At 46.8% G+C, this 280,345-nt stretch overlaps 3 protein-coding genes, 3 long non-coding RNA genes and 1 other non-coding gene across 15 annotated transcripts; 3 read left to right on the top strand and 4 right to left on the bottom strand.

The window, feature by feature from the left end:
* The first annotated feature begins 10,111 nt into the window (after window positions 1–10,111).
* Alpk3 (alpha kinase 3) lies at window positions 10,112–50,398 on the top strand. Of its 2 annotated transcripts, XM_021231667.2 has the most exons (14): window positions 10,112–10,271; window positions 15,830–15,868; window positions 19,320–19,441; window positions 28,457–28,574; window positions 29,149–30,448; window positions 37,736–39,797; window positions 40,581–40,728; window positions 41,064–41,191; window positions 41,320–41,355; window positions 42,841–43,121; window positions 44,774–44,862; window positions 45,786–46,009; window positions 48,227–48,275; window positions 48,791–50,398. In XM_021231667.2, exons 1-14 carry the CDS (start codon window positions 10,129–10,131, stop codon window positions 49,134–49,136), a joined length of 5,085 nt encoding a protein of 1,694 aa, XP_021087326.1. In that variant the 5' UTR covers window positions 10,112–10,128; the 3' UTR covers window positions 49,137–50,398. The 2 variants fall into 2 exon arrangements, with proteins under 2 accessions (XP_021087326.1, XP_012974362.1); XM_013118908.3 differs by lacking the exon at window positions 15,830–15,868.
* A 13,687-nt stretch (window positions 50,399–64,085) lies between these two features.
* Slc28a1 (solute carrier family 28 member 1) lies at window positions 64,086–112,031 on the top strand. 5 transcript variants are annotated; one of them, XM_013118957.3, is made up of 19 exons: window positions 64,089–64,266; window positions 65,480–65,933; window positions 66,651–66,762; window positions 67,492–67,577; window positions 68,650–68,741; window positions 73,250–73,433; window positions 76,067–76,208; window positions 77,353–77,466; window positions 78,450–78,527; window positions 89,571–89,651; window positions 91,857–91,937; window positions 95,151–95,276; window positions 101,900–102,030; window positions 104,620–104,788; window positions 104,889–105,086; window positions 108,313–108,394; window positions 109,290–109,388; window positions 109,500–109,611; window positions 109,899–112,031. In XM_013118957.3, exons 3-19 carry the CDS (start codon window positions 66,667–66,669, stop codon window positions 109,969–109,971), a joined length of 1,944 nt encoding a protein of 647 aa, XP_012974411.1. In that variant the 5' UTR covers window positions 64,089–64,266; window positions 65,480–65,933; window positions 66,651–66,666; the 3' UTR covers window positions 109,972–112,031. The 5 variants fall into 5 exon arrangements, with proteins under 5 accessions (XP_040585439.1, XP_012974411.1, XP_021087328.1 ...); XM_021231669.2 differs by having other exon boundaries at window positions 65,480–65,981; XM_040729505.1 differs by lacking the exon at window positions 109,500–109,611 and having other exon boundaries at window positions 64,086–64,266; window positions 65,480–65,981.
* On the bottom strand, window positions 77,798–85,787 carry LOC106021757. Of its 3 annotated transcripts, XR_005870142.1 has the most exons (5): window positions 85,418–85,787; window positions 84,648–84,734; window positions 82,754–82,854; window positions 79,824–80,028; window positions 77,798–78,628 (listed from the first exon to the last, which is right to left on the bottom strand). It is a non-coding gene; the product is annotated as an uncharacterized LOC106021757 (long non-coding RNA). The 3 variants fall into 3 exon arrangements; XR_001196934.3 differs by lacking the exon at window positions 84,648–84,734 and having other exon boundaries at window positions 85,418–85,783; XR_005870143.1 differs by lacking the exon at window positions 84,648–84,734 and having other exon boundaries at window positions 85,477–85,783.
* A 12,260-nt stretch (window positions 112,032–124,291) lies between the features above and the next one.
* On the bottom strand, window positions 124,292–125,672 carry LOC121133309. Its single transcript, XR_005870132.1, has 2 exons — window positions 125,399–125,672; window positions 124,292–124,730 (listed from the first exon to the last, which is right to left on the bottom strand). It is a non-coding gene; the product is annotated as an uncharacterized LOC121133309 (long non-coding RNA).
* On the top strand, window positions 125,663–279,137 carry Pde8a (phosphodiesterase 8A). Of its 2 annotated transcripts, none has more exons than XM_021231672.2 (22): window positions 125,663–126,024; window positions 218,939–218,995; window positions 220,955–221,145; window positions 228,578–228,634; window positions 229,471–229,525; window positions 232,313–232,401; window positions 238,277–238,355; window positions 239,629–239,766; window positions 244,187–244,275; window positions 245,831–245,882; window positions 245,966–246,011; window positions 250,953–251,030; window positions 253,980–254,050; window positions 254,305–254,466; window positions 256,333–256,381; window positions 256,566–256,701; window positions 257,931–258,129; window positions 262,054–262,271; window positions 263,835–263,964; window positions 265,396–265,563; window positions 277,506–277,635; window positions 278,024–279,137. In XM_021231672.2, the coding sequence occupies exons 2-22, from the start codon at window positions 218,969–218,971 to the stop codon at window positions 278,128–278,130; spliced, it is 2,271 nt and encodes a 756-aa protein (XP_021087331.1). In that variant the 5' UTR covers window positions 125,663–126,024; window positions 218,939–218,968; the 3' UTR covers window positions 278,131–279,137. The 2 variants fall into 2 exon arrangements, with proteins under 2 accessions (XP_021087331.1, XP_040585395.1); XM_040729461.1 differs by lacking the exon at window positions 125,663–126,024 and adding an exon at window positions 145,938–146,114.
* Window positions 259,155–259,262, bottom strand: LOC121135751. Its single transcript, XR_005872866.1, has one exon. It is a non-coding gene; the product is annotated as a U6 spliceosomal RNA (small nuclear RNA).
* LOC121133308 lies at window positions 272,283–277,530 on the bottom strand. The gene is made up of 3 exons (XR_005870131.1): window positions 274,703–277,530; window positions 274,426–274,585; window positions 272,283–272,325 (listed from the first exon to the last, which is right to left on the bottom strand). It is a non-coding gene; the product is annotated as an uncharacterized LOC121133308 (long non-coding RNA).
* Window positions 279,138–280,345: the final 1,208 nt, after the last annotated feature.

Here is a 280,345-nt window from a genome sequence, read left to right as displayed (position 1 = left end):
ACGATTTTACTCCAATTTGCTCCGAGAGGCTCTCACATGAAGGGTGGTGATTCATGGCACAGTAGCCAGGTACACATGTCCGGAGGCTCTTGGCTATTTTGAGCACAGACTTGTTGGAGGGAGTGGATGTATCATGAAGCAAAGGGACATCAGGCTGGAGAGATGGCTGGGTGGTTCAAGTGCTTGTGCAGGCATGAGGGCCTGAGACATCAGGCTGGAGAGATGGCTGGGTGGTTCAAGTGCTTGTGCAGGCATGAGGGCCTGAGACATCAGGCTGGAGAGATGGCTGGGTGGTTCAAGTGCTTGTGCAGGCATGAGGACCTGAGTTCATAAAAAAGCTGGCTGTTGCTGGGCGGTGGTAGCGCAAGCCTTTAATACCAGCACTCAGGAAGCAGAGGCAGGCAGATCTCTGATTTCCAGGCCAGCCTGGTCTTCAGAGTGAGTGCCAGGATAGCCAGAAGTATGTAGGGAGGCCACATCTCAAAAACAAACAAACAAACAAAAAATAAAGCAAAACAAAACAAAAAAAGCTGGGTGCTGCAGCGCACGCCTGTGATCCTAGGGTTGGGGGATGAGGTCTCACTGGCCTGCCACTGTAGCGTGGTGAGCTTCCGGATCACTAAGAGACCTCGCCTCAAAAAGTAATCATGGAAAGACATCGACCTCTGGTTTCCACACGTCGCACAAGGCCGATGTACACACATGCAACAAGCACGCTTAAAAAGAGAAAGATCCAGGCGTGCTGGTGCACACCGTCCTGACTCCAGCACTCTGGAGGCAGAGGCAGGCGTCAGATCTTTAAGTTTGAGGCTGGCCTGGTCTACATTGCAAGTTCCGAGTCATCCAGAGCCACCACATAGTGAGAGCCCATCTTAAGAACAAAACAAGGACAACGGAAAGATATCCTGTGGGTAGTGTGTCTGCATCTTCATGCCCTTTATACCGCAAGAGAAGTTAGGCTTCCGTGCTCTCGGAATGGAGCCGTTTTAGAATCAAGGAAAAATGAAGTGAGATGCACGTGGGAAGGGTGTGTTTCACAGCCTGGAGCTGTACATGCAGGGCTGGGCACCTCCAGGGTGGACATTCTAGCTAGTGCTGAGGCCCCGTGATGGCAGATATCAAGATAGAAGGATACTTGATGATGTCAAGATGCCAAGTTCCCTTCTTTTTTTTTTTTTTCCGAGACAGGGTTTCTCTGTATAGCTTTGGAGCCTGTCCTGGCACTTGCGTGGTAGACCAGGCTGGCCTTGAACTCGCAGAGATCCTCGTGCCTCTGCTTCCCAAGTGCTGGGATGAGAGGCGTGTGCCACCACCGACTGGCTTGTTTTAGTTTTGGAGACAGGGTTTCTCTGTAGCTTTGGAGACTGTTCTGGAACTTGCTCAGTAGACCACACTGGCCTCGAACTCACAGAGATCCACCTGCCTTTGTCCCCCAAGTGCTGGCATTAAGGGCGTGCGCCACCACCGCCTGGCTCCAAGTTCCCTTCTTGCCAACCCTGATTGGACCCTGTTCAGTTTCCTCCCTTACAGCTGTGGCCACATATTTCCCCCTCAGCTTACCCCTGTCCCAGTCTGGGGGACTAACTCTGGTCTCTAGGAGATCAAGTTAGCCCTCAGGCACTGGCATCTGGCCGTTGTTGATGGGCATAGCGTGGGGTTGCTTTGGTCTTGTTCAGGAGGCCTGTACTTTGTAACCCAGGTCGCTAACCCATCACAGCTTGATAAGGGAACTGGTTCCCTTTGGGCTCTTCTGAGAAGTTCAGTAGTGAAAGGAAGGGTTAGTATCTCAGGGAAAAGCAAACCTTGATAACCTTACCAGCTGTGGGTAGGAAACTCCATAGAGGTTGCTGTGACAATAGACGTTAAAGCTAGTCCAGTCTTCAAACCTGGTATTCTTGCCCAATAGCCTCACTTTGCCCTGTGCTGTTTTGTTTAGTTTTCTGAGCTAGGGTCCCCCTGTACAGCCCAGGCTGGCTTGAACTCAGCAGTTCTCCTACTTGGCCTTTTCCCTTTTGTTTTCTGTGACAGGGTCTCACTACGTAGCTCAGGCTAACCCCTAGCTCATAACAGTCCTCACACTGCCTTCAGGGTGCTGGAATTGCAGGCATGAGCCACCATACCCAGAATCCCACTCCCCACCCTCCCTCCCCCGTGCTTTGAAGGCTGATGGGAGTGAGGAAGGGGGAGGGGAAGTTAGAATCTTTATTAGTTTTTAATTGTTGTTATTTACAAAAGTTGGTTATACTGAGTGGCAGTTCTAAGACAACACTATAAATTGCAAGAGGTGCTATGGCAGAGTCCAGATTTTAAACAGGGATGGGAAAGACTCACCATTATCTCAGCCATAGCTCTTTTTTTTTTTTGGCCAGATTTATTCTTTTTTAAAATGTGTTTACTCTGATTTCCTCTGCATTGGTGCTTTACCTGCATTTATGTTTGTGTGAGGGTGTCAGGTCCCCTTGAACTGGAGTTACAGACAGTTTTAAGCTGCCACGTGGGTACTGGGAATTGGACCTGGGTCCTTTGGAAGAACAGTCAGTGCTCTTAACCACTGAGTCATCTCTCCATTAGAAATTACATTTCTAATTTCATGTTTATGTGTGTCTTGCCTGTGTGTATGTATGTGCACTGTGTACATGCCTGGTTCCATAGAGGCCAGAAGAGGGCATCAGATCCCCTGGAACTAGAGCTATGGATGGTTGTAATCCACTGTGTGGGTGCTGGAAATTGAATCTGGGTCCTCTGGAAAAGCAGCCAATGACCTTAACTGTCGAATCATTTCTCCAGCCTTCATGTCAGATTTCTGAATTCCTCCTGTGGCAGGAGGTGCGTCCCCACAGCTTTTGCTTTGGACTCTTCCGTTTTTTGCGTTTTGTTTTTGCTGTTGTTTTGCTCCTTGTTTGTTTCCTATCGAAAGTCTTGTCTCTCTGACTCATCTCCTGCCCACTGTCTCACTTCTCTGATAGGTACCTGCTGCTGCCTCTTCCCAGGCCCTCATCAAAGCCTGGTCCTTTCCTCCTTTATCTTTTTCTTTCTTTCTCTCTCCCTTTCTCTCTTTCTCTCTTTCTCTTTCTTTCTTTCTTTCTTTCTTTCTTTCTTTCTTTCTTTCCTTCTTTCTTTCTTTCTTTCTTAAATTGAGACAGTTTCACATTTTAGTTTAGGCTAACCTGAAACTCACTGTGTAGCCCAGGCTGGCCTTAGATTCATGACAGTCCTCCAAGTGCTGGGGTTACAGACATGGGTTACCACACCCAACTTAATGGTCTTGTTTGGAAGAGTTTAGAGGAGGAAAAGGAAAAGGTCAGTTTGGGAGCATGTGAATGGATGGCCACGCTCTAAAACCTGAATTCAGGTTGCACACCATAAACAGTTCTCCTCCCTTGAGCAAGATGGAGCCCATAGGCAGTTTCTAGGTTAGGTACCTGCAAGATCAATTTAGGAGAAGGTCAAGGCACAAGGACCACGAGATTCGTGAGTCAAGCACAGGATGTCTTAAGGTTTCTATTGCTTCAATAAAATACCATGACCAAAAAGCAAGTTGGGGAAAAAAGGTTTATTTGGCTTACACTTCTGTATCATTGTTAATCATTTAAGAAAGGCAGCACAGGAACTCAAGCAGGGCAGGAACCTGGAGGCAGGATCTGATGCAGAGGTCATGGAGGGGGCCTGCTTACTGGCTTGTTCCTCATGGCTTGCTCAGCCTGCTTTTTTTCATAGAACCCAAGACCACCAGTCCAGGGATGGCACCACCCGCAATGGGATGGACCCTCCCATATCAATTACTAATTTACAAAATGCCCTACAGGCCTACTTACAACCTGATCTTTTTTTTTTTTTTTTTTTCGAGACAGGGTTTCTCTGTATTGTCTTGAAGGCTGTCCTGGAACTCGCTTTGTAGACCAGGCTGGCCTCGAACTCATAGAGATGCACCTGCCTCTGCCTCCTGAGTGCTGGGATTAAAGGTATGCGCCACCAACGCCCGGCATACAACCTGATCTTACGGAGGAGTTTCTTTTCTTTTTTCTTTTTTGAGACAGGGTTTCTCTGTGTAGCCCTGGCTGTTCTGGAACTCCTAGCTTCAAACTCACAGACTGCCTCTTCCTCCTGAGTGCTGGGATTAAACGCGTGAGCCTGCTATGTTGGGGGCGTTTTCTTAATTGAGGTTCCCTCCTCTCAGATGGCTTTAGCTTGTGTCAAGCTGACATAAAACTACCCGGCACGCAGGTGAAGTTACCATCCACTTTACATCTGTCCCTATGTATGTGGGGCCGGGGCAGAGTGGGTAAGGAACAAATGAAAGAGCCCAAGGATTGGGCGGGGCTGGAGGGGTGGTGCAGGGTTGCCACAAAGACCAGTGTAGGCCTGGGAGGGAGATGGATAACGGGCTGGCGCTTTAGAGGTGGAGGAATTCCTGGTGACAAGGCTGGAGTGGCAAGCATTTGATTGGGTTGCTAAAGGGAAGGGAGGGTGAAGGTCTTTGAGAGGACAAGGTCAGTGTCCCTGCTGCCAGGCGCTGGCTGAGTCACAGGCAGGATGATGGCAGGGCTGGAGCCTGCCGTGTGTAGCTCTCTATGTGCAATGGCTATCTGTGTTTTTGGTATTTTTAAATTTCTTTATAAGAGTATTTGCTTATTTTGTGTGTGAATGTTTCCCTGCTTGTAGGTATGTCCATCATCTGGTCCCCTGGGACTGGAGTTACAGATGGTTGGTTGTGATCCACCAGGTGGGTGCTGGGAACCAGTCCTTGGCCCTCTCTGGAAGCGTAAGTGTAGTCACTGTCGAGCTGTTTCTCTAGGCCCCTTCTCTTTTCTTTTTAAGACAGGGCCTCCTGAAACCCAGGCTGGCCTCACACTTGGTATGCAGCTAGGATGACCATGAACTCCTGATCTTCTTGTCCTTACCTCCCAAATGCTGGGTTTACAGGTGTGTATGACCCGTGATCCCTGTGCTACAGAGGTGGAGAGAGGGGTCCCTGGGTCCCTGTCTTTAGCTGAACCAGAGAGCTCTGGGTTCAGTGAGAGATCTGATCTCAAAAAATAAAGTGAGGAGGCCAAGGATGGTGATGCGTTCCTTCAGTCCTGGCACTAAGGAGGCAGAGGGGGGTGGATCTTTATGCATTCAGGGCCAGCTCTGTATAGAGAAAACCAGGATTACAAAGTCAGACTGTCTCAAATAATAAAAAAAAAATAAAGAATAAAGTGAGAGCCTGGCAAAATGGCTCAGCTGGTAAAAGCCCTTGTTGCCAAGCCTGACATTCTAAGTTTGATCCCTGAAACCTGCGTGGTGGAAGGAGAGAACCAGCTCCTCCACACACACCATGGAACACCTGCACCCACACACTAACACACACAATAAATAAACGAAAAAAATGTACAGGGCTGCAAAGATGGCTCAGCAGTTAAGAGCACTGGATGCTCTTCCAAAGGTCCTGAGTTCAATTCCCAGCACCCACATGGTGCCTCACACATCTCTATCTCTAGGGTATCCAACCCTCTTCCTGCCTCTGTGGGCACTGCATTCCTGTGGTGCACAGACACATAGACCAATTGTGTGTATATATTCATACATATAAAATGAATAATAAGCCAGGCGTTGGCGGTGCAGGCCTTTAATCCCAGCACTCGGGAGGCAGAGGCAGGCGGATCTCTGTGAGTTCGAGGCCAACCTGGTCTACAGAGCAAGTTCCAGGACAGCCTCCAAAACAATACATCGAAACCCTGTCTCGAAAAACCAAAACAAAAACCAAAAAACAAAAACTAAATCTCAAAGAAAAGTTTTTAAGGACTTTGCCTTTTTCGTGGAAAGAGTTTATAAGAAGTTCAGAAATGTAGGAAAACAGTGGCTCATGTTGAAAAGGTTTAGAAATCAAGGGAGCAATCTGAGTGTAAGAAAAAGTTGTTAATGTGGATAGCCCCTGCTAATAGTGTTTTTTTAGGAGGCGGGGTGGGAGGAGAGGCTGGAGAGTCACTGTGGTGATATTTTGTTTATGATCTAACAAATAAAGCTTGCCTGAGGATCAGAGTGCAGAGCTCGCCACACTAGTGAGCCATAGAGCCCAGCAGTGGTGGTACACACCTTTAGTCCCAGCACTGGGGAGATAGACACATCAGATCTCTGTTAGTTCAATGCCACCCTGAGTTACACGAAGTTGATCCGGTCTAAAAGAGACACAGAGCTCACACAAAGATGTCCCAGAACTTGGGAGGTGGAACCAGGAGTGATGTGGGCAGAGAGAGGAATATAAGGCGGGAGGAGACAGGAGCCCAGTGCAGTCTGAGCAGCACTCAATCTGAAGCAGTCTGAGGACAGGGTCGCCCCTTTGGTCTGAGCACTGGTAGAGGTAAGAACTCTCTAGTGGCTGGCCACTCTGCTTCTCTGCTCTTCAGCTTTCACCCCGATAGCTGACTCTGAGTTTTTATAATTAAGACCAATTAGAATTCATGCTACAGGTCACCAGGGTGGTATAGTATCTATTGTCATGAGAGAAGTGGTCTAGAAGGCAAGTCTAGTTCCAGTGTGCTGGACTAGACCTTCAGGATCTGGCCCTGTCCATCATGTGCCTCTCTGTTTACCCATCTCTTTTACACATGTGTGACACACATGTCTTCCATGTCTATGCATGCTGCTTTCTCTATCTGGAATATTCTGTTTCCCCCCACAGTTTGCTTGGTGAGCAGCTATTTTTAAAATCATGCTCAGACTTTATTTCTTTCCTAATCAAACCCCCAGGCAGAGCTGATCACTCTGCTTCTTTACGCTGTCATGCTCTCTTATTAGATCACTTGATCCCAGCCCTAGCCCTGACATACGAGTGCTCATAAGATCCAAACACGTGAACCAAAATTGCAAATATTTGAAGGCTGGCACTGTGGCTGGAGACAATTTAACAGGTGCATCTCTAGAGACCCAAGAGCAAAGATGAGTGGGAGCATGTGACCACAACACAACCCCAGTGGGGACCATTGTTAAAGAAGGGATGAAAAGATTGTACGGCCAGAGGAACAAGAAGTTTGCTGTAAGGATTGTGTCTAGTGGAAACATCAGAACCTATACACATGAAGTCTCAACAATATGGCTGCGTAAACATGACCTGAACGAGGATGATACAAGTAAACATGTTAACATGGAGGGGGAAAGTTCACAGGGCCTCAACCCTACACAAAGAACTACAGGCAACTAAGGAGTGCTGAGAGCAGGAGAAACAGTCTTCCCCAGGAAAGAGCACACACATCTACTGATTATCGAATACCAGATGTGTTAGTATTCAGGCATCTGCACTGGCCTGCCCTTGGGGTCCTGACAGGATGCACCCTCAGCTGTAGCCACTAAGAGCACCACCTGTGCACATTCACTGTGTCCCCTTTTAAAACGTGGGTCTTGCCAACCTCCCATCTCTTTCTCCCTCTCTCTGTCTGTTCCCCCCTCTCACTATTCTCTTTTGCCACTCCTGTCCCCAGAGGCTTGTTACCCCCCTCCCCTCTCCACTTTTCCATTCCCTTCCCCCAATGAAAAAATCCCTCTGTTGCATGGTCTCTTTCTCTCTCACTTTTTAAATTACAAGAAGGTCATCCCTGAAATCATATACATATAAGTAAAATACAGACTTAGCAGGTTGTATTTATATTTTTAGGAACACATATATACACCTATATATGTAGCAATGAAAAAAGAAAAAAGGGCTGGAGAGGTGGCTCAGAGGTTAAGAGCACTGACTGCTCTTCCAGAGGTCCTGAGTTCAATGCCCAGCAACCACATGGTGGCTCACAACCATCCATAATGAGATCTGTTGCCCTCTCCTGGTGTGCAGACATACATAGAGGCAGGATGTTGTATTCATAATAAATAAATAAATCTTTAAAAAAAAGAAAAAAGAAAAAAATTAAAGAAAAAAGAGATCATGAACTTGATTATGGGAACTTTCGTTTTGATTTGAGTTTAGGGTTTTTTATTTTTATTTTTTTCTGTTGTTGTTTTTGTTTTTTTTCAAGAAAGGGTTTCTTTGTGTAGCCTTGGCTGTCCTGGAACTAGCTCTCTAGACCAGACTGGCCTTGAACTCACAGAGATCTCTGCCTCTCAAGTGCTGGGATTAAAGGCATGTACCACCACCATTCATGGGCAAGGCCATGAATTTAAAATAGAGCAAGAGAGAGATTATGAGGGAGAGTTTGGAGTAAGGAAAGAAAAGAAAATGTATGGAGATTATGTCAATTAAAAAAAAATGTTCCTGCTGCCAGGCAGGTCAGATGACCGAGTTGGTCCCCAGGTCCTTTATGGTGGAAATTCAGGAGAAACTCCCATCAGTTGCTCTGTTGTACAGGAAGGACTATATTCCAAGCCCACCTGCCTCCATCTTTACAGATCATCCACGTCTGCTTGTAAAAGACTGTCTGAGGAGAAGGGGTGGGCAGGGTCATGGGACCCCCACTCAAGTATTCAGTCACCCCTCCCAACCAGCTGAATGCAAGTGTGCTCTAATCATATGTGGCTGCAAGGAGGGGCTAGAGCAAGCATGCAGGCAGGGAGGGGCTATGGGAGGGGCTATAGGAGGGGCTATGGGAGGGGCTTCATCTACACAGCCACAGGGGTTCATCACCAGTACTGGTGCAGATCCAACTGTGGCTTCTTCAAGGTTACCCACCTCCTGACCATGGCTTCCCTGAGTGAACTTTGGTGGAAATGCACTTTAGTTTGTCATTGGGACCTAGGAGGGATAGGTCTTTTCTTCATCCTCCTCTTCTTTGGGATGTGTGTGGGGGGGTGTGCGCCCATGGGTGCCCGAGGAGGTCAGAGGCATTCAGGAACTCTGAGCAGCCTGATGTGGGTGCTGGGAATTGAACTTGGTCCTCTGTAAGAGTAATGCATACAAACTGGACATTGGTGGTGCACGCCTTTAATCCCAGCACTCGGCAGGCAGAGGCAGGCAGATCTCTGTGAGTTCTAGGCCGGGCTGGACCGACAGCCTCCAAAACAATATGGAGAAACCCTGTCTCGTAAAAACAAAACAAAACAAAACAAAAACAACAACAAAAAAAGAGTAATGCATACCCTTAAACACTGAGCCATCTCTCCACTTCTGACCCTTATGTAGTTTTAGCTGTGCATCCTCCGTACACCTTGGTGAACAAGTGTGTGTACATGCACACTCATACATTAAATAACCTGTAATACTTTTTTTTAATGGAATGTTTTGGCAAATCAGGAATGATGGCACATACCTATTGTCCCAGCACTTGCTTTGAAGTCAGGGCTGAGAGAGAGAGAGAAAGAGTATTTTGGTGAAGACTTAATTGGCACAGGTTGGGTCTGTGGTCAGGAGGTGACCATGACCATCCTGAGTCAGACTCCAGTGGGCTGAGGCCAGAAGAGGAACAAGATAGTTGCCACACAGTGGGGACGCCATCTCCACACACTGGGGGTAGGAGTACAACTGGAGAGCAGAGGGACTGGACTCCATCACTCGTGCTTTCTGTCCCTTTGGGCTCCAGCTGCGGGCACTTTCTGGGTGCAGGGTTGTGGAAGGCACAGATTAAACCCACCGTGGTCACCCCCAAAAGTTTAGCTAGTGCTTAGCAGCTGCTCTGGAAATGTTGATGGATATAATCATTTTCCTGGGTGTTAGGACTTGGCTCATTTCCCTCTTCTGACCTTAGGAAATGACGCCTGAAGGGGTGAAGGAGGTTCTAGAAGCCTTTGTTGAGCTGCTTATATAACGCTTGATACTGGTAAGGGTTCTGGGGAGACAGAGAATGTGTGCCCAGGAACCTTGGGATCCTCTGGACAGAGGAGTTCGCTGAAATAGGTGACAGAACTTGTGTAGTGTTGATGGGGCCCCTTTCAGAATCTATGTCTAGCTCCCTTTCCCTGGGTCTCTTTAACTACCCTTTCTCTTTCTAAAAGCTTCTCTGAAAACTGGAAGGGAGCAAAAGAAGGTTGTGGGGAGGCCGAGATACTAGGCACCCTCTCTGTGTCTCAGAGCAGCGTTTCTCTGCAGGCCTCCCTGGCCCTCGGGTCAAGCAGCGCGCTGGTCGGGGGAGGGACAGCAGCAGGTGACAGCAGCTTTGGGCTATAAATAGGGGCGCGCGTCAGTGTCGGGCAGGAGCCGGGGCTGGAGGCAGGGGTGGCGGTGCTATGGGGTCGCGGAGGGCCGTGGGCCGGGGCTGGGGCCTGGGTGGACGGGCAGGGGCGGGTGGCGATGGCGAGGACGACGGGCCGGTGTGGACGCCCGGCCCGGCTAGCCGTAGCTATCTGCTCAGCGTGCGGCCAGAGACTAGGTGAGTCGTCTTGGGCCCTGGGTCGACCGGGGCGGCCCTTTGCCCGTTGGGTGGTGGGCGGGTGTGGCCAAGCTCTCAGAAGCTCCCCGAAGCTATGGAGGCCTGGGGTGAGGCCTCGAGCTTTCTCAACCCTAAGGCCCTGAGGTCTGAGGACAGAAACAGGCCAGAAGGACCCGGTACCTCATGGTACTCTTGACCCCTTGGGACCCCTTGTGCCTCAAATGTGCATCCCAAGAGAGGAGAAAGGCACTTTTGAGATGATTTTACAGGGGCCTGAAGGCTTTTCTTATCTCCCTCACCCAACACTGGGCTACTCCCAGAGTTGGATTCCACAGTTAGTGATAAGGAGATTCAGAGTGACTGAAATTCCTAGGCTTCAAAGGGGAGCGAGCTGCTGGTGGGTGGGTGTGGGGAGCCAGTGGAGGCTATTTAGCTTAGAGCGAGAGAGACGAATCAGCGGGATAACTCAAGTTCCTCCTCTGGGCCCAGGGCTTTGGCCTTCCAACACTGTGTTGTGTCTAGCTGAGAGAGAGGGGTGCCAGGAGGTGGCCATGTCTGGGAAACTGGGGAGGGATCTATGGCTTGAAGCTCTGAGGGAGTTAATTGCCCTGCCCAGTTTCAAGACCAGTAGGGGCTGAGATGCCACAGGAGAGGTGATGAACTCTTCATTGGCCTTCTTGGAGTGAGAAAAGTTTGAAGACTTTGTTCTAGGAGCTATGTTATTCCTGGATAAAAGGACACACAGACAATAGGCAACTTTCTGGAAAGACACTCAAAGGTGTAGACACTCAGGAACTTGTGCATTGCCGGGCAGGCAAGCTTCCTGCCCTCTACTCCTGAGCGGTTTTCCAAAGGGGAATGTGGCAGTGGTGGCTCTTGGGATAGGTGTTACTTCTTAGCGTAGAATTTGGCTGGTGTACCGTGCAGAAGTTGTTTCTCTGAGAAAGAGTTTGCAGACCTCTGCTCTCAGGAGCACCAATGACATTCAGGAAAAGCCCTGGGCACGTCCACCAGGATGGGCTGAGTCCTATTGACCTTGGAGTTGGAAACGTTCAAATGTAACCGGAACCTGTTTCTGCATAAAACTCCGCAAATGGTGTCACATGTTTGGGGCAGGGCTGAGGACTGTGTTAGCGACTGAGTCAGACTCTGCCAGGCTCCCGGGCTGCTGGGGGTTGCACCCTTTCCTGTTGTTGGCTGTGGGGAACACTGCAATGGAATGTGGACATTTACTGTAGAGCTTAGTGAAGCGGGCTCCCTAGTGACAGCCTCTTGTTATCTCGCTTGTCGCCGTGGCTTATCTGGGCATTGCTTCTCTCCTGTCTGGCATTTGTCAATACCAGTGGAACAAGGAGAGGAAGCAGGGATTTTCTAGCGGTGGAGGAAGGGAGGAAAGGATGGTTTGAAAGCCAGGAAGAGAGGAGTGGGCTCAGGATCTTACGAACGAGGTGGAGCTCGGGCATGGGGTGCTTCTTGGCTGAGTTTGTGTTAGACATTTTTCTATGTGCCAGGCGGAGGGCTGGAAGTAAGAAAAGCTTGCCTGGCGTGAGTCCTTGGACCTTAATGGGGATGCTGTTAGAAGGCTGTTCTTGTTGGGTTTTTGAAGGCTCCGGACAGAAGAGTGGGAGAGAGCGTTTTTTTTTTTTTTTTTTTTCTAGTCTTGGACTTGGGATAGTTTTGCCCCTGTACTTTTTCACCTCCTGCCAACTGGCTACGGACCCTCACCCCACCTCCTCCCCATGGGTCCCGAAAGAACAGCCAGATTTGTTTGGCTTCTGGAAGAGCCCATGGCAAAAAAAAAAAAAAGCGTGTAAAGTGGCCCGATCTGGGGTGGGTGGAGGGACCGTTCCCAGTACTGTGGGAAGGTCTGACTTGCGTTGGAGGAGGAGCTGCACACTCTGCTTGCTGCGCCTCCAATGCCTGCCTGTGGGGATGGAGGGAGACCAGGAAACAAAGAGAAGAGGGGTCGCTTGAGGACTTTGCTAGTGTGGTCCGTTCCAGCCCAGCTGAGCCCTGACTATCCCTGGGTTCTGGCAGAGAGGGGAGTTCTGCCCTCACTCAATGTGGGTCCAAAATATTCTGAGTCTGCCATTCTGTAGATCTGTTTCGGAGCTTTTGTTTGGTTGTTTTTTTGTTTTTGTTTTTTTCACAACAGGGTTTCTCTGTGTAGCCCTGGCTGTCCTGGCACTCACTCTGTAGACCAGGCTGGCCTCCAACTCACCGAGATCCGCCCGCCTCTGCCTCCTGAGTGCTGGGAGTAAAGGCATGCGCCACTGCCTGGCTTGCTGTGGGGCTCTTAAGGCATCCTTCCCAAGGCCACTGAGGCTGGACTTTCCCTGAGAGCTATGGACAGCCTCAGTGGCTGGGACTCCAGAATCTGTGTGTTCCACATTTCCTGCCTGCCCCACGGTCCTTAGAGGGATTTCTAGTCTATGTCTGTTCACCGCTCACTGAGCTCAGAGGAAGAAAGCCCTACTTGGCTATCCTATCTGACAGTCTCTGCTCTTCAAGGGGCTGTGAGAACCTCACACCTCTAGGCAGGTAGTATGTGCATAGGTTACATACAGTACTTTAGAGAACTGAACTTGAGAGCAAACAATGACTGATGAGCTTTCGTGAGATACTCAGAGGCTGTCAAGTCCCTGGCCCTTGTTTCAGGAAGATCTTGGCTCTGGTGACCTCACAGGAGCAGAAGGCTGTGACATTGCTACAGACCACTTTGAAACAACCTCTGCTGCTCCCCTTGGCTAAGGCAGGTTGTCTAGGGTGTTGGGGAAACTAAGACATTGGGCCAGAACTTTCTAGAGGCCTTTTAGGTCCAGAGTGGACGAAAAGCAGGGTGATGGGAGGCGCCCCACCTCCACTCCTGCCCTGGTTCGTCAGGCCCATTTGCTCCTTTGTGAGGAGAACTTTGCTTTCTGGGCCCTGAATTCCTATTCTGCCATGGGATTGTGACAAGAGCTCTGAAGCCCTTCAGCTCCGACATTAGATGTCTCCGACCCTCCCTGCCCTCCCCTCATTCCACACAACCAGAAGCTCCTCTGCTAGGGTCAGTCAGTCAGCTAGGCCCCAACAGGCCTTCAGCCTTTCGAGGACCAGGAGCCCTTGTAGGCCTCAGACTCTTCTGGCCTGATTTCACATGTAAGGTAAGGGGCTGGAGAGACGGCTCAGCAGCTAAGAGTATGTGCTGAGCTGGGAGGTGTTGGCACACACCTGTATTCCCAGCAATCAGGAGGCAGAGGCAGGCCGATCTCTGTGAGTTCTAGGCCAGCCTGGTCTACAAAGCAAGTTCCGGGACAGCCAGAGTTGGTTACCAGCACCCACATGGGTGGCTCATAACTGCCTGTAACTCTAGCTCCAGGGGATCTGTCCTCACGGGGCACCTTACTCTCACATACATGTACATGTGCAAATAATTTTAAAATTATAAAAGTAAGCCGGGTGGTGGTGGCACACGCCTTTAATCCCAGCACTCAGGAGGCAGAGGCAGGTGGATCTCTGTGAGTTCGAGACTAGGCTGGACAGACAGCCTCCAAAATAATGAGAAACCCTGTCTCGTAAAACCAATAATAATAATAATAAAAGTAAAATCTTTAAAAATAAAATCCCCTTAACCAACAAACATGTAAGGTGAGGTTGAAGGACAGTGGCGCCAGGAACAAAACCTCACAAACAGTCCGAGAGACATGGAGAGGACACAGTGTCTCAGCTCAGCCTCTTGCCCACGTGGAGGTGGAACCTGTCATTTTCCGTTGTAAATTAGAAAGCTGGCCCAATGCCTCCCTTCCCGGGGAGGAGGTCCAGACTTATGGGGAAATCTCTCGATTCCAAGGAGACGGACAAAGGCTGTTCGTGGTCAGGAGAGGATAGGGTTGCCAGCACCCTGAAACTAAGGGAGGTTCTGCCCACACAGCCTCCAGAGGATTTTTGAACCTCCGAGCAAAGGCCCCTGCAGTGTGTGCCCTTTTCCTGACTCTTCTGGGGCAGCAGCCTGGCGGGGAGGGCCCTTCCTCTTTGAAATGCTCTCCCTTTCTTCCTCTCCACCTCCTTTTCGTCCAACAGTCATGATTACCATTGTGTGCCTAGCTCTACCTGAAGAGCCACAGAAGCTATAAAAAGACCTGGACTTAAAGGCTGTGTGGGTGGGGTTTTGCTGAGCAGAAGGAAGAGAGAAGTGATAGCCTCGGATGTGGCCATGCTTGGGTGTTCTTGGCTGCCGTACAACCTGAGTGTTGGAAGGGACCGTTAGGCCAGACAGGGCCTTGACTGTTGACACCAGTTGAGTCTGGACAAACAAGCGGAAGGTGTACTGCAGCATTTTCTACACAGTGCTGTGTGATGCCAAGTATGACGGTACATGCCTGCAATCCCAGCCCTTGGGAGGTTGAGGTAGGAGGATTGCTATGAGTTCAAAACCACCTTTGGCTACACAATAAGTTTGAAGCCTGGGTTACATCAGACCTTGTCCCCCCAAAATCAACCAAACAAGCAAACAGGGTAACAAACCCAAACAACAGCCTGTGAGAGGATCATGGGATAAAGTGGGGGGGGGCAGGGGGCCGGGAGCGCTGGTGTTAAGTGTGGAACTGCCAGGGTATGGATCGGAGCATGACATGGACAGAGTGTTAGAAAAGGAGAAAGAAGTGTTGGTTGGATTTGTGGGAAAGAGGAGAAGGAAGAGTTTAAGATGGAAGGTTTTGAGCATAGATTTTTTTTGGAAGGACACTGGTGGCGTCCAAATAACCCAGGTGCAAGGGAAGAGAAGGGGCGAGTTATCACGAGACGGAAATTCAGGCTTCCCCGAGGGCCACCGGGCAGGCTTAGGGCACCTTAAAGAAGGGTGAAGTCACAGGGTGTGTATGGTGGGATGGCCCTTGCCATTTCCCAAAGACCGCGGTCTGCTGGAGGGAGGGCGCACCGCTTAAGTGTGGTCTCACTCCCCAGAGGATGAGGCCCTCTTCCCTGCCCTGTCTCTGAGCGGATGTGAGGCTGGACCGAGGGAGTTGGGTGTCTCTGGCCCCCGCTGAATTAACTGTTTTGTTTCCCTCCTCCTCGCTCTCCCAGCTGGTTTGCCTTGCTCTTTAACCATACTTTAACATATTAATGGCGGGTGTTCTCCAAGCCACCTGCCTTCTCCAAGCCTGTGCCCTGTGCGGGGATTTCCGGGAATGAGGCTGCCCTCCATCAAAGGCAAAAATTGAAGCAGCAGCTACCCACAGGCTGGTATGCTGTGGGCGGGGACAGACGCAGGCCTCCCTCTGGGGAAAGACGCTTATGCCTGATGTACACCCTTCTCTCAAAGCACAGGGACCCCCGTCCTGCCTAACCGATGTCCTGGACTCTGCTGTGTTTAATGAGCTCTTGGTTTAGATATATTGGTGTCCAGTGGTGAGGCCTCTCGCTGCTAACAGGAGTGGCCGACTAAGACAGCTGGTTCCTTTTAATAGAGAGGCCTCTGGGCCTCAGATGGTGGCCGATTAATACTTTGTGACTGTTGTTGATTTTGCCTCCTCTCCTTGCTTTTGGGCCTAATGATTCCATTTACTGTTTTTGCTTAGCTTATCAAGCAGCCGGTTGTCTCACCCCAGCTCTGGAAGGTAAACGCACATTGCATTACATTCTCCGACTGCTTTTGAGAGGCCTCGAGAGGCCACTGAGTGACTGCTTGTACACTAACCAGGCTGCATGGGGTGACAGGGAGGGTGTAAGAGGGTACTCACACGGGCATAGGTCTCACAGGGAAGGGCAAGAGTTGATGTTTGCATGGGCCTGGGACTCAGGGACAAAGATGTAGGGAAGAGGTCCTGACATGCCTGCCAGGATAGCTCTCTGCCTTTGGAACAGGCACCACAGGGGACACAGCCGGCAGACACCAGTCACAGGAGCCACACGTCTAGCTTTGATAACTTACCCACCTTCCTGTAATAGTGGCCCTGCCGTTTCCATTTTTTTCCCTGCCATCCTGTAATTTCACCTGCTCCCTTTCCTTCCTCTGAATTTTCCTTTCCATGAACTCTTCCCCACCTTCAGAGACTCAGAACTCTGAGGACAAAGAAGACCACCCTACTGTCCCGGTATCCTCTGACCGAGGAGCCTGCTCTGCACCTGAGCAAGTCTGTGGTCAAGGCTTGCGGCTGAAAAGCTGCCCTTTCACCTCCCAGGCTGGGGACAGCTCTGCGCTGGCTGAACTGTCTGTTTCCTGGCTACTTCTCACCTCTTGGGCCCCATCCCGGAATGGGAGGTTTGGGGAGAGTTAGCCACAGTTTTTTCTTCTCACACAGAGGAAGAATTCTGACTAGCCAGCTGGTTTCTGAATAGTTCATTATGTCTTCAGGCATGATTAGTTTTTAGGGTGTGCTTGGTTCTTGATGGGGATGAACACCAAGGAAACGTTGGTCTGAGAGGAGGAGAGGGCAGCCCAGCTGATTCAGAGTGATGTGTGGGAGTGCCCAGAGAGAAGATCAGGGGGTTCCGAGGGAGGGAAGAACTCACCCAAGGGTTAGGCTCCTTTGCACATCACGGAAACCCATGATCTTGGGGTTCTTTCAAGATAAATATTAGCCAATGATACCATTAAAAAATCATGGAATTGGATGTACTTGGAAGTGTCGAGGTTGGGAAGACCGTTACCAGATGTGTGTGGATTTCCTGTTTTTTTTTTGGGTGCTTGGATAGGATATCCCTGGAGTCTAGCCCACAGCAGAGTGGAGGGCAGGGGCAGAAAGCAACCTCAAGCTGTGTGATGGTCAACAGAACATGACAGAGTGACTTTCCCTGGGCCAGCCTGGTCTACATAAAAAGTTCCAGGCCAGCCAGAGCTTCGCAATGGGACACTGTCTCAACAACCAAAGAAAAAGTCCCCTGAGAATAGAACAAGGTAGAAAGATGCCTCAGCAGGCCAGGGCACTTCCTGTCATTCAAGTCTGGTGACCTGCGTTGAGTCTCTAGAACCCACGTAAAAGGGGAAGGAAGAGAACTGCCAGCGGTCTGTGTGTCTGCTCCGTCATAGTCTCCCCACACTCTTACACACAAAATAAATAATACACCCCGAAGTCTGCTTCAAACAACAAGCAAAAACCATAAACAAGTTATGCAATATAACGAGGATTAACAGCAGCTGGGCTATATTTGGCTTAGAACTTTCTAAAAAGTTCAAGTCAGAAATTGTTATTACATGGTAGGAACAAGAAACATTTTCAAATAGGGTGCAGTGGTGCACGTCTTTAATTCCAGCATTTGGGAGGCAGAGGCAGGCGAATCCTCTCTGAGTTTGGGGCCAGCCTGGTCTACATATCCAGGACAGCTAGGACCACATGGAGAGATCCTGTCTTGAAAAGGAAGAAGAGGAAGAGGAAGAAGAAAGAAGAGGAGGAGGAGCAAAGAAAAAAAAAGAGAAACATTTGAAACGTTTTCAGGGTTGTAAATCACAGCTACTTGGAAGACTGAAGCAGGTGGATCACAGCTTCTAGACTACATAGCAACATGCTGTCTAAAAAAAAGAGAAGACACCTTTCCAGATGTTATACTCTAAGTGTTCGGGGAGTTGAGAGCCGAGGTTCCAAAGGTTCTCTGTTTCTGAATGACCTGAAGGGGAAAGAAAGGTGCTCATTCTACCTGACAATTGATTTCTCAGTGAGAGGATGCTGCTGAATGCACCGTGCAGGCCTGGCTCAGTGCTCAGGTGAATGAGAGGAGAGGTCCCTACCCTGGGTGGACCTTAGAAGGAGGACTCAAATGCCTGGATGTCAGCATTCCTAGGCACCTTCAGTCTGGAAGTCTTACTTGATTCAAAACACTTCCTGGATTCAAACTTTGTCGTGGAATTCAAGTGCGGAATAATGCTTACAGAAGAGATGATTCATGGAACATGGACCCTTCTCCCTGTACTTTGGTTATGCCCTCTTTCTGCATTCCTGCATACTCTGTACCTGCTAGAGAGTCACGAGCAGGTGAATATGGCTCTTGGGCCAACTCCTTGAAGTCTAGAGAAAGGCAAACTTGGAATGATCTGCCTTTCTCCGAGGTTCCTTCTGCTTCTGTTGGCTTTCCCCTTCACGGTCCCCTACTGCTGCTCACAAAGAAAGGGTGTGTGTCCAGGGAGGGGAGGAGGGCTGGGCACAGCTTGCGCACCACACAACCTGGCTATGTGGTTGAGCTTCACGCCTGGGAACGCACTGTCTTTGCTGGCCCATGAAAGGGTTTGGCACCGAGGTTTGCTTCCTGTGCCCAGGAAGGAGTGGACTGTAAACCCTGAGGATTGTTGGTGAGTTTGGGGTAGACATAATAAGACCACAGATACGGCTAAGAGGGACTCTATCACAAGGGAACCAAGAGTTCTGGTTTTTTCAGGAGTCAGTCTGTTTGTGGCTCAGCAGTGCTATACAGCTGCCAACCTTGTTTTCACTTCGGCACATGGTGCCCATAGGAGCAGAGGAGCCAAAGCTGACTTGCTAGCGCCTCCCTATTCATTTGGTAGTCCACAGAGTGGACGTAAGAGCCAAGGCCCCCAGCATTGTTCTTCATCTACTGTGGCCTGTGCACACAAATGCTGTGTGTTGCTTCTGACCCCGAGCTCTAGGATACAGTTCCATGCCTCCGGGACCTCTGAATCCTTGAGGGTTGGCTGGCTTTTCCCTCTTTGGCATGACTGTGAGAGGGCTCCACACAATGTATCTACATGTGTGTCTCTCCCACATACCAGCTTCCCTGGAGATAAAAATGGAGGGTGAAGCCAGCTCCCCACCATCCCTCAGTGAGGATCTGATGGGATATGTAGGATGGAGGTGGGGTGTGCTCAGGGGCCTGGTCTATTGTCAGCCTCTGGCCTATTGTAATGGCCCTGGGTCAAGATTGCATTCAGCCCCTTAGCACCCACCCCGACCTGGTTAGGAAGCCCAGGTACTGTTGAGTAAAGACTTGCTCAGGTATACCCAGGAGCTTTGGCCACAGGATGACTGACAAACATGCTAAGGTTTACACTTGGACAAGGCAAGGCCAGAGTATATTTTGTAGGAAGGGCTTCTCTAAGTGGCTTTTTGCTTTTTCTAGGAGCACCTTCTGCTCCATCATTGCTCAGCTCACAGAAGAGACCCAGCCACTGTTTGAGACCACACTCAAGTCCCGGGCTGTGTCCGAAGACAGTGACGTCAGGTTCACCTGCATTGTCACAGGTAATGAAGCTAATGGTACAGCCTGTACCAGGGTTTCTCACAGAGCAGGGTCCCAGGAAGATTGAATGGGTATGGAGGGTGGTAGGTTTATGTGCACCAAACTGAGTGAGTTGATATTAGCTCCCCCCACTGCCTGCCCCCTCCCCCGTGCCCTCAATTAAACCCTGTGTGTGGGTTGGTGTGTGTGTGGTGTGGGTTTCCGATGTGTCTGAGAATGCGGCTCAGTTGGTCAGTTGGTAGAATACTCACTAGCACACATGAAGCTCACTAGCAGATGTGAAGCCCAGGGTTTTACCGTCGGGACCACATGAATCTGGCACAGGAGTCTTTTTCTGTAATCTCAGCACTTGGGAGGACAAGAAGATCAGAAGTTTAGGTCATTCTCAACTACATAATGAGTTTGAGGCCAGGGTAGGCTACAGGAGACCCTGTGTCAAAAGACAGAAAACGAAGACAATAACTCCCTAACTGTGCTCAGCAAAGTTCCTTCCCCTGCAAGTATACTCACAGTATTGATGAGTGCTCTTTGACGTCATCTATTGAACATCTTCCCTCCTAATAGTTGAGCCATCTAGCCTGAGAGACAGTAAATCATACTTATTCCAACCATAGCCCCTGGAGGCAAACTGCCTGGCTTGGATTCCTGACTCAACCTCCTTCCTAGTATAGGGTGCTAAGCAGGTTACTGTGAGCGTCATGTATTATGAGCCCAAGTGACCTAATAGCTAGCCATTGGAATAGCACCTGGTACACAGTACACACAAGTGTTCGGAATCAAGACTCTTCACTTTCCACTGAGTTCCCTATTGGGTTTTCAGTAAGACGCCCAGTGGTACACCTTAGAAATCATGATCAGGAGTGCTGGGACACTGGTCCAGACATTGTTCTTTTCCCATAGCTTCCAGTACAACTTCATTCTACACTGACCTTACCAGTCTCAGGGCCTACAGGATATTTAGAGTCAGCTGCACTCACCATTTCAAAGGGCCCAGACTCACATACCTCTAAGACCCACCCCCTTTTTTTCCTTCAGTTTGTCAAGGGCATGGGTAGTTTCCGGCTGTCACATTCTCCGATCCTGGGTGGACTTATTTAGCCCAGCCAGCTAAAAAGCTTCCTTGGGATTGGTTTTTTTTCGAGGTAGTTGTCCCAATTACCAGGACTGTCCATCACATCTGCTAGAGGGACACCGACTCCCTGTATTCTTTATCTTTGTGGTGTGTTGCAACTGAATTTTTCCAAACCCTGTGAAGTAAGTGCTATTGTTAGCCCAGCTTTGCAGAGGGCGAAACTAGAAGAGTCTAGGTGAGCCACCCAAGTCATGAGGAGCTAGTGGCTTTTGCCCCTAACTGAGTCCCTAGCACAGCAGCACTGGAAAACAACCTCACTCCACACTTTCTCATATGCTGCTTTATGTAAAAGGCTTTTAACCCTCCTTGAAGAAAACAGTCAGGGGCTGGGGACGCAGCCAGTTGATAGAGTGTTTGCATAGCATGCTGAGGCTGAGGTGGTGTCGCGCAGCAGCGCTGTATAAAGGTGCGGTGGCGCTTTCCTGTGACCCCAGCACTCTGCAGGTGGTGGCAGGAGGATCATGAGAGCCACATCACCCTCCGTTACACAACTGGTTTGAAGCCATCTTGGCATGCGTGAAAACTGTCTTAAAGAAAATTAAATTTTATCTTTACTAAATTAGTACATGCCCATAGTTCAAGGTTTCAAATTATACTAAAAGATGCTTATCAAAAATATAGCCATTTACCGGGCGTTGGTGGCTCACAACTTTAATCCCAGCACTAGGGAGGCAGAGGTGGGCGGATCTCTGTGAGTGTGAAGCCAGCCTTGTCTACAGAGCGAGTTCCAGGACAACCTCCAAAGCTATACAGAGAAACCCTGTCTCTCTCGAAAAACCAAAAACCAAAAACCAAAAACCAAAAAAAAAAAAAAACCCCAAAAAACCAAAACAAAAAACCAATCTGTCTTCCCAGAACCTGGGATTGTAGGTGTGAGCTCCCATGTCTGTTTGTTGTTGGTGGTGCTGCTTTTTAAGACAAGGTCTCATGATGTTTCTCCAGAACTCTCTATGTAGACCAGGCTGGCCTCGAACTCAGAGATCTGTCTGCCTCTGCCTCCCGTGTGCTGGAACTAAAGGCGTGCGCTACCACACCCCACAGTTTTTTGTTTGTTTGGCTTTGCTTTAGGACAGGGTCTTACTGTGTAGCCCAGGTTGGACTCACCTGGAGATCTTGCCCCAACCTCCTGAGTGCTGGGGTTACAGGTGTGCTTTCTGTTTTTAAAGCCATTTTAACTTTCACTCTTCCCTCTCTATCCCTGGTCCCAGTTTCCGTACCCTATGGGGTTTTCTAACTAGTCTCCATTTCGACCGCTTCTAAACTCAGGGCTTGGCTTTGTTGGATGTGCTGTTGTCACTTTCTACCTGCCTGTCTGCTTCCTGCTTGCAAAGATTTTGGCTCCCATTTCTCTTCTTGCCTGCTCTCCCCGTGTGTGTGTGTGTGTGTGTGTGTGTGTGTGTGTGTGTGTGTGTGTGTGTGTTTGAGCATACTTATCAAAGCACACGTGTGGAGGTCAGAGGGCAGCTTTCAGGAGTCAGTTCTGAATTGCAGGGATTGAGCTCAGGTCATTAGGCTCACATAGCAAGTGTTTTAATAACACTGAGCCCAAAGGAATAATTAAAAAACACATCTTAATTTAATGTGTGTGCACACAATAGTGCTGTGTGCTTGTGGGAGTTGGTTCTGTCTTTCCGCCATGTGGGTCCCAGGGATGGGACTCTGGGTATCAGACAGGGTCGGGAGCACCTTTATTGACAAATTTGTCTCATGGGCCTCAGAGGCAATTATTATTATTTTTTCATCCCTGCACCTCATGATGACCAGCCCAGGCCATGACCTTCAGCTGAGGAGCAGTTACCAACTGAGCTGGTACCGTTTCCAGGGCTCTGGGCGACTATAACATTCACATTTTCATTCACGGTTGTACTCCCCCCCTCATCCTCACATACACCCCAAATCTCAGCTCACTGTCTTCTGCAGCAGATTAGAAATGGTCACCTTGGTATCACTGTATGCAGAAACAAACAAAGAGAAAATGTAGGAAATGGGGGAGGGAGAGAAGGAGAGGGTGCCAAGAACTTGGGAGACCAGATTAGCTATTAGGCCTGCTCAGTTTGCAGGTGTTCCTGGCTGAGACTGGCCTCTGTGTGAGGCTGCTGCTGGCCTTGGCTTGTCTTAGTGGACCCAGGAGGACCACATCAGTTTTTCTTCCTTCTAGAAGCAGCCCCGAGCAAGGGTAAATAGGTCAGGGCCTGACTTCAGGACCTCACCGGGCACAGATGATGTTTTCTTCTGTTTGGACCCTTGTGCTGTTGAGGAAGACTCGCCTGTAGCAGGGGAGTAGGGAACTAACCGGCTGTTCTGGAAGGACACCCCTGCAGACCTAGAGGAGAGACGCGGGACTTCTAGGGTTCTTTTCACTCACAGTGGGGGAATAGGAGACAGTGGACCTGTGACTGAGCACTCTGACTCCTGGGTCCTGTCAGCCCCTCTCGGCTGGAAGGCTGCTGCCTCAGACTGCTCATTTCTGCCCAGTGTGCTGCCCCCCCACTGTCTTCAGCTATGGGGTACACTATGTTGGGGTGTGGATGTACACATATGTGCATCGTCACATGTTGACGTGGAAGAACCAAGGGACCTAATCTGTACTAAGAACCACACTTCTTTCTTTCTTTTTTAAATAATTTCTTTTTATTTCATGGTCATTGGTGTTTTACCTTCATGTATGTCTGTGGGAGGATGTTAGAAGCCCTGGAACTCAAGTGACAGAGAGGTGTGAGCTGCCATGTGGGTGCTGGGAATTGAACTGAGGTCTTCTGGAAGAGCAGACAGTGCTCTCAAGGCCAGACAGTGATGGCACAGGTCTTTAATCCCAGCACTCGGGAGGCTGAGGCAGGTAGATCTCTATGAGTTCAAGGTCAGCCTGGTTTACAAAACAAGTTCCAGGACAGTTAGGGCTACATAGAGAAACAAACAAACAAAAAACCCAAAAGACAACAACAACAAAAAACCAAAATGGGGAGGGGAGGATAAGTCTAACAAGATAGCTTGTATGCATTGGTTCCAGACTCCTCATCGGAAGGAATGCTAGAAAAGGAATGTTGGCTGTGTCGTGTGCCAGCCAAGTAACCTTGGGTAGTTTTCCTCGTGTGTGAAGTAGTGGTTACACATGTCACTTTATAGTGGAGAAGGGTCTGAATTGAGAACTCTGCTTACTCACTAGTTGCCTTTGGAGAAGTCTTAATTTCATGAGCCTTCATTTTCTTTTCCTTTTTTTCAAATGTTCTTTTAAGACAAGATTTCTCTGTGTAGCCCTGGCTGTCGTCCTGGATCTCTGTAGACCAGGCTGGCCTCGAACTCACAGAGATTTGCCTGCCTCTGCCTCCCGAGTGCTGGGATTAAAGGGGTTCGTCATCAGGGCTAGGCTCATTTTTTTTAACATTGGAAGGAAGTTTTATTGGGGGAATGGGAAGGGAGTGGGGGAAGGGAAAAGAGAGGAGAGAGAAGAGAGAGACTGACCTCGTTTTCCTTTTAAAAAACTACTTTAAAATTGTGTGTGTGTGTGTGTGTGTGTGTGTGTGTGTGTGAGAGAGAGAGAGAGAGAGAGAGAGAGAGAGAATATATGTATATCATGTGTGCACCAGTGTCCAAGTGGCCCAAAGAGGGTGTCAGATCCCCTGGAACTGGGTTACAGGTGGTTGTGAGTTGCCAGGTGGGTTCTGGGAACTGAACTCCAGTCCTCTGCAAGAGTAGCAAGTGCTGTACACCACCCACCCCTCGGGCCCTCATTTCCTTTTTATATTGAGGATTGGTGATTGTGTTCTCCTTAGGACCAGAATAAGGATTAGATGAGATACACATGAGAAGTGCTTCTTTCAGTCCATCTTGCGGCACACAGTACATCTTCTTCAATAAATGAACAATTTCTGCTCAGCGGAGCCAAGTGAAATTCCATGTCTGAGTTCTCTTAAAACTCAGAGCTCCCATCTCTCCAAATCTGAGTTTCTCCAAACTGGAGTGTTTGGGATGAAGCTGTAGATGTCCAAGTTGGGTTCCTAGGCAAGGGGCTAGCGTGAAACAGGCCACAGGCTGTGAAGAGCCAGGGAAGGCCGCTGGCTCAGGTTCTGTTTTGCGTTCTCCTGGCCAGAGGTCTGTCTCTCCGTGAGCATGCCTGCCTGCCTGCCTAGGAAGTGTGTGTGCAGCTGAGAGAGGGACCTAGCCCGCTCTGGCTTTTGTGTGTTTACACACTATAGCTCACATTATCCAGGGGATAACCAGTATGCTCCCACATACATTTGTTTTCAAAGCCATTCCTGCTAGGAAGCCCTCACTGGTCAGCTTGATCCCCACTGTGGGCAGATCACAAGAAGTCCGTGTGGGGCGTGAGGCTGCAGCTGTGAAGGCCATTGGACGGTCTCCTCTTTGCCCGTGCCCTTGCCCTCCTCCAGCCTCCCTGGACTGGAGGCTGAGGATGTCCTGGGCAGGTCATGAGCAGAAGCCTCTAGAGCCCCGGTGGGTGAGATCATCTCACAAGATGGTGAGAGCACCTGCGCTGGCCCCGACCACATGTGCGGTGATGTAACCCGGGCTTTAGCACACAGTGGAAACACAGGGCTCGGTTTTCAGCCGGCACAGCCGAGCTAGCTGCAGCCCTGCCTCCCTTGCTCCCTGCTGCTGGGCACTGTTCCCTAGCTTGCCCTTTGCGGGGCTCACAGGCCACACTGCGGTGCCTGCCTGCGTCAGGCCTGCCCTGCCCACCGTCCTTTCGTTCATGCTCTTTCTTTACTGCTCCTCTCACTTACTAAGTAACTACTACAGGCACTGTCTCAGGTGGAGGAGACACCACGGTGAACAAATGGTCACTCCTGCCCACTTGGGTCTAGAGTCTAGCAGGAGAGATGGCCAAGGAGCTAGGCTCTTACGGCACCATGATTAGCGGGAGGAAGAGGAGGTATGCATTGGAGTCTTCTGAAATTCTGCTTAGTCTTTGGGTCTAGATCAAGTGTCACTCACTCCAAGACTCTCTACCAGATCCGCAGCCAAGTTGCTTGTTCCCTTCTCTGGGCCCTAGGCTCTTCATACACTGTTGATGTATGATCTATAAATATTTACTCACTGTGGATTGCATGCCAGGCACTGCTCTAGGAACTGGGGACATAGCAGTGAGGCTCACTGATAAGTCCCCACTGTCTGAAGCTGGCATTCGTGATGGACAGGACACGCACCAGCTAACAAGCTCAGTGTGTCATGTGTCAGTGTGCTCTAGGAAGAAACAATCATAAAAAGGAAGTGCTGACATCCTAGAGCCTTCATCCAGTGGCTGATGGAAGCAGAGGCAGACACCCACAGCTCAACACTGAACTGAACTCCTGGAACCCAGTTGCAGAGAGGGAGGAGTGATGAGCAAAGGGGTCAAGACCGTGCTGGTGAAACCCACAGAAACAGCTGACCTGACAAGGGAGAGTCTTGGACCCCAGACTGATAGCTGAGAGGCCAGCATGGGACTGATCCAGACTCCATGAATGTGGGTGTCAGTGAGGAGGCCTCGGCAATCTCTGGGGCCTTGGGTAGTAGATCAGTGTTTACTGTGGTGTACGAATGAACTTTGGGAGCCCATTCCACAATGGCGGATGCTCTCTCAGCCTGGACACATAGGGGAGGGCCTAGGCCCTGCCCCAGATGAATTGACAGACTCTGGAGATCCCCCATGGAGGGCCTCACCCTCCCTAGGAAATGATGTGGGGATTGGGTGGGGGGCTGGGGGAGCTGGTGGAGGGGCAAGGGAGGAGGGATGGGAGAGGGCGCTGGGATTGACATATGAAGCAACATGTTTCTAATTTAAATAAAAATATATTAAAGAAAAAGGAAGTGCTGAGGGGAGAGAGCTGCAGGCTTGCCTGGGTGTTGGGTTAACTGGGAGGCGGATCTCCACAGGAACTGAGGTGCAGCCTCCTGTGCTGTGAGAGTGAGCCGGCAGGATGCAGAGGGGAGAGAAGAGAGATGAGGGCAGTATAGAGTGCAGACGGTGTGGGCCCCCCGCGTGACGCAGGAGCCCCTGGGGTCCTTGCTGCTCCTTGACCAGCTACAGGCAGTCTAGGAAGTGAGCCATGTGCCAGTCACAGGGGACCCTGATGGACAGCTCTGGTGTAGCAAAGGGGACAGGGGCAGGGCTGGAAGATGGGGAGAAAGAACTCTATAAAAAATGCCCGCAGGCTGTGTGTGGTGGCGCACACCTTTATCCCAGCACTCAGAGGCAGAGGCAGGCGGATCTCTGTGAGCTCAAGGCCAGCCAGGACAGCAAGGGCTACAGAGAAAGACCCTACAGAGAAAGTCTCAAAACAAAACAAACAAAATCCTCCAAAGCCAACAACAACAAAATAAAAATGAGTATGTGAATGAATAGAAGATCTCTCATCTTTGTTCTTTTTCTCTTGAGACAGGGTGGCGTCTCATTTCTGTAGCCAAGGCTAGCCTGAAACTACAGGTGTGAACCAGCACACAGGTTTGCAGGCAGGATTTGAAGTATGCTGACCTCCCTCCAATTCCCGTTAGTGTAGTTCCCTATCTCTCATTGTCACCAAGCATCGTCCACTTCTTCAGCACAGAGCCATCTCGTATGGCCCAGTCAGGAAAGCGCTCGCCCTCCAGCATGGAGACCTGAGTCTGATTCCCAGCACCCATGTAAGAGCCTGGAGGTGCTGGCTTACACCTAGGTCCCCAGCAGTAGGGAGGCAGAGACAGCAGGATCTCAGAGGAGCCCCTAAAAAAATAAGCTGGAAAGGTTTGGATACCAGTGTGTAAGTGGAAAGCAACAGAGGAAGAAACAGTGTTGACCTCTGGCCTCCACACGCATGCACACACATCCCACACACATGAACATTCATACACCACAGACACTACAATTAAAAATAAAATTACATTTTTTCTTTAAATTCATTAATTTTTATTTTACATGCATTGGTGCTTTGGCCATGGGTGTCAAATCCCCTGGAGCTAGAGTTATAGACAGCTGTGAGCTGCCACATGGGTGCTGGGAATTGAACCTGGGTCCTCTGGAAGAGCAGTCAGTGCTCTTAATCATTGAGCCATCTCTCCAGCCCCAAAAGTTACATCTCTAGACACAGTATTTGGATTAGATTAGTTGCCTCCAGGGAAGCAAGAGGCACGTGACTGTGTAGTTAGGCGCTCTGCCACATGGGTACCCTGGGAGTCCCTAGGAAGGACTGGTATGTTCTTCCCCCCCCCCCCATTGGTTTTTTGAGACAAGGTTTCTCTGTGTAACAGCTCTGGCTGCCCTAGAACTCATTCTGTAGACCAGGATGGCTTGGACCTCACAGAGATCCGCCTGCCTCTTCCTCCAAAGTGCTGGAAGGAAAGATGTGCACCACCACTGTCTGGTGACTGGTATATTCTTTAGTTACTCTCAGTACAGTGACTGTGTGTGTGTGTGTGTGTGTGTGTGTGTGTGTGTGTGTGTGTGTAGACAGGTGGATCAAAAGTGAGTGGGTGGATGGGTGGGTGTTTTAGTTGTGTTGTCAAAGGATGCATCTTAGGAACTTGGAATGAAAGGAGGGGTCCGAGCAGTGATGAGGTTTGGAGAGGAGGCCTATGAAGTAGAATCCTTTCTATACGTGAGGATATTGTATGGGCCATGATAGAAAGGAAGCATGTTATTCCCAGTTATCAGTCGCTGGAAACCCCTCACCCCTTCCTACTAGAAAGTCCCCCTGGTCTTTTCCTTCTGCCCGGAGGGGAGATGCTTTCTGCTTTGACACATGCTACATTCTGAAAGCGAGCTGAGCACCTGGGGTGGAGCTTCCAGAGGGCCTGGGGCACTGGTACTGTGTAGCCTCTTCTGGCAGTGCAGGAAGCCCTCACCGCTCTGATTCTCCCTCTATTTTGGATCCCATCATAACAATATTCTATCTCTTGCTTCCTTACTCAGGATACCCAGAGCCAGAGGTGACCTGGTACAAGGATGATATAGAACTGGACCGTTACTGCGGCTTGCCAAAATACGAGATCACTCACCAAGGCAACCGTCACACCCTGCAACTGTACAGGTGAGGGAGAGGGGCCTGCATGGCTCTCTGCCCTCCTGAGGGCCCTCGGTCCGATCCTGCCACCAGACACGGAGTCGGCCGGGTGGAATGCCCAGGCACTCTCTGCAGCTAGAGGGCAGGGTTCTGCGGCTGAGTTGATCTACCTGGTGAACTGAGCTGTCTGCCAGTGTCCGGGATCTCCCAAGGCCAGGGTAGGCGTGCTTCTCACAGCCACGAGTCAGTGCAAATAAAGGAGGTCCTGACCGGCAGAAACCTTTTCCATGAGGTCAGCAGCCAGAAAAAGCAACAGTGTCATCATTACTGCTCTCGGGGGCTGTGTTGGTCACCTGCTTCTGAATGGAGCTCTTCTGGGCCCCAAGTCTAATCCGTCCTGGGACAGCATGACCGTGGTCAGCTGCCACCCTCTTGTGGCCTCAGTTTCCTCCGTTGTAACTGAGGAAATTCATGATGCCTCAGGTAGGGCAGGACTTGGATTGGGAGGGAGCACGTGGTCAATGCCAGAGGCTCTGGCTGTGGGGAGGAGGGCTCTCGCCTCCCAGGAGGGAGAGATGGCGCCTCATGCTCCTGCCTCTAGGTGCCGGGAAGAAGATGCTGCCATCTACCAGGCCTCTGCCCGCAACACCAAGGGCATCGTGTCCTGTTCAGGGGTCCTAGAGGTGGGCACTATGACCGAGTACAAGATTCACCAGCGCTGGTTCGCCAAGCTGAAGCGCAAGGCGGCAGCCAAGATGCGGGAGATCGAGCAGAGCTGGAAGCATGGGAAGGAGGCTTCAGAGACCGACACCCTTCGCAAGATCAGCCCTGACCGCTTCCAAAGAAAGCGCCGACTGAGTGGGGCCGAGGTGGCAGTCCCCTCAGCCCCCGTCAGGGAAATGGAGGAAGGGTCCTCGGCAGCTTGGCCGGAAGGAGAGACTGAGTCCGCACAGCACCCAGGTTTGGGTTTGATCAACAGTTTTGCTCCTGGAGAGGCACCCACCAATGGGGAACCTGCCCCAGAGAATGGGGAAGATGGAGAGCGTGGCTTGCTGACCTACATCTGTGAGGTCATGGAGCTGGAACCTCAGAGTACCCCTCCAAAGGAGTCTGGGGCTAAGAAGAAAAGGAAAGATGAGTCTAAACCGGGAACACAGAAGCCAGAGTTAGAAAAGGCAGATGGAAGCCAGTGCTCTTCAGAAAATGGAATCCCCAGTACAGACAAACCCAATTCCAGTAGAAGAGAGAAACCCACCGATCCGCAAGCAGCTCAGACCCAGCCCAGAGGCAGGGTAGCACGGGGGACTGTGCCTTCTGGAATAGAAAGCACTAGGAAGTCAGCCTCTGTGGGCGCTCAAGACAAGGTCCAGGCTGCTTCTGCCCCAGCCCCGGGCTCTGCCCCAGCCCCAGGCCCTGCCCCAGCCCCGGCCTCCAGCCCAGCCCCTACCCCAAGCCTCAGTTCAGAGCAGGTATACTTCTCCCTGAAGGACATGTACATGGAGAATACCCAGGCAGGCAGGTCCCAAGGAGAGGAGAGGCTTCCACTCCCAAGAACCAGGGTTTCTGGAGAAAGTCCCTCGGGGTCTGGAGAAAGTCCCTCGGGGAAGGTACCAGTCAAGGCTAGAGGTGAGAAGGTCCCTATGGCCTCTGGCCAGCCCACGCCTTCTATGGTCCCCCCACCCATTAAGCCTTTGAATAGGAAAAGATTTGCTCCCCCTAAACCCAAGGGGGAGCCCACTACCACTTCTTCCTCAAGTCAGGCTCCAGATGCTGTGGCCCAGAGCTTAGGGAAGACCCTACCTCCAGCCTCTGCCCAGGTCCCAACACCCCCTGCCCGACGGAGACACAGCACCCGAGATAGCCCCTTGCAAGGTCGAACAAGCTACAAGACTCCAGGAGAGGTAAGTGTGGGTACTGAGTGTGTGGAGGCTGCTCTGGGAAACTGACCTCATGGAAACTCTTGCTGTAACAGCTTGGCAGTCAGTGGGTGGTGGGCTATTTATAGAAGGGGGTGGGGAAGGACTGGAGTGCCAGCCAGGAGCAAGGGGGCACAGGCATGGCCCTTGCTTGACCATACGCCGATATGAGCATGCAGACAGCATAGCCAGACTATGTCTCTCTTTGTCTGAGAGAGTATGGAAGCGCCCGGCTGAGGGAAGAGGAGGAAGATAACTGTTCTCTGGGGAGCAGAGGGATCAGTGCAGAGTGTTTTGTAGCCACGCTGAAGCTACAATGCTATATGAAGGAGGGGAGTGATCCTAGCGTGTAGCAGGACGTGTGATGCTCACCAGAAGACTTAAAAAGAGCACTTGGGAGGCTTAGGCAGGAAGATTGTGAGGGGCTAGCCTGGGATGCATAGCAAGACCTTGTTTCAAAACAAAACAAAGTCACTCCCAGCTTCCCTAAAACTGAATGTCTAAAAAGTATTGGTTCATTCTGGTTTTACTTAAGTTTTGGGATATGACTGGCAACCCTTGGCAAGGTGTGATCCGGGGCAAGTAGTAGTCAAAATAGTAATTCATAGCCATTGCAAGAACTGGGTGCTTGGAGGCGTGGCGTATGTAAACATAGCATGTACCATGGTGGGAGACTGGGGAAAGCTGGGAACAGGAGTCACTCATTGCTAGGGAACGAGTAGCCAAGAGGAGTTTGTGTGGAGGAGGGACAGGGGTGTCCACCTGCCACAGGTAGACAGATGGGATTTGGTGATGTGGAGCTTGAGGAGCGGGGTCCATGGCTGAAAGGTGGCCAGGGTTTCATGCTCTGGAGGCAGAGGGACGGAAGAGTTCCCTAGGACTAACATGTTCCACCCCTGGGCTGAAACGGGAAGGCCAGTGTGTGTGTGTGTGTGTGTGTGTGTGTGTGTGTGTGTGTGTGTGTGTGTGTGTGTGTGTGGTGACAAAATAGATGGGGCGCATTTATACTAACAATGCATTACTGTTTATCAGAAATTCCCATTTTATTATGCTCCGTATTTGTCTTTGCTAAATGTAAGTGGAGATAGCTTGTGATTTGGGCAGGAACTACACCGAGACTTTCTCAGGGCAGAGGAAGCCAGAGTCCTGGCTCCCATGTGCTGAGGCTTTCCATGGGAAGGCAGTGTTTCTCAGGCATGCGGGAAGGACAGATGTTTTTTTTTTGGAACAGTGAAGGGAAATACATGTAGGACAATTGATTCAGCAACTTAGGGCAAGGTGGGGAGGAGGGCTTCCCCGTGGAGAAAGAGCATTCACCAGGGAATAGGGGAAGAGGGGCTCAGTGGTGACTGGGCTGTGGTCTTATTTCAGTGGGTGCTAAGGTCAGGCCATGTGGGAAGAGTAGATCAGAGATGGGGCTTTGGAGTGGGGCAAATCTCAAAGACCATGCTCCACATCTGTTCACCACTTTTGTCTGTCTTGTTCGAAGTTCCTGGTGTCAGTCCCTCAGTGGCTTCAGGCAAGCTCAGTGGGGCTACTCTGTGTCTCTGACAGCCACAGAGTGCACAACAGCCTTCTAGAGAAGTAGCCCTTGGAGGCCCCAAGGGAGCTAGTTTAGGAAGTGGCCAGGCTAGCTGCCAGGTGTGTGTGTGTGAACCTGGCTTCTGCCTACAGGGGTGGGAGTCCCACACCCAGGAGGCTGAATCCTCCTGGCAGGAGGGGAAGAAAGGCCAGCTCACCCCTCCCTTGGGTGGGGATGGAACAGACTGAGGGGGCACCTCAAAGTTGTCTATGTTGGTTCTACTTCTGCCAGAACCATGTCTGGTTTTTTATTTTATGTATGTATTTTGTATGTTCGTGTATGTGTGTGTGTGTGTGTGTGTGTGTGCGTGTGTGTGTGTGTGTGTGTATGGGTTTGAGTGTGTGTGGAGGAGAGAAGGGATTGGTTCTATTCTTCCAGAGGACCCAGGTTCAGTTCCCAGCTCACACACAGTGGTTCACAACCACTGCAAACCAGTTCCAGGGGCCCCTCAGGTTAAACAGTCATACATTTAATTTTATTTTTAATTTTTAAAGAGAGGGTGGAGAGGCATGCCCAGGTCTCAAAGCGCCAGCTGCAGTCTCTCATTCCTGTGATGTGTCCTGTGGAGGTCTAGGCACATGGAAGAAGTGGTTAAAATGTTCTTGCTATGGCTCTGAAGATCTAATCATGTGGAAATTTTAAAAAGTTTTATTTATTTCATGTATGAGTGCTCTATCTCTGCATGTACAACTTTATGCCAGAAGAGGGCATCAGATCCAGTTATAGATGGTTGTGAGCCACCATGTGGTTGCTGGGAATTGGACTCAAGACCTTTGGAAAAGCAGTCAGTGCTGTTAACCACTGAGCCATCTCTCCAGCCCTAATCATGTGGAAGTTTATTAAACCATGGAAAAATTCTCAGGAAATAATGAGAAGCTTTTAAAAAGAGACAATAATAGAAAACTAAATTAGGGGCAGAGCTGATAAAAGGGCCTGTGGTGCAAGTTTGGTGAGCTGAGTTCAATCCCTGGTTCCCACAGCAGGAGAGAACCAGCTCCTGAAGCTGTCCCCTCAATGGATGACTTTTCCTTGGTCACCCTCATCCTTTCTCTGCATCTGCAAGTCATCTCGTGCCTCTGTCACCTTTGTAATCATGGTGACAACTCTAGAGTAGGTTCAGTGTCTACTGGAAGGTCTCCATCGTGTACTGGAAGACCCTGGGATAGGTTCAGTGTCTACTGGAAGGTCTCCATCGCGTCCTGGAAGACCCTGGGGACTGCAGTTCTTCTTCCGCTGTGTGGGACCCAGAGACGCAGCATTGGATTCCCTGGAGCTAGAGTTATGGACAGTTGTGAGCCACCATGTGGATTCTGGGACTCAAACCCAGGTTTTCTGTAAGAGCAGGCAGCAAGTTTTCTAGGTGTGGTGTCTCATACCTTTGATCCCAGTACTTGGGAATCAGAGGCAGGTGGACCTCTGTGAGTGGGAGGCCAGACAGAAACCCTGTCTCAAAAAACAAAAGCAGTATTTTTAATCGCTGATCCATTTCTCCAGCTCCTTATTTCTGCTTGTTATTATTATTATTATTATTGTGTGTGTGTATGTGTGTGTGTGTGTGTATGTGTGTATCTGTGTGTAGGGTAGTTCATACCACAGTGTGTGTGGAGGACAGGAGACAACTTCAGGAGTTGGTTTTCTCCTTCTGCTATGGGAACCAGGGATTGAACTTGAAGCTAGCCTGGTCTACATACTGAGTTCAAGGACATCTTGGGCTACATGAGACTACGATTTAAAAAGAAAAGCAAGCAAGTAGAGGACATCTGCCAACACCCTCTTCAGCATCACCGTCTTCCAGTTGTTGAGGGGAAAAGAGGAGTAAGAAGAAAATAGCTTAAGGCTCACCATGACCTCCAAGGATACACAGTTTTGCAAGAAGTTGGCCACTACCAGGGACTTCTCTTTTTCTTTCTTTTTTAATTCGAGAAAGAGGACTTTTTGCTGGGAAAAATACTAGTCAAAACAATTCCAACAGGTTTCCCCCCAAAAAAAGACTGAAAGAAGAGGAGAAGTGTCTAAAGTACACTCCAGGGAGCAAGGAATTCCTCTTGTGTGATGATAAAGATGATGGTGTGTGTAATCAGGCCAGAGAGGATAAAGTTGGGGCATTGTTCATCACAGTAGAAGGCGCCTTGATAAGAAACAAACAAACAAACAAACAACCAGATAGCAGTCCAAAGTGCACTCATGACAAATACCAGGGAGATGGGATTGCTGAAGATGAAGAGACCATGGGAAATAATGAAAAAGACAAAGACGCACAAAGGAGACGGAATTGCGGAAGAGGGGTCTGGAGAGATGATCACTGGCTCTGCAGTCTCTGAGGATTTACAAAGTGGGTGAGAGAGGATGGCAGTAAAGCCAGCTAGGGCTATTTGTAATAGAAAAGTTTATATGATACCACGTAGGTTCCCTCTGTATAACAAAAAATAATTAAATTTATTTTACGTATGTGTTTTGCACCATGTGTGTGCCCAGCAACCACAGAGTCAAAAGAGGGCATGAGAGCCCTTGTAACTGGAATTACACATGTGAACCACCATGTGGCTCTTGGGAACCGGATCCAGGTCCTCTGCAAGAAGAACAAGTGCTCTTTACCACTGAGCCGTCTCTCCAGCCCCAGCTTGCATATTTGTCTAAAGAGATATGTTGATGGGAATGGGGAACTAGCTCAGTTGCTAAATTGCTTGCCACACAAATACGAGTACCCGAGTTCAATCTTAAAAAGCTGGAAATAGTGACATATGCTTGTAATCTCAGCACTGGGGAAGCAGAGACAGGAAGATCCCTGGGGTACACTGGTCAGTCAGCCTAGCTGAACTGGTGACTCTCAGGTTCAAGTAAAAGATCCTGTCTCAAAAATCAAGGGGAAAGCTCCTAAAGGACCATACCCAAAGTTGACTTCTGGCCTGTACATACATGTGAATGCGTGTCCCCGCACATGTACTTGCGTGCATACCCACGCACAACATACACAAAAATATGCTGTTTGTGCACACACCTAAACACATTTTGTTGTTCGGAGGGCTCAGCCCTTGTAGACATGTAGAGAAGTATTCATACATCTGCGATATAATTACTGGTCTCTAACTCTGACCTAGGCTTGTGCTGGACCCTTGTCAGAGAGAAGGGGTTCACAGATTAGCAGATGGATACACACACATGATAAATAATTGCCATAAAGAATGATGGTGTGATGATGAAGTTAAGTGTGTTTGCTGTGTGCATAGGGACGGAGCCACTTATATTTTAGAGGGTTGGGAGAAATTACAAAGTCTTCAGAGGTGAGAGGAACCTTGACTAAGATCTTCAAGGATGAGGGCAGTTTTTAGGTAGACAAAGAACAGGGTCAGTATGTCTGACAGAGGAGAAACAATGTAGTTACCGTCATTAGTAAGTAATCTTTGTATAGTTAAGTCTCTCTCTCTCTCTCTCTCTCTCTCTCTCTCTCTCTCTCTCTCTCTCTCTCTCTCTCTCTCTCTCTCTCTCACACACACACACACACACACGTTCCTAGTGTGTCTAGGTGACCTGGAACTTACTATATAGAGACCTGCCTGCCTCTGCTTCTGTCTAGGACTAAAGGCTGGGCCACCATGCCTGGTTGTTTGGTTTTGAATCAGGGTCACAAGTATCCCAGGTTAAACTGGGTTTGTAGCTGAGGATAGTTTGAACTTCTGCTCCTCTTGCCTCCAACTCCTGAGGAGTCACTCCTGGTTTATACAGGGCTGGGGATGGGACCAGGGCCTTGGGCATGCTCGGTGAGCACTTTACCACTTTCCCTGAGTCTCCAGCCTGGCTCCTGGGTTGCTTTTATTAGTGATGCCACCTGCCACCTTCTGCTTCTGTTTTTGTGGAGCTGGGCATCTGTGCCGTGTAGGCATGTCTCACTGATGTTCTGATCATCCACTCAAATTCCACTGGCTTTAGTCTTCATTCCAGGATTCCATGATTCCATAAGAGAAATACATGTAGTGCTTTCCACTGTATCCTTATGACTTTTTGGTTTTGCTCTGTTTTTCGAGACAGGGTTTCCCTGTAGCTCTGGCTGTCCTAGAACTTGCTCTGTAGACCCTGCTGGCCTGAAACTCACAGAGATCCTCCTGCCTCTGTCTCTTGAGTGTTGGTGTTGAAGGCGTGAGTCACCACCACCTGGCCTTTGTGACTTTCTTTCTCAATCATCTTTTGGTTGACTGAATTTTGTTCTTTAGGTGCTTCATCAAGTCACGACCAGAGGAATGACACATAAGCCCCATGTGTTCAAAATAAGCTTCTTTGCCCAATAATCTCCCTTCCTTCCTTCCTTCCTTCCTTCCTTCCTTCCTTCCTTCCTTCCTTCCTTCCTCCCTCCCTCCCTCCCTCCCTCCCTCCCTCCCTCCCTCCCTTCTTTTTTTTTTTTTTCAAGACAGGGTTTCTCTGTGTAGCTCTAGCTGTCCTGGAACTCACTCTAGACCAGGCTGGACTTGAACTTTAAAGAGATCTGCCTACCTCTGCCTCCCAAGTGCTGGGATTAAAGGCATGCACCATTACACCTGGCCTTACATTTTATTTTACTTCATTATACCACCCCCCCCGTGTGTGTGTGTGTGTGTGTGTGTGTGTGTGTGTGTGTGTGTGTGTGTGTGTGTAGGTCGGAGGGGTCATTCTTGTTTTCAGCACCAGTGTGTATTTCAGGCTTGCTGGCCCACGAGCTCAGGCTGTTCTGTCTTGCAGGGGGAGCTCCGGGATTACGGAAGCATCAGGGGATCAGACTCAGGCCATCAGACTTGCACCACACGTGCTCTTACCCTGGGAGCCACCCTGCCCCAGCATTGTTGTCTTGTAAGGGGGCTAGTTCATATTGTAGTGAGAAGTGACAGAGACAGTCTGTCTGCCTGGTGTGTGGGAGCCCAGCACAGTGCTCTTCGGTAGCAGCTATAAAGAGAACCCTGACGATGCTTGATTTCTTGGCATAGGTGCCATTCAGGGCTCCTTGAATCTGTTTGGATGACATCGTGATATTCCCACATGCCCAGTATCACTGGTAGATGCTATCACTGAGGCCATTGTCAGTATACATTTTTAAATTCTTTCAGTCTACCTATAATTCTATACAGGCCAATTATTACATAAGAGAAGGACTGGCCAGGATGGTAGTTTGTGCCTATAATTGCAGCATTTAGGAAGCTGAGGCAGGAGGATCAGTAGTTCAAGGCCTGCCTCAGCTACAGAATGAGTTTGAGGCTGGACTGTGCTGCATATGACCTTGTTTGAAAACCCTGCTCTCTACTTTCCAAAAGACAGACAGACAGAGAGGGAGGTAGGAAGGGGTAGAGAGAAGGAGACAGAGAGAAAAAAACAAAAACAAAGGCAAATGGACGTTTGGGAGCCCTGGGGCAAGGACAATATCCTCCAAATGGCAGAGGCAAAGGCAGGGTCAGCCATGAGTAGAGTCTTTCAAGGCAGGATTCATTCAGGGAGAGACCAGAAGGCCAGATAGGCCTGGATTCTGTTAACCTTAACCTAGTTTCTGGGATCAGTACATGAGACTTTGGGGTTCTGTCATATGTCTCTGCCCGACCTTCAGCCTGAGGAACCCAGTGGCAAGGTTCCCTTCAGATCAGTTCTGCTGAGGTCAGAGAAAGCTGGGGTGCCGTACTGCAGAGAGCCCAACATGTATAGCTAAGACTTTGCTTTTGGCCATGTGTCCTCAGGCTCTGGAGTCCCAAGCAGCCACGGCTCCTGCCACGGCTTCCAGCGGCAGCCCCAATGCCGTCTCTGTCCATCACAGCACCCCTGGAAATCAAGGTGGCACGGAGCCCATGGATACGGACGCTCCAGAGGACGGGAGGACACAAGCTGATGGGAGAACCGGAGGCGGGAAGGAAACACAGACAGATGGAAAGCTGCACGCGGATGGAGGGACTCAGGGAGACGGCACACAAGCCTCCCAGGGGACACAGTTGGACGAGAAGGAACAGGTGGACGTTGTGACACAAGGAAGTGAGAGGCCACAGTCAGACGGGAGCGCACAGAAGGATCCGGTGACGCAGGGAAGGGTGGGTACGCAGGTAGGACAGACACAGGTGGATGAGATATTGCAGCGAGACCCAAGAGACACAAGGATTCAGGAAGAAAAGGAGACACAGTTAATGGACAGCATCTCCACGGCTTTCAAAACCCAATCGGAGCAGCCGTCTGTGGCCAGCCACAGCTCACCACCCAGGGCCCTCAAACTCTCACCATCAGAGTGCCCTAGAGATGATCAGGCTATGGAATGTTTTGAGACGTGCCCAGAAGCATCTCATGTCCAAGAAAAATCTGGTTTCATGCTTAGTTCTGAAGAGCCAGTAGAAACAGCCTTCAAAAGTAATGAGGACTCTTTACTAGGTCCCCTGTCAGGAAACCCTATGTGCCCAGCACAGCTGCCTCCTGAGGGGGACTCAGAACAGTTGGGAGGAGAAACCCATCCAAGGCCACAGTGGTTAGGTCTGGTTAAAGCCAATCAAGAAGCCAGCCTGTTTCAGTGTCCCAAGGAGGAGCAGCCTGGGGAAACGCTGTATGTGGATCTCCCTGGTGGGCATTCGACTGACTCGAGTCAGGAGGTACCCACCACGCCCTCTTCTTCTGGACCAGGCCTGACTGATAGACTGCAGGAGGGGCTACCCAGCCACACAGCTTCTCAGCACATGGGCATGGACGACTTCCTCCCCTCCACGGACCAGGACCTGCTGAGTTCTGCTTCCACTCTGCAGCTGGGGCCAGGGTCCCCCACCCAGAGTCACCCACCAGAAGCCATGGCTACCAGCAGTGGGGGAGCCTGTGCCAAGGAGCCAAATGTGGAGGGGAGATCCTCAGGGACCCGGAGCTGTGACCCTGGGCTGATAGACTCCCTGAAGAACTACTTGCTTCTGCTGCTGAAGCTCTCCAGCCCAGAGACGGGTGAAGCTGGGGCACCGTCCCGGGGAGAGGCTGCCCCTGGAGGCCTAGTTTCCTCCTCTACTCTGGTCCCCACTGTGGAAGTGGCCGGGCTGAGTCCCAGGACATCGAGGCGCATCCTGGAACGTGTGGAGAACAATCACTTGGTGCAGAGTGCGCAGACCCTGTTGCTGAGCCCCTGCACCTCCCGCCGCCTCACTGGCCTCCTGGACCGTGAGGTGCAGGCTGGCCAGCAGGCTCTGGCTGCTGCCCAGTGCTCCCGGGCCCCGTGTCCCAGCCCCCTCACCATCCCTGCCATCGTGGTGGGTGAGGAAGCGTCTGGTGCTGGTGAGGGAGGGGATTCCAGGGAGGAGATCTCCCAGGAAAGTGACAAGAAAGGACTGCTGGGGGAAGTGGGTGAGCAAACCGCAGAGAGCAGGACCCGGGGAGCCCCTCGAGAAGACGCGACCCCAGGGGAGGCTTTGACAGGTCTCCCTGCAGCTACCCCCGAGGAACTGGCTCTCGGGGCCCGGAGGAAGCGGTTCCTCCCTAAGGTCAGAGCGACCTCAGATGGAGACTCGAACAAGGCTGAAGAACGGGAGAGCCCTACAGTTTCCCCTCAGGGACTCAGGAAGGGCCTGACACCTGGGTCTCCAGGGACACCAGGGCGGGAGAGACGGTCCCCTACCCAGGCCCGAAAGACCAGCATGTTAGAGGTACCCGGGACAGAAGAAGAGTCTGCACCAGGAGACCTGGGCCCCAGACCCAAAGCCAGTGGCCTGGACTCAGAGCCCGCCCTGGAGGAAGGCAAGCAGGAAGCTCTAGCCAAGCCAAGGAAAGCCAAAGACCTGCTTAAAGGTGAGTGTGGGGAGGGGAGGGCTGCCAGGAAGGTAGCCTAGTTGAGCCTGGTACTCCTATGTCCAGCATCATCCTGCGGTGGGGGAGGGTCTCCTCCCTGCTAGGGATCAGCGGGTACTTTATGAGCCGTCAGAAAGGCCTGGCAGTTTTCATGCTCTCCTTCCTCACGAAATGAGGTGACAGTGGCAGTAGCTGTGGTGCCGTGAGGGGTCAAGGCATGGGAGAAATCAAGGACTAGGTGAGGTATTGTGGGAGACATCTTTGATCCCAGCACTCCAGAGACTAAGGCAGAAGAACTGAGAAAGTTCGAGATCAGCCCAGGCTACGCTGGGAGACCCTGTCTGAAAAACCAAACCAAACAGCAAAAACAAAGCAAGCAAACAGAAAGGCACCACTCAGTGCAGAGCACGGCTTCAGTGGCATCCTAACTGTACCACCACCATCACCCTTTACAGACTTGTTACCCCTGGTCAAGATAAGATCGAAGGCAGGTCTGTCAAGACAGGAACCTTACTTGACTGCTTGTCACTGTTGATGTGCTTGGCTACCAGTCCCTCCCCAGCCTGGAGTTGGGGTGGTTTTTATTTTCCTGATTAAGGTGTGTGTGCTGCAGGTGGGGTCAGGGTAGAAGCCTAAGATGTAGGTGGGAGGCAGCCAGGGCTACGAAATGCTGGGTTTATGTTTGCTGCTTTCTCTCAGCCTGTTTCCCAGGGAAACCAGGGATGCAAGGGTGTGGCCCGAGGACACAGGGTACTGGAGATATAACGGGGCTCCTGTCCGCAGCCCCACAGGTGATCCGGAAAATCCGGGTGGAGCAGTTTCCAGACTCTTCTGGCAGTCTGAAGCTCTGGTGCCAGTTTTTCAACATCGTTAGTGACTCAGTCTTGACTTGGGCAAAGGATCAGCACCCAGTGGGCGAGGTGAGCAGGAGGTAAGCCACCTGGGTACCACCACCTCCTGACCAGGCTCCCCAGTTACAGTCACGTTGGACGTTGTCCTAAGGTTTCCAGTCCATCCCCTCATTTCACCTCACAGTGGACAGCCCCAATGAGTGAGTCTGTTACTTCATGTGGAGATCAGAAAATTGAAGCCCAGAGGGCTTAAATCACACAGCGAGTGTCACCTGTGTGCCTGGGGACCCGTCCCCAACCGTGGGACTTCTCATCGCCTCCCCAGGGCCTGGGTTCCCAGCAGCCTGTGAGAGTTGGGTTGAAGGCCCCGTGTCATGGTGATGACCCTCACAAGAAAGTTCTCCATTCTCTGCAGTGCAGGGGACGAGGGGCCGGCGGCCTTGGCCATCGTGCAGGCGTCTCCCGTGGACTGTGGCATGTATCGCTGTACCATCCATAATGAGCACGGCTCAGCCTCCACTGACTTCTGCCTCAGCCCCGAGGGTGAGTGTCCTGCCGCTAGGATCTTAGCTGGCCTGACCTTGTGGTTGGCAGCGCTGTGCGGTGCAGGGGTGGTGCTCTGCGGGGACAGACAGCCTGAAGGCAGTGGCATCCTCTTTCTCTCCACACAGTGCTGTCTGGCTTCATCTCCAGAGAGGAAGGTGAAGGTATGTTGTACTCTGGGTAGGAGGGTGGGCCTTCATCCTCAGCTCCGCCCTTCGCAGGGATTCCTTCCTTAGGGTTTACGATCTTTCCTAAGTCTGCATGCTGCTTCCCTCGGCTCCCCACTTTAAGATATGGCTTGGGGGGATGATGGAGAACTGATACCCCCCCATCTGCTTTCTCTCTTGCCATTCATTTGTTGAAGTCACTTGATGAATAGAATTTGTGTGTATGTATGTGTGAGTACATACTCAAACATGTATGTAGATGCTAGTGATCAACTTGGAGTGTTGCTCCTCAGAATTTCCCTTTTTGAGATATGTTCTCTCACTGAGACCTGGATCTCTTCAATTTGGCTGGCCATTGAACCCTGGGGATCTTCCTGTCTCTGTTTCTCTGGGGCCAGGATTCATGACAGTGTTCCCTGACAGGGGATTGAACTCAGGTCCTCATGCTCTACAACCTGAGCTGTCTGCCCAACCCCTGTAGAAGTTCTCATAGTCTAGATTTTGTTCACCATATCTTGTGTACCAAATCTGTCCATCTGTGTGCTTCTTCTAACTGATAGCTACGGGTCTGGCTGACTCTGGCTGCTGGGGGACAGCTCTTTGGGTGATTGGTGAATGAGGAACTCCGAAAGGGTAGTGGGATTTTAACATATTTGATATGCACAGTGCTTTACACTGATTATTCTCTTTGTTGCTAAAAATGCTTCATTTTGGGCCAAATGGAGCCCCTTTGGTTGGCTCTTATGCTCTTTTGACAAATATTCAGTAGTTTTCATTGTTGTTTTGTTTTTACAGTCGTGGGGATTGAACCCAAGTCCTGGCATATACTAAGCAAATGCTCTCCTATTGAGCTTATCTCCATCTGCCTTTCTTACCTTTTATTTTGAGACAGAGTATCAGCAAGTTGCTTACACTGTCTGGGCTACTATGTTCACCCATAGGAGCCCAGACAGGCCTTCACCCTGTGGTCCTGTGGCCTCAGCCTCCCAAGTATCGAGGATGGAAAGGCCTGCACCCTGAGGCCTGGCTTTCCTGAGTTCGTGGTCATGTCCTTGTTTTCTGGTGGTGTTCAGTGGTTTAGATCCATACTGTACACTTCCTATTGTTTCTTCAGAGAGTTCTACTTCCTCTCAGTGGGAAGCAGTACTGAGTGACCATGCTGGGCACTGGTGCTGCTCACTGCTATTGAATGGGCCCGGTAAACTTATTTTCGTCAGACATGTTGGTTGAAGTAAAGTCACTGAATTCTTTACTCAAAACACTTAACTCTATGAGGTCATTCTGGGGATCTGTGTTGACTGCAAATGCTGTAGAAGACCTGGCCCTCTGCAGGCTCTTCTGGGGGGCATTCACTGTCTGACGGCGCCGTAGGACCGATGCTAAGTGGTAGGAGTCCAGCTTCCGCACCAAACGCCCTCCTGTGTGACCCTGCATCGGTCAGGCAGGAGATAGGAGTTCTCATGTCTCTCCTGTCCCCTTCAGTTGGAGAAGAGATTGAGATGACCCCCATGGTGTTTGCTAAGGGTCTGGCTGATTCTGGATGCTGGGGGGACAAGCTCTTTGGGCGACTGGTGAGCGAGGAACTCCGAGGGGGTGGACATGGATGTGGCCTTCAAAAGGCTTCGCAGGCCAAGGTCATCTATGGGCTAGAACCCATCTTCGAATCCGGCCGCACGTGTGTCATCAAGGTATCCAGCCTGCTTGTGTTCGGACCCAGCAGCGAGACTTCTCTTCTGGGCAGAAACTATGACGTCACTATCCAGGTACTGCCCCCCTCCCCCCACCTAACCCCCACCTACTCTATTACCTCTTTGCCTTCCCCAATCTGGGTTCTTTTGGAAGCCCCATATAGAGATAGACACCACCTTCATTTCAAGCTCACAAGGCTTCTAGGGTGGGGCTTCAGGGACTGGCTGAGCTGCAGCTGTGAAACCAGACCCTTGGCCTCAGAGAACGTTAGAGTCTCAGATAATTTAGAATCTATGTTTCGAATTATCTGTGTGTTGTTTCCACACATGTGTGTCCATGCAGAAGACAAGGGAGAATGTTGGGTATTCTGCCCTATCACTCTCTGCTTTATTCACTTGAAACAGGGTCTTTTACTGAACCTGCAGCTAGGCTGGCAGCCGGGAAACCCTAGCAGCCCAGATACAGGACTGCACATAGCCAAGGCTGACTTTTACATGGATCCTTGGAATTTGAACTCAGGTCTTCATGATTGTGCAGCAAATGCTCTTACCCATTGAGCCTTTTACTCAGCCCCTACATACACACACATATATATATATATATATATATATATATATATATATATATATATATGAGAGAGAGAGAGAGAGAGAGAGAGAGAGAGAGAGAGAGAGAGAGAGAGAGAAGAGAGATAGAGGGGAGATAGAGGAGAGAGAGAGTTGTCTTTTGAGTCAGGTTTTTTGTTTGTTTTTGTTGTTGTTTTGCTTTTGTTTTTAGAGACAGGGTTTCTCTGTAGCTTTGGAGGCTGTCCTGGAACTCACTCTGTAGACCAGGCTGGTCTCGAACTCACAGAGATCCTGCCTATCTCTGGGATTAAAGGTGTGTGCCACCAATGCCTTGCTGAGTTACAGTTTTTCTAAAGTAACTCTGGCTGGCCTGGAATTTACTATGTAGACCAGGCTGGTTTTAAACTCACAGAGATCTTTCTGCCCCTGCTTCCTGAATGCTGAGATTAAAGGCTTGTGCTTTTACAGTCACTTAAAAATTTTTTGGGGGCCAGACGCTGGTGGCGCACACCTTTAATCCCAGCACTCGGTGGCAGAGGCAGTCGGATCTCAGTGAGTTCCAGGCCAGCCTGGTCTACAGGGTGAGTGCTAAGACAGCCAGGACTGTTACACAGGAATGCTGTGTCTTGAAAAAAATTTTGTGTGTGTATAGTATTTTGCCTATGTGTGTGTGACATTGAGGAGAGGGTGACACGTGAGCCCGGGAATCAAACCTAGTTCCTGTGGAAGACAGTCAACCACAGATCTCTCTCTTCAGTCCCCAAAATATCCTTTTCTTTTCAGAAGCCTTCTCCCACTTCAAAGTCAATCTCGTTGAAGTCTTACTATGTGAAATAAAAGGGAGTAACGTGGGCAGAGAGGAGAGTCTGCCCCAAGTTCTGCAGAGGGGTCCCGGGGCACCATTCCCTGGCATTAGGGCTCCAGTAAACCCAGGTCAGAAGCCACCTTGAAAACCTAAAATTGACAAAAAGCCCGCAGCCCATTGTTATTCAGAAGAGAAAACTGGGCGCAGAGGAGAAAGCCTCAAGCAGCGAGCCCTGCTTTCCATAGGTCGGGAATTCACCTTCGTTCCCCGGGAAGGCAGTCTGTTCTCTCAGACTGTCTCACCAGACAGCCATGGAGCTTCCTTGCTGTGAGATGTGCTTTCTTCTAATCCATAGGGGTGCAAGATCCAGAACATGAGTCGTGAGTACTGCAAAATCTTCGCAGCTGAAGCCCGGGCAGCGCCTGGCTTTGGGGAGGTGCCTGAGTAAGTGTACCAAAGAGGGGTTGGGTAGCCCGTGCCTTGAGCTTGTGCAAAGACAGTGGTTTCATAACCTCCCAGGGCCCTCCCGAGTTCCAGCCAGGTACAGGTGATCTTAGAGTCACCCCACACTCAGCTCAGCGGTTCCACATTTGAAAGTAATGACATCAAGATTCACTATCCACTTTAGGAAAGCCTTAACCACTCCCCCACCCCCAATTCCTTCCCTTCACCATCAGCTGAGATTTTCCCTGTTTCACAGGCTCTGGGGCTCTGGAGGGAGGGGAGGGGTGGGCAAGCTAGGCACCTGGGTAAGATTCTAATGTGGCCTGTGGACAGAGTGGCTCGGTGTGGACTCTTGGCACGAGCAGTAAAAGCCTCTCTGCATCTGGTCTCCCTCTGGCACCAAACCACCAAGTTGTGCTGACATCCCTGAAATTCTTCCTGCAGGTGTCCTTTCTATTTGCACATGCTTTCCTCAGCCCTCACCCAAACACAGGCTGCCTGGGGCCACAGCAGGGTTTAATTTTAGTCCTACTGACCACAGAGAATGGGTCAATCTCTGAAGTCAGTGGTCATTTTCCATGCCCCCTCTGTCCTTCATGCCCAGGGCTGAGAACTCTTTCCAGGAAGGTCCCTTCTTATAGGTAAGGAATGAACAGGATAGGCTGGGCGGTAGTGGCACACACCTTTAATCAACGCACTTGGTGGGGAAGAGGGGCAGAGGCAGGTGGATCTCTGTGAGTTCGAGGCCAGCCTGATCTACAGAGTGAGTTCCAGGACATCCAAGGTTACACAGATAAACCCTGTCTTGAAAAAGAAAGAAAGAAAGGAAGGAAGGAAGAATGAATGAACAGAACAGGAGAAGGTGTTCTCTGTGGCTACTCTCCCAACTCTCCCAACTTACTGCAGTGTGCAACTATCTTTAGGATCATCCCACTCTATTTGATCTACCGGCCTGCAAACAACATACCATACGCTACCCTGGAGGAAGATCTGGGCAAGCCCCTGCAGTCTTACTGTTCCCGGCAATGGGGCTGTGCTGGGGCCCCAGCAGCATCTAGCAGCTCGGAGGCCATGCAGAAGTGCCAGACCTTCCAGCACTGGCTGTATCAGTGGACGAACGGCAGCTTCCTCGTCACAGATTTGGCAGGTTCGCGGGTGGAGGATGCACGGGGGCATGGGGTGGACGCATGCGGAGAAGGCAGAGCTCAGCTCAGGCTTGCTAGCTCACAAAGCCCTTATCCTCCTGTTAACAATGGCTGTAAAACTAAGATGCGGCAGAGACCGTTGTGCATGCAGCCCCTACCTACGCCAGGGCCTTGTGTAGCCAGTTTGTAATGTGAAGTCCAGACCCACCTAAAAGTGAAAGATTTGTTTTAGATTTCAATTTATTATGCAAACTTACGTACAATAGTTGGGCTTTTGTTTGTTTTAAGCTTTTGTTTATGAGACAGGTCTTGCTATACAGCCCTGGCTGGCCTGGAACTTGATGTGTAAACTACACTGGCCTCCTGTCTCCCAAGCACCAGGCTTGCAGATGTACCCAGTGGCACCCTGTTCCCAGTTGCATTTAAAGGGGTTCAGTTCAGGCCCACTTGCTTATTTTCTAGAGCATTCCGTGGGATCTAATTCAAAACCCACAATCAGCTCTCCGATACCGCCTTTGCCTGCCGCCCTGCTCTTGACTTTCTCCCTTCCCAAACATCCCAAACACTCTGCTACCATAGTGCAAAACACTTCATTGCCAGCCATGCTGCTGCACGAAGCTAAAGCAGAATTCCGAGTTTGCAGCCAGCCTGAGCAACAAGTGAGACCCCATCTCAAACATAGACAAACTGTCATCCCAACACTCTGCAAATAGAGACAGAAAGATCAGGAGTTTGTGGTCATCCTTGGCTACATAGAGAGTTTAAAGATAGCCTGGGCTACTGGAGAAGTAAGTGTGTGTGTGTGTGTGTGTGTGTGTGTAACTAGGTGATATACCAAGCCATCATCGTCTACTATATTAATTCACAGTGCACACCTATCATGTCAGCACTATGGAAACGCAGTCAGGAAATTAGCAAGACCGTCTTATTAAACTACAGATAAAATAAAACAAACACCAAAGCAATCAGAAGGGAAGCAACACTCAGGCAGGGCAAGCCATCGATCTCTCTGGGCTGTAGTTGCCTTTCATTCTCTCGCATGGTATCTTCGTGCCCCTCAGACTTGTGATCAGCATCGAGACCCTGCCTTTGGGAAGGCCTTTTGCAAGCTAAAATTCCATGCAAGTCTCATTAGTATAACACAAAATGGAATGCGATAAATGAAGCATACAACTCAGAAGATAGTGAAATCTAAACCTAGTTCCGTCTCGATCCACAGCTCACGTTTGTCACATGATGACTCCAGGCTGTGAGGGAAAGGCGGCTTCTGGAGAGATGCTAGGCAGCTTGTAAAGGGGGGCATAGGTCCGAATCTGAATGCTGAGACACTTATGGACTAACCTCCCTGGGAGATGTTTTCCCATCCCCGCTGTGCCAGGCCGTGTTCTCCTTTACTTACCTGACTCCCTGGTGTCTTAGAGAGCCTGTTGCCTTCTTGAGAGTGCAAACTCTTGTCTTAGCCAGTGTTGTATTTCTGCTGGTCTCACTCCTATCTTCTCTTCCCTGGTTGGACTGAAAGACCCTTCAGTCTTTCTCTCAGGACCCTCGCTCCAAAGACCACCAGGGAGCCGAAGTTCACTGCAAAACACAAGAGGATTTTTATTAAGCCAGCGCACCAGGGTTCAGCAGCCTTGGGAAGGAGTGAACCCCGAGCAGAAATTACAGCGAGTTTTTAAAGGCTAAAACCGCAAACGGGGTGATGGGGTACAAGGGGAGTTTGGAAGTTGGTGCCAGACCTTCATGAATCACGTATGCTTGTGGCTGTCTGGCTGACTGGCTCGTTATCTGTCTCAGGCAATGTCTGTGCCCTGGCTGAACTTTGTGACCGGCCTGGAACCTTGAGGTCTGGGGAATATTCCCAAGTCCTTGAGGACTGAGATCTGGGAAATATTTTCAAGTCCTTGAGGACCACCAGGGGAAGATGTTTAAGTGTAGCTGTTCATGTCCAAGGATGGGACAGCTTAGTAATTTTCCAACTATTGGGGGGCTAACTGTTGGGGCTCTTCAGGACAGTTACCCTGTTAGGGGGAGGGAGAAGGTTTTAGTTCAGAGCCCACAAATGATCCACTGTGTGGACTGGCCTGACTTATAAGCTACACTGGCTTGCAGAGTTGGCTCCAGTCAACTTAGAAGTTTCTTTCTAAGGTGATACCATGCTGGAGACACGGGGTCCCAACAGCTGGCCAGGTTGCCATCAACCCCCTATTTTCTTCCCGCAGGGGTTGACTGGAAGATGACAGACGTACAGATCGCTACCAAACTTCGAGGGTGAGTGCTTCTTGAAGACAGAATGTCTTGGAGTCTTCCCAGGGTGTCAGATACCCTGACTCACCATGACTCTCCTTCCCTGAGGCGCTGAGCCTGGGGCTGCATAGTCCCAGTCGTGTGAACCGTGACCATGTAGTAACTGGTGACAGCCTGGGGAAACTGATCCTCCCCACCCCATAACCGTAACCCACAATGCCCACACAAAAATCTTCCTACAATTCTGGGCCCTCTTCCGCTTCCTTCATCTTTGAGAAAGCTTCAGGACATAGATGAGCAAAGGTCCTACAGCCAGAACAACTAGACTGCCAGGCCACCAGACTACAGCAATCTACATTTTAAAAAACGGCCCATATGATGACTCCTCTGTGCCAGGGTATGAGGAACCCATTTTAAATCTGAGTTTGGGAGGGAACCACCTGAGGTAGCATTCTGGTACAGCACAGCCCTCTGATGTCAGCCAGCTACCGTGCACCTTGACATAGTAGGGCCCGCTCAGCTCTTGTGTTTGGTTGCAGATACCAAGGCCTCAAGGAGAGCTGTTTCCCTGCCCTGCTGGACCAGTTTGCCTCTTCACACCAGTGCAATACCTACTGTGAGATGCTGAGGTTGAAACCCCTCAAGGTCCCTGAGGCTGCCCACCCCCAAGCCAAGGCCAAAGGCTCCAAGAGTCCATCTTCTGGCAGGAAAGGCTCCCAGCTGAGCCCCCAGCCTCAGAAGAAAGGTGTTCCAAGTCCTCAGGGCTCCCGGAAGAATGCTCCCAGCTTCAAGGCCACACCTCAGGCCTCCGAGGCAGTCACTGTTCAGTTATTGGGACAGGCCCCTGCCCAAGAGGGGGGCTCTAAGGCCCAAGGCATGCGGTAGCCCCAACAGGAGGCTGGGGGCCTCTACCCGACAGCAGACCAACAGGAAGCAGCTTGAACCGGATGGAGATGTTTTCAATTCAGGACTAACCAGAGAAGGTACCCAAAGCAGGTACCTCTTGGGGACTTCTCTGAGTAGTTTCACCTCAGTGAAAGGTGTTGGGCATGGCACATGGCCTGTTGGCCTCTTCTAGTGCCATTGTTGCCCAAGGCTCCCAGGCCGCCAAGTGGGGCCCACCTCCAAGTACCTGGTGGCCTCGGCCCCCATTTAAGTTTACACTTGCCACTGCTGGAGGCTCCGAGTCCTCTCCACGAGTTCTGCTCTCCACGAGCTCTGCCCTCTTGACCCCAGCCGCCGCACGAGCACTCTGGGGCCTGCGGGCCAGCATTGACCTTTCACCCATGCTTACCCTGGCCCTCTCGCTGTCCTCAGGGCACCAGACTTCCTGTGGGGTCTAGCCTGTGACTCTCAGGGTTCCATCTCCTCTCAGCCTCTTGCCTCATTCATCACCACTCATCCTGCAACTAACCTGTCCCGAGTCCAGATGGGACCCAGGCCCCTTCTGAAGCCCACCCTGTCTTTGTGCAGAGTTTTGTTTTGTTTTGCTGTTGATGATCCATGTTCTTGTCACTCTGGCACTTACTTGTTTCCCATTCTTCCTTGCACACACCCCCATCCCAGGCTTTGAACCCAGAGCAGTCTGCTGCCTGCCCTGCACCGGCTTTTGCTCGTCCCTTTGTCCGCAGGCTCCTTCCTTCCCGACCAATGGCTGGGCGAGGAACAGCCTCTCTGGCTTCACTCCACCTCAGTGCACTCTGCCCTGGTTCTCCCCGCTTCTCTGCTCAGGAGGAGGGAGGCGGCATGAGGGCACTACTGGGGGCAGAGGGAGGGCTTTGACTTTGAGGCACCTTGTGCTTTGTTCTGATAGCAGTGGGGTTGTAGTCAATGTCACATCTCTGTCCTAAAGGAGATGACTGGGACTCTTCCTCATGAGGGTGGGGGACACGGCGTGTCCCGGGAGGGTCGCAATCATTTGTGTGCTGGGGTTGAGAAGGACATCTCTGTACCTACCTCCAACCATCGCTCTTGATCCTGGGGCTCAACTCCAGATGCTCAGGTGTGTGTTCCCAGGGACTTTCTGTGCTGGGTGGGTCCTTCTAGACACCCCTCCTTGAGACCCAGGATGGGGTAGGTCTGGAGCTAGCCTGCTCCCCTTGTTATGCAATAAAGGCAGCAACTGTGTGTCCTGTTTGTTACCCTCATCTGGTGTGACTATTGATTAAGAATGGTCTAGCAGGCTCTCTGTAGTCCCTGGGCCTGTGGCAAAATGGATCTGATTTGGCTCCTAGCCTGGTCTGGCCTCAGCCATCTGTGGCTGCTGGACAGTGCATGTTACAAACAGTGCAGTGGCGCTGATGGCTCCTGCCCTGCAGCAGGGGCCTGGGAACTTAATCCCCTCTGTATCCAGTCTTCATTTGGGAGAGGAACTAGAAGGAAGGGGTCCGAGAAGAGCAGAGCTAGGGGCTCAGCAGAAACTTCATCTCCGCTGCTTCCACCAGCAAATGGGGCCCAACAGCAGGGCAGCTGCCTTTCACCCCCCTGCTGGTCCTTTAGTCCTTCTCAGCAAGTGCTCACGCCCCGCCCTGCCCCGCCCCGCCCCACCCAGGGCCTTATACGGGGATGCTTGTAATTTCTCTACCTCCTCCCTGGTCAGGTGACTCCTCGCTCTTTCCTCTTGCCCTGGGGTGCCCCCAGTTCTACAGCCTGCACATCCAGTGAGATCTGGGCCATTGTTCATGCATTCATTCATTCAGCAGACACGTATGTAGTAAGCACCAGACCCAGACTGGCAGCTTTTGAAAGGCAACATGCATCAGTTTGGGAGAGATATGTATCTTTTAGGATGTGGATTTAAGCAGCAGAAATAATAACTTGGACCAACTCTATGGAGAAAAATGGCTGTGGGAAGGATATTGAACTAGCTCACCCACAGAACCAAAATAATAGTTGAATGGTTAGGCTTGGGGAAGGCTAACCTAGTAGCTGCTACCTTTATCCCCAGGAGGTTCCTCCACCAAAATTCAAATTCTAGCCAAGACAATCTGGCCTGGGGCTCAGGGACTCACAGGGTGGGAGAGAGGCAGTATTCCAAAATGTATTCCCAAAGCTGAGGATTGTTTTTGAAACAGCGTCTCAGGTAGCCCAAACTCATTATATAATAAGTGAGAGGTTGGCCCTGAACCCTGGGATTACAGGTGTGCCACACCCACGCTAAGAGGAATGGAGAACAGAAGGACAGAAAGAAGGTGGTAGGCAATGCTGAGAGATAGCCCTGGCACAGATACAAAAACTTCCTCCTGTGTTCTGTCACCACTCCCACATTTCAGCCAAAACCCAGCTCCCTGCTCAGAGAGGGACACATTCAATACCCAACTACTAAGTCTAATGAGGAGGCTGCCACTTGTCAAAGTTGGGTTCCACTAACTATGGTTCTTCAGTTTAATCATACTCCCACTTAGAAATTCTGCATTCTGTGAACCAGCAAGATTAACCAAATTGAACCAAAATTATAGACCCTCCTGGATTTTAGCCTCTTAGGCTCCATTCTCAAGTCTTGTCCCTTACGAGTCTTGCCTGTGCGACAGGTCCTTCTATTGAACATGCCATGCCAGAAGTACTTCAGGAATCTTGTCTCTGGTCTTGACCTATGTCACATAGTAGCAAGTTTTCTTTCTACTATAGAGTTCCTGCTAGCTGTATCCATAACCTCTTTCACAGTGCTCAAGGTATAAGGACCCTGAATGGCAGGTGGCTGCCTTGGCTTAGTGTTGAGTTACTGTATCTTTGAGGATGAGTATCTCCCTTGGGGACCTAGCGAGGAGCCAGAGAGCTGTTCTCAGAACGGTATTACTTGTTGACTAGAACATCATTTGGTTTCAAACCCTGAATCATATTTTTCTTGTTAGGGCTTAACCGCGAGCTCTCTAGCACGGCCATCACGGGCTCCACATAATTCCCCATGTTCCATAGATAGACACCTCAAGTGCTGTTGGATCTGGCAGCCTGGTGGCAGAACCAGCTACATCAGTAACTTTCCCCACTGGAGAACTTTCGCTTGCTTTAGGCGAGCCCAGAGCTGTCAGCATTCTAGATTGATTAGTCAAAAAGTGGACCTTAACACCCAGGAGTTTGACCCATAGAACAATGTGACTAAAAAAATAAACAACTGTTCTGCTCTCAACAGACCCATTTACTACCAGAACCTTCTCAAGGAGTAAGTGTGTGCTGCTTGCATTTCCAAGTCCTATATTACTCCTCCCTCCCTCCCTCCCTTCCTCTCTCTTTCTCTCTCTCATACACACACGTATTATATACGGTATTAAGGCATCCAGGGAAATTGTTGATCCCCTAGTCCTACAGACCACAGAAGTAACACGGAGCTCTTGAAGGAGGTTGGAAGGAACACACATAGTGTGTACCTGGCTGTAAGAACAAGGGCTTCCTTCAAAGAGATATTTGGTTGCCTGACTTCCTCTGCAGGTCAAGTCTGGAGCTCAGGTAGGAGATCTTGACTTTCACTGTGGCATATTGAGACTGACCTGTTGGTCCAACCAAAGGTCTTTAGTCACAATGACCACTAGGTTACACTTTGGGGCTGTCTGACCGTTCCCATTCCTGGGGAGTGCTCTATCAGCTCCAAGGCTGGTTCCTACAACCAAGTCCATTAGTCACCCACCAGTAGTGTAGCGTCAGCAAAGGGAGAGCACGGAGGAAACACTTCTGTCAGCTCATATTCACTGTACTCTGAACACTGTTGGGCAAGGTGGCGATTTCTGAGACTGGGCGAGGCTGTTTTTCCACTGCTGAGGTGAGGAGGCACTCTCATAGCCAGTACTCCTGGGGAAGCCAACAGAAGCTCACCCATTTCTCATAGACAGGGGAGTCCATCTTGTTTGTCCTGCCCGGAGGCAGAGACAGGTGGGGATGAATGCAGGCCAGAGACCCAATAAAACATTTTTGTCTCCTGAAATCTTAGGTCCTGCTTTTCTTGTGTTGGTCTTTGTGTGGTTGAGAGCATCTGGGGGTCCTGCTGTGTTTCCCAGCTTGGCTCCAACTCCATCCCAGTCTCCCAAGTCACCGGGACAATAGGCGCACATAACTACAGCAGCTCCTTCCGGCTTTCACATAACCTACATAGGCAAACGTTTGGTCCAGATTCATGCTACCCATGCCCCTCAAAAATGGGAAAAACTGTCAGACTCTACGGGGCTCTATACGGAATGAAGAGCTTCCGGTGAGTGTGCGTCAGTAAGTCCTGAGACAGGATTCTGCCGCTCATCTTGCTGAGCAGCGTTCCACAAGTTTCTGCTTATTCTCTGCGTAGTGTTGTCTCTATTCTGTGCAGTTTCTTCTGGGCACAGTGTCTTCTTCCCTCATATGATGCTGCCTCTGTACCTACCGCTGCAGAGGGTGGACTCAGCTTGTTGGCAGAGCAGTAGTGTAGCGTCAGCAAAGGGAGAGCACGGAGGAAACACTGCTGTCAGCTTGTATTCAGTGCACTCTGAACGCTGCTGGGCGAGGAGGTGATTTCTGGGACTGGGCGAGGATGTTTCAACTAGTGGCAGGTTTCCAACTTTACAGAATTGACCTCTGACTTTATTTTTAAGCAAAAGCAACGGCTACAAGCTGCATGGAGATTTCTACATAAGTACAGCAAGGCCCCTCGTTTCACTCCTATGGAGGGGAAGAGAATTTGAACTATCACAAATGACTTTAAGGGTGACCAGTAAGGAATGGTAAGGTGGCTCAGGGGGTAGGGGCATGGCCTCCTGCCTGATGATACAAGTTTGATCCATGGTAGAAGAGCGTCAACTCCTGCAAGCTCTCTTCTCTCTCCCTCCCACACATACTAAATGTAATATAAATCATCAAAATTTTTATTACTTTTATTTGTACATTCATGCATGTATGTGGGTGGGGAGTACCCTTGGAGGCCAGAAGAAGGTACCACACTCCCTTGGAACTGGAGTTACAGGCTCTTGTGAGCTACCTCACATGGGTACTGGGAACTGAATTTGCTTCCTCTGGGAGGGTAGCAAGCACTCTGAATTGCTGAGACATCTGTCCAGCCCCCAATGTAATAAAAATATTTTTTAAAGGTGTCCAATGACTTCCCCATCCTAAAGTCTGAAAAGGTGTCTCAATGAATCCACCCTGGCTCACCTTCACAATGAACTCCGGAAGCAAGCCTGGACTTCCCTAGGAAGTGAAAAGCCATTCTGGCTGGGCGGTGGTGGCGCACGTCTTTAATCCCAGCACTCGGGAAGCAGAGGCAAGCAGATCTCTGTGAGTTCGAGGCCAGGCTGGACCAAAAGCCTCCAAAACAATACAGAGAAACCCTGTCTTGTAAAACAAAACAAAACAAAGTCATTCAGGCCCATTACCCTCCTGCCTAGTGAGAACATGTGTGTGGGGTTAAGCTCTGCCTGCCCTTGACTTGTTGGGCCCCAGCCCCCATGGATTTCTGTGCATTGCTTGTCAGATGATAGCCACAGGCGCATCCTGTTCTCTAGTCCTGGCTTACAGCCCCGGCCTTGCCCACCTGACATCAACATCTAGCACAAGGAAAACACGAGCTCTTACATCTGGGGTTTCTGCGCTGTGCTGTAAGTCTGTATATAAGGCTGCTCACTCCTTACGGCATACACACAGACGCAGCACATACACATATGCATTCTCCTGGCAATAAAGGTAGCAGACACATTCTCTTAGCACAAATAGCTGGATGTCTTGTTTTTCATTTTCCAGTGTCTCAGATTTGTTCGTGGTGTGGCCGCCACATTGACTGGCTGTTACATAGGTAGGAACAGAGTATTCACAGGATGCCTAGGTAGCCTGTGGGGCTAAGGAAACATTGAATGACAATCCTATGAGAAGATAGTAACTAGGACATTGATGACCCTGGCCTTAGCAACTTGTTGTCATCACATGCTCCCTTTGGACAACTCAAATCCAACAAATCCTTTTGCTTCTCTGAGTTTCCTCTCAAAACAGAAAATCTTGCCTTGGGTCTCATGTTTCCCGGTGGCTGGGACATCAGAGGTACTGTGAGGTAGAGGAGGGCTGATTTGTCTCCTATCTCCACCCCTGAAGTGGGTTATGTTACTAGAAAAACAGCTAGAATGGAACACACAATAAAAGTCCTAGTCCATTCTGTACCCCGAGAGGCATCCACTAGACGTCTGCAAGGTGGCCTAGCCCAGGCTTATCACCTTGGAGAGACTTCATGCTATGCCCAAGGGCCTTGTCTCAGTAAATTTCCCCAGGGCATAGTCTGGGTCCCAGTTTTGTAACTTAGCACCCCTGTGTTGGTCAGACTCTAGAAGGCTGCCTCATTCCATTTAGTTTCTCAGGAAGCAGAACTTGCACATTGTAAACTCGCCTCAATAGCTTTAAGTAAGAAAGGTGAAGAAGACTGCACACTGTGCTTACCCACAAGGCTAACTCTCCCCTTCTGGAGGGAGCAGAGCAAGGGAATCCATGGTATTGGGAGTCTTGGTGTGCAGTCAAGCCTTGCTTTAAATCCTGCGTTCCTGGCCATGCTGACTCTGGCTCTTTGTTAACCTTTCTGAATTGAGATGTAGGGACCCTCTATATCATGTGGTACTTATATGTGCTGCATGTATAATAGCATATAAGACAGATATAAATTTCTCCCTCAAGGAGTTTATAGTCCTGTAGGGGAGGCAAGAATCAAAGCTGTACTATAATAATCCAATATGATGGTGCTACCTATAATCTCAGGACCCAGGAGATAGGGGAAGGAAGATCAGAAGTTCAGAGTCATTCTTGATTATGGAAATTTGAGGCTAGCCTGGGCTCACGATTCTCTGTCTCAAAGGGGGAAAATACCAAAGAGCATATATTGACAAAAAGAGTAGCATTAGCTGGGAGAATTGCAGCTTCACTTTTATTGACAGACTCTGGGGCATCTGAGCTTAGGTCAGGAGGATGTTGGAAAGAGGCGGGGAAAAGGCAAGAGCAGACCACGTCCAAGAAACAACCAGTGCAACAGCTCAAAGCACAGGCACATTCAAGGGGACATGTTTGGACAGGTGTGGTGTTAGATGACTATTGTTGGGTGGTTCTCTTCCTGGGTCCCCTGGAAGAACAGCAAGTCATCTTAACTGCCAGCCATCCCTCCAAAGAGCTTAGTGCATGTCAACCACCTGCAGTGGCCTCTTGACATAGTCAACAACCAAGGTCTCATTATGTAGTCCTGGCTGGCCTGGAACTCCCTATATAGCCCAGGCTGACCTTTAACTCAGTGATCTGCCTGCCTCTACCTCCAGAGTGCTGGGATTAAAGGCTTGTGTCACCATGCTTGGCTTACTGTGGCTTCTTGATATAGTCAAATGACATGGCAAGAGAGGAACAGGAGGTGGCTGCTGGCGTGACAGCATGCTGTTTGCAGTACGCGTTAGCATGGTTCTTAATTGTCATCATCATATATTATGCACAGGACATACTTGCATGTGCTGTATTTTTATACAACTGACAGCGTAATGGGGTTTTCTTACACCAGTACTGCCACAGACACATAATGGGCTGCATTATAGTACAACAGCTATGATGTCACTGGATTAGAAGAGTTTTTCATTTCTATTGTAATATTACATTCTGCCACATACATGGTTCTATTGTTCTATTTTTGATGGAACTGCAGTTATGTAGCACATGATGATTTAAAAGGATGGGATGAAATGACAGCTCATTGAGAACATGGTCATCAAGAGACTGGTGTTGCATCATGAGGCTCAGAAAGAGGCAAAACAAGGGGTCAGAAGGACATTGGCATCGATCGTGAGAGCAGCATGCATCACTTAGGACCCGCTGAAACAGCTGGATGTAACAAACACCTGGTGATGTGGTTTTAAGATCAAATTATTTCTCATCAGTAAGGAGTCTGTAGGAGGAAAAAGATCTGTGCGTGGTCCACCCAGGGCTGGCAAAGCAGCCTAAGATGTCCTTGAGACTGAGGCTCCTTCAGCCTTCTGCTTGCCCTGCTGGTCCTAAGTAGTGGTTTCTTGTGCGACATTACAAGTATAAGAACTAACATGGTAACAAAGCTGTCTAGTATTGCAGAGTAGTGTCATGGTGGCACATGCCTGTAACTCCAACAATCAGGAGGGCGAGGCAGGAGAGTACCGCAAGCTCAAGACCAGCTTAAACCACATAACTCATATAACAAAAGCTGGGCCTAGGCAGATGACTCAGTTCATCTGGAAAGAGCACTGCCTGCATAAGCGTGAGGAGCTACATTTGAACCCTCAGCATTCATGTAAAAAGTGGGTCACACACATTGGTCATAATCAACAACTCCCTAATTGGACTTAGGATGCACTCAACATGAGGGAAACTGTGCCTGGTACTGGAAACCTAGCTAGCTACTCAGCACTAATGAAGTCATGGACATTGGAGGAGAATCTATAACAACGGATTACTAACCAGCATACGCCCTAACAACAGTGATAAATACTTGCCTTTATATCCTCAGATAAGTATCTTTACCCATCATCAAGGTGACTTCTCGTCACAGCAGAGACCACTACAGAAAACTACAGCCAATCAAACTGCAGAGAACATTGTGGAAGAGAGGGTGTGGAAGAGCCAGAGGACCAGGGAGTCTGCTGAGAGATTGTCTACTAGTGACATCAGAAGCTGTACCCATAAAGTCTCACCAACTTGACTGCTCATAGGTGAGCTGAACAAGTTTGACACCAATGGATGTGCCAAACTGGATGGGGAAAAGCCATGAGACTCAACTCTACACAAAGAACTACAGGCAGCCGAGGAAGGCTGAGATGGAGAGAGGTGGTCCTCCCTAGCCATGAGACTCAACTCTACACAAAGAACTATAGGCAGCCAAGGACAGCTGAGATGGAGAGAGGTGGTCCTCCCTAGGGAGGAGCACACTAGTTGGTTGTCTAGTGCTCAATGGTCAGCCCTAAAAGCATACATACAAGGAACACTATGTGGAAGTGACACTGCATGGACACACAGGTTGTATTTAGGGATATACACGTGTGAACATATATTCAAGCAATAACAATGAGAAAGGAAGGCACGAATTTGAAGGAGAATGGGGAGGGGTGCATGCATGGGGGGGGCTTGGAGCAGGGAAAGGGAAAGGAGGGATGCTGTAACTAAATTATAATCTCAAAAAAGAAACTTGAGTGTGGTCAAAAGCACTACTCAGTGCTGGCAGGAGGGTAGACAAAGACAGGAATCACTAGGGTTCGTTGATTTCCAGCCTAATTCCAGGTTCAGAGAGGAACCCTGTCTCAGAGGGAAGTGTTGGAGCAGGAGCATCATCTGGTCTCTGCACACACATAAGTGTGCAACCCCCTCCCCGGAGACTCAAACATTACCTTCCCCACACACATAACATTAAGAGAGCTCTCTTGTGGAGACTGCTGGGTCACCTGATCTTTTGTGGCCCTGAGGTTGCCACTGTCTCTGGGCAGGAGATGCCCCTTATTGGGACTAGAGATCCTGGAACCAATAGAGTTTATTAGAGATAGTATTTCTAAAGGGCAGAAGGAGTGGTATCCACCACACATACAACCTCAGGGGATGTACTACATGTGAGGAAGGCCCCTTACCCTTGAATTGAGGCCCCGGGTGGATGGTGGAGTTATAATAGGGGATGATTATATGACTTTTGAGCTGAGATGATGGTCTCATCCACTACTCCACTCTGCCTTTTAATAATTAAGAAGGGAGCTGGGCAGTGGTGGCGCACGCCTTTGATCCCAGCACTCAGGATGTAGAGGCAGGTGGATCTCTGTGAGTTCAAGGCCAGCCTGGTCTACAAAGTGAATTCCAGGACAGCCAGGGCTTCAGAGAAACTCTGTGTCAAAAAACAAAAACAACCCAATAAACAACAACAACAACAATAACAATGGGATGTGTCCCTATTAATTCAAGCAGCTGATGGTGTGGGCCAAATTAAATGCCCTGGTTGCATGCTAAACCTCTTCAATTCAACCAATTTTCTGATAAAGATTCTGATTGGAACAGACCAATTCAGATCCTCTCTGGGATTCCTGAGGCAGGCAGGATATCTGTGGGGAACAGAATGCCAGGTCTTGGCCTATGTTATAGGATCCTGCACCTAGCTTCCTGCTCTTTGGGATCCAGAAGTGTCAAAGAAGCAATTGGTTCCCACTTATCTGGGCTGCTGCTGCACAACTCAAGAGCCCTTTGTTGTGGGACACATTCTCCAGGGGCTATGGTGGGGTAGGTGGCGGCTCACACCTGCCCTTCTCGGAACCGTTGTGTGGAAACAACTGGAAGGAAAGTCACCTGGGAGGCAACATCAGGGCCTCCTCTATGCCTGGCCCATGGCAGACAGAGGGCTCGGCAGGCTGCAGGATGTGCTCTTCATTTCCCCTGTGCGGCCGAGCAGAAGCCAGGCTCCAGCTGAACACGCCTCAGACCTGGCAGATGCTGTGCTGCACTGGTTCTCTCAGGAACACAAGTGTCATGGGGGCCATCCAGGCAGACTGCTCTTGGAGTAGTTGAGCTCTTACTTAAGAGTGTTGGGCTGGCTGCCCGGTACAGTCATCACTTACAGAACTCACACTGGGGCTCACTTGGAAAATCATTCAGGGACACAATGTCCTTCACAGTACAGATTATGAACAGAGACTGTATGTAATTCACAATGAAGGGGGTTCAAATTTGGACCCAGAATCCACCCTGCCTGCCAGGCAGCAGACGAAATGGAAACATGGGTTAGATACTGACTTAGTTATACTTTCTATTGCTGTGAAGAGACACCATGAGCACAGCAACTCTTATAAAGGAAGACATTTAATTGGTTGGCTTGCTTTAGAGTTTCAGTTCATTATCATCATGGTGGGACATGGCAGTGTATAGGCAGGCTTGGTATTGAAGAAGTAGCTGAGAGTCCTACGTATTATGGGGAACAGGAAGTGGATTGTCTCACTTGGTGTGGCTTGAGCATATATGAGACCTCAAAGCCCACCTCCATAGTGACACACTTCCTCCACATCTACTCCAGTAAAGCCGCACTTCCTAATACTGCCTTTCCCTTTTGTAGTTGCTACTTTTTACTCTTGGCTTTTAACTTTTTGGGGGGAACTCTCTATCCAGTTCTCAAATAAATACATGGAGGCGTATTCTTTCTTATGAATGCCCAGCCTTAGCTTGGCTTATTTCTAGTCAGCTTGTCTAAAATTGACCCATCTACCTTTTGCCTCTGGACTTTTTCCTTTTCTTACTTCTATAATCTTACTTTCACTCTTACTCCATGGCTGGCCAGGTGTCTGGCCCCTTCTTTTCTTGCTCCTTGATCTCTCTTGCTTCCTTATCTCTATTATTCTCTCTGCCTGCCAGCCCCACCCATCCTTTCTCCTGCCTTGCTATTGACTGTTCAGCTCTTTATTAAACCAATCAAATGTTTTAGACAGGCAAAGTAACACAGCTTCACCCAGTTAAACAAATGCAACATAAAAGAGTGCAACACATCTTTGCGTCATTGAAACAAATGTTCCACAGCATAAACATATGTAACCCATTTTTAACTAATATTCTACAATAGCCTTTGGGGGCCATTTTCTTTCAAACCACCACAGAGACTTCAAAAGCAAGCTCAGATTCCCCAAATTCCAACATGGGGCACGACTGCACGCTCAGTTCACCTCAGGTTGTTTCTGTCATGAGTAGTCGCTCCCTTATGGTACGGACTGGCTCCCAGTCACACACAACTCTGTATAGGACAGTTGGAAAGATGGCAGGCAGCGCCTACCTACTTCACTGGGTCATTGTGACTGAGGATTCACAGGGACAGTGCTCAGCTAGCCATTCATGCAGCTCCCAGGTGACCAGATGGTTGTCACCATCTCCTGGAACTCTACGATCTGCATCAGGACCGTCTCACACACTGCTTTTCTCCTCCATGCCAGGGGTGTCACTGTCTTTCCAGTCCCGCAGGGACTAGCAACAAATCTCTGTCCCTGACCCTGAGCACTGACTTTCCATCTCTCATCTGTCTGGGAGGAAGCCGTCAGTCAGCTCTGCCTGGGAATGGAAGACTGGTGGGAACCAAATGACCCAGTAGCCTGCTGACCCACAAGCTGACCAGGACTTAGCCTTGAGGTGGCCAGGTTCATATATTCACTCTCCTAGTCATGGAACTGAAGGGATGGGGTGATAAAACTTGCTTCTGTAGGCATGACAAAGTGGAAGGAGTGTTTCCAAATGAATCGTGTGGTGTTGGGTTATGGCTCAGTTGCTAGAGTGCTTGCCCAGCATGTAAGAGGCCCTGAGTTTGATTCCCAGCACTGCATAAGCCAGGCATGGTGACTGCCCAAGGCTATAATCCCCTCATTAGTACATTGGAGGCAGAAAGATCAAAAGTTTAAGATCTGTGGCTACATAGTGAATTCCAGGCCATCATGGGACACATGAAACCATATCTCAATTTTTTTTAATTAAAAAAGTGAGTGTTTTGTTTGTTTGTTTTAAAGTATAGTAGAGCTGGGTGTTGGCAGCACACACCTTTAATCCCAGCACTCTGGAGGCAGAGGCAGGCGGATCTCTGTGAGTTCAAAGCCAGTCTGGTCTACAGAGTGAGTTCCAGGACAGGCTCCAAAGCAATACAGAGAAACCCTGTCTCAAACAAACAAACAAACAAACAAACAAAAAAGCATAGTAACTAGGTTTGTAGTGCATTAGTCAACTTCTTTCACAGGGAGCAAGGTGATGAACTAAACAAGGAATCATGTTTGCCTCTATAATTAATAAGAGTGAGTGTAGTGTTCTCTGTTAACAAGAGAAACCAAAATGAACAGCTTCGACATCTCCCTTCATCCTTGCCAGTGACAGAAAGAAGAAGTAGCCTTTGTTGTAAAACTCATGGAAGCCAGCATGGCTGGAGGGAAGGTGGACCTTGGTTTGCAGAATATCTTAACTTGCTCAGACTGAAGGAAACGCCTTAGTCCCTTACCGCGTGGCACGTGTGAGGTAGAGCAGAGCCAAACAGAAAGTAAAGTGCAATGACGTGCCCATTCCAAAGCACCAGCCAATTAGGTATTTGCAAACAGTGATCTCTTGACTGAGTCAATTCTCCCTGGCCGGTGGCATGGACCACCGCTGGGGGTGGGGCCAGATGTCCTTCCTCTAGCTAGCCCTGTGCTGAGACTGAGGTCCCTGAGCGGCAGATCAGTCCTTTCTCTTGGTGTTGGACAGTCGCCATGAGCATCAGGCTGCCAGGTGAGAAGAAGGACTCCTTGATAGCTCTTTGGCTAAGAATTTTCCTGAAATGGGAAGTGGCTTCTAAAAGAGCTAAGTCAGCTGTGGGGTAGCCATCAAGGAGTACCATGGGGCGGGCCCGGATGGGCCAGCAGCTTCTGTAGGAAAAAGGGGCCAGCCAAAGAACCAAAGAAATGCACCCTGACCCTGAAACCAGTGCCAAAGAAACATACTTTGTCCCTGGGATCAGAGCCAGTGAAAGAAATACACCCTGGCCCTAAAATCAGAGCCAAACGGCTAAAAAGAACCAGTGAAAGAAACACACTTTGGTCCTGAAACCAGAGCCAAATTTGACCCTAAACCTATGCAGAAAACTAACCAATCCCTGAGCAGGAGATCTAGCAAGGGATTGAAATCTGACCAATCCCCACCCTGGAAATCTCCCTGGAATAACTCTGCTCCCTAAGTAGCCCTATATAAACCCCATGGCCATGGGGCTGCCTCCTTCCACCCTGGCAGAGTCAGCCACTCTCCTGGATTCTTATCTCCCAATGAAGCTCTTGAATGAGGTTTGGGTGAGACTTTCTTTCCCTGGAACAGAGACAATGGTGGGAGGAGTGGAGGAGGGCTTTTCCCTGGGGAAACCTTCCTCTGGAGAAGAGGAGTTGTTATACTCACCTCTCAGGGGAAACTGTAACAACTTCGCTGGGAAAACTCTCTCCTGCAGAGCTAGGGAAGCCTTCTCCTGCCAGATCAGAGCTGATAGATACACTGGGAAAGTCTTCCCTGAAGCAGGGCTGTAAACTACTACACTTACTGTGGCCTGTGGGTACTCCTTGGCTCTCAATTACTATATCTTTCCATCAGAGCTGTAACATTTAATATTCTGTGCCTCCCGAGTGCCAGAATCCCTGTCCATCCCATCTGCCGTAAAGCTTACAGCTTCTTCTTGCCATTTGATGTCAGAGGGATTACATATGTATAGATATGGTCTTCTCTGAACTGTTCCAGGACCCAGCACCCTCGTAACTCCTGCTCCCTCAGCTGGCCTGGCAGGGAAAGTGGGACCTCAAAGATTCATTCCCTCAGGAAACAGACTGCAGTATGGCAGCAAAGTGGAAAGGCAGAAGACACCCACCCATCCCCCTGCTCTCTGTCCTTTCTTGCTCTCTGTCCTTTCTTGCTCTCTGTCCTTTCTTGCTGTCTGTCCTTTCTTGCTCTCTGTTCTTTCTTGCTGTCTGCATCCCAGACCTTCAGCTTCCGGACTGCCCAGTCTCTGCCTCAGAGAGATTTGACTTCCTGGGTGTGATCCCTGATGGCCACTCTAATGCCGAGGGGAGCAGCCTGGGAAGGACACAGGGCATCCTGGGATGTAGGAAGGGAGCAGTGTGCCAAGACCATCCAGGATGGGCCTGGGACAGCAAAGGCAGCTGCCAGCATCAGGCTCCGTGCCAAGCACTTGTTTAATCCTAAGAGTCAGTTCCCACCCTCAGGAGTTCACACATGAGGGGATATGTTACCCTAAGAGTCCAGGGTGAATCTAGGTCTCTGGGCTCCAGGCTCAAGGTTCATCTTGTGACAAGCAGCACACTCAATCCTTGTTTTGAGGCCAGGCCCCCGAGGCTGCAGCGTAAGGCACGTTGAGAATCGGCCCACTGGCTGCAGGACACGGTGTACCTCCGGCCTGCTTCTGGACACCGAAGGAAAGCAAAGGCAGAGGAAATGGCTGGGGGCCTGAAAGGAGCCACCCACGGAGAAGGACAGAGGCATCAAGATGGATAAAATCCTTTTCCTTCATTGAGGCTGAGGGGACCCCTTCAGTTCTGGCTCCATTCCAGGCTTGCTCAAGGTAAACATCTATTTTATGACCAAGGGGGTCCAGGGCCCAGACAGTGGGTATTGGACTTCTGTCAGATAAGCAAACTTGGAAGACCCTGGGGTAGTAAGATTTCCTATTGGAAAATGAATAATATTAAATAGTGTACAGTTAGGGGGGAATAAGGAAAATTCCTGCTCTCTGTATATTTCTAGAATGTCTGCATGGTTCCATATGTAGTGATCGGTGACTAGGGCGACTGCTATGATAAAGCGAGAGGGGAACCTTGCATGGGGGACCTTGGTGAGGGACAAAACATGCCAGGCAGCCAGAGCTTAAGTGAGAAATTTTCTTAGAAAGGGAAGGGTGTGGGAAGGAAAGAGAAAAGAGGCAAAGAGACACAGAGAAGAGACAGAAGAGACAAGAGGAGACAGGAAAAGTCTTGTCTGCCCCAGGGGAACCTCGGGGAAGAAATCAGGAAGAGAGCGTAAGGGGACAGGGTCTGTCTCTTAAAGGGGTCCTTTGCAGCTGTGGGCAGACTACACAATCATGGAACCCTGGGCTGACCAGGGTACTGCCTGAGTGCATTCTGCCAGGTGACAGGGCAGGCTGGCATAATGCCTGAATCCTTGCAACGACCAAAGACCAGGTGTGGAGGTGCACACCTGTAATCCAGGTACTTGTGATATAGAGGCAGGAGGATTGGGAATTTAAGGCTTTCCTTGGCTACACAGAAGGTTCAAAGCCAGCCTGGGCTAAATGTGACCCTATTCTCCCAACCCTAACAGAAAAAGAAATTTTCCAAGAGTAGGGGGTACCCCTGTCTCCAATCTCTCCTTTTCCAGAGTTCCGAAACTGCTGGTGTGTGTCTCTGTGTGAGGACGACTTTTTGTATATGTCATAAAGGGTCATTAATTATTAAAGAGACATTGCTAATCCTGCCATGTAGGTTTAATGTCTAGTTTGAGGGCTGGAGATGAAAGTGTTGTCTCTCAACTTTGTACATATTGTTTGGATGTTTAGGGAGGGGAGGGAGGGAGGGAGGAAAGGAGGGAGGGAGGGAGGAGAAAGGAAAGAAGGAAGGAAGGAGGAAGGGGGAGAATGAAGGAGGAAGAGAGGGAGGGAGGGAGGGAGGGAGGGAGGGAGGGAGGAAATGGTGTGGTTTTGGTTTGCTTCTGTGACCATGTGATGCTTAGACCTGACCACCCCCGTATGTGACAGTGACACTGCTTTCTGTGTCTTCCAGTTTCGGACCATGGGTTGCTGATCCCTTGAGAAGAAGAGGTTAAGATACAGTGTGAAAACAATTCACTGCAATGGCTGACAGAAAGGGGAGCAGGGGAGGGTGGGGACAGCCAAGGTGGCTTCCTAGAGGAGGCAGCGGCCAGAAGCAAGGCCTAGAAGAGGTCGGTGTGGGAAGGGGAAGCAGACACAGGGCCTGGCCTTGAGTGGGCCTGGTTCCCCCATCTCCTCTTCCTGAAACGGAGCCGGAGTCCCCACCTCGGCTGTGACCCTGAGTTCTGGAGAGGCCCAACCTACTCCAGCTTTGGACTCTGCCCAGGAATTTCCACAGAAGTGAACAGGCCAAATCCCAAGCAGGTTGGACTCAGCCCTCCCCACAGCAACCTGCCCTTAAGTCGGTCCTTCCTGACACTGCCTGCTCACTCCAGGATCCTCTCCCGCCTCTGCAGCCCTGCCAGGTAGCGGGCACTCCCCAGCCTGCGCCGCCAGCTTCACAACTTGTGCAAGTGTGTGTCTGGGGATAGCCCCTTAACCAGCGGGTGTGTGAACAGAGTAGGAGACCCCCAAGGCTTAGAGAGGAGAGGCAACTGTAGTGAGGGGAAGGGGGCTTGGGGGCTCTTATTTCAGAAGAGCTAATATCTAAAAGCTGCTTTGTCGAAAAGCAAGTGTGTTTGGATCCGGGGACTGGAACCGTGTGTTCAAGATGAATGAGACAATCACTTCATTCACTGGCAAGGTTTTCAGCTGTTGCAGGGAGCGATGGACATTACGGCAGACACCACTCTTTCTTTTCCTTCCTGGTGACAAAGGGACAGTTCACCGTTTCTCCAGGAATACCGGTGCTTCTAAGAACTTGCTTCTCAGAGGATCAGAAGTGAGGGCAGGAAGCAATCTCTCTCTCCCTCTCTCTCTGTCTCTCTGTCTGTCTGTCTGTCTGTCTGTCTGTCTGTCTGTCTGTCTCTCTCTCTCTCCCTCTCTGTCCCTCTCTGTGTGTCTCTGTCTCTGTCTCTCTCTCTGTGTCTCTGTGTCTCTGTGTCTCTGTGTCTCTGTCTCTCTCCCTCTCTCTGTCTCTCTCTCTCTGTCTGTCTGTCTCTCTCTCTCTCTCTCTGGTTCCTCTTCTTCTCACCTGGCCCTTCCTTCAGCTTTGGACCCTTCCTGGCCTCTTTGTCTTTCAGCTGAAAAGCCTGGCCCATGACAGACGACACACCGAGACAAAGAGAGGCCATCTCTCTCGCGCCCATGGCACATGGCCTGGAGAACATGGGGGCTGAGTTCCTGGAAAGCATGGTGCGTCCCCTTCCCTTACAGCTTGACCACAGCTGACGGGTGGGAGGGGCCTTGGTCTACCGGCTTCCTCCACTCTGTCCTGCTCGCCTCTGCTGGCGTGGCGCTGCCCCCAGCACACCTTTATGTCACCCCACTGTGTGCTGCCTTGCCTGTCCTCACCGGAAAGGTCAGTAAATGTCCCGGGAGGGAAGAACATCCGATCCACAGGAAGAGGAGAGGGGCTGATGATGGGGTGGGGTGCCTGAGGGAGCCTCAGCTTTCAAGAGCTGGCAGTCTTGTCTTGGCTCTCCAAAGGCTAAGCCGAGGACCACAGCTTCAACTGTGAAGCCCTAATATGACAGCCTCCGTCTTCCTTCTCTTCCCTAACAAGGCTCCCTATCCTTTACCGAATGCCCCCCACTCCCCAAATAATTACGTGGACAGTGAGGCAAGAGGGGTCCTGGACTCACGTGGTTGGGTGGACCAGCCTGGGACCTTCCTTATGTGTTTCCTCCTGGTCGCCAGGAAGCTATAGTGTGTCTGTAAATAGTAGATGCTCAATGTATGCTTTGCAGAATTTAATCAAGCAGCCCCATATTTCCCAAGCAAAAGTCCAGCCTCTACCTCAGCCCACTCATGAGGTGCCCGTGTGTGCACAGAGCAGCCAGTGTCCTTTCTGTCTCCATGCCCTTCAGCCATAGCTGTCTCCTGGTGGGAAGACTGCCCCTGACTGCTCCCTCTTGGTTTTAGGAGGAAGGCCAGCTCCCACAAGGTAACTCAAGCCTGTCTGAGGGTGTTGGCAGCTGGGACAAAGCATCGAAGCACGTCTCCAGATGGTAGGTGGTCTTAGTGAGGGACTTAGGTCACCAGGAAAAGAGGATGAATGTCTGTCTAAGGGAGGTCAAGGGAAGTGAGTTTTGGAGGCCTCTGCCTCAGGGGTGAGCCAGGCCCACATGGCCCACATGCTTGCCTATAAGCAGTAGGAAGCCCGATGTGTGCATGGGGCTTCTCGTGCCCCTAACTAGCCAGGTCTCCCTGCAACCTCCCTCATCTGCCTTTACTCCATTCAGTTGCTGAGCCTCTTTGGGGACTCCAAGACTAGTTTGTAATACTCCTTCATGGGCCAGACTTCCCACTTTACACAGAGGGGAAGGGACCAATCCACAGGGTCTGGTATGAACCTAGAGAGTCCTGGCTGGCCAAATCCAGCTCTGAGCCCAGCAGGAAGGACACCCCAGGGACGAGGTGTGACAGTGGGGGGTCCTCTAGCTTCTTGGGGGGACTGGAGAGGATGCCTTGTTCCCTTCAGGTTGGGGAGCACTTGGAATAGCAGCAGAGAGCTAAATTTTTATGAGCAATGAGGTTCTTGGCCAACAGGACCCTAGAGGAGATTTGGGTAGTAGCCCTCCCTCCAGGGACAGGCTCGTAACCAACTGACCAATAGACAAGTGTCTATTCTGGACACCGATGCAGTGGGGATGATGGACTGCACATTTTTTACATGTCCTGTCTCTTGAGTAGGTACTGAGGACTCAGACAGTAAACGTTCCTGTCCCAGGGAACTGGTACAGGGTTGAGAGTCTCTGCCTCTTGCTCACTGGGCAGGTGAAGCAGGGAAGAGGCTGGATAGCCATGGCTGGGCCTCCACCTATGGGTTAGTTTCCTCCGTCACCCAGGAGCACGGGTAGCCTTGTGGAGTGGTTTTAAGTCTCCTCATGAGCAAAACCATGGAGTGCATCCTTTGGACTGTGGCTGCTTTTCAGCTTTGTTGAGTAGCAAGGCCAGCCTGGGTTTATCCCATTACTGCACTGGGAGCGTGCCTGAGTAGCTTGTAGCTGTGGATTTGGAGGCTCTCCCGTGCGGTGGAAGCTGGGGGCCACTTACGAATGCTGGCGGTTCTCTCCTCAGGAGGAGTCTACAGCTGACGGGGCGAGCGAGAAGCTTCTGCAGGGAGCACAAGCAGCTGTTTAGATGGGTCCTCACAGGCCTGCTTTGTACTGGTATGTGGGGACCCACCCTGCCCCATTTAGGAGACAGTTACTGCCCCTCTAGTCTCCACATCACAAATCAGACTCATTCACTCACCCCATTAACCAATATAGTTTGTAGAGCACCAACTCGGTCAGCTCAAGGTGTCCATCGAGCCTGACTAGATCCCATTCCCAAGTCCTTCCCCAGGAGCAACAAGCCATCTGGGAGGATGGTAACCTTCAGGGCTCTGGTCTTGGACCAGCTAGGTAGAGGGGAGGCAGTGAGGGCTGAGACCTCCTATACTCACCCCTCAAAGCACAAAAGTCAGGGAGCAAAGGTGAAAGGCAGCAGGGCGTGGGCTTTGATAGTCTAGTGTGACTGGAGGGTAAAGTTTCTGAAGGATGCCCAGCCCGAGTGTCCTGAGGCTGGAGGATCCTGAAGGGCCTGGAAATCAGGGACGAGGAAGGTAGTTGATCTTTTTGGGATCTGACTCTGAAATCCAGAAATAGATACAGAAGGATTTAAACTGAGAACTGTCCAGAGTGATATCACACCGTGAGCCCAAACATGGCTGCAGGAGAGACAGAAGACTACGGGGCTTGGGGGTGAGGATGAAGTAAAGGCAGACTGGGGTGATCCGACAATCAAGGCAGTGACTGGAGCTTGCTGAATCTGGGAAGTGACGTGTGTGCAGGATGGAGGAGGCCTCAGGTTAAGGCTGCCCCAGCTTCCTGCTTAGATGATGGGGACACACACACACAAACATACACATATAAACACAAACACACACATTTAAAGATACACACACATATAAACACATGCATACATACAAACACACACACACACACACACACACACACACACACACACACGACACAACAGATACAATGGTTTCTTCCTCAGAGCACAGGTGGAGGAGGTGGTCTCCACAGGGATGGAGAGACCAGAGCTGTTTACTAGGGGCTAAACATCTAAGTCATGGGTAGATGAAGTCGTCTGCAAAGGATCTTTGAAGAATGATTTGAGAAATGAATTAGGGACAGAAAGTCTGGGACCAGCTACATAGAAAGAGCTTGCAGAAGCCAAGGGCTTCAAGGAGGGAAGGACCAACATAGTATGTCTGCAGGGGGTCAGGGATAGGGGCTGAGCAGTGTCCACTGATTTAGGGACAGGGATGTAAAGGTGGCTTCAGAATGGTGGTGCACACCTCCAATTCTACTACTTGAAAAGCAGAGGCAGGCAGATCTCTGTGAGTTCTAAGCCAGTCAGAGCTATATAGTGAGAGCCTGCACTAAAAAATGGGAATGGATGAGAGGTCAGACAGGGAAGACAGTAAATATAGATGACTAATTCTTTGGAGAAATACATTTATTTGTTTTGTTTTTGAGACAGAGTCTCACTTTGTAGTTTAGGCTGGCTTAAAGTTTACCATATCATGCAGGTTAGCCTTGAACTCATGGCAATCCCCTTGCCTTAGACCTCTGATTACTGAAATTCTAGGCATGAGATGCTATTCCTTGCTGAAAGCAAGAAGGAAATACCAGGGGTCAAGGTGTGACCAAAGGTTGAAGACGGCCATGTGTGTTTTGCTTTTTGTTTTCAAGACAGGGTTTCTCTGTGTAGTTCTGGCGGGCCTGGAACTCTCTCTCTCTCTGTAGACCAGGCTGGCCTTTAACAGAGATATGCCTGCCTCTGCTTCCCAAATGCTGAGATTAAAGGTGTAAGGCACCACCACCCAGCTTGGCTGTGTGTTGTTGGTGGGAGACACTTTGAGCATATTTCCGAGCTAAAGGGACTTCTTAGACAGAAGGTGAAGGCATGGCATGATGGTGCCTGGAAGACTGGGAGGCAAGGCCAGCCTCATCTATACCGTGAATTGGAGGCCAGCCTGGGTTACATTTGTCCTTGTCTCCAAAACTGGCTTGGTCAGGGAGATGGTGGCTCAGTGGCCAAACACACTTGTCACACAGACCTGAGGACCTGAGTTCTGTCCCTAACACACAGGTAGGTGTGTAAGGAGAGAACAGGTTCCCAAAAGTTGTCCTCCTCCGACCTCTATAGCTGTGCAGTGGTACCTGCAAGCCAGTGATAAATCCAGTTTTCTTTTTAAGTGGTCTGTGGTCACAGATTACTCTGTAGAGATCCACCTGGTGTGTGCTGAGCTCTGTGTTCAGTTCCACACCACACACAACTGGGAATCTTTGGCTACATGGCGAATGTTTTGCCCTCATTGACTGAGATCCTGGGCTTCTTGTTGTTTGGTTGGTTTTAGGATTATAATTCAAGGTTGTCTTGGATCTAGGAGGGAGGGAGGAAGGCAGGCCGTGCGGCTAGACGGGGTAAAGAGAGCCCTGCTCTGTGAGAGCTCCCTGGTGAGAGAAAGGGACCTTCATCTGTACAGGTTGACTTACACTTCAATTTTGTCATCCCTTGAGTGACCAGAGTTTGATTTCTGGGACTCTGCATTGTCTTTAGAACACTTTCCAGGAGGTCCTGACCACCACCATTCCTCGCTGTCTACTGAAACTACCCTAGCTTCTCTCAGGGCAGGTGACTCTGGTGTCCCGTTTCTGCAGTGTGCACTAGCCCTGGATTCTTACCGGTCCTGCTTTCTGCGCTGCTGTGTGGAGCTTTTCCAGAGTTCCTGTGCCTGCTGTGGGTATGCCGTGCTCACATGCTTATGGGTTCTGCCTACCTGCAGACCACACACAACATTTCTCTCTGAATGTCTGTATCCTACTGAGACTCCTCTCAGGAAGCAAGGCCCACCATGTCACAAACACCCTGAGCTTAGGCCAGTGTGTGAGGTCCATCCCTCAATCGGCCCTGGGCCCCTTGCTGTGTCCTGTTCTAAGTCACCTGGTAGCAGGTTGCAGGTGACCAATTTCCTTAAACTGCTTCACCTCATATTTTCCCTCAGTGGCTCAGTCCCTTCTACTCTTCAAGAGCCCTGGATTTTGAAACTCAAAAGCCAGGGAAAAGCACTCCCTCTCTGCTGTCGCTGTGTTCCTTTTCTGAGACTAACACTCAGACAGGCTCAGTGGCCCACAAGAGAGCTAGGCCAAGCAAGAGGAAACTGCAGGACTAAAACTGTCATTGGTGAAGCTCAGGTCCCCAACTTTTGTGTAAAAACTCCATCATGAGTCTGTCCTTCTAGGTAGGAGATGTATTTGTGGTGTTGTGGGGTGTCCACCAGAGGAGACTTCTCAGACGGGGGTTCAAGGCAACAGAAAGTCTTTATTAGCTGCATAACAACCACACTGGGTGTTTGGGATACCACTGTAGTCTTTCTCAGGGTGAGTTTTTAAGCACAAAAACCATGTCCTGGGTTGACACACTCCAGTTAACAAGAAGAGTTAGTCAGAAGCAGATCTACAGAAGCCAAAAAGCAAGGCTAGTACTTTTGAAACTTTCCCGTAACTGTGGACTTTGATGGGCTAGGTCTTTGTTTTTGTTTTGGCAGGTGGTGCTTGCTGAGTTTTGTGACTGACATCATGGTGTCATTCCATCATGATGGAATGGGGCCCTGTTACAGTAGAGTTCTTAATACCATAGGCAGGCAGTGTGTCAGGGACTGAATGAGATCAGGCCCAGGAGACAGCTTAGGGTTTCTTCTTAGAACAGTGACTCTCAACCTTCATAACGCTGCCCCCCCCACCATAACATTATTTTGTTGCTGCTTCATAACTATAATCTTGTGCTGTTATGACATATGTCATAACACAAATATCTGATAGGCAGGATATTTATGACCCACAGGTTGAGAACCACTGTCTTAAGGGTTTCAAAGAGAGGAGGACAGTCATGCCATGCAGTTAATGAGTAGTCAGTAATATGTGTTTGTAGTCAGGTCGTCTGGGCAGCAGGGGAAGGCTGAAGCTATCCTCCTCAGCTACCCACCCCAGGTCACAGCAGGGGGCTTATCAAGTTCCCAGAGGCGAGTAACCTGAGCACTTAGAAATGAGGATCGCAGACCCACAGACCTAGTAGGGTGCCTTCCACGTCTTTTACTGCAGCTGTGAGAGCAGAGAGAGGAGGAGGCTGTTATTGATGAGTGTGGCCTAAACCAAACCTAACAACCCTACACACACACACACACACACACACACACACACACACACACACACACGGGAGGAAGAGAGAGACCATTGATCAACAGTGTAGGGAGAGGCACAGTCTGGAGTCAAAGAGTCCCTGACTCGTCCAGCCTGGCCCTCTGGAGACCCAGCATGGCTCAGGCCAGGTGCTCTGTTGACGCTCATTATGTTGCTTGTCTCCCAGTCTCTGCTACCATTTTATAACATGCAAATGCCTTTTTCACGCATTTTGGCAGGGCCTCAGGCATGCTGGGCAAGCCTCCACCCCTGGGCCATGTCCCCAGTCCCCTAATAACATTCTGACACAGTGGGGACAGTTGTTTCACTTCTAGGTGAGGAAGGCTGGGCTGGGAGGAACGGGGTGACTTTCCTGTCCCTGGTGCTCTGGGTTTAGAGCTGGGGTCTTCCCCTGCTGAGCCCACCAATGACTCCTCCTGCAGCCTTCCTGGCTTTCTTGATCACCGCCTGCCTGCTGGACTTCCAGAGGGCCCTGGCGCTGTTGGTCATCACCTGTGTGGTTCTCGGCTTTCTGGCCTATGATCTGCTGAAGAGGCTTCTGGGGTCCAGGCTGAGGAGGTGTGTGAAGTGTCAAGGCCATTCTCGCCTGAACCTCTGGCTGAAAAGGTGAGTGACCCTCAGCCTCCAGCCTCCTAGAGGAAGGTACCCCACTCTGTTTGTCCCCTGGAACCCTGGGCAGAGGTGCTGGGTGGCTTCAAACCATTGGCCAGCTCTGGCGTTTTGTCAGTTTTTGTGTTGCTACAGGTATCTGAGGGCTAAAGTCAGGCTGGTGAGAGCTTTCTATGTTCAAGAGCCTGGCCACTAAGCACCGAGGTCTTTCCATGATGTCTTGTTAGGTGAGTCACCTGGGGCCGGCTTATCAGCCAGCTGCAGAGACCACAGACACCTGGGAACGTCCCCAGAGCCCAGTTCAATAGACTAGTTTGAGCCATGCGCCAACACTTTAAATTAGCCCCCAGGGGATTCTGATATAATTAGCCAAGTTCCTGAATAGTAGTTTGGTGTTTGATCCCTGGAGTCCAGGGTGGAAGGAGAATACCAACTTCTTAACGCTTTTCTTTAACCTCCTTGTGCGCGCGCGCACACACACACCAGTAACTATTTTAATAGTTCTAGAGCTTAAGAAATGGCTTGGTGGTTACAAACAGTACCTGTCTTGCCAAGAACCCTTGTTTAGTTCCCAGCATTCACACTGGATGGTTTACGAGTGCCTGTAACTCCAGTTCCAAGGGATCCACCGCTCTGGCCTCAGCAGACACCTACCCACCTTCCATATATATATAAAATTTGGAAACCACAGAAACACCATAGAGAGAGGGGAGTGAGGTTAGGAAAAAGAGTGCCACTCTTTTCTGTTGCTATAATACCACAGACAGAACAATTTGTAGAGAAGAAAGGTTTACCTTGGCTCATGGTTCTGGAGTCTGAGAAGTTCAAGAGGTTGGTGTTGCCTTTTTTTTTTTTTTTTTGCCTTACACTTAAGCTCCTGGCAGCAGAAGGGCAAGTAAAAGCCTGTGGAAGAGGAGACTTAGAAGAGGCCACCTTGATTTATATTACCTGCCTGCTACCCTCAGTAACTAACCCAGACCTGTGGAGTGACAATTCACGAATGTCCCCTACAATTAACCTGTTTCTGCAAAACAGGACCTAATTATCTCTTAAAGGACTCTCCTTCCAGCACAGAGACAGTTAAATTTCACCATGAAAAGCCAGACATGGTGGTGAGCACCTGTAGTCCTAGCACTTGGAGACGGAAGGAGGGGGATGGCAAGTTTGAGGCCAGTTTGGACTATATATAAGACTCTGTCAAAAAACAAAATGAATTTAACATGAGTTTTGATGGGAAAAACCACACCCAAACCATAGCATCCCTGCCCGGCCCCCCTCAAGCCCTGTGCTTCTTACATACACAACTGGCTTCCTGTTTCAACCGTCCAGTCTTTGCTAGGTCAGATACTGACTGCAGAGTCCAGAGTCTAATGTCTCATCTGAGGGTCAGGGCCAACTCCTCTTAGTGAATCTGTAAATGAAAACAGGTGTTTACAGCAGGGCAGTGGTGGTGCACACCTTTAATCCCAGCACTCAGGAGGTAGGGGCAGGTGGATCTCTGTGAGCTCAAGGCCAGCCTGATCTACAGAACGAGTTCCAGGACAGCCTCCAAAACTATAGAGAAACTGTCTCAAAAAACAAACAAACAAACAAACAAAAAACTAGCAAAAAAACCAAACAAGTGTTTACTTCCAGGTGGGTAGGAGGCACAGTCTAAAAGGGTAAGAGAGACAGGAAGACAGGGCAACAGGACCAGAGCAAGTTTGAAGTCCAAGAAGGCAAGACCCTAATTTTTTAAATCTATCTTGTTATATTTATTGTATGTATGTGTGCGCATGTATACACACGAGTGCACACAAGAGTCATGGGTGGGCATGGATGTGCATGTGTGGAGGTCTGAAGACAACTTTGGGGAGTCGGTTCTCTCTTTCCACCACGGGGGTTGAATTCAGGTCATCAAGCTGGTATGGCAAGCTGAGGCATCTTGCCAGCTCAAGACCTTAAATCTTCAGATTCCAGAATCATTTTTCACTCCTCCATGTGCTGCTTCCTGGGCACCCTGGAGTGGTTGGACAACTCAGCCCTGTGACTTTGCTGGACTCAGTCTACAGGGCTGATCCCATGGGTCGGAATTGTATCTTAATGTCTGTGGCTTTCCCAGGCTGAGGTTGTATGTTGCTCATAGATCCATGGTTCTGGAGTCTCCAGGGGGCTCTTATTTCTACTACAGGCTTCTACACCCACATCCCCCTTAATGCTCCCAGCATCCTTTGCAGTCAGGAAGAAGTCAGGCCCTGCAGTCCTTGCATCACCATGTGGACAGCTTGGATTCTTCCAAAGACTGTTATCTGTGCCTCCTACAGTGATGGCATGTTAGACTGGAAATGAGACAGTTGCCCAGAGAGCTACAGGCTTTCACTGGCACATCCAGCTGTGTTCTGATTGGTGAATACCTCTGATGAAACTATCCCAAAGAACCACCCAAAAGGATGGGAGGCAATGGGGTCTGGAATTGCCAAGAACCAGGAAGAGGGTCTGCTCCCAACAGTCACCCAACAGTCAGAGTAAAGGACCTGTAAGGGTCACTCTTTCCTGGGTCCCTAAGGATGTGTGTGTATGTGTGTGCGTGTGTGAATGTGCGTGTGCATGTGTGTGGTGCTAAGGCTGATGGCTTTTCCTCTCTCCTGCAGAGGTCTAGCCCTGGCTGCTGGCCTGGGCCTGATCTTGTGGCTATCTCTGGACACCTCTCAGCGGCCAGAACAGCTGGTGTCCTTTGCAGGGATGTGTGTGTTCCTTGTGCTTCTCTTCGCTGGCTCCAAGCATCACCGTGCTGTGAGTGTTCAGTTGACTATCCAGGCTGGAAGCCAGTGGAGGCTCGCTGGGGCTGGGGCTGGGGCTGGGATGAGGTGGATGCCCCTATTGGGAGAGCACCTGAGGCTCCACTGGGGAAGAGCAATGTGCTCTGGGACAAGTTCCCTCTGCAGCTGTTAAGGGGCACATTGGGCTGGAGACCCTAAGTGGAAAGTTATCTGTGTAAGAAGCCCTTGAATTTCCCAGTGGACAGGAGGCTCTCTGGGGAGGACTGCTGACCTCTCTCCAAATTCACAGGCCAGTGGGGATATTTATTTCCTCGGTGACATGTTCCTCAGGTATGTCGGTCTGGGAACCACCCCACCCCAGAAAATAGTGGACCTGAGTTTCCGGTTCTGTTAGAGAATTCAAGAGAATTGTGAAATCATTAGCTTACAATAGCAGTTCTCCAGGTCTACTTCCCAGATCAGGAGCCATAGCATCTCCTTGGAACATATTAGAAATGCTAAATCTTAGGCCTGACTCCCCACCTATTGAATTAGAAACTCTGGAGTGAGGTTGGCCTTCCAGGTGACCAGTACACAAAGTCATGAGGGAAGTCCCTGCTGCACTGTCTCCACAGCAGAGCAGCCATGCCCCAGAGTCAGGGCCCCTGTGTCCTTCAGCGTGACTGCACAAGCGTCAGAGGGAGGTGTCAAGGAGTCATTCTGTGCTGAATGGGAAAAGGAGTCCTAGGGCCTGGGCACTCTTCTGTCACAGGGACATCACAAGACCTGAGGTCAGGGTGCTGAGATCTCATGGAGGATAGACGGTGAGGGTCCAGGCAGACAAAAATCATCCACTGAGATGGAGAGGAGCTGGGCCTGGGCAGGCTCATGCCTGTATTCTAAGGTCTGAGAACTGAATGCTACGCCGTGCTTGAAACCAGGCAAACTGCACATTAATCCGTAGAATTCTGTACTTGCCCTGTCTCGCTGCTGCCAAGAGCCTGGCCTAGTCCGAATCCCATGTGACTTTTAGCAGCAGGCCCAGTACTAGGCTAGACTAGGCAACTGCAGGCAGGACAAAGCTCAAGGTGTCCTGCCTACTCCCCCATTACCACCCTACATGGACCTGTGCATCCTCAAGTCTCTGGACTCACTAGGAATTTTCTGTTGGCTGGCAGGTGTCATGGCGGACTGTGTTCTGGGGCCTTGGACTGCAGTTTGTGCTTGGCCTCTTTGTCATCAGGACAGAACCAGGATTTGTTGCATTCCAGTGGCTAGGGGATCAGATCCAGGTGTGTATGTCGGGCCCTGCTTCTGGGAGTTGGGGAGAGGCCACTTGATCTAGGGGAAGGTAGGTACGGAGGTCGGAGAGATGGAGTGGAACCAGGAAGACTAGGGCCCTATAGCTGGGATGGGGATGGGGTGCTGGCCACCAGCCCAAGGAAGCCAGCCGTTCTTATCCTCCCTCTCAGAGGCTGGGTCTGGTGTTGAATGGATTCCCAGATGGTGAGGATCTCAGGGTTTGCAGATACTAGGTCATATGACCTTCAGTGGTTTTCGGTGGCTTAGTATGTAAATGAGTTCAAATTGCTAACAACAGAAATTACCCGCTTGGCACTTGGATTTAGAAATAATGTTTATTGAAGTCATACTTGGTTTTGTTTTCTTTTTCTTTTCAGCTACCTTTTTTTTTCTTTTTAGACAGTGTCTCATTATGTGTAGCCTTAGATGGTCTGGATCTCACTCTGTAGACCAAATTCACAAAGATTTGCCTATCTTTGCCTCCCAAGTGCTGGGATTAAAAGCATGTGCCGGCTGGGAATCGAAAGTTAGGTCCTTGTTCCAACGAGGCAAGCACTGTGTCAACTGAGCTAGCCCCTTCAACTTCAGTGGCTGTTGTTGGCTTGCTTTACTTTTTGAGACAGCCTCACCGTGTAGCCCAGGCTGGCCTTGAACACCTAGCTCTTGAAGTTGTATGTCTGTTTTGCTTTGAGGGTGTTTCGTGTAGTTCAGGTTAGCCTCACACTCACTATGATAAAGTACATATAGCATATAGTTTACCGTCTTCACTCTTGTAGGTTTCATTAATTAAACGCTGTTGTTGGAGGCCACACACAGGGACTATGCCCCAGAGCTGGGACGTCTCGAGGCAGGAAGGCTGGTGTCCGTGGTGTCCGTGTTTCATCTGGGCTGGACCTGCTCATTCCATCCGGGTTTCTGCCATGGTTCCCCCTCCTTTCTTCCTAGTCCCACTTCCTGTATTTGCGTCCCCCAGGTCTTCCTGAGCTACACGGTGGCCGGCTCCAGCTTTGTCTTCGGGGACGCTCTGGTCAAGGATGTCTTTGCCTTTCAGGTCAGTTGATTCTTGCTCCAGCAGGGGTTGGCAGCTGCTGCCCAGGTCCCAGCTGAGCTGAGTCTCGGGTGATGAGGGTTCCTGCGGGCACAGGCTGGTCCCTAGGATAATGAAGCCGAAGCTGGGGGTGGGGAAGGACCCAGCAACCTGCTCGTCTGGTGATATTTGGGCTGCATTTTGTAAAATGCGGGGAAGTTTGCGACTTCTGCATTACTTTTCTTAAATGCTCATCACAGAACCGCTAGAAGGCTGAGGGCAACAAGTGGGAGGGACTGAGAGACGGCTCCCAGCTTGTTGCGGGGACACTGGCTCATAAGTGCAGTTTCCTGTCAGGCCATCTCCTTTACTGCCTCTCACAGCCTCCTCTACAGAAGCCTCCCAACAGCCACAGGCCACGGCCACAGGCTACGGCTCCCTCCCCCTCTCCTCCCTCTTCCTGCCCCCTCTCCTCCCTCCCTCTCTTCTCCTGCTCTCTTAGCATTTTATTATACATCTATGGCCATGCAGAATAGTATAGGAGAAATTAAGATTAAAGTTACCCTTCTGTTTCCAAGACTCCATCGTCTTATGGCAGAGCCCAGGCAGGCCTAGTCTAAAACAGAGCAGCTCATGTTGGAGACACTGCTGATGCGCCCCCCCCCAAAGTTCTGGAGTTCTGATTATATTTCTTTTCTCTCCGGTAACCTGGCCAGGCCTCTGAAATGCCTTGGTTAGTGAGGACATCACTGTAGTCACCCTTTAGTATAGCCTGTTTTACAGCCAAACTGTCTAGAGACCCTGAAGCTCACGCCAGACTTACACTGCATTTCCAAAAGCCAGGCACTGACAGCCTGGCCCCAGTGTTCTGCCCCTGATGCCACAGTAACAAGGAGATGAATCCTTGTTGCCAGTCCAGACCACTAAAGCCATGGAGGGGTTGCACAGACAATGCTGGTAGGTTCTGAAGTTTCTGCCTTTAATTCTCACTCTCTACTCTGCTGGAGGTGTTGGATCCAGGGGGCTTCCAGCCTCAGCTATAGGGCTTGTACAGAGTCTGACCAAGAAGTCCAGGCTTTTCTCTGGGCCTGAACCCTGACCTCTTACCAGTGTTCCTTGGGGGGGACTCAGTGTCTGTTACGCCAATGACCCTTTGAGGAAGATCCAGCCTGCCCAGAGAGTTTGAATGATGCCAGTGCTACGAGGAAAGGGAAAGTCCCAGATTCCCAAACTCTGCCTGACCCTGGGCAGATTTGCCCCCGAGATCCATTATATATACAGATTCCAGGAAGGGCAGCCTTGGCCATCCCACAAACTCACCCAAATACCAGTCCCATAGGGTGTGGGGACTGCTCTCTTTATATCTGCATAACCAAGTAGGGGGCACCCAAAGTTCCAGGGGACAGAGGTGAAGATCTGCTGCAGGTCGCTTCTTGAAGGCACCTCACAGTACAGCCCCGACAGCTTCTCAGCTTCAAACAGCATAGGATGGACCTACTTTCCTCCGGTGTGCGGGTTCAAGTACCTGAGGCAGATGCAGAGCCGCAGAGGAGAATGTGTCACTGGGGCTGCTGAGTGAGACTCCCTCCCTAAGGATGACACAGAGGATTGAGAGGTCCTGGAAGCAGGATAATGTGGAGTGTGGTAAAGGCTGGGAGGAAGCTGGTGCATCTAAGGGACAGGGCCAACTTCAGCGTGAGGTATGAAAACGTCCATAAGGAAGCTGGAGATGGTCCGTGATTTCAGGGGCCTCTGCCTTGAAGGGTCTTTATGCCAGGCTTCTGGGGATCTTTTGTTGAGACAGGGCTTGGATGTAGTCCAAACTGACCTCAACCTTGTGATCCTCCTGAGTTCTAGGATTACAGGCATGTGCCACCACAAGTGCCTGGCATCTGGGTTTTCTCCACCAGCTGAGGAACCACTGAAGAGTTTTGAGCAATCCTGACGATATCGCTGGATGGTTAACATATCAATAGCAGATAGGAAAGACAGTAGGCAGGAGGCTGGTATGTGGGCTGGGAAGGGGCCCAGCCAAGAAGATGCATTGTTGCCTAGGGATGCCAGGTTAAGGACAATAGACCACTGTGCTTCATTTATCCCTCAGCCCTACATGTTGCTGTGCAGAAGCGTTTACCATTTGAGGACAAGGCCTGGTCTTGCTTTGTAGCCTTCATTCAGCCTTTAGCCTCACAAAGCCATGCCCAGGGGCTCTGCTGTTGACTGAATGAATGAAGTAAACAAGTGATGGTCCTGGAGTAGACCTGGAAAGTTCCCCTGTGTCTGCTAGGAAGGTTATACAAGGGCACCATGTCCCAGTAACTGACTGTATGGTCCTGGAGTAATTGCCATGAATTACCTTTGCTTGTTTTTCAAGATAGGGTTTCTGTGTAGAACCCTGGCTGTCCTGGAACTCTCTATGTAGACCAGGCTGTCCTCAAACTCACAGAGATCTGCCTGCCTCTGCCTCCCGAGCGCTGAGATAGGGTCTTATGTAGCCCAGGCTGGCCTAGATGTTATCACAGAGCTGAGTATCTTAATTCACCATCCTTCTACCAACACCTGGGAAGTGCTGGGATTACAGGCGTGCAACACCATGCCAGATTCAAGGTCCTCTCAAACTCCTGCAGCAAGGCCCAGGGCTTCCTATCCCTCAAGGGCCAGACACAGACTCTGAAGCAGTTCAGGGTTATCACAAACCACTTTGTCCCACTCAGTGCCGGATATTCTAGTGGAGGGGAAAAGAAAAGTTTGGGTGTAGGGGGTGGGGCATGGGGGAGAAAGTCCTAATAACTGTTAGGAGATGTCTCATACCCACCCTTCAGAGGAAATATGATTATCCCCTTTGTAGATGTGGGGCTTGAGGCTCAGAGTGGCTGATGCTTTTGCTAAGTCACAGGCCAGTGTTCTTGCTTTTTAGTTTCTGTGCCCTGACATTAGAGCCTGTTTTCTTGGGTGGCAAGGGGATCTGGGTCTCAACATTTATTCTCCTCCCGGCTTATAAGAGATAGTGTTCTTTGGGATTGCTGCTTAGCAGGGCAGAAACCCGCTTAGCCCTAGCTTCCCGGAGAGGAGGGGGCGGGGCTGCCTCTTGGCTCACAAACTAGAAGGGCAGGTGGAGCAGGCAAAGGCCAGAACCAGGTCCCAAACAGCTGCAGCTTCACAGCCTTGCTACTTAGCCTTCAGGGTCAGCTTCCCTCCTCGCACCATGCTTACCCCATCAACACCAGATGCTCATTCTTACGGCTAGCTAGCGTGGAACCACTTTTCTCTGCCAGCTGGACAAGTCCAGGGTTCTGATTGGACCACAATAGATGATATGTTCATGCTGGAGCCAGTTACCCTGCATCCAGCAACTCGAGCAACCGAGCTCCTGTGTTCTACTCTGCAGCACTGATTGAATGGAACCAACCCTTGGAAATGCATCCTTTAGCTGTGGGGTGGTAGTGCACACCTTTGATCTCAGCACTCAAGAGGCAGAGGCAGAGGCAGAGGCAGATGGATCTGAGTTCAAGGCCAGTCTAGTCTACAGAATGAGTTCTAGGACAGCCAGGGTTACATGGAGAAACCTTGTCTCAAAACACAAAACCAAAACCAAAAGAAATGTATCCTTTGGAGTATCTCCCAGGAGAGGCAGGCACTACTAACCAAGGTGGACAGCTAGCCTCCTGGAGGACCTGTGATCAGTTATTATTTTCAGGGTCCCCTAATGTTCCAAGCTTGCATTAGGGGTTTAGTAAGGGATCAGAGCAATGATGACAGATGGCACCCCTGCCTGGGAAAAGCAGTAACAGGTATGGCGTCTCTGGCTGACTGTCCTCCATTGTGTGTCACAGCTAACCCGGGGATATCTGGGGGTCTGGGCTGTACTTCCTGATCAGCGTTTAACTCTTTAATGAGCTGTGTATGCAGAAAGGCAAACTCAAACTGGCTTCAGGGCACAGAAAAGGTTAACTTCTATGATTGGGAAGTACAGGGACTTCAGGTCCTGTGGGACCCGGGTGCCCAACATGACCCAGGATCTATATTGGCCTTGGTCTGAGCTTGCTTCTGTCCTGATTCTGATTTCCCCTTGTTAGCTCTGAGCAGACTGTCTCGAGGCGGTGGCAAATATTTACCAGGCTTGTACCCAACAAGCTTTAGCAACATTAGGAAGTTGGAAGAGGAAAGGTGGGAGAAGGGATGGAGAGGAGACAGACAGACAGACAGACAGACAGACAGACAGACAGACAGACAGACAGACAGAGACTGACGTGCTCACTAGTTCCGGCAGAGTAGCTCTAGGCCCGGCTGGCAGCGCACATCTGAGCAGGACCTACGCCTGACTTTCATTGTCACACCAGGAACCCACAGGCTGACAGGGAAGAAAAGAAGGTGGTTATTGATGGACAGGAAAACCTCTGCACAAAAGAAGGAAGGGAAGGGGCTCTAGGCCGGCCAAGCAGCAGTTGCTCCTCAAAGGCCCCCCATTCCAGGCTGTCAGTGTCTCTGGGATGGCTGCTGTGTCCTTCCCTCTCTGGTGGAGGCTGTGCCGTCCTTTCTGGAAGAACATGCCTACATCTGCCAAGTGTGTCTCCTTAGATCACCCTTTACAACTCTGAACCTCATCTGCCAGTGCTAGGCAGGAGCTCTGAGGCATTTGACCTCCCCCCTTTTTTATGGAAGGTCTAGCCAAGCCCTGGGCCATAATCACCTAGGGAGACAGGACTGTCCAGGGCTAGACCTGTCCCTGGGCTTCCAGTGACAAGAGTCAGCCCCTTCCTCATGCTCTGAGGTGACACCAGTAATGGTGTGTTTTTTTGTAAACCCAGAAGCACCCTTAGTAATACTGGAGAGGCATTCATGCTAACAAAATACTTGAGGATTCAATATTCAGTTAGGGGGAGAGTAACACATGGGTCATCATTGATAGGCCTCAGCAATTCAATTCTAGAAATTTCCTGGATCCTGGGAGGTCAGTCCTGCACATAAATTCCTGGTCAGTGTGTTAGCCAGTGGCAACCTTAATAAAGCCAGTCCACACACACACCTCTCTCTCTCTCTCTCTCTCTCTCTCTCTCTCTCTCTCTCTCTCTCTCTCTCTCTCTCTCTCACACACACACACACACACACACACACACCTCACACACTCTCAACCTTGAGACTTGCCTCCAGGTAGGGTGACTCTGTTGGGTACTGAGTTGAACTCAGGCTCTTCTGTGAAGCTTTAGGCTAGTCTCTGGCCAGTGTCCACTCCGGGGAAGCCTTCCCTGAGTGCCTGCAGATTTTTAGATTCAGGCTGTCTCCTGCTGGGACCTGGTCCAAACGATCTTTTCTCCAGGAAGTAGAATCACCCTGGGACTTCTTCAGCCTCCAGTTTCTCCTGGACCCAGAGTCCTGCACAGTCCACGTGGTGTCCCCCACTGGCTGTATCTGCTTGATTAGTCACTCTCCCGCCCCTGCTTTGGCCCCTTGCCCCTTCTAGTAACTTTCCGCCCAATCCTCCTGTGCCCCCCTCCTCACATCCCCAGTTCCTGCTTTCTTGCTGGGTCTGGCTGACCCAAGATCACACTCCCTCTGCCTTTCACAATGGATGGCTGCAGCCTCTGGCTCAGGCCCCACACTCAGCTAAGCCGTGTGGTTCCTTCGATGATTTCCCCCTGAGGAGCCCCTGAGGCGAAGGAAACTTTTTATTTCTCCAGCGTTTGAGGTTATCTGTCTAAAGCAGACTCTAATCCCCTCAGGTAAACACTGCTATTTTCAGAGGTGGGGTGGGAAGAGAGCAGGGACTCAGTGGGAAGGCTGAAAGGAAGGGCCCGGGATGGCTGAGGAAAGACAGCCAGTTTGAACAGGTTTGACTTCCCGGCAGGGTGAAGTTTGTTCCAAGGGTGTGGCGCAGGGGAACCTCTGGAGCAATGGTCCTCAGAGTATGGGATGCTGTGATTAAAAATTATAGGTGTCCTGGTTCACAGACAGCAGGAACTCATTGCCTAATGCTCTAGAGGCTGGAGAGTGAGCAGAGCGCTGCCATGGTCGTGTTCCCATGAGGAATCTCCCTTCTTGTCCTCCCTCCCGCGGTCACGGTGGAAGACAGAGGGAGTGCTCCAGTGCCCTCTTGTAGAAAGGGGGCTGACCCCATTCATGAGGGCTACACCTGTGACCCCTCACCTGGTTGGCCCGTCTAATCCCGTTGTCACCCAGGCTTTGGATTCATCATGTGAATCTGTGAGATTCCGTCTATTGCAGGGACACATGCTGTCCAGAACACAGAGAAGCAAATGTCTCACCCATACAGGACTTTGGCAACCTTCCTGGCAGCTAGGAGGGCTCTGCCCATTCTCAACTGTGCAGCCTTGGACAGGCAGCCCACACTGAGCCTCAGTGTGCCCATTGGTTAGGTGGAGATGGTTGTAGCCACCTCAGTTGCTTTGAGGACCAGTGAGCCATCATATATCCATGGATATCTGACTCGACGTAGACCTTCCTATCAGGCACATAGTAGGAGTCAATATTACTTTCTTCATTCTTCCTCAGTATCACTGCCCTGACTTACCTACCCTGATTGTCTACCATCCCAGGCTCTGTAGGTCCAAAGGTTGCTTTTGGGCTGTGAGATCATACTGGCCACAGGGTCATTATATACCCTACCTTAGAAAATTGGCCTGCCTTCTGCCTTCTCCCCTCCCCTCCCGTCCCTTCCCCTCCCCTTCCCTTCCCTCCCTTTCCCTCCCCTTCCCTCCTCTTTCCTTCCCTCTCCTCCCCTCCCTTCCCTTCCTTTTCTTTCCCCTCCCTTCCTGTTTTTCTTCTATTATTCCTGATGCTGGGGGCTCCTGGGGCTCCAACCCAGAGCCTCAAATTCGAGACAAATGTTTTATCACTAAGCTACCCAAAGGCTACCCCTCTTCTCTTCCATTACCCTCCCTTTCCTCACCACTCACCACTTTACCCCGAAGCAGCTTCCCTGTCACCAACAGCTGCATTTGCAGTTAGAACACACCTCCTGATGCCCTTTCTGCCAATCCTGGGTGTATTTTCCTGGTCTGAGCCTGGGGCTGTAGCCAGCCAGTTGCCCTGGAGTCCCTTGAATGAGCACTCACACCAGCTGACTAGGCAGTATGCAGATCTGGCTTCTGGGAGAGCAGAATGACGTCACCACCCAGGGCTGTGTGCAGTTCCAGCTCCATGCGTTGATAAGGAGGAGTTGTAGGGCAGGAATAGGGTTTCTGAAGCCAGCACCAATGTTCCCTGTAGTGTGATGTCTCCAGCAGCAGGCATGCCACAGGGGTAGGCGTGGGGTGGAACAAGCCTAGGGAAGGCCAGTGATGTTGGTTGGGGTGGGGGAGGGGAAACCGCAGCCAGACTCCTCTTTCTCTTCCCTAGCTGGGCTACTGGAGCAGACCTATGACCATCCGCTTGTTTTGAGAGATTGTGCAAGACCCTTCCTTTTCAAAACACAAATGGCCGGCTCCTGCCCGTCAGCCTTCCTTGCCAGCTTGGCCTCCTGGGAATGCTGCCTGTCCTGGCCATCTCTGGGTCTCTTGGTCCTTCTCAATGTTACTTGGCTTCTGATGTGGGTCCACGCCCTTCCCCTGACACTGCCCATACCTAGCTAGGCTTCTTGCTAATTCCGTAGTCTGTCTCAAGCCTTGTCTTGTCAGAGCGCCATGCCTGCTTTTGGCCACTCTAACTCTGGATGTCCTCAGGCTCCTTCTAGACTATTCTCCTCCCACCATAAAGATGCAGACTCTAGGGTCCTGCTCTGCAGTCATCTGTGAGTGGTGTTTGTTCTGTTGCTTCAACTGGACCTCGACATACCCTTTTCTTTTAAAATAATATTTCATTAATTAGTTGGGTATGTGGGTGGGTAGAGGTGCATGTGTGTGTGCCACCTGTGTCAGTGGAAGTCGGAGGACAACTTTTGACAGTCTCTCCTTCTGCCATGTGGCTCTCAAGGGTAGATCTCAGGTTATTAGGCTTGAGGGCAAGCCTTTATCTGCTAAGCCGTCTTGAAGGCCTCAACTGCATTTCTTATGGATCAAGTCCCAAATCCAGTCCTGCAGCAGGCTTTTTCTTTCGGGTCACCAACCAGCTCCAACCATGACGCAAAGACTTCTTATTAGTTATGAATGCTCGGCCTAGCTTAGGCTTGTTTCTAGCTAACTTTTAAAACTTAACCTGTTTCTCTTTATATTGGTTTTGTCCCGGGGCGCTCTCTCTCTCTCTCTCTCTCTCTCTCTCTCTCTCTCTCTCTCTCTCTCTCTCTCTCTCTCTCTCCCTCCCTCTCTCTCTCTCTTCTTTCTTTCTCTCTTTCTTCCTTCCTTCCTTTCTTTCTTCCTTTCTGTGTATCTAACTTTCCTGCTGTCTCTATGTCTGGCTGGCAACTGCCTGGCTTCTGGCCCCCGGGCATCTTCCTGGTTCTCGCTTCTTCCTCTCATTCTTCTTTCTAGATTCCTCCTCCTATTTATTCCCCCTGCATGCCAGCCCCATCTATCCTTCTCCTGCCTAGCTATTGGCTGTTCAGCTTTCTATTAGGTGCCTGAGGCAGGCAAGGTGAAACAAACACAACACATCTTTACATAATTAAACACACATCTTTACATCGTTAAACAAATGTAGCACACCTTTACACAGTTAAAGTACTATTCCACAGCATAAACAAATGTAACCCATCTTTGCCTAGTTGAAACAATATTCCACAACACAGTCCGCATCCAGTGTTCCTGCTCAGCCCTGGACCTTTTTATCCAGTGGGACATTCTATGCAGAGATTCTGTGGACCTCTCAAACACACCAAGTTCAAAATTAAACTGGTGATCCTGCAGCTCTCCTCTGCCTTTGTCCCTCTCCTTGAAAGATGTCTGCCTTTAGAGCAAGTTACAGAAACAGGGGCCAGGGCCCAAGCCTGCTAAAACCCCCAACCCCTGCAAAATAAAAAGGAAGAAAAAAACTATAGGAACAGATGGGAAATTCAGAAATCAAAAAAAATAAAAATAAAAAAAGAAAACAAAATTTCCCATGGCCCTGGCACACGGGACAGTAAGTGTCTGTTTGGGAGTAGTGCCTTTTATTTCCTTTTTAAAAAGATTTATTCAGTGTGTCTGGTGGTGGCTGTGTGAGTGCGGATACGCATGCCATAGCACCAGTGCGGAAGGCAGAAAACAAGTTGATTCTTCCTTCTACTGTGTGGGTCCCAGGGTCCAAACTCAGGTGGCCACGCTGAGCCATCTTGCTGGCTCCCTTTTCATAATTTAATATTCCAACTTTCCCACTTTTTGTTTTGTTTTTTTGAGACAGGGTTTCTCTGTGTAGTCTTGGCTGTTCTTGGAACTTGCTCTGTAAGCCAGTTTGGTGTCAGACTCATAGAGATCAGCCTGTCTCTGTCTCCTGAGTGCTGGGACAACTTTCCCGCTTTCTAATGAGAGAGAATTCCCATATTATTAGCAATTCTGCAGGACTTTTGAACTATTTGAGAAAGAGATACATGGGTAGGACAAACACTTCAACAGGAAGAAGGACCTAAGAGGCACATGTCCCCCAGCCCTGGTCCTCAGCCACTGATTTTCAGATGCCCACTGTCACTGGTCACTTGCAAACCCTTCAAATGATGTCCCATGTCCACACAAACTTCTTGCCTTTCTATGGTGTAATAACACATTATATGCCCATTGTTAAGCCTCTTCTTTTCTCTTTTAACCGCCTAGTTTTTGTTTGTTTGTTTTTGTTTTCAAGACAAGGTTTTTTTGTGTAGTCCTGGCTGTCATGGAACTCAATTTGTAGACCAGGCTTGGTCTCAAACTCACAGAGATCCACCTGCCTCTGCCTCCCAGTGCTGGGACAAAAGGTATGTGCCACCACCGCCTTGAGAATCCTCCCACAAGTTCCCACTGGGAGGAGCTCCTGCTTACTTTCCTGTTCCCTGACTTTATTCTTTTTTTTTTTCTTTTTTCTTTTCTTTTTTTTTTTTTTTTTTGGTTTTATGAGACAGGGTTTCTCTGTATTGTTTTGGAGGCTATTGGTCCAGCCCGGCCTCGAACTCACAGAGATCCGCCTGCCTCTGCCTCCCGAGTGCTGGGATTAAAGGCTTGTGTCACCACCGCCCGGCTCCCTGGCTTTATTCTTAGCATGAGCACTGAGAGAGTGAAAAGGTCTTAGGAAGAGGGCATATACTCAAGATGTGGGTGCGACTTCCCAAGAGACTCCCAGAGCTTCCTTGTCCTCACGTCTTGACATTTAGTTCACCGCATGTGGCCATGCTATGGGCTACTGAATGAGCCCTCTGTCAAAAGACATGCAAGTTCCGCTGCTACAAATGAGCTGAAGCTGGGGCTGGAGAGATGGCTCGGCAGTGAGCAGCACGCCCTGCTCTTGCATGCGGACTGGTTTGCTTCCCAGAACCTGTGTCAGGTGGTTCACGACCATCTGTAATTCCAGCTCCAGGGCATCTAGTGCCCTCTTTTGGCTTCTGCAGGTACTAGTACCATGCCCCTCCATCTACATAATTAAAACAATAAAATAAATCTTTAAGAATAAATGAAAGAGCTGTAGCAACAAAGGCTGTGGACCTGGAAGGGAAGGAAGGGATGGATGCGAGGGTCCTGGCAGGGTTGAAGAGGAAGCTGGGTGGCAGGATGAGATGCTAATTGCAGGGCTAGGATAACTCTGCAACAGGCTTGATGACCAGGAACAGAAGCAAAAAGCTACAATGAGGAGGGCTCCCTCATTCCGGCCCAGAGTGCAGGGGGCCCAATCAGTCCAGAGCCAAAGACCAGAACCGAACTTACACAGAGGAGCTAGACCTGAGCCAGCTCCTTTAACCCTCATGACAATGCCAAGGATTCATGCTCACACTAGATAAAGAAAACATGGTAAAGGCAGCCTCCCCCCCAGACCAGCGCAGATTCCTGTTGGGGAGAAGCAGAGGGCTTCAGCGGCCTTACTAGGAACAGGGGAGACAGGGGGACCTGAAAGAAGCCTCACTGGGGGTCACCTGGGTCTCCCATAGGACCCCAGGGCTTCGACAGGGCTGTGGGGGAGCGGGCTGTCTCCAGGCGCTGCCCGCACCTCTAACCAGGGCGCTGTCTGCTCCCACAGGTTTTACCCATCATTGTTTTCTTCAGCTGTGTCATGTCGGTTCTCTACTACCTGGGCCTCATGCAGTGGGTGATCCTGAAGGTGAGTCCTCAGGCCTGTGCTTGGTTCTTCTGAGTCACCAGCTCTCGGGGTCACACCCTTCCAGAACCCCATCGTTCCAGGATGCCCCTGCCCTCAGCACCCGTACTCTCCCGGAATCCCATGACTCAAGGTCCGCCTCCCCAGCCTGGAATTCCTCGCTTTCTGGACCCATACCTTCCCAGAATCCTCTGCTCCCACACTTCACATTCTCTCCAAACCTAACCAAACATCCCTTCAGAAGGTCTCTTGTCCCAATACCAGGGGGAAAATGGCATCAAAATTCAATGCAGTCTCTATGGGAGGGAGGGCTGGAATCTATGAGGCAACAAAGACCTTAGGAGAAAAATTATTTATATCAAAATGATCCTGAGAGGTCATAACACAGGTCACATTGGCCAGACTTAGCTGCTATAAGCATACTAACTTTAAAAAGACTCTTGCATGTGTCTATTTGTTTATTGTGTGTGTGCACATGCATGTATGCATGCATACATAGCAGGATGCACATGTGGAGGTCAGAAGACACGTCGCTGGGGTTGGGTTTTCTCCTTCTGCCATGTGGGACCTGGGGCTCAAACTCAAGCTTGGCAGCCATCTTCATAGCCCAAATGTGCCCAGGTGTATGAGATTTTCTGCATAGCATTAGGATGCTGGAGATAGCACTGGGCAGCGCTTGACAGCATCAGACCTGGCAAAGGGTTCTGAGGCTTTAGCCAGTCGAGCTCAGAATAAAAATCAGCACCTTTGGATGGCAGCAGGAATAAAAAGTGACCCAAGGCTAAGAGCACACCCAGCAGAATCCACGGGAGGGTCTGGAGAATGTGGTTAGCTGGACGAATGCGCAAGGGCTTGAATCCAGCAGGACCGGAGGGACAGAGAATGATTGCCCTGGACAGGAGGGAAAGAGGAGGCTCTTTCCAAACACATGTGAAAAGAGGCTGAACAAGGACAGGCTGGGAGGCGGCAGTAGTGCAGAGACATTCCAGGGAAGAACCTATCTAGCACAGTGTGTCCCGAACCCTTTCCCACTGAACTCTGGACCCTGGCATGCTACCAAATGTTACTTGGAAAAGGAAGTTTCTGGTGAAGTATCTGAGGAAAACTAGGCTAGACATTATGGTGAATAAATTTAAACGTTATTTTGGAGACAGGGTCTTACTGTGTAGCCCTGGCTGTCCTGGAGCTCACTCTGTAGACCAGGCTGGCCTTGACCTCACAGAGATCTTCCTGCCCGTGCCTCTTGATTGCTGGGATTAAAACTTTATTCCACCGGCCGGGCATTGGTGGTGTATGCCTTTAATCCCAGCACTCGGGAGGCAGAGGCAGGCGGATTTCTGTGAGTTCGAGACCAGCATGGACTACAGAGCTAGTTCCAGGACAGCCTCCAAAGCTACATAGAGAAACCCTGTCTCAAAAAACAAACAGAAATATATGCCACCAAGTCCAGCTAACACTTTTTAAAATTATTTATTTGGGGCCTAGAGATCTGGCTCAGTGGCTAAAAATATGTACTGTTCCTGCAGAGGACCTAGCTGGGTTCCCACATTCACCTTGGCAGATCACAATTCCCTGTAACTCTAGCTCTGGGGGATCTGATGCTTGCTTTTTTTTTTTTTTTTTTTTTTGCAAGCCTCAGGCACCTGCACACAATACACATAAAACAAACAAACAAATATATATACATATATATATATATACAGTATGTATGTATGCATGCCACAGATGGGTGTAGCAGTCAGAGCACTGTCAAGAGTTGGCTTTCTCTTTCCACTAGGTCATCAGGCAGGCTTGGTGGCAACTCCTTTACCCGATGAGCTCATTGGCTGACCCTCCACTTTATTTTCTGAGACAGGGTCTCTCACTGAACCTGGAGCTCACTTATGTGGCTAGACTGGCTGAGCAGCAAGTCTCAGGGATCCTCCTGCCTCTGTCTCGACAGCACCGGGATTACAGTGCATACCTTTTACACTGGTGCTGGGGGTCCATACCTGACAGACTGAGCCACCATCTCCCCAGCCCCCCATCATCTCTTAATACACCCCAGTGCTAAGTAAATTTCAACATGAGTTTGGGAGAGGCCATTCAAGCCACAGCAGGACTCTGGGCTAGAAGGAAGACTTCTAAGATACCTTCACCCCCCAACTCTTTCTGAGTCTGGGATTGCTAATGTCAACTCATGAGTGCTTTGTTTTTTTTCTTTTTCAGATTGCCTGGCTGATGCAGGTCACCATGGGCACGTCAGCCACTGAGACCCTGAGTGTGGCAGGAAACATCTTTGTGAGCCAGGTGGGTACTGCAGCTACCCCAAACAGACTGGAGGCAGGAGCAGGGATCCTATTTAATCTGAGGGAGAGCCATTTAAACCTGCCCCCAGGGTCATTGAAGGCTGCTGCCCAAGGATGCTCAGTTTGGTGGCTGCATGCCCTGCCTATGTCATGCCAAACCCAGACATGACCTATTTGGCACCTTTGCCACTCCAGCTTAGGCTATTGTCATCAGCTTAGAGACTCACAAGCATTAGATGGGGAAACTGAGGCCAGGAAGGTATGAATGGTTTGGCCAAGATCCCCCAGGGATAAGTGAAGACAACATTTAGGTTTTGTTTGTTTGTTTGTTTGTTTGTTTGCTGAGCAGGCTTCTTTCCACTGTATTATTTATCTCAGTTTTCCTCTGACTGAAATGTGTTTTTCAAGATAACTATGGCTTTGAAGGCACTGGGACTCCTACATCTCTTCAGACCTGACCTTCTTGAGAAGGAAACTGTGTATGTCAGAGAGTCCCTATGAGATACCCTTGTCAAGCGATTTCTTATTTCATTGGGTAGTTTAGGAGTTTTTAGAAAACACTCACCTATTTTTTGTTATGATACAAGCGTGCTAATTTCAAAGGGTTTGGTATTCTAGACAGATATGGTTGCAGATAAGTTGTTCCCAAAATAACTCCCCTCTGTCTCTCTATCTATCTCTGTCTGTCTCTGTCTATCTGTCTCTTTCTCTCTCTTGACTTTTGTTTTGTTGTTTTGTTTTTTGAGACAGGGTTTCCCTGTGTAGCCTGTAGCTCTATAGACCAGGCTGGTCTTGAACTCAGAGACCTACCTACCCCTGCCTTCTAAGTGCTGGGATTAAAGGCCTTCAGCTGCTGATCCTCTCATCTCTACCTCTTCAGTGTTTGAATCACAGGTGTGAACCACCACCCACATCTCTTTAAGATGTTCAATCTGAGGCCCAAGAAGAGGAGGACCCCGAACTATACAAACCTGACTATTGCGAAAGCTTAAAGCCATAGCCTGTTTCGCTGAGAAAACATCAATAGCAGTGGGTGTAACCCTGGCTGCCATAAAAAGCCCCCAAAGTATATTAGAGTGTCTAAGTTCAATTGCTCTAGACCTCCAGCTCTTTGCCTCGTTTCTATGGGGGGGGGGATGGAGTAAGGAGCCTTCAAGGTTTGCCGACACCATTGCACTCTAAACCGTGCCAGGTCTGGGCCACCTATGCAGTCCACACTCCCTCCCCAAGGTTTTACAGTAGCCCCATGGCTGCAGATGCTTTACATGTGCCCTGATCTGGAGCCCCGCGCCCATCCTTCCTCCCTGAACTCTGGACTGACAGGCTTCTTACCCCTCTGAGTCGGTAATAACTCAGAGATGTCTCAAATTCACCAAACAGCTGCATCTTCTTAAGACTTTCACGGGCTGGGCATTGGTGGCACATGCCTTTAATCCCAGCACTCGGGAGGCAGAGGCAAGCGGATCTCTGTGAGTTCGAGGCCAGCCTGGTCTACCGAGTGAGTTCCAGGACAGTCAGGGCTGTTACACAGAGAAACCCTGTCTGGAAAAACCAAAAAAAAAAAAAAAAAAAAAAAAAAAAAAAGACTTCCAGGAAGCAGTAACATCTCCCAGGGGTTGTTCCGACGACTCAGTTCCGACGACTCAGAAAGTCATCCTGCCTTCCTCTGCTTTCCTCACTCTGCTCTGCATTCATCCATCCCTGATCCTGCCTGTTTCCTTGCTGTGAGCCGTGCTGCCAGTCTCCTGGACCACTGCAATCTCCACGCTTCCATCCTCGCTCCTGCCATCCACCCTTAGACATACATCTGAATGACCTGTCAAAAACATGTCCAAGGAGCTGGGGGGCGTGGCTCAGTGGTAGAACGCTTGCCTAATATGGGCAAAACCACACACACACACACACACACACACACACACACACACACACACACCTCATGCCATGCCCTACCCAAACAAGGGAACTTCTTCCCCTGGTACCATCTGTCCTCTTCTGCCTCCGTACCAAACTAGTCCTCACACACAGCACTCTGTGGCAGATGTGTCTTCCTCCTCAGCACTTCCCAGACTTGGCCAAACTTATCCCTGTCCCAAGGCCTTCGTTATGCCTGGACTGCTGATCCACCAGTCTGGGGCTGGCTCCTTCCCGTCCCAGCTAACAGTAACCCAATGCTACATCCTCCAAAGGTCCTTGCCAATATTCCCCAACCAGGAGGTCTTCTTTCTCGCATGTCTTCATAGAGTCTACCACCCTCTAAAACCACAGCATGCGTCTACCTGGCTTCTTATTGTTATCTATACCTCCTCCCCCTTGACCTCCCTCCCTCTCCTGCTCCCAGGGAGGAATTCTTGCCCCTTCCGTGTATTTAGATTTCTTGACCCTGTGGTGACACACCCAACACGAGCACCTTAAGGAAGGAAGGAGATTTTGACTCACAGTTTGGAGGTAGAGTCTATCCTGGCAGCGGGAGTGTGAGGCAGTCAGTCCTAGCGTGTCCACAGTCAGAAGCGGAGTGAGCCGAATGCTGGCATTCAGCTCCCTTTTTACTTTGTATTCTTCCTGGGCCTCAGCTGGTGGAATGATGTCACCACATTCAGCGTAGGTGGGTTGTCCCTTCTCAGACCTCTCTGAAAGCACCCTTACAGACACACCCAGAGGTGTGTTTCCATGGTGATTCTAAACCCAGTCACCTTGACAATGAAGATTAGCCATCATCCTCCCAACTCCCTAATCTGCAGAGCAGTACCAAGATGTCAGTGACAAATGGAGATTGGTCCAGACTTGCCCACAGGTCCCAAAGCAAATGCCCATTGCACGCCCAGCTCCTTTCTTGGTGGTACCCGTCCCCCTGACTTCATCAGAAGTTCAAGCTTGCTTCCCCTCCCAAGCTTCTGTCTGCTCCCCTGGAAAATGAGGGCCTTTTCTGTCTCAGGTTGTAAGCACTGAGAAGGTGCCTGCGTGTGAGGCACATGGCATGTGTCAACACAGGGAGCACTGTGAAACACCGAGTGGATGGAGGTCCTTCCGAGGAGGTGGGAGGACAGTGAGGTCCAGAGAGACTCGGCTGAGTGGGAACCCACTGTTCTGTTTCCTCCTTTGAGATCACTCACCGTGGCCACCAGGCCACCGTGGCCACCACCACTTCCAGGCCAAGGGCGGTGAGACCAGCGCCCAGCCACCCCAGCTCATTGTCTGCTGTCTGTCTTGTTCGTAGACCGAAGCTCCTCTGCTCATCCGGCCCTACCTGGCAGACATGACTCTCTCTGAAGTTCACGTTGTCATGACTGGAGGCTACGCTACTATTGCTGGTAGCCTCCTGGGCGCCTACATCTCCTTTGGGGTAGGTAGAACCTTCAGCTGCTTGGCTGTGCCAAAGCCCTGAAATTGCCTTTCTGGAAGCCCCACACAACCACAGCAGCCACGGGGTGTCCCCTCTCTGAATCAAAGCCCATCTTTGCCTGAGCAAAGCAGGCCTGCTGGGCTGAATCACTTGCTCAGGCTTCTTAGATGCCTGTTGGGACAGATTCCCAGAATTCCCTTTACTAAGCCCTTAATATGTATCGGGTGCTATGCTGGGCACTCTAATATCCCCATTTTATAGATAAGCAAATCGAGGCTCAGAGAACAAATTAATGGTTAAACCCAAATCTATCTGTCTCCAAAATGTGTGCTCACTTTTCCATAGTCTCACATCTAGGCTATCCCAGGAGATCTGCCCTATTACCCTACACACACACACACACACACACACACACACACACACACACACACACACACTTTTTGGTTGTTGTTTTTTTCAAGACAGAATTGCTCTGTGTGGCCCTGGATGTCCTGGAACTCTCTCTATAGACCAGGCAGCCTTGAACTCAGAGATCCACCTGCCTCTGCCTCCCAAGTGTTGAGATTAAAAGTGTGTGCCACTGCCCCTATACACACCCCCTAATTTTTTTTATAAAGAGCTATAATCTTAGCACTTGGAAGGTACAGGCAGGAGGATCAGAAGCTCCAGATCAATATCTGGAGCTGGACTGCCTCAAAAATCAAACAAACCAAAAACAAAACAGACAAAAATTGAAACCCCAAACTTTGTTCGTTGAACTGTTTCTCATAGTGGCATATTGGACATACTATTTTCACATCTGAAGGTCTTTAAATATCCTAACTTTGCTCTGGACCTCGTGGTCAGTATTAAAAATAATCCCTATGTTTTTTCTAGCCACGTGAGCTTTGCAGAGACCTCCAGTAATTAACTAGGACTTAAAATATAAGAGATGTGTCTCACAAGTAGCATTTGCTGATCATCTAGAAAGCCCTGAGTTCAGTATACCACACTAAAATAAACATAAATAAATAAAAGATACATCTGTCACCAACACCTATAATTGCAGCCCTCCAGAAGCTGAAGCAGGAGGATTAAAAGTTCAAGGCCAGCCATGGCCACATAGTGAAACCTTACTTCAAAAAATAAAATAAAATTAAGCTGGGCAGTGGTGGCGCACGCCTTTGATTCCAGCACTTAAGAGGCAGAGGCAGGTAGATCTCTGTGAGTTCGAGGTCAACCTGATCTACAGATCGAGTTCCAGGACAGTCTCCAAAGCTACAGAGAAACCCTGTCTCAAAAACAAAACAAAACAAACAAACAAAACAAAACAAAAAACCAAAAACACAAACAAATAAATGAAACAAACAAAAAAACCTTAAGAACCGTTGACTGTATTGGGTATACTGTGGGCTAATCTCCAGTAAACAAATCTATAAATGCATTATAAGATGAAAATGCATGGAATATATCTAACCTGCTCCATCATAGACAGTACACTGTCAGCACCAAGCTTTCCCCTGGCCTGCCTGGGAGCAGGGAACTAGATCAGGGGCTTGGCTGGATGCTGCCACCAGCACTGCAAGAAAGCACCCACTGCATTTGGCTAACCTAGGAGAGATGACAGTTCAAAATGTCAAGTGCAATTTCTACAAAATGCTTATCACTTTAACACCACCTTGATGTAAAAAGTATTTGTTTGAGTCATTAAGCCAAAGATCATCCATACCGGAAGACCTTTGTCCCTTTTACACCATCTGGCTTAAAACTCAGTTCCTTCCTTCTCTTTTTCAGTCATAAGTCCAGGTCTAGCCCTGGGGACATTTTCCCTCCCAGCTGACAGCCTGGCTACCCCTCCTCTGTAGCCCTACACATGTATAGAGGCTGCCACAGGGTTCCCGGTGTGTGTGTGGGGAGCCCCAGCCTGCAACCATAGCAGGGGCCTGGGGAAAGGGCCTTCCTTCTTCCCCCTTCCCTTCCTCCCCCTTCCCTTCCTCCCCCTTCCCTTCCTCCCCTTCCCTTCTTCCCTGCTCAATTCCCCCATCCCCGGCTGAAGCTCTCTTCTGCCCCCACCTGCCCTTGGCCATCATTGCCTGGCCTCCTGCCCTGTCCCAGGGAGAGTCCCAGAGTCTTTCCTTGTTTTGTTTTTGTACAGCTGGGTGACAAACTCGGGACCCTGTGTATGCTAGGCAAGTTGTTGAGCTACAATGCCAGTTTACAGATTCATTAAAATTTTTTCCCATTGTTGCTTGTGTGTGAGCACAGTGGCATACGTGTCCAAGGCATGCTTGTGGTGGATGGGTGGACAGCCTTGGTTGTGAGCCTAGCCTTTAACGGCTGAGCTATCCCTCCAGCCCGGGTGGACAGCCTTGGGAGCAGGATCTCTACTTACACCCTGGGCTCTGGGGTTTGAGGTAAGGATTGTTAGGACAAATTACCTGCTGAGCCATCTCCCCTCAGTTCACAGACTGCTCTTTGTGCCTCAGCTTCTGACCCTTGGCCCATATCCTGCCTACTGTAGTTATCTGGGTAATTCCAGGACCTATCCAACACAGTAGCTAGGAGCTACTGGGCACTTGAAACATGGCTAGTTTGAGAAGAGGTGTATGGGAGGGAGGCTTTGCATAGAAAAAATTAAGATATTTTATTAAATAAGTTTATAGTATTATGTGGATGGAAAGAAAAACTTTGGAGATACATTGGGTTAATTAAAACACATTAAACATGAACTTTCTCTCCTCTTTTATTCTTTCTTTAGTGCTAGAGAGCAAACCCAGGGCCTCTATCCCAAATGTTGGGCAAGTACTGTACCACTGAGCTTATATATATATATATGTATGTATATATATATATGTATGTGTGTGTATATATACGTATATATATGTATATGTTAGCTGTACCACTGAGCTTATATATATATATATATATATATATATATATATATATATGATGTCTCACTAAATAAGTTACTTAGATTGGTCTTAACTGGTGACCTTCTACCTCAGCCTCCCCAAATAGAATTGTCGACCGGCTCCCGGAAGGCCTGGCTTTCTTTGCACTTTTAAAAATGCGGCTACTGGCCACAGGAAATGTGCTTGTGTTCTTCTGTGTGGTATGGCATGTCTTATAGGCCCAGTACCTGTGAGGTGGAGGAGAAAGTCACTATCATCTGCATAGCAAATGTGAGACTAGCCTGGGCTACACGAGACCCCGTGTAAAAGAATGTGGCTGGTGTGAAATTATGTGTGTGGTCTCCATCGTGTTTGTGTTGGGCAGTGCTAGCCTAGGTCTTCTCTTCTGTCCCACAGCCTCAAGTGCCGCTTGACTGAATCTGTCAGTCTGTTGTGACTGCCACATATATTTCCAACTACACTGTTGTTCCAAAGGCTCTCGAATAGACAACAGCTTTTACTGCAAACCCAAATGAACTGGTCTCTTGTTGCAGGGGGTCTCTGAACCCAAGCTGGTCAGGGTAACATTCAGGAATTGGCCACTCATGATTCCTATTGAATTGTCCCCACGTGGAACAGGGTCTTCAAGATCCTGAGTGGGCAAAGTGACTCTGTCGTTTAGTTTCCACATCTGTAAAATGGGCAGATATACTGGCTGCCTGACTTCAATAGATGGACTGAAGATGGACAGAAAACACATAGCATGATGCTGAAAAAGCGGTCATGGTAAGATTGGAAATCTGTCCTGTGACTGGCTCCTTTATTTCCTTTCTCCCTAAATACCTTTCTGAAAGGTGGTGTTCTCTTGTCCTCTCTTTCCATGCAGAACACCCGGGTAGAAGGGGGTTTGGGCAGCTGGTGGAAGTGCAGAGGGGCCTCAGTAGGCTGCTGTGGGGTGGCAGCTCCCCTGCCTGCACGCAGGCCTCCACCTCTCCGTGAAGAACAGGCATGGCCACTGTGGGATTTGAGGCTGTGGCTGCAATGACTCTGGAATGTGTTCCCCACTAAGAATGAAGCTTACAAACAGGGCATGCTCTTCAAGCTGAAGAAGAGGTCAGGATCCAGGCTGGCGGATGGAGAAGCCCCTGACTACAGGTGTGGCACGGTCCACGCTGGGACTGGGCAGCCAGGGAGGAGGCAAGTGAAGCCTCAGAAGTTTGAAGAGGGCACCTATGCAAACTGCCCTTTTTGGGGAAGGATCGGGGTCCTGGGCCTGCCATTCAGTGCTCGTAACGGGAGGTGGGGGCAAGTTTGTTTCCATGATGCGTGGTGAGCTTTCTGTTACTATGACAAAGCTCCCCAGAGAAACACCGAAAATGAGGATTTATCTTATTAATTATCACACGGTCAGAGGTTTCCACCCATGCTCACTGTGGGTGCGTGTTGAGATGGAACAGCATGGCAGTGTGGCAGAACAATGCCCAGCAGCCTCATGGCAGCCAAGGGAGCAGAGACAGAGAGGAAGAGTCTAGACACAAGATGTACCCTTAAAGGTGTGTCCCAGTGACCTATGTCCCAGTGACCTGCTTCCGACCAGGCCTTCCCTCCCAACTCAGTGTGTTGTTGGATTAGCCTGGTGGTGAAGCTAGCCCCCTCCCTGCTGTAAGTCAGTAACCTCTCAGTTGCCAGCTGAGGGCCGAGCCTTAACACTTGAGCCTCTATGAGCGGCACTTCAATTCCATACTGAGTGGTCTCTGCTTCTGGCTAAGGAGAAACAAACCAGTTTAGAAAAAGGAGGAGAAATTCAGAGCCTGAAGATCCCCAGGCCTGTTTCTGCCCTGGCACTTCCTGGCTGTCCTCTGTGAACTGCCCTCTGCTTTTATTAGCCCCTGCAAACTCACCTCCCTGCCTCTCTCCTCTCCCCACCCCCCCCTTTTGAGATAGGGGCTCACTGTCTAGCTCTGACTAGCCTGGGATTTACTACATAGACCAGGCTGGTCTTGAACTCACAGAGGTCTGCCTGCCTCTGATAGGTCTAAAGGTGTGTGCCACACGTCCAGAAGAGGTCATCTGTTTTGATAGGAGGCTGGGAACTGAACTCAGGTCCTCTGCAAGAGCAGCAAGCCTTCTTAACTGTGGAGACATCTCTCCAGCCCCACCCCCTTTTAAAAACAGGTTCTCATGTATCTGGTTGGCTTCAAACTCATTGAGCAACCATAATGACTTTGAAACTCTGATTCTTCTTCCATCACCACCTCCAGAGTGCTAGAATCACAGGACCGCACCACCCTTCCCAGTCTCTGCGATGCCAGGGATGGAACCCAACACTTCTTGGTGATAGATGCCAGCTGAGCTGCATCCCAGAAAACTGCTATTTGCTTACTAAAAAATGGAAGGAGAAAAGATCTGTTTCTTTTCTGTTTATAAAAGTGGTGCAGACCCTTGAAAGATATCAAAAAGGAGCAAGGAAGAAATTACTTTAAACCCAGGTCACCAGGGACAGCCAGTGTGCTGACAACTCGGGGGACTTATTTCTGGAGTTTCTAGGAGATTTGGTGTTTGTTTCCCACCCTTCATGCGATGTTGTGGGGGACTTTCCCCTGTTACTGCATGATGCCTGGAGAAGCATCATTTCCCAGAGATCAAGACGGAGCAATGGCCGTGGGTAAGAGCACTGGCTGCCTGTACAGAGAACCCATGTTCCAGCCCCCACGTGACTGCTCGCAATCATCTGTAACTCCAGTTTCAGGAGGACCGAGGCCCTCTGCTGGCCTCCACAGGCATCAGGCACACATGATGCAACACAATGCACCATTGCGTAGCAAAACACTCATTCACACAGAATAAACAATTTTTTTAAAGGCCATTTGCTCATTGTTAGACAGTTGAGCTGGTTCTGACTTCACCATTTGGTGAATAATGCAGCAGAGGGGGAGGCTGTCTCATTTGTCTCTGGAGTAGTGAGGGTGTGTGTCTTGGAAGCACCTGCCTCCCCGAGCTGGTGTTATTTTGTCATCTTGCTGGAATGCCTGTTCACCTGTGATTCCCAGAGATGAGGAGGAGGACCTGTGAAATTGGAGTCAAAAGCCATGTTGGATTTCAATTCGCCCTTCTTTTATTTTGAGAAAATCATAGTTATTCTCTGGGAGCCTCAGTTTCCTTGCATATAAATGGGGCAATAATACTTGCGCTGCCTACCATACAGAAGTATTTTTTAGGGAAGCAGCGGTCACTCTCTTTTGTTATTTTTTACACGTACCTTATTTGTGTGGATGTACGTGTGTGGGTAGAAGGCAGAGGACAACTTGCAGCAGTCAGTTCCAGGGACTGCACTCAGGATGTAGGTTTTAGGCTAAACAGCACCTTTACCTGCTCAGCCAGCTCATGGGCCCTTGCAGAAGTACTGGGAGAGTCCCTGAGCATGAAAGAGATTACGAGTGACCATGCCAGCAGTAATACAGCAGAGACACACTATTGGGATGAAGACATGTCCCTCTGCCACCACATTTCTGCTATCTGTCCCCTATAACCTCCCTGTCATTTACATATTTATATTTTTCGAGGCAGGGTCTCTGGCTGACCTTGAACTCACTGCGTAGCTGGGGATGACCTTGGCTTTCTTATCCTGCTGGGATTACAAGCATGCCCCTCCATGCCTGACTCTGCGGCTCTGGAGATCAAATCCAGGGCTAGGCAGGCACTCTACGATTACCCCCCCCCGCCCCCAGACCACACTCTCCATTGTTCTTGCAGATTGATGCTGCCTCCTTAATCGCTGCCTCCGTAATGGCAGCCCCCTGCGCTTTGGCCCTCTCCAAGCTGGTTTACCCGGAGGTGGAGGAGTCCAAGTTCCGGAGTGAGGAAGGAGTGAAGCTGGGTTACGGGTGAGCACAGCAGGGGGAGGCTATGGCAGAGGGTAGTGCCGGGTGTGGGAGCAGAGGTAGAGAGGGACAGTGCTGTCCTTGGCTCATTTCTGTCTTTCATGAAGCTTTCTCTCCCATCACCTCACACGCAAAAACACACTCTTCTTTTTCAAAGAACTAATTTGTGTATTTAGTATGTATGAGTATTTCCCTGTGTCTGTATCTGTACCAAGAGCTTGAGGAGACCAGAAGAGGGTATGGAATCCTTTGGAACTAGAGGCATAGAGCCTCCATGTGGGCACTGGGAATCGAGCTTGGGTCCTCTGGAAGTGCAGCCAGTTACTCTTAACTTGTGAGCCATCTCTCCAACCTGAACCCAGACCTGCTGATGTGGTTAATGTAGGAAAACGGAGCGTTCAAGGCCAGCCTGGGTGCATAGCAAGGTCTAGGCCAACTTGGGCTGATAGTGAGACTTGTATCAACAGAACAAAACAAAGAAAAACAACAACAAATACTGATTTCACTTCTCAAATCATAACCTGTTTCTGACCAGCAAGAAAAAAGGGGACTGGTTAAGGTTCTGGGCATGTGGCTCCGCTCTTGGTATGGCCCGGCCTTCTCCCTGCCACTTTCTCTGCGTGCCTGATCTCTCTGACCACCAGGTGGCAGCCTCACATCGACAAGTGGAGTGCCAGGCTCTGTCACCTTCTTAATCATCACTTTAACCAATCCTTTAAAAGTGTTGAGAAGCTGGGTGTGGTGTTGTATATCGGTAATCCCAGGACCTGGAAGATGGGGGCAGGAAGGTTAGGAATTGGAGGCCATCATTACTACATAGAAAATTCTGTCTCAACACTCAGATGTTGAAAAGACACAAGGGTTTTGGGGTTATTCTGCCCTATGGAAATAGACTACAAACCAACTCTATCATCCTCTCTCTCTCTCCTCCTCTCATCCTTTTTGATTTTTTGTTTTTGTTTTTGTTTTTGTTTTGTTTTGTTTTGAGGCAAGGTCTAAAGTGTCCCATCTATCTCAAACTGGCTAGGTATCTGAGGATAACCTTGAGCTTCTGATGCTCTTGTCTCTGCTGCCTGATGCTGGGATTATAGGGTACTATCACATCCAATCTATGGGGAGTCAAAGCCGGAGCTTCACACATGCTAGGAAAGCACTCTACCAGTTGAATTATACCTAACCTCTATTACATATTTTCTAGTGAACGTCTTCACACACACACATGCACGCACACACATATGTACACACACATGCATGTATACACACAAACACAAAGGCTCATTTCTTTCTATTTTAGGTATATGATTGGTTTTGCCTTCATGTATGTAAATGTACTACATGCATGCCCGGTGCCCTTAGAGATCTGAAGGAAACAGATCCCCTAGAACTAGAGTTAGGGTCAGTCGTAAGCTGCCAAGTGGGGTCTGGGAACTGAACCTGAGTCCTTTGCAAGCAGCAAGATCTCCTAACCTCTGAGTCAACCCCAGGCCATAGATATCTTTTTATTGCATTTCATTTATTTGTTGTGTGTGTATGTGAGTGTGTTCACATGCGCCACAGCACTTGTGTGGAGGTCACAGGACATTCAGAGGAACCTCCTTTTCTTTCTGAGAGAGAGAAAGAAAAGAACTTCAAGAGGGAAAAGGGGCTACTGATCACAGAACCAAGAAAAGACCCGGGTTTCTGAGAAGCCTGCAAGATAGGAGTTGATAGCTCAGTGTGTCTCTGGCCTCTCCAGAGCAGGCTGATCCCGCCCAATTCTCACGGAAGTTAGTTCTCTGCTTCTACCATGTGGATTCCAAGCATCGGACCCAGGTCATCAACCTGGGCAGCAGCATCTTGGTTTTTAAACTTAGATGCAGCCAGCTCAGAACTCACTGTGTAGACCAGGCTGTCCTCAAACTTACAGAGACCTGCTGGAGTTAAAGGTGTGTACCCTCATACCTGGCTTCTGGTTGTTTTTTAAAATAAAGAGAAATAGATGCTCTTAATAAAATATTTTGCTCAAACCAATCTATCAAAAACTCTTTTATTTCATTGTGTGATCAATAAAAACAATTTGAAGCCAGACATGGCGGATGGTGGTGCAGGTCTTTAATCTTAGCACTTGGGAGAAGATGGATCTCTCTGAGTTCTAGGCCAGCCTGGTCTACATAATGAGTTCCAGCACAGTCAGAGCTACATAGAGAGACCCTGTCTCAAAACAAAACCTTCTTTCCTCCCTCCCTCCCTTCTTCCCTACCTCTCTCTCTCCCTCCCTCCCTCCCTCCGATCCTCAAAATGTGAGTGGTATACTGAATTTACAACACAACATGGTTGGGACCAGCTTGCTTTCAGCTGGCCAGAGACACACTGAACTGTCAACTCCTGTCTCGAAGCGCAGCCCAGAAACCTGGGTATTTTCTCATTCTTTGATCAGCAGGTGTCGTGCCCTCCACAACCCCCAAAGTTCTTTTTTCTCCCTGCCTCAAAAAGAAAGCAGCCTCCTTGGTTCTGAAGCCCTCTGTCCAAGGTTTCTCTTTGAACCTATAAGGTGGGGACCTTTCCTGCTTCTGGGGTCATGCAAGTAATGACACCTATTGATCCCAATGGTAGAGATGCTCAGAACCTCGTGGAAGCAGCCAGTGCTGGGGCTGCCGTCTCAGTGAAGATCGTTGCCAACATTGCTGCCAATCTGATTGCCTTCCTGGCTGTCCTGGCCTTCATCAACGCTGCCCTCTCCTGGCTGGGGGACATGGTGGATATCCAGGGACTCAGCTTCCAGGTGTGGCTATTGTGGAAGGGATGGTCTCAAGACAGGGAATGATAGATGGAGACCCAGAAGAGTCCTTGTCTGACTCAATTCTCTTGCCCCATATCCTTAGCTCATCTGCTCCTACATCCTACGGCCTGTGGCCTTCTTGATGGGCGTGGCCTGGGAGGACTGTCCAGTGGTGGCTGAGCTGCTGGGCATCAAGCTGTTTCTAAATGAGTTTGTGGCCTATCAAGAGCTTTCCCAGTACAAGCAGCGGCGCCTGGCAGGGGCTGAGGAGTGGCTCGGTGACAAGAAACAGTGGATCTCTGTGAGTGTCCCATCCCTTCCTGGCAGCCCGGGGATGGCACAGCATTCCGTAGGCCCCCATTTTTGTGTTTCCCTGGGCCTGCCTGAGACACACTGAGGTGGCAATTAAGCATCCATATCCGGCTATCCTGGCAGACCTGACAGATATCAGGGCCGCACTGTGGGCTCCCGAAAGGGATTTGTCTAAGATCAAGTCCCAGATGTGCCACTGCTTGCTTTGGCTTTGAGCGAGCTACTGTGCCTTGCCTCTCTCTTGGAAAACAGGAGTATAGCACCTGCCACCTCTCCCCAAAGGGACATGTGGGAGTGTCCGGTGAGCTACGAATAAATGAGCTAGCAGACCCTCCCCATAGCCCCTGATGATACACACGGTGCACCGCCTAGGGCTTGGCTTTTTTTGTTGACATTTATTCTAAAAGCACCACCATGAACAAGATTATGACATTAGCCTTTCTGAAAGAGTACAACATAATGTTGGGAATAAAAGAAAATTATAATCTCACTATCCTATGATGACAGTTGCTATGTTATCCATTTTCTTCTTTTTCCTGTGTTGTTTAGAGGACAGGGATTCATGTAGCCCAGGCTGGCCAAGGATTCATGGCAGAATGGCCTTGAACTCCTGATCCTTCTGGAGTGCGGGGATTACAGTTGTGAACCTCCATGAGCAGCTTCTTTTGTTTTGTTTTTCTAAGACAGAGTTTACACAGTTATTATAGGCCGTACATTGTAGCTGGCTTTCTCCCCTCATCTTTATGGCGTGTGTAGCTTTTTATTTTCAGTGCTGGAGATGGAACCAGGCCCTTTCTGTGCATGCTAACCACTGAGCTATGCACCATTTGGAAGTTATGTCCATCCCACCCCGATTTTTTTAAGAGACAGAATTTTTCTATGTAGCCTTGGCTGTCCTGGAACTCCCTCTGTAGACCAGGCTGACCTGTGTCTCCTGAGTGCTGGGATTAAAGACGTGTAGCACCATGCCCCGCTCCAAAATTCATGTATCTTTACAATATTTGATAATAGTTATTTCTCTCTCTCTCTCTCTCTCTCTCTCTCTCTCTCTCTCTCTGTGTGTGTGTGTGTGTGTGTGTGTGTGTGTGTGTGTGTGTTCCTGCCATGTTGCACACATGAAAGCCAGAAAACAATTTGCAGGAGTTGATTGAGCTCAGATTGTCCGCCTTAACAGCGTGCATTTTGCTGCTGACCCATTTCACAGGCTCCGATGTGAGTGCCTTCCCATACTTACCGGTCTTGTGCTGTTGGGTCATTCATCTGAACTCCTTATTTGGCTGTGTGTGTGACGATGTTGAAATGAGTATCTCCGCGTGTAGATCTTTCTCTGGCTTCTGGGTCATTTCTTCAGGAGCTTCCTCAGATGTGGGTGAGCAGAACCCCGTGCAGAGCCCGCCTGCAGCAACTTTCCTGACTTTGTGTGGTGGTTAAGTGCCGCCTCGCTGCGATCACTGCAGTTGCCACCAGAAACAAGGCAGCGTTGGAAGTCTGTACTTACATGCAAGTTTGGGGGCTGAGGGTGTAGCTCATTTGGTAGAATGTCTGAATAGTATGCACACGGTTCTGAGTTCGATCCCCAGCACTGCGTAGACTGCAGCTGTGTGGTACATGCTGGCAATCCCAATACCCGGCTACTAGAGGCAGGAGGATCAGGGCCAGCCTTGGCTACATAAAGAGTTCCAGGAACGTTTTCTTACCTTCACAAATGTTTCAATTTTTTTGTTTTGAAGCAGGGTGTCATTAAGGTACCCAGGGAAGTCTCCTGACTCCGTCTAGCTAGGATTATAAGGTCCAAGTCATCAGGCCTGGGTTCGGTTAGCGTTTCCTGTATTTTTCCCCTATTTTTTTCTCACTTTCATTTTGTTTGAAAGAATTTCATTTTTCGCTGGGCATTGGTGGTGTACGCCTTTGATCCCAGTACTCGGGAGGCAGAGGCAGGCGGATCTCTGTGAGTTCAAGGCCAGCCTGGTCTACAGAGTGAGTGCCAGGACAGACTCCAAAGCTACAGAGAAACCCTGTCTCTAAAAACAAACAACAACAACAACAAAAAATTTTATACCAACTATTTCTCCTTAATTCCCTTTTCTCTCTTTTTAATTCTTAGAAGATCATCTGGGGAGCATTAAATTCCCAAAACAATATGATGAAACAGTTAAGACTGTGAGTTGAGTCAAATAGGACTGAATTTTTTGGCATAGCTGACTTTTGGATATACAAACTGCCAATTCCTTACCTCTGAGCTTCACTTTATTTAGTTTACCCCCAAATGAATATAATAATACTACCTCGTAACTCTAATCATTATTGTCATATATATCCCACCATTTTATACTTCAGATTCTTATTTCCCTCAGTGGTCTAAAATTAACTTTATGGGGTGAGGTGGTATGGATGGCAACCAGTTTTTTTTTTTTCTTGAAATGTTTCATTCTGGCTCTTGACATTTCTTTCTGGAAAATTAAACAACTTTTCAGAGCATAATGGGAGAAGAGCCTAATGCATACCTGGTGTTTTCTGTACACTACATGGCTTGTGACTGCCTCGACAGGCTAGCACTATTATTCCCACATCCCAGATGTAGAAATCGCAGCCTACAGAGGCCGTTGACCAACTCCAGCTGATTACAGTGGAGACAAGCTGGGAAGCCAGTCAGGTTGGGTTCCCAATGGCTGACTGCAGCTGACCACCCGCTCCAGCCTGGCGGGGGCCACGGTTGAGGTATGGTCTTTCAGGTATTTGCAGAAAGAAGCAAGAGACTGCAGAGCTGGGAGAAGAGCTACCTTCAGACTGCCCTCAGCACACGGAACCTGTCTGAACCAGATCCCAAAAGCTGGTCACTGGATGTAGCTCAGCTGGGAGAGTGCTTGCCTAACACACATGAAGTCGTGGGTTCAATCCCCAGCACCACACAAATTCGGTGTGGTAGTGTATATTACTGTCTGTGACTTCAGAGGCTGAGACAGGAAGATCAGGAGTTCAAGGCCGCCCTCAGTTACGTGAGCTTGAGGACAGTTAGGGCGCTTAGGATACAGGCTGAAGGGCAGCTGAGAGAGGGGGGTTGGGTCTTTGAGGTGTGGACTAGGAGCTGCCTTAAAGAGGCAGGAGTACGATGCTGGTGAAGGAGCAGGTTGCCAAGGCGGAAAGGAATGGACTGGATTAAGAGGAGGGAGGCCTCATTGCTTGGGGTAAGGCCTCCTTGTGATCTGTATTTCCAGGTCAGAGCAGAAATCCTGACAACGTATGCCCTCTGTGGATTCTCCAACTTCAGCTCCATCGGCATCATGCTGGGAGGCCTCAGTGAGTCCCTGGGCTTTGAAGCACCCAGGAGCCAGGAGGATTCATAGGGGAGGGTTGGGAGGGGTGATGGAGGTGACAGGCAGTGTAAAGGGAGGGTAAATGGAGGGTGCCTCACCCTGACCCCTCTCTGCTCCCCACTTTCCTCCCCCAAATGTGGATTTTCTGGCTCATCTCTACTTCCCACTATGCCCTCACAGCCAGCCAGGGAGAGGAAGACCCCTCATGAGTACGGCTCAGCTTAGACAGGCTCAGCAGCCTTTAAGATGCACTTGGTCTGGTTTAAAGAGAGCAAAACTGTGTGTCAGAGAGGTGATAGCCAGGACACGGCTCGGCCTGTATTTAGTTCTCATTATGTCACACCCCAAACTTATCTTCCTAGCTGAGCATAGTGGCAAACATCTGTAACCCCAGCATCTAGGAGGCTGAAACAGAAGACTCTTGACTTCAAGCCCAATCTTGGCTGTATGAGGCCTTGTCACAAAACAAAACAGACAGACAACAACACCCCCCCCCCAAGGCTAGGGACGAAGCTCAGTTGCCGAAGCGCTTGCTTCCAGAACCAATCCATGGGCACAGTGGCTCATGCCAGAAATCTCAGCATTCAGCAGGAAGATCAGGAGTTCAAAGTCATTCTTGGCTACATACGGAGCTCAAGGCCAGCCTGGCTGTGTAAGACCCTGTCTCATAAAAAGAGAAAGAAACCAACTTCGTTTCCTCTTCCTGCTACAGGGGGTGGGGCAAAGGGGGCATCACGGAATGCTTCCAGCTAGGCCAGTGGACAATGAAGGGCCACATCTGCCCTCCTGTCACTCAGCAGCAGAGGGCAGTGCCAGAACTTCAGGAGGTGGGCAGGTGGGTGGCTTCCTTGGCCCTAAGTTCTCTTGCCCATCCGCAGCCTCTCTGGTCCCCCAGCGGAGGAGTGACTTCTCCCAGATTGTGCTCCGGGCGCTGATCACTGGGGCCTTCGTGTCCCTGGCAAACGCCTGTGTGGCAGGTAAGTGCTGGTCCAAGTCCAACAGGCTCAGAACTCTACCCTCTGGTTCTCTAGCGCCTCTTAGGCAGGGTTGGCTCCTGGGCCAAGCCTCCAAGCGGCTTCCCTCCACAGGGATCCTCTATGTGCCCAGGGGGCTCGAGGTGGACTGTGTGCCTCTTCTGAATCAGACCCTCACCAGCAGCAGCTTTGAGGTGTACCAGTGCTGTGGCCAGGTCTTCCAGAAGTGAGCGCCTGGGCCGTGGGTGGGTGGTGGCTAGCCTGGACTGCCAGTCACAGAAAGACAAGTACCCTCGTGCTTTCAGTATTAGGGGGCAGGGTAGGAGGAAAGTTACGGCTACAGCAGCTCTGATGGAGACGGGTTGGGGTGGGGGTAGGGGGTGTAGGAAAGCTTAAAGACCAATGCTGGGGAGGAACGGTGACCCAGAGATGTGCAGCAACTCTCCCAGGGCTGCACAGTCTATTAACAGCTGCAGACATGGCCTGCTACCCTACTGTTTGCTTTCTCTTCAGCACCAGCTTGGAGTTCGGCCCAGAGGCATTGGACAACTGCTGTCGATTTTACAATCGCACGATCTGCACATAGCTGGAACTGAACAGCTTCCTACCCTCAGGGGTCATTCATCCCAGAAAGTGTCTGTCCTCAGGAGGCCATGGAACTCATCACTACTTCCACAGTTCTACAGTTGGGAACCGGTGCTACAGGGATTGGAGACATCGTAAATGAAAACACCTCCCGCCCTGGTCACATCACTACTCCCCCATGTGCTGCCTCTTTAAAGTGTGCGTCCCCAGCGTCTCTCCTGCTCCCGTGCCCTCTGCCAGTTCACCTTCTGGTCCCCTCTACTCCTCTTCCCTTGGGATCCTCATGTGTACCTGTCCAAAGCCTCCTCCCTGCTCCCTCCCGAGCATCACACTTGTTGGTCCCACCCCCTCCAGAAGCTGCCTCTAGAGACACCCACCTTCACGCAGTCCCCCAGAGTGCTTTCCAAACTGGTGCCCCGAGGGACAGCATCTCAGCAGGTGCGAGTTTGGAGCCCTGAGCTAACTAAAGTTGGACAGGGTTCGTTTGATACGGTTTTTAGACAGGGCCTCGTGCAGCTCGTTCTGGTCTTGAGCTCACTCTGCAGCTGGGGATGACTCCTGATCCTCCTGCTGTCACCTCCCGAGTGCTGGGAGTACAGCTGTGTCCATCACACCTGGCCCATAAGAACTTGCTATTTGAGCTGTCAGGAGATCTCAGCAGGCAAAGGCATCTGCAGCTCAACTCGGTGAGCCGAGTCTGATCCTGGGGCCCCATAGTGAGAGGAGAGAATATGTGTGCTACGGCACATGCCCCACCTCTCCCCATTAAAAATAACGAAATGCAGCTAGGTAGTAGTGGCGTACACCTTTAATCCCAACACTTAGGAGGCAGAGGCAGATGGAGCTCTGAGTTTGAGACCAGCCTGGTCTACGGACAGAGTTCCAGGACAGGGAAGGCTACGTAGAGAAACCCTGACTCGAACAAAACAGTAATAATAATAGTAGTAGTTGTAATATAACTATCATTTTAAAATGACATTTTTTGTGCATGAGTGTGATGTGAGTGTAAGGATGTGAGTGCTATCACAGACATGTGGAGATTAGAAAACAACTTTTGAGATTTGGTTCTTCCACCTTTATATAGATTCTGAGGATCAAATTCGAGTCTTCAGGCTTGCATGGCAAGTTCTTTACCTGAGGGGCCATTTGCCAGCCCAAGATGTTTCTTTGTTTTGTTGTTTGTTTGCTTATAACAGGGTTCTTACTATGTAGCCCTGGCAGTCCTGGAACTCACTGTGCTGGGATTAATAAGGGCATGCACCACCACTCCCAGCTCCAGGAACTTTTCTTGGTAAAAGTGTCTTTTTGAAGGTGTCATAGAATACAGTTGGGCAAATATCTCAGAGTCACATTGCTCTATTTTCCCTGATTGTGACACCAGCGAATGTTTGCACAGAACTGGAATCAGTTATGACTCTCAGTGCTTTATAGGTTTTCTTTCAGTCCTCGCAACTATCCTATGAGGCTGGCGCGGTTGTTATCCCTAGTTGACATAGTAGAGCCCCAGAGAGGTGAAGTAACTTGCCTAATGAAACATAGCTAGGAAGAAGAAAAGACAGGCTTTGAGCCCAGGGCATTAAAATTTCTATAATCAGTGATACACTAGCCTGCCAGTGTCTGAGGGACTCTATTGGGTGACTAGACAGCTCCTCCTTTCTGCCTCTTGTCCTGATGTCATGCCTTGAGCTCCATTAGGTCAGGTTTTGATGTTTGCTTCCAAATATTTCCAAATCCCTGTGCTGATCAGTCTATGACAACTCAACACAAACTAGAATCACATGGGAAGAGGGACCTCAACTGAGGAATCACTTCCACTGGCCCGTGGGCAAGTCTGTGGATCTGTGGATTGTCGGTTGGGAGGGCCCAGTCCACTGTGGGCGGTTCCATTCCTAGGCAGGTGCCTATGCATGCTATAGGAAAGCAAACCGAGCAAGCTGTGGAGAGCAAGCCAGGAAGCAGTGTTCCTCTGTGGTCTCTGCTTTCTCCCGCTCCTGCCTCCAGCTTCCCTAGGTAAAGGCCTGTGCTTGAGATATGTAAACCAAATAAACTCTTTCCTTCTGAGCTGGTTGTGGTCAGCTTTATCACAGCAACACAAGGAAACCAAAGAAATTGGTACCAGAGAGTAGGGTTTTGTTGGTTTTGGAGAGGATTGTGGATGCCCTTGGAACTTCAGGCTGGAAAAGCTGTTGAGTGCATAGAACTTAACAGGCTGCTCTGTGGGAACTTGGAAAACAGGAATGTTGAGAAAAATGCAGACGATGGAGACCTGGCGTATGAAGTTTCAGAGTCCCTCAAAGACTACCAAGGCCATTTGTATGGTAGTTTGAATTAAGAGTCCATGGAAGTGAAACTTAGTTTACTGGGACAGTCAATGCTGATGAGCTGGCATGACCAGTCTGCTGTGACTAACATAAAACCTGAGATAAAACCTTCTGGGAAGTGTTTCCTCAAGATCAGCATGCAGTAACTATTGGAGTGTCAAGGCGGTACATCAAGCCAGCAGCAGAATACGGCAATGTGAAAGAGTCTCACACATCGTCCTGACTTTGAAGGCATGCCGGGGTCATGGAGAGCAACAAGGAGTCCATGAGGTTTGGAGCTGTGTGGGACTAGGAGGGACCATTGGTGAAGATGCAGCCTCAGTTACAGTGGCAGCCCTAGGACTGAGGGGTCATGGAGAGAAGCTGAGGCACAGCAGCACCAGGTGTGAGAGTCAGGGTTCCTGAAGAGGCCACTGGTATAGGTGCAGCCTCAGTTGCGGTGGAGGCCCCAGCACATGGGAGATGCCAGGACTGTGGGATGACCACCAATGACAGCAGCAGGAGTGGAGCTGGCCTGAGTCTATGAGTCTAGCTGTGCATGTTAGAAATGGCAGAGCTGGGGAAATGGAACTGCCCAAGCCTTTGGGAGTCCAGAAGAGCAGGAATGAGTCCCAAATGTCAGAGATTGAGCTTTGTACACGGTTGGGTTTTGGGTTTACTTTGATCTGATTATAATTGTGCACTGGTTCTTTCCTTTTGTAATAAGAAAATGTGTAATTAGTTTGGATTTTATAGGCATCCATAGTTAAGAGACTTTGAGTATTTAAATTTATTTATTTTTGTTACGGGTGTGTAAGATATATGTTTGTGTGCACATAAATGTTACTGTGTGTGTGTGTGTGTGTGTGTGTGTGTGTGTGTGTGTGTGTGTGTGTGTGTGTGTGTGCCAGTCAACAGACAACCTTGTTCAGTCTTTTTTCAGGGATTGAACCCAGGTCATTAGACTTATATGCCAACCTCTCTACCCACTGAGTCATTTTACTGGTTCTGATGTTTGGTATTTTTAAATAATTAATTTTTATCTTATGTGTATGAGTGTTTGTGTGCATGTATTTATGTGTACTATGATTGTGTCTGGTGTCCTCAAAGGTCGGAAGGGGGTGTTGGATCCTCTGGAAATGGAGTTAGAGACAGCTGTAGATGCTAGGAACCTGGGTTCTCTGAATGTGCAGTAAGTACTTTTAACCTCTGAGCCATTTCTCCAGCCCCTACTTTGAGTATTTTAAAGAGATAGTGAACTTTTAAGTGATGGAATTTGTAAAGACTGTGGATTTATTTGTTTGTTTGTTTACTTAGTATTTGTTTTTTTTTTGAGACAGGTTTTCTCTGTGTTACAGTCCTGGTTGTCCTAGAACTCACTCTGTAGACCAGCCTGACCTCAAATTCACAGAGATCCAAGTGCCTAGGCCTCCTGAGTGCTGGTGTTAAAGTCATGTGCCACCTCTGCCCTACAAGACTGTAGGACTTTTAAAAGTTGGGCCTTATTTTATATTTTGATTTTGGAAACAAAAAACCTTAAAGGTTATGGCTTAATAGTGATGTATTTATGTGTCATGTTGACAAGGGATCATTTGCATTCATTCATCTTTGTCGACTTGTTGCAAATTTGAGTCATCTGGGAAGAGAGGAGTTATCATCATTAGATTAGCCCATGGGAATGTCTAAAGGGCATTTTCTTGTTTGCTAATTGATATGGAAAGGCCAAGCCCACCGTAGGCAGCACCATCCCTAGGCAGATGATCTTGGGTTGTATAAAATGAGCAAGCAGGGCCGGGCGGTGGTGGCGCACGCCTTTAATCCCAGCACTCGGGAGGCAGAGGCAGGCGGATCTCTGTGAGTTCTAGACCAAGCCTGGTCTACCAAGCGAGTTCCAGGACAGGCTCCAAAACAATACAGAGAAACCCTGTCTTGAAAAACTAAACTAAACAAAAAGAAAACAACAAACAAAACAAAAGAGCAAGCAGGATTCCTCTATGGCCTTTGCTATAGCTCCTGCCTTGAGTTATGCCTTGGGTCCATCAATGATGGACTGTGGGACACGTAAACCAAACAAACCTTTTCTTTCCTGAGTTTGTTTTGGCCAGTGTCTTATCACAGCAGAAAAGCAAACCAGGACACCTGCCTTTGCGTCTGGAGTTTGCCTCTGGTGCACTCTCCCCTGTCTCTCCTGCCCAGGCTCCTATCTCAATACTCATTTTCCCCAGTAGCTTTGGCTTCAGGGACCTTCATGCACACGTTTTGGCCCCTTCACCCATTAGCTGCCACCTCCAGCTTCCTCCTCAGTAAGACTGTACTTGTCCGCAGCAGAGGGAATGTAGAGCCCTGTATAACTGTATAACAGTTACCACAAGGAGCTGGGTCCTGCTGTCTCCACCACGGATTTTTGTTCCAAGGGCACCTTCCTTGCCCTATGGGCCCCTGAGCTGACCTGAGTCCTGGTCCTCTGGACCCTTAACTCCTAAACCCCCCTCCCACTGCCCCTGAACTCTTAGCAGGACACTGCTGAAGTTGTATGCACATCTGTCTTCCAAGGTCAAACATCCACCCCTTCCTCACTATCTGTTGGGTCTAACTGTCTTTGTCCTGACATTCTGGACTCCCTGCCTGCTCACTACATGGGCAGTGATGTTCCTGGGAAAATGGCAACTCCTTGAACATGGGCTTCACAGTGTTCTGTTTTCTCCCAAAGTACCTAGCATGATGCTGGACTTATGCTTGTGGAGATGGATCACAACTTCCCTGAGAGTCCCCTGCTTTCACAGAACTGATCTGATCTAAACTTGGGCACAGATTCGGGGCTCTGTTACTTTCATTGTCCTCTCTCTCTCTCTCTCTCTCTCTCTCTCTCTCTCTCTCTCTCTCTGATAGACTTATTATATATACAGTGTTCTGTGTGCATGTGTCCCTGCAGGCCAGACGAGGGCACCAGATCTCCAGATCTTACAGATGGTTCTGAGCCACCATGTGGTTGCTGGGGATTGAACTCAGGACCTCTGGAAGAACAATCAGTGCTCTTAACCTCTGAGCCATCTCTCCAGCCCAACTTTTGTCATCTCTTAACTCCTACCATTCTCATCATCTACATTCACAAATCTGGGTGTCCCTTGAGGATGGGGCCACAAGTATGCATTGCTTAGGAGAGTCATGGTTGCTGGCACCCAATGTCCATACTTAACTTCATTCTAGGCAAAAAGCCTCTAGGCTGACTATGATGGTCCATGCCTATAATACCAGCATTTGTGAGGAGGGAGCAGGAGGACCAGGAATTCAGGTATACAAAGAGTTAAATGCCAGCCTGGGCTACACAAGTTCCTATTTAAAAAAAACAAAAAACAAAAAACATCAGCATCGAAACCAAAAGGAAAACAGGTGACATCTTTAAGCCAGGTTGTTACAGGTACCTCTTCTGCCTGTCCCTCCAACAGCCACGACAGGCATTGCTAACTGAGCTCAATACTTCTCTCCCCATATCCAGAAGGTTCACAGCTGTAAGAGCCACCAGCAAGCAGTCCAAGGTTCCTTTTCAGGAGAGAAAAATGTCCACCTCAGTGCAGAAACAAAACAGGTAAAACTTGCCACCAAGGATGTGGGTTTTGGCACAGAATCTAGAAACTGAAGGCAGTATAAAGAGGGTTTCCTGCAAAAGATGGGGTCTATGTAGGCGATCTGTTTATGCCACATCAATGAATTGTGTGTCCTGCAGATTTATATGTTGACATTGTAACCTCTGAGGTGACATCAGAAGATGGGGCCTTAGGAGGTGATAAGGTCATCAGGGTGGAGCCCCTATAAAAGAGATTCTCCAGTGTTGTGAGATTAGGGTCAGAAGTTACCATTTAGTCAGTCAGAATGGGGTCCTCATGAGAGTTCAGCCATGGTGACACCTTCTGGCCTCGAAACCTGTGAGAAATGAATTCCTACTGTTTATAAGCCATGCTGTTCGCAGTATTTTGTAACGGAGAATGATGTAAGACAGAGCCCCACCCTCATGACCTCATCTGAACTTGATGGCCATCGGCAAGCCCCACCTCCAAATCCATCCCCTGGGAGCCAGGGCTTCATCTCAAGAACTAACCGGATAGAACCTTGCCATAGCACCTAGTATGCCCCAGACCCTGAGCAGTGGCCCAGACCTTGTAGGAAGCTAAAGGATTGGATTCTTCCTTAGAGAGGAGGGAGTTGCCTCCCCCCCCTCCCACCCCTTACAGATGCATGCCACCATGGCTTAAGCCAGGCTTTGTTGTTGTTTTGGGACAAGGTTGCCCTGTGTATCTCTGGCCATCCTGGAGATACAACTACCTTTGCCTCCCAAGTTCTGGGATTGAAGGTGTATGCCACCACTGCCACCCAGCTCATACTTTATTTTGTTTTTACTTAATCTTATCTGTATGAGTTGGGCTTTGGTGGCGCACGCCTTGGATCCCAGCACTCGGGAGGCAAGAGGCAGGCCGATCTCTGTGAGTTCGAGGCCAGCCTGGTCTACAGAGCGAGTTCCAGGACAGCCTCCAAAACAATACAGAGAAACCCTGTCTCGAAAAACCAAAACAAAAAACAAAATTTTTTTTTTTATCTGTATGGTATCTGAATGTATGTCTGTGCTTCAATTGAGTGTCTGGTACCTGCAGGGTCCAGAAGAGGGCACTGGATCCCCTGGAACTGGAGTTACAGGAGATTGTGAACCAACACATGGGTGCTGGGACTCAATACCTGATCTTCTGGAAGAATAGCCAGTGCTCTTAACCACTAAGCCAGCCCCTGGCATGCTGTTTTGAGATTGTTTCTATATTATGAAGCGAAAATAATGCCAAATGGATTGTTCAAATTCATTTATATCAAGGGCTATCTATTTTTTGCTTTGTTTTGGAGCCATATTTTCTTTGTGTAACAGTTCTATCTGTCTGGAATTTGCTCTGCAGACCAGACTAGCCTTGAACTCACAGAAATCCACCTGCCTCTGCATCCTGAGTGCTGGGATTAAAGTCATGCACCATCCAGGAAGGGTTATCTTTTTAAAGACACAGTGTGCTGCAATATTTGGACTGCCTATAAGATAATTACAATATTTATTAATAAATTTTTGTCTGAAGCCTAATTTAACAATTCAAAAACATCATTATGTCAAATATGTGACTGTGATTGCATATTTCCCGTAAGCATGTAGACTCTGTGTTCTTCTGTAGTTATAGTAATTGATGTATTTATTATTTTAAATTAGTTCCTGGTGGGCTGGCCTGATGATGAACTCCTTTTAGCCCCCCACAGCCATATGAATGGATGACTTTGGAGATCTTAGCAAAACTCTACATTGGCAGTCCTTCATGCTTGCCAGAGTCCTGTCTCTTTTTGCTATCCCCTGCATGGACCAGCGCACTAACAATACTCAGGGTACCTTCAGCTTAGCGTGGGCAAGAACCCTCCCAGCAGACCTGTCAGTGGCCAGATATCAAGCTGATTAAAGCAGGCTGGAGTGGCCAGAGAGGGTCTGTCTTGCTTTTAAGTCTGTTGTCCCTCAGAGTTTGTCAGGGATTGGTTCCTGGATCCCATGCAGATGTCCAAACTACAGATGCTCAGGCCCCTTGCATAAAATGTTGCTGGTCATGTGGGAATCATGCCTGTAATCCCCACTCCCAGCAAGTTTGAGGTCAGGCTGGTTGGCATGAGACACTATCTCAAAAACAAAAATACACTAAATAAAATAAACGCTGTTTGTTGCGTACGGCCTACATGCTCCCTACTCCAGGTCAGTTACAATACATGACACAATTGGTGTGTGCACACAGACGTGATACTGTGTTGGGAAGGACTGGGGACAAGAGCAGGAGGAACATAAACATGCGTGCTCCGTACGCACGCAGTGCCCCACCCTCGCAGTTTTGTTGCTCAGAATATTTTCAATCTACAGTTGTTTGGTGGGGTCTCTCTTGTGCTCTGATGTGCCTTCCAGATGGGCTGGCTCTTGAGTTTGTAGGGGTCCTTGTGTCTGCTTCCCATCTTCCTGTACTGAAGTTAGAGATATACGAACTACTGAGGCAGCCTTTCCATAGGCTCTGGGGTTTGAACTTAGGGCTTCATATTTGCATGGCAAGCAGTTCAACCACTGAGCCATCTCCCCAGCCCAGCCCTCAATTTTTATCTGTCTGTCTGTCTATCTCTCTATATCTAAGACAGGGTTTCTCTGTGTAAGCCCTGGCTGTCCTGGAACTCACTTTGTAGACCACGTTGTCCTTGAACTTATGAGATCTGTCTGCCTTTGCCAAGTTCTGGGATTAAAGGCATGTGTCACCATTGCCTAACTAACCTCAATTTTTTAAAGCCTCATTCTTTATTGTTGGAGTTAATAAAGTTACTTTTTAAGTTGTTATGAAATTGTCTGCATGTTACTCTCAATTGCTATAGCTACATTATTGCAGATGTGAACCAACTAGTCCATGCTTACATTTTTTCAATATTTGTTTAAGCTGGGTGGTGGTGGTGGTGCACACCTGTAATCACAGTACTCAGGAGGCAGAAACAGGCCGATCTCTGTGAATTCGAGGCCAGCCTGGTCTACAGAGTGAGTTCCAGGACAGCCAGGACTATTACATAGAGAAACCCTGTCTTGAAAAACAAAAAATTTATGTGAGAGTATACATGCACCATAACATGCATATGGAGGCCAGAGGAGGACTTATGGGAGTTGGTTATCTTCTTCTGCTACGTGGGTTCAAGAGATCCAACTCAGGTTGTCAGTGTTGGTGGCAAGCACCCTCACCCATGGAGACAGCTCCCCAGCCTCACGACTTATGTTTCGCATAACTTTGTCCTAGAGTATTTTTAGTTAGTTAAAACTAACAGAGATTTGTGTGCTCAGAGGATGGACCTGCATTTGAAATTCTTTCAGAAGAGCTGGGTCGAGGCGGATTGTGTGTGTGTGTGTGTGTGTGTGTGTGTGTGTGTGTGTGTGTTTGTGTGATTTTTTTTGACACAGGGTTTCATGTATACTATGATGACCTCAAGCTTGCTATAGTCAAGGATGAAGCTGAACTTCCGATCCTCCTGTGTCTACCTCTTGAGTGATGAGATTATAAGTGTGTAGCAGCAGACCCAGTTTCTGCGGCTCTGTGTTTTCGAGGCAAACACTCCTACTAATTGAGCTACAGTCTCTTTCATGTGAGAGAACTGAGCAAAATTTCAAAGACAATGGAAGAAGTCTGAATAATTTATACAGATACATCTCTTAGGGACAGTAGCATGACTCCCATCTCTTAAGTGTGGGCAACACTTAGAGATGTGGTTCCAAAAAGCACAACATGGGAATAGAGGAAGTAAGACAGGAAGTTTGCAGGAGAGAGGCCTCCTAGGTATGGTTAACACCAGCAGGGAGGGCAGGGTGGCACACACTCTCTGGAGGCAGCGCTGAGAATGGCCCTTCCCCTCTGTGGTCTCCCTCCCTCAACCTAGAACCTCAGTCTAAACACAAGGAAAACATTGAACAAACTCGAACCATGACATACTCTACAAAATATGTAACCACGATGCCACAGAACTGTCAGAGCCTCTGCCCACAAGGAAAACCTGCCCAGTGGAACCTAAAGGAGACATCGTGACTAAGTGTGATATTGTAGTGGTTAAACTATGCCGTCCCCCACCCCCAGGAGCTCAAGCCCTAATCTCCAGCATCTGTGAGTGTACCCTTATTTGGAAGCAGAGTGCTATGGTTTGGATCTAGAGTATCCCCCAAAGGCAATGTGTTAGAGGCTTGGTCCCCAGCCTGGGGAATGGGACCACGTGGGAAGAAGGTGGTTCACTGGGGAGATACTGCACTGGAGAAGATATAAGAACCCTACCAGTGAACCTGGACAACAGAGCCAAAGGACCACAGACCAAGCCCTCTGCAACCACGATCCCAAGTAGGCCTTGTTCCTAGTAAGTGGGTTATCCCAGACAGTTTGTCATCTGACCAACACATAGGTCCTGCAGGTGTAAATTAAGGATCCAGGACGATTTCATCCTGGATTTAGGTATGACAGGGACATCTGAGACTCTCAGACCCAGAGACACTGATGGAAGAAAGCACGTGAAAATGAAGGGATATTAGATTCCTGCTCCTGCAAGCTGGGAAGGACTGGAGTCTGCAGGAGCTGTGAGTGGGCAGAGAGGGCGCCTCCCTTCCCGGTGGGGTTTAGCCAGGCCTGCCTGGCAGATGGCCGACTTCTGCCCTCCAGACCCCTGAGAATAAACCCTTGTTGTAAGGCAACAACTCTGTGGCACTCAGTTAAGGCAGCCCTAGGAGACTGATATGGGCATCCTGGAAAGAAAAAGGACAACAGTGTGGGGGTCCCTGGTACCACACAGCCAGCAGAGTAATGATTAGCAGCAGGCAAGACTAAGAAGCCAGTGTTGGGGGAGTCTGACCCCGGGTAAGTTTATCTTAGGTATATTTATGTACAGCACAATTTGGAGAAGCTTTTCTGCTGATAATTAAATCAATCCTGTATGCACAATAAAGCTTACGATGTAGCCGGGTGGTGGTAGCGCAAGCCTTTAGTCCCAGCACTTGGGAGGCAGAGGCAGGCAGACCTCTGTGAGTTTGAGGCCAGTCTGGTCTACAGAGTGAGTTCCAGGACAGCCAGAGAAACCCTGTCTTGAAAAAAAAAAAGCTTAAGCTGTGACTACATCAAAATTCTATGTAAGTACATGTGGCACCTTCCTTAAAGATGAGTTCTATAGATTGACTGCATGTAACACCTTCATAAATATAGGTTCTATAGACTGACAAGCTCATGATAAGGGTCTGAGGGAGGATTTGGTGTGGTCTCAGTCCAAAGGTCGCCAGGCTGTTAACCACATCCCTCCCTTTGAAAGGACAACCCTGTGTGTTTAACATTCCTGGTTCCTCAAGTGATTTCTGTGGGCACAAGGATCTCTGTGCCTCCTGTACATCAGGGAAAGACTAATGAAGGCCAAATCATATATGGAGTTCAGGTCCTCGGGCATGGTGGCCTCTATTTCATATTCTTGAGAGAATCTCATTGTGCAATCCAGACTGGCTTCAAACTCAATCCTTTTTTCTTGGCTTCCTGAGTGCTGGGATTGTAGTTTTATGCCTCCACTCCTAGAGTCCTAAAAGTCTGTTTAAAAAGAAGACATGGAGAGGAACCCCGTGTGGATAACTTGTAATGTAGCCTGGAGAATCTCTGCCCTTGACAATGCTAACCCAGGACAGCACTGGTATCTTTCTGCCCCCTTCCCATGACCCCATGCTCACCTTTGCCTCCCCTTACTAATTCAAGTGCATGCCTTCAGCTGACTATGAATGAGATCTGACCTCTTTCCAACCATGTGGTAAGTATCATCAACATGAAATTACCTATGACTCACAACTAGTGAGCCCCAAGTTTTTAGACAGGACCTTAAACATCATTTTGAGGGTGACCACACCCCCCACCTCCCAGTATTTCTGAGAAATTTTACGCCCATGGCATGGATGGTGTCTGTCACCACGTTTTGTTTTTGGTTTTGTTTTTGGTTTTGTTTTTTATGTTAATTTTAAGACTCCACTCCTAAGAGTGATTCATGGATTGAACAGGACCAAACGCCTGACCCTGGAAGAGCCAAGTTCGTGTATTTGCCAATGGCCTTTCAGATTCGTGAAAAAGAATATGAATTATAAAACCCAGAGGCAGAGAGCTGGGAGCTGAGTCACCACCACGGGGCTGTCTGTGAGCTGAGCTCACCCCCCATCCTGCACAGGGCTGTCTGAGAGTTGAGCTCACCCCCCATCCTCCTGCTGCTTACTTGCTCGCTTTGATTTGAAGGTGATGAGAGTCGAGTTGTTGCTTAGGTTTTGTTTTTGAGGCAGGTTCTCCCTCTCTTCTTTACAGAAATTTCCTTTAACCTGGGTAAATGGAAGAAGACTTTGTAACAGAGGGACATTGTTTAGAGTGTTCACTTGGTTAGCCTGCCCTTGTGCTGCTTGGAATCACGTGGCTATTTAGTCTTCCCTTAAATCCCATCAAAGACAAGACCCTCTTGGGGCAGCCCATTCCATACTGGAGAACTCTACATCTTAGATCTCCTGGGGTTTTGATTTCACATCAAGAAATGTTCTGTTTTGATCTGTCTTGCTTTTCTGGTTTGTTCAAGGAGACAACCTCATCTCCTGGCTATAACTACGTTCTTTTTCTCTAGTTACCGAAGTTCATTAATCTGATACCCTCTTATTTTATTGTATTGTATTTTTTTCTTTTTGAGGTTTTGAGACAGGGTCTCATTCTGGATTGGTACTTACTAGGTAGAACAAGCTGGCTTCAAAGCCATGGAGAGCTTCTTGTCTCTGCCTGCTGGGTGCTTGGACTCCGGACCTCTACTGCCACACCCAACTCTTAAAGACGTATTATAGGCACAGTCTAGTCCCCCCCCACATCATAGTTCTTCAACAATTTAATTTTTTATTTCAATTTTTCAAATTTACTTTTATTTGTCTGCGTGTGAGCGCATGTGCAAGGAAGGGCGCATGTGGCGGTCAGAAGACGACTTGCAGGAAACAGTTGTCTTCTCCCACCGTGTAGATCACAGGGATCAAACTCAAGTCAGGCTGGGCAGCGAGCAAGCAAAGCTTGGCCATCTCATCAACGAGTCCCTTCTTCAAAGACGGTGACTGTCCAGGCTTCCCTTCCCTGAGGCAGGGGCCTTTAGCTCTTCCAACCGTTCCTCAAGTAACACATAGAAAATGTGATTTTAGCTGTTCTGCATTTCAATGCAGGCAACCTATGAGTCACGAGCAAGTCCGAGATGAAGCCAGTGAATAGTGTGGTGAAGATGACCTCATGGGTGTAACCAAGATGATGTAATGGGGCTAAAAACTGGGGATGGCCTTAGCAGGGTTCTCAAAAGAACAGACTTCTTAGGAATAGTGTTGAGAGTCTGGGGTTGCTCCTGAAGTCCTTCATCCTCGGGGCATGAATGCTGAAGGTGAAACTGGGGAGGGACCATCATTGTGGGACAAAGTTCTGGCTTAGGTTACACAGGGGACTGGAGATACGATAGTGCAGGAGTGGAGTGGATAGAACCTTCTATATCAGGATGTCCTGCTAGCTTGACTGCCTTTTAAGATCATAACCAATTCCTAACTTACCTGGTAGGTAGTCACTTTATGTTCCCAGCGGTGATTGCCACTTTGGACAAGTTCTGACGAAGCAGGAGTAAGTGGGCCAACAAGGACTTTATTTTATTGATAGTCGTGTGTGTATGTGTGTGTATATGTGTGTGTGTCTGTGTGTGGGTGTGTGAACATGAGTGCAGGTGCCAGCAAAGGCCAGAAGAGGGCTTTGAATCTCCTGACACTGGATTTATGGGAAATTTAAGTCACCTGGTACAGTTTCTGGGAATTGAACTCAAGTCCTTTGCAAGAGCAGTGAATGCACTGCTGAGCCATCTATCCAGCTCCCAAGGGAGAATTTATGACTGGATGAAACGGGGCAGCTGGCATGGATAGGTACTTATCCCACACTTGAGGATACAGGCTTTCAGGAAGGACACTGGGAGGGAAGCCAGGTGCTCAACAGAATCCTGCCCCGCTCTGCCAGAACAACACATCTCACAGCAGTGACAGGAGAAATAACACAGCTGCAAATGGATATCAAGGACCTTCCAGTCAGCTAAGAGTTTTAATTAGCATGTGCATGCTCACACACATACACACACACACACACACACACACACACACACACACACACCATTGTAAGTATAGAGTTCGGAGAATAGTTTGCAAGGGCCAGTTTTCTCCTTCCATCGTGTGAGGCCCAGAGATAGAACCCATGCTGTTAGACTTGGCAGCAAGCACACCCCACCCCCACCCCCTGCCCCCACCTCCCGGGCATCTCACTGGCCCAGATAATAATCTTTAAGGTTTTAGGCACCACAGTCTGACTAAAGGACAGTGGCCAGAAAACATAGCGAGAGGGTATCTAATGGTCACTGTGACTTTTCCCCTTTGGTAACAGCTGTAGTCCAGAGGTGTTCATGGTCGCTGTTCTTTTTTTATTTCAATTTGACACAAGGCAGCGTTATCTGGGAAGAGGAACAGCAGGTGAGAAAACTCCCCCATCAGACTATCTTGGAGGTAAGTATTTGGGGAACTTTTTTAATTAATGACTGATGTGGAAAGATACAACCCACTGTCACCAGTGCTGTCTCTGGGCTGGTGGTCCAGGGTTCTACAAGAAAGCAGGCTGAGAAAACCATGGAAAGCAAACCGATGAGAAGCATCCATCATGGCCTGGGCTTCAGTTCCTGCCTCTAGATTTGTTTTTTTTAGTCACAGCGACAGAAGGGGGAAGGTTTTGGAGCAAGGCTTCAGAGGCATCTGTCTGTCTGAGGTGGTTTGGTCTGATGGTCTTGGGCTTCTGTTGAAGCAGAGCATGACCCAAAGAAAGCATGGTGTGGCAAAGTTGCTCACCTGGTGGAGAGGAAACACAGAGATAGGCAGCCGTCAGGGACAAGGTGTACGCTTCAAAGGCTCACCCTTTGTTTTCGCAAAGGTGACCTGCTTACTCCAATCAGATCCTACCGCCTAGGATCCACCTTCCAATAATGGCATCAAATTAGAATCCATCAATAGACTGATTCATTGATGAGGTTACAGGTCTCAGGATTCACTTACATTGTAATGATTGGCTCTATCTAAAGGCACCAAACCGTCCACACACCAGCCTTTGGAGAGAGACTCCAGAAAGAAAACCTAATAGACTGTTTATACAGTCTAACAGTCTAGACCAGCAGTTCTCAATTCCTTTGGGAGGTTGAAGGAGCCTTTCACAGGGGGTCGAACATCAGATATCCTGCATATCAGATATTTATATTACGGTCCATAACAGTAGCAACATTACAGTTATGAACTAGCAATGAAATAATTTTGTGGTGTGGAGTCACCACAACATGATGAACTGTATTAAAGGGTCGCACGCAGTACTAGGAAGGTTGAGAACCACCGGTCTAGACTAACAGGCTGTCTAGACTAACAACAGGCTGTTTGGGCTAACAGGCTGTCTAGACTTCATGTGAGAGGAATACTTGGCTGACTAGCAACTGGCCACAAACTACAATCACCTGAGCAGGAAGTCTCACCTGAGGAAGATCCACCTCCAATGTGGGCAGCACCTTCTGGCAGAGGCCCTGGTAAAACAGGACCAGGCAGAAGGAACCTCTCACTTGGTTGGCCTCTCTTGCATCTCGGTTGATCTGCCTCGCTGTTGTTTGGTTGCTGCCATGGCGGCTTGTAGGCTCTCCAAGAAGCCTCCAGGTTTTCGGAACCTGATTGGGACTGCTGAGCAAGCCGGTTCTCAGTGTTCCTCCACGGTCTCTGTCTCCAGGTTCGTGGCCTGACTTCCCTCAAAAATGGACTGTGAATTGGAAGTCTAAGGTGAAATAAAGTCTCTCCTCCCCAAGTTGCTTTCGGTTAGAAGACTTTATCAGAGCAACAGAGAAGCTAACTAGGCACTGGTCTACGGGGAAGCTTGACCCAATCAACCAGTCAAACACCTGTCATCTCCTGGTGGTGATCAGCAAGGTGTCACCAGAAGAAGAGACTCAGTTCCCTCAAGAAGCCCGCCCTCCTGCCAACCCTTGAAAATTATGTTCAGAGCCACAGGAACAAGGAAGACAAAGACAGTTCCCCGAGAACTGTTTGGAACAGGGTTCAAATCCCCACACAGCCATGTTGCCGCCTGACTCTGCACAAACACCTTTGCAAGGTAGGACTCCTCGTTTCTTCTCTGTGTGTAAGACAGGTGCTGCTCCACAGATCAGGGCTGCTCTTGCCGCACACAAAGCTGCAGACTCCAAACTGCCAGGCAACCCTGTGTGCAATGACTCTGCATGTCCAAATGGTTGAGTGTGGTGGAGGTCTCCAGGTCACAAGGCTTCTTCTGGCTACTCAGCTCCGTCTGACACCAAGACCGTTTCCCCTGCATAGTTTCTTTTTCTCTCTCCTGAAAGACAGAAGTGCTTTAGGAATGAGAAACCAGTGCCTAGTATGGTAGCTCATGCCTGGAATCCCCACATTTAGGATGAGTTCCAAGGCCAGCCTGGACTACCTTTTGTGTATGTTGAGGTGTGTGATAACTGTCTAAAAACAAGGGGAGGACTCCCACCTCCTGGCTTGATACTAGGATTCACTTGGTGGAGGAAGGGACCCATTCGTGGGGGTTGTCCTCAACTTCCTCACTAGTGCTGTGAATTCGGTTTTTATTTCTTGAAACACCTGTCTCATTAAGATTCTTTTGTACTTTTAGAGGACGCACTTATTTATATTCTCACCCAGCTTTTTTGTTTTGTTTTGTTTTGTTTGTTTTTCAACATAGGGTTTCTCTGTATAACTGCTCTGGCCGTCCTGCAACCTGCTCTTTAGACCAGGCTGGTCTCTAACTCACAGAGCTCTGCCTGCCTTTTCTTCCCAAGTGCTGGGATTAAAGGCGTGTGTCACCACCACCTGACTCTCCTCCTTTTTACATTAATTAATTAATTAATTAATTAATTAATTAATTAATTTATTGTCAGTGGGCTCAATTAGAGAAGAAACAAACTACATCAAAGCATGCCACTTTCAGGGAACTGTTCTTGGGCAGTGCCTGGAGGGCAGCGAGCTCTAATCTGCTTTGTTCGTGCCTACAGTTTGCCTTTATTTTGGTATCAGCTGCTCTGAGCCAGTGTGTGGCCCTAGGGTATGAATAGAAGCCAGAGGTAAGGATTTGTGACGGCCAATGTAGAAAAGGCTGTGGGACAGTTTGCCATTCAGCTAAAACTGGAATGAGCTTGCAGAAGTTGTGTCTGCAGCTTTGACCACACTAGTGTTTTCACTAGTTACAAGGCAGGTCGCAGTCATAGTCATTGTCTTTCTTATGAGGAGAGCGGGCTGTGCCCTGTCCTGCCCTGCTACTCCATGTCATATACAACAGCAGCCTACAAAGCAAGTTTGCTCCATTCTGAAGGCAAGAGTTAAGGTGCAAGGACTCTTGCGTGTGGTTTCTGTAAGTAAACAGCCATCATTTGTTGAGCACAGTCACAAGGCACAGACTAGTAACTTAGTTATGCAAATAAAAATTACCAAGTTAAATTAAGGACATGTGTACCATGTCGAATGCATGAGGGCCGAGATTCCATCCCAGCACTACAAGACAAACAAAAATGTTTGCTTATAGCCAGATGGTGGGGACTATAAGCCTGCACTCGTGAGGCAGAGGCAGGTGGATCTCTGTGAGTCCAAGTCCAGCCTGGTCTACAGAGTGAGTTCCAAGACAGCCAAGGCTATACAAAGAGACCCTGCCTGTCTAGAAAAACAAAAACAAAACAAAACAAAAACTGTTGCTTACAAAAAGCAATCCTTTACCCTCAGGCTTCTAGTGCCACTTTGTGGCCTTCGACGCCACCACCCCTTGTTTAATTAGTTTGGTTTCGCCTGCTTTTCATGCTGGTTACCTTCTTCAGATGTATAGTACATTTTGGTTTTGTATATGGACAATAATGAGTTTTTGGGGGATTGTTGGAGTTCTGGGGGTGAGCATGGAGAGGGGGTAAGGCTTAGTGACTAGTTACTAATTGGGTTGCGACCATCCATTTCACCAGATGCCAATACCTCTTGGTATCTTTTGTAGAGTTCTTTTGTTTCTTCAGTGGAAGTCTTCCACCTGAGGGAGAAACTTAGGGAGGAGAGATTTTTGACTCTTTAAAAAAAATGTATTACTCTGTGTGTGTGTGTGTGTGTGTGTGTGCGCGTGCACACACACACACACACACACAAAGGTATGGACACACACACAGATGGCAGAGGACAACTTTGGAGGTTGGTTTCTTCCTTCTACGAGGTGGGTCCCAGGGACTCAACTCAGGTCATCAGGCAGCAAGCACCTTTACCTGCTGAGTCATCTTGCCAGCCCACCAATGGATTCTTCAGCACTTGCATATGAAATGGAAACAATCAACCCAGAGCTCTCTACCCTTACTGTAGCTGACTCTCTTAGGTCTGCTGCCTAGCTGTCACCCAGCCTCCTGAAATGCACGAAAAAGGGGGGGTTAGCGGCCAACACAGTTCATAGTCCCCCCAGTCCTCTTAATGCACTGCCCTGCATCCCCCTTCCACCTCCGGCTCCCTGTCTGAGACAGGAAGGCAGAGCCAGGCAGTTACCTGGCACTGAAGGTGCCCTCAGTAACCGTTAACCTCCATTCCTCAGCTCCAGCGTTCTGCTGTCTCAGCCCCGCCTCCTCCCGCCTCTTCATCATCTTCAGACGAGATCGGGCGCGTTCAGGGTGGTATGGCCGTAGACCTTCATCATCTTCAGAATGCTACTGATCTTACCTGTGTCATACTCTTCTTCTCTTGGCCTTTATTGGTTTATGAATCTTTGCCTTTAATGTTTTTTAAAGCGAGGGTTTTGAGAAACAATGTGTGCGTTGATCCACTGTTTGACTGGCAGGTCCAGAATCTCCCTTGCAGGAATAGAAGAGATGGGGAGAGGAGTGGATGGGTTTCAGAGCCAGGCAGAGCTAGGTTGTATGACGTGACCACTTCATGGTATGGTTAAAGGAAGATTTTTATTGTTGGGATGACAGAGAGAACATCCAGAGGCATCTGGAAGAGTCCAGAACAGAGAGAGAAAGTAGTAGACTGACCTGGCTATGAGAGACACAGGAACAGAGCCCAGAGAGAAATAGAATAGCCAAAATAACAGGGCTATAGGGAGAATGAGTTGTTGTGGGATATTTTGATCACACTCTGACTCCTGAGACTGCTAATGAAGTTAAACCTTGAATCAGAGGGTGGGCGGAGTCAACATCCAGCTGGCCAGAATTAACCATAGAGTTTTTGGCCAACCCAGATTAGGATAGAGAGACCCAGAAAGGAATGGGGAGGGGCTTAGAAAGATTTGAAGGCCTTTTCCATCTGGGAAGGTGGAGAGGAGGGTTAGCTGATCCTTTCTCTGTTGCTCTGTGGATCTATTAGGTTTATACCCTAATATCTGACTCCAGAGTTTTATTTAATAATAGGACAATAAAAGAAATCTCTTCAGTGAGCAGCTAGGGAGGGAGGGAAGCCAGTGAGCTGGAGGGAGTTTAGGGTAGGGGAGGAGGTGAGGAGGGCTAGGATGCTACCAGGGGTGGGGGGGGTGGGGGGAGTTCAAATGTGTACCAAGTATTTGTGATACTGAGGGAAGCTGGCCGCCAGCATGTGCTTTAGGATGCTAATAGGCCCCACCACAGCCATTTGTCCCTACTGCCTTTTGGGATTTGGCAAAACGGAGTTTCTTTGGAACCTGACAGAGGTGAGTTCCAGTTTTACTTCAGGCTTCTGTGTATCTTTGGGTAAGAAAATGAACTCTGAGCCTCCAGTGTCCTCGATTCTGAAGTAAGGAGAGCACCACCTTTAAAGGGCATCGTGACCGTGGACTCTGGTAAAGCAGAAGGGTTTGCTCAAGCCTCTCAGTACAAGGCCATGCTCGGCATTGTTGACCTAACCTGCTTAAAAGACCAGCATGACTCGGAAAGTCTCTGCTTTCCTCCCAAATCCCAGGACAAAGGTAATTCGTCCAGCACAGCCACAGTCACTCTGGCTGACTCAGGCCACAAGAAGGGAATCTTTTTTTTTTTTTTTTTTGGTTTTACGAGACAGGGTTTCTCTGTATTGTTTTGGAGGCTGTCGGTCCGGCCCGGCCTCGAACTCACAGAGAACCGCCTGCCTCTGTCTCCCGAGTGCTGGGATTAAAGGCGTGCGCCACCACCGCCCGGCACAAGAAGGGAATCTTGATGGTTGTCAATGAGATTGCATGACTTCGTGAAAGTTGACAGATGTAACCACAGTCTACTGCTCCAGGAAGATGCCCGGGTGAGAAAGTCTCAAGGCCACCAGGTGAGGGTCCCAGATGAGAGAGCCAGAAAGTATGTGAGATTGTCAACAGAACCTGTGACAGTATGAGACAATTCCTCCATCCCATGGCAGAGGCAAGATGACTTATGGAGATGCTAAGTTGTTTTCATAAGCTTCCTAATTCCTCTTCCCCACAGAGTCAATCCCCAGATATTTCCTTGCCTTGCTTATTTTCTGTGGCCACAACCCAGAACCCAGAAACCGCAATTGGTGAATCTTACTTTAGCAAGAACCCTGACTTTACGTTCTGAGAGGTGTCCTGGAGGGAGAAAGATGAAAGTGTGGCCCTTGAGAGCAGCGAGGAGAGAGTGAGACTTTGCCACAGAAGAGGGAAGGGCAGAAAGTGACTCCAGCTGGAAATCGAGGAAAAGCATCTGTCCCCTGATTGTAGGCAGTGCTGGAAAGAAGGGTCTGTGTGGTACACCCAGGGAGGCTGGACTTCTGCAAGGAGCTGTGTCCTCCTCTGCAATTCCCACGTCTCTAGGAGGACTCCTGATCAGCAGAGCAATGTCCTTCTCCGGGGTGACCAACTTGTTCCACGTTGCCTGGGGCTTTGTTGGTTTTAGCACTGAAAGGCCCGAAGAATGGGAAGTTGCTCATTCCTGGGCAAATCAGCTGACTTGGTCACATTCACCCCTTCTGGCTAAACAGAGCATGTGCTGGACACTATCCTTGGCTCCATGAAGCGGAAGCCACCACATGTTACAATCTCTGCGAGTATGGCACATGAGTATACACGAGTATAGTTCTATGCAGATCTCCAATCCATTGTTTGTCTGAATAAAAATAAACCAAGGGAAGCTTCTGTCATTTGGAGTGTTTGCCACAAATTGCTGCCATGATTCCTGGCTCATGCAGAAGTGGCACTAAAGTCAGGCTGGGTGCTGGGTGCTGGGGTGCTCAGGTGCTGGGGTGCTCAGGTGCTGGGGTGCTCGGGTGTTGGGGTGCTCAGGTGCTGGGGTGCTGGGATGCTGGGATTTGCTTTATTATGTTGCCGATTGGGTATGTTTGGGGCGAAGGTGTTAGTCCTGAAATTATAATATTTTTTACAGTGTTGCCTCTGGGGACTGCACCCCAGGGAATCTTGGGGTTGACATTTGGTTTCTGTCCCCACCTGGCCAAAGGCTTAGCTGTTGTGTTGAGCACTGGTCAGAATCTTTGTTGTAATGTAATTTCAAAGGCACTGACTCTTAAAGGGATGGCAAGGACTCTAACATTTCCTTCTTGGCAATTCACTCACTTCTTGATCGTATGAATATTAACTATACACAATTCACTCAGACAAAGACAAAAACGTTGAACATAAAGTCCAAAGAGAAAGAGGAAGTTAAATCCTAGAAAAAGTTGCATAAGCCTAACTCCCTAGGAGACCGGGTACCAGACAGTGTTGCTGGCAGCAGTCGGGTATAGGACTTGCTGCTATAGGAACTTCTCTCTGGGCCACTCCAGTAGGGAACCTACAAGACCCAGGAGTGTTGCATCATGCCCCAAAGGACTGTTCTTTCTAACAAAGCATCACTGTTCCTGGAAATACTGGCCCCAGGTGCACCTGGGAAACTCAAGAGTTCTTGGGTTTACGGATGAGTGTGTATGTAGGGGGAGGGGAGGAGAGGGCTGCCAGATCTGGGTCAGGGGTGTATGCTGAAGCAAGACAGAGATGAAGTGAGTCTGGAGGCAGCACAGGGAGGCCCTGATGTCATCTGGCTAGAGGGTCTGAACAGTCCAGTACCTGAGGGACAAATGGGGACGGAGGCACCCAGAGCAACAAGCACAGACCAGGGAGAAGTGTGCTCTCTCTCTCTCTCTCCCTCCCTCCCTCTCCCTCTCCCTCTGTCTCCCCTCCCCCCTTCTCTCTCCACCTCCTTTTCTCCCTCTCTCCCCTCTGTCTCTGGATAGGGTCTCATGTATCCCAGGCTAGCCTCAAACTCACTATGGAGCCGAGGATAACTTTGAACTCATGATTCTCCCGATGCCACCTTCTAAGTGCTGGGATTACAAGCCACTGTCTAGTGCTGGGGATTGAGTCACAGTCCGGCTTAGTAAGGGAATTTCTAAAGTCCATGGACGTACGCATAGCTCAGCTGTTCCTCCCACCTCACTCTCTGAAGGGAGGGCTTCGTGTTCATCCATTCCCCCTGCTTCTTGATTATTCCTTGGCCTTCTCTTTCTGCAGCATGGAGTAACCACGAATAACGAATGAAGCCTCCTTCATGGGTGTTTTGAAGGCAGGATGCAAAAGCTCAGTTCGTTGCCCAGCTAGGTGTGGAGAGGAGCCCCTCACAAAGCTCCAGAGGTCTGTCAGTGGGCCTACCAGCCTCAGGGGCTTCAGTTGCAAACCTTGGTCCACTTGCAAATCTTGGTAGGAAGCTTCTGTTTCTCTACCCATGCCTTCACCGTGTGGTGGCTGCTTCTCCCAGAGCGTGGGAGAGGGAGAGGACAGGGCGGAAGCTACAGGTCTTCTATGCCCTACCCGTCTTGTAGACTGCCACATTTAAGACCATGATGGCTGCTGGGGCAGCAACATTCCACGCCTGACTGTTAAGTGTCCTCAGAAGTCCTTGTGCAGTATCACGTGTAGCCCTTGGTATCCTGATATTCCTTCTGGAAAGTTCCTTTTCTTGCTGACGTAGCCAGCGATGGGTCCAGTTTGACATAGAAGCATAGCCCCTGACTGAGATCAGTGGGGAATCCCAGACTGTCTGCCTTGTTAAGAGACAAGGGAAAGGGGCCTCCTGACCTGAACCTCACAGACATGACCCTGTCTTTTAGGGCTCAAGAGCAAGCACAGTGAGGAAAAGGAGGATGTTTGCATGTGCTGTCACATACGTAAACAGTCATAGTTAGAAAGAAAAGCACGCAACCCGTGATATGACTGATGCCTGCCACTCGGGCCAGCTCTGTGGCCGAGTCTCAGCAGAAGCACACAAATCCTTCTCACAGCTCCAGGAGAGCCTCCCTGAGCCTGCTGCTGCTTGGCCAGTTAGCCACAAAGAAACTGCAAGGTTGGGAGCCGGAGCCAGGCGAATGTTGAATGTAGCAGGTTTGGTCTCCTACCAAACGCTAGGCCAGGAAATCAGGGTTCCCAGAGCCCCTGTTGCCTGCGTGTGGGCACTGGCAACTGACCATGTTTCCGAAGGGAGAGACGCCTCTTGAGCTCATTCTCTTCTGACCTTCCACATCAGCTGCAGCTGGGGCACGGTTGTCGGGTGGCCCAGAGCAGCTGGCAGCACCTTGGCTGGCCAGCGTGGTAATTATGTGCTGGGCGGGCGGTGCCCTGCCCCCTCTCAGAGCTGGGACCCAAGGGCACACATGGACAGGAACATGGGAAATGATGGAGGACCACATTCGTTCCGTCCCACACTTGCCTGCAGCTCAGAGAAGCAGTAGCCGGATGGGAAAAGGAAGCATTTCTTAGAAATAAGCAATCTTCTCCAGCATTGCATAAAGGCTGGGACAGGGGTGAGCGCTGCAGAGTGGATTTTCTGCCTTTGCCGAAGTCTCCTCTTGCTGAGCCTCATTTTCCTTCTTGGAAAAGGGAACACGTTGAATCACAAGGTGACACATTTGAGAAGGATACAGGAATCTGTTTGGTGGCTTTAAAAGTAGAACGTTTCTGGGGACAGGTAACAGCCCCAACTACAATTAGTTCGAACCACAGACATGCATTTTTACCACACAGCAGGGAGTTCGGAGGTTGGGTGGCTTCACAGTTTGTTGATTTTGCAGCTCTGTGACTGCACACGGGGCAGAATGACATAGGTTCTTCCCAGATTTCCGCTTGGCCTTCCTCAGGTGTTGACACACCCCTATCATGGGGGCCAGATTTCTGAAATAGCTCCAGGTTGCTGAGAAAGCGGCTTCCTCCCTCCCTCTCTCCCTCTCTCCTTTCTTCACCCCACCCTCTTTCCCTCCCTCCCTCCCCCTTTCCCTCCCTCCCTCCTTCCGTTGTATAAGAAAACGTGTTCTCAGGAACCTCTCTTCACACCATCCCAGGCAAGCGCACACACCTCCTTGACCTGAATCATGTCCTGCACACAAGCTACCCCCGGACATGGGGACAGGAGTGATGGTCTTTGGCTGAAAGCAGCCAACCCTCAACCTCGGGTGTGGGAAGGGTCCACAGTCAAAGGAGGAACATGGAAGACAGTGACAGGGGGCGCCCACCGCCACAGCTCACTTCCTCTTAGGCACTGGGCTTATTATGCACACAGCCCCTTCTTGGAGCCATGCCCCACGAGATTCGGTGACAGCCGCGAATGCGGTGTTGCCTGCCAGGCAGGCTATCTAACCACAACACGCAGCATTTGGTCCTGAAGGTCCCCAGGCTGAAACAAAACGTCAGATTTTCTGTGAACAGCTTTCCCTTCACAATCACCCCAAGTCACTAGCTAGCCTGTGAAACTTGTATGTGCAAGCTCAGGTCATTAGTGAGGGGAGGCAGCTGCTCAGTGGGAGAGAGATCTCTTCCAGAACACAGGGGTTTCTGGGGACCTTCTCACCTCATTCACCGCCAGTTGATCCATCAGAATTCACTCTGAAGAGCCCAGATAGCTCAGTCGGTAAAGCATCAGAATTCACTCTGGCAGACGGTGGTCCTGATGCCCTTGGCTGACAATGAACCTACGTCACGGTCACCAGGGGCCAGCGAGAGAAATGGACACCACAAGAAAGATTTCAAGCAGAGTAGTTTAAAGAAAGGGATTGGTCACAGATGGAAGGCCAGGAGGAAAAAGCATGAAAAGATGTCACCCAAAGATCAGGAAGCTGTCAGTCTCGGGAACCTGCACACCTCACTGCTGAGCTGCTGGCTGTATGATCCATTGCCAGAATTCTCACCTCATGCTAGCCCTGCTCTCCTACTGAGCTGGAGTTAACCTGTGAAAGAGGAATGACAGACGACATTCGGATCTCAGAGTAGGGTCATGAAGGCTCAAGAAGACCATCTCTACAAAGGACTTTAGCAAATGTCTACCAGCTTAGGAGGAGTTCAAAATCAGAATTAGGGTTAGATTCTCCATCACCACCATCATCACCATAATCACTACCACCACCCTCCTCCTCGTCACTGCCCCCATCACCACCCCACCATCACCATAGTCCCCACCATCAGCACCAACCTTAACCTATCACTACCATCATCGGCACCATCAGCACCACTGCCAACTCCCACCCCAGCCGCAGCAGCATCATCGCCATGGTCACCACTAAAGCCATCCTCACCCCCATCAGCAGCACTCATCCCAATGACACAGCTTTTGCAACAACTTCCCAGGCCCCTCATACAGCACCAGGGCAAACGGGGCGGGGGGTGCTTCTACAGCTCTTTTCTCAGGACCCCCTTTGACTGTCTCCAGGGTTCTCACACGAGAATAGCCACGCTTCCTGTCTGATGACTGAGAAAACACGGCATGCCCAAAGCCCCCGTGAACTCAAGTGCACCTTTGAATGTCCCCATTCATTGTGTTACTTACAGACTAACAGATTCCTCAGAGGACTGTCGCCCAGCCTGGGGCCACTTCCTTCAGCCGGGGAAAACTTCCTTACTTGGGAGTAGATCCTCATAGCTGTGAGGCCAGGGACCTTGCCAGGCTGACAAGGACCCGCACAGTCTGTCTGTGTCCCTGTGTATCTCTGTCACCTCCACCTTGTCACTCAATGCCATGCTTCCTCACTTCCCTGCCCGTCCTCCCTCCCTCCCTCCCTTCCTCCCTCCCTCCTCCCCTCCCCTCCCTCCCTTCCTCCTCACCACCCTTCCTCCCTGCCCTCCCTCCCTCCCTCCCTCCCTTCCTCCTCACCACCCTTCCTCCCTGCCTCCCTCTTCCCTTTCCTCCCTCCTCCCTTTCCTCCCTCCCTTCCTCCTCCCCTCCCCCTCCCTCCCTCCCTCCCTTCCCCCCTTCCTCCCTCCCTGCCTTCTGGTGGGGGCTCACTATGTTTCCCAGGCAGGCCTGCCCTTAGACCTGCCCTCCCATCCCAGCCTCTGGAGTAGCTGTGACCACAGACGTGTGCCATTACACACAGTGCCATGTTTCCCTTTGGTAGACACACATCTAGCTCCTCCTCCAGGTCCTCCCTCCCACTCCACTGTCTTTGTAATTTTGCTTCCCTCTCCTTGGAAAGGCTGCAATGTTCTTTCATTCATGTGCACTCATATATGCCGTTACACACCTCACCCTTCTGGCGCAGATACTCTTGTTGTAGTAGATCAGAGCCCAGCCCCAAAGGGATGTTAGCAAACCAGAAGTGACTGGCTAGGGAAGCTGAAAGATCCAAGCACAGCTCCGCCTTCAGGCATGGCTTGGTCAGGGCCTCCATCAATGGCATCGGCACTTGTTGACTCTTGATTGGCTCGTGTGGCCATCTTAACCAACTGCTGTGGTCAGGGAGGTAGCAACACTAAAGATTCTATCAAAATCACTAAAGGTAACTGTGGCTTCCCAGAGGAAAACCGCATGCAGCTTTAAGAAAGGCAAGTGTGTGTGAATGAAAAATGATGTTTCTTGTGTCTCACCTCAGGACAGAGCTTCTGGATGCTCAGTCTTGCCCTGTCCAAGATGAAGTCCTTTCCTCTTGGGACACACACTTAGAGCCTACCTTATGCCAGGGCACCCACAGCTCTCACAATGTTGGGGGACACCTGCCTCCATCATCACGTTCTGCACCCCCAGGAGGCTGGGTTTCTTTAGTTGTCCTGTGCTCCCCATGTGGGTTTCCCATGTGGTACCAGCATGTAACAGTCACTCTGTGAGGCATCCGTGTGTGAAGGAATAGGAAATCTAGGACCCTCCTAACTAGGCTCTTGGATAGTTTGACTTTCCAGCTGTACTGCCATTTGATGACTAGCTTTCCATGCCTTATAAAGCAGGCTTGGAGATCATGCATGTTCCCAGAGCCGTGACAGATTTCCCATGAGGCCTGGCAGGCCCTGGAGACGGGAGAGTTGATAGATCAGGAAGGGAGCCAGGAGGAAAAGGGGGTTGCTTTAGATTAAGAGCTTTAAAAAGAGTGATTCATGATCGTTGCGGCTGATGGTTCAAAAGCCCCACATACTTTTGGTAACCAGCATGCTGCTTCACATTTACCCTGGGAACAGAGCAGCCCGCAGTGGCTCTCGGGTATATCATGTTGTACTTCTCGCCTCTCAAGCCTCGGTGATGTTTGACTCCTCAGCTGCCAATATTTAGCTTATTATTCTAGGGTTTATTTTACAGAAGCTCTTATACCGTACAGGGTAGACTCATTAGGCTTTGTGTCACATAGATTAGAGCTGTGACTTGCTTTTACCATCTGCTGTGTGACTGAGAATGGGTTACTTAGCTTCTCTGAGGCCCTGTCCAATGATGTGAGGGCACTAGCAGGAATCTCCATGGGTGTTTCCGTGTAGTAGGGACTCTGAGCTTCGCCTTGGTGGAAGGAAGGAGTAGGAAGAGGCAAGAGTCTGGCGTGAGGCCAGAGTGTAGATGCCCGTCTCCTACCGTGGCATGGCATGGCATGGGCCCGGGTCCCCAGGAGAAGGTGTGGGGACAGAACCAGGAAGGCTGGTTGCCTCATGAGCCACTCCAGCATCTACAAGTACTTTTTCCCTCTTTTTTTGGGGGGGGGGAAGGAGGGCAGGATTTCTCTGTATAGTCCTGGATGTCCTGGAACGCACTTTGTAGACTGACCTCCAACTCACAGAGATCCACCTGCCTCTGCCTCCCAAGTGCTGAGATTAAAGGCGTGCGCCACCATGGCATAGCTGTCAACAACTGCCGATGCCATTGATGGAGGCCCTGACCAAGCCATGCCTGAAGGCGGAGCTGTGCTTGGATCTTTCAGCTTCCCTAGCCAGTCACTTCTGGTTTGCTAACATCCCTTTGGGGCTGGGCTCTGATCTACTACAACAAGAGTATCTGCGCCAGAAGGGTGAGGCGTGTAACGGCATATATGAGTGCACATGAATGAAAGAACATTGCAGCCTTTCCAGGGAGAGGGAAGCAAAATTACAAAGGCAGTGGAGTGGAAGGGAGGACCTGGAGGAGGAGCTAGATGTGTGTCTACCAAAGGGAAACATGGCACTGTGTGTGATGGCACACGTCTGTGGTCACAGCTACTCCAGAGGCTGGGATGGGAGGGCAGGTCTTAGGGCAGGCCTGCCTGGGAAACATAGTGAGCCCCCACCAGAAGGCAGGCAGGGAGGGAAGGAGGCAGGGGGAGGGAGAGAGGGCAGGGAGGCAGGGGGGAAGGGAGGGAGGGAGAACAGGAAGGGAGGGAGGGAGGGTAGGAGGGAGGGAGGGGAGGGGAGGAGGAGGGAGGGAGAGAGGGCAGGCAGGGAAGTGAGGAAGCATGGCATTGAGTGACAAGGTGGAGGTGACAGAGATACACAGGGACACAGACAGACTGTGCGGGTCCTTGTCAGCCTGGCAAGGTCCCTGGCCTCACAGCTATGAGGATCTACTCCCAAGTAAGGAAGTTTTCCCCGGCTGAAGGAAGTGGCCCCAGGCTGGGCGACAGTCCTCTGAGGAATCTGTTAGTCTGTAAGTAACACAATGAATGGGGACATTCAAAGGTGCACTTGAGTTCACGGGGGCTTTGGGCATGCCGTGTTTTCTCAGTCATCAGACAGGAAGCGTGGCTATTCTCGTGTGAGAACCCTGGAGACAGTCAAAGGGGGTCCTGAGAAAAGAGCTGTAGAAGCACCCCCCGCCCCGTTTGCCCTGGTGCTGTATGAGGGGCCTGGGAAGTTGTTGCAAAAGCTGTGTCATTGGGATGAGTGCTGCTGATGGGGGTGAGGATGGCTTTAGTGGTGACCATGGCGATGATGCTGCTGCGGCTGGGGTGGGAGTTGGCAGTGGTGCTGATGGTGCCGATGATGGTAGTGATAGGTTAAGGTTGGTGCTGATGGTGGGGACTATGGTGATGGTGGGGTGGTGATGGGGCAGTGACGAGGAGGAGGGTGGTGGTAGTGACTATGGTGATGATGGTGGGGGCAGTGATGATGGTGGTGGTGGTGGTGGTGGTCAACCCAACTCCAGGGACCTTTGCTTGATAACTATTAAGAATTTTCAGTGGGGTTTAAGGAGATGCACACCAGTAATTCCAGCACTCAAGAGGCTGAGGCAGGAAGGTCTAAAGTTCCAGCCTAGCTTGGGCTGCACAGACAGATATCAGAAAAGGGCCAAGGAGATGGCTCAGCCAGTAAAGTGCTTTCCATGCAATTATAAGAACCTGAGTTCCCATCCCTAGAGCTCACCATAAACCCAGTGTGGGAGGTGGAGACAGGAAGATCTTTGGGGCCTGCTGGGAATCAGCGAGCTCCAGGTGCAGTGAGAGAGACCCATCTCAAAAAACATGGTGGAGAGTGGTTGAGCAAGACACCCAACATTTGTCTCTGACCTCCACATGCATATTCATCTGCACATGTAGCTGCGCGCGCGCGCGCGCGCGCACACACACACACACACACACACACACACACACACACACACACACACACACACGTTTTGTTGGAAGAGGAAAAGAGAAAAATTTTAAGACAGAGATTATGATGGTTGACTTTGTCAACTTGAAGGCGTTAGAATGGGGTTGGGGGTATGTCCGTCCTGTGGGGCTGGAGTCCCCGACTGAATAAAGAGGAGAGAGCAAGCTTTCTGTTTCCCCACTGCGGCTATCAGTGTGAGCTGCCTCACTCCTGCAGCCTGAGCTTCTCCTCAGGTGTCCCTCAAACTTTCCATTGCCCTAGTCAGGGTGTCTTAGCGTGCTTTTCAGTTACTGTCATGAACACCCTGACCTGAAGCAAGCTGGGGAAAGAAAGGGTCTATCTTGCTCTCAGTCACACCCCACCACTCACGGCACCTGAGGCAGGGACTCACGCAGGCACCGTGGAGGAGTGCTGCTCACTGACTTGCTCCCAGACTCACACCTAGCTTTAATTTTTCTTAAAGATTTATTTTATGCGTTTGCGTGTTTGCCTGCATGAATGTATGTGTACCATATGCAAGCCTGATGCACCAGAGGTGAGAAGAGCGGATCAAACCGTATTATGTGCTGGGGATTAAACCTGGGTCCTCTGTAAGAAAAGTGCTCTGAACCAACTCTCCAGGCCTCAGGCCCAGACCCACTTGCTTAAGGTTAGTGCTCTCCATAGTGCGTTGGGCCCTCCTAGATCAACTAGCAATCAAGGAAACACCCCAGAGACGTGCCCACAGGCCAGTCTGATGAGGACAATTCCTCAACTGAGATTACTTCTTCCCAAGGGGTGTCAAGTTGGCAGCCAGATCAGCTGTCACACAAGTATTTTGCCACAGCGATGACCAAAGTAACTAATGCAGAGATATAGGATCATTTAATCAAAATGGAGCCCGGCAAAGTACCAGTGACTACACAGGTCTAGGCATAGGGACAGACACCCCCTGTAACACCATAAATTAGGAGTTTGGGGCAAAAAGTAAGGCACAGCGATGCAGGCCTAGAATCTCAGCTCTTTGGAGGTAGCAGCAGGGGGATTGGGAATTCTTTGTCATTCCTGACTACATATCAGGTTTAAGACCGACCTGGGTTATAAGAGGCCCTGTCTCAAACAACAATAATAAAAAACAAACCGAATAGAATTTGGGTCATGTGCTTCCAAGCTGGGGTGGAAATCACTAGGTCCTGGGGTCGAACAGATGTAGACTGAGGATTCCTGAGGCCACACAGGAAATGTTTTTGGTGGCTTCTGGTCTTTGGTGGCGCACTCCCCTTGCTCATCCTGTGTTGAGTGTAAGCCCTCGGCCCCCTAAGCACTTGTCTCCCAGGATACTGTTATTAGGAACGTTGCTTTTGATCCTGTAGATGAAAGGGGTGTGGAGTCCCTGGCCCTGCAGGAAGGGGTCCATGGAATCACAGAGTAAAGCATAGGGAACCAGAGAAGTCCTAGACCGTGAGACCAATAAACCCATTTTGAGAAAGGGAGTTACACTGCATTGTTACTCCAGGGCCCCAGATGCATACAGAGCCCTGGAGGTAGAGGATCAGAACTACGTGGGGGTCTTAAACCTCCACCATTCTGGCCTCCAGAGGGCACTCCTCCATTCTGGTGGCTTCTGTCTGAAGGTGGTCATCTGTTCCTGTTATCTGAGAAAGGCTGGGATGGTCAGGGGATAACAAAGACACAGAGATGAGTCTGGGGAGATGGCTTAGAAAGGCCTTGATTCAGGGGCTGGCAGGGAGGGTGGCCAGCATGTTTTCTCTCAGTAGCAACCAAGGCTGAATGTCTCTGATCTCCTTTCCCCTTCACCCCTTCTGGACCAAAGGAGCAGGGGACAGGCATTTAGATAAATCAATCCACAAAGCCTTTTAAGTGATGTCCACTGTAACCTTTTTCTAAATATTGTATCAGGTGTGCTACATACACACAAATAATGTTCAATGTTGAAACTGGTCTGGAAACACAGTCAAAACTGTTAATAGTTGTTGGGGACAGAATAGCCTCTCCTTTTTGTTTTTGCGAGACAGAGTCTCACTATATAGCCCCAAGTGACCTGCATCTCATTAGGTAGTCCAGACTGGTTTCAAGTTCACAGAGATCTGCCTGTCTCTACCTACATAGAGTACTAGGATTAAAGGGCACTGTGCCTGGCCTTTTTTCCCCCCACTTTTTTCTTCTGTACACTATATACCTCTGCTTGGTTCAAATGTTTGATTTTCAGAAGGTATTCATATATAAGTTTATAAGATATTCAATTTGAAAACAATAATTTGAGAGACACTGTCTCAATAATAAAAACAATATAATTAAAAAAATCACATTATACAAGACAGTGAAAGTTGGGACATGGAGTGGGGGGAGCCTTGATAAGGTAGAAGCCATAGACTTGTTTGGCTGATTCCATTTCTTCCTATAGGTTCTTGTTTTTAGCAGTTGGGAGCTAGGACTAAAGGAAGGCAATGCTGAGTGAGCCCAGAGGGCGGTGGATGCTAAAGCTATGGGGACACAGTGGCTATTACGGGCATTTGATATCAGTGAGCCCATCTAATCTCTGAGAGGTAGACATTGCTAATCCTAGATTTACGGCTGAGAAAATCAGCTCACAGAGGGAAAGGTTGGCTGTCCAAGGTCTTGGAAAGGGCAAGGCTGAGAGTCAGATCGTTTCCTTCTCCATCAGTCAGTCCAGTGGGGGAAGACGGGGAGAGGAGCCATAGGGACCACTCTGGTGGTGGAGGTTGTCTTTGGAATCCGCTGGCCGCAGGGTGGAGAAGGCAGGCAGGCGCTGAGGGAGGAGAACTGCTATCTGCTTTAGGAGAAGCATGGGAACAATAGGGTTGGATTTAGACAACAAAGCAGCCCTTGCCTCTCTCCCAGCCCCCACGACCCTAGAGTCTACTGAGAATGGCTGATGTGTAACCTGCAGCCCCCCAGGAGGAGACCGGGCTGAGATCTTGAGGTTATCCTCTCCATCAGCCCCACTGAACCTCATGCTTGAGTCCTGAGAGTCAGAACTGAAATGGGCATTCAATTACTCACTCTGGTCAGATTCCCTGTGCCCAGCATAATGGACTGGGATGTTGGTATTCTGCTTTTGCTGGTGAGGCTCCTGCTGGCCAGCACTCTGTGTGTGTGCGGGGGGGGGGGGGCAGGTATCGACTCTGCATAGGACTCAGTTCATAAGTTACCCGAGGCTGCTGGTGCAATTTTTTTAACTAAAAAAATTAGATTAAGAAAAATGTGTATAAGTGTCCCGCCTGCATGCACCTATGTGCACAAGCATTCCTGGTGCCTGTGGAGGCCAGAAGGGGGCATCCAGACACCTGCACCTGAGTTACAGATGGCTGTGAGCCACCATAGGGGTGTCAGGAACCAAACCCGGGCCCCCTGCAAGAGCAGCAGGTGCTCTTAACTGCTGAGGCAACTCTGTGCTCCGCCCCCTTTAAAATTTAGACAGGGTCTTGTTATGTAGATCCCCTTCTGCCTCAGTCTCCTGGGAACCGGGCGTAGGCCTCTAGCCCAGCACTGGTAGGGTCCTTTACTCTTTATTTTGCATGTGCTGCATGTGGGTCTGTGTGTGAGTGCAGGACAGGAGAGGAGTAGTCATATCCCCTCGCCTGGAGCTGGAGTGACATGACAGGTGGCTGTAAGGACCTGACACAGGAGCTGGGAGTTAAACTTAAGTTCTCTCGGGAGTACCAGCTCATAACCACTGGGCCATCTCTCCACCCCAGGGCGGGATTCCTCACGGGCCCCATGCGTCCTGGGGGACGCACTGGTTGGTGTAGACAGGAAGGTTTAGGTTGTTTTTGTCGGTGTAGCCCCCTTTCATGGTCAGAGTCCTTGAGGCCTGCAGACCCTTTGGTTTCACAGGTTGAGTTCAAAGACCCGCGGATGGGGACTCCAGCCAGAGGAGGGATGAGATTGATTACTCTCCACAGCTCCAACACCGCGACCCAGGCTAAGGCCTTAAGCACAGGAAAAATGGGTGCCCTCTACCCTACAGGGAAACAGATGGCTCCAATCTGCCTGAGTGTCTCTCTTAGCTTCAGGTTTCCAAATCTGTGGGTCCCTAAATTGCAGGGCGCGAGGTCAGTTTTGAGATTAGAGAGAGTAAGTAGCTCACTCAGGATGGTGGGGGGTGGATGGGGAGGAACCAGCAGTCTTTGGTCTCCAGACTTCCAGAGCCCCCTTTCCTCAGCCCCACCCTGTTATTGACCTAAAGCTCAAGGATCCCCAAGACAAAGCAGGCACGCTGAGGGCCAGCCTGTGCGGGGAGGGCCAGGAGGGGCCGGGGCTTCCTGGAGCTTCCCAAGCAAGGTCAGTGTGAAGTCCTCAAGGCCAGACCTCTGGTGGGCGGGGCGAAGAGCCTCAGACTTGTACGCGCATCTGTGGCTAAGGGCGGTTTCTCCAGGGACCCAGACGCCAGCTGAACAAACTACCCTCTAAGATTGCTAGTCGAAAACACTACAATTTGGGTGGGATAGCGGGTGATGGATACTACAGCCTTTCCCGTTTTTCAAGGCACCTCCACGGAGCCAGTGATACTTTTATAGGACAGCGCACTTTAACTTGACAAAGGAGCCACGTGCCAATGGCCAGAGCCGCTGCAGCCTTATGCTCGCCCCCGAAGCCGCCCTGGGCCCTCCTTAGGTCCCGAAGATCGATGCTCAAGGACGTCGGAACCGCCACAGATGTCAAGCACCTGTGTCCGACTCAGCGAGGCAGCAGGGACTTCAGCCCGGAGCCTACCTCCGGGTCTTAACAGTAGCCAGTCCGCGGGCGGGAGCCTGGGCTTCTCAGGGTCGCTCCCGGTGCGGGTAGGAAAGGTGTGGACCGAGGAAAGGAAGCTACAGCCCCGCCGGGGTCCCGGTGGACCTGGAGAGCAATGAAGGGCGGGAGGGCCCCCGAAGTGGCTGGCTCTGGGTTCCAGATGCACACCCAAGGGCGTCACTCTCTAGCTTCAGCCACAGAGAGGCTAAGAGAGTCAGCCGGAGTCACACAGCTAGCTAGGCTGGCAGCATGTGAGGGCTACAGTTCTGACATCTTATCCGGGGTCCTCACAGGCCTGGTGCCTGCTGGACGGGCGCACATCCCTTCCCTTGGCTCTGAATCTTGGGGCTGTTGAACCTGGAATTGTTCTTTGGCTAAGAGGACCGGCCTTCCACGAAGTGTAGCTTCGAAGCCTCGCAGTCGCACCCATCCCGGTGCAGCCCGAGGGGCGTGACGTGCCAGGTCTTGGAGCAACGGCTGTCCCTGGTACTAACGTCTGGGACCTGGAGTGGGGTGCGCTCCCACCCCCATGGACTCTGACCACTTCAGAATGAAGTCCTTCCAACTGGCCTCTTAACGGCTGACAGCGCTCCAAGTCTCAAACACTGTGATCTGACAGTGAACGAACCGGGTGGCCCCTGAAGCAGCATTGCTATGTGTCATCGAGCCAGTCCCTTTCCCTGCGCACGCTGGCTGGGCGCCCCTGCGGTCGCGGCCGCGGCCGCGCATGCTCTTGGACGGGCGGTCCCGGGAGCAGGCTGCGGGCGCCCCAGCTGCTTTGCATTGACGCCAGCAGCCGCTGGAGGTCACCGCTGGGGGCTGGGCGCGGCGCGTTGCCGGCAAGACCCGGTCCGGAGCACGGAGCGGAAGCCTCGGCCGCTCAACTCCCGGCTCGCCCGCCCGCCCGCCCGCGCAGCCGCCTCGGCGCTTCTCGACGGCGCGGCCCGAGTGGAGCCGACGCGCTCGCTCGCTCCCCCAGCGCGTCTTCCACCCCGTAGCTCGGGGCGCAGGGGCTGAGGGCTAGGCTTCCCAACGGTCGCCCGACTGGGGGCGCTTACCAGCCGCCCGGCGGGCTGGGGAGCGGGCGGCGCCTCGCGAGCGCCGGTTCCTCGAGAGTCGGACGAGGCGAGGGCGCGGCGGTGCTAACGCGGGCGCGGGCTCGCGGCTCCCGGTGGCGAGAGCGCAAATCTCCTCCCCCGACATTCCCCGGAAGCGCGGTGGCCGCGGCGCGCGCGGCGATGTGAGGGAGACGGCGGCGGCTCCCGCCTCAGGAAGGGCATGTTCGGAGGGGCGTCCGCGGTGCGCCTCCCGCCCCAGCGCCCCCTCCCCACGGCCGTCGCCACCGCGCCCGCAGCGCGATAAAAGAGGTGGCCGCGCTTCCTGACGCGACACCCGCGCTCGCCGCCCGCCCGCTCGCTCGCTCAGGCCGCGATGACAAGGCGCCCTCGGCGGCCCCGAGGCGCCGGGCGGGCCGTTTGCTGACCCGATCGCTGCTGCTCGCCAGCGTGTCCGCCCGCGCCGCCGCCGCCAGCATGGGCTGCACCCCGAGCATTCACATTTCCGACAACCGAGCAGCGAACCTCGGCGTCGGCGAGGACGAGGGCACCCCGGGGCCCGAGCCGCTGTCTAGACAGAGACGGTCGACCGCGCCCGACTCCGACAGCACCAGGCTCGTGGAGCCTCATCCTCGCGACGGCGGTGCCTCGAAGGTGAGCAGCACCGGGAGGGTGGCGGGCGCGGGGTGGCGGGGCCCTCCAGGCGACAGCCGCGGCGGGCGTTCACCGACGCCAGCTGTCCGCTCTGCGACGGGGCTGGCACCCGGCTCTGCTCGAGCCTCGGTGGTGCCTGTTCTTCCCCGGCCGGCCAGGTCGGACGCCTCGAGTCAGTGTCCTCCCAGCGGCCGGGGGCCCCGCGTGGGGCCCCCCCGAGATATTCTGGCACACCCCTGAAACTTTAAACCGGGGTGCACTTGGCTCTTGCGGTTCCCAGAGTAGAAAGGAGAGGGCTGTCCGCTCTGGGAAGGGTCTTGGGTGCGAGCCCTCCCCGCCCCCCCACACACACCTTGCTGAGTTTATCCCAACCTCTGTCCGCTCTTTGCACAGGCGGTTTCACTTTCCCACTTCTTTGGGGCTTGTTGAAATGTAACCTGGAACATCGGTTTGGCTTCACTGCACATGTTATCTGGAGTTCAGGTTTTATTAGCACACGTGTGGTATTTAAAGCCTATGTAATTAGAAAATACTCCTGGAGCATTTGAAGGAGTCGGCAGGGCAAAGTTAATCTTTTATGGAGGCCTGGGACTTAGAGGGGTTTGTTGTTGTTTTGCATTGCGTGTCGTCCCCAATGCCTTTTGCCTCTGCTTTTATCAAAAGTTTCGAGGGCTAAGGTTTTCCAAAGGAAAGATAAAAGTTCACCGAGGCACATGGCAGCAGCTTTCCGCTCACATTTGGGATTTTAGAGCAACACCTCACGCTTCGGTTTGTGTTTCCTTAAGGTAGGAAAACAAACTCCTGGTGGGCTCGGCTGCCGTGTTTGAAAAGCCCCTCGTTACTAGCAAGTTTTAAAATCAATATTCTTGCTTACTGAGTACTGAAGGACGTAGCTGATTTGCCTGCGTTACATTCCCAGCTATCACTATGGTACTTTTTCTGCATGAAAGGGAAGGTCTTGTTCAGCTCCCATGCTGGAGAGATTGCCCCGCCCTACCAATACTTTGAGTGAAAATTCAGCCTTCTGATTATCAAAAGTGACATTCTTTCTCCCGTAGTTTCTTTAAAGAAACCTGTGGCAATCAAGAGTTTAGACTGCTCGGCCTTTGCTTTTGATGAGAAACTTACCTAACAGACTTAGCAAACTAGGGAATGTGGGACCCTTACCAACTGTCACAGTTTTGACCCAAACCTAACAGTGGGTTTGTTTGTTTTCATTAGTCAATATTAAATTCCAAAGCCGGCCTTTCAGTGAGACACCTTACTGCATACAGGCCTTTTTGTGGTGGCCTGGTTGTCTTACACATCCTATTAGTCATCTTGTGGACATCTCCTGTGCAGCAGTTTACTCTCGGCCACTCTGTTTTCCGGGTTTCAGAGTTCCTAGTCCAAGTACTCGGTGCTGACAGACCTGTGTCTGTGTGTTACGGCCCAGACAGTAGCTCATCCTCACAGTGGGTAGCCCCATGGCATGCATACAGTAGGCGCTAAATAACTGTTGAGTTTACTGTTAACTCACTGGTACTTTAAGATAGGCTTGCAATTAGCATTTACAGGGGAGAAGAGAAATTGCAACTGATCGAGAACCCCTCCCACACTCTTATTCCTGAGCTGTCCATACTGCTGCTGTATGATTAGTTTAGGCCTGTCAGGTAATAGAGCAAAGTAATTACAGCTTCTCTTTAGTTCAGTGTTTTTCCCTCAAATTAAGACTTAAATGTGCTCTGAAAGTTGAAAAACACATGTCAGAGAGGAAAAGCTTTAGCATGATCAAATTACAACTCACTTGCCTCTTTATTAATATTTTTTGTTTTATTTTTCAAGACAGAGTTTCTGTGTAACAATCCTGGCTGTCCCGGAACTGGCTCTGTAGATCAGGCTGGCCTTGAAATCACTGAGATCCACCTGCCTCTGCCTCCTGAGTGCTGGGATTAAAGGCGTGCGCCAACACCTCCCAGCTCTTTATTAATACGATTAAAATTTTTTGAGCTGGGAGCTTGAAGATGGCTTAGATGGTAGAGTGTCAGGCAAGAATGAAGACAGTGTTGAGATCCCCAGTACCCATTCCCCTTAACCCCAGTGCTGTGGCTGGGGTGGGGTGGAGATAGGCGGATCCCCTCAGCTTGCTGTCCGGGTGGGGTAACCATTCAGTGAGCTCTGGGTTCAGTGAGAGAGCTTGTCTCAAAAGACAAGTAGACAGCCCATAGAGGTGGCCCTCCGGCCTCCACATGCAGTCATGCAGGCACATGGGCACAAATACATGTGTTCGTGCATGTATTCATTCTTTAAAATGCAGACTCATTTGTATATTTGAGTGAATTTAAACAAGAAATTCAGTGTAGGAAGTTTTATATTCCTATAGCATACATTAAATAGATCCTCAGAGTTGCTGGAAGACTGATTAAATACATTTCAGATTGAACAGTGTATGTTTACGCTGTAATACATTTCATAGGTAATTCTATGCAGCAATCTGAGGACTGTTAACAAGTATTACATGAATACAGGGTTCCATGATCAAATCAATTTGAGGAACTCAGTGAGTTCAGCAAAGATCCCCCCTCTCTCCTTCTGTCCCCGCTTTCTCTTTTTTCCTTCTGACCGTGTTTTGGTGTGGTACCCACAGTGGCCTGGAACTTGGGGACCTGCTGCTTCAGCTTCCCGCCTTTCTGGTGTACTATAGAGGCATGTCCCTATGTCCCTAAAACTGGTTTCAGCCAAGAGTTTTTGTTTTGTTTTGTTTTGTTTTAATATATATGCAGGACTTGTCAGAATCAACTTCTTAAAATATCTTGTGATCTTTCAAAGGGTGTTTAGAGTTGCATTCCTAGATCTGATTGATTATCCAGTCCCTTTCTTAGGGTTCTGTTGTAGGCAAGCCAGGATAAGCTCTGATTCCTTCCAAGAGATTATAGTATTCAAAATACAAGAAATATACCTAACAGTAGAACTCAACAAATACAGTTTAGTTCTAAATGATTCCCAAGGCGCTTTAGGATCTGGTGATACATTGGGAGGTGAGTGTCTGCACCTATGTGAGCATTACTGAAGATACTCTGGTTGTTTATTTATCCAGGAGTTACATAACCTGTGCGGTTACAGACAATGAACGCTCACACTTTTATTTTCAGTCAGGGCGAGCTTTTTTTTGTTTTTGTTTTTGTTTTTGCTTTTCGAGACAGGGTTTCTCTGTATTGTTTTGGAGCCTGTCCTGGAACTGGCTCGGTAGACCAGGCTGGTCTTGAACACACAGAGATCCGCCTGCTTCTGCCTCCCGAGTGCTGGGATTAAAGGTGTGCGCCACCAACTCCCAGCCAGGGTGAGCTTTAACAGTAACTTTCAATATTGTGTTGTCAGTTTTTAGATTGACTCTGTCTCCTTTTTCCTTAGCGGGGACTCGGGGTACCCTTGAAACATTTGGTGTTGGGGAAGGGTGGTAGAGAGGGTCTATTCACAAACACCCAAGGGACTGCGGATGGATGATTGGTGTCCCCTGCTGTCAGCTGTCCTCAGCTCTGTGAGGTGGGAAGGCATACCTGTTGATGCTGTCTTCCCTAGGCCTGGTACACAGCAGACTTTCCGTAAACAGTTGTTGGACAGGATTGTGTGAAACAGGCTGTAGAAGTGCAAAGTCTCCCTGCTCACATAAAGGAGAGATAGGCAAGAGTCTTTAACTAGATTGTTTTTGTGGTCATCTCTGGCTGTTGTTCCCCAGAGAATTGTACCCAGGGGATAGGATATGTCTATCCTAGTGAGTCTTGTACCCAGGGGATAGGGTGTCCATCCTAGTGAGCCTTGTACCCAGGGGATAGGGTATGTCCGTCCTAGAATTTGTCTGTCCTAGTGAGCCTTGCTGTTTGTGGTTATTTCTTGTTTGTTTTGTGAGACCAGGCCGCACTATGTAGCTCTGGCCTCGAACTCACAGAGATCCACCCTCCTCTGCCTCCTGAGTGCTGGGATTGAAGATGTGGCCTCCACTTCTGCTTCATGTTTTTCTGAAGTCGTAAGGATTAGTGTGGCTGGTGGGCAGTACACTGCAGGACTGACTATGTGGTGCACATTCACTCTGACCACGAGTTAGGATCGCTACCAGAGCTCCCTCCCTCAGGGTCTGCAGATGTCCCAGCTGGTCTGACTCTTACCCCTTGTCCTCTAATTCGCTTCTTCCCCCTTTGCTTTCCTCTGACTTTCATGGTCTTCCTCTCCCTCCTCCCAGTCTTCCTCCTCGTTTCTTCCTCCCAACTCCCTTTCTCCACAGAACTGGCCAAACTAGCCAGTTTTGTCAACCAAAATAAGCTGACGTCTTAGCTATAAAATAATTATTATCGTCTATATTAGAACAAAATTGGTTGCCTGCTGTTAATTTATAAACAATCACATCTATGTTTGTTAAAGCAGTCTTCTCTTGCCATGCCAGCTGATTTTGTTTCTCCACTGAAATTTACTGACAGTTTCCCTCTGACAGTGTAGTTGAGAAAATGAGATCTAATTTTGTGCTCCTATTGGGATATGATACAGTTTATCCTAGGAGGGCGGGATGGGGAGTTGCACACTATTGTGTTCTTATGACTTCCCATATATATAGAGTCTTTTGCCAGGCTTAGCTATGAAGAACTAAAAAAAATTGCTTGAACTCTTGTTAGGTATATAAAATGCTTTATGTTGGTAATCACCTATATCATAATATTTCAAAAATATTTCCCACTCTCAGAGAAACACTCAGTAACTTGGCAGAGTAACAAAAACAGATAGCACATGAAAAGGGAATTGCTTTAATTTAGGCAAACATAAATACATGTAAATTAAGATTAGGTAACAAGCTTTAAAATATATATACACCAAGCAACTGTAATGTGTGTCTGTATAATCACAATACTTACTGTCATTACCACCATAGATCTCATTGTGATTGTAAGAATGATATTATGTCAGAATTCAACCTTGATCTTTTCCATACTGAAGTGAAGTTTCCGATGGGGCCTGTGGTCCCTTTTGGCATTTATGTTCCTTTTGAAGTGGTTTGGGGGATACTGGTTCTCTCTTATATGACTTTGCCATTTAGATTGAGTTCTTAAGGTGGGGGGAACGGTGGGGGGCTGACATCTCAGAATAACCTAAAATGCTTCAGAGGACAGAATATTTCAGAGTTAAAACAAAAAGTAAAATTAAGGAGCAGAGGAGAAGTGAGGATAGGAGTAAGCCCCGGGAGTCTGGCCAAGGCTGGTGGTTTCTCAGTAGTGAGATAATACGGGTGATGGATTTGTTCTTGGAATGCAGGCTGTCTCTATTAGTAACCCTTGTCATTTCTTGGATGCTCTCTACTCTGTAAGTCTTGTACTTGTGCTAGACGTGTTACAGATGATATCTCCTTTAATCTTTGCAACCTTGTGAGATGGCTGCCGTCACTTTCTCCTTTGCAGATAAGATACCAGTGGTTTGAGACTCACTCAGGGCCATATAATCAAGCTGGACTCAGAACTCAGAACACATTATTCCTGGCTCTCAACCTCTAGACTGTTTCTCTCTCTGTCTCTCTCTCTCCCTCTCTCTGTCTCTCTCTCTCTCTGTCTCTCTGTCTCTCTCTCTCTGTCTGTCTCTCTCTCGAGACAGGGTTTCTTTGTGGCTTTGGAGGCTGTCCTGGAACTAGCTTTTGTAAACCAGGCTGGGTCTCGAACTCACAGAGATCCACCTGCCTCTGCCTCCCAAGTGCGGGGATTAAAGACGTGCGCCACCACAGCCCTGGCCTACTGTTGCTGTCTTAACTGCCTATTTCATTCCCCCTCCCATGGATTGGCCAGTGGTTCTCATAACCACTCTGAGGGATAAACAATACTTTCACACAGGGGTAGACTAAGATTATTAGAAAACATGGATATTCACATTAAGATTCATAACAATAGCAAAATTACAGTTATAAAGTAACAAAAATAATTTTATGACTGGGGATCAAAACAACATGAGGAATATTAAAGGGTCTTAGTATTAGGAAGAGAACTACTGCACTACGCTATAAATGAATTAAGTCACCTGTGTTTTTTGTTTGTTTATTAAAGATCATTTGTTTATTTTTTATTCTTTAAAAATTTATTTTATGTGCATTGGTATGAAGGTGTCAGATCCCCTGGAACTGGAGTTACAGACAGTTGTGAGCTGCCTTATGGGTGCTGGGAATTGAACCTGGGTCTTCTGGAAGAGCAGCCAGTGCTCTTAACAGCTGAGCCATCTCTCCAGTCCCCTTATTAATTTATTTAATGTGTCTGAGTGTATATCTATGCACCATACTCAGTGCAGTGCTCAAGGAGGCCAGAATATGTTCGATTCCCTGGAACTAGAGTTACACGAAGTTGTGAGTCACTGATATGGGTGCTAGGAACTGAACCTGGATGCTTTGAAAGAGCAGCCAGTGCTCTTAAGCACTGAGTCGTCTCTCCAGCCTCAGTTATCTGAGTTTTAATGGAGTGTCCTGAATTTGTATTTCTATAATGTTTGGTGTTCACTTATTGAGAAAGTTGGTTATGGCCCTGCTTTAAGTTCCCTGTGTTTGTGAAAGTTGTAGCTAGTTTAGTCCTGTCCCAGATATCCTCAAAATTAGCTGCCCTTTCTCCAGTCTGTCCTCTTTGCTGTCTGAAACCAGCTGATGAATCTCTAGGGATTGTTTCCCTTATCCCTCCTCAGGCTACAGACTGCCTTCCTTAGCTTGGCCCTCCAGGAGCTATGTGTTCCCTTTAATCTTTGCCCAGTGTGCTCCTCCCGCAAGGCTTACATGTGGGCATCCTCCCAGAGTTACTCCAAGTCAAACCAAAAGCTTTGGTGAGCCCCTGGCAGGGCTTGCACTTTAAAGGCCTAGAATTACTTCTTGAGGCCTTTGCCTAGAGTACAGGCTGCTCCAGGACAAGGACTGTGCCCTAGTTTCATGAATAAATAACCCAGGCTTTAAGTCCGGTAGAGCTTTTTATTCACATTCCCTAGGTCTATCTCATCTTATTTAAAGTTAACAAAAATGGTTAGGGTGTGTTGCACGTGTCTTAACAAAAAGCCAGAATACCCTTGAGCCAGTGATTAATCTGTCAGGTTATTAGTAAACTTTTGTCTCCAGTTTTGGCCATGTTTAAGCTGAGCAATGTTTCTGGGTCCCCTCCTTCTGCTCTACTTTTGTTCTTCTCTGCTTGGTAGGAAGTGGTGGAATATCATGTTAGAGCACTGTTTTGACAAGTTTTATGCTGCTGTTTCTCAGCTACAAGCATGAAATGTAGTCTGCCCATCCACGTAGACAGGAAGGATGTTGCAAATCTCACACAACTTTGGTGTGACTTCAGAGGACTCAGAGGTGCGGACTCGCCCGCGCTTTTGCTCTGTATGCCTTGGAAACATACCTTCCTGTTTCTTGAGCTCATCTTCTTTCACTCTCTTTACATCCTACACGATGGCTTCAGTTCCTTTCCCCTTGCTAGTGGATAGCCCAGAGCCACCCGCCCCTATGCTGTCCATAGGTGTTTGGAGATAATGGCAGCTCCCCAGTGAATTGATATGGAAAGAGAATAGGAGGAGAGGCTAGAGACAGGACTGACATCCACTTTATCAAGGGTTGGTTCTATGATTGGCAGGTCCTGATCTTGCATTTTCTCAACTGTAGAAGGAGACTAGGGAAGGGCAGGGATTTGGCTCCATGGCTCAGTGGTAAAGCAATTATCTAGCATGTGGCAGGGCCTGGGTTCAATCTCCAGCAACTCCTCTCTCGTACACAGATAAAAGAAAAAACAAAGAGGCTAGAATACCTGCCTTATGGTGAGATTACTTAAATGTCTTTAAAAGTGTTTTATTAAAGCATGTAAGGACTGACCATTTTCATACCCTCCCCCCTCCCGTCAGTGCTAGTGATGAAACCTGGGACTTTGTGAATTCTAAGACATGCCTTTTCTTCTTTGTTATGTATTTTAAATTTGTGTGTGTGTTTGCTTGTTCATACCATGGTATGTGTGTAGAGGTCAGAGAACAGCTATGGGCATTGATGTTCTTCCACCATGTGGATCCTAGGGACTAAATTCAGGTAGTCATGATTGGCAGCAAGAGCTTTTACCCACTGAGCAACAGAGGCAGATGACCGCCCCCCTCCTCTCTTTCTTTCAGGATTTATTTAGGCTGGAAGTTGTGGCACACACCTTTAATTCCAGCATTCAGGAGGCAGAGGCAGGTATATCTCTGTGAGTTCAAGGCCAGCCTGGTCTACAGAGTAAGTTGCCAGACAGCAATTGCTACATAATGAAACCCTATCTCAGAAAAAAAAATTGTGTGTGTGTGTGTCTGTCTGTCTGTCTGCACCTGAGTGCAGGTATTAGAGGTGACCAGAGGCATTGGATCCTCTGGAGTTGTAGTTATAGGCAGTTGTGAGCCACCTGACGTAAATGACAGGAACTGAACTTGGGTCCTTGCAAGCGTAGTACTCACTCTTAGTTTCTGAGCCATCTCACCACCCCCAAAGGACACTCTTCTTGAAGACATGTCTCTTTGTTTTTTTAGATCTATTTTTATTTTCAGTGTGTGTGTGTGTGTGTATGTTTTGCTAGCATATATATCTGTGCACCATGTGCATGCAGTAATTGTAGATGCCAGAAGGTGGTGTTAGATCTCTCAGAACTGGAGTTTACAGACAGTTGTTAGCCTCTGTGTGGGTGCTGGGAATTAAACCTGTGGGGTGTGTGTGTGTGTGTGTGTGTGTGTGTGTGTGTGTGTGTGTGTGTGTATGTGTGTCTTCGTCTTCAGGTAAGGAAGGTCTCAGTAAACAAGTTCCATAAGACATTTATGATAAAGGGGAAGGTAATAAAATTAAACTAATTTAAAAATACAGATCTCATCAAAAGAGAATGAAAAGTAGTGTCACTGACTCAAAGATATTTGTAATGCGTAATATTAATAAAGGATCAGTATTCAAAATAAGTACAGTTTTTCTAATTCAGTAAGAAAAAGACAGCCATTTGAAAAATGGGCAGATTTGAAGGGACATGTCATTAAAAGAGGGAATTAAGCCAGTGGGGGGTGACACATGCTTTTAATCCCAACACTGGGAGGCAGAGGCAAGCAGATCTCTGTATCTCTCTGAGTTCAAGGCCAGCCTGGTCTACAGAGCTAGTTCTAGGACAGCCAGGGCAACACAAAGAAACCCTATCTAGAAAAAAAGGAAACTAAATTGCTAATAAATCTACAAAAGGAGTGTTTCAATGTTATTTGGGAAATACAACTATAAGTACAGTGAAGTAAGAGTTTTAGATATTTTTAGGCCCATTAAGTTGGCAAACCTTTACAAATCTGACCGTGTTCGAGGAACTCCTGGGTACTGCACAGAGGATAAGAGGTGAGTGGCCTGAAATCAGGACAAGGAGTGTGAAGTCCATTTTATAAACCTCATAGAGCTCCAGAGCTTTTTAATTTCCAGAAGGACAGTGAAGTGATAGATATATTTCACAAGGATCGTCTCAGGCAGAAATTACAGTGATGCTTGGAAGGAAAGCCAGGGGTGGGGCACTGTTGAGTTCCTGTTGCCATAGTCCAGGCATAAAATACAATCAGGTGTAACTAACATCTGTTCAGTGGTTTGGCGATGGAGGGAATGAGCAAAGGGAGATCTGATTGACTAAGGACAGATTGGATTTGGGGAATGGGGGGGAAGGAAGTGGGGGGTGACTCAGGTTGGGGTTTACCAGTTTAGAGGGGTTGTGATAACACGCCACAATTTGTACAGTGCTCTGTGGCTTGCTAATGCTACGTCTGCACAACACCTCATTTGGTGTTCTCCAAGCCCCTGTGAAGTAGAACGGAGGGATTTTATTTCCCTTGTTTAGGATTGAAAAAGAAGCAGATATCAAAAGAGAGAATGACTTGTCCAGCCTGGTGATGACTAGTCAGTCGCAGAAGCAGGTTCACTATGTCAGCGTAGGGTAGATGCCAGTGCAAGGAGAGCTCAGGGAGGCTTTTGTTTTCTATAAAAGCCATTCTTTGCTCATTTTATAAAACTACACTTCTGCTTTTTCTCATGTAAGTTCTGCTTATTGCAGGGAACTTGAAAAATATACAAAATAACAAGTATCATTTAAATTACAAAATCACTTAAACTGCACCCAAGTACTAGACTATAGGTTCTGTGTTCTCTCTTATTATGAAAGCACTGTTTATGCATTATAGAAAGTAAGCAAACGCTACAGTGTAGTTTTCACCACATTGAAATTATTTGCTGCAACATGTTAGTATGTATATTTATTTTTTACTGAAATTTGATCATATAACATATAATTGTAGTTCATTTATGCTAGAGAAGGGACCTAGGGCCTTGTGTGTACTCTGCCACTGAGCTACACTCTGCTTATACTTAAAAACTAGTTAGGGCCTGGAGAAATGTCTCAGTGGTTGGGAGTGCATACTGCTTGTGTAGAGGACCCAGGTTCTGTTCCTAGCTCCCAACTCAGGGAGGCTCACAGTCACCTTAACTCCAGCTCTAAAGGATCTGATGCCTAGGAAACTCTGGTCTTCTTGTAGATCTGCACCCCTGCACAATGCTTAAACAGATATACACATAACTAAAAATAAAATCTTTTAAAAATGACTGTGAACAAGTTTATGATTTTAATAGCTTTAGGTATACAGTTCCTTAGTGTTAAGTACATTCACAGAGTTGTGTGGCTGTTAACATAAGCCAACTAGCTCTGGGACACATCCAAAGTAATAACTGCTAAGTCTTCTCTCTGCCCTGGAAAACTCCATTTTACTTTCTGACTCTATTAATTTGACTACTCCAGATACAGATTTTTTTTTTTTGGTACTGGCTTATTTCACTTAATATAATGTTCTCAAGGCTCATTTCTCTTATAGTATTTATCAGAAATTATTTCCTTTTTAAGGTTGAATTATATCCTATTGTATGTGTTAACACGTTGTTTATGTACCCACTGATGAGCACTTTGATTGCCTCTATCCTTTGACAGTTGATAGGAACACAAATATACACATATCTATTTGAGTCCTTTCAATTCTTTTGGATATATATCCATAAATGGAACTCTCCTTAATTTTTAAAGGTACTGCCTTTAAATAAATACATATTATTTGACAGTATGTTTTTTTCATCTGATAATCTGCACATTTGTATTTCATTAGTTTGTAAAAACAGTATTTACTGCCTACGTTATAGCTTACTAGTGTCCTTTGTAATTCATAAAGGTCCTGCATTGTGTCTTCTTACGAGCCTTCACTTCTTTAATCGGGAACATACACATACCCTTCTTGAAGAGACCCTACCAGTCATGCCCAAACTTGCTTCCCTTTGTGTGTGCAGTGTGTACTGGGTACAAGTCTGTGTGTGAGCAGAAGCCAGGAGGGTCTCAGGTGTTCTCTGATCACTTTCTGAGTTACTCATCGAGGAAAGGTCTCTCCCTGAACCTGGGCTTGCATTTTTTAAGCTAGGCTGGCAACCAGCAAATCCCAGCAATGCCCTCACAGTGCTGGGGTTACAGGCACATGTGAGACCATCTCTAGCTTATAGTAGGTGCTGGGATCTGAATTCAGATCCTTAAGTTGCACAACAAGCTCCACTAACCACTGAGTCATCTTTTTAGCCCCATACTTCTGTATGTCTTATAAATCGGAGGTTGTATCTAAAATAAATTGAAGTTAAATATTTTGTTTAGACTGTATTGTTGGTGATTTGTGAATTGTATCAGAAGACCAAGTTTGATTGAGCCACTATTACAGACACTCAGGTTGAATGGGTCAGGGTGACTGCTGTGTCTCCCCTGATGTTGAGCCTTGCTCCTGTTACAGTCTGGATGATTGACTGCCCCTAAAGATACACATGTTAAAGACTTGGGCATTGATTGGTCTCTGGTGCTGTTGGGAAGTGATGGAACCTTTAGCAGACAAGGACTTAATAGGAGAGAAGTAAGGCATGGAGAGCATGCCTTTGAAGGAGATATTGGGACCTCAACCCTTCCTTTAATTTTCTTTTTGCCTCTTGGCTGCCAAGAGGTGAACAGTTTGCTCTTCCTCTGCCACCATGAAGCAATAGTGCCAACTGGCCATGAATGGAAACCTTTCAAACCATAAGCCAAAACAAATCTTTCTACCCTGTGAGTTGTTTTGTTGCAGTATTTGGCACTGTATAACTGTTCACCATCAGCAGTTCATCTATGACTTTTTCCTTTAAGAAGGAGCTGATAATTATTATCAAAATAATTCTGATTAGAGTTCATGATGTTTTTTAAATTTGGTTCCTTTTCTACATATACCTTTTTTTCTTTTTACATTTGTTTATTTGTGTGTATATATATTACATACAATATTCATATTAAAATTACTTTTTTCCTTTTGTGTACAGACATTTTTATTCTTTTATTTTTGAGACAGGGTTTCTCTGTGTAACAGCCCTGGCTGTCCTGGAACTCGCTTTGTATGTAGACCAGGCTGGCCTCGAACTCACCTGCCTCTGTCTTCTGCATACTGGGATTAAAGATGCGCACCACCACTGCCCAGCTGTGTATAGACATTTTTAATGAAAATAGTGTTGTTGTTTTGGTGGTATGAAGGCTTTAAGCACTCTACCACTGAGCTATATATACTACCAGACCTAAATGTATACTTTGAGTAAATACTTATGGATGGCTTTATGTCTTGACTTTAAAACTTAGCAATAAGTTGCAGCTGTTTCCCATACCATTAAGTTTTTTCCCCCCAAAGTATAACTTACATTATTAATGCTGCCATGTATGTACTACTTATCATAAGTCTTTTCGCATCTGTGGTCCTTTTCTTGGATTTATTCTTAGAAGTTTGAATCTACCTTAATTTAAAAATCAATTATGTTAGGTCAAATTTTAAAACATTTTGGTACAGTCTAATGAAAAACTTTGCATTGTATTTAAAAATTGTATTTGTAAACCTGGCTCAGACGAGTTACATTTTATTGAACATTTCATTTTTTATAAGAATTGTTTTCCTGGTTTTTGTTTGTTTAGTTTTTGAGACAGGGTTTCTCTGTGTAGCCCTGGCTGCCCTGGAACTTGCTCTGTAGACCAGACTGGCCTCAAACTCATGAGATCTGCCTGACTCTGCCTCTGGATTACTGGGATTTGTGCTGTCACTGCCCAGCAGAAATTTCTTGCATAATAGAACCTTTGACTTGATCATACTTGAGAGGAAACTGAAACTGTAAGAAATTTAGACAGCATGTCCAGAATTACACTGCATGCAATGGAGAGCCAGGATAAGAATCTCATATTAACAGTCTGCCCTGTGTCCCCTGGCACTTTGTCCTTTCTTTTTAAAAATTTCCTCTCCAGCTATATCAGGGATTGGGGATAGTATGTCATGTGTGTGAGAATCCTGAAATTTGCAGGCAAATGGATGGCACTAGAAGAAGCCATCCTGAGTAAGGTGACACAGTCACAAAAAGAGAAACATGGCATGTACTGTCTCATATATGGATTTTAGACTTAGATCTGGGGAGTGCCAGCCTACAATCCCATGGCCAGAGAGTCTGGGAAACAGAACCTTCATTCAATGGCTGATGGAAGCAGAGGCAGACTCCCACGGCTAAGCACTGAGCTGAACTCAAGAAATCCAGTGACAGAGAGGGAGGACTGATGACCAAAGGGGTTAAGACTGGGCTGGTTTAACCCCCAGAAACAGCTGACCTAACAAGGGTTAGCTCTTGAATCCCAGGCTGATGCTTGGGAATCCAGCATGGGACTGATCAAGACCACCTGAATGTGGGTGTCAGTGAGGAGGCCTAGGTAATCTATTGAGCTCAAGGTAGTAGATCAGTATTTATCCCGGGTGAACAAATGGACTTTGGGCTCCCATCCAACAATGTGAGATGCACTCTCAGCCTGGACTCTTGGGGGAGGGTCTAGGCCCTGCCCTGGATGAAATGACAGACTATGGACACCCCATAGAGGGCCTCACCCTCCCTGGGGAAATGAGGGGATATTGGGGGGGTTGGTGGGAGGGCACTGGAGGAGAGGGACCTGGAATTGACATGTGAAGCAACCTTGTTTCTAATTTAAATTTAAATAAAAGAATAATAAAAAAGAAACAGGGTCTTGAAAAGCCAAAAGGTCCAGATGAGGTGAGCTGAAGTAAAACTTTGCTTGGGGATGAAGAAGGCAGAGCTTGTGGTCCAGCAGGGTTTCAGAGGCTCAGAGGACATTTTTGCAGGCACTGACAGTTAACTGGGGAGTAGCATATAGTTGTTTTCAGTGATGGTGGGAAACAGGAATCTCTAGTTTTTGGAGACTAAGAATTAGAAAGTACTTGAACTCACTATGGGCTTTCTCTCTTCACATTATCTCTGGCTTCATAAATTTTCACATAGTAAATAAATTTCTTTTCTTTCTTTCTTTCTTTCTTTTTTTTGGTTTTTCGAGACAAGGTTTCTCTGTATTGTTTTGGACTGTGTCCTGGAACTCACTTGGTAGACCAGGCTGGTCTCGAACTCACAGAGATCCACCTGCCTCTGCCTCCCGAGTGCTGGGATTAAAGGCGTGCGTCACCAATGCCCGGCTGTAAATAAATTTCTTATTATCTTCTTTCTCATTCAACGTACATTTCCCCCTAATATTTACAGTGGGCTGGGTACTGTCCTAGGTCTTTTTTTTTTTTAAAGCAATGTGAAGATGGATAACATAACAAACTCTGAAGAGGACAGGTTTGTCTCTCACTGCCCCTGATTCTGTGGTATATATTCAGAAATCTGAATATACTGGTGTTACTGTATGGCCAAAGAAGGCAGATAAAGTTGAGTTGAAGACTTAGACTTGAGTTCTGGCTTTGGCTTATTTAACTGTAGGTTGGATACAATCATGTAATTTTTTTATGAGCCATAGTTTCTTGTATTAAATGCAGGTATAAGAGAGGGTGTGGCGACAGACCTTCTGATCTGTTATGTGCCATTTAAGTGGCGGTCTTTTGTCTTGTGCATTATTTACAGTTGCTTACCAGGGAGGGAGTCAGTGCTGCTGAATATACTGATAATGGAAATAGAAAGAGGGGTGTGCTGAGGTTTTGGCTTATAAATAAAAAAAAAACTTTCATTAACAACAACTATGTTAGCCTTGAGTTGCCAAGACTGTTTTTGCAGTATAGGACTGCTTCAGGTTCCCTAGCAAATCTCTGGGTGATTCCATGGATTTGATTCAGGCTCATTTGTGTATGGTGCTAGTTTTGTTATGACACCATGGAGGTAGAGGTGTTCTTTGGTCCGGGCCACTGAATTAAACGTGCTTTTTCAGTGTGTGGACAAATCAGGATAACGTTCCTGTCCTACAACCAGGCCCAGTAAGGCCTCTAAGTATGGCATATGAATTGTACTTGGCTTTCCCCAGCAACACTGATTTGGAGTCAGCAGGTATTTTGACACGATGACAGGCATATCAGCTTCTGCTCCAGTGACATAAAGTGTACTACCTTCCTGGCTTATGGGTGTATTCTGTTTGAAGAACTTGGACATATGCTCCAAGATGGCTCAATGGATTAATTGTTTGCTGTGCAAGTCTGATGACCTGAGTTTAATCCCTGGAATCCCCCAAATGCACATACAATAAAGAAATGCAGCAAGGGACTGGGGGAGATGACTCAGTGGTTAAGAGCACTGGCTGCTCTTCCGGAAGACCTGAGACTGATTTCCAGCACTTACATGGTAGCTAACCACTGCCTATGACTCCAATTCCAGGAGATCCTGGATCCCTGAGCTTCTGATGGCACCAGGTATGCATACAGACATACAGACAGGCAAAATATCCATGCACATAAAAATTAATTTATCTTTTTAAAAGTCAGTTTAAAAAAAGAAATACTGGTGCTGGAGAGATGGCTCAGCAGTTAAGAGCAGAGGTCGCTCTTTCAGAGGACCCAGGTTCAATTCCCAGCACCCACATGGTGGCTCACAACTGCCTGTAACTCCAGTTCCAGAGGATCTGTTACCGTCACACCAAAGCACATAAAATAAAGTTAAATATTAAAAATACTTTAAAAGTAAAAAGCTCCCTGAACTTTTGGATTCTTACTTTTAAAGTTTTATTAGCATGTATTAATTGAATAAAATAATGTGTGTCATTGTGATGTTTTCATACCTGTGTGTGGTATATTCTGATCACACCCACACATATGCTACATTATCCCTCTTGTCTTCTTTTCACTCTCCTAGTCAGTTCTTTTGGATTGTTACTACAGTTTTGTAGTTGGCTAAATCATTGGCCATTTTTCATAGAGGCAACTTTCAGTTTTTTTTTTCTCATTCCCTCTCCTCCCATTTTGTCCTACTATCTTAGCCAGTGTTCTATTGCTGTGAAGAGACACCATGACCACAGCAACCCTTATAAAGGAAAGCATTTAACTGGGACTTGCTTACAGTTTCAGAGGTGTACTCCATTATCATCATGGTGGCATGCAGGCAGACAAGGTGCTGGAGAAGGAGCTGAGATTCTATATCTGGATCCACAGGCAGCAAGAAGAGGCAGACACGGCCTGGCTTGAACTTTTGAAACTTCAAAGCCTACCCCTGCAACACACTTCTTCCAAGGAGACCACACCTAATTCTCAAGCAGGGCCAATCCCTGATGGCTAAGCGTTCAAATATATGAGCCTATAGGGGCCATTCTTATTTAAAACCACCTCGTGTCTTCCCCTCTTCTCCTCCCTTCCCCTCCGTTTCTCAGAGCAGCTTGAAAATTGCAACCCTTTAGCCACGTGTTTGGTTCCCCAGACAACTATCGCCCCCTCTTACAGTTATCTAAGGGCTTTTCATAAATCATTTCACTAACATAAATTCAGGTGAAAGGGGCTTGTGATGGACAACACACACCATTTCTTGTACCTTCGTTTTTATTTTTAATTGTAACATTCTTATCACAGGCTGGTCTTTAATTTAGATCCTCCAACCTCATCCTCCTTAGGTGTGGGGAGTTTGGGTCTTTGATGCCATGTCTAACTTTTTGCCTTTGCCCTTATTTTCCCGGAACTTCTCCAGAGCTGCTATAGGACACAAGACCAAATACTATAACAAAAGATATGTTGTAAGCTTCTCATTATATCACAGCTATACTTGACTGTGTCTGTATTTTTCACTTGGCTTTTTTTAAGCTTTGTGAGATATGACAAATATTTTTGTCTTATTTTGAGACTATTTCTGGACCACAGTCATCTTTCATTATCAAAGGGCGTTGGTTCTAAGACCTTAGATAGCCGGTCTGTGACTGCCCAAGGCCCTTGTGTGTGTATTCCCTAGTACACTTTAAGTCATTCTTAGATGATGTACATCTAATACAATGGAAGTGCTATACAAATAGTTGTTATTTCTCTGGGGAGTAATGACAAGAAGGCTAAGTCTGCACATGTTTAGTACAGGCAATTTTTTTCTACATATTTTCTATTCATGGTTGTTTAAGTTTGTAAGTTTAGAGCCTATAGATATAGGGAGAGCCAACTGTAAGTTGGTTGGGATTGTTTTATTTATTTATTTTTTGATGCTAGCTGAGACCAAAAAGGGAATTTGTGGGCCACCATTGGCTGGCTTAAATAACTGGACAAAGGGTATGGGTGTGCTTACCTCTGACAAATGTTATTTTTTGTTTTCTAGGGTTTCTTTGTGTTGTTCAGCAGGCAAAAATGCCATCTAACCCCCTTTCATAGCTTTATTAATGGAACACCTTTTCTCTTAATTACAATTTGAAAATTTCTAGTGAGGAAACAAGATGAGCCTGCCTGGCATACCTACTTTCAGTGTCCGGTAGATACCCTCCATGGCTGGCAGCAGTGTTCCTGAAAAGTAGGCGGTTGGAATGGGATGAGCCTTAGAGGAAGAAAGGATGTTGGCTAGAGAGGCCAACGTTGCCCCATATTGGGGTTTAGGCTTCCCAGTGCTTGTTAGTTTAAGAATTAATCCCACCTTCATGACCATATTCCTTATCATGACTGAGGCATTTTGCACATTGTTGGAGAAACTTTCCATTTAGTCTGTTTGCTAAGAGAAGACTGGATAATAATCTGGGTTTGACATAAAAGGGAGTGTATGTCCCAATTTGACCTTTCTTACCTCTTTCTTGGGAGGACCCTAGTCCTCCTGAGAGTCAGTTACTCTTCAATTTCAAGGAACACTTTCATCAGGGTTTGACATAAAAGGTGTGTGTGTCCCAATTTGACATTCTTTCTTAGGAGGATCTTAGCCCTTCTGCAAGACTCAATTATTGTCTTCCCTTCCCCCTTTGCTTCCTTCTTCCCTCTCCCCATCTCTTTTGTCCTCTCCCCTGGTAGACACTGTATCCTCAACCCTCCCTTTTATTTTGAGAAGAACTTCACTAAGTTGCTCAGACTGGTCTTGGTCTTACTGTGTAGCCCTGGCAGGTCTTGAACTTATGATTTTCCTGTCTTAGTCTCATGAGTATCTAGGATTACGGGTCATTACTTCTCATTTTACCAAGTACTCTCATAGTTACTGTCTCTTGGTTTTGCATTCCAGTCACAGTATCACTGCATGCTGTGCTCTAATGAATCTGCTAACTGCAACTTGGAGCAAGTTGTCCAATCTTACGGAACCTCATTACCTTACCTGGTAGTCTGGGCTGGTTCAATCAGCTTCAACACATGGGTCTCAGGGTCACTTCATGCCTGTCTGCATGGACACTCACAGAATGGGAAAAAGCATGGAGGTGTCATGGCAGAGAGTTTCCCAGTGTCAGGTCTGGAAGGGGTCTGTGCTAGTTTGTTCATGTTTTCTTGGTCACAGTCATACCTCACACCACCAAAAGTTGGGAAGCACAATTTTGCCTAGCACCCAGGAAAAAGAGGAATTGGGTTTGAAGGGGTAGCCAGTTTCTTCTACAGGTATACTTTCCCCCTTTTCCATGGACAGACCTTGTACGGTGTGGGTGGGATAGCAGGTTCTCACAGCTCCTGTAAGTCTTCACATTTTCCTTGCCCCTGTTTTTTGGCTCAGAAGTAGATATATAAGCTAGGCTTAAATCAGACTGGTTATGGAATGCCTCTGATCTTGTACCACTCCTCCAGCCCCTGCAATGAGGGCAGAGAAACTCACAGAGAACAACTTGGAGAATTACAGTCAGAGAGTGGGAGTCTTCCTGGACCTTGCCAGAAGTTCTGATAGCTAATGATAGACTTTGCATTGGCATGAATCATTAAATTCATTTCATCACATGATATTTTGAGGTTAATTTTCTTTACTTACAACTACAAGCTTCCTGACTGACACCGATTATACAATGGGAAAAGATCAAGGAAAGGGAAAGGACAGAGCCCGGATCTCCCAAGTTCCAGTTCCTGTCCTTACTAACCTTCCTGTGATGGCTTTAGAGCATGCCCAAGCAGTGTTTGACTTGATGCCATCTTAGTTTGACCTCCCTGAACCCTAAGATTCCGTGGGATTATGGCTGCCTTTAATACTATTTTTCCTCTTCCTTTTAAAAGTTTACACAGTGATTTCTCTCTCATGTATCCCAGGCTGACCTCGAACTTAGTGTGTTACTCAGGATGACCTTGAACTTCTAATCCGCCTATCTCTCATGTGTCACCATCCATGGCCCCTGGCCTGTAAGGTGCTAGAGATCCAACCCAAAGCATCATGCATGCTTGGGAAGTGATCTACCAATTGAGCCACATCCTCTGCCCAAATACGCAGTTCTCTTTACAAAAATGAATGGGAAGTAGTCATATAGTCTCATGTTTTATTTTAGCAATGTCTCTGAAGCTTGTCTTTTCCTTCTTTCCTTAAAGCAGGTTCTTACTTTGTAGCCCAGGCTGCCCTCTGCAACTGGTCCTCCAGCCTCTGCCTCAAGTAAGATTCCTTGCTTATCTTTTTATCCAGCAGGTATATAAATACACATTGCAAAATGTATCTGGTTTATAATTGTTTATTGTATATGAGCATAGGTTTAACATTTTTGGACTGCCTGTTCTAAACTCTTTTGAATAGTTTGTGGCAGTTGTTGATTTTACAGCACTTCTAACTTGAGAAAAATGCCACATGACATTTCTGAGAGGATACTGACAGAATTATGTGGCATTCGTTAGGCTGTTGGAAATAAACTGGTAAGTATTTAGGGACTGTTGCTCAAGAAGCTTGTTTGCACAATCCAAAGCTGTTGGCACAGCTCACAGACACCTCATCCACCTGTGGTGACAAATGTAAGCCATGGGAGTCCAGCCTGACTCACATTCTGTCAGAATGTGGGGAACAGCCAAAGGAGAGATCCTTAGCATGGAACTGCCCTACCTTACTTGGTTTTGAAAAGAATTTGAAGAAACTTAAAGAGACAGAGAAGGGTATCAGGGCCAAGAGAGCTCAAAAGTGGACTGGTCAGTCAGGTCAGGAGCTGGGACAGTATGTGGAGACGCAAGCCGCAGGGACATGCAGGTTGCCTGGGCCCGGCTTACACATTTGTCTTTGAGCTCCCCACAGCCTCACCGACTAGAAAAACTAGGAGTAACTCCAGAGATAGTTTCTTGGCCGAGGACTAAAGGACTTGCTCTCCTGAGCTCTTTGGAGGGAGCTCTTATCGATGTTTCCTAATTAGCGTGCTGGTGAGGGTGTGAGGAGCTGAGGAGCCGTGCAGGGGACATAGAGGAAGCTGAAGCCCTGTTGTGGGTGGTTGTGCGTTGAGGTGCCATTCCACAAACATGTGCGATGTTTTTCTTCAGCAGGGCTTGGCCACCCTTGTGTTCTCTTTGCCTAGTTGGATTCAGAGGCGGAGTTTGGCATTTTACAGAGTGTCTGTTAGATAACTGTTGAGATGGCAGGCGAGGGAGCAAGAGATGGGTGAGTCTGATAGAAGTGACAGGCGTAACAGGGATCCGGGGACTAGAATAGGTGAGGAACAGTGTCGTTTAAAGGGAGCAGATGTTTATGTAACAGGGATCCGGGGGACTAGAATAGGTGAGGTGAGGAACAGTGTCGTTTAAAGGGAACAGATGTTTATGTGCTTAACATGTACAGTGCCCTGAAAGGGGGACTGCACAGTGCTGTTAATGGCAGTGAAGGCTGCAGAAGAAGTCGGCCAGCCAGTCACAGAAGCCCAGCAACAGGAGGACTGACCTGTGCCATTAGATGCCAGCATAGAATGCTGGGGGCGAAGCAGAATGCACAGGCTAAGTTGCTTCTCCCGCGAGCTGGCTTCACAGTGGAATGGAACAAAATGAAATAGTGTACATTTTGGTTGCACATCACTTGTTTTTAAATCCCAATTTACTGCTTTATACTTGTAGGGCCTTGGGCAAATTACTTAATCTGTCCTAGATTTTAGTTCAGACAACAAAGAAAGATCACCTTCATCAGAGGAGTGCTATGAGGACTGAATAAATTGGTATTTGTCAAGCACATGAGTGGTATACTGAATACTCCTATTGTTAGTTACATTTATTCATGCTGGTTGTTATTAGTGAGACTACACACACACACAAATACACACACATATAAAATGAATTGAGAAATTATGGTCTGGAATTACTTGTAGACATTTTACTTGGTGCTGTCCTGAGTGTGGCCATGCAGTGGGACCTGTGTGGGTGGAGCTGGGCTGCGTAGCCACATAATTAAAGGGAAGGAACTGAGGGAGTGGCGTTGCCATAGAACCTCGACCTTGTCTGGGTACAACTTGGTGTGGAGAAGGCTAAACATGAAGCACTGAGATCTTTAAGGGTACCAATGGCCTACAGGTCAAAAGAAGGTGGCAAGGGTGACACTGCTGGGTGATGTGGTCTCTGAAGGCGGGGATAGAGGGGTTGTCTGAAAACCACAGTGGGGTAGCAAGGAAGACCCCTTTGGAGTAGGGGTCTGGAAGAGGTGGCTTTGTTGAGTCCTTTTCCTGTAGCTTACCTATGTAGTAGCCTAGTCACTGGGTTGTGACATTGTAGTATTGGCTAATTACTGTTTCAGTCCTTTAGAATTCCAGTCTCAGCCTGCTGGTATCTGCTGTGGACAGCTTGGTTCTTTGGTTCCTCCTTTCTCCTTGAATCTTGGCTGGATTTGCTTCTGTCTTCCAGACAATTTTCCAGTTATCTTCCTCTCCCTCCACTTCTAGTTCAGCTGAAGGAAGTTAGAGTCCTCCCAGGCCCACACTCTGGGCCTCAGCCCTGATCCTAATAACTGTACCCTATGGATGTACACACACCCCATCTGAACATCTGGAGAGCCTTACCATTCTCAATGCTCCTGTCATCTCTGCTCTCTGAACATCTGAGGTTGTCTTTGCATGTTTTGCTAACTAATTTTTTGACCCTAGACCTGAAGGATGAGATCCTGTCACCTGACATGGAGTTCTTCCTATTTCCTGACTCCCATGCTTGAATCCTAAAGTTCTGTCTGTATCCCACCTCACCCTATTCCATCCTGCCCTTGCCTGCAAGGATACTGGCCTTTGCTGACTCTCCCTGAGGTCTGTCAGACCCATTGTCTTCCAGGATCTGGCCTTCCATTTCTTGCCTGAGTAATTAAATGCCTACCTACTTCAGTGAGCCTGTGAGACATGTCCTCCTCTCCAGCCTGCCCTTCCTCTTCAGTCCTAACAGAGAACATATGGGAGACACACAGAGCCAGAAATATGACTCAGCAGGTAAAGGTGCTTACCGCCATATTTGATAACCTGAGCTTGATCCCTAGAACCTGTATGGAAGGAGAGAGCCAGCTCCTCCAGTTAGCCTATGAACTCCACGCATGTGCTGTGGCAAGCATGCACATGTGTGCTCCCCCCAAGTATACATTAAAGTTTTTTTTTTAATGGAAAAAAGGAAATGTTCTTCTCACAGCTTCTGTTCTTTCTCCTTATTCTTCCTCATGTGTTAGTTTTTTTTTTGAGTGATATTTAGTTAGTACATGGTGAGGATATTCCAAGTGAAAAAGTTAATTTTTATTCAGTTTCTAAGGCAGAGGAAATCTACTTTAGTTCTCTTTTACCTACTAATGTGAAATAAGTGGTATAAAAGTAAGCTCTCTTGCGAGAGTGACTGTTAGTTCTTGGACTGTAGGTGATATACAATGGTTTATAATCAGACTTAGACACACCACATCTGAATGTATTCCCTGTGATTGAGAGGTAATGATAGCCCAGCCTCTCTCTGTAATAGCCACTGCTGTTTTAATAGCTTACATGTTGTAAAGTTTAGGAATTTTGGGTGATCAATATGGAATTTATGTAATGGAGTACACATAAAGATTTGAGGCTAGAGAAGGACCACTGGCCAGTTTTCATCAGCACGTTAGCTGTTCTCCAGACTATGAGAGATAATCTTGTCGGTTATGACAAACTCTGACTAACCACAGAGCAGATGTTGTCTGCTGCTGGTAGGAAAGTATGTTAGTGAAATCTCTTGAGAAAACAGTTGACATTATTTAATGAACTTTAGCACAGTCATTTTCTCTGACCCACCAGTTCTTTTTCTAGCTAACAACTTCTCTTTCTACTTCTCTTGTTTGTAGCTGAGATGTAGAAATATGCTCACTACAAAAATCACATACTAGAATGTTATTGCACTCTCATTCATACTAGCTAGCAACTAGAAATAAACTCACAATGAAATGCCTTGTAACAATGACTCTAGGGAGGAGGAGAGGCAGTGATCTGGAGAAGGCACAGGGCTTCTGGGTTCTGGTAATGTTCTATTTCTTGACATGGTGATATTATACATGTGAGGTCACTCAAGCTATAATTTAGGACATAATTGTTGCAGTGTATTAACCCCCAGTACAAGCCGGACGTTGGTGGTCCATGCCTTTAATCAGCACTCGGGAGGCAGAGGCAGGCAGATCTCTGTGAGTTCGAGGCCAGTCCTGGTCTACCAAGCGAGTTCCAGGACAGCCTCCAAAACAATACGGAGAAACCCTGTCTTGAAAAGCCAAATCCCCTCCACCCCCCAAAAAACCCCAAAAACCAAAAAAACAAAAACAAACAAACAAAAAAAACCAGTACAAATTTCTGTTGAAACCCTGCAGTTTTCCTACATATGTACCGCCCATTCTTAGGCTCAGCTGGTCTCAGTCTTAATCGTTTTCTTGTGGGGTTCCCACTCTTCCCTGGGGAAACATTCTCTGGTAAGCCTCCCTTCCCTTTCTCTTTGGGTTCAGTCTCCCTGCTGTATGTTCTGTTGACACTGTGTGAGCCTTCCTCCCCCAACCTACCTGCATAAGTAGTTGGACTACTTACTAGCCTGTGAGCTCCAGGAGAGCAGAGGCCGAATGTACTTATGCCAGCCATTGTGTCTCTTGGTGCTGCCAAAGTATCCGTGCTCATTGATGCTCGTCAGTGAAGGAACAGGACGGACTGCCTTTACAGGGAGCAGCGTTTGCCTCCACTCTTCAACTTTTGGTATGGGGAGCATAAGCTTGCTGTCAAGTCGCATAAAGTGTTTTTGAGAGTATAGTAATTTTAATAGCCTGCACCATCAGTGTTCCTTCATGCAGTTCTGTGTCCAGCAGGCATGTTCCTGCGAATAAGAATAATTTATATACGATGATTTCATTTGTTCTGCCTTTTCTCATGACAGTTCTAAGGTCAAGACTATTTTAAGCCTGAGAAATACATTGTGAAAATCATCTGTACAGTTCTTATTTCCTTTTTATTTAATACTAAAGTCTTGGCTGTCCTTCCCAACTCCTCCCCTGAAAAACTTTATAAATATTATATTCTCTATTTGAATTTTTTCTTTGAACTTCGGTTTTCTTTTTCAATTAGATCTAGGAAAACAGCACATTCTCATTTATTGTTCTCAATTAAGATAATTAAGCCAAAAGAATGTTCCAGCTAATGCAGTAGGCACAAGAACTTAGACATTTACATTTAGATTGCTTTCTTGGGTGGTTTATAGTTTTTTTTTTCCCTCGGGTATGTGATGAGGTATCAGGTCTGGGAACAGGCGGTCCTAGTCCATCTCAGTCCTGCCACTCCCTACTTTCTGACTTTTTGCAAGTCTCATAACTCTGACTTTCTTATTTGTAAAATCAGGTAGTTACTAAGATCCAATGAATTAATGTAAACAGTCTGTTCAATGTGTAAAAATCGTAAAAAATTGATAGCAATTGCCTAAGAGGAAAGTTCAAACTTTATTGTCTAAACAAATGATTCAGATATACAGTATTTGGGGCTAGAGAGATGTCTCAGTGGTTAACAGTATTTACTGTTTTTACAGAGAACCTGGGTTTGGATTCCAGAACCCACATAGTTGCTTACACTTTGTCCATAACTCCAGTTCCAGGGTTCCAGGGTTCTAAGGGTCTCGGTTTACCGCTGAGAATGAAGAAAGAAGTGTGGTATCATTATATTTAGCTACAGTTATCTGTGTTGATTCATTGTGTCTCCTTCTTGCTTTGGGAACAAAGGATGGGGAAGCAGGGAGATAATTTTGGAGAACCTGATTCACTTTAATAAACACCTCCTGAAGAACAGACCCACCCAGCCAAATTTGAGGATATACAATAGGTCCTTGAATTCTTATCGGTTTCTCATTTCTTCAGCAATTTCTTACAAATTTGCCTTACTATTAAAGACTACACTAAATAATTTTACCTTTTTGAGTGAGAAAGGGATAAATAACATTGTTTTTCTGAGGATGGGAAATGATACTTATGAAGAACTGTGTTCTTAAAGGGCTTGATGGATAAGTAAGGTCAAGGCATTTAAGGTGTATTGGAAAGAACAGGGACTCCCTTTCTGTCTCTACAACTGCATTTTCACCAAGGCACTAACTTGTGTGTCAGCATGCCACTCTGCCTTGCCTCTCCTCTCTGATCTCTCCTCTCTGCAGTAGTCCATGTTGGTCTTGAACTCAACACCATGTTCAACTTAGGTAGGTTGGCTCTCTCTCTCCCCACTCCCTTCTCCTCTCCCTCTCTCCCTCCCTCCCACTCCCTTTTGCAAAGTGCAAAGTTTATTGAGAGGGAGCAGAGAGAGGTCTTGAAAGTGAATTTTGAGGCATTGCTTTCTTTGTAAAATGGAGATGAATAGTTGATAAGTTCTACCTTATATAGCTTTTGAGATAATGTAATGAATTGTACTTTCCCTAAGAGACATGAGATTGATAAATATAAAGGAGTAACTTTTTATTAACTCCTTCCCCTACTCCTTCAGTTTAATCTATTGCAATCTTTGGCAAGAATAAAGACATTTAAAGGATTGTCTGTGATTAGGTGATTTAGTACTCTGAAATATTTTATTGTGTAGAATTTATAATAGAGTTAATATTTGTAGTATAACAATTATCCCCAAGTGTATTGGCTAAAGCAATACTGATCATGATTTTCAGTGTCCATGTATGAAGAATTTGAGAGTTGGGTAGGCTATCAGTTGATGCCTAGAATGTAGTCATCCTTGGCTGGGCCAGAGGATTCACTTCTAAGATGGTTCACTTGCATGACTGGCCAGTTAGTACAGGATGCTTTGAGGCTGAGGTGGCCATCCAGTTTCTGTCTCTGTAGGCCATTTTCTCAGGCTGCTGAATGAATGTCCTCAAAACATGAACTCCCTGCCAGAGGAGCACCTAAGAGACCAAGTCATCTGAGAAGTCAGATGTCAATTTTAACATATTCTGTTGTTTACACAGACTCAGTGACCATATATGCCATACAAGATCTTGTGATAGGGGCTGGAGAGATGGCTCTACAGCTAGAGTGCTGGCTGCTCTTCCAGAAGGCTGTGGCTCACAACCACTTGCAATTTTAGCTGTAGGTATGAAGGTGGTATACAGGCATACATACAGGCAAAATACCCATACACACAAAATTAAAAATGAAAAGATATTTTAGCCAGGCGGTGGTGGTGCCAGCCTTTAATCCCAGCACTAGGGAGGCAGAGGCAGGCGGATCTCTGTGAGTTCTAGGCCAGCCTGGTCTACAGAGTGAGTTCCAGGACAGCCTCCAAAGCAATACAGAGAAACTCTGTCTGGGAAAACCAAAAATAAATAAATAGATAAATAAAATAAATTTAAAAATTAAAAACATAAAAAATATTTTTCAAAAGAGCACTTCTCTTCTAGAGACTTGAATTCAGCACCCATGATCAACTGTACTCTCTCTCCAGGGGATCTGATGTCTCAGGACTCCCTAGGGTACCTGTACTCATTTCCCACATGCAGACACAAATCGTATATAGCCTTACATTGCTTAAACCAGGTTTGTAGATTGGGCTGGCTTTAAATTCAGAGATCTACCTATCTCTGCCTCCCAACTGCTGGGATTAAACATGCTCACCACCATGCCCAGCAAATATATATGTATGTATATATGTTTTTAGAGACAGGGTTTCTCTGTATTGTTTTGGAGGCTGTCCTGGAATTTGCTTGGTAGACCAGGCTGGCCTTGAACTCACAGAGATCCACCTGCCTCTGCCTCCCGAGTGCTGGGATTAAAGGCTGGCACCACCAGCGCCTGGCTTAATAAATAGATTTTTAAAAAAGATCTTTTGCTAGTCATATCTTTAATTCATTAGTGATAATAGGGTGACAAATGTTGATCATTTATGTCATTTTTAAAAAAATTTAATACTGGCTATGCTGTAAGGAGAAATTCTTCATTAACTGTGATAAGGCTTGAACAACCTAGTCAGAGTAAATGTCTTTTCTTGACTATGGTTTACCATTTTTTAGAAGAGTAATTTGGCTCTTTCGCTTCATCCTAAGGGATCAGTTGAAAAGTAATTAAAGTAATATTATGGGAGCTGTGGATGTTGCTGGTTTCACTGAGTACTTGCCTAGTGTGCTGATAGTTTTTATGTGCTGATACAAGCTAGAGGCATTTGGGAAGAAAGAATTTTAATAGAGAAAGTGCCTCCATAGGATTGGGCTATATGCAAGTCTGTTGACATTTTCTTTATTGATGGTGGGTATGGTAGGGCCACCCTTAGGCAGGTGGTCCTGGATAGTATAAGAAAACAGACTGAGGAAGCCATGAGGAGAAAGCCAGTAAGCAGCACTTCTCCATGGCCTCTGTCTTCAGGTTCTTGCTTTGAGTTCCTGTCCTCACTTCCCTGGATGATGGGCTACAAGCTGTAAGGTGAAATAAACCTTTTTTCCCCCAAGTTGCTTGTTGGTCATGGTGTTTATTACAGCAACATAAACCCTACTAAGACATTTAGTGCACATAAAGTACTGTGTTCAATCCCTAGCACCACATAAAACCAGGTATGGTGTCTCACACCTATAATCTCAAAAATTGGGAGGTGGAGATCTGAGGATTAGAAAGTCAAGACCACCGTTGGCACTCGCTTTAATCCCAGCACTGGGGAGGCAGAGGCAGGTGGATCTCTGAGTTCGAGACCAGCCTGGTCTACAGAGCGAGTTCCAGGACAGCCTCCAAAGCCACAGAGAAACCCTGCCTCAGACCCCCACCCCCACCCCGAAAAAAAAAAAAGCAAGTCAAGACCATCTTGGGCAACAAAGAAAGTTGGATTTCAGCTTGGGCTACATGGGACTCATCCCATCTTTTAAAAATGGAGAGTTTTTCCCAGTGGTGGTGGCACATGCCCTTAATCGCAGCACTAGGGAGGCAGAGATGGGAGGATCTCTATGAATTCGAGGCCAGCCTGGTCCAGGACAGCCAGAGCTATTACACAGAGAAGTCCTGTTTTCAAAACAAAACCAAATAAAAAAGAGGGGGGGTTATTTAGTTACTATGACCTTAAAGATTTTAACATATATTTCTATCATCACCTTTATTATCCATAATGATGCTCATATATTTATATCTCATTTTTTTGTTTGTCTCGTGCTGTCCTCAAACTCACAGTCGTCTTGTCTCTGCCTCTCCATTCCTGGGATGGCTGCTCCATTTTGCTTGGCTTATTATATCTTTTTTGAGAAATGGTAGCATGGTATATGTAATATTCTTCTTTTACTTTTCTCACTCAACTGTATATCCTTGAGATCACTCCATCTGTGCAGGAATTCACTATTTATTCACAATTCTTTTTTATTTAGTGCTGAGGATACTACTCAAGCCTTTGCACATGCTAGGCAAATACTCTACCACTGAACTGCCTCCCCAGCCCTGAGCACTCTCATAATTATAATGTGGTAGTTTCTAGCATATTCACAGAGTTGTGCAACCACAACCCTGGTTCTAGGATATTTTTGTCAAAGAAACTCTCCTGCTTCCCTACTTAGTGTCAGGCCATGGCAGCCACTAATCTGCTTTTTGTCTCTGGATATTTGATTTAAATAGATTTATCTGATTTTTGGCTTTTATGTTGGGCTTTTTTCACTTAGCATGTTTTCAAGGCTCATTCTTATTGTAGTTAGAATCAGTTCCTCATTCTTTGTCAATGGGTAACTGGTTCATTACTGGGCTCAACTATCTACATCCTAGTCAACCATCCCAAATTGGTGACTATCTGAGTTATTTAAGGATCACTTGTATTCTTTTTTCTATGAATCTCCTGTTCCCATCTTTAGACTATTTCTCCAAAGGGAATGCTTTCTTACGTTCTTGGTTTCCTTTTCTGTATTGGAAATTGGAGACAGGGTCTCTCATGTGCCCCAGGCTAGCCTTGAATTTTGTGTAGCCAAGGATGACCTTGCATTTCTGGTCTTCCTGCCTCAACTCCCAGAATGTTTGGATTACAGGAATTGTCATCACTCCACTTTTTATGTGGTGCTGGGTATGGGTCTTCACAAATGCTAAATAAACATTCCACTAACTCCCCTTTTGACTTTTAAAGTGACTTGTAATGCATTTATTTATTTTGAGATGGTGGCATTCTGTAGCTCAGGGTTGCCTGGAACTCACCACCACACCAGCTAAGGAATTTTTAATCAATTTTTAAAAATTATGTTTGAGTGTGGATTCCCATAGAGGCTAAAAGAGTGTCTGATCTGGAGTTCTAGGTGGTTGTAAGCCACCTGATGTGGTTGCTAGGATCTGAACTCAGGTCCTCTGCAAGAGCAGCAAGTGCTCTTAACTACTGATCTGTCTCCAGCATTTGCTGGAGACCAGCAAGTACCAGTGATCCTCCTGTCTCTGCTCCCTGCGACACTGGAATTAGAGGAATGTAAAACCATGCCTGGCTTTTTATTTGGTTACTCCAACTTGTTCCTGAATTTAATCTAGACTAGGTTGGCCTTGAATTGACCATAATCTTGTTCCAGTTTCCCAATTATCTGGATGTATTGTTTCATTTGTTCAAATCTTTTGCATTTTAAGAGTTTTTATCTTTTTAGAGGTTCTTACTAAACTCATAGTCACATTTTTTTTGCTTTCATAAGTAAGATTTTTACTTCCATTATATTTTTTAGCAGGATGTCCTTTTCATATAGAAATGAAATCTATTTGATGTTTATTGTATAACTTGATAAATCTTCTGACTTATACCGTTTCCAAGGGTTCTGTTGGATTTCCCCAAACATTATTTTTAAAGAGTCTTACTTCTTTAAGTTTTTTATTATTATAATATATATTTTAAAGGTTATTGCATTTTTAAAACATTTATATGTATGAATGTTTTTCCTACATGTATATCTGTGCATCTTTTGTGTGCCTGGTATTCAAGAAGTCCAGAAGAGGGAGGGAAAAGCATGGCAGCAAGAGCTCGCTCCCATCTGGGTGGATCATGAGACGGAGCAAGGGAAATGCTCCTTTTTTTGTCTATTTGTCTTTTCCAAAATCCTTTTATTCAGTCTAGTCTTCCAGCCTATGGGATGATACCAGTCATGATCAGGGTGGGTATTCCCTCTTTAGTTAATTCTTCAGACAACACATCCATAGACTTCATAGACATAACCAGAGATGTGTCTCCTAGGTGATTCTAAATCCAGTCAAGTGACAGTGACGATCAGCTGTCATAGTATATGAACATATTTATTTGCTAAAGAGATAGTCATAGAGGAGAAATAAATTAATGAAATGGTAGGCATAGATGTAGGATTAGCTCTGAACAAGAGGGATCTTTGTTTTTTTTTTTTAAAGACCTTGGAAGGAAGCAGGTGAATACCATTATTTTAGAGGTTATGTGTAAGTATAAACTTAAAGAAGTTGCCTCATCTTAACTTTCTTTGTCAGGTAGAGTGAGAGTGCATCTTAAAAGAGTCAAGGAAGTTCAGACTTGAGGCCACTATTGGCTAGTCAGAGAGTCGTGAGAAATAAGTTGTTCGGGGCACATTGAAGGATTTTTAGGCAGCTGATGGTAGAGATCATTGATTTTTGATGGCCTCTCTTAAGGCTGTGTGTTTCTCCAACAACCCAGTATAGAAGCAGAGGGAATTCAGGTAACTGGATGAGGGCTGTTTGGCTTTGGCACATACTGTGTGTATATCAGCTTGATATAAGCTAGGGTCACTTGTTAAGAAGGAATCTTAATTGAGAAAATGCCTTCATCAGGTGGTCTGTAGGTGAGTTTGTAGGATGTTTGATTGGTAAGGGAGGGCCCAGCCCACTGTGTGTGGTGCCATCCCTGGGCAGGTAGTCCTAGGTTGTATAAAAAAGTAGTCTGAGTAAGCCATGGCGAGCAAGCCCAGTAAGCAGCACCTCTCCATGGCCTCTGCTTCAGTTTCTATCTCCAGGTTCCTGCCTACCTTGAGTTACAGTGATGGACTGTAACCTATAAGCCAAACAATCACTGTGCTCCCTTGATTTTGGTCACAGCGTTTTATCATAGCAGTAGAAAGCAAACTAAGATGTGTAAAGTCAGAGAGAAGTGGGGAGAAGGTAGAACAAGAGAGGTTTGAATAGTGAATCATGGCTCAGGATCAGGATCCCATGGTTTATAGAGGATGGGAAAGTTGAGCAGGAGAGAGTAGATGAGAAAGACTGGAAGTCATATAATTAATAGAGGGGGAATAAGGTTCAGGATTAATGGCAGATAGGTATATTGGACAGAGAGTAGAGAATTGAACTTTAGTATTTCCAGCCTGAGACCCTTTTAAATTTTTGAAGTACGAGAACATTTTTTGAAGTTGTCGGGTGAGTTGTTCCACAGCCACTGACAATACTAACTTGTTTTCAGAGCATTGGTAGAGGAGCTGCCTGTATTTCAAAAAATATTCAGAGAGAATAAGGAAGAATGAAATACAGACAAATAACATGAATAACCTTTAGAAGAGGTGGTGTTTTGGGCTTCCAGGGGATCAAGGGTGGTTAGATATTGAGGTTTGCTTAAACCACCTGTCTATAGCCTTTATTTAGCTAATGCAGGATGGAACAAAAGATTATATGATTTCTTCTTGTGCCTCTCCTCCCCTCTCCTCTCCTCCCCTCTCCTCTCCTCCCCTCTCCTCTCCTCCCCTCTCCTCTCCTCCCCTCCCCTTCCCTCCCCTCTCCTCCCCTCCCCTCCCCTCCCTTTCCCTTCCCTCCCCTCTTTTCTTCTCTTCCTATCCTCTTCCCCCCTTTTCCCCTCCCTACCCCTCTTCTTCCCTCCCCCAACCCTCCCCTTCTCTTCCTTTCCTTTCCTTCCCCTCCTCTCCCCTCCTCTGTTCTTCTCACTTTCTCTACTTGGCTTACTCTTGCCAGCCCTGCAAGAATGAGCTACAAGATTACCTCTTCTAGAAATTCCTTCTTTTGAACCTTGTGATTTGTTTTTCTATCCCCATTACTCCTTGGGTTTCCTGCTAATTTAGAAGGAAGCATGCTCTATCATCACCATCTGCTATCCTTCCCAAGAGACCTGATATTTGTATTTGTGTATTGTTAGTTTATTTGTATGAAATTTCCATGCAGACAGTGAATTTGGCCTCATTTGTTATTACTCTCCCTTAATAGTTGGCCCTCCTTTGTCAACTCATCTTTAATTTTCTGAAGTCAAAGCGTCTTTTCAGTTTGGCCTTAGTCCTAAGTTCCATGGAGATGAATGAAGTTGTTTCTTAGTTACTAACGTATGTTCACGTCTCCTCAGTCATCTACTAATCCTACTTAGACTTTGCTGGGTTGACGTCCCTTCTACTTTTCTCTATACTTGGTAGAAGAGTTCAAAAGAAACTACCTTGTAATTAGTTCTCTTACTGCCAAAAGTTATTCAGTCATCTTTTAATTAAAACTTTTGGAGGATTTCACACACAAGTCCTCTGTTTACAACATTGCCGCCCCTCCCCTATTTAACACGAACATATAAATGCTGCTGATTCCATTTAGTGGTGTGTGTGTGTGTGTGTGTGTGTGTGTGTGTGTGTTTGTTTAGTGATAACCACTTGGGATTGGATAACCTACTGGGGCTTGTCCCCAGAGAGACTCCCTTACTCAGCAGTCACTAGTTGCCTGTAACCCTTCATCTGTGAGTGGGACCTTGTAAAATTTCTCCTGTCTGTGTTGTCATTATACAGGTCTTGTTTAGGCAACTATATTGTTGAGATTTCATGAGTACATATAAGAAGAGACTATCTCACTGCAGATTTCCTTGTCCTCTGGCTCTTAAAATCTTTCTGTCCTTCTTCCATGATATTCTCTGAGCCTCAGGTATATCGATTATGTTGTAGATGTATCATTTATGGTTGGGTATACCATGGTCTGTTTTTCTCTGCCTTTTGGCCAGTTGTGAATTTCTGTAGTAGTCCCCATTTAATGCAAACAGAAGTTTCTTTGATGAGGAGTGAGAACTACACCTATCTTTGTGTATAAGGATAAATATTTAGAATGCAGTTTAGAGAGTGTACCGGTTTAGGGAATTGGCAGTAGTGGTTTCTCCCTAGGATCTGTGACCACACCAGTCACACATAGTTGGCTGGGTTTGCAGAACTAGGTGTAGGCAGACTTTCTCTGTCCCAATAGCCAGCTCCTAAATCATGACACAGAGACTTATTAATTATGAAGCTCAGCTGACAGCTTAGGCTTGTTTCTAACGATCTCCTATAACTTAAATTAACCCATTTCCATTAATTTACTCTCTTCCTCGTGACTTTATTACTGTTACTCTGTACTGCACATGCTACTTTCCTGCTTCCTCTGTCTCTGGCTGGCAACTCTCTGTGTCTCTGCCCTTCTTCCCAGCATCCTCTCTCCTGAAAAATCCTGCCTAGACTTTGACCATTCAGCTTTTTTTTTTTTTTTTTTTTTTTTTTTTTTGGTGGCAGGGGGTTGGGGTTTTCCAAACAGGGTTTCTCTGTCTGGAAACAACTTCATTCATCTCCATGGAACTTAGGACTAAGGCCAAACTGAAAAGACGCTTTGACTTCAGAAGATTAAAGATGAGTTGACAAAGGAGGGTCAACTATTAAGGGAGAGTAATAACAAATGAGACCAAATTCACTGTCTGCATGGAAATTTCATACAAATAAACTAACAATGCACAAATACAAATATCAGGTCTCTTGGGAAGGATAGCAGATGGTGATGATAGAGCATGCTTCCTTCTAAATTAGCAGGAAACCCAAGGAGTAATGGGGATAGAAAAACAAATCACAAGGTTCAAAAGAAGGAATTTCTAGAAGAGGTAATCTTGTAGCTCATTCTTGCAGGGCTGGCAAGAGAACCAGCTTTAGCTATCCTGGAACTTGCTTTGTAGACCAGGCTGGCCTCGAACTCACAGAGATTCACCTGCCTCTGCCTGCCGAGGATTAAAGGCATGCACCACCACCGCCTGGCCCATTCAGTTTTTATTCATCCAATCCAAGTGACAAATCTTCACAGTGTACAAAAAGATTATTCTACAACAACCAGGGATGAATTCCCTCCTATTGAGTGGGCCATAAGTCTAGCTAGTCAGCTGCTAGTTACTATCAAGGTTTGTGTCATTATTATACCATTAGGGATATCTTAGTGGGCTGGTCATTCTTGTGATTCATAGGCTTTTCAACTAAGTAGAACTGTTGATTGTTTTCCCTGTAGCAGCTTGTATAGCACCTTCAGATACTATAAGAGCTAGTTCCCTGAGAGGAGGTTTCTAGATTGGTTCCAGCCTGATTCCTTCAAATCCTGTATTTCACATGTATCTTCTGCAATAGGCTCTTACTTTCAAGTTCTGGAAGACAACCAAGGCCAATGGCAGTAGCCTGTATTGTTTGGGGGAGTCTTTTGGACTCCCCTGATCAGCAACTGAAAGTAGTGTTTCCCATACCTACCACTGGAGTTTTTGTTAGTTTGTAGATCTTGGGGAAATATTATTACCCTAAATGTTATAACATCATTTAAATCACACACACACACACACACACACACACACACACACACACTATATATATATATATATATACATATATATATCTTTAAGTAAGCATGAAGTATATGTTTTCCTATGGCTTTCCAGACATCTTTAGAATTATTTATCTCTCCTTCCTCTCTCTCCCTCTGTATTACTTCCCCCCTACCATTGTTCCCATTTTCCCCTTCATATACCTTGTGTCTTACTCTCCCTGTCTTTAAAGCTGCTTCTCTTACTCCATGGTCCCTTCTTACTTTCTTGGTGTCTAGGTACTCCAGGTTCTAAACCCCTAGCTAGAGATTCAGAGCTAGAACATGTGGGGACTCAAGTGGTTAAGAGCACCGATTGCTCTTCGAGAGGACCTGGGTTCAATTCTCAGCACCCACATAGTAGCTTACAACTATCTGTAGTTCCCTTACACAAACATACATGCAGGAAAAACATGAATGCACATAAAATTAAAAGAGAACATGTGGGGGCTAGAGAGATGACTCAGAAGTTAGAGCACTGGCTGCCCTTCCAAAGGTTCTGAGTTCAAATCCCAGCAACTACATGGTAGCTAATAACCATCTATAATGAGATATGGTACCCTCTTCTGGCATGCAGGTATACATGCAGGCAGAACACTGTATACATAATAAATAAATTGAGAGGGAGGGAGAGAGAGAGAGAGAGAGAGAGAGAGAGAGAGAGAGAGAGAGAGAGAACGAGAGAGCATGTGGCATTTGTCTTTCAGGGTCTGGGTTAAGTCATTTGGTTTACTATTTTCTTGTTTATTTACCTACAAATTTCATGCTTTTATATTTCTTTGCAAATAAATAGAATTTCTGTGTGTGTACATGTGCATTCATCAGTTCAAGGACATTTAGGTTATCCTTATCTCCTAGTTAGTATAAATAAAGCAGCAATGGAAAAGTATCTGTGGAATACAATGTTGAGTCCTTTGTGCATATGCTGAGGAGTGGTTGGTGTATCTATTTTAGCCTTTGTTGTTGTTGTTGTTGTTTTGAGACAGGGTTTCTCTGTATGACTTTGGAGGCTGTCCTGGAACTCCCTCTGTAGACCAGGCTGACCTCAAAGTCACTGAGATCTGCCTGCCTCTGCCTCCCGAGTGCAGGAATTAAAGGCGTGCACCATCACTGCCCGGATTATTTTTAGCTTTTTGAGAATTCTTTATACTAGTTTTCATAGAGACTCCACCAGTCTGTCTCATCAACAGTGAAATGAGGGTCCCACTTTCCCTGAATCCTCACCAGCTTTTGGTTTTTAGTCATTTGTCTGTAAATTTCATCCCTCTGATTCCCCTTTCTTGTTTTAGTGTTTTTCATTTTGCTTTTCTTTTTTTGAGAACTAGGTCTCACTATGTATCCTAGGCGGGCCTGGAAAGTATCTTCTTTCTTCCCTCTCCTAGCTCTCTCCAGGGTCTTATGTAGCCTAGGCTGGCCTTGAACTCTGTGTAGCTGAGGGTAACCTTGAACTTCTGCTCCTCCTGCCTTCAGCTCACAAGTGTTTGGGGTTTCTGTGATGCTGATAATCAAACCCAGGGTTTCATATGTACTTGTCAAGCACTGTGTCAGCTGATCCTAATTTCTTTTTTTCTAGTGTGCCTCATAGTGGAATCTGTGGCTTAAACGTGGCAATGAAGATACTCTTGTTGTTGTTGTCAATAACTCTTTTGGACAATAAATATAGCTTATTAATTGCATCAGATAGCTTGTACAAACCTAGTGCTCCAGGTCTTTTGCCCACTGAAGACAACCTTGAGCAACAAGCAGCATATCCAGATTAAAATCTAAGACATCAGACGTAGTTGATGTCATAGTTGACATTTTTTTCATGGTTGATGGCTGGGAATAACATGCTTTGATAAAATCAGGTTTCATCATGTCAGTTTAGACTTTTGAAGTGGATTCTCACTCCCCTGTCCTCATCAGTCTTTCCCCCACCTCACTTTCAGACTCAGAACTGTTTGTTCTTACTTCTGTGTTTACCAGTGTGTAACAGGGATGCGTTCTTCACCGAGTCTCTTGGATGACACCTCTTCCCTTTGGAGTCACCTGAGCTCTGATTTAGTCCTCTTTGTAGCCATAGCCCTTGTGAATTGAGCCTTCAATTTTAGGGAGAATCTTCCTTTTGGGTCAGTTCCCCTAGATGACCTGCTTTCAGGAGGGGCTTGCTTAAAGAACTTCCTCTTCTTAGAAGGGCCTTACTTAGTGCCTCTTTCCCAGGCTGCCTTCCTGGGAGTCTAGCCATGAATTTCCTGTTTGTTCTCAGTGCTGGTTCCTTATTTATAATCTTGACTAGTGACATTTAAAGAAAGAAACTCCAATGAATTAGTTGTACTTAAGTTCTCTGTAAGAGCATTCTTCCCGCCAGCCTGGTCCCAGAGCCATGTCAGTCCCAAATGAACATGCAGGTAAGGTTCCGAGGACTCCCCATCTGCTGCAGCATCCCAAACCGAGATTTCTCATGCAGCCGCGTTCTCCATTACTGGCGGCCCGCAGAACTCAGCTTCCTTTTCTCCCCGCAGGTCCCCACGATCCCCCCTTCTTTTTAACAAAATCTCATTCCTGACACCAGATGTCACTGAAATAGAAATCGCACACTTGATGAAGGATAAAGGTGACTATTTGTTGAAGGAAGGAACTTACAAGAGAAACCCGCAACCCAGATTGGTCTCAGTGGCTTCCGAGACCCGACAAGAACCCAGAAAAGAGAGCTAGCATTTCCCCTGCACAGCCCTTTATTCCCCATGTCCTTATGTACCTGTAGCCACGCCCAAATCAGGCGTGGTCAGCGGCACAGGTACCTAAGATCTCTCCCTACATGGTTGGAGTGTGGCTGTACACTCTGCATCTACCAGAAATGCTCGTATTCACTTTCCTCTTTCTTTAGATTTTGATAATCCTTAACAGGTTAATCTGAGTTTATATTTAAATGAAAGTTATCAATTAACAGAAAAGCCTGATGCTGTGGACAGGGCTGACTGCCTTTAAGTAGCTAGAGGTCAGTCTTCAGACCAGAAAGTCTTGGCAGGAAACTATATAGGAATATGGGCCATCCCTAGGAAGCCAGAGGCTCCTTAAAATGCAGGCTACCTTTGAGCTTCAGAGTTTGATCCAGTGTGTCCCAGCCATTTTATGTTGATATATACATGTGACAAAGTACCTTCTGGCCTACTTTACTCCATACCACCTGTTCCTTTTTTCCTGTTAAAGACTTTTGACTCTCTAACATGGAGGCTGTAGGAACTATGGATGCTGAGTACCAGGCTCCAAATACTGAATTAATGTTTTTCAAATCAGTGTTTGTTAAACTGCCCTTTAGTGGGCTTAAACATCATTTTATCAGGTTATATCTAGCACTGTTGTTTTGGTTACTATCTCAATAAGATAAACTTAGTGATATTAAATAATTGCCATTAGCCAGGCAGTGGTGGCACATGCCTTTAACCCCAGCACTCAGGAGGCAGAGGCAGACAGATCTCTGTGAGTTGGAGACCAGCCTGGTCAACAAAACAAGTTCCAGGACAGCCAGGTCTGTTACACAGAGAAACCCTGTCTTGAAAAACCAAAACAGCAACAACACAAACAAACAATCCAACAACGGCAACAGCAACTAAAAAGCAACTGCCATTTATTAATATCATAGATACTGTGGGTCAGAAAAAAGGACAGGTCTTGGGAGAGGGGATAGCTTATCTGTGCTCAGTGATTGCTGATGTCTGGAATTGTTTGAAGTCTCTTTCATGTATCTTGCTGGTACGTGGACTGGGCTACTTGTAGGCTAGTTTTATCAGCTAGTACTGATGACGACTGTGTGTGAAGTCATTCCATGTTGTTGAACTTTTCACAGCATGGCGGCTGAGTTTCAAGAGTGTCCTAGAGGAAACATTAAGAGAGCCAGTGTTCTAAGAACAGAAGGTAGATATTGGCATAATGCTTTGGCGTCATTTCTGCTGTTCTCGACAGAAATGGCTGTAGAGGAAGGTAGATGGGTCTTCTGCTTTTGTAGTGTGGATCAAAAACATTGCAACTCTTTAAAAAACTGCTCCAACTTTGTTTTAGAAGAGCACAGAAAAGAAAATAACAGTGGATGTGGGGGGGGGGGGGACGACTAAGTATCCTGAAGTATGTTTTGGTTATAATGTGTATTTCGGTGTCTTTTCCTTGATGTGAACTATAAAAAATGTAAATATTGCTTAACTATAGCTAATTTGGTTTATTAATATCAAATTCTATTTATTAATACGTAGTAGATTTTTACTATGTGGTCCCATTTTAAAGATGGGTAACTGAAGGAATCTTTGCCTATAAAAAGACAAGAGGAAGGTCTTTGCTTTTTTTTTTTTTGTTTTTACTTTTTTTATTATTTTTTACATTCCAATCCCAGTTCCCCCTCCCTTCTCTCCTCCTGTTTCCCCCACTTCCTCCTCCCACTCCACCTCCCATCTGCTCCTTGAAGGCGGGTAAGGCTTCCCCTAGGAAGTCTACTAAGTCTGTCCCATCATCTCCTTGAGACAGGACCAAGGCACCTCCCCACCCCCACACACTCCTATGTCTTGACTGAACCAGGTATCTCTCCATATAGAATGGGCTTCACTAAGTCAGTCTGTGCATTTGTTAGATCTTGGACCCACCATCAATGAGGCCTTTCCTTTTCAAACTCATTTTCTCACCCACCAGGAGGTCTTCAAGGCCCTATTTAAAGGTAAACTTGGATAGTCCCTGAATTCCAGGAGGGCTGTGGTCCTGGTAGTCAGAATTTTACTAAAAATTAAGTCTTTGCCAGTTTCTTAAAAGAGTAAAAAAGATGTAACACAAAGAGGACATACTACTTTTTGTTTTGTTTTGTTTTGTCTCTTTGAGATGGGATGTCACTCTAAAGGCCTACAGCTTGCTTGTAGACCAGTCTGGCCTACACTTTGGAGATTCACCCAGCTCTGCGGCCCAAGTGCTGGGATTAAAGGCGTGTGTTTTCATGCCTGACCATAACTTCATTCTTTGTGGCTGAAAAAAATTCCATTGTATAAATATGCCATAGTTTCTTTATCCGTCCCCTGTTGAAGGACACAGGTTGGTCTCATACCTTAGCTATTATGAACACTGTGGTATGCTGGCTGGGGAATGGTTAATCTGAGTCACATGATAGGTCTATTTTTAATTTTTTGAGGAACTTCCATACTGCTACTGTAGTGGCTGGACTAGTTTACATCCCTGATAGCAGTATAAAAGTTTTGTTTTTGTTTTTGTCTGAAATCTAGTTGATGCTTATTGTCTTCTTAATAACTGCCATTCTGACTGGGATGATATGGAGTTTCAGTGTAGTTAAATTTAAATTTCTCTGCTAGCTAATGAGGTTGAACATTTTCATGTGTTTATTGGCCATTTGAGTGAAACTTGCTTTTAAACTTAGCTGAACATATTCCATGCCAATTAGTATACTTCCAGTATTATAAACACTTTGTAGTTTTTACATTCTGTGAATAGCTATTTAGATACTTAGCATTACTGACAACATTTAACTATTATAAACAGTGCTGTGGTAAACATCTATTCTAACCCTTTAGTCCATACTACAATTATTCTTAAGTATTTTGGTTTTTAAATATGCAATACATACATGGTACAAAATTTGACCATTTTTAGGAGCTAATTGTGTAACTTGAACTGTGAAACCAGAGTGAACATTTGAAAAGGTTTGTGTATACAGTACAAAATTGTCCTTTACAAATGTCCCTCTTTATCCTCTGCCCAAAGTGTTATTTGTCCCTAGTATTTCACAATTGAATTGGGAAAAAGAAAACAAAATCTTTGCTTGCTAACTTGTGTCATTTATTTGTACTGTAACCTTCTCTTTGACACTTTTCCCTCTCAAAACCCTGCCTGCCCTTTAGGCCCTATCTGAAACACCTCTCACACTTTACAGTGCACTGTGAAGACTCCTTTCTGCTCTGCCTTGTGCTTTGTTTGGTTTTTCTCATCCTCTACAAGTTAACTGTAGTTTACTCAACAGCACTAAGCAAATCTCAGCCAGGGATGGTGGCTTAAATCTGTAGTCCAAGCAGTGGGAGGCTGAGACTTGAGGATCCTCTTAAGTTCAAGGTCCACCCACCTGGGCTACTACCCAGAGCAAGACCCTGTCTCAAGCCAACAAAAACAAACAGAAAACATTATATCTTGCAGATTTCTCCCTCCCTCCCTCCCTCAGATATATCTATATCTATCTGTCTGTCTGTTTATCTATCTATCTATCTATCTATCTATCTATCTATATATATATATATAGAGAGAGAGAGAGAGAGAATCTTTTTTTGATATGAGGAACTTTGATACTTTAAGTGAATACTAGGTAAATTGGAGTTTGCCAAATTCATGACAGCTGAAAATAGCTTGTTTAGAAAGATGTAAAGAATAAAAGCTTTTTTCAAACCAAGTACAGAATATATAAAGCTGTTCTGGGGAAGACATAATTCTGCATAATTCTGGCATTTTATTAGGCAGCTTATTTTTCATAAAAGATAGCTGACATTTTGTCACTGTTTTTTTTAGACTAAATTATCTCTCTCCCTGAAGATGTGTGTTTATTCATATTTTTATGGAGACCAGAGGTCAGTATTGGGCATCTGCCTTTATGGACCTCCACCTTATTTTTGAGGCAGGGTCTCACTGAACCTGGGGCTCAGTGAATGTCCAGATTGGCTGGCTAGGGAACCCCCAGGGATCTTTCTCATTCTCTCCTACTCGGAGATCATAAGCCCTTTATTGAGCCCAGATTTTTACATGGGTACTGGGGATTTGAACTCATGTCCTTAGGCTTCTGTCGCAAGAACTTTAAAGATTGAGCCATCTTTTGCCAATATTCGTACTTTAACTATGTATAGAAGAAATTACCTCTAAATCAGAATTTTTGTTTTGTTTTCTGTTTTTTAAGACAAGGTTTTTCTTTGTAGCCCTGGCTGTTCTGGACCCCACTCTAGACCAGGTGGCCTCAAACTCACAAAGATCCACCTGCCCCTGCCTCCTGAGTGCTGGGATTAAAGGTGTGTACCACCACTCCTGGCTGAAATAGCCTTTCTTTTACAAGAACATTAATATCAGTAAATTAGTATGGACTACAGACAGGTGTTTAGGCTTCTTATCTTTATTGCCTCTCTGTTTCCTTTCCTCACACTGAATTCACCTCAAACACTTTAGATCTCTTCTGTCCTCATGAGCCTTGCCTCTTCCCGCCCTCTCTTCTTGTCTTCCTTCCGCCCTTTCTAGTTCTCTGCACCTGTCTTCCATTTTCCTCTCCTCTACCATGTGGCCCAGGTGGGCCTTGAGTCTTGACTTTCTCAAGTGTTGGGATTATGGGTGTGTACCACTGTGCTGTTCATAACTTAGTTTTACAATGTTATTCACACTTTTACAGAGATAATGGCTTTATTATTTTTTAACCAAAAGCTCTTCTGTATTCATAGAACAGCTTCTGTTCATTCACCTCTTTTACAAATTTACAGCATTTTAATTCCATCTATTCATTTCCCCACTGGGTGTGCACACATGTGCTTGTGTTGCTTAGTGAAACTGTGAGAATGTTCATCAGTAGCACAAGCCCATGAAACTTGAGACATTTTCTGGTTCCCAACTCCACTGTACAGTCCACTTGCCTAGCTTTTGCCAGGGGATTTGAAGCTGCATATCTTGTCATTGTTCTGCCCTGAGAGCCAGACAGTCAGGGCACCAGGTGAAAGAACATTTGCTGTGAATAGCTACTTAGTCTCCTTACCTAGGAAGCAATTGTGAGGAAAGATTAAGGACGGTGAGTTTCCCAGCCCTGGAATAACTTCTCTTTCTGTGGCTGACAGGCGGCAGCTCACGGACTCACATGACAGTATCTGGCAGGCAGGCAGGCAGGAAGAAATTGCCTCCTAAACTCCCCCTCCCCTAATAACTATGCTGTTTCAGAGAAAGAATGAGCAGGCACACCTGCTAGTGTCCTGCCTTCAAAGGAGGGCACAGGCGAGAGAGCCTGCTGATACCACCGGGAGCCATAGACGGTGTTACAGATGCCTTCTCTCAGATGTGTTTGAAAACAGCTCCGGCTCTCCCTGGGTCTGTCTCCTCTTTGGAATGTCTTCAGCTCCTTGAGTCTGTGGTGTGGTTATACCTTGCCTTCATCGACTCAGCCTGATTGCCTCCCTTCTGTGAGGGGTGAGACTTGTCCGTCTATGCTCTGGTTATGATCCGTGTGACAGTGATAGGAGCGGCTTTGCTTGTGAGCTGCAGGGTCTGTGATTATTTTGTTGTTTTAGCTTGGTGTTTGCACCTGACTGAAGTGTTGTTGATTGGCTCGGGGTGAGCTCAGCACTCTATCATCTGCGGCCTCTAGCCTCATCTCAACCACACTTCCCCTTTGCCGTTCAGAACATGTCTGCTGGATTCATCCTCTCATGCCCTTGTACATGTTTTCTCTTTCTAGAATGCTTTTCCTGCTTGGCAGAGTCATACTTTTTCTTCAGGGTTTACTTCAGCAAGCATTACTGCTCTGAAAACTTTCAAGTCCTCCCCCCCAACTTGGGCTAGTTAATCAGTCACTTTTCAGTCACACTTTGTACAAGTTCTTGTGGTTAAACATTTAGAAAATGTTGTAATTGTCTGTTTGTATTTGTCTAGCCTTCTGTGTTTAGCTTCTGGAAGATAGGATCCATATTCTTAATTCCATATTAGTACCTGAAGATTTAGCACATGAAAGGTGCTCTGTAAATGGTAGGTGAAATGAATGAATGAGTTGTAATTTCACAGTTGGCCCTGCTAATAACACTTACCATCCTTATGATAGCAAGTCTATGTATTTAGATATTGGAAATTGTAAAATATGTAAGATACTATGTTATCTAAAACTGAATCCGGCATTCTGTACATTTCTTACTTGGTTGCTAATACTACAATACTTGGCCAGAATCTTGTCTGCCATTCTAGACTCACCATGGTTGTTGCCTTTGACTGTTCCAGCCCAAATCACACCCTCCTCTGAGTTTCTCTATCTGTTTCAGCACATGAGGCAATACAGTGTATTTACTGAGTTTCTGTCTTGCAAGACATATAGGCTTAGGTCCAGTTTCCACACCTTACTTAGGAGCAGTATGATTGATGAGAGGAGCAGGTGAACTCTCAGAGTCTCTGTTTCCACATCTGTAACAAGGATTAGTAAAAGAATAACAGTTCTTTTTAGGGTTGATTACAGTGTTTAGGATTAAGGTGTACTGAGAGATGTAACAAATTCTCAGGTGTTAGTGTTGGTGGTAGTGGCTGTTTCCTGGCCCCACTGGTGTTTGCCTGTGCCTGACTTTTTTTTTCCTAAAAGAAGCTATAGTTTTATAAGGGGCACATTGTAAGCCTACAAGCTACCTTCACATGCTTGTTGGAATATTTTTGTAAATAGCATTAATTTACAATTTTTGTTCCTTGGCAGATGCCAGTGCTATGCCATCTGGAGGTCTGTTCTTTTGTGTCAAGAATGTCTCTTTGAAAAAGTGTTCCTGAGGTCTGCTCGGAGCAAGGACAGGATGTTTTCCCTCTGCCTCGTAGATAGAACCTTAGCTTTGAGCATCAGTGTTTGTACTCCAGGTCTCTACTAATTAAAGAGATGGATTAGATAAGACAGTTTAATGAAAACGCATGGGTTGTAAGCAGTTTGCACACATTCTCTTGCTTGACACCATAGTATCAGTTCATCTGTTATGTAAAAGAGCAGCCTGATTCTTCTCACTCCCTTCCAGATTGATAACACGTGGAGATTGTACCACCGTGATAGAAGACTTGGGTCATTCTTTGCTTGAATCTTACCCATTTTGTAAATGAGAAACCCGGAAAATGCAATGTGTTTATTATACAGGGAACAAAGGTCACAGAAACTGACTTTTAAAAAGAACCCATTGTCACCTGGCTTTTAAAGACCTATTTGTGTTTTATTTCTAAATGCTTCTGGAATAAACACCTCATTTTGTCTGATTTACAAGGAAACTAAAATGTGGAAAATTTGATTTTTAAGGGGCATTGTTTATGATCTTTTTATTTTTACGTTTAAACATTTTAGTGTCTCATGAAGTACTTGCTTGAATGTCATGTAGCTATTAAGATGTATAATTTAGATCTGTATTTGCAAAGAAAGACTTGCTATACTTGAAAGATTTTGCTTTATTTTTAGCCATGTGTATATGTGTGTGCCTGTGTAATGGCGTGTGTGCATGAGGGCAGGTGCCCATTGGGGCCAGAAGGTGTAGGGTCCCCCTGGAAGTGGAGTTACAGGAGGCTTCAAGCTATCTGATGTGGGTGGGTACTAAGAATCAAATCTGGGTCCTCTGAAAGAACAGCCAGTGCTCTTAACTTCTGAGCCATCTCTGTAGTCCAGAGTCATTTTTAAAGCAGGGAAAAAAAGGCAGGGGAAAAGGTTAATTTCTATGCACTGGGAAAAAAAAAATAACATGGGCTTTTACACCCCACAGGAATGCTTTAGATTGCATTGAAATTTCAGATAGCAGCCTTTTTTTTTGTCCTGCTTTACAGTCTAGGTTTTTTAAATGAGTGTGTATTGACTTATATTCAAAATATTTTAAGGCATTTGGCTTTGGCGTAGACAAAAGGAGAAAATATTTGAAGATGGTAAAGTTGTCCTTCCTTTACCTTGCCAGGGAATTACCTTGAGTAATGACAAGAGAACGGAAACAAGTGGAAATTATGTCTTTGAAGAAATGAGAAATGTATGAAAGTCCAGGCCAGAAAATAGGCCGTTTTTGAAAGGTTGAATCAGGAGTAGGAAAGGAAGTAGACAAGACACTTAAGGCTACAGAATTCAGGAAAAGAGAAACAATAAAACAAAACAAGATTCCGTCTGGCTAAAAGTGTTTTCCATAGTGAGAGGTGTACTCTGGGGCTGACGACCAAAGCTCTTCACTTGTAATGGTGGAAATGAGCACACGAGCCAGAGGCATGGTGTCTTAGACAGGCAGGCCTTAGAAGTCTGACGTACAACATCAGGGAGAGGCCGTGCACAGCCCACTGCCCCACTCAGGGTGGGGGCTTCAGCGTGGGCGGGAGAGCAGCTTACAAATACTCCCGCCTGTGTGCACATGCACACCGGGCTGCCTGAACCATGGCTGGAGCTCTGCCAGAGTAGAGGCACCTGCCTCAGACCTGATGACCTCATTCTGATCCCTGGGAGCATGTGGGAAAAGGAGAGAACTGACTTCCAGAAGCTGTCATTTGACCTCCACACATGTGCTGGTAGAGCTAAGGCCAGGGTCTGTCATAACCGTAAATATTAGTGAGCGGGGATCACAAGATGGCACCCACCAATGTACTGATTTTCATTGCTGTGAACAGAATACCTAACAGACAACTTAAAGGAGACAAGACTGGCTTTAACTTATGACTTCAGGGTTTACTTCATGGTTTCTTGGTCCAATGTGCTTGGGCAGGACATGGCGGCAAGACTGTGTAGCAGAGTTCGTTTCTTGGCTGAGACAGGAAGCAGCCAGGGATGCACCAATTTCCAAGACATCCCCTCCACAGTGACCTACTTTCTCTAGCTCAGACCCATGGCTTGTTTCTACAGTCTCTCAAAATGGTGCTACTTCCTGGGGAGCAGGCATTCCAATCATGAGTCTATGGAGTACAGTACAACTCAATCCCTAACAACCATAGATCACCATGTCACACCATATACACCACTGATTCAGGTCCTTTGCGGAAAGAGCAACTCAAAATGTGGTGTCTGAGAAGCCAGAGCATGCAGGAACAGCACCTCACCTCTGGGTGTTCTTTTTAAAAATCTATACGCAGTCAACTGCAGTGCACATGCTTAGTGTTTGGCTTAAGGTTAGCAGCTCTGCTTCGAAGAAGTTAAAAACTCAAAACTAATAAACCAATGAAACAACAACCACAAAAGACTGAATTATACTCTATTTTGAATAGTTATGTTGGAAGTTTAGTGAAATTCTTTTCTTAGAAATATCACTAGGGGACAAGAAAACTTGAGTGTTGTAACTTTGGAAGCTCTTGGGAAATATTTACTTATTGGTGGTGGTGGTGGTGGTGTGTGGATGTGAGCTTACCACAGCATACATGTGGTCTGAGGAAAACTTAAGGATAAATTCTCTCCTACCATGTGGGTCCTAGGGATCAAATTTAAGTTTGTTAGGCTTGGTAGCAAGTGACTTGACACTGAGCCATCTTGTTGGCTCATAGATCTTGGGATATAAACAGGCCATCTTCTTGAAATGTCAAGGAATATTTGGTGTGGAATTATATATGTTTAACAATATTCTTTCTTTTTTATCCTCAGAACCTTATTTAATCTTTGGTTTTATAGAAATGACACTTGTGAATGCACAAACACCCTAAACATCAAGCATGGACACACTTGTGCCCTAGGGATTCTGGTTAAAATGACGTATACCAATTTCTAAAGCAACCTTGGCAAATTATTGACTTGATTGATGTTGAAAACTCAAAATAATAAAACATAGGCCTATTGAGCATTCATTAACTGCTGTTAGAATTGGACTAAAAAACATATTTCAAGCCAGGCGGTGGTGGCATACACTTTAATCCCAGAGGCCGAGGCAGGTGGATCTTTATGAGTTTCAGGACAGCGAGGACTACACAGAAACCCTGTTTTGAAAACCAGGAGAAAAAAAATAGAAAAACATTTTACATCATGACCATTGTCCTGACCACACAAAAGGAAATAGGGAGATTGTTGTCTTATTGCCTCTTGTGTTCTACGCCCTTGTAAGCCCTGGTAGCCACTCAAGTTCCTTTGCTTATGCGAGTGATACTTTTAACAGCAGCCAGATACTGCATTTTTCTTTCCTTTTCTTATATCCTATTGCTTCTTCATATAATTTCCATTCAAAGAGTCTAGCTTTCAGTATACACTGAAGCAGTCAGTGAGTGGAGTTGCTTTCTTAGTTGTCCTCCCTGAGGGTGGCAGATAAACAGGAAGCATCCCAGTTAGTTTGCTATGTTAGAGACTGAAGAACAAAGAACTCAAGTCAGGCAGGCACAGACATTACCCTAAAACCTGTGGACTCAACCCTGCACACACACACACACACACACACACACACACACACACACACACACACACACACACACACACACACACACACAGGCAGGAACAGACATTACCCTAAAACCTGTAGACTCAACCCTGCACACACACACACACACACACACACCCCAAATGCACAAGTTGTCTGTGAGCACACACAACTTGACTCTGGGCATGTGCTAGATCTAGACAGGCTGGGGCTATTGTGAAAGAGTTCTGCCCAGCATGTTAGCCTACCAGGTTGAGGAGACCCCAGCACTAAAGGCATGGTCTGTATACTTTGGTAGGAAATGGAAAATAATGTTTATCTGACTGGAGTTGTAGTAGAATGGTCTTAGTAGGAGAGAGAATCTCCAGAGAAACCCAAAAATGTATCCCATAAGACCGTTTTAAACATCTGTCAGGCTCTAAGATGTACATCTACCTGTCCTGATGAAGAGCTTCCCCTGGTCCTTCCCTATTCTCCCTGCCCAGAAACAGCTGCCAGTGTGTAGGAGTGAGGAGGGAGGGACTCCATCTCCATCCCTTTCCCTGAGGATGGACTCTACCCCCACCCCTTGCCTGCAGGGAGAGAAGGCTTTTCTACCAGTGAAAACTGAAGTGCTGGTAAGATGGAACTGATCGGATTTTTTCTTTTCTTAAAGGTGAACTTTGAAAGGTTAACTTGTGACAACTGCTGTATATCTCATTAATTAGTACAAATTAATGAATTATCAAAATGTAACTATTGTTAGGTCAAGTAACCGACCATTCTTGGCCTTTCTACTCCCACAGAATCTACTGTAATTAGCTTTTCTGACTGGAACCCAATTTAAATGAACTGATCACTTTTGGCTATTGAATTGGGCTGTCCCCATGAACTACTATGTATACTGAGTATTTCTCTTCAAGCTCATTTCCACTCAGAAATTGGGCATTTGCAAAAAGTTGAGATGAAGTCATGCTGGATTAGGGTAGGCCCTAAATGGGATGACTAGTGGAAAGCACGGAAGCTAGGACAGATGCATGAAATAGGCCCATCTCAGAGTTTCCAGACAATACCAACCCTGCCTTTGCTTTGATTTTCTTTGAGACAATGCAACAGGCACTTACCTGTTTCACACTTGGAGACACCATGACTGATTAGCCAGCACCAAAAGTCCATATAGGTCATGCCATCATAAAACCACTTTGTGCCGCCCTTTATGTCCACACCATTCTGGACATTGTCTGTGCCGCCCATTACAATAACCATGATCACCTTGCCTTTGGCAATTCAGTGCTGCCACCTGGTTCCTGCTACTTATGGCCCAATTAGACCTGTCACATTTAATTCATCCAGCTGAGCAGCAGCACCTCTGGCCCTAAGGTCTGCCACAGCGAAAGGAGCAACAACAAAGGTCTTCAGGTGTGCTAGTGCCCCTCTCACATGTTGTGTCTTGCAGGGTTTGTGGGCCTTCCCATTGTGGAAGACTAGGATTTACACAGCGTTCCCACTTCAGCAGGGCGGCTTTCCTGAATCTTAAAATCCCACCACCAGCACTAAGCAAAGGGATTTCAGACGTCTCCAGTTCCTTTTCAGTAGGCAGTCTTTGGACAAATGCTTCAGTCAACCATTCAAACAAGGTTTTCTGTATGAAACCTAAGATCTGCACTCAGTGCACCCATATTCATGCGTTCAGCTGGATCAGGTTTCCTATTCCTTCCACCATTATCCCACACCCTTAAAATCCATTCCCACACAGATTCCCCAGACTTCTCAAATGAATTAGCAAAGTCATGGACTACACTTTCTGTCTCTTGTCTCAGAGCCTGTTTCGCCTTGTACGCCAGGTTTTATCTTGTAGCCCTGTGTGACCTGAAATTCTACTGCCTTGTACACCAGGCTGGCCTTGAGCTCACAGACATCCTTCTGCCTCTGCCTCCCAGGGGCTGGTATTAAAGGCGTGCGTCTCCCCCACACCCATTCTTACTTTGATTTTTAGACATTTAGGTCTCTTGAACTGTGAGAAAATAGCTTTCTCTTATTTTAAACCACCCAGTTTGTACTAACTTATTATAGTTGAACTAGGAAATGCCTAGAACACCATTTCTAGAGTCTGCATTAGAAAGAGCAATGAGATGTGATATGGGGTAGCTCATACCTATAATGTCAGCACTGTAAGGCTGGAGAAGTCTTGAGTTCAAGGCTAGCCTGAGCTGCATAGTCAGATCGTTTTTCCTTAAACAAGGAATGGGGATGTAACCCGGTAGAGCACTTGCCTGGTGTGTGCAAGGCGCCGGCCTCCATCCCCAGCACAGAGAAGTTATACGACACTTTCAGATTAAAAGTAGAGGAAGCACTAGTCCCACTGAACAGGGTGCGTTTGTCTCACTAATTTTAAGATTTATTATTTTTATTTTATGTGTATGGGTGTTTTTCCTGCATATATGTCTGTGCACCACATGCTTGAAGTACCCAAGAAGGATAGAAGACAGTATAGGATACTAGAGTTACAGACAGTTGTGAGCTATGGGTTCCAGGAATCAAACCCAGCTTGTCCTCTGGAAGAACAGCCAGTGCTATTAACGGCTGAGCCTAGACAGGTTTAAAGTAGTAAAATCACTTAAAATTTAATTTTTTAAACCCTTCAAAGACTTTATCCAGTCCACCAATTATAGAGGCAAACTGTTGGTTAGCTTGAATTGAATCCTGAATGTTCACTCTCCAGAAGGGCAATGGGTGTAAGCCTTCTCTGGACTTATTTTGTCTGTTGCTACTACTTTGCTCTTTCTTAGTGAGTCAAAGTACACTCTCCTCTAAAGTGGGAAAGTTCTCCGCCCTTACACCCACTAAAGTCCAAATGCTGCCAAGTGATTGCTCTGCCTTGGAGCAGTAGGGCAAGTCAAAGTTAAAAGGTTATAAAAAAACGAATGCACACATGCAAACCTCTTCTCTTTAGTTCAGTCATTTTTCAGATCTCCTTGATAAGGGGAGTAAGTCAGCCTGGTGTGGTTGCTGTGCTTCAGTTTCCTTCCCTGGAGAAGAGGAGGGAGTCCATGCACTTCCTCGTTTCCTCCAGCCACCGTTTACAGAAAACTACTTAGCAAAAGTTAACATGTAGTAAGTGAAAACAACCCTTACACAGGCAGTCTGACCTAACCTCACTGATGACAATCATAACTTCACGTTTTAAGTTTATTACTCATTTCTACCATGTATGTTCAATCCTCCATTTCTAATAATTCCTAAGTGGGAACATTTCTGATGGCTATTAAATCAGAGTCATGAAATTAAAATTTTACTTTAGCTTGATGTATCTTAAAGATAACTTTAAAATTAAAGTGTGTGTGTGTGTGTGCATGAATGTAACTGTGGGTACACTTGTGAGATGGTGCACATTTGGCGATCAGAGAACAACTTTTGGGGTTTGTTCTTCAACTTTGTTGAAGCAGGGTCTCTCTTGTTGCTTCTGCTGCACTGCGTATTTCAAACTAGCTGGCCAGGGAACTTCTGAGTAATTACTGTGTCTCCGCCTTCCACGTGGGGTAGGAGTGCTGGAGGTACAGATGTGCACACACCAAGGGCTGGCTTTCTGCAGAGGTCCCAGGGATTGCACTCTGGTGTCAGGCTTGTTCCTGCAGAGACACCTCCCCAGCCCCAGGGCCTGTATCTTAGAGATGTCTTAAGTGTGCATAGATGCACATTCATGCTTTATTACTAACCCCCTAGGTATTTTTGCTTTGCTATTGATCTGGAATTTTTTTCCTACAAAATTGTAATATCTTAACATTTTGATATGAATCTCATGCCTTTTATTGAACTGGAGGGCTAACTTTTTGTATTGTTTTGTTTTTTCAGTCATGCATATTCTAAACCAGTACTGTCTTTCACTTATAGGTTATACTTGAAATGGAAAGCAGCCTTGACAAAGGAATTGAAGCACTTAGTGATCTCTACAGGAAACCCAGTTGAAAATAACAATTGATACAGGAAGCTAAAATTCCCAAAGTTGCAACAAGATAAAAACCTAATCAAGTAAACCTTGAATATTTGGTTATGTCAAAGAAATATTCAACTGAAACAAAAATAAAGATTGTATCATTTCCTTGTAGATTTTTGAGAATGAGATGGAATATCCATTCAACTGGAAGTATTTCATAGTGAAATTAGGAATAGAATAGAATGATTTATAATATAAGCTTATCTGGGATTGCTTGTCTTAAATATTACTGTGTGTGAGTGTTCGTGCAAGACTGGCATGCCACAGTGTGTGTGCTGGCTGGGTGACTTGTGACAGTTGGTCTTGTGTCCCACTGGGGACAGCTTTACTGCAGAGTCACCTGGATGGCACTGCCTCCCCCCCCTTAGAGATTTACTTTAAAGGGCTGTTGAGATGGTTCAGCAGATGAGAAAGGCACTTGCTACCAAGCCTGATGACCTGATAATTTGATCTCCAGGCCCCAGATCTGGAAGGAGAGACTTGACTCCAAGTTGTCCTCTGACCCACACACACCCATGAATGAGCACACACCCACTCTAAATAAATAAATAAATGAATGTAATTAAAAAGAAATTTACTTTAGAAACATTTTTCAAAGCACGGGAAAATGTTAGGGACTTAATTTATTCAAGCATTGATTCATTCTGTCAGTAGCAGCAAGTCAGGGACACAGCTCCAACCTGGTGGCTGTAGCATTCTGAAGATGTCTTCTCAGAGATGTCTTACAGGAGAGCCAGGGGAAATTTTCAGGATATGAACCAGAGCTGGAATTTATTAAGAAGAGATTTAACATAGGTTTATGTGGGGAGTTTACAGAAATGGACAAGGAGAGCAGAAGTGCTTTCACGGTAGCCAGGTGTGATTTTAATGGCTATTGACCTTACATCTCAAAGGGTTGCTAAGGAACTTTCTCAGTAAATGAGATCATAGGGTGTTTCCTGATGTCCACCGGCTAGGATTACAGCTAGAAGGTAAAACCATAGGTTAAAAGGTTGTGGGAATTTGAGCTACTTTTACTGTAAATGGAAGTTTACTTTAAAAGATGGTCTTTGCCATGCAGTATCAAGTATTCAACCAAGATCTAATTTATCTAAAAATAAACAGGCACATGCATCTCAGAAAAACAAACAAAAACATGTTTATCATATTGGTTGTTGGATTCCCAGTTTCAGGTTTGCATCTAGGAAAAGAGCAAGGCCAGGAATGCTTAGACTCTAAGAACGGTTCACTGCTGTTTAAACATTGTTATTTGAGACACCTCAGCTGGCAAGGGCCTTAAATGAGACTCCCCCAAGAGAGTCTCCTTTCCCTTCCCATGTGCCTTAGTTTCCTCTGGCTTCCTATCCTTCCTCAATCAACATAGTGAGCGTGGTCCTTTGAGTTCTGTGAAGAGAATGAAAATCTCAGATGCTTGGCTTGGTGGGAGAAAAGGCAGTCTGTGATCAGAACTCTGCTACGGTGAAGCTCAGCCTGGAGAACACAGAGGAACAGCCCCTCACAGTGAGGTGGGGTGGGGGCAGGTGTAAGAGATCTCTCCTGCTCGTGAGACCTGAACGCTTAAGGGAGAAGAGAAGGCAACAGGAGTTTGCCAGGATCATGGTACTCTAGTAAGACCACAGTGCCTTCAAGGAGTTGTTCGGTGGTTCTTTGGGGAAAGTGAAATTCAAGCTTCCATGAATCCTGGTCCTTAAATGCCACATCCAGTCATCTGGGTGTTATCTAGGGCAGTATGGAGTTCATGAAGGATCCTACTCATGTTACATTTATGAATCATAACATTCTCATGTGTGTGCTTTGTAGTAGTAACTTCATGAGTTCTCTCTAGTCCTCTGTTGAATTCAGGTGACAGCGATGAGGAAAACAGGTGGGATGAACTTATCTTGCTTTCAGATGCTAGGAGAAAGAATGCTAAATGTAATAGAGGTGAACCAAAGAGAGATTTGACTGTCTTGCCTTTCCTCTTTTTGGTCAGTATTTTTGCACACCCTATAGAAATATGTCATTCCCTGTATTTTTAGGCACTGGCGAGGTTGGGGTATAAATTTCTTTTTAGAACTTGTGTAGATGTATTATTACTAATTATTACTGAAGTAAAGAGGAAATGAAATCAGCAGATGTGCCGAGCTTGTATTCACACTGAATACACTCACTATTCATCTAAACAAAAAGATCATTTCTCAATTCAAATCAGAATATTCTAATTTAAGGCCTAAATCAGTTGTGTCATAATCTTTATGGAAACAAAGCTTTCTACTGTGTAGTAGTTGCATAAGTAACTCATTTCCCCTTGTAGATACACAAATTGTCAATGCAAATTCTTTTTTCCATTTTTCTCTTAAGAACTCTCTTTAAAATAGAGACTTTTTTGCCAGTGACATTTACTTATATGTTTTATGACACTTAAGATTTCCATTCAGATTTCCTGCTTACAGACATTCTTTTTTTAATTTTCTTTTTAATTTATTCTTTCACATCATGGATCCCAATCCCACCCATCTCCTGTCCCCTGGCATCTGCCCTCTGTCCCTGCAACCTACCCCACGCCTAAGAGAACAAAATAAAATTTAAGACAAAAAAGGTGAAAACAGGAAGAAAGGGAAAGTCTTGTCACGGAAGCTGCAGTGTGACACGGTGAGTCACACAGTAAGCCCCTTTATCCATGCATCTTTACATGCAGGCCTTTATGGCAAAGGATCACCGGTTTGGTGCGAGGTTCCTGGTCTTTGCTACACTGGGCCAGCACTGGGACTCTTCCTGGACATTCCGTTGCTGCCCTGTGTTATGGAGATCTTGCAGCCCTGGGTCTAAAGGACCATTAACACCCCCTGCCCCATGACAGGCTCCTGCAGATCACAGGTGGGGTGGATGCTGGGGTGGGCCAACACACAACCCTGGTTCTGGGCCTGGGTGGTTTCAGGGTCAGCCTGCCAGCTCTCCCCTGTCGTCACTACGAGGGTGAGCTCTCCTGTGAGCTCTCCCTGGCTAGGTCACCCTTTGCAGCAATGTGCAAGGGGCGGGGCCAGTTCTTTCATATCCTCAGGGTTGGTTTTTTCCCATACCTGTACCTTCAGGGCCAGCTCTACTGTGTTGTCCAGTTGGGGTGTAGGGGCCACTCTCCGGAGTGCTGCAGCTGATGAGGGGCAGGGACAGCCCCCCTGCTCTTGTGACCTCAGGGCCAGCTCTCCCACCTGAAGTGAGGATAAGGGGTGAGGGTTGGGGGTGGGGAAACCTTCCCTCCATCCATGCCACCATATGACAGGTGAGTAATGAGGACAGCTCTCCCATCAGCCTCAGACATTGATGGGTGTGGCGGGGGGATCTCTCCCCTGGCCACCCCACCACAGGACAGACAAGTAGTGGGGACAGCTCTCCTCCACACACAACTTTGAGGCTGGCCCACACCTCCACCAACAGGGTGGACTTGGGGGTACTGCCCAGGTGCGATGCAGGTCGAGTTCTCCCAAGTGTTGCAGCTGGCATTGCATTGGTGTGGGGGGTGTGTGGGGACATCTCTCCCCTACACAGTCGCCATATGGCCCACGAGAGATGAGGTCAGGTCTCCCACGCTTATGTTCTCCCGGGCAGGCTCACTTGTGCCCTCGTCAACAAGGGCAACTCTGCTGTGCTGCCCAGACATGGCATAGGGCCTGCTTTCCCCTGCATCTAGAGGTGGCAGGGGAAGGGGGGAGGGCATTTTTCCCTCTCCCCCACCACCACACCGCAGACAAGGGACACAGTACCAAAGTGTTCCCATCTCACACTCTCAGGGCTGGCTCACCCATGCCCCTGTCTACAGGGTCAACTCTACTGTGCTGCCCAGGCGGAGATGTAGGGCCCATTCTCCCATTGCTAAAGCCTGTGAGGTGTGGGGTCAGGTCCCCCACCTGCTGCAAGTGTCAAGAGGGGAGGGGAGGAAGGCATCTGTCCCTCACCCATGATACCACATGGTGTATGGAGATGGGCGTGGCCCACTCTCATTCTCACATCCTCAGGGCCAGCTTGCCCATGCCCCCATGCTCAGGCTCAGCTCCACTGTGCTGCCTAGGTGGGGTCTAGGGTCCCCTCTCCTGAGTCTTCAGCCAGTGAGGGGCAGGACCAGTTCTCCCTAGAGTTGCAGTCAGTGAGGGGCGGGGCCAACTCTGTACCTCCCTATGCCCTCCACCTGTGGTGGTGTCAAGGGCCTCCTCGGACATCAACACAGACTGAGGCTGCATCAGGGTCACGAACCTAGGCGTGGGCCCCAGCAGTAGCCCAGATAGTACCGTGTCACTGAGTATCAATCAAGCAACTCACACCAGCATGTTCCTCATCACTTTCACTTCTTCAGATATGCCTCTGTCCACAGGAAATGAACCCCCCCACACCATATATTTGCACCATAACAGTGCCCCATCTGCCTGGCGCCTTGTGCTGCAGGGTAGGTCCATGTTTTCTCCTTGAAGCCTGGGGTGGGCCTGGCCTGCTTGTGGGTCTCTTGGCCCCACTCAGTCCGTCTTGGCCTACAGACATTCTCATAGATTTGATAAAGCTTGAAAATTGTTTTTTAAAAAAACAGTTCTACATCAAATGTAGCAAAGAAAGGAGGGAAGAGACAGCCTGAAGATGGAAGAAAGGGGCTGGAGAGATGGCTCAGTGGTTAAGAACAATAGCTGAAATTCCAGAGGTCCTGAGTTCAGTTCCCAGCAACCCCATGGTGGCTCACAACCATCTCTAATGAGATTTGGTGCCCTCTTCTGGCCTGCAGGGATACATGCAGACAGAACACTATATACACATTAAATAAATAAATCTTTAGACTGGCAGTGGTGGTGCACACCTTTAATCCCAGCACTCAGGAGGCAGAGACAGGCATATCTCTGTGAGTTCAAGGCCAACCTGGTGAATGGAAGAAACATTTACAAGTCTAAATCAGATGAAGAACTAATATCCAAAATATACCGGAAATTCAAGCTGCTCAATAGCAAGAAAAGAAACAATCCTAATAGAAGATTGGCAAAGGATCTGAGCAGATATTTCTCAAAAAGCGATACTGGCTACACATGTTTAAAAAAATTCTGGCTCTAGTAGTACACACCTTTAGTCCCAGTACCTGGGAGGTAGAGGCAGTCAGATCTTGTGAGTTTGAGGACAGCCTGGGCTACATAATAAGTTCTAGGACTGATTGGACTACACAGAACCTACTTCAAAAATAAATAAATCAAAATAAAAAACCTTAACATATTGAATTATCAGGGAAATGCAACCATAGTGAGCTATTATTAGACTGGCTGTTACCCAAAAGATGAGTGATAAGATGTGGAGGAAAAGGCTATACACTGATGGAGGGTCTTCAGAAACTAGAAAATGGAGTGGCCCCTCTTCTGGGTATATATTCAAAGTACTTTAAATCAGTGGTTCTACTTCATAGCAGAATTCCTCAGGATAGTCTAAGGTATGGCCATCGAAGGGCCCACGAATGAATGAATGGTTTAAAGAGTATGGTCTGTATATACAATGAAATATCCAGTCTTTAAAAAGTAGGAAATCCTGCCATTCGTGATAACATAGATGAACCTAGGAGACACTATGCTAAGCAAAATAAGCCATCCAAAACAAATACCATAAAATCTCACTTCAATCTTAAAAAGCTGAACTCAGAAGCACAGGGTAGAATGATGTATCCTGGTCTCTGTGCAGGGAGTAGGCAGGGAATGGGGAAACTTGGGCAAAGTTTCAGTTGACAATGAATAGGTTCTGGTGATCTGGTACATTCGTGGTGGTAATAGCTAACACAGCACATTAGTCTTGTGCATTTGAAAGGGACTGAGTGAGAGGGTCTTTCCACAGAAATGACAAGTATCTGAGGTCATTTTTTATATTTATTGATTTATTTTGGTTTTTCGAGACAGGGTTTCTCTGTGGCTTTGGAGGTTGTCCTGGAACTGGCTCTTGTAGACCAGGCTGCTCGAACTCACAGAGATCCGCCTGCCTCTGCCTCCTGAGTTCTGGGATTAAAGGCATGCACCACCACTGCCCGGCTCTGAGGTCATTTTTAAAAGTCTTTGCATCAATGGCATTTTGTTTTGTTTCTGATTTGTGTGTGTGTGTGTGTGTGTGTGTGTGTGTGTGTGTGTGTTTATTGTTTTGGTTTTTTGAGACAGGGTTTCTCTGTATACCTCTGGCTGTCCTGAAACTTGTTGTGTAGACCAAGTTGGGCTTGAACTCAGAGATCTCCCTGCCTCCTCCTGGAGTGCTAGAACTAAAGGCATGTGCCACCCCCGCCTGGCTTGTTTGTGATTCTTGACTTCATTTCCCATGGGCACCCATTCTAATGTGCTTAATGTATGCTATTTTGTTTTCATGTGCTCTTGTTTTTTTGGGGGGGGTTGAATCAGGGTTTCTCTGAGTTACAGCCCTGGTTGTCCTATAATTCATTCTGTGTAGATCAGGCTGGCCTCAAACTCACAGAGATCTGCCTGCCCCTGCCTCTTGAGTGCTGGGATTAAAGGTGTGCACCATCACACCTAACTCATGTGTTTGAAAGCATCTACTAAGTGTTTATGTATTTTTATGTGTGTGGCATGTGTATATGTTGGTATTTTTGTGTGTACATGTGAAGAGGACAGAGGTCAATAACAACTGATGTTGTCATCTTTTCTCCATTTCCTCATTTTCTTATTTCTTTACATGTTTTGTTTTGTTTTCCAAACAGGGTCTTGCTGTGTAGCTCCATGGGCCTGGAACTTCCCATGTAGACCAGGTTGCTTAGAACTCACAGAGATCCACTTGCTTTTCCTCCTTAGTGCTGAGTTTAAAGAGACATGGACTGCGGTGCCATCCCTGTCTTTGCCTTATTTCTCAGGGTACGGTCTCTCTGAACCTAGAGCCTGCCAATTCAGTCCGTCCAGCAGGCCTCTGGGATCCTGGTGGACCACTTTGCCAGTCCCTGGTGTGTGCACCACCACGCTCAAATCTTTTGTGTGTGTGCCGGTGACTCAGACTTGCACAGCATTTTACTGGCCACTTCCCCAGGCCAATCAAATGGTATTATATTACTACTCTGCTGATGTTGACTAGTTTTTGTGTATGCTCCTTCTCTTTCCTGTAGTGTTTTTCCTGAAACCCAAAGTTCCAGCCTAATGTAAGAAAATGGTTTCTTCCTTGATATTTCTATAACAAATGGAAGTTTAGAACTAGACAAAAAAGTAGTAGGAATAGTATAAAAATATGCTTTAAAGAAACCGATGTTGTGGTTTAGAAGCGGCGTAGACCAGTTGCTGAGAATGTGTAGCTCTCCTAAAAGACGACTAAGGGGTACAGCAGAGCCTCAACCAGGGGTCTACAGTCAGCTTGGACAGCTTCACAGGAAGGAGTAGGAATTAGCATTTGTAACGGACTTTCAGATTTTTAATTACATGTATTTGGTTGGTTGGTTGGTTGGGTGGGTGGGTGGGTGGGTGGGTAGATGGGTGTGCACATGCCATAGTGTGTATGTGTGTAGACCAGAGGACAACACCTAGGTGTCTGTTTGCTCCTTCCACCATATCGGTACTGGGGATTGAGCTCAGGTGGGCAGACCTGGCCGCAAGTACTTTTACCCACTGAACCATTTTGTAGGCCCTGAACTTTTTACGAGAATATATAATGATGCTAAGTGTTTATCTGGTTCTAGCAGTTAACTTCAGTTGTCAGCTTAGGATCTAGGGTCACTGGGTAGATCTGGTTGTATTAATTGGGGTGGGAGCACCGTTCCCTGGCCCTGGCCTGATGAATGGAGAAAGGCTGTTGAACAGCGGCGGATTCTCATCTGCTTCCAGGTGTGATGTGTTGTGTCCTGCCTTGTCAGTGTGGCGCAGACAAGGGGCATCTGAGGAAAGGGAACCTCAACGTACGGAGGCATTTTCCCTATTGATGGTGGATGTGGCGGGCCCAGTCCTCTATGGATGACACTGTCCCTGGGTGGATGGTTCTGAGGAGCAAACCAGTAAGCAGTGTTTCTTAGAGGCCTCTGCTTTGGCTCCTGCCTCCATTTCCTGCATTGCGCTCCTGTCCTGACTGTCCTCAGTGATGGAGTGTGACCTGAGAGTTTTCCGATAAAATAGACCCCTTTCTCTTCAAGTTGCTTTTGGTCATGGTGTTTATTACAGCAACAGAATCCCTAAGACACCACATAACCGGCTACTTCAAGCTCCTGCCACTTTGTCCTCCCCACCATGCTGGACTCTTATCCTGAACTGGGAGACAGACTAAGCTTTTTCCCCTTAAACTGTTTTTGTCGTGGTATTTTACTATAGCAACAAGGGAAAAACCAACACAATGAAACCAAGATACCTCCACTGCTCAAGGATTCCTTCAATCTTGTAGCGCCAAAGAGGGGCTGTTTGTGTTCCCTTCCACTAGCAGTGGATGTGTGTGAAAGAGCTCTGGACTGTGTGCTCGTAGTCAGGGGGTGAGCTAGCTGTGTGTCTGCTAGTTTACTTCATCTTCAAAGCCACTGAGCAGCTGAGTAAAGAAACGATTGCCTAAAGGCAATCCAGTTTATCAGGTAGTAGGGTCAGAACTGAAACAACTATCTGTTCAACCTTCACAGTACTGATTGTGAAAGCTGTTGGGGTGAGTATAGATGATCCTATTGTGTGGATTGTCTGCTTTGGCTCTCAGTGAGGCTTATTAGCTAGCTTAGAAAAACCCAGGTTTCCCTTTGCAGTCAGGATGCTAGGAGTGATCAGGTAGGCAGCCAGCTCTCTGCTGTCCGTGCAGTGTTTCTTATACATAACTGGCAGGTGCGAATGTGCCTGAAACAGATTCATGCCGGAGATGAAAGGGTGCTTATTTGGTGTTTTTGTTTTCACTGCTATCATTCTTTCTGTTGTTGTTCTGAGACAAGGTCCTTAAAGCACTGCATGTCTCAGATTGCCTTCAAATTCACAGTTACTCTCCTGCCGCAGCTTCACAAATGCTTGCACCGTTACATCTGGTACTGATTTGTTAACTGATGATTGGGGGTATGCTCCTTCAATATCCAGACCATCCATTTCTGCTGCACTCTGTTTCCCTTGGTGAGAAATCTGCGAATAGCAGGTTCTCACCTCTATCTCCTGACTCTGGGGTGACCTGTAGATTCTCCTTGTCAGTCTTGACAGGTCAATAAACCAGTGACCACTTTGTACTTTTGAGGGATCATGGGTAGATTCTAAGCTGCACACCAGGGCATTGCATCTCAGATTTCCAGTATTGAACCTGAGGGTTCCCAGGTCTTAAACTGTCATGGGTCTGGTCATCTGTTCCCATTTTTGTTGTGTTTGTTTGTTTGGTTGGTTGGTTTTTACGAGACAGGGTTTCTCTGTATTGTTTCGGAGGCTATCAGTCCAGCCCGGCCTCGAACTCACAGAGATCCGGCCTGCCTCTGCCTCCCGAGTGCTGGGATTAAAGGCATGTGCCACCACCGCCCGGCGTGTTTGTTTTTAACGATTTGTTTATTTTATATGTAGGTGTTTTGCTTGTGTGTATATTTGGGCACCATGTGTGGGCCTTGCATCCATGAGGTTGGAGGATGGCATTGGAGCCCCTGGAACTGGAGTTATGAGTGGCTGTGAGTCACTATGTGGGTTCTAGGATCTGAACATGAGTCCTCTGCAAACCAGTAACTGATCTTAACTGCTGTGCAGTCTCCCCGCCCTGTTCCTAATTTTCATAAGTTAATTCTTACTAGAAAAATTTATTCTCAAAGCTAATTTTATTTCTAGAAATAAAATTAGTTGTCCCTTATAACAAATGCACTAACATAACTAAGAACATGATTCCATTTTGTATAGTATTTCACATTATGAATTTAATGGCTTTTATTAGAAGTTGTGGCCTTAGTGCTTTAAAAGAACTGTCTAGGAAAATATAGTTTTTAAAATGCCTTATGATGTGTGTGCATACAGAATTAATTATAATGCATAGACAACATTCCTTAGAAAGTCCTTGCTGTAGATATTTAGCTACTCATTATCAGGCCATGTGTTAAGCACTGAAGATAACTCACTTAACACAGTGTCTGCCCATCACTGTGGGCTTTGGGGAAAGGACCCAAATGGCTTCACTTTAGGTATTCAAACGGAATGATATAAAAGGTTTGCAGTAAATATTTGCTATTTAAAATGATGATTGAGGCCGGGCGTTGGTGGCACACACCTTTAATGCCAGCACTCGGGAGGCAGAGGCAGGCGGATCTCTGTGAGTTCGAGGCCAGGCTGGACCGACAGCCTCCAAAACAATACAGAGAAACCCTGTCTCGTAAAAACCAAAAAAAAAAAAAAAAAAGATTGAAAGGGAAAGTAACAACAGGTAAATGGAGGGAAGAAAAGGAAACTCGGATAACATGTATGCCTGCGGAGTGCTGGAGAAGGTTCTGGGAAAACCTCTTAGGACTTTCTTAGCTTTGCCTCAGAGTCGTTCTTGTGCCATCTTGTGGGTGGATCTGGCAAGGACCAACGAAACTCATCTATGGATTCTTAGCAGAACCTCAGATCTCCAGTCTCCATTAATACCAAACAGCAAGTTAGGTATCAGAACGTTGGTCTCGAAATCAGTGTTTTCAGTTCATCAGCAAGTCTCCAAAACATATCCCAAATCCATGTGCTCATCCCCATGGCAGCTGTTAGGACAGGCCTCCAGCCCCTCTCATTGGGAATAATGCGCAGTCTTCCTTTCTGGTCTCCTTTCTGCTCTTAACTCCCCAAAGCTTGTTCTCCACAGACGATCAAAAGGGCTTTTATTTTGTTTGTCAGACTATACCAGGGAAGGCAAAGAATATGATCAAAATATATTGTAAGAAAAACTTTAATAATAAATAGATCTGACTATATCACTACTCTATAACATCCTGTAGCTTTTTGTGAAATTTAGAATAAAATCCATATTTCTTGGCTTACAAAACTCTGTGTGATATGGCCTCTGCTTGTCCATGACCTCATCTCATGACCTTTTGCCCTTTTTTATTCTAGTTTCCATGAGTCCTCTCCCTGGTGCTCCTTGCTGGCTGCCTCTTTGCCATTCAGATCTCACTCCTATATTCTCCCAAGAGAGGCCTTCCTCAACCTCTCGTTCATACCAGCAACCAAGCTTCTCTCAGTCCAGTTCTCCCCGTTGTTAAGTACAAGTGTTACTCACCACGTTCTTTGTTGACCTCCAAAGCCTAGGAAAGCCATTTGGCACAACATGATTGCTCAGTTAAGATTTGTCAAACGGGTAAAGACTGTTTGCCAGTTTTCTTGACCTTATTTCATCTGGATATAGATTAGAGCAGGTGATTTAGATCTTGCCCTATAGAACACAAAAGAGCTACAGAAATGCACACAGAATTAAGTTTTGTTCCTGTAATTGCTGTTTCCCAGTTACTTGACTGTTCTGTTCTTCATTGCTAAAATGGAGTTAATTAACTTACAGAATGAGAATTTAGTCTGTACTTACCTAACAGGTCTGTCTCTATAATTGGTAATCTGAGCCTGTAGGATGTTGAAGCAGGAGAATCAGGATCTCAGGGTTAGCCTTGGCTACACACTAAGTTCCAAACACAGTAAATACACATTTTCCCAACGGTGATTGGGAGCTAAGGAGGAAAACTAATAGCAGACAAGGGATGGGAGGGGAGTTGCAGGAGTGTGATTTATTTATACCCTCTCTCCTTTTCCCCCTCTTCCTCCCATCTCTGGGGTCTTGCTGCATAGCCCAGTCTTGTCTTGGACCTTGGGCTTTCCTCCTGAAGCATCCCAAGTGTTGGGATTACAGGCGTGTGCCATCACCTCTAGTTAGTAGCTTTCCTTTCCTACCTCAGGTCAGAGTAATTTTGCCTTCTAGTGTCACATGTAGCCAATATTCAGTCAGATAATCAAAATCATGTGATATGGCTTGTCAGAACTAATAATAATTTTTGTCATTTCTAATCAGTCATATTTATCAAAATATTTAAGTTGTTATGATATAAATACACATCTTTATTTTCTAACACTCAAATGTTAAAATATTCATTCATTCTTTCGCTCATTCAGAAACAGGGTCTCATTATGTAGCCATGGCTGTCCTGGGACACACAGAGATCTACCTGCTGTTTCCTTAGTGCTGGGGTTAAAGGCATGTGTCACCACATTTTTTTTTAAGTTTCTCAAGATCGGGTTTCTCTGTGTAGTTTTGGAGCCTCTCCTGGAACTAGCTCTTGTGACCACCTCTTGCCTCCTGAGTGCTGGATTTAAAGCTGTACACCACCACTACCCAGCTGTCACCACATATTCTTAAATTTTAATTATGTACATTTGTTTATGCGCCAAGGCATCTATATGGAGGTCAAAGGACAAATTTGCAGATCTGGTTCTGTCTTTCAGCCCACCGGGTGGTTCTGCCCTTGAGCAGGTGGTCCTGGGCTGTATCAGAAAGCAAGCTGAGCTAGTCACAGAGAGCAAGTCAGTAGACAGCATACCCCCATAGTCTCCGCTTTCACTCCTGCCCTCGCTTCCCCTCATGATAAACTGTGGATTGTGAGGTGAACTACACTCACTCCCCACAAAGGGCTTTTTGGTCATAGTTTTTATCAGAGTACTAAAACAAATCAAGGCACAACTCGTTTTGTTGTTGTTGTTATTTTCTGATTTGTTTTTGAAACAGGATTTCTCTGTTGTGTACCGTTGGCTGTCCTGGAACTCCCTCTGTAGACCAGATTGGCCTCGAACTCACAGAGATCCACCCACCTCTGCCTTCCAATTGCTGGGACTAAAGGTGTACACCACCATACCCAGCAGGATGCAACTCTTGAACATACTGTTGTTATCTAAAAATGTTGGCTACATTCGAAGCTGAAAGATAAATGAAAGATACACTATTAAAGCTGATCTTTAAATGACTATTTTATTATAAATAATAATGTAAAAACTAAATTAAAGGGGCTGTGGCCTGAAGTACTAGGTCAGTTTGATTTTGATTATGAAGCAGGAGAAAAGGATGGATGTAGAAATCCCAGTGGTCCCTCTTCTTATCTAGAGCTCATGGGAAGCTATTTACTCTGAGAACCTGTTGCTTATGCCGGTTCACCGAGTGAGATCATCAGATTTCCTGGTGGTGGTTATTTTTTTGCAGGGGCAGTGGGGGTGGGCATAGTGGTAGATAGCTGATTGTCCGGCTGGACTGATACTCTGTTCATAGAGGTCCTAAGATCCGGATATTCCCTGTAGACAGGATGTACGGCTAAATGCTGTCTAGCTAAGTAAATAAAGCGTTCAGTGGTCTATTTGACCACTCACTGAAACATGAACCTTTTAAAACGATATTGCTAACATTTTATCTGAAATTTGATCTTAAATCTTTTAAAGGATGAACATAAAATTTCTTTTATTTTTAAAATGAATCTAGTAGTTTTTATAAATTGGGATTGTAAAGTTACGCTGTCTTTCCTAAAAGTTATCTCACCAACTTTTCTAAAGATTTAAAAAATAATGTGTGTGTGCACCTAGGTGAGCTTATGCATACCACATTTATGCAGGCACCCACAAAGTGTGGAAGACAGTGTCAGAGCCTCTGAAATTGAGTTAAAGGCAGTTGTGAGCCCCAATGTGCCAAGAAGCAAATCTAGGTCCTGAGCAAGAGCCGTGAGCACTGTTAACCACTGAGCCGTCTTCTCCCCAGCTCCCCATCTCACCAGCTTTTTGTCGGCCTGCTTATTTCTTGTGTTTGTTTTGAGACAGATTTTCTCAGGGTAGCCCTGGTTGTCCTGGAACTTGCTCTGTAGGCCAGGCTAGCCTTGAACTCAATGACTTGTCTGCCTCTGCCTCCTGAGTGCTAGGCACTGGTGTTTGAGGTAGATCATGTACTCGGTGTTAATTGCCTCCATGCTTCTATCTTGTCCCATAGCTTGACTTAACACTGTAGATTTTATTTTGTTTTGTATATTTTTGAGACAGTATTTTACTTTATAGGCTGCTCTGGCTTAAAGTCATAGCCCTACCTCAGCCTCCTAGCTACTAGGATTATAGGCATGCCATCAGATCCAGCTCTGTGTTTTGTTTATGCGTTTTCTCTAGTCATTAGCACCTACACATTTTGTTAGTTATTAACTTTGGTTTTCTTCTTATAGTTTCCTTAACCAGTCTAGGTACCATTCTCCCCCTGCCCTCCTCTTCCCTCCCCTCCCTCAAGTATACTAGGAAACCTGATTCCTTAACTTCTTACTTTTATTTATTTTTGAGACAAAGTGTCACTTTGTAGTCCTGGATGGCCTGGAACTAGCTATGTAGACCAATCTGGCTTTAAACTCATAGGCATCTGCCTGAATCTGCCCCCTCCAAGTGCTGGAGTCTTGAAGGTGTATGCCCCCATACCCAGCAACTTTTTACTTAAAAAAATACATTTATTCATTTATTGTGTAAGCACATGCATGACACAGCACATATGTGGAGTTCAGAGAGCAACTTTTGGGAGTTGGTTCTCTCCTTCCACCATGTGCTTCTCAGGGACTGAACTCGGGTTGTTAGTCTTGGTATTAAGTGCCCTTACTGCCTGACCCATCTTGCTGGCCCTAACGATTTAATAGCTCAATATGCTTATTAGTTTCTTTTTTTCATATTTTGTATATATATACACACATACACACATATTTATATATGACCAAGTTTCTCTGTGAGAACCAAGTTGGCCTCAAACTTACAACCTTCCTAACTCAGTCTCACTAGTGCTAGGGTTATACTCGTATACCATACAAGCTAGCTTTATAAAATTTAACACTATGATTATTGCCTCTGAATGTAATCGGCTTGTAAGTTTTTTTGCATGATATTCTCTTTTTTATAGTTGCTATTTCCTTCTGATTTAGGAATTGTGCAAATCAATATTTTTAAACGTTTATGGTATGGGGGTCGGGGTGATGGCTCAGTAGTTAAGACTACTTACTATTTCAAAAGACCCAAGTTTGGGTCCCAGCAACCCAGACTACTTTATACAGCTCACAGCCACCTGTAACTGCTGCTCTAGAGTACCTGGTGTCATCTTCTGACCTCCATGGCAACCGTGTGCCTGTGCATGTGTTGTAAAAGAAATCTTTTAAGTTTTAAAATTTTAAAATAATTTACATGTATGGGTGTTTTGCTGTGTGTATGTCTGTGTACCATGTGTTTGCAGTGCCCCTGGAGGTCAGAAGAGGGGCATCGGACCCCACTTTTTAGTTAGATTATTTGGTGTTTTGGTGACTAGCTTCTTGAGTTCTTTGTATATTTTGGAATTCAGTCCTCTGTCAGATGTGGGGTTAGTGAATATCTTTTTCACATTCGGTGGGCTGCCATTTTGTCTTGTTGACTGTGTCCTTTGCCTTGCAGAAGCTTCTCAGGTTCAGGAAGTCCCATTTATTAATTATCGATCTCAGTGTCTGTGCTACTGGTGTTATGTTCAGGAAGTGGTCTCCTGTACCAATTCATTCAAGGGTACCTCCCACTTTCTCTTCTAAGAGGTTCAGTGTGGCTGGATTTATGTTGGGGTCTTTGGTACATTGGACTTGTTTTGTGCATGGCAATAGATATGGATATATTTGGAATCTTCTACACACCAGCATCCAGTTATGCCAGGACCATTTGTTGAAGATGCTTTCTTTTTCCATTGTATAATTTTAGCTTCTTTGTCAAAACTCAGGTGTTTGTAGGAGTGTGAGTTAGTTTCAGGGTTTTCAATTCCGTTCCATTGGTCTACCTTTCTATTTTTGTGCCAATACCAAGCTGTTTTCAGGACTAAGTGTTTTTAATCACTATGTCATCTCTATTAAAATTGTTATGTTTTATGAGATGATGGACAGACTTAGTAGACTTCCTAGGGGAGGCCTTACCCTCTCCAAGGAGCAGATGGGAGGTGGGGTGGGGAGTGGGAGGATCAGGAAGAGAGGAGGGAGGGGGAACTGGGATTGGAATGTAAAAAGTAAATTAATGAAAAAAATTAAAAATTTGTTTTGGCCAGGTGGTGGTGGTGCACACCTTTAAGCCAACAGTTTGGGAGGCAGAGGCAGGTAGATCTCTGTGAGTTCAAGGTTAGCCTGGTCTACAAAGCGAGTTCCAGGACAGCTAGGGCTACACAGAGAAACTATTGTCTCAAAAAACAAAAACAAACTAAAAATTTACATTTTAAAAATGTTTGGTGATATTGAACATCTTTGTGTTTCTTATTTGTGTGTCTTCCTTGAGAAATGTCTATATGAACCCTTTGCCCTTTTCTAAATAAGTTTTTATTAGATTTATTCATTTTATTTCATGTGTGTGTGTTTGGTGCCTGCTTAGGTCAGAAGAGGGCATTTAATCCCGTTGTCTGTTGAATTGATGTGTTCCATATGCTCTGGGCCTCAATTTCTTACCAAATATGTGATTTGTGTACATTTTCTCTCCTTATGTTAGTTGCCTTTTTACTCTACTAATAGTGTCTCTTGATGTACAACATTTTGATGATTTTTTGTTGCATGCGCCATTAGTGTCATATTTAAGAAATTATCGCCAAATCCAGTATTGAATGCTTTCACTCTGTTTTCTTCTGTGAGTTTTATATTTTATGTATTACACTTACACATCCTTAATTTTGTCAGGTTTTTACTATGGCACTAGATGAACATCCAGTTTCATTATTTCTGTCTGAGTGTCCAGTTTTCCCCTGGTCATTTGTTGAAAAGACTGCCTTTTCCGCCACTGAGTCGACTCAGCATTGTTGAATTGCTCTCTAACCTCTGTTCATTTCCGTCTCTCTCTGTCTATGCCAGCACCACATTGCTTTGATTGCTGCAGTCTTTTATTAAGTTTTGAAAATTGGGAATTGTGAGTCTTTCAGCATTGTTTTGACTATTAGAGATCCCCTGAGTCTCCATGTAAGTTCTAGAATGTACATTGCTGTTCCTGCCAAGAACAAAAGAAAAGCATTGGGGTTTTAGTAAGGACTCCTGTGGGTGTGTAGACTGCTTTAGGTAGCATTGGCATCTCAGTGAGTCTTGTACTCCATAAACATGAGATGTGCTTTCATTTAATTAAAAAATTTGCTGTGTATGTGGCATGCATGCATGGTGTATACGATGTGTGTGTGCATGTGTGAAGACAGAGGTCCCAGCTTTCTCACTTTTCACCTCTTCCTCCTCCTCCTCCTCCTCCTCCTCCTCCTCCTCCTCCTCCTCCTCCTCCTCACCATTGTCATCATCATTGTTGTGTTTGTTGAGACATAGTCTCACTGTGTAGACCAGGCTGGCCTACACATAAAGATTCAAACTCACAAACTCATAAAGATTTGTTTGCCTCTGACTCCCAAGTGCTGGGATTGATTAAAGGTGTGTGCCACCACACCCAGCCTTTCTACTTTTTTTTTTTAAAACAGTCTCCCTGAACCTGGAGCTCACTGTTTCGGTTAAGCCCCTAGGATACGCTTGTCTCTCCATCCCCACCCAGTACTTGGGTTATCAACACACACACTACTGTGCCCAACTTTCCATTGGTGTCGGAGATCCAAACTCGGGCCCTCATTCATGCACAGACAGCACTTTCCTGACTGAGCCATAGCCTCAGCTGAATAATTTGTTTTTGCTACTCTATCACGTGCATTCTTTTCAAATTCCGTTTAGATTACTAAGTATAGAAATAGATGTGATTTCTGTAACTTGTGTCCTGCTGAACCCATTTATTAGTCCTAGCAGTTTTCTTGTAGGATCCTTAGGGTTTTTGTCATTTAAGGTTGTATTATCCATGAGTAAAGATAGCTTTACTCCTTTTTTACTTTGAATGCCTCATTTATTTCCTTGTCTAATTGTTTTGTCTAGAACTCCAGTGACTGTGCTGGAAGTGGTGAAGCAGGCCTCTCCCCTTGTCCCTAACTTTAGAGGAACCATTTCCATTCTTTCCCCAATGGGTATGTTTGCTCTGAGTTTATTATGTCTAGGTAGCTCTCTTTTGCTCCTCTTTGGCCATTTTTTTTTGTCTTGAAAGGATGTTTATTTAGAATTTTGTCAAATGTTTTCATCTGATCAGTTGAAATCATCATGTGATGTTTTTCCTCCACTCTGTTATCAGTATTTGTATTTGCTGATTTTCATACATTGAATCATCATCATATCCCAGAAATAACTTACTTGGCTAATGGTGTATCATCGTGGGGGGGGCATTCATGTGGAAGCCAGAGGTTAACCTCATTGTCACTCTTCTGGAGCTTTCCACCTCAGCCTTTTTCCCTGCTGTTGTTGCAGTTTTCATTCACTATTTGTGTGTGGGGCATGCATACATGGGTGGTGGCAGGCATTCACCTGTCCAAGAACTGCTGCGTGGAGTAGTCAAGCAGACCTCGTCTTTCTCCTTCCGCCTTTATGTGAGTTCAGAGGCTCAGACTCAGTCACCAGACTTGTGTGCTAAGTGCCTTGACCCACTGACATCTTACCTTATGAAGCAGGCTCTGTCACTGGCCTAGAGTATATTTGCGTGCCCATCGAAGCCAGAGACTGCAGGTCCCCTGGAGCCGGAGTCACAGGCAGTTGTGAGCTGCCTGACACGGGTGCTGAGAACCAAATTCAGTCCTCTGAAAGAGTAGTATATGCTCTTGACCGCCGTGGCATCTCCCCAGCCCCGTTGTGACTCTTAACATGAATGAATTTCCCCTCAACACTGTTTTTACTGCCACCTGCTTCTTGGTCAGAAGTCAATGACAATAAGCAACAGTTGTGATTGGAACACCAATTTCTGAGGTTTGGAGGGAGTAGGCCTGCATGACCATGCTCTATCCTGATGTTCATGTCTAGATTGATCTGGGAACCTGTGCACACTACCCGCATGGAGTTACCTGGTGGGCTGGCACAAAGAGTGGAAACTGACTGAAGGGAACCATGTTTCCTGTGTGTCTCAAGAGTTATCTCAGACTCATTTCCCAGTACAGCATGCTTAGGTAGAGAGCGTCCCGCTGCTTTTCACTTCCCCTAGGTCTGTCGTTTAGGTTGTGCTGAACCATATTCTCTTTTTAAAAAAATCCTGGTTTTAGCATCCATTTATGTGCACCCTTACCACGATGTCCCACAGTGAGAAGCCATGGACGAGCACTGCTTACTGGCTTGCTCCCTCATGGCTTGCTTAGCCTGCTTTCTTTTTTCTTTCTTTCTTTCTTTCTTTCTTTCTTTCTTTCTTTCTTTCTTTTTTTGGTTTTATGAGACAGGGTTTCTCTGTATTGTTTTGGATGCTGTCAGTCTAGCCCTGCCCCGAACTCACAGAGATCCTCCTGCCTCTGCCTCCTGAGTGCTGGGATTAACGGTGTGCGCCACCAACGCCCAGTTTAGCCTGCTTTCTTAAAGCACCAAGGATCACAATGGGCTGGGCCTTCTCAGTTACTAATTTAGACTTTCCTCAACTGGGATCCCCTCTTTCCAAATGACCTGGCTTGTATAAAACTAGCCAGACAATCACTTTTCCTAGTTAAAATTATGTGTGGGTTACTGAAGCACATTTTATTACATTTTTGTCCTTAGTTTTAGTTTACAGCTTGAGAAAAGAGATTAGCAGGAGGTACTTTATAGAAAGTATCTAGTTCTAGGGTTGTTATTCTAGATGTGGAACCACACCATCTCCCAGGGCTTAAGGTAGGAATCTGTTTAGCACATGGGATCTTAGATTCCAAAGTCAGTCTCTTTCTCTAGACTAGGCTTTGTCTCTTTTTTCAGAACAGAAATCAAGTACAGTATATATATATATTCTTCTAGAAGACTAGTACTGTGGGGGGAGAGGGAGAGAGAGAGAGAGAGAGAGAGAGAGAGAGAGAGAGAGAGAGAGAGAGAGAGAGAGAGAGAGAGAGAGAGAGAGAGAGAGAGAGAGAATGCAATCACACTTCACGTGTAGAGGTTAGGACTACCTTTATGTGGATTCAGGATCAAACTTAGACTTTCAGGCTTCCATGGCAAATCCCGTCACCCGCTGACCTCTCGCCAGTCCTCCACCTTATTTTTTGAAGCAGTGGTTCAGTGTACCTAGAGTACATTGATTCGGCTAAACTGGCTGGCCAGTGAGCCCCAGCATCTGCCTGTCTCCATCTCCCCAGTGCTGGTATTGCAGGCGCACGCAGACACATCCAGCTTTTTAGGCAGTTGCTGAAGATCTCAGGTTCACTTCTTCTTGTCTTTTGCAGCAAGCACTTTGCTAGCAGAACTGTCTATCCTCCAGCCTGCATTCTGTATGTACTAGTGTCAAGTGTTTAATGTCAGCTTCTCCTATGGTTAAGCATGTGCTGACCAAGGCTGTTACGCTCCTCTGTAAAAGCAAGTGTCAACTGTTTCTCAGAGAAGTTTCTCTGACATACATCCATTGTTCTGACTGCTAGGTTGCGTTATTCATGTGTCATTTTGGATATAAGATTTTGTTATCCATCAGGAAAAGGTGGAGATAATGGACAGGGACTGCCAGTGTTTATTTAGTGTCTCCTCTTTGGGAGGATCTTTGTATTATAGTCTTAAGTGATCTTTGTAACAAATGAGAAGCCGTGGCTGAGGAAGGGGGAGTAACCCTCTTAGAGTTATACAAAGCTAGCAACAGACAGCCACCCTGAGATCAGCACATTTTCATTCTTCCTTCCTAGTCTCTTCTCCTGGGGGTTTAAAGTGTGTGCTTGCAATTCCCCTTACTTACCTAATATTTATGTAAATTTGGGGGTACATATTTTACCTTTTCAAATCTCTTTCTTACAGGTATCAGTAACTGATGTGCAATTTGGTCCAATGAGATTTCATCAAGACCAACTTCAGGTACTGTGCTGGAATGAACATATTGCAAATTTCTTTAATGAAGAGGTTGTTTAAAACTGTACATTTAAAATATATGTTATTCTGTTTAGCTACTAGCACTAGGTCATGGTTAAATTTCTTGGACTTAGTAACAATGTTACAACCTTTCCTTATGAATACATGCTGAGGTTAAAACTTAGGGAGTGTATGTAATTGTGGGTACCCTCAGATGTTTAGGGTTGTAGTAATGAGGAGTGTATGTAATTGTGGGTACCCTTACATGTTTAGGGTTTCAGTAATGGGGAGTGATATCATTGTGCATACACTCACATGTTTAGGGTTTCAGTAATGGGGAGTGTATGTAATCGTGCGTACACTCATATGTGTACATATATTGGGAGGATGCAAAACCAAAGTGGCAAAAGACTAAGGGCTGATTAATCTAGGGGAAGAATTTTTAAGGCATTATCATTCACAATTTCTCTGTAAGTTTGAATTTTTCCAAAGTGAAAAGTTAAAAACTTAGCCTTTTCTATTATACCAGGTTTGTTTTTATTTTGGGGACAAGGCCTCATGTAGCCTATGTTGGCATCAAGGGGCTACAGAGATGGCTTAGTGGTTAAGAGTACCTGTTGCTCTCGCAGAGAGTTCCAAGGGCACACATGGTAGCTTGCAGTGGTCTGTAACTCTAGTGCCACGGGATCTGACACTGTCTTCAGGAGCTCCATGGGAACTTAACTTTACACATGTGGCACACATACATACGCACATGCAGGCAAAACACCTGTACCCATAAAATAAGAAATAAACAAGTCTTTAAAAAGTGACAAGATGAGCTGGGCGGTGGTGGCGCACGCCTTAAACCCAGCACTCGGGAGGCAGAGGCAGGCGGATCTCTGTGAGTTTGAGGCCAGGCTGCACCGACAGCCTCCAAAACAATACAGAGAAACCCTGCCTCGTAAAAACCAAAAAAAGAAAGAAAGAAAGAAAAAAAAAGTGACAAGATGTAGTCAAGTTGTTTGAAGCTTCCTGCATATGAACTATGTTTGCTATTGTATTTTAACTCTGTGAACAAACGCGGCAGACAGGGGTTTGTGTTCTTGATTCTTTGTATTTGTGGTATTTGACCAGTTGGGCAAACTTTCAAGGAGGTAAAGGATTTCTTTGAGTTTCGTAGTCAACCTCTGTCTACCGGGCTGCTCATTACCACATAGCCTCTATAGTTTCTTGAGTCTAGCTCTGAAAGGATTAAGCAATTAAGCAGAGGTATTTTGAACTTGATTTGGCTGGGAGGCCTGGTTGGATAGGGAGAAGGCAGCAGGTCTAGGATTTATGTGGTATAGACCAGGCACCAAGACAACCAGTTATTGGCCTGGCATTGGCACAGATGCTACCTACATTGTCTGGGCTGTGTACCCATGTCACTTACCCAGCAGGCTTTAAAATACAGTGTTGTAGTTTTCAAATCTTCTCCCTCATATTCAGAATGACTTTTAACTTGTTGGCATTACATAAAATTTGAGTCAACGCATGTCAAGTATATCATTTAAGGGTTATGTGTTTCAACTAAGTCTCACTAAGTGCTAGCTAGCATTTACTATCTGGGGCATTTCACTAGAATACCAGCATTGCCATACTTAGTTAACTGTCTGTTTGTGAACTTCAATATTTGTGTGTTTTGATTCTATTTTAAAATAAAATGTTCTGTTGAGTCCGTATTGCATCTTATCAATAGGGTTATCAGCAAAAGAAATAATCATATTTCCTAAGCACTTGGACTTCCAGGTTAGAAAGTAGCATTGACTCATGGACAACGAATGTTAATATCCCTGAGTTATATGTAAGAAAAGAATGTGTATTTATGGATGCTACATTCACATCTTGTGTCTTCACCTAAGCATTTGAGAATTTTCTGTGGCTTATTTAAAAATGACAGTTCTAACAAGTTTTTTTAAAAGTGTTTGTCCTCTTTTGGTCCAGGTACTTTTAGTGTTTACCAAAGAAGACAGCCAATGCAATGGATTCTACGGGGCATGTGAAAAGGCCGGGTTTAAGTGCACAGTCATCAAGGAAGTGCAGGCTGTCCTTACCTGTTTCCAGGACAAACTCCATGACATCATCATCATAGACCATAGAAATCCCCGACAGCTGGATGCAGAAGCACTGTGCAGGTAAGCCCATTGGCCCTTGTGACAATAAATGCAGCCTGCAGACATATTAAGTTAAATTCCATCTCAGTTTCCTTATATGCAAAGAAAACAAGGCATTATAGCCTCATTGTTTCTAGTACTAATCTTTACTTCTTGTTTGTCTTTCTTGCTTTATTTAAAACAGTAAGAGATTGTCTAGCATGCACAAAGCCTTGGGCTTGTTCTCAAACACCACAAAAAATCAAAACAAAGAAACAGTAGTAAGAAAATATAATAACAACCATTATGATTAAGATGAAACCCAATATTTAATTAATCCCAATTTTCATTTGCATATTACTGAAACACAGATGATTATAATTTCCTAGCCTATTTTTAAAGAGCCCTTTATGTCTTCATGTGGGTGTGTGCCCATATGTAAAGTTCAGAGGCCAATATAGGTGTCCTCTTCAACCACCCTTCAGGTTTATTTGTTTGTTTGGAGACAGGAGCTCTCCCTGGACCTGAATCTCATCTTTTCAGCTAGGTTGGCAGGCCAATAAGTTCTGGGGATCTGCCTGTTTGTACCTTCCCTAAGCCCTGGGTTCATGGATGCATGCTGCCATGCCAGGATTTTACTTGGGTAGTGGGCATTCAAACCTGGGTCCTCATGCCTATATGACAAGCCCTCTAAGAACTGACTCTCTTCCTAACTACCTGGTAGCTCCTGTGGCTCCAGAATTAAACAGTACACAGTAGGCTTGGCTGGCCAGTGAAGAGCAGACCTTTACAAACAAGGTTCCTGATATTCTCTTCCTGGTAGACCCTGGATCTCAGGTCTTTCTTCTTGCTCCTTCCTACCACTTCATCTTCATCTTGTGGGGTGAGAGTTTGGGGTGGGGTGGGTCTTTGTGTCGCCCTCATGAGTTTCCTAGAGACAGGAGTAGGCCTTGATTGTTTCTCAGCTCAGCTCCATCTTGGCCTCAGCATTGAGCTGGTTTGTCTCTTTAAGATCATCTCTACAGAGGCATCTGCCTAGTGTGAACTGTTTCATCAAGAAATTTCTCCAGTATCTCATTCCTTAACTGACTTTCCTTGCTCTCGGTAGACCTTTGCAGCCCATGAGACCTTAGCCCGACCCAACACTGTTCTTCCCTTTGTCCTCCTTTTAGGGGTTACCTAAGCAATAGCCACCTGTGAAAAGCTTTTCATCAGTTGCTGATCTATCCAAATTACCATCATTCATCTGTAGCTCTTTACTGGGCATTTAGAACTCCTTGTACCCCTGTGAAATACTGTCTTGAAGGCCAAATGCTTTATTGCCTTTCCAAATCCTCCTGTTTCAGAGCCTTAATTCTGCAACTCTCAGTTTTAGGCACTGCATGTGGTTCTACAGCAGTATAAATGAACAAAATGTGCCGCTTGCCTCCAGGGACAATGCTTTAGTTGTAGAGTGCGATGGTTAACACTTCAGATTGTCAGCCTGACCAGATTAAGACATGCTGAAGGCATTAGTGAGATACTTCTGTGACTGTCTGTTTGGGCATGTCTATAGAGGTAAGACACACAGTGAATGTGGGTCCTGGACTAAAGGAAAAGGAAAGCGCCACTGAGCTCTAGACCTCCTGCTCTCTCTGTTCCTGATGTGCTGAGATGTAAGTTCCCTTTGCCACAGCTATGAGCTGCTCCTGCCACCGGCCTTCCCCACCGTGGTGGACTGTATCTTTTGAACCATGAGCAAAAATAAATCTTTTCCTTGCAACCAATTAAATTGCTAATTGGTCATAGCACAAGAAAAGTGACTAATACGTAGAATATCTTTGTTTCATGTAGCCATGTGGCTATAACATAAAGTTTGAGACTAGGTAAATTATAAAGAACAAAAATTAGGGGGCTGGAGAGATGGCTCAGTGGCTAAGAGCGCCTGCTGCTCTTCTAGAGGATCCGAATCCAATTCTCAGTACCAGTACCCACATCAGATGGCTCACAACTGCCTGGAACTTTTTTTTTTCTTTTTTTGAGACTGCATCTCACTTTGTAGCTCTGGCTGTCCTGGAACTCACTGTGTAGATGATCTGAGTTTGAATTCATGTAGTAGTCTTGAGCTCACATTGATCCGCTTGTCTCTGCCTTCCAAGTGCTGAGACTGAAGGCTCATGTCACTGTACCCAGCTGACTCCCTGTAACTTCAGCTAGGGGATGGGGTTGGGGCTCTCAGCCCCTCTCCTGGCCTCTCCTGTCACCCACACATACATGTCAATACTCACAAGACACACACATATACACATAAATAATAAAATTAAATAAGTATTAACAGCAGCAACAAAGGAAAAATTAATTTTCTCATAGTTCTGTGACTGAGAAAACCAAGCTAAAGGTGCTGGCAGGTCCATTTGTCTGTCTGCATCCTCTGCAGTAACAGATGGCTTTGTGGAGTCTCCTTTATAAAGACTTCCATCTCAGTCACTGGAGAGCAGCCTGCATGGTCTAAGTTCTTAAGACCCTGCTTCTTGGTGCTATCACATTGGCAAAACATAAACTGTGGAGGGCACACAGTCAGGCCATGCAGAGGCAGGAGGCAGAAAGGAGAGGAGGTCTTCCGAGATGCTTGAGTTGAATAGTGAGGGGTGGGCAGAAGTTTTGGAAAGAATAAAGGCAGAGAGAGGACAGCGTAAGTAGGAGCAGCAGGGTGTCTAGGCTCCTCTGCTCAGTGTCCATGGCTATTGGTCCAACAGTTGAGTGTGTGGTTCAAGGGAGGCAGGGACAGCAGATAAGAGCCAGATGCAAAGGCTCTTTTTTGAGCATCTCTTACTCTCCTCTGGGTAGTTAAGACACTGGGCATGCCTCTAATCCTCTACTTAGAAGATAGAGGCAGACGATCAGAGTTTTGAGGCCAGTCTAAGCTGCATAGTGAGCCTCTAACTGTCTCTGCTACACTGTAGGGACTAGTCAAGAGCTATTTCTAAGCTGTGCCCAGCATGCGCTAGTCTCCACAGCTCAAGTGCCAATCAAGGAAGGTGGTGAGAAGGGGCTTTGATTCTGTCCCATTGCTGTCTGCTAATCCTGGGATGCTGAGTTGTATTTATCATAGAAACAGATGGCTTTGCCCTGGTGAGTGGTGGGGCTTCTGTGACCTTGCCAAGGGCTTGGGTTCCAGTTTCTGATGTTCCTTGGGTCCTTATATTCCTCAGCTGCCTAGAAACCCAAGGCATGCTGGTCAGCTGTGGTTTTCCCACTATGCTCTAAGAAGGGAGAGAAGGAATACAAGAAAACAAGCAGACTGAAACAGTGTTTCACATGGTGCAGTTGCAGAACAGCAAACCACGATTGATTTCCGGGTTTGGTTTGAGAGCTAGAAAGAGCAGGCCAGATGCCCTCTGCAAGCTAAGAAAACTGATGGCTCTGTGTCAGCAGCCTGGAGAGAAATAACTTCCATTGAAGAGTGAGTGACAGGATAAAGAAGGGTGTGTGGCAGGTTGTAAGAGTTGCCTCAGCATAATGGCAAGGAAACAATAGCACTAATGACTGAGGGGAGAAAAGTGTGTGTAGGGGGTGTTGCGTGGACATGCTTCTATGTGAAGGTGTGCATGCATGCGGGGGCTGGAGTTTGACATGGGGATCGTACTTAGTCATTGTCTACCTTATTTTTTAAGACGGTCTCTCACTGAGCCTAGAGCTGGCCATTGAACTCCGTACTCCTCCTGCCCCAAGCACTGGAGCTACAGACATGCACTCCTGGCTTTTACATGGGTGCTGAAGGTCTGAGCTTAGCTACTCTTTTTTTTTTTTTTTGAGGTTAGCATTTTTCCAACTGAGCCATCTCCCTAACTCTAACTATTCTTTTGTGAGAAACTGCAGAACATTTTAGAAGATGTAAGTTTGGGGTACTCAGAAGAGGTAAGAAATACTCCTTGGTGCTACAGGAGCACAGTTGTATAACAGAAGGGAGATAGAGGAAAGCCCTGGATAGAAACTGGACATGCTGTAGCAGATTAAGTCCACATACATACAGAGCAAGCCTGAACTTAGCAGGTACAGAGCTTACTGTGCGAGCGTGAGAACCAGAGTTCAGGTCCCCAAAACCATGTAAATGCCAGGTGTGCATGGCCCCGCTGGAGTTCAGCCTCAGAGGGCCTAAAACAGTGAGCTCCAGGTTCAACAGAGAGACCTTGTCTCAGTGAATAAGGTGGGGAATGGTTGAGAATGACTGCCAACCTCAGCCTGGGCCTGCACACACCCCACAAGTATAGACACATGCACCTCCCTCAGAAAAGGAGAACTGAGAGAGTCAGGCACATTCATACAATCTCTCGATTCACCTTGGTCTGAAGATCCCTTTCACCACTGTGTTCTCCTCTTTTTAACCTGGAGCTCACTCCATGACAGAGGGCATAGCAAGGTAGAACAGACCTGTGTGCAACTCTTTACAGACTCTGTTATGTCCTTACAGTGAGCCTTCACCAGGTAATCTGTTTTCAGTGTTAATGCTGAGGCCATCATCAGAATCATTTGGCGTTGTTTCATGTGACTAGAGACTCTTTGTTTCTCGGATACACATTTCTGGTTCTTTACCTAATAAATCCTCTACAGGGTCTGTAACCACCTAAGAAGTGCATTGCATTCTTTAGCTTTTCTTGCAGCTATCCACTGAAAATTATGCATCTTCTGGAAAGTATCCTTGATGTGAGAGAGCATGCTGTTTTTCCTCATATTTAGAATTGTGTACATTATACCTAATATTCACTTAATCTTAGACCACAAAGAAGAAATCTTGGTTAGATAATAGGGAAATACACAGTGAAAAATTCAGATTCCTGGTCATGCAGGGTGCCATGACAGTTCTGAACTGTCTCTCTGTATATCTTTCATGTGGGAAACAGGAATATTATAACGTACATATATATGTATTCACACACACACCACGGTTCTGTAGGGCTTTATATCATGTGCATTCAAAGGTAGTACAGTTCTGAGAGCCCTGTTTGCTTGGTCTTTATAGTCACATGACTTTGAAATCTGCCTTCCTAGTGTCCATATGTGTATTTTGACTGTGCCAAGTCATTTCTTTCATAGTTCCATGAATCCTAAAGCAAAGGTTTTAGGCTATTGTTTGTTATGCCAGGTTCTGTTCCTGACATTCCCATTTCTAGCCAGTGGTCCCTTTCATTAGAGAAAGTCAAGTGCATAATCACTCTCACAGTTGCCTGCTTGCCACTATATCACTGCTAAAATACTAAGAACTTATTTGAAGTGGCTGGCTGGAAGCATAGCTCCCCCCACATCTTCATTCTCCATCCCTTTTATGATGAAAGGCGAGGTGGAAACATGTAGGAGCAGATGCAGTGTCCTTAAAGTCACAGGAACAGCATTCACAAGTCCATGCTCCTTCCTCAGCACTGGAGATTAGAATCAGCGTGAGTATTAGTTCCCAGAGCACACTGGCCATGTGCAGATGAGGGTCTGCTATACCGATGACCCTTCTAGGCTTGGGTGATCCTCCGCTGGCCTTTCTCTCCAGAAACTGAGTCTGCTCTTCCCTGGGCAGGGAGACCAGAGTTGGACACCTAGCCAGCAAGCCCTGTCTGGGAAGTCTTTTCCAGTAGAGCTCTGCAGGGCCTCTGGATTGGCTCCTATGGGGAAGAGGGCAGGTGAGTGGGGAGGTGAGCTATGGGCCCATGAGAGAGATTAGCTGGGCCCTGGTGCTGCTTTTCGTTCCTAAGCAGCTCTCCTTGAGGATCACTCTGTGTCTGTCCTTAGACCCTAAACCTTTCTCAGCCTCAGATCCACAGGAACCTACAGTCTGCATGCTCCAAGGTAAGGGTGAGCAAAGGATAAAGATTTTGCCTATTCTGTGACCACATTTGTGCTCCAAGGGTAGTGATGATGTTTTGGTTTCATTTCTGTTGCTGTGATAAAATATCCTGACAAATAGTGACTTAGAGGAGAAAGGTTTATTTTAGTTCATAATTTCGTGTTATGGTCTGTCACTGTGGGAAAGCAGAGGTGACAGGAATGTGAGGCAGCTAGATATATTACATCTGCAGTCAGAAGCCGAGAGAAATGTGTGCACACATGCATGCTCACTTGCTTGCATTGTGCTCAGCACAGTTTCTCCACTCTTGACACAGTTCAGGACTTCCTGCCTAGGGAATGGTGCTACTCACAGTGGGCTGATCTTCCACATCAGGTGACTTAAGTAAGACAATCCCCTACAGACATGTCTGTAGGCCAACACAGTGCCAACAATCCCTCAGTGAGACTGTTTCCAGGATATTATGGGTTGTGTCAAGTTGACAATTAAAGTAAATCATCACCAGTAGGTAATTGGGATAGAATCCACATGGATATTTAAGTCTTAAAATAGTTACTCTCTGACTCTTTACAGAAAAGTCTGCCAGGACCAAGGCACCCCCTGTATATGATAATTCTCTCATAGAGATCTAGAGTAGTTGTGTTATGTACCATCTCTGGGGGAATTGGGAATTGGCCACTCAAATCACTTTTGTGTTCTGTGATTCAGAAGTGTCTCTGTTTATTTATTTTGCTAATAGAGCTTAAGTCACGTGGTCCGTTTTGGCTACTCTCTGGACCTCCAAGAGGCTAGCATAGCTCTCCCTTGTATAGACTAGGATAGTCTACATAAGGCCACTCCCGTCTACAGCCCCTCTTCCTCCAGTAGCTGGTTCTTCTCAGACAGCTCCACCTTCTCGTGGAAGCTGAGTTCAGAGCTGCTGTACACCTCCAGCAGAGTGTTCCTTTCCTTTCTGGGCTACTCCGCATCTCGTGTGTGTCTTCCCTCTGACCTCTTGGCTATATTGTCATCACTCATGCATGGTCCATATAGCTGCTTCCCCTAAGGCTTGTGTTCCTGTTGGGTGGAGGGCCTCACACTCCTTGGGTATTGTCAGTGGAGCAGTGTCTTCTACGTTTCCCCACTAAACCACCACCTTAACCTTTGACCACAGGTATGACTTTTCATTGTGACTGATAAAGTCTCTTGTATTTCCTAGTCTTTGATTTGTGGTGGTGTGACTTTTGCCTACAGTTTATCTCAGAATTGTTTATTCTTTGTGCTGCTTAAAATGCAGTGACAAGCTGGCTCCTGGTTGTCCCGATCCCCATAGTCTACATAGGCGGGAGCCTGTGGAGATGCTCAAACACTTGCATTTCCTTCCACTGGAAGAGACAAGTCATTGTGGCCCCTTTCATGTAAGCACAGTGTCAGGGATGCCCCCCCCCCACTAACCTAGGTACATGCGTGAAGTATGTCACCTTAGCTGTTTCATTTGCACATGATAATTGCCATGGCTATCACAGTCCACTGATGAGGAGTTTATCACCAAGGGAAGATCCAGTAGCCACGGTGGGTCCAGAATGTGAAGGGAGCTCTTCCCCTCTCGTTTCCCTCCCCAACTGTAACTGTACAACTAAAGCTAAGAAAGTATATTTATATTTAACTTTTTGTTTTTTAAAGGTCTATCAGATCATCAAAACTCTCAGAAAACACAGTTATTGTTGGTGTAGTTCGCAGGTAAACCTTTTTTTAATGTTGAAATTCAGGTGTCAATGTAATGTTATTAACATATGATAAAATAAAGGGCTTGCTTGTGACTGGAGAACCCTTTGAAGTCTGGCCCTCTTTACCCCTTAGCATTTTATTTTTCTTTGCTTGACCTCAGGGAGGGAGCTCTGCCCCCTTGGGTTTACTGTTCTGACTTTGAACTGCTCTTTCCAGGCCGACTATAAGAAAATCCCATTCTCTTAGGGTGAAGGTTTTCATGTGTGTCTTCCTAGGGCCTTTAGTTTGGGTATCTGTGAGGATCTGGGTGACATCCAAATGCAGGGCATCTTCTCAAGTTAGAGCAAGGAGGAGAGGACATACAAGGAGGAGAGCAAATATTAAATAAATAAATGCTGTTTATATCAGTAAAGACAGAGATGCCTCTGTGCCATTTAATCTTCTAGAAGTAGAAGATAAGAGAACTTAATAATTTAAATATATATACGTTTATATATTAAGTAGATGCCTGGACACTATTCAGTTGTTAATATAACCTTCATATTTGAAGTATTAAAATACCTGGTGCAGTGCCAGGTACCTGGAGCCCAGTACTCAGGAGGTCCAGGAAAAAGAATTGATCGCTTGAGCTTAGGAGTTTGAGGCCAGCCTGAGTAACACAGCAAACCCCTATTGCCCCAAACAAATTACAATAATACCTTGCCAGAAGGCTCAAGATGACATTGAAACAGGAAAGGCTTGTCAATTTCATATGCATTTACTAATTCATTTGAAGGTACTTGCTGTGTGACCATTGAAGATTACGTAAGTTAGTGAATACTACCTAACCTTACCATCTTCCTTTGAAGGGGGGACAAAGAGGAGGTGTCTTTAATGCCCTTCATTGCTGCTGGCTTCACAAGGGTATGTACCTACTTCTTAGTTGTACAAGTATAATTCAGTGTGAGAAATTTTTACCACAATTTGGTGCCCAGCAAAATTTTAAATTATTTTGAAGGAAAAAAATGTTTCTGTTCTGTGTTTCTTTTGGCTTTGTAATCTGCCAATCTGTAATACCTCATATCCTTTGTCTCAAAACTATGCCTGCCCAAAGTCATCCAAATATGATTAAATGTCCTATACTGATACACTCATTTACGAGTTCTATCAAAGAATGTGGTTTTACAGTGCCTTCGTGCGAAATTGGCATCTCTGAAGTCAGCTCAGTGACACTGGGAATGAGGAAACCCATGCACGCACTGGCTCCTCCTCCCTCTGCTTCTACCTTTATTCTGTTGGCTTCTCTAAGACCAAAAGGCCTCTCAGGATTTTAGTCAGCTGACTGTAGATGAGGCCAAGGGTCGGGACATAGTGGAGTGGAAGAATACTTGCTTAGGATGTAGAAGCCCCTGGGTTTGGTCCTTAACACTGAGACACAAACAAAATCAAAAGGCATTTGAGGAAATATGTGGGTGCAGGGGTACACACTGTGACCCTAGCACATTGAGGGTAAAAATAATTTGGTAGATATGTAAAATTTTTATCCATTGAAAACTCTGGCTACATGGGAGGCTGTTTATTGACATGGACAAACAGACATGATTCTTACTTTATCCTAAGATCTCACTTGCAGAGCAGTCGGTTTGTCTGCTTCAAGGACCACCCCGTCTGAAGGAGTGGCATAAGCATTGTACTCAGAAATAACTCCTAGCTGTCCCTGGCTAGTATGTGCAGCCATCATGAGTATTCCCTGGAGTCCTGACTGCTATGGGCAGATGGTCCAGTGCTCTGCATCCCCGTCAGGAGGTGAGAGCTAGAAAGAAAGTCATCTCAGACCTCTGAGTGAGAAGGGCCTATAAGCATGCAGACCCATCATGCCTCTGGCCTCAGTCCTTGTCTCTTCCCTGCTTTGCTTTGCTTTTTAAACATTTTTTTAAATCTATGTGTTACTGGTGTTTTGCCTGCATGTGTGTCTGTGTACTATAGGCATACGTGGTACCAGCAGAGCAGAAAGGGGGTGTCAGAGTCCCCTGGAACTAGACTTAGAGGTGGTTGTTAGCTACTATATAGTTGTTGGAAAATAAAATTCGGTCCTCTGGAAGCTCAGCCGGTGCTCCTAACCACGGAACCAATTCTCTAGGCCCCGCTACCTGATCTTTTCATTCCTACAACAGTTTGTACACAATGCTTCCTCCTGCCTTCTCTGTCCTTATGGCGGTCTTTAGTGGATGGTAGGAGCAGCATTATGTCTCTTATTTATAAGTGAGGAGACAAGCTCAGGAAGAGTGAGTGTCTCATTAGGACCATACAGCTTTTAAAGCTTAAGCCTGGCATGTCCAGAGAAACCTAGATTGCTTGTCACTCAGACCAGACACGGACCATGGATACCTACCATCACTTTGGTAGTAGAGGGACCTCCTCAAGCAGCCCATGTCCCATATTGATCTGGCTGGGTTAGGTAGATAGTGGTCTGCCAAGGCACTGCCTCTTAGGCCTCCACTTTCTCCTCAGTCAGAGTTGCTATACATTTATTGTGCAGGTAAGAGTGAAGAACTTTTCTCGGAAACTGGGGTGAGTCAATGTTCATAAGTGTTTTCTGTCTTTTTTTTTTTTTTTTTTTTTTTTTTTTTTTGGTTTTACGAGACAAGGTTTCTCTGTATTGTTTTGGAGGCTGTCAGTCCAGCCTGGCCTTGAACTCACCGAGATCCGCCTGCCTCTGCCTCCTGAGTGCTGGGATTAAAGGTGTGTGCCACCAACGCCCGGCTGTGTTTTCTGTCTTAATGAAGCTACAGTTGGGCCTCTAGCCATCAGTCCCCGTTAGGCAATTCTGTATCAGTAGACTCTTCCTATTGTAGACCCATAGTATTCAGGAAAGGACTTTCTACATGTGAACATGTATAGATTTTTCTTGTTGTTGGTCCCAACATAATACAGTATAATACATGCTTATAAAGCATTTAGCATTTATCTGTGTTTGGTGTAGTATAAATATTCTAGAGGTCACTAAAGTATACAGGGAGATAGCATCATTTATATGTAAACACTATGTCATTTTATATAAGGGAGTTGTGCAATCTCTGCAGATACCCTGAAACTACTGTATGTGACAATATAGTGGCATCTAAGATGCCATCATGAAATTTATTTAGTCCATTTTCTTGTAACTATGCTATTTGCTTTTTTTGTGGGACATTTCCATGTTGTAAAGATTGTCATACATAATACTTAGTGTCCATAGCAGCAAGAGATGCTGGACAAAACCATGTCTTCTCTTGGTTCCTTGCTTCAACAGAATGATCACTGATCAGCCTCTTTGGCAGTTGGTGGACAGTGTGTCCCAAGTAGGATTTCTCCCTTTGAGCCACAGGTGTGAGTAGAAGTGCAAGTGTGCTTTATGTGCAGGGAGCTTGCTGGCTTTGAGGACAAAATACTATTTCAGAAACTACTTAAAAACCCAATATAAAGACTTAGGTTAATAAATTTACTTTCTACACAGTCTCACTTTAGCTTTATAAGCGACATGGAGATGAACAGAGAATCTTAGTATTTCTATTTTTAAAGGTAATTTGGTACATTTAAATTTCATCTCTCATCTTCTGCTGTACATTAATGATTACAAAGTAACCAAATTGAAAGGTTTGTTTAGCATTTCTTTTGTGGCATACGTCAAAGGTTCGTCTTTATCTACAAAGCTCCCCTTTCTGTTTATAGAGGTATATAGAAAACCCCAACATCATGGCCTGTTACAATGAACTACTCCAGTTGGCGTTTGGAGAGGTGCGATCACAACTGAAACTCAGGTAATTCTGTCCCTGCTAAAAAAGCCCTCTGGACCCCAAGGAAAACTTGCAAGCAAAGGTCTTTTGGCCATACCTGATACCAGTTAAAGCAGGATAGGTGTGAGTTGGCTGTCAGGAAAGTGTTTACCATGCAAAAGATATGATGGATAGATAGTCGGCCGCCAATGCATCTCAGGCAGACTGTGTAGCTGGTTGTTCTCTGTCCCGCTAGCCAGCTCCCAAATAAATGACACGGAGACTTCTTATTAATTATGAAAGCTCAGTCTATGGCTTAGGTTTGTTCTAACTAGCTCTTATAGCTTAAACTAACCCATATTTTTTATTAATTTATGTTCTACCACATAGCCTTTTATCTCTGTCCCATTTTGTGTGTCTGACTTGTTCTGCTTCTGTCTGGCTTCTCCTCTTTCTTCTTCTCAGCATTGTCTCTGCCCCGAAAATCCTGCCTGCCTCTTGGCCATTTAGCTTTTTATGAAACCAATCATAGTGACATTCCTTCACGGTATAAAGGAATATCCCACAACAGTAGCCTTTCGGGAGTCTAATGAGTGGTCATGTTACTAAGCAGAGTTTAAATGACTCCCGTTAAAACCTGAGGCCTCAAAGCAGTAGTGAATGAGAAAAAAGGTAAGAAAAAAATCATACATACTGGATTTTCTGTTTTGTGTTCTAAGGGGTAAATACTTTAACTATACCATACCCAATATATTGCCATTTTTCTCTGGCAACTGATACTTTCTCCTACTCTACAATACCAATTTTGTCATTAATTCTTTTTGTTTGAGACAGGATCTTTTGAGGTATAGGAACTTACTGTGTAGCCAGGGTTGACCTTGATCTCCTGATCCTCCTGTCTCCCAACTGCTGGGATTACAGTCATGAGCCATGTTTGGCTATAATTTGTTTTTGATGAAGAATTTCTTTTGTTTTGAGACAGGGTCTTACTATAATCCCCAATGTAGACTTGAACTTGGAACCCCCATTCTTTAGCATCCTGGGTGCTTGGATTATAGGCCTGTTCCACCATGTGCCGCTGAGATTTTTTTCAAGAAGAAGCCTGTATATTTGTAGAGAAAATAAGAAAAAGTTTTAAAATACTACCAGGTTCACAGATGGAAAACAAAACCAGCCATTCTTTTTATTTGGTATTCCTTCTGTGTCCAACTATTTAGTATTTTCTTTATCAGAGATCAAGGAGAGGAGGCTGATGTTCTCTATGTATATACCTGAGGCAGGTGGAAAGCTATAGAGAGTGTTAGAGTTTGGAGGAATCAGTACCAGGCTCCATATGCAGGGAAGAAAAGCACTCCATAGGCAGAATGACTTTTAAAGTGAGCTCTGAGAAGTTACCTGACTCAGCTAAGAGCTCGAAAGTAGCTGACTGTGGTTCATTCATCTGTTTGTCACTCACATGTATTTACATGTTTGCTTTGAGGCAGAGTCTCACTGTGTACCACAGAACTCAGAAATCTACCTGCCTCCCTCTGCCTCCTGAGTGCTGGATCAAAGGCGTGTGCCCGCAGCACTTGGCCTGTATTTACATATCTAATACTGTAGGTGAAAGTGAACTAACTTCAAACTTTCCTCCTCGGTGCCTTAGCATAGTGAGCATAGTAGTGTCAGCATAGTAGTGTCAGCATACAGCCCTGCATCGAAACCCCTGGGTCTCCTCTACCCACTCCTGAATCTTGTTCCTCGCTGCATCCTATCACTCCTGCCTCATGGGTTTCTCTGGCCTCCGTTCCCGTATTTTTGTCTTCACTTATTCTTAGAGTAAGGTCTTTTGCCTGGATTATTGAATCCGTGAGTCAGTCTCCCTACCCTTAGCCCTGACTTCCTCTTGCCTGTCTCTCACCCTGAAATAACGTGTGACTCTCATTTGTGTCTCTGTCTTGCAATATCCACTAAGCTCAAGGTGAAGTCCAGACTCCCAGATGTCCTGGATCTGTCTAATGCTGTACCACCCTTTCTCACATCCCATCATACCTTGTTCCAGCTGACAGCCAATGGAGAAAAAACATGAAGGGGAAGGGAAATGTGGGACTAGAGGCAGTGGAGTAGAGGGAAACCCGTTCTACCAGGCACGAGAATGCTGTAAGAAGCAGCCTTGTCGTATATTTTTATTTTGCTTTTCAAAAACTCCCATTTACTCTAATGTGCTTTGTTTCAAGCCCATTATGCCCTAAACTTCCCTTGATCATTCCAGATAATCCCAGGAATTCTTTGTAGGATCTCCTATAACAAATATTTAGTTTGGTGGGTGAGAGAAAGCAGATGAGGAAACTTGGTTGTGTCCCACTCTACAGGCTGAGATAAAAGGATGCAGATGACAGCTCTCCACCAGAGGAATATGACAGAAGAGTGACATGCTCAAATTAACTTCTCTAAAGTGTGCATCAATTACCTTCATCATTGTTTGGACAATATACCTAAGCAAAGCAACTTAGGAAGGAATTCTGGCACGTATTTTGAGAAGACAGTACATCCTGATGGGGAAGGCATGGGCACAACCATGAAGGGTGATGGTTGCATTTATTGCATCTAGAGTCGGGCGACATGGAGAGATGAAGACATGTGTGGCTTGGTTTGTCCTTCGTACACATTCTAGAGCCAAATCCAGTCAAATGGTTTTGCTCAGATTTAAGGTAGATCTCCCCCACTCAATTAACCGAAGTTATAAAATATTTTATAGACATGTACAAAGATTTATTTCCAAGTTTACCAGAGACCATGTTAAGTTAAATGCCAATAAAAGCCATCTCACATTGCGAGTGAAAAAACCGTCATTAAATGTTCTTAAGCACTAAAATAACTATTTGTCATAGGAAGAGATAATTTCTTGGATTTGAAATACTGATTAAATAAGGTTTCTAGGAAAAAAAAGCAGCCTCATCACTACTAAGTCGCAAGCTAAAATGTTAAGTATAGAAACAGGCCCGAGTGTACTTAAAGCCTAGGACCTGATCAACGTGGCTGTTGAAATCAATGCAAAAAAAGTGAGCTTTTCAGTGACTGGGACCGTGACAACCACTCAATTAACTGGAAAAGAAATTAATGTACCCCACTTTCCCTCCCTACCCCAAATAACCACCAGTAAACTAAAAGCTTAAATGTAGAGCCATGTAAATGCTCAAAAATAAGCAAAATATTTGATTGGATGATGAATGGAAACATTTTTTTTGTTTTTTGTTTTTTGTTTTTTTTTGAGACAGGGTTTCTCTGTGTAGCTTTGTAGACCAGGCTGACCTCAACTCACAGAGATTCACATGCCCCTACCTCCTGAGTGCTGGAATTAAAGGCGTATGCCACCACCGCCTGGCTGAATGGAACATTTATGTGTTGCATATCCAGTGGGCATTAGGTTAGTGCCCTCAGTAAGAAGTTTTGATGAATCAAATAGTGAAATACTCTGGTTTAAAAAAAAGTCATTGAAAGATATGCTCAGGGAATCCACCAGACATAAGACATGAAAAGAAGTTCAGCCAAGCTAGAAATCAAAGAAGTAAAAAAGGAGTATATCATTTGCCATTTATCAGTTCTGCTCTGATTGAAGGAGAAAGGGGAATCCCAATGGGCTTTCTTGCAGGTCTGTGTTCTCTGTGCTGCTTCTGTCACAGGTGGGAGCTCCTCTTTGTGTTTGTGGTTGACTGATTTCTAGACAGGGTCTCACTTCTTGGCCTTGGCTGGCCTGGAACTCACTATGTAGATCAGGTTGGCCTGGTAGATCTCTGCCTGTTTCTGTTTCCCAAGTACTTTTTGCCCACTGAGCTATCTCACCAACCATTCTTTTGTTTTTTAGGGTTTTATTTTTATTTTTAATTATGTACATTGGGGGAAAAGGGATATTGTACAGGTGCTTGTGGAAGCCAGAGGCATCAGATTTCCTGGAGCTGTCAGACATGAGTGTTGGGAATTAAACCGATTGTACTGACATGATTATAATTGTTAAGCCATCTCTCTGGTCCCATAATTTAGGCGTATATGCGTGTGTCGTGGGGACATTGTGCATGAATGCAGGTGTCCTCTGAGTTGAGAGGAGGGTGTGAGATCCCATAGAACTGCCATTCCAGGCTGCTGTGAGCTGTCTGATGTAGCACTGGGAACCACACGCAGGTCCTCAGTAAGAGCAGTGGATGCTCTTACCCACTGAGCACCTCTCCAGCCTCTTGTTCCTAATTTGTGTTTTTGAATGAATACTTATTTATTTTGTGGGTTTGAGTACATAGGTGTGGGCACACAGTGTCTCTGTGGAGGGATTCGGTCCTTCTACTAACCACGTGAGCCCTGGAGATCATACTCAGATTGTCCGGCGGAACAGCAGAGTCATCGCACAGACCTCATTCTGTTGTTAAGTAACAGCTCTATTGAGCAGGAACAATGTGAAAAGCACAGACGCTTTTAAAGTTTACAGTTACTGTCTCTGTGCTTTGTGCATGAGCAGGCAGTTACCTGTGTTTTAGTCTGGTGAGGCCACAGGGCCTTCTGGCCATGGGGGAGGGGTGCATATCTAAGACAAAAGCCTGGAAGCAGCCTGGGTGCCTCACGATGGGGGTTTGTTGAATATGTCTTGGTGTAACCTTATATGGTGATTAAATGTGCTGATGGAGAACTGTAATTATTGATATGTGTTCAGCAAGAAAAGGAGATGGTAAAACTGTAAGAATGATTACCTTTTTATAAATATGTTGACCTATATGTTCATAAAAGAACCCAGTGCCAATATGTCTAAGCATTGGGGTGTCGGACGTTCTTATCTCATTTATTTTTGAACAGCTTTATTGAGATATATTTCATGTGCCCTATCATTTATCTATTTAAGGTACATAGTGATGCTTATTATATTCCCCAGAGTTATGCACTCATCACCACAATTCTAGAATATTTTCATTAACCCTGGGTCCACACCCTTATTTTACTTTCTGTGTCTGGATTTGCCTGTTTTAGACATTTTGTATAAATGGAAATCACACAGTATATAATCCTCTGTAATTGACTTGTTGCATTTAAATATAATGTTTTCAAGGTAGAGCTATAATATTCCAGCATATGTGTGTATAACATTTTACTTAGTCATTCTTCACTGGTGGACATTTGAGCTGTTTGTACTTGCCAACTGTTATATACAAGTTTTTGTGTCAACAGATACTTTTATTTTTACTAGGTATATAGTCAAGAGTAGGCATAGCTGGATCATCTGATGATTCTTTGTTTAACCATCTGAAGAATTTCTAGACTATTTTCCAAAATGGGAGCAGCATCAATTTTTACATTCCTACCAATAATGTATGAGGGTATCACTAATATTTACTGCCCATCCTAGTCTTACATTGGAGCGATAAGCTATCTTGTTTATATTTTCTAACTTTTGTCAATGAGCATTTGTTACCTGTATACTTAAGAAGGCATTTCAAACACGAAGGGCATTGGATATGCTCACAGAGTAAGACTAAGAAAGCAGGCAACAAAGCCAGTCATTCCAGATGCCCCCAATACTGTGAAAATAACTTGTTTAAAATAATACCTTCAAGTGGCAGGCTCCCTCCCTCTCCATGCTCCGTGCACCAATCTCGACTCTCTCCTCTCATTTATGGAAGCTCTTTAGTGTTGACACTCTAGGGGCTCAGGGTAACACAGCTACACTGGTGCGTGACCATCCTGGTGTGCGAGCGATAATCCCAAGTACTCAGGCTATAGAAGGTCTTCTTTATGTTTTTTAATGTTTCTCCTTCCTCTTTCTGAGCACACATTAACCTCTTCTATAAGCCAGACGCAAGACACTCAAGTAAGCTGATATAATTCCCTGAGATTGTGTTAGATTTAGTCATTACGATTGATGTAAATACATTTATCAGTCCTTTTGTTTCTATCCATAAAGGGCTTGTAACTCAGTATTCACTGCACTAGAGAAAAGTCAAGAAGCAGTTGAAATTACAAGTGAAGACCACATTATACAGGTTTGTTATTTTGGAAATTTATGCTTATAGCTTCATTTTGTTTTCATTTTTAGGATTGTAGCCCTACAGTCTGATTTTTTTCTTTCTTTTTGAAGTACAAGAAGCCATTTTTCCCCCTGAGATGATTGTAAGAGCAAAATCAATAAAATACATAATTTAAAGTAAACTCTCTAGATAAGAAAAGATAACGATTCCTTATGGTACTTAGAAATGTAGAAATGGCAGACCTTCTCTTATTCCTTTTCCTGGGGTGGTAACTGTTGCTTACTCAGGAGACTCTAACAGGCTGCCAGCTGGCCACACACAAGCTTTCTTCACTGTGCACACATCTTTCTTCACTGTTTTTAGAGGCAGGTTAAATCTATACAAAATTTACTAAAAACAGTTAAAATGCAGAAAATAACAGACTAAACAACCATTATTAGCAAACTGGCTCTTTAAGAGACAAATGGATATCTATATCACTAACATGGCTTTTACTAAAAGACACAGCCTTTGGGGGAAGCATTCCTTTCATCCGGGAATCTAACTTGTTATTATTTTGTTATTGCCACTGGTGGTAACATTTGGGAGTTGGTGCTAAAAGGCAACACAGGCCAGGAGTTGATGACACTGGCTTCTGTCCACCTCAGCCGCGCATCTTTGGGAAGTGCCCTAAGCTAGCTGAATCTGCTTTCTCTGACATGGGAGTGACAGTAACAGCAGCCACCTGCGTTTCATAAGGTTTTGAGGATTACCCTGTTCCTGTGTGTAAAGTGCTTACTATCTTGAAAACCACTGTCAGTTTCTGTCTCATCATCATCACCAGCATATGCTCACACTCTCATACAGTTTTCCATGTCTTAGAGCTGTATTTGAAACGTATTGTCAAACGTTTCGCTTATGTAAACACTTCTAGTGTGTAGTCTGCCTTCCCCGCATTATTCATTTGAGTCATCCAGAGAGGCTTGTTCTCACTCTCCCCCTCCAGGTGAGCACTTGCAGATGTCCAGAAGGCAGTGCCTGGCACTTTATTTACTGCAGCACCATCCGGGCAGTCTGGTGTGGCAGCCTGGGTTCGTCTTCATTGAGGTTGGAGAGAGCCTGCTGCCTTCCTGGAGTCTGAGGCACAGCAGGAAGCCCAGCCCTGGAGTCCTCACGGCTTCAGAACGTTCACGACGAAGCCCAGGCTGCTGAGTTTTTGGGGAGCAAGGGTAGTGCTTAGGTGGAAGGCCTTTATTTTTTCAAAATATCTTTTACGTTCACTTATTTTTTTCCTTTTGTCTCTTTCTAGTATGCAAATCCTGCATTTGAAACAACGATGGGTTATCAGTCAGGTGAATTGATAGGGAAGGAGTTAGCACAAGTGCCCATAAATGAAAAGAAAGGGGACTTGCTCGACGCCATAAACTCGTGCATCACCATAGGCAAGGTAAGTGATGGTAGTGCCATTATCACCCTCAGGTAAGAGGGAAGACTGGGTGTTCACTGGCACCATGTGGACAGGTGACCTCAGCCCTACCCTTTTCCCAGAAGTCTCTGTTACTCTCACTTTTCAGGTACAGAAACTGAAGCCAAGAATGTGACATGATTAGCAGATAAGCAAAGTCACTGGAATTGACCTTAAAATCATTGTTTTTTATCTGAGTGGTGGGTGAATAAGTTGGTATTTCTAGTGACTGATCTTTTAAGTGGTAGACGTTAGTACATGGTTCTGGGTAAGGGTCTCCAGTGAGGTAGAACACCCTCCAAGTTCATCTGAGCCTCAGTCATTGAACAGTTTTCAGATGCCTGCTGTGTGCTGAGCACCATGCTAAGTTCTGCCTGGAAGGATGATCCAAACAAGAACATTTCCCTCAGAAAGCCCGCTTTCCAGAGCTGGAAACAGAAGGGATCGTTGTTGACAGTGTGAGAGGTTGTGTGATCATGGTGCTAAAGGGTCAGACAGGAGGCAGGCGCAGCCGGCCAGGCCTGTGGGCACTGCCCTGGGGCGGGGCTTCTGGGTGTGGATGAGAAGAGGCTGTTACTATGACCGTTGTGCTGCCGGCCGCAGAGGCTGTGGTAGCAGTTCGACTTCCCCAGTGCCAGAAGGCAGGGGCCATGCACAGCGTATACCCCACTCGACTTGGCCTCTGGAAGACACAGTGAATAGCTCTGCTTCCTGAGCTCTCCCCATGCTGCAAGAACAAGAGATTGTCTTGAACTAGGAACACAGAAGAAGCTGGGTGTGGTGGCTCTCATCTTTAACCCTAACAGCACTAGAGGCACAGGCAGGCAAATCTTTCTGAGTTTGGGGCCAGCATGATCTATCTACATAGTGAGTTCCAGGACAGCCAGGGCTATGTAGAGGGACTCTGCCTGGAAATAAACAACACCTAGAAGAAAAACACAGGAAGAACAGGTTGAGTGCAAGGGACACTCGGGATGTAGAGCTAGCTAGGCACTGTTTGAACCCTCTTGCCTTCAAGGTGTAAGTTCAGGGTGCTGTTTGTCTTACTAGGAGTGGAGGGTCTTCTGGAGAGAGAGGAGCAAAGGCTGAGATGGACAAAGAGACCTCAGTGCTCTGGTGCACTGTGTTAGATGACGTGTTCTCTTCGGGACTTTCCCATCGCCATTCACTTCTGTCATTTTGGTCGTTTGGTGATACTTGGAGACAAAGGTTTTGTTTGCTTGTTTGTTTCATTTTGAGACAGGGTCTCTATCTGTAGACCACGCTGTCCTCAACTCAAGAGGTCCACCAGCTTTTCCTTCCCCAGTGGTGATTACTAGCATGCCTGGCGTGTGTGTGTGTGTGTGTGTGTGTGTGTGTGTGTGTGTGTGTGTGTGTGTGTGTGTTCATTCTTAAACCAGTGGTTTTATTGTTGGATATCCACTACTCTGGACCCCTGCCAGGCATGCCGGATCCCTCTTACTGAGGAGAGCAAATAGTAACATGGCATCTGGTCAGTGTGTCATCTGGATCGATGCTTTTGGGGACTAGTGCAAAAACCCTCACATCTGAGTAGCAGGGACTCCTCTAGAGACTTGACATGATCGTGAGCAATCCTAGAAAGGCCATGTGTCACAGGCCTATTGGCTACTCTGTCTCTGAAAGGAGTCTGGCCAGTTGCGTGGGGGTGTTTCGGAGCTTTTAGGGAGCATGAACAGGTGATTCTACCCATTGTCATAGCCTGTTGGTTCCCTGAGGTGAGAGGGTAGACAGTCTGCCTAGCCCAGTCCCTGAAGGGGAAGGGAGAGCTCAACTGTCTCCAGGGGACCAGTGTAGCAGAAGAGAGAAGAAAATGGTTGGATGGCCAGGGCTGTAGGCATCAGGAGGTCATATTCTAGGGGTTGAATAATCAATTTGGAAACCCTGGTCTAGAGTTGAAATTCCCAAGCGGTTGAAGCAGAGTATTGCAGACACCCATCACGCCACAAACTTTTCTACCTGTTGCTCTCTTTGGGGCAGATAGAGATGCTAACTTGAGTTTTTAGGTTCACATGTGTGTCTCCTTGTATCCTTTTTCATCTTCCCCGTAACTCCCCAGTCAGGGGGCTTATAGTCACCCATCCTCCAGGTAGCTAAGCTTTTCTTGGCTTTTCCCTGTCTAGACATACTGACTCTTCCTCTTTAGTTGCCCCATCCCTGAGACACACAAACACTCTCCCTGTCTCACTCCCACTCTGTCTCTGTCTCTCTCTCAATGCAGGGTAAATGTGGGCTATTCCGATGCCTGTCAGATGCCTCGGGACTCTTTGACCTTCCTTATTTCCTGAGATCCTTCTTCCTTCTCGCTGACAAACTCCATTTCCCTACTCTCCTTTCCTTCTGTCTCCTCCACAAATTACCTGGTCTCTGACCCTTGCTCTTGCCCCTCAGTATCCTGCTGCCACTCTCCAGGAGTAGCATCCCCAGTGTGTCTTCTGGTCAGTCCCTGTTCACAGGCTGTCCTCACAGTTACCTTGTCCTCGATCCCTGAATAAACTGATCCCCAGCGTCTTTTGCTTCCTTCAGCTCCATCACCAGTCCCGCTCGCCCGCTGCCAACTTCCTTGCTTTGAGTGTCTGCCCCTGACCTGCCTAGGACCTCCTCACACTCCCACACTGTGCATGGGTGGTCCTAGTAAGACATTATTTCATCATGCTGTGTAGTGTTCAGATTGCTTAGCTTGGTGGCCAAGACTCTGCAGTTGACCTCAGTCACTCTGTAAACAAAAGCCTCACGTATTCTTTGATTGTTTACCATGGGTGAGCATTGTGCCAGCCCTGGGGACAGGACAGCTGGATGACAATGACTTAATTTTATGACAATGATTGCCAAAGGGGACTACATCAATAGCCATGGAAGCCCAGCCTGGTATGTAGCTTGTGCCAGACAGCAGCAGGGAAGCATGAGTCCTACTGTGTGGAGTGGGGAGCTTGTGGGGACAGGACTGTGCACCTGCACCCCAAACAGGATGGCCACTGAACTCGCCAGGTATCGGCCTTACCACCATACATTTCAATGACCATGTCCTGAGGTAGTATGCTTCTTCCGCAGAATTCAAATTCTGAATGATACATCATTAAATATTTTTTATATTTGTAATTAGTAAATATGGGTCATGCTAAGTATATATCTAGCATTTATTTTGTATATAACCTAACAGTTCTATTAAGATGGAATTCTTACACAATACAGTTCACTCCATTTAAAGTGTATTGTTCATAGCACTTGGGAGGCCAAGGCAAGAGGGTCATTGCAAGTTCGAGACCAGCCAGAGCTGCATAGTACGGACCCACCTCAAACAAGCAAGCAAACAGAACGACACGTTCAGTGACTAAATTCATGTAACTGTACAGACATCAAGACAGTGCCCGCGTTCCCTTTGCTAGACTCAGCACTGTTTCCATGGTGACCTCATGGGCTGTGGGGATGAAGACTGCCTTCCTGCTTGGGAACCCTGCTTAGTCTTTGCCTGACTCAGAACTGAGCTGTTTGTGGCCTGTTATGCTAAGTGCTAGCTAGCTACAGACAGAACTAGCTGTTTTTGACATGGTCTTTTTTAAAAAATTATTTTTTTTCAGAATTATGTCATCTACTAATAAATATCTACCTGAGTATCTTAGAGCTCTGGGTTCTGAGAGTTCTGAAGGGCCAAGAACATTATGGGCTCCTCTGGGTAGTGTGCCCCAATAGGATGATTTAGGGGTTCATACCTTAGCACTCGAGTGACTTGCCCGATGAATTCAGAACTTTGGCTGGCTGATAATGACAAATCCCTAGCTGCCTCATCACCCCAAGGGAAGGTGTGCCCTGTTTCCTCCACAGCCATGCCCTTTCCTGTTGAGAGGATCCCTGGCTCTAGGCACGTGAACTCTTAAAATCACAGCCCCGTGCTTTCAGGCTTCACCTTGTTCGGCTGCTGCCTGAGCTCAAGCCCAGCTGCTGGGTCATCCCATCCTGCAGAGGGACTGAAAGCCCCCAATTTCAGTAGGACTAAAGCCATTCCGAGTAAGAAACTGGTAGCAGCCCCCATCCCGCATTCCACATTAATGGCCACAAACTGCCCTTCTGTGCCCAAGGCAAAGTGCTAACTCCCTTCTTCACTGCAGCCCATGTGAGTCGGGAGAGGTGGCATCAATACATTGAAGTGAGGGGGGTCTCTCTTGCCGACAGATGACCACTTACACCGAGGTGACTTGACCTTTGTCAAGTGAACCTTAGAGGGTGAAGAAGAATCATCAGCTAAACTTGAGTTGCATTTGGAATAGGGATCATTTTTATCCTAAGTTCTTTCATGGTGATTAATGAAATTAGAAAGAAAATGGAAAATGTTCCTGGGTTTATGTTTCAAACCCAAAGTGTAATAATGCTTACATTCTATTTATAGGAGTGGCAAGGAGTTTACCATACCCAAAAGAAAAATGGAGATAACATACAACAAAATGTGAAGATAATACCTATCATTGGGCAGGGAGGGTAAGTGGAAAAAATGTACTTCAATCATCGGTCCATGTTTTGAACTTGCTTTGAAGACTAAGTAAACTCTGACCTGCTCACAAAAGTGTAACCGGCTCAGAGCAGGGCCACAGGATGGCCTTCAGGGGGTTGTTCCTTGAAGACCTTCCACTTGACTTAGGACAGTCTTCTTAATGCTGTGTAGATTTGCAAAAGACTTCAATGTTTATATTCAAATCACAGTTTACCTCTGTTTATAAGCTTTTTATCTAACTGGAAGTAGGTTTTTTTGTTTTTTGTTTTGCAAAGGCCTGTCATGTTAGAGAAAAATATTTTGAATGCTAATAGATGTGTTAGGGGCTGGAGAGCTGTCTCGTTGGGAAATGTGCTTGCTGTGCCAGCATGAGAATCTGAGTTTAGATGTCTAGCACCCTCCACCCCAAACCAGTGTGGCATCAGAGACTCTGTCTTAATTGATGATGATGATGATGACGACGATGATGATGATGATGATGTGGAGAGGCAAGGTCAACCTTTGTCTCCACTCATGGCCACATGGGCAAGCATGCATGTGCTCACATATACATATTGTAAATCGTAAGTATGTATCAAGAGCCTAAAGTTTTTAGATGCCTTGTCTCAGAACCTATTCAAAATAATAGAGAAAGTTTCTAGAAAATTCTTAGTATGAATTATAGGATACCCAACAGAAAAATAATATACTTTTATAATGACACATTCACAAAAGGAAAGGGGGTTAGAGGAGGAAGTGTGGGCCCATAGCACCAGGGGCCCTCTGTTCTCTGCGTGCTTCCCTCTCTGGCTAGGCTCCTGGCTGGTGGGAGATGCCATTTCTTTTCATTCTGAGTACAGCTCTGTTTTGTTAGCACAGCGCACAGAGGTGTCTCTACTTTACACACGAGGAAACTGAGTCTTAGAGAGGTCTGGCTTCTAGCCCCAGCCCTGGCTGCCATGTGTGATGGTGCCTGGTGCAGCCCTCAGTGCCGACTGACCGACCGAGCGCACGGCTCTCGTGCTATGTCAGCAGACTTTGCTGCCAGTTGGTGACTGCCTCAGGGAGGCAGCGCTGTGTGGGCTCTCTGTTCTCACTCTTTGCTCTTTTATGTCCTTCCAATTTTTTTTGTGATAAGTATATAGGGGTTTGATTATGGCGGAAAAAACACGGAGGGAACAATAAAGAAATGGAACAAACCGGTAGCTTCTGTATTCAGCCCTCATCGCTTTGTTTTAGCAGTTGGCTAACTGAGGCCAGCAGAAACTCAGCCTGTGTGGCTGGCCTGTGGCTTTCTATCTCCACCGGTGACTGTAAGCAGACTGCTGGGGCTCTGAGCATCAGGATCAGCACTTGTCAGAAGGGCATTAGGCGACCAAAGGCTAGCGTGCAGTGTACTGCTAACAGCATATGTGCTTTTGTATTGGCTGTTTTCGTAACTAGGGGAGTGACTGCCGAAGTCACTTATTTTTCCAAAGTATTCTTCTCATAATGAAAAATTAACTTTGTTTATACCAAATTAGAGTCAGAAGAAAAATAACTCATTGTTTTCTGGTTTTACAGAAAAATCAGACACTATGTGTCCATTATCAGAGTGTGCAGTGGCAACAATAAGGTAGGCAAGAAGCCCAGGGCCTGAGCATTGCAAACAGGATTTTTAGGAGATCAAAACTAATGGCTTGTAACTTTTGTTTTTAGGTTGAGACAGTAACTCAGTCTGTTCAGACTGACAGTCACCAAACAGGTATGAGGCCCTGTGTTCATTCCTAAGTTTGAATGTGGTGGAGGCTCGCGGATCCTTTCTTTGATGGGCATGCATTGCACAGTGGTGGGACCTTGTCCTCCCAGCACCGCCGCTGCCCCAGCGTGGTCCAAGCTGAAAGACTTGGGTGCTGTGGGCGTCCTGACAAGTGCCGGGGCTGGCCTGTGTGGGAAGAACTGATAGATCAGAGCATGGCTCGTGTGTGTGTGTGCTGAATGAAGTATGATCGCACAGCTGGGTTGAGTGGCATACCTGAGTACTTTAGCAGGGACATCTTCATCTGTCCTGTCAATCCTCACCGCCATCCTAGAGGTAGATATCTGGGCCTGCCAGGCTTGCGCCATCTCATGTCTTCTAATTATGCCTCAGACATCATTTGTCCTACTGCAAAGGCCCTTTTCTCTGGCTTGGGGAGTTTGTTTCCTTCAAACTCAAGTCATGGCTTTGCAAGCTGCTCCCTGCCTTTGCCCCCTTAGATGAGGGCATGGACTATGGGGGCTCTCCATCAGGCGCTGCCGAAGGGGGAAAGTATAGTATGTGTTCCTAGGGAGGCATAGTAAATGTAGACTGGCAGAGTAAGTCAGGATGAGGGTTTGAATTAATCATAGTCCTTAAAGGCTTTTTATTCGTGGGAAGTGGGAGTCTCTGCGGGTTTCAGAGTGTGGAGATAGAATGGAGACACTTGAGCTCTAAGAAGTTCTTATACTGTGTTGCAACCCTTCGCATAGAAGGATGTGTGACTGAGAGGAGAGAAAATACTGGCCAGGAAAACAAGGTGATGGCAGAAGGGGGATGGGAACAAATGTGGTGATATAGGACTGGAAAGAAGAATGAAGAAAAAGCAGTCAAAAGATCCCGCCCGAGCCAGGAGATTTAGGGTGTGGTCAAGACTTGGGAAGATAAACGTGGACCACTTCACCTGGGTGGCCCTGTTTGTTACCCTACAGATTGATAGTAAACATCTGCCTGTCACTGGTTCCTAGGCTCTTCAAAGGGGTAAGAACCTGAGATGCAGATGTTTCTGACCAGAAGAGCATCAGTAAGTGATGAAGACAGAGCCCGGGTGTGTGGGGAAGTAGCAACATCAAGGTTACTATGTGAGGCAAGCCCCTGGGGACCCTGGGAGAAGAGGAGGAAGTCAAGCAGAGAGGGAGTGAAAAGGGGGTTGTGGGGGAGGCGGGAGAGTGTCACTGCCGCAGCTGACGGCAGGGAAGGGGCACCTGTGCAGAAAAGCAGGGACTTCGACTTACTTTCAAGAGCTACTGAGAGCTGTCAGTGTTCATGCTCAGAGGCGGGGGAGGCAGGAGCCACGCTGCAAGGAACTGTGGAGTCAAAACAGAAGTGGCAGACAGGGCCTGCCGTGGAAGAGTTCTGTGCTGCAGGCTCACAGAGCACACTGCTTGGTGGTTTTGTTAGTGGTGTTTTGTCCTTTTAGTTCTTCAGAATAGCCCTGCAAAGTGGACATGACTGTTATTAACACTCCTTTAGTACAGAAGAAAAAAAAACCAAGAGTCAAGAAGGTTAAATGGCAGCCTAGAGTTAAGCAGCTAGGAAATGACAGAGCAGGGCTTGGGTGGCCATCGGCAATGGTCAGAGGGACAGGCAAGGTGGGAATCTGGCCCAGCCTCACGACGCTGTACATGGGGAGCTGCTGCTGTCACCCAGATGAGCCAACCACCTAGCCTGTGCCTCCCTGGGCAGCAGAGCAGTTCTGTACCTGAAAGTCTGGGGCTGCTTTGCCTCAGTGGGGCAGGTGGGGCTATCGAACCAAGGACAGCAGAAGTCAGTCCTCAAGCTGGAGGTGGAGGGGTGGGGGTGGGAGTGGGGGGTGGGGATGCTATTGGAAGGAAATAGAGCACCTTACAGATGGGGCCAGTGCCAGGAGCCGAGGGATGCTGGGCAGCTGTCCCCTCTGATCTGGGCATGCCACAGGAACAGCCCAGCTGGGCACCCCTGGCTCTGGTAAGATCTCTTGCTTCTTGTTTCCCCTGCTCCAAGGCAGACCCTGAAAAGGTGTTCATTTGTCTAGGCCTAGGTCACCTGCTACTTAGCTGTGGAGCGAGGGAGTCCTCACCTCCTCCCTTCTGTAAAGGGAGGGCCTGGAGCTCCCCAGTCAAAAGAAAGATGTCTGGGCGCTTAGAAAAATAATAAAGTCCTCACACAGGTTACAGTTTTTCTTAGCCTGTGTGTAATTTCCAGATGATGCTGTACCTCACCAAAGTCACAAAAGGGTTGAGTGATGGAGTACAAACTTTGCTCTGACTTGCCATCACATGATAAGCTTTGGTTTAGGCAGAAGACGGTGAGCCTAAGGCCTCAGGTACTTCACAAGTCCTTTTATGGGCTGCCAGGGCTGGAACCATTGCTTATAGATACCACAGTTCTCTAAAGAGATACAGAGGTTCTCGTATATCTGGGAATGGAGAGCCTTCTCAGGGAGAGTGGCAAGTACCATTGTCTAAGATTGGAGGTAACCGCGGAGCCTGGGGCTGGCAGCTAGGCACTTCTCCCAGGCCTGAACTGCAGAGTGCCTGAGAGCATGCGTCGCAGTCTGCTGGGGGCCCAGCACAGGGCCTTGTGGGCATGTTGGGCTAGATACCTGGCTTCACCTTTCTCATATCCAGACTAGAGTTCCTGCTTCCAGGCCAAAAGGTTCCTGCAGTTAGGGTGCTGACAGGAGACAGTGTCTTCCATTGCTTAACACTACTTCTCCAGAATTCCCTGGATTGTTCTGTCAGGCCCAGAAATGCTAATGTCTCTGAGGAAATGAGCAGGACAGGAAGCCCAAGAGCAGAGTTGTAGATCAATGGTCATGGAGTCTATTTGGAGTTGTTTTCATATATAGGCATGTTACCTTATCAGAGTGGTGTGTTATCTGTTGAGCACCCACTACTGTGTGAGCCACTGGGCATGGTACTTCTTCATGGCTGGCAGGCTCTTCAGAATGTGACCCTCATACTTCCTTACTGGTCCCCTGGTTGTACCCTAAGGGCTGCATCTGGGAGCTGGACCTGGTCAGGGCATGTACGGCCACCTCTACCCCTGGTCAGGGCATGTACGGCCACCTCTACCTGCTGGGTGAAAATTGTCCCAGACTCACTTACAAAGAACTACAGGGTCGCAGTGGGAACAGGATTCGTGACAGGGTTATTGGGAGCAGAAGATCTAGGATTTACGTAGAAACAAAGCAACTTTAAAATATTTCAGTGGAAATTCAATCTCCTTGAAAACCTTGCTTCCTCTCTTGCTACAAGCCCCAGCCTGGTCTGGTGGTGCTTTTTGACATATTTGCCCTAGCTTCATTTCAAAGTCATTGCTATAATTCTGCTCACCTGCCTTCCTCGCCACTAGAATACCTCCTTTTGAGGATATGACCTTATTACTTGCATTGTTCTATCCCTAGCACTGAGAGGTCATATCTGAAATAACTAACTTACAGTAAGAGAACAGGTTCGTTTATTTTGGCTCACCATTTTGGAGGTTTTGGCCTATGATCATTTAGCCTTGTTAGACTTACGGCGAGGCAACACATAGTGTGTGGTAAGGTGAGACCACTGCTTCTTGGCCAGAGAGCTAAACAAAGGGAGAGGAAGGAGCCTGAGAAGAGAGCCAGATGACTGGGTTCCATCTCTAAAAAGCGCCCTGCATCCCTTGGCCCTGCGCCTTATTGCCTAACTCTTGGAGCCAACCATCAAGAAACACGGAGGGAACAAATGAGGCAGTGTGGAATTCATAGAACCAAAGCATCACCCTGACTGGGAGGACAGTCAAGATCTGAACTGCAGCCCCGGTCTTGGGTGTTGTTGCAGGGCAAGCGCTCAGCTAATATTTGCTGAGTGGATGAAAGAGAACAGAAACAATTCACAGCCCAGCTCACTAGACAGTTGTGTAACCATGAGTTTTCATCAAGCCCAGAGAAAGAAGAGAAAACCATGAAAGGACAAGGAAGGAATAGTAAGGTGGACAGGAAACCAGGGCAGTGTGGTTTCTGCAAACACAAGTGGCCAGAAAGAGGGCTCACCTGTGCCTGCCAAGATGTTAGTGACAAGGAGGTCATCAGTGGCCTTTGCAAGTTTACACACGTGCACATGGAGAAGAGACTCAGGAAGCTAAGAGCAAAGCTGTGAAGGTAACTCAGTGGTAGAGTGCTCACCTAGCTTACTCCGGGCCCTGAGTGAAACCTGGAGCAGAGGAGCACTTGGGGCCTGCACCGGGACCACCCAAGGAAGAAGAATCAGGTAAAAGGACCAAGCAAGGCAGAGATGCGATGGGGACATAAGTTGTTGTTCACTAGGCCATCAGCACCACACTGGGTGCCCACAGGTACACAGGGACAGGCAGGAAGGTTAGGCTCACTTTGTCAGTCAAAAGTGGGGCTGGATGGGGCTAGGGCTGGAGAGGAGTCAGAGAACTCTTACTTGGAGCCTCGAATAGCAGTGGCATTTTTTACTGAAAAGAGAAATTGGGGAGAAAGGCAAATTATCCTGATACCGTGCCCCCAAACTATGCTCTATATATGACCCTAGGAAAAAGAAGGACATTCTTCCAGAATGTTGCAGAGAAAATGTGTTTTGTGTGTGTGTGTGTATGTGTGTGTGTGTTTCTCCTTTAAAGACAAGGGTATAGATGAGGATAAAATCCCTCTGTTTCATTTAACTACAATATGAGAACCTCTCCTGAGGTCATTTCTTCTGGTTGTTTCTTCATGGTTTTGAACTCTGTAAACCTTTGAGAAAATGAAGCCCCTCAAAACTAAGATGTGTGAGTGGCCTGTTTCTGTGCACGGTGCAGGTTTTTGTAGTGTTGTAAATGGTGTTCAAGTTCTTTCATTTGGGGACTTCTAAGATGTAGCATGATGTCTTTTGCTAACATGTCACTTATATCTCTGTAAAGAGATGATTTATAGTTTAATTGTTTCCACAGATAATCAAGCAGGCAAACATAAAGACAGGAGGAAAAATTCAATAGATGTCAAAGTGGTTTCCTGCAGAACAACTGAAGGTGAGTGACTGGATGGTGTAAGCCTTGAGCACAGGACATCTAACCCTGAAGCTTCGTTTCCTGATTGCCATGCACTGTGCATTCACACAAAGAGAAGGCCCCTCTAGGAACCAGTGTCCCATCCCACCATCTCTACAGGTAGACTCCATTCTGAGCCATTGAAATGAGTCAATAAGGAAAAATCAAAGAAATAGGTACCAGGTGCTCTATATGACTTCTAAACTCTTGTTTTGTTTTTTGAGACAGGGTTTCTCTGTGGCTTTGGAGGCTGCCCTGGAACTAGCTCTTGTAGACCAGGCTGGTCTCAAACTCACAGAGATCCACCTGCCTTTGCCTCTTGAGTGCTGGGATTAAAGGTGTGCGCCACCACCGCCCAGCTCAATTTCTAAACTCTTATTCAGAGATTAGTCTGTTAATTTGCTATCATGATATGAGTCACGTATTTGGTAGTTCTGAAGGACAGATTAGTTTGCAGTTTACTATGGAAATGAACCCTTTGGAAGTAGTAAGCTTAATTTGGAGATTGTAAAACTCCAAATATTATATAAGTTCATATTGAAATATAACTTTTATTTATGTGTTTTTGTTTTTCAAGACAGCCCTAGTAGTCCTGGAACTCACTGTGTAGACCAGGCTGGCCTCGAACTCATAGAGATCCGCCTGCCTCTACCTTAGTGCTGGGATTAAAGGCATGCACCAACACCCCGAGCCTGAAATATAATTATTTCAAACAGGGTTTTATATAGCTCAGGCTGGCCTCAAACACCCTATATAGTTCAGGATGATCTTGAACTCCTGATCCTTCTGCCTCCATCTCCAAAGTGTTGGGATTACACATGTGTGCCACCTTCTCATCTGAATAAATATTTTAAGATCAGTTAGATACATGCTGGCCAACATTTTTAAAATGCAATCACCATGCCCCTTTCCCAACTTCAAGTCCTCTCTACTCACCTTTAATTAACCCACTGTGTTCATTTAGAGCTGCCTGTATCTACATGGGCATAGGGCCAATCACTGAGGTGTAGGCAACCTACCAGGGGCCACATTCCTGAAGAAAACAGTTTTCCCTCCCCCAGAAGTCATTAACTGACAATAGCTAGGGGTATGCCTTGTGAGCCCCTCCTGTTCAGAGAACTCTTGATGGTATTTTAACAGTTTTTACTTCCACGTCTAATTACATGGCATTAATACATAGAAATACAATGTGTTTTAGTATATTGACTTTTTACTCAGTAACTTAGGTAGTAGACTTACTACTTACTGAATCAAAGGTAGAATAGTGAGTGTAACAGCCGGGCGTTGGTGGCGCACGCCTTTAGTCCCAGCACTCGGAAGGCAGAGGCAGGCGGATCTCTGTGAGTTCGAGGCCAGCCTGTACTACCAAGCAAGTTCCAGAACAGCCTCCAAAGCCACAGAGAAACCCTGTCTCGAAAAAGCCAAAAAAAAAAAAAAAAAAAAAAAAGAATAGTGAGTGTATCTGCAAGTTCTTCCAAGTCATCTCTATACACAGAACTTTTTGCATCTTATTTTTCTTACCTCATTGCATCTATGGTATTTGATTTTTTTCAAATTATTTTTAAATTAAAATTTTCTTTTAGTTGACAAATTTTATTTTTTTAAAGTTTTTTATGTAAAATAGAAACATGCTTGCTTGACATGTCAATCCCAGTTCCCTCTCCCTCCCCCACAAAACTCCCAACCTCCCACCCCAACCCCCTCCACTCCCCAGGGAGGAGTTCAGTTCAGTGTTTAGATGTGGGTGTCTGCCTCTGCTTCCATCAAGATGGCTCAGCCCTTAAAGGCTAGACTCACAACCAAAATTATTAGCTGACAAATTTTAAAATTGTGTATATTTTTCAGACAATATGCTAATTTAAAATATGTATTTATTTAGAATTGTGAAATGAATAAATTGAGCTAATTAACAAATGTTTTACTTCCCATCCTTAAAAATGCACCTTAGAAGTTTTCAGGAGTACAGTGCATGCTGTCCTGCAACTCTCTGTTCTCATGCTGAGAAGCACATGCCATTTTCATTATATTCCTAAGTAAGAGCAAATCCTTTTCTGATGGTGACAAGACAGTGGGGGTTTTGTTTAGTGACTTTATTGTGTAAAATGTAAAGTTGGCAGCCATATGCTAATCACTGAAATTAGATTTGGGGGCTGTTGGACCCCCAAACAGCACTCGAGGCTTCTTGGCCTGGTTAACCTTAGATAGGATCTCTCTTTAGCCTTAATTTCTTTGACGGCAAGGTGAGGCTGAGGCATCATCTTGTTAGACAATCTCTCATCCTTTCCAGTGTTTGGTAATCCTAACAGAGACATACAACTTTGGGGATGCTATTTTCCCGTCTGCGTATTGTCCAGGCTTCCCTCAGCCCAGAAGACGCATGCCTGGACACAAACAACAAGTGTAATGCCGTTGCCTGACTATCCTAAATTAAACACACTGAAGGATAGCACTAGAGAGAAGCTTGGAAATTTGAGCCAGATATTACTTTATTTCAGTAAGTGGTAGAGCTTAGTCCATTGCTCCCACCTTGTAGGGAACAATAGGTGTGGTGCTGTCTTCCAGAACTCCTGGAGAGCAGCAACAGGTGTAACTAGAGCCTTATTGTTGTAGACAAAAAAAGAGGTTGTTTGGCCTTGACTTGCTAAATTGCTCCCTCTGTCTTCTCTCTGTCCTGTGACGTTGGAAGTTCAGGACGCAGGGTGTTGCGTGCATGCTAGCACCTAGAACTGAAGAACGCAGGGCTGGTAATGCAGAGCCCAGGTTTGACATGTCAGGGAAAGGAGGGGAAGCCCAGTCAGGGTGCAGTTACTCCAATACCTTTTGTGTGTAGCTGAGCAACTGATGCCTGGGAAGGGAGGGTCTGAAGCCCTTGGAGTCTAGACATATGCCCAAGGTTGGGCACACCCTCATTTCTTACCCGTTTCTTCACAGTTGCCAATCAGAGAAGACATTCCTCTCTGGCCCGGATACATTCTATGATGATTGAGGCACCCATCACCAAGGTTGGTCTTCATTGAGTATGCAAGCATCTGGGACTCCCAGTGAATTGCTTCCCTGACAGAAAACAGGGACATGCAGCAATAACATGCTCTTTCAGTTGTATAATGCTGTCTCCTGAAGAAGGACGGGTGATAGAGACACTGTAATTAACATTGACGTAGTGACATAATTACAAACGATTACCAGCTTGACACTTGATTGCTCTCTGATTGTTTTTAAGGTTATAAAATTCATGTCTTTTATTTCCACGATGTAGGTGATCAATATTATCAACGCCGCCCAGGAAAACAGTCCTACGCCTGTGACAGAAGCCTTGAACCGCGTGCTGGAGATCCTGAGAACCACGGAGTTATATTCACCACAGTTTAATGCTGAGGATGATCCTCACGCCACTGACCTCGTTGGGGGCTTAATGTCTGTAAGTTTATTTGCCCAGGCTGCTGAAGTCTGTTCCTGTTTGCCTTCTCAGAGGTTATTTGAACTGGGCTCTAGAAGCCAAGCAGGGCATCCATGTAGGTTGCAATAAAGTCCTTTGTATTCAGCTATGCTTGGCCTAAGTGGTTGCCTGCTGCTTGCTACCAGGGAATCCTCAGCTGGGAGCAGAAAGAAGAGTGATGTTATAGAAGTCTGTTGATCCTGTTCTCCAGTGTCACTTAGGGATCACAAATCATTTATTTAAATAAGACATTTTCAATTATATTACAATATGTTTTGTTTATTTTGTTTTTTGGTTTTGGTTTTGTTGTTGTTTGTTTTTATTTTGAAGCAAGTTCTCATTATATAGCCCTTGCTGGCCTGGAATTTGCTAGGTAGACCAGGCTGGCCTTGAACTCATAGAGAACCCCCTGTTTCTGCCTCCTAAGTGCTGAGATTAAGGGTATACATCACCACACCCTATTGTCTGACTTTCTTTTGGGACCACCAGCCCCCAAATAGTGACACGGAGACTTATTACAATTATGGAAGCTTGACCTTAGCTTAGGCTTGTTCTCAACTGGATCTTATAACTTAACTCAATTTTATTAATCTGCATTCTGCCACATGGCTGTTACTTCTCCACTCTGTACCCCTGGCTCCCTCCATGTTTCACTGGCTTCTCCAGCATGCCTAGATTCATCCTGAGTTCCTCTGTCTCCCAAGAAGTCCCGTCTGTTCTCGACTGCCTAGCTATTAAACTAAATCAGAAAGCACCTTGGCAGAGACACATCTTCACAGAGTACAAAAAGATTATCCCACAACAACACCTGGCTTGTCTCAAAGATTTTAAAAGCTGAGAAAAAGAAAGACAATGTTTCATATTAGTGAGGGGAGTGTCACTCGGTGGCATGGTGCTTGCCTACCATTTACAAAGCCTTGAGTTCTATCTCCAGCACCAAAAAGAAAACATCACACCTTAAACCGAAAGCTACATGGCAAATTGCAACACAAAACTGTCTCCTGCTTGTATGTTTAAAAAAGTGCCAGGGTGCAGGGCATAGTTTCACCTCCAAAGCACCCAGCCTTTGGGTAACTTTGTAGGAAAGAAATCCTTAAGGGTATGTCTCTCACACTCCTGAGGAACCCTGGATACCAGCCACTGCAGCCTGTCTAGAGCAGAGCTCCCACAAGGAAGGCAAACTACACCTGTGTTCTGCCAGCTGTCTTAGAAATAAAATCACTCCTTCCCAATTCTCACTATCTGAAGTCACTAGATTTCAAAAAAGTAAGGTCTGGACAGTAAAATCTAGAAAGTAGGGTGATTTCCAATGGTAACCTCTAAGTGTAGCCTATAGGTCAAGGGTGAGCATGGGGAGGGTGGGGTGGGAGTAGATGAGAGAGGTTGTGGTACTGGAGCATAGAGGATGCTGGTCTGGTACTCAGGGAACAAGGAGAGGAACCCACTTAGATCCCAGCAGAGGCAGGCAGATCTCTGTGAGTTCCAAGACAGCCAGAGCTACACAGAGAAACCCTGTCTCAAAATCCCTTTCCCTCAAAAAGGTGAGAAGGGTTCCAGAGACAGCCGAGTTTGGAGAGGCAGACAGGGTTGTCACTAGAGCATTAGTTGGCCTGGAATGGGGCAGGCATGCTGGTCACCTCATTGGTGTCAATCCTGCCTGAGTCTAGGTTCCAGGAAAAGAGCCCAGCACCCAGGAAGTGACTGAATTTGGAGTTGGCCACAGTGGTCAGCCTGCTGGACTGGGCATCCTTGTTGTGGGTTGCCTCTGGGGCTGACTACCTAGGTTATCTAAGGTGGAAAGATGAGCTGTAACCCATGCTTTTTTCTTGTTTCCTTGATTTTCACCAGGATGGCCTACGAAGGTTTTCAGGAAATGAGTATGTCCTTGCAACAAAAAGTAAGTTCTCTGTTTTTAACCTCCTAGATCACTGTATCACTGCAATCCAGGTTAAATGATGGAAACGATTGTTCTCATCAGTAAGTTCTGGGTATGCCACAAAGCCTCAGAAACAAAGCAGCTGTTTCTAATCCAGGTGCCACAAACCTATTAATGTTGCTTTCCAAATTACATCACCTTGCAGACCTTCAGCCGTCTTCAAGCAGTATTTCCATCCCCATCTCCCTTCATGACATCCCACCACGGATTGCCCGGGCCATAGAAAATGAAGAACAATGGGACTTTGACATTTTTGAGCTGGAAGCAGCTACCCAAAATAGGTGCGTTGAGCTGGTTTCCCAGGGCCTGGACACGGAAACACCCAAGCAGCATTGATGTATGCAGAGCTGTTCCTTGGGTGAGGACAGAGGCTAAGGAAGGAGCAATGGGACTTCAAGTTTCCCTGAGTCTTTGAGCCACAGGCTGTTTTCCTAGCTGTGATGGCTTCCTCAGATAGCAGTTTTCTATGGAAATTTCCTAATTTCTCCAGTGTGTGGTACTATATGAGGTTCCTAATTATTTCTCAGTATGTGGTACTATTAGGTAGCAACAAAGAGTCCCCTGCCACAAAGCCTAGAACAAATAGTTACACGTTTGATGAAACTAGCCTCAGATCTTGGTTGCCATGTTGGTGGCCTGCACATGGACATTCCACCCTAGTTATGTTCATTGGCTTACGGTTGCAGAGTGGGAGTTTGGGTTTTGCCAAGCAAAAGCTGTTAACCACAGGGGGCTTGGCAGATAGAACTGGACCTCCACAGCCAATGCCAGCTGGGAGTGTGGTCTGGTCTGGGGAGAGATGGCTCTGCTAAGCTGTGGGATGACTCACCTGGTCTCAGCCCACTGGCTGAGCTGACTACACTGAGACTCCCGCTTCACACAGCCAAGCAGAGTGGATAGGCATTCCCCATGACAGGGAGCCTCTGAGCTCCTAGTTTACATACCAGAACCATAACAGCTATGAGAACTGTGTTAAGGCTGACCAGGTTGAGTCCTGTAATGACCTCTGAGATGACTTCTATGGGACAGATTTCTTAACCTTCCAAACCAAGCCAGTAAATCAAAGTGCCTTACTTGCTGGTCGCTGGTCACCTTCTCAGTGTAAATTCCTTTACTCCTTTATACTATAACACTGGCTCCAGATTGTTGAGGTGATCAGTCACCTGATATGTGGCTGTGTCCAGTTTATAGTCACAATGACTATTTTACAGACCATCAATGGTAACATATGAGAGTAGGATTACAGGTAGCCAATGAGATGATTCTGAAGATTGTACTGATGCAAGCAGAGTGGAAAACTTTGCCCAGCAAATGGGGACCCTCAAAGAAGGCTAAGGCAGAAGCTGTTGTGTTGCCCCACACACACATGGAATGCTGCCCCAAAGTGCCAACTGGCTTTCCTGGGCACTCTGCAGTTTGACTTGGACTTGTTTGTTGGTCCTGAATCTCTTCCCAGCTCAAGACACTGGTTCTTTGCTTTGTTTTATATCATAGATGTTTTTCTTTGTAGGCCTTTGATTTATCTAGGTCTCAAAACATTTGCTCGCTTTGGAATCTGTGAATTCTTACAATGCTCTGAGGCAACGCTGAGATCGTGGTTTCAAATTATTGAAACGAATTATCACTCTTCTAACCCCTACCACAATTCCACACATTCTGCGGATGTGCTTCATGCCACTGCCTATTTTCTTTCCAGAAATAAAATAAAGGTAAGGTAATGTTTGTGTTCTGCCTTTAACAGTAACTGTAGGGAGAGTCTAGCTTCTGCTTCCGCTGCCGTCACCGTGTGGTGATAGAACCACCAGTCCTCACATGTGTGCAGCACATGTGAGGCACACAAAGGAATCCGATTGGTAGATTAACCTGCAGGCTCTGCCGTGCCGCGAGACTGTAAGAAGCAACATGCAGCCACTGGGAGAAAGCTAACAAACAGAACAAGCCTGTTCTTTTGGAGGAGAGGAGGTTTCAATTTGAACCTCTTTAGGATGCTCACCTGTCCATTACCACCCCACCCCACTCCTCAGCCCCTTCCCGTCTGACCGTCTGACCTCAGATAGCTCCTTCTCATTTCCCCACCAGTGAGGTCCCCGTCACTCCTCTCCCTTGGCCCCCTGGGGCATTCTCACAGTGCTGCCATCTGACTGCGACTGCCATGAGCAGCTTCCTTCTCCCTTTACACCCTGTGGCTGGTGTCTGCAGCTCTTCAGATACACCCCTGTGACAAAGTCCCCCTTCATCACACCCCCACCCTGTGCCTCAGACATACAGGCCAGCGGTCCAGGTCGCGGCAAACCCTGGGCTGCGTGCTGGGAAGTGACAGAGCTACCTCTAGTCTGGTTCTGATATTTGAAAGATCAAGACCAAGTCCATAGGTGGGTAAGAATCCAGAGAGAGGACTGCTTCCTCAAACAAGTGACCAGGGAGCGTCTTAGCATCTAAAAGGCAATCTGCTGGTGTGTGTTGCTTTAGAACAGATATATTCAGAGCTAGCCTAAAACAATATAGATAGTTCTGAGACAGGGTCCTGTGTAGCCAAGGCTGGTCTTGGATACCTTATCCTCTGGCCTCTAGTTCCCAAATGCTGGAGTTGCTGGTACACACACAGCCAAGCCTTGCTTAAAATGATAGTCAAAGTATTTATTGAAATTCACACCCTAGCTAAAGTGAAAAACTATGGAATTATTTTTGACACATAGGGGTATAAAATTTTATTAAGTACAATTTCATATTTAGAAAAAATATAGAACACTTCACGAATTTGTGTGTCATCCTTGCATAGGGACCATGCTAATTTACTCTGTGTTGTTCCAATTTTAGTATATGTGCTGCGAGCAAGAAAAACTATAGAATTTAAATGAAATTAATTTATAAGACAAGTTTATTAGATATATACCTTTTTTTCACATTTATAGAATACTTCCAAATGCAATCCTTTTTTAAAGAATCCACATGTATGTGAGTCTGTGTGTGTGTGTGTGTGTGTGTGTGTGTGTGTGTACGCCCACATGCAGGCACATATGAGAACAACCACAGCTTGTACATGGAAGTCAGAGGATAAGTTGTGAAGTTCACTGTCTCCACCACTGGGTTTCTGGAATGAAACTTAGGTTGTCAGGCTTGATGGCCAGGACTTTTACATGCTGAGCTGTCCTGCCTGCCCCCTGAATATCTTTTTTATTATTTTATGAGTATTCTATCTATATGTATGACCTTATGCCAGAAGATGGCATCAGATCCCACTATAGATAGTTGTGAGCCACCATGTGGGTGCTGGGAATTGAACTCAGGACTTCTAGAAGAGCAGCCAGTCTTCTTCTTCTTCTTCTTCTTCTTCTTCTTCTTCTTCTTCTTCTTCTTCTTCTTCTTCTTTTTTTTTTTTGGTTTTTTTGAGACAGGGTTTCTCTGTGGCTTTGGAGGCTGTCCTGGAACTCGCTTGGTAGTCCAGGATGGTCTCGAACTTACAGAGATCCGCCTGCCTTTGCCTCCCGAGTGCTGGGATTAAAGCAGCCAGTCTTCTTAACCACTGAGCCATCTCTCTAGCCCAAATTGTTTTCTTTTAAGACACAGTCTCATTACATAGATCAGACTGGCCTCAAACTCAGATTTACCTGCCTCTGCCTTTCAAGTGCTGGAATTAAAGGCGTGTACCACCATGCTGAGCTCCAGCTTTTATTTTATTTATTTTTTTAAGATTACAATTACAACATTTCTCCCTTCCCTTATCTCCCTCCAAGCCTTCCTTTATACATCTCCTTCAAATTTATGGCCTCTTTTCCCACCAATTTTTATTGCATACATACATATAAACATATATTTCTGAATATTACTTGTTGAGTCCATATAAATGTTATTTGTATGTATGTTTTCAGGGCTGACCATTGGCAGTGGACAACTGATCAGTGTCCTCTCCCCTGGGGCAGACCACCTCTCTTACTTCCAACTTTCCTGTTGCCTTGAGTTCTTTATGTGGGGCTGAGGCCTCATGGCTTCTCCGCATTCAGTTTGGCATGCACATTGTGTCATCTTTGTTCAGCTCTCACTTGGGCAGTCATGTGCCTGAACAAATAAAATGAAAAACCTATCTATCACTGTATAGAGTGATTTGGTCTAGGGAGGTAGCCGGGGAAGCACTTGGCACCCACAGGAAAAGTTGGGCATGGTAGTGTGGTCTGTGCTTGTAATGTCAGCACTGGTGAGGCAGATAAAGGGAGAATCCTCACGAGCCAGCCAGCCTAACCATCGAGCTCCAGGTCCCAGTGAGAGAGATGTGTCCTGAAAGAGCAGGTAAATAGATTTTTTTAAGGTTTGTTCATCTATTTTATGTGCACTGGTGTTTTTCCTGCAGTCATGTCTGGGTGAGGGTGTTGGGTCCCCTGGAACTGGAGTTACAGACAGTTGTGAGCTGCTGTGTGGGTGCTGGGAATTGACCCTGCATCCTCTGGAAGAGCAGCCAGTGCTCCTAACCATTGGGCATCTCTCCAGTCCCAGTAAATAGCTCTTGACAGGCAACATCTGAGGTGGCCTCCGGCCTCCACATGCATGTGTGCATTCATGTGTTCACATTCAGTCACATATGTATGCATCTGTGCACACACACATCTGGGCGTGGCAGTATACTCCTGTAATCCCAGCTCTTGAGAAGAACCCCCAAGAAGTTCAAGGCTATCCTTGGCTACATTTCGAGGAAGGCAATGATATCCACAATGGCTTTTGGAATTAAGACAATCAAGTATCAAAACAGAAATGAGGAAAACATAAATTTGAAAAAGGAAACGGTAGATAAAAAAACTTCACAAATCTATATTAACTCAAAAATGTAAAAGCTGATGGTTTCTTTTTTTGAAAAATGTATATAAATTGATAAAAAGCTGGGCTAGTGATGTATATCTGTAATTCCAGCCTTAGCACGCTGAGGTTAGATCAAGGGTTCAAGGCTAGCCTTGGTTACATGCAGAGACACTGCCTTTAAATTAATAAGAACAGGAAGGAGTCAAACCTATTGGAATCAGCCAGGCATTGGTGGCGCACGCCTTTAATCCCAGCACTCAGGAGGCAGAGGCAGGCGGATCTCTGTGAGTTCGAGACCAGCCTGGACTACCAAGCGAGTTCTAGGACAGCCTCCAAAGCCACAGAGAAACCCTGTCTCGTAAAAAACCAAAAAACAAAAAACAAAAAAAAACTATTGGAATCATTTTTAACTACATAAACCTTTCTAGGGCCCTGGAAGCAGTGGAAAAATTCCAGATCATTTTACCAAAATTCACAAGACCCTTCCTTATGTCTAAAAAAGATAGCACCAAAAAGGATTGGAAACGTGGATTAGCTCCCAGTTACTATAAGTAGTGTTTGCTTTTGAAGTTGTTTTTTATTTTGACTTACATAATGTTACTAAGTCAGAAACCCTAGGCTCTGGGCTTGTTTTGCGGTGGGTCTGGACACCTGAAGGTCAGAGAGTGCTCTCCAGCAGCCGTGACCGCTGCTGCAGAGAAGGGAAACAAGGTTCTCTCGGACGATGTGGTTCTCTCGGGAATCGGAGAAAACGTAATTTAAAGTGAAAAGGTAGAGAGAAGCCTCTATTGAAGACTTGTTTTGGTGTCATACACACTGGTTTTCAAAGGACTTCTTGTTTCCAGGAAACTTTAGATCGGATTGACGAGGTCGCCGCCCTCATCGCTGCTGCCATTCACGATGTGGATCATCCTGGGAGAACCAACTCGTTCCTCTGCAACTCAGGGAATGAGCTGGCTGTGCTGTACAATGACACTGCTGTGTTGGAGAGCCACCATGCAGCACTGGCCTTCCAGCTGACTCTGGAAAATGACAAATGCAATATCTTTAAAAACTTGGAGAGGTGAGAACAGACTGTTGCTGAGATATAAGTCACCACGACGCAGGTGTAGTCATGGAGCACTTCTGCTGTCCCCACCATGGGTACTGAAAACAAGACACGATCCACACCACCCTCAAACCCATGATCGTCTCTCCTCAGCCCCCAGGGCTGATCCACCTCGCACCCCCACGCTGGGGACGAACTGAGGCCTTGAGCATGCTGAGCCAGAGCTCTCCCACTGAAGCAGGGCGTGGCCCTGCCTGGCACACTCCCCTTTGTCTTCTGTACACAGCACACTTTTTGCCACTGTCTGTTTACAAGTTACTCCCCTGGAGAAGTTTCTCTGGCCCTCATACTAAGGTGAAACTCAAAGTTTTTCAGTCACAGCTTCTTTAGCATTGTCACATTTATAAAGAGGTTTTAAAACGTGGCATGGCTCAGTGGTACATACTTGCCAGCATGTACAAGCCTTTCAGCTCTATTCCCAGCCAACAAAAACTAAGTGTTTAATGTCCAGCTAGATGTCTGGAGACAGGGTCTCATCACATGGGCTGGGCTGGCCTTAAACTTGAAGCCCTCCTGTGGCGGTCCTACAGAGCTGCAGGCCTGCATTCGCCACTCCCCCAGCTCAGGTCAGAGTCACGAATCTTTTGTTCATCCATTTCCTATTTGTGTCTATCCCAGTGCCTAATACAGAGTAGAGCTCAGTTAAAGAGAGAGGAAAAAAAGCCATGAGAAATACTTTAATTTGGATTTTTAAGGAAATTTTATATAGAGTTTTAAAAAAGAATATCCTGATTTCATAAAGCTCCATTGTATCATGTCTTAGAATTCCAGAGGTGGGCTTAATATAAGTTTTACTCACATGTGCTTGTAAGTACATAATTTACAGAGACCGAGGTTTTCTAGTGCTGTGATAAAAACCCATGACCAAAGTCAACTTGGGGAGGAAAGGGTTTATTTCATCTTACACTTCCAGGTAACAGTCCATCACTGAGGGAAATCAGGGTAGGAACTTGGCAGCAGGAACTGAAACAGAGGCCATGTTGGAACAGTGCCCATGGCTTGCAAACGAGGGATAATGGAAGGGCTATCAGAAGTTCTCTGGGTCTCTAGGTACCTCCATGCAAGGCACATTGTTAGTGGATGTGGAGGTTGTGGATATAAAGAGAATAGTCTTGCTTGGCCTAATGGCACATGTCTGTAATCCCAGCTTTAAAAGGCTGACACAAGAAAGTCATGGGTTTGAGGCCATCCTGGACTACACAATGAGACCGTCTTTAGAGAGGAGGGAGAAAGACGGGGAAAGGTCTGTGTTTATCCCTGCTACAACCTATCCTATCCTGAGAACGATGTGCATTGTGCTATAGTTAACATTGTACTACATAATTATCTGTGATTCACAGCTGTAGCACCCTGCCTGTTTGCTGCTTTTGAACTTCTTTGTGGTGATGTAGGCAAGTGCATCTCCCAGTGTACTAGACTGATAGCAGCAGTGGACATACCTTCTGGGAAACAGATTATTTGTACAAACCGATTGTAGCCACTAGTCTGAATCAGTGACTGGTCTGTCGTCTGAAACAGGAATGACTACCGGACACTACGCCAGGGTATTATCGACATGGTCCTGGCCACAGAGATGACAAAGCACTTTGAACATGTCAACAAATTTATCAACAGCATCAGAAAGCCCTTGGAAGCCCAAGGAAATGAGGTGAGAGAAACTTAACCTGAAACCCTTCATCTGGGCGTCCCACTCACCAGTGCCATGAACTCAGAAGGAGCAGGGTCTTTGGGGGGCATGTTGAATTTGGTTTTCCATTTTCCATTCTTTCTTTCATTTGATTTCTTTATTTGCCTGCCTATCTGAGACAGGCCTTACTCTGTAGCCCAGACTGGCCCAGAAGTCAGTGACCCTCCTATCTCTGTCTCAGGTGCTGGGATTACAGGAGTGAGCCATGGCACTTGGTTGAATTTTGTTTTTCATTGGTTTTTAAAAAATCATTTAACATGCAAATATCTAGCAGGAGAACATGTAATAGAACATGCAAATAGACGTGTAAACACATTTTCACATTGGCCATTCCTGTGCCCTGTCTCAAAGTGGTTTCTCCCTTTTTGAACATTCTATGGTCAGTTGGAGCCCTAAAGAACTTTTTATTTTATTGTTTTAATCAGGCCCTAACCATGTAGCCCTGGCTGGCCTGAAATTCAGTAAATAGACCAGGCTGGGCTCAGTCTCACAGAGATCTGCGTATTTCTGCCTTCCAAATGCTGGGATCATAGGTGTGCACCATTACCCCCACCCCCACCCCAACTCCTAGAGGGCACTTAGCAGCCACTCTGCAGTGGGTGTATTCTGTGGTAGCAGCGGCTGTCCTTGCAGAGAAGGGCTGGGAAGGATCCTCTGCTGGGATCACCAGAGTGACGGTATCGTTACCCCTCATTTCTGGATTCGGGATATGGGGTCTGCAGCTGCCCAGCAAGGGCGGCACTAGTAGGAGCTGCCTGGTGTGGAGCAGGTGTGAATTTCTGTTAATACCTTGGCCATAGAAAGGGGAGGGCAGACCTCGAGGCAGAGGACAGTGTAGAGGAGGAAGCTGAGGCTCAGCGGGGATGCTTTGGACAAGTCACCTCACCCTGACCCTTGCCCTTGTTTGTAATTATAACGTAATGATACTTTTCCTCAGATCCCAGAGTCTTTGTGAATACAGATCCAAAGGAAAGGGCGTTGTATCCTCTGTATATCACAGATACTAAGGCAGTATGAGGGTCTGTCAATGTGATCTGGGTTCACTGAAGGCCCGTTCTCAAAACACCTGTCACAGAGCTGGTGAAGACTGGGCTGTGAGAAGGGGCTGGTGGGCCACAGAGCTCTTAAGTAAGTATCCTAAAAAGATAAAAACTAGCCTTTGTGTTCTTACCAATACAAACAGAGAGAAAAGAAAAGGGCAGATTTGCCAGTCCCCAGTGCTGCCTGAGTCCTGCTGAACTTGCTCTTTGTAGAAGAAAGACCCCCAGTACACAGAGAATCCCTTCAGCATTGTAGATCCCAGCTACAGCCTTCCTGGCTCACAGAACCCTAGGTGAGGTAGTTGGGCCTGAAGGGACCTATTTGATTGCTTTGATTTCATTTGTGGTTCAGGAAACTGACAAAAATCAGGAAGCCATAAACACTATGTTCAGGACTCCAGAGAACCGGGCTCTTATCAAACGAATGATGATTAAGTGTGCCGATGTGTCCAACCCCTGCCGGCCCCTAGAGTACTGCATCGAGTGGGCTGCACGAATTTCAGAGGAGTATTTTTCACAGGTAAGATGCTACATCTTAAGTCTTTACACAAACATACGCACTTACACACACACACTCACACTTGGAATGGGGGACACCATGAGGCTGTGGACTTAAAACTAGGAAAGAGAACTCTTTATTAAAGAGATTGTCTTTGAAGAGCTATTCTTATTTTGTACATTTATTATGACAAATTGTGTTCTTTATTTGAAAATGGGTAACTTTGTCTTCATTCTTTGGACATCATTGCTGGATTTGGAACCCTGGGTTGGCAGGTTTCTCCTAAAAGCAATGTCCATCACATCATCCTGGGACAGAAGGAAAATAAACTGCTAAAGTGTTTGTTTTCAAGAAGACGTATGCACACAGATAAAGCAGCCAAGTGAGGGCGAGGGCATTCCAGCAGCAGAGCTTTGCTTGACACATAACAAGAATCTGCATTGTGGCACACACCTTTGGTCCATGCTCTTAGGAGACAGAGGCAGGCAGATCTCTGGGAGTTCAGGGCTAGTCTGGTCTAACCTTGGAGAACTCTGGGCCAGTCAGGGCTACTACATCTGAGGCCAGAAGACACTGAGACATAATGTTTAGGCTGTTGATAAAAGAAAACTGTCAACCCAGAACTCTGTATTTAGTGAAATAGCCTTTAGTTTAGGATCAGGACAAGATACACTCATTCTCAGATAAGGGGAAACTAGTACAATAAATCACTTGTAAACCCACAATGTAAGAAATACTAAAAGAAGTTCTTTTTTGTTTTTTGTTTTTTTATTAATTTAATTTTAAATAGCTCATTCCACATGTCAATCCCAGTTCCCTCTCCCTCCCCTCCTTCCACAACCCCCCCCAGACTCCCACCCTATCCCCACTTCCCTCCACACAGGGGATATCTAGAGTCTGCCATTTCACTCAGGGCAGGGTCCAGGCACTCCTCTAAGAGTCCAGGCTGAGAGCATCCCTCTTTGTGTTATGGACACACGATGTCTGTCTGTATGCCAGGGATAAACACTGATCCACTGCCCAGGGCCCCATACGTGGCCCAGGCCTCCTCACTGACTCTCACACTCAGGGGGTCTGGATCAGTCCCATGCTGGCCTCCCAGCTGTTGGTCTGGGGTCCAAGAGCTCCCCTTGTTCAGATCAGCTGTCTCTGCTGGTTTTGCCAGCCCGTTCTTTGCCAATTTGCTCATCGATCCTCTCTCTGTCACTGGATTCCATGGGCTCAGTTCAGTGTTTAACTGTGGGTGTTTGCCTCTGCTTCTATCAGTCACTGGATGAAGGCTCCAGGATGGTTATAGACATCGAGTTCATTATCAGGAATGGGCATTCAAGGTGGTCTCTCCACTATTGCTTAGCTTGCCAGTTGGTATTGTCCCTTTAGATCACTAGAGGTCACTCTGGTGCCAGATCTGTCTTCTAACCTATGACTCCCTCTTTCCCCCATTCTACCCCCCACTCAACCTTCCTGTTCCCCCATGACCTACTCTCTCTTCCTCTTCTCCCCCCCTCTCCTTCCCAGCTCCCACTCCTCCCCCCTCACGGTGTTCCCAATCTGTTCAGAAGATCTTGCTTCATTCCTCTTCTCTGGGGTACCATGCATTTCTTTTAGGTTCTTTCCTGTTTCCCAGACTCTCTGTCAGTGGAAGTGCAGACTGGCACTATCCTGATCCATGTCTAAAATCCATATATGAGTGAGTACACACCATGTTTGTCTTTTTGTGACTGGGTTACCTCACTCAGGATGGTTTCTTCTAGTGCCATCCATTTACCTGCAAATTTCAAGATTCCATTGTTTTTTTTTTTTTTTTTTCTGCTGAGTAGTACTCCATTGTGTAAATGTACCACATATTCTCTATCCACTCTTCAGTTGAGGGGCATCTAAGTTGCTTCCAGGTTCTGGCTATTACAAATAATGCTGCTATGAACATAGTGGAACAGACATCCTTGTATGAATGAGCATTTTTTGGCTATATGCCTAAGAGTGGAGTTGCTGGGTCTTGTGGTAGATTGATTCCCATTTTCCTGAGGAATCTCCATACTGATTTCCAAAGTGGGTGTACAAGTTGGCACTCCCACCAGCAGTGGAGGAGTGTTCCCCTCTCTCCACATCCTCTCCAGCATAAATTGTTTTCGATTTTAGCCATTCTGACAGGAGTAAGATAGTATCTCAAAGTTGTTTTGATTTGCATTTCCCTGATGGCTAAGGATGTTGAGCACTTTCTTAAGTGTCTCTTGGCCATTTTAGCCTCCTCTATTGAGAATTCTCTATTTAGTTCTGTACCCCACCTTTTAATTGGATCCTTTGGTGTTTTGGAGACTTGCTTCTTGAGTTCTTTGTAAATTTTGGAGATTAGCCCTCTGTCAGATGTGGGGTTAGTGAATATCTTTTCCCATTCTGTGGGCTGCCTTTTTGTCTTGTTGACGGTGTCCTTTGCCTTACAGAAGCTTCTTAGTTTCAGGAGGTCCCATTTGTTAATTGTCGATCTCAGTGTCTGTGCTACTGGTGTTATGTTCAGGAAGCAGTCTCCTGTACCAATTCTCTCAAGGGTACCTCCCACTTTCTCTTCTAAGAGTTTTCAGTGTGGTTGGATTTATGTTGAGGTCTTTGATCCATTTGGACTTAAGTTTTGTGCAAGGCGATAGACAAGGATCTATCTGCAGTCTTCTGCATGCCAATACCCAGTTATGCCAGCGCCATTTGTTGAAGATGCTTTCTTTTTTCCATTGTATAGTTTTAGCTTCTTTGTCAAAAATCAAGTGTTCATAGGTGTGTGGGTTAAAAGGGTTTTCAATTCAGTTCCATTGGTCTACCTGTCTATTTTTGTGCCAATACCAAGCTGTTTTCAGGACTATAGCTCTATAATAGAGCTTGAAGTCAGGGATGGTGATGCCTCCTGAAGTTCCTTTATTGTATAGGGTTGTTTTGGCTATCCTGGGCCTTTTGTTTTTCCATATAAAGTTGATTATTGTTCTTTCAATGTCTGTGAAGAATTGTGCCGGAATTTTGATAGGGATTGCATTGAATCTGTAGACTACTTTTGGCAAGATTGCCATTTTTATTATGTTGATCCTACCAATCCAAGAGCATGGGAGATCTTTCCATTTTCTGTATCCTCTTTGATTTCTTTCTTTAAAGACTCAAAGTTCTTGATATACAGGTCTTTCACTTCTTTGGTTAACATTATCCCCAGATATTTGATGCTGTTTATGGCTATTGTAAAGGGTGATGTTTCTCTGATTTCTTTCTCAGCCACTTTATCATCTGCATATAATAGGGCCACTGATTTTTTTGAGTTAACCTTGTATCCTGCCACATTGCTGAAGGTGTTTATCAGCTCTAGGAGTTCCCTTGCAGAACTATATGTAAACTATCATATCATCTACAAATAGTGAAAGCTTGACTTCTTCTTTTCCTATTTGTATCCCCTTGATCTCCTTTTGTTGTCTTACTGCTGTAGCTAGAATTTCAAGTGCAATACCTTGTCTTGTTCCTGATTTTAGAGGAATTGCGTTGAGTTTCTCTCCATTTAGTTTGATGTTAGCTGTTGGTTTACTGTATATTGCTTTTATTATGTTCAGGTATGTTCCTGTTATCCCTGATCTCTCTAGGACCTTTATCATGAAGGGGTGCTGGATATTGTCAAAGGCTTTTTCAGCATCTAGTGAGATGATCATGTGGTTTTTCTTTCGCAGTTTGTTTATATGGTGGATTACATTGATAGATTTTCTAATATTGAACCATCCCTGCATTCCTGGGATGAAGCCTGCTTGATCATGGTGAATGATTTTTCTGATGTCTTCTTGAATCCGATTTGCTAGTATTTTATTGAGTATTTTTGCATCGATGATAATGAGGGAATTGGTCTATAATTCTTTCTTAGTTGTGTCTTTGTGTGGCTTGGGTACCAAGGTAATTGTAGCCTCGTAAAAAGAGTTTGGTAGTGAGCCTCCCACTTTTATTGTGTGGAATACTTTGAGGAGTATTGGAATTAGCTCTTCTTTGAATTTCTGGTAGAATTCTGCGCTGAAGCCATCTGGGCCTGGGCTTTTTTTGGTTGGGAGACTTTTGATAACTGCTTCTATTTCCTTAAGGGTTATTGGTCTGTTTAGATTGTTTATCTGCTCTTGATTTAGTTTTGGCAAGTGATAGCTATCCAGAAAATTGCCCATTTCCTTTAAATTTCGAATTTTGGGGAGTACAGATTTTCAAAGTATGCCCTGATGATTCTCTGGATTTCCTCAGTGTCCATTGTTATGTCCCCCTTTTCATTTCTAATTTTGTTAATTAGCATGCTCTCTCTCTGTGTCTTTTGGTTAGTTTGGACAGAGGTTTGTCTATTTTGTTGATTTTTCTCAAAGAACCAACTCCTTGTTTCATTGATTCTTCTCAGTGTTTTTCTGGTTTCTACTTGATTGATTTCAGCCCTCAATTTGATTATTTCCTGGTGTCTGCTCCTCCTGGGTGAGTATTCTTCTTTTTGTTCTAGAGCATTCAGCTGTGCTATTAATTCTTTAGTGTGACTGTTCTCCGGTTTCTTCATGTGGACACTTAGTGCTATGAACTTTCCTCTCAGCACTACTTTCAGAGTGTCCCATAAGTTTGGGTTTGTTGTGTTTTCATTCTCATTGGATTCCAGGAAGTCTTTAATTTTTTTTTTATTTCTTCCTTTACCCAGGGATGGTGCAATTGTGCATTGTTCAATTTCCATGAGTTTGTAGGATTTCTGCGATTTGTGTTATTATTGAATTCTAATTTTAATGCATGGTGGTCTGATAAGATACAGGGGGTTATTCCAATTTTTTTGTATCTGTGGAGGTTTGCTATCTTTCCTATTACGTGGTCAATTTTAGAGAAGGTTCCATGTGGCGCCAAGAAAAAGGTGTATATCCCTTTGTGTTTGGGTAGAATGTTCTATAGATGTCTGTTAAACCCAGTTGGGTCATAACTTCTATTCGTTCTTTTGTTTCTTTGTTAAGTTTCTGTCTGGAGGTCCTGTCTAGCGGTGAGAGCAGAGGGTTGAAGTCTGCTACTACTAGTGTGTGAAATTTTATGTGTGATTTGAGCTTTAGTAATGTTTCTTTCACGAATGTGGGTGCCTTTGTATTTGAGGCATAGATGTTCAAAACTTGAGACTTCATCTTGATGGACTTTTTCTTTGATGAATATGAAATGTCCTTCATCTCTTTTGATTTTAATTTGAAGTCTAGTTTGTTAGATATTAGGATTGCTACACCTGCTTGTTACTTGGGTCCGTTTGATTGGAAAATCTTTTCCCAACCCTTTACTCTGAGGTAACATTTGTCTTTGACATTGAGATGTGTTTTTTATATGCAGCAGCAGGATGGGTTCTGTCTTCGTATCCATTCTGCTAGTCTGTGTCTTTTTATAGACAAATTGAGACCGTTGACATTGAGGGGCATTAATGAACATTGATTGATGATTCTTGTTTGTGCTTGATTTATTGGTAGTGGAGTTATTGTGTGTAGCTTCTTCTCCCTTTTTCTTTTGGTGTTTGGTAAAGTAGGATCATCTATTACCTGTGTCTTTGTGAGTGTAGTTATCTTCATTGGGTCTAGGTTTTCCTTCCAGCACTTTCTGTAGAGCTGGATTCATGGATATGTATTGTTTAAATCTGGCTTTGTCATGGAATATTTTGTTTTCTCCATCTATGGTAATTGAAAGCTTTCCTGGATATAGCCTAGGCTGGCATCCTTGTTCCCTTAGCATTTGTAGGACATCTGTCCAGGATCTTTTGGCTTTCATAGTTTCCATTGAGAAGTCAGGTGTAATTCGGATAGGTCTGCCTTTATATGTTACTTGGCCTTTTTCTTTAGCTGCTCTTAATATTTTCTCTTTATTCTATAGGTTTGATTATTATACGGTAAGGTAACTTCTTTTTCTGGTCCAGCCTATTTGGTGTTCTGTAAGATTCTTGTATTTTCATAGGCATATCCTTCTTTAGGTTAGGGAAGCTTTCTTCTATGATTTTGTTGAATATGTTTTCTGTGTATTTCTTCGCCTTCTTCTATACCTATTATTCTCAGGTTTGGCTTCTTCACAGTGTCCCATATTTCCTGGATATTATGTGTTAGGGATTTGTTGGTTTTGAGGTTTTCTTTGGTTGATGACTGTATATCCTCTAATGAGTCTTCAACACCTGAGATACTCTCTTCTATCTCTTGTATTCTATTGGTGATACTTGCATCTGTATCTGTAGTTCCTGATCATTTACCCAGCTTTTCTATTTCCAGCATCCCCTCATTCTGTGTTTTCTTTATTGTTTCTATTTCAGCTTTCAACCCTTCAACTGTTTGAGTTGTTTCCTTCATTTGTTTGGTTGTTTTTTCTTGGTACTCTTTAGATTCTTTGAGAGATGTGTTTATTTCTTGAATTTTTTGGTTCGCCATTTCATGTATTTTTTGTTTGTTTTTTTCTTCTATTTCTTTAAGGGATTTCCTCATTTCCTCTTTGAGGGTCTCTATCATCATCATAAAATAATTTTTAAGGTCTGTCTCTTCTGCTTCGTCTAAGTAGTGCTTTTCAGGTCTTGCTGGCATTGGGTCTCTAGATTCTGGTGGAGTCATGTTGGTCTTTCTATTGCTGAGTGAGCTCTTATTCTGTCTTCTTCCCATCTCTTATTCCAGTGGGTGCAGGTGGGGTCTTTCTGTCTCCACTGGTCTCCTTCTTTCTGGACGCTGAAGCTGGGGTCACCAGAGGTTAGGGTCTGGAAGGACTGATGTCTTTCCTGTGTGGGCAGGTCCTCTGGATGCCAGGAGCAGGTCCCTGGAAGATTGAAGGAATGGCTGATGGGCGGGCAATGGGGTCTGTCCCCAGGGAGACCCAAGCTCACCTGAAGTTGGGGTCGCCGGATAAAAGAAGTTCTTAAAGTAAAAAGGAAAGCTGGGTGGTTGTGGTGCATGCTTTTAGCCCCAGCACTCAGGATCTCTGTGAGTTCGAGGCCAGCCTGGTATACAGAGTGAGTTTCAGGACAGGCTGCAAAAGCTACAGAGAAACTCGTCTTGGAAAAAAAAATGTAGAAAGGAAGTGATCACAGATGTAAACTTGACTCTTCAAGATACAAGAAAAGTATCAGCCAGGCGGTGGTGACGCATGCTTTTAATCCCAGCACTCGGGAGGCAGAAGCAGGCGGATCTCTGTGAGTTCGAGGCTGGGCTGGACTGACAGCCTCCAAAACAATACAGAGAAACCCTGTCTCGCAAAAACCAAAAAAAAAAAAAAGTATCAAAAAAATGGTCGATACCTGGTAGCTATATAAAACTTCTGTATTTAGACCTAGGATTATTTTAAGCAAAGGTTCTCAACATTTGATTGGGTCAATACTGTAAGTAATATGATAGGAAAGGGGATATAGAAGGAATGAACGGCCTTGTGTCTACATTTCTATGAAGTGTGGCAGTGTTGAGTTAAACACCGAGAATGCAGGGTGTCATCCCACAGCAGTCATAGCTTGATAGGACAGGCCTCTCTATACCAAGAAGGTAGGGAAGTAAATACAAATAGTAGTTCTACCTAATCAGAACAGCAATATTAAATTCAATTCCATCAAATGTTATAAGGTAAACACTCCCACTAAAAGAACATTCGTCAGAACAGATGAGGTGGGGCATGGTGATACATGCCAGTAATCTCAGCACGTGGGAGGCTGAGACAGGAATCAGGGACAGCTACATGGTGACATCCTGCCTCCAAAACCAAGCAAAATAAGAACAAAAAGCTCAACTATGGGCAGACTAGAAAATATATTAAATATAAAGAACAAAGATGGTGGACCCATACAAGTATAGTGTGAAAATTATAAACGTAAGACTAGAACAGCCTTATCAATTTCAGACAAAAGACATCAAGACAGGGAACTTCCAGAAATAGGACATTTCTGATATACAATTAATAAAAACCCAGAAACAGATGTTGGGATTAAAGCTGAAGATCAAAAAAGCAAAGCCACTAAAGACTTCTTACATCTATAAGACCAAAAGGGAGGCAGTCCTGTCCTCAGCGTGGCCAGAGACTAAACGCCCAATGAATACAGTCAGACCCTGAGCTCCTGGGATTCAACTGCACCAGCACTGCCCAACCTCTATGACTAACTAGTGTGGCTGCTGGGATTAAAGGTGTGTGCCGCCACTGCCTGACCTCTATGGCTGTGGCTAGCTCTGCATTCTGATCTCCAGGCAGGGTTTATTAGATCATAAACAAAATATCACCACATATTTCCTAATGAGAAAGGGCCCATAACCATAGTGTGTATGCACTAACTATCAGCACAATCAGTCACCTACAGTCTACAGCTTAAGACATTGGTGATGCAACTAAACACTGAACTGAACTCCTGAAACCCAGAGCTGAGAGGGAGGAGTGATGGGCAAGGGGGTCAATACTGGGCTGGTGAAGCCCAAGAAGCAGCTGACCTGAACAGTGGGGGAGCACATGAACCCCAGACTGATGGCTGAGAGGCCAACATGGGACTGATCCAGACCCCCGGAATGTGGATATCAGTGAGGAGGCCTTGGCAATCTATGGGGCCTCTGGTAGTGGATCAGTATTTATTCCTGGCATATGAATGGACTTTGGGAGCCCATTCCACGTGGAGGGATGCTCTCTCAGCCTGGACCCTGCCCCTGATGATATGACAGACTTTGGGGATTCCCCCATGGAGTGCCTCACTCTCCCTGGTGACTGGAGGGGGAGGGAAGTGGGATTGACATATGAAGCAGGCTTCTTTCTAATTTAAATAGAAAAATGTGAAAAAAATTACTCAATATAAAAAAAGATACTGGTGAAAATAGAGAGGATTTGAACATGTGTGGCAGAATCAAGCCAGCCTTAGAGATTATCTGAGAAGGGAAAGGAGACAGTTCTTACCCATTGTCAATGCCACACAAAGGCGGTGCCACAGGACACCACAGTCTTTCTCAAGACCACGAGTGTAGAGAAGCAGAGTCCAACAGCACAGAGGATCACCTAGAAGGCCTGTTCCCAGGCATGCAAGGCTGGTCTCTTATTTCAGTGGTTCACCAGAGTCCTGCAGTGATAGAGCAGAGTCTTAGAGCTGTTGCTCCAGTTACAGAAGAGGCTTGACCAAACTCAGCATCCATTCATCACAGGAACACTCAGCACACTAGGAATAGAAGGAAATTACCTTGTTGGAGACAGGATCTTTGTGTGGTCCTGGTATCCAGAATCTCTAGGTAGATCAGGCTGGCCCTTGGCTCCTGAGTGCTTATGTTATATCCAGCCCCTTGATGTTGCCCTAGTAATGGAAACAAAGCTGGAGCCTGCTCTTACCACACCGCTCAACACTGTCGGCCTTTCCAGCCACTGCATTGCACAAGGGAGGACAAAGTATATAGAGTATCATTACTACATGTTATTTTCTCTCTTTTGGGGGAGACTGCTACCCAGCTCCCAAATGAATCACACACGGGGGCTTATTCTTACAATGTCTGGCCTTCGCTTGTCTTGTTTCTAGTTTGCTTTTCTTAAATTATTCTGTCTACCTTTTGCCTCTGAGCGTTTCCTGTTCTTATTTCTGTAAATCTTACTTACACCATGGGTGGCTGGGTGGCTTTGTGGCTGGCCCTGAAGTCCTCCTCTCCTTGTCTCTCCCTGCTCCTCCTTCCTTAGTCCTCCATTTACCCTTTGCTTGCCAGCCCCGCCTGTCCTTGCTCCTGCCTCGCTATTGACCGTTCAGCTCTTTATTAGGAACATCAGGTGTTTTAGACAAGCACAGCAACACAGCTTCACAGAGTTAAACACATGCAGCATAAACAAAAGTCACACACCTGAAAGTAGTGTTTCTCAACAATAACACCTTAAAATTTGCAGATAACGTGTGTGTGTGTGTGTGTGTATTCCCAAGGCATATAACATTACCCTAATAATTAGATTTGATTAATGAGATCATACAGGACAATAACCTCCATGTATAAAAGTCAAGTTAATTTTATATACTAACAATCAAAAAATGAAACTTAAACAATGCTGGTTAAAATAGTAATAAAAAGCAAAAGCTTACTTAGAAATAATTATACTGACAGATGGCCAGACCTCATAACCTCTTGCTAGAACTTAAAGAACATCCATTTTAACGTCTTAGAAGGGGGATTCTCCCAGGATTCTGATTGGCATTGGAGAGAGAGCACAGACAGTCAGTTCACAGTGGGCTCATCAGCTAGCTAGAAAAGCCTAACCATGGCACGAGAGAAACTGCTGCAGATATCCCCAGTGGTTTTGAAATGGACAGAGACTTTTAGGTACAGAAAGCAATAGCCATGGAAAAAAGAAAATACACCTTAGACTTCATTAAAGCTTAAAAGTTATGCTAAAAATGACATGTTGGGAGAAAATACAAGTCATTTCTGACAAAGGACTGTGTGTACCTAGGTTACATTGCAATAGTAAGACAAGTCACCTGGCTAGAAATAATATTTCAGTAGCTATCTCACCAAAGGTAGTATGAACTGCTGATAATTACATGAAAAAACATTAGCTCATCAGAGAAATTCAAATGAAAGCCACAACAAAATTCTAGCACATACCAGTAGAAAATACTGAGGCCAGGCGTGGTCGTGTGCAAATGGAATCCCAGCACTTGGGAGTTGGAGGCAGGAGGATTAGGAATTCAGCAGCAGCTATTGAGTTCCATTGTAACCTGAGCTATATATGATCTTCTGACTCAAAACAACAACACACACACAACCAGGACACTTGACAACATCTAATGCTGGCGGCAGCGTGGAGCAGACACCAGCCAAGCTGCAGAAAGTGCTCCTGCCACCGTGCTGACCACAAGCTTCCCCGTCACTATAACGTTACAGGCTGGCATCACCCTTACGGTCTCCCTGCTTTCTGAGTGATTCACATGTACACATTGTACACCGCTGCCTAGTGCTGGCCTCCCCTTCTGCCCTCGGCTCCTTGAGTACTGGACTTAGAGACGCCATCATGCGTGTTTTGTTTGGCCCTGAGATCCCAGAGCCGCATGCTCGACAGCTGCCGTCGGCACCGTACATCCCAAGACCCACCTTTGTTTTGTTTTGTTTTGTTTTAAGCAGTATCTTACTCTGTAGCTCAGGCTGTCCTGGAACTCACTATGCAGCCAAAGTTGATGGCCTTGAAGTCAGAGTAATCCTCCTGCCTCATGTACTAAGTCTTTAACCCCACCACACCTGCTTGTCTATTCTGTTAACACGGTGGCTGATTTCCATGTGGTGAAGCATGCCTCAGGAAATGCACAGACATACAGAGTTCCTCTAACATGCTGAGTTTGTGCCAGTATCCTGTTTGGGATTTTAATCAATGTCCGCAAGGATATTGGTCTGTGGTGTTAGTTTTCAGTGTCTGTGTCTTTTATTAGGGTGTGTTGGCTTTCTAGGATGAACTAGAAATGTTCTCTTGGATTTTTTTTAATCTTGAAGAGTTTGGAAAAGATTGTTTTGACTTTCTAAACTTTGGTTAGAATTTACAAGTGCAATATTTGCTCCTACCTTTTCTCTGATGGGAAGTTTTTAGGATTGATGCCACCTCCTTACTAGTTAATAGGTCTATTCATAGTCTTCCCAACAAGACAGCACAGTCATAGCTGAGAAATGGCCACTAGCCCTTTCTGGGACAGGGAGCTGTGTTGATTCCTTATTTCTTATGGCACCAGTGTGGGCATGTTGGATATTTGTGGATAGTGACAGGACCAGCAGAGGCAGGTGCCAGCTATGCTCTGAACTCTTACCTGCAGAATGTTGGGAGAGGGGGAGATGGGAATGGGGGGACGGGATGACTTCCTGCTATTGAAAATGCTTGGGTTGGTTTGGGATGTCCTCCCTCTTAGAACAGCATGGTGTCTGGCAGATCGTGTTTGCTTGGCTAGTGCTACATGGGCTGTCAGCCTATGGGGCTGCTCCGTGGTAGGGTGGGGTTCTGAGATCATGGGCTGTTCTGCTTTGCAGACTGATGAAGAGAAACAGCTGGACTTGCCTGTGGTGATGCCAGTTTTTGACAGAAACACCTGCAGCATTCCCAAGTCTCAGATCTCCTTCATTGACTACTTCATCACAGACATGTTTGATGCCTGGGATGGTAAGGAACCTGACGCCTTCCTTACCTTGCTAGTTAGGTGGTAAGTAGCACCTGGGACTTAGACTGCCAGGTGGAACAGAGACAGAAGCCATCCCAGAGGGTAAAGAGCCTGTCAAATAAGAGGTACCCAGAAGAGAGTCTCAAGGATGTTCCCAGTTCCCTATGCTCCGAGGGCTGCAGTCAGGGGAGGGGATGCAGAGCTGATGCCAAGTTTCCCTCTAGATCATTCTCCCCAGAGCTTGGCATAACTCTGACTTCCTTCAGTCCTTCTTAAAATGCTTGGGCCAGGGTGTAGCTCTGTGGTAGAAGGCCCAAGAAAGAAAATGAGGAAGCCCAAACCCAGAAAGCAAGGCTGTGTGACACAGTGCATTCCCCCCTCTCTCTCCAGCCTTCGTTGACCTACCTGACCTTATGCAGCACCTAGACGACAACTTCAAGTACTGGAAAGCCCTGGATGAAAAGAAGCTGCGCAGCCTCCGTCCCCCTCCAGAATAGCGTGGGTACACGTCTGGCCTGAGGCTCTGTCCTTCCTGGCTTCTGCAGTTTCCTAGTCTTCCAATGTTAGGCAGAGCTATCCCCTCATTGCAGGGCCTGTGAGCAGACACGGGGATGTCAACCTTCGGTGGCACCATCTGCTGCCATCGCACGCACTTGCTGCAGGTCCTTAGTAAGGTGCCGAAGACTCTGGCTACCGCAAGCCTGGAGCCCTGCAGAGGTGCCTCCACCATCCTCCAGCCTGCAGAACAGCCGAGGCGGCTTGTCGCCAGTCTCTGGAGGCGCAGATGCTCATTTTGGAACACTACTGGAAGTGACTTGTGTCTGAAATCCATGAACAAATGAGATAAACTTAAGGTTGATTATCCCAATTATTAAATGTTTTATTTATTTTATTAGAAGTTTGACATTTTCTATGAATTTAAAAATATTTCAAAGCCAAAGCCACCTTCAGATGCCACAACCGAATTCACAATTCATTCTCATTAAGTGTTTATGACTTGGTGCACAGACTTATTTTCATAATGCAGATTTAAAATGATATAATTTAGCACAGTGTAGAAATGTTAAACTCTTCTCATTGATGTCATGGGGAAGGCTTTCGCACTGGGTCTTACTCTAGTGTGCAACAGAGAGGCCACATCTGTAGACCTGGTTCTGAGCAGCAGCTGTGATCTCTGGGGTTGTGGAGGTGCCTTGTTGGAGAAAAAATGTGGATATCACCATTTTTTCCTAAAATTTTATAATTGAATTTCTAAGAGCCTGCCTTATTTTGTACCATTTCTATAAAATATGCCCTATAAAAACAAAGCAAACCGAGATATTTAGTGGTTGATATTTTATAGCTAACATGGGATATTTGATTCTAGAAATGCATAAAGGCAATATCTCTTCATGTTTTTAATGAGCATAATATTATAAAGATGACAATGACATGTGGAGTGTTGGTTTCATCTTAAACTTGTATTTCTTTTCCTGGATGAAATTAAACTATTTGTTTTTAAGAAGTCATTTGTTGCCATTTCTTTGCTATTGACTAATAATAATCTTTCTAAATTAGGAGTAGACATTTCATAGAACAAACCAGCAACTAAACAACTTTCCAGGGGCTGTGGACAGCTCTTCAGTTTGACCATGAGTCCTCGTGGAGGACAACAGGTCTTTATCCTGTATGAAGATAACTGCAGGCCGAGCGAGGGAGGAACATCAGATCTTCCCTCCCAGTGCCAAGGAAGAAAAGGAAATGGAGCCCACAAGCAACTTCCGCTGCCATGGGCTCAGAGGCTACAGATTCTCACCACAAAAGCTGCTAACAAAACAGTGAGAAGACTTCGAGATGAGCAATCCTAAAATTTTTGAAGAGTTAAAGAAGCAGTAAGAATTACAAAGTAAACACAATATTTTTTAAAAGAACAGATCTGAAAAGACCCGCATGAGACATTCTAGCCCAGTGGTTCTCAGCATTGCCAGTGATGCGATCCTTTGATACAGTTCCTCATGTTGTGGTGACCCCAACCATAAAATTATTTTTGTTGCCTCTTCATGACTGTAATTTTGCTATGAATTGTAATGTAAATATCTGATATGGAGGATATCTGATAAATGATCCCCAAAGGGGACAAGACCCACAGGTTGAGAACCATTGTTCTAAAGTCTGGGAAACAAACAAACATAGCAGTTCCACAAAGGCTAAGACGCAGAGATGAGGTGCTGCGCACCTAAGTGTCACTGTCACTGAGGTTTCAGTCCACACCTGGGCGTCGGCAGCACATTGGATGGAGAACTGAGTGAGGAAGGAGGAGAGATTCCTAGCATGCTCTTTTGGAACAAGCCCTTCCAAGCCAGAAGACCCCACTCTAAAGTCTCTTCCACCTCCCAAAGGTTCCAAACTCCCGCAATGCCTAAGACAAACCCACACGTGGCCAGCTGCACAACATGGAGCTCAAGGAGAGAAAAGATGGACCCCTTGTGAGGAACTAGAGACTGCCACTGGGGGGTCTCAGCTGCCAAAAGACCAAAGGCTTCCGGTCCCAAAACAAAGGGAGCTCCCAACCCAGACCGGCTTCCTTAGCTACGCTGGTATGCAAAAGTGAGCATGGGTAACTTCAGACACACAGACGCAGCTCAGGAGAGCTCCTGTGAAGATGCTAAAGATGCTCTTCAGAGGCCAGAGCCAGTAAAGAGACAACCAGAAGAAAAGGACCATAGTGAGTGA

This window comes from Mesocricetus auratus, unplaced genomic scaffold (assembly GCF_017639785.1).
Source record: "Mesocricetus auratus isolate SY011 unplaced genomic scaffold, BCM_Maur_2.0 Super-Scaffold_4256, whole genome shotgun sequence".
Classification (NCBI taxonomy): Eukaryota; Metazoa; Chordata; class Mammalia; order Rodentia; family Cricetidae; genus Mesocricetus; species Mesocricetus auratus.
Note: the sequence above shows the minus strand (reverse complement) of the source record. Positions and strands in the feature narration are given on the sequence as shown.

Coding starts and splice junctions, on each gene's coding strand:
- Alpk3 (XM_021231667.2), top strand. CDS start 10,129: ATGGGGTCGCGGAGGGCCGTGGGCCGGGGCTGGGGCCTGGGTGGACGG. Junction 30,449..37,735: donor GCTACAAGACTCCAGGAGAG/GTAAGTGTGGGT, acceptor ATGTGTCCTCAG/GCTCTGGAGTCCCAAGCAGC. Junction 48,276..48,790: donor ATCGCTACCAAACTTCGAGG/GTGAGTGCTTCT, acceptor GTTTGGTTGCAG/ATACCAAGGCCTCAAGGAGA.
- Slc28a1 (XM_013118957.3), top strand. CDS start 66,667: ATGACAGACGACACACCGAGACAAAGAGAGGCCATCTCTCTCGCGCCC. Junction 73,434..76,066: donor CTGAACCTCTGGCTGAAAAG/GTGAGTGACCCT, acceptor TCTCTCCTGCAG/AGGTCTAGCCCTGGCTGCTG. Junction 78,528..89,570: donor AGGATGTCTTTGCCTTTCAG/GTCAGTTGATTC, acceptor CTGCTCCCACAG/GTTTTACCCATCATTGTTTT.
- Pde8a (XM_040729461.1), top strand. CDS start 145,938: ATGGGCTGCACCCCGAGCATTCACATTTCCGACAACCGAGCAGCGAAC. Junction 218,996..220,954: donor TTCATCAAGACCAACTTCAG/GTACTGTGCTGG, acceptor CTTTTGGTCCAG/GTACTTTTAGTGTTTACCAA. Junction 254,051..254,304: donor TTGAGGCACCCATCACCAAG/GTTGGTCTTCAT, acceptor TCCACGATGTAG/GTGATCAATATTATCAACGC.